We start from the raw sequence: 288,358 nt of genomic DNA on the forward strand, positions 1-288,358 counted from the left end.
CCCCTCCCTCGCCTGGGTCCCCCGTCCTCCGCTCCCCTCCAACTTTAAAAAGTTGCGTGGCTGGCTGCAGCTGTAAGAGGCAACGGGCGGGGATCACTCACCTCTTCCTCGTTCCAGCCTAGCCTGCGCTCCACTGACGTCACTTCCTGCTACGCCGCAGGAAGTGACGTCAGTGGAGCGCACGCTGGAACGAGGAAGAGGTGAGTGATTTCCCCCCCCCCCCCCCCCCCGAGGGAGAGGGGGGGTCTGACACCCCCCCCCCTCCCCGCCGCTAGGCCCACCCAATACTCCCTTCCTGCCCGCTATCCCCTCCAGCTCCGGCGGCCCCTCACACCCACGGGGGGGGGGGGGGGGGGTGATTTGCTTAAAGCTTGCCTCAGGTGGCAAAAAGTCTAGGGCCGGGCCTAACAGCCCCTCAACAAGCATGCAGATCAAGTGCTCTGACTGAAGTCAGACTGGATTAGCTGCATGCTTGTTTCAGGTGTGTGATGCAACCACTGCTGCAGCCAAAGAGATCAGCAGGACCAACAAGCAACTGGTATTGTTTAAAAGGAAACCTCCATATCCCTCCCAGTTTAGGTTCCCGTTAAGCTTGACCTGGCATGGAGAGGAAGGAGTTAATGTTTAGGTAAGGGTGGAGTTAACTAGGGATGATCAATGAGATGCAAATTTCTCTTAACGGTCAAATGTCCTGTAAATTTAATATGCAGCTTGAATTTGGACCAATGAGAATAACTGTCAATTTTTGTGGTACTGGTTGAAGTTGTATAATTTTCATGAAATTTGAATGTTTGAAGAAATGATTTGCATCACATTACGGTAATCATCCGCAGAGTTCACACACCATAGATTCAATCACAGCGGGGCCTAAACAACACTGCTGGTGAGTCTTGGGAGGTCGGGGTGAGCAAGTGAGATTGACAAACTAGATCTCATGAAACACAGATCTGTGGTGAGAACACTGTAGCCAGACATTTAGTGGTGAGCAGATTCCACCAAGTAACAAATCTCTCTGATTGAATCTAATGGTGGCCATACACGGTACAATAAAAACGTTCAATTTTTCCGTTTAATCGATTTAAATGATCGAATTGAATGAAAGTTGAAAATATATATATATATATATATATATATATATATATATATATATATATATATATATATATATATATATATATATATATATATATATATATATATATATATATATATATATATATATATATATATATATATATATATATATATATATATATATATATATATATATATATATATATATATATTTTTTTTTTTTTTTGATCAAGAAATTCGAACGATTATCCCGTTTTTTTTTCGGCAAAAATGATCGGACATGATGGAAAAAATCTTTATATTCGATCTAACGGAATAATCAAATTATCTAATTAAAGGTGGCCATACATGGTACAATTTTTCAGAGAGAGAGATCTGTTGGCTGCCCATATATCGTAGGCGGATTCCCAATCAATTTCCGCATAAAATATCTCTGGAATTGTCAGTCTGCTGCCGGTCCCCAGTGTATAAATGTGCATTTATACATGTCCTGTCCCACCACGCGGTGGCCTTCCATCTTCGCGATGTGCTGCTCTTCCATACATGCCACTGGTGCATGGCATGTGGTGTGGGATGGCATGAATGGAAAAGCCGTGTATTCTGATGATTGGCACTATGTGGTGGGCGACACAGCACAGATCATGCATAAATGTCCACTGGGGGATAGCGCAGTTGGTTTTTTTGTTCGTTGCTTGTCCCACTATCACTCGCTGTTACTGCCGTGCACCCGATTGACCATTTCAGCCTGGCATCTTGCAGCATGTTCAATTGGGCATGCAGTTGGCGGCACTTTTTTTTTAATGTTTTTCTGATTTGATAATTATGGAACTGGATGGTCGATAGTTGCCAAGTCGTGTAATGTATGGGCACCTTTACTATGTTGTAATATCTCCCTGACACAATACAGTTCTCTGACTGGCTCCGTCTACTTCCACTCGCATACAGTGGGATGCGAAAATTTGGGCAATCTTGTTAATCGTCATGATTTTCCGGTATAAATCGTTGGTGGTTATGATAAAAAATGTCAGTTAAATATATCATGTAGGAGACACACAGTGATATTTGAGAAGTGAAATTAAGTGTATTGCATTTACAGAAAGCGTGCAATAATTGTTTAAAATTAGGCAGGTGCTTACATTTGGGCACTGTTGTCATTTTTATTGATTTCCAAAACGTTTAGAACTAATTATTGGAACTCAAATTGGCTTGGTAAGCTCAGTGACCCCTGACCTACATACATGGGTGAATCCAATTATGAGAAAGAGAATTTCGGGGGTAATTGTAAGTTTCCCTCCTTTAAAAAAAATAATAAAATAAAATACTTTCTTTGAAGAATAGAAACATGGGGGTCTCAAAACAACTTTCAAATGACCTGAAGACAAAGATTGTTCCCCATCATGGTTTAGGGGAAGTATACAGAAAGCTGCCTCAGAGAATTCCAGCTGTCTGTTTCCACGGGTAGGAACTTATTGAGGTGATGGAAGACCACAGGCTAAGTTCAAGTTAAGGCTCGAAGTGGCAGACCAAGAAAAATCTCAGACAGAAGCAATGAATGGTGAGAATAGTCAGTCAACCCACAGACCAGCACCAAAGACCTGCAACATAATCTTGCTGCAGATGGAGATGTGTGCATCGTTCAACCATTCGGCGCACTTTACACAAGGAGATGCTGTGATGCAGAGGAAGCCCACAGCACAAACCAAGCCGCTTGAGATATGATAAAGCACATTTGGACAAGCCAACTTCATTTTGGAATAAGGTGCTGTGGACTGAAGAGTTATTTTGGCATAACAAGGGGTATTATACATGGAGGAAAAAAGAACACAGCATTCCAAGAAAAACATCAGCTACCTACAGTAAAATATTTTGGTGGTTCCATCATGCTGTGTGGCCAGTGCAGGGACTGGAAATCTTGTCAAAGTTGAGAGACTCATAGATACCACTCAGTATCAGCAGATTCTGGAGACCAATGTCCAGGAATCGGTGACAAAACTGCAGGATCTTTCAACAAGACAAGGACCCTAAACACTGCTCAAAATCCCCAGACCTGTATATAATTGAAAATCTGTGGTGTGAGTTAGAGAGCTGTCCATGCTCAGAAGCCATCAAACCTGAATGAACTAGAGATGTTTTGTAAAGCGGAATGGTTCAAAATGCCTTCAACCAGAATCCAGACTCTCATTGGAAGTTACAGGAAGCGTTTAGAGGCTGTAATGTCTGCAAAAGGAGGATCTACTAAATATTTGTGATAAACCGTGTACTGGCGGCAAGGCGGCTGGTTCCGTGGCCAGCGCGGCGTTTTGCACGCAGCAGCGTGCGTCTGGTGTGGCTGGGCCTGTTGGTTCACACAGGCTGAGGAATACGCATGCGCGCTGAGAGGCAGAACCTTTATGACAAACGAGGAGGAATCAGCTGACCAGGTTGGTCAGCTGACCTCAAAGCAAGTGGCTATTGGTTGATTGCTGATGGGTGGCGCCAGAGAGCGATGCGCTATATATAGTCACTGCTGGTCAGTCTCAAGTTGTCTGCCGTTGCGAACGCTACGTGGTAGCACTCTGACCGTAGTCAGATCCTACATTGTGTTAGAACCAGGAGGACCTGGGAATTCACACTGAGCCAGATTACTTCTGTGTATTATTGTGTTATACTCCAGACTAGTTCCAGGGTGTAGAGACCACGGACCTCACACCCAAGACTAGGCATTGTTGTTATCTGTTATGACCTATTGCATTCCTGACTATCCCTCTGCTTTCTGATTCGGTACCTTTGCATATCTGATTACCTGTTGCCAAACCCTGCCTGCCTTTGGATACCGAATCAGCCTTCTGTCTATGTACCTTGTCTGTCTGTGTGTTGCCGACCTGGTTTGCCCGACCTTGAGAGCTATCTTTCCCCTTAAGAGATAGTCTCCAAACCTGCTAGTGACATCCACCTTCAGGTGTCACTCACTCACAGGTTCTTCCTACCTTCAGCCTGGGACTCCACCCCTTTGGAGGTCTCAGGCTGTTGGACAGTTTTTGCACTTCTCAAAAGGCAGTATCGCCCATACTGCCAGAGACCACCTGCTCCTCGGGTGGTCTTACTCAAAGTCATTACTGTTACACCAAACACTCACATTATAAAGGTGTCCAGAGGTTAGTTATACTTAGATTATCGGTAATTCTGCAGATCATCAATAATCAGATTCTCTCTGTGTGCTGACACCGATCGTTACTATATTGATTTCATTTATTTTTTTGTGGTGCCCAAAATTATGCACCTGCCTAATTTTGTTCAAACAATTATTGCACACGTCCTGTAAATCCAATAAACTTAATTTCACTTATCAGATATCACTGTGTCTCTCCTATATGATGTTTAACTGACTTTTTTATCGTTACAACCAATGATTTATACAGGAAAATCATGACTCTTAACAAGGTCTCCCAAACCACACAAGATGGACTGACTAATCCCTCTCTCCACTGCTGTGTATATTTGCCTGTGGTGGGATCTCTTTTCATTGGCTGTTAGGTTTGTTCAACATGACGCCCACTTCACTCTTCCTGGCAAAATTTGGCACGGTTACTGGCTGTGAAAATCATATATGTGGGTATAATGTATGCTTTTCTTATTCATTAGAGAGGCGTATGATTGGCCCCACATTTATTCTGCAGCAGGACAATAACCCTACAAATACAGCCAAAGTGATTAGGAACCATGTTTAGCATAAAGAAGTCTTTGGAAGTGATGGTTTGGCCCCCACAGAGGTTGTGAGGAAGCCTACAACTTCACATCTACAGAAGATCTGAGGTTAATTCTCCATTGTTGATTGGAACAACCTACCAGGTGAGTTCCTTCAAAAACTGCAAGTCTACCTAAAAGTAATTGATGCTGTTTTAAAGGCAAAGGGCGGTCACACCAAATATTGTTGAAGATTTCTTGTTAGTTTGTTCACTGCATTATTTTAAATGATGAAAATTAAATGCTACTTGGATTTATAAAAATGATGGACAGGACAGGACAGGACAGGACAGGACAGGACAGGACAGGACAGGACAGGACAGGACAGGACCTTTGCGACCTATAACTATATCATTGAACAAGGACGGCCTGGGGGCCCCTTGCAGGACCCGACCCGCGGTCCGCTGCGTCGGGGCCCCAGGCCTCCGGCCTGGGGGCCCCTTGCAGGACCCGACCCGCGGTCCGCTGCGTCGGGGCCCCAGGCCTCCGGCCTGGGGGCCCCTTGCAGGACCCGACCCGCGGTCCGCTGCGTCGGGGCCCCAGGCCTCCGGCCTGGGGGCCCCTTGCAGGACCCGACCCGCGGTCCGCTGCGTCGGGGCCCCAGGCCTCCGCTTTTAAATTAGCTAAAAATGTGTTCTGAAGAATTCCAGTGAGCTTCCTCAACATTTGGAGCCATTGGATAAGTGCGTGAACTCCGGTATGTTGTTAAAGGGAACCTGAAGCAAGTGGTATATTATGGCTGCCATATTTATTTTTCTAAACCAGTTGCCTGGCTGTCTTTGCTTATAATACTTTTAGCCATAGACCCACAGCATGCATGCCTTGCAGCAGATCAGGTGTTTTTTGACATTATTGTCAGATCTGACAAGATTAGCTGTATGGTTGTTGTTTCTGTTGTGATTTAGACTTTACTGCAGCTAAATAGACCAGCAGGTTCGCCAGGCAACTGGTATTGTTTGAACAGAAATAACACAACATGTTTAGTGTCTAGAGCTAAGAGAGTAAATGGCATGGCCTTGAGTCGCCTCTTAGGCCCGTTAACTGGGCCATGTGGGTGAAGGGTGGTAACGGGCGTCTAGCTACTTGTACTGGAGGGTAAGCGGGTAACAGCCACCCAGCTACCTGTGCTGGTGGAGAAGGTGGGGGGCTGCTGCTTTTCAATTAGGAGAGATACAATCACTGTGCTGTGTGTGGAAGGAATCGATTACTTTCTGCTGATAGTGCCAGTGATTTGCTTTCTGCATGATCTTTACTTTTTTTGTCCCCTACAGTTCTAGAAGCAGACCTGAGCGCTTTATTTAGCCTGCAGCCATAGTATTCATATTGTGTGGGGGCAAGGCCTGGCGTAGTTTGATCCTAACACTACAATGTATTTTGCTGTTCAGTGTATAGTCAGTACATAAATCTCTGTATTCCTATGGTGTCTGATCTCTCCTCTCTGCAGTGAGTGTAGCAGTAATGGTGATTCGGTCCTGTCATACACCAGCGTATGCAGTAACAGCTCCTACCTGGGCAGCGATAAGCTGGGATCAGGTGACCTCTCATTCTAACGTTTGTAACAGGGCTGTGGAGTTGGAGGAGGAGTCGGTCATTTTGGGTACCTGGAGTCGCTAGTTTTATAAACTGAGGAGTTTGAGTTGGATGATTTTTGTACTCCACTCCACAGCCCTGATTTGTAAATAGGCTTACCCCATACACAAGCTCAACAAAAGTCTTTTAAATGCACAATTATAAAACAAATTGTTTGCTATTGTTCAAGCAACTGATAAGACTCAGCTCAAGTCAATCCAACTGTTGCATTGACTTGAGCTGGGTCTTATCAGTTGCTTGAACAATCGCAAACCAACTTTTTGGTTTGTTTCAACAGCAAAAGTTGTTAATTGTGCATTTAAAAGACTTTTGTTGAGCGTGTGTATGGGCCTTTAGTGTTATAATTACAGGAAATGTTTTTCATCTATTCTAGTTTTTAAAGGACACCCGAGGTGAAAATAAACGAATGAAATAAACAATTGTTTTCATCCTCCTTCTCCTAAATATGATTTTTTATTTATATTCCACAGTTTTATTTTATATTTAAATCTACTTATTAAGATTTTTTTTTTTTTTTTTTTTTTTATTATTATTTTTGCTCAATGACACATTCATTGAAGTATGCCAGAACTAAAATCTATGAACTATTGACCCTTTTTATCTCTTTCCAATTGCAGTGATCTTAACAATGAAAACGTGCAGTTATGTTAAAGACAAGGCTAAGGGTAGACAGTCATACACGGGTGCTCGGATACCCCTTATCAAAATCGAATTGATCTGGATATCCGGATCGGATATCAGAATCCTAACTTTGCGGTATCCGCGTATATATGGATATCCGAACACACTATCCGGGCGGATTCGGATATCCGGTAGGAAAACCGGAAGTGGCCTTTAAATTGCTTCCAAAATGTTTTTTAGGGTAAATAAGGCATGTAACATCATGTGTTGTTTTTAAAGGGAAACATTAATTATGTGGAGACAAAAAATAAATAAATAAATAAAAATGGCGGTAAATTAACATCAGGACTAGGTTAGACAGCAGTCGTGCAGCCCACATTGTGTCCAAAGTCCAACCGCACAACTGGGACATCAGTTTTCAGCTCAGACATCTCAAAAAAATTAAAGCTATTGTAGTGGCGTAATAGCTGGTAGCAGTGGCAGGCTATTGTGGTGGCAGTGGCAGACTGGCAGTTATAGTTCCGTGTGGACCCTGGTGGTGGTGGGTACCACAGACAGCAGCAGGAGAAGTGGGTAGATGCAGCTACCATAGTGGCAGCAGAAGATCTAGTTTTGTGTGGACCCTGGTGGTGGTTGGTACCACAGGTAGGAGCAGCAGGAGGAGAAGTAGGTAGTCATGTAGATGCACCCTGGCGGTGGGAGCAGCACAGGCAGCAGGAGACAGGAGGAGGAGAAGTGCAATGTGTGGCAGGCAGCATAGATATTCCACCATGGCACCTAGTGTTGATACCACAGCACAGTTAAAACATTACAAAGTAGAGGTTCCAGGAAGCGGTCGTACTGCCGCAGTTGGGGCCTCCCCACAACTCAGACAGCACAGTTATCAGCCCAGACACCTCCAAAAAAAATACACAGCAATTGTGTTTACATAGACCATGGCACCTAGTGTGTTGGTATCACAGCTGTAAAATAAAAATTTGAACCAGGGGTATTACTCAAGATGGAGCCTGGAGGTTGTGGTGGTAAAGGGTGGTAAGGCAGGCATACTAATTTCCAGCCACTTCATTTCCCCTCTTGCCAACAACAGGGGCCAGGAATTCGCCAACCAGCCTGATTTATTTTGAGAAATGTAAGTCTGTCCACAGACTGGGTGGACAGACGAGAGCGATTCTCGGTGACCACGCCACCAGCCACACTGAAGCACCTCTCGGACAGCACGCTGGAAGGTGGGCAAGCAAGGATTTCCAGGGCATACTGTGCCAGCTCGCTCCAAATATCCAGGTGCTTGACCCAGTAATCCAAGGGGTCTATAGGGGTGTTGCTGTCAAGCCCACTGTAGGACCCCATGTAGTCTGCCACTATCCGGGTCAGGCGCTTTGATAGCCACATGCTGCTGCAGGCACCTCCTCAGTCGGCAGCTGTACCAGAGTAACGTACAGCGCCTTTGTGAGAGACAGCAGGTTTGATGGGCGCTTCTGCTGCTGGACGCAGGCAACTGCTGCTTTGCTGGCTGGACTGTGACAGCAGGGGGGGTGGAAGTATGGGGTAAGGCTTCCTCCAAGCGTTGAACCAGGGACTGCTGCAAGTCCCTCATTCGACGCACAGGGTCTCCTCCTACAGGCAAGAACTGATGCAGCTTCCCCTTCAGCTGTGGGTCCAGCATAAGGGTGATCAAGATGTCCTCCCGACCACGCATCTGCTTCACCCTTGGGTCACTGCGCAGGCACTGCAGCATGTACGCTGCCATGGGGAAGAGGGCTGCCATCTCTGCTGACACATCATCTCCCCCAGTGCGGTCCTCCTCCTCTGATTCCTGAGCCTCCCCCTGCTCTCTCCACCCACGCGCCACGGCAGCTGCACTCAGCTGTGCCTCCTTATCCTCAAGGTCAGGGACCTCCAACTCCTCCAAGTCCTCAACCTCCTCGAGGGCCTTATCCAGCATGCACACCGGGGCACCCACTCACACAGCGGCGCACGGTCCCGGCTGACCATGTTGGTGGCCTCCAGGAAGGGTGCCAGCACCAAGCACACCACACCATTTTGCCCCACTCAGCACTGAGGATGATGTCTGGGAGGTGAGTGGTGCCGGTCCCGAACACACTGGTGGCTTTGGCCAGGTATTGGTTGACAGCCTGCCTCTGTTCAACCAGACTATCCAACATGGCCAGGGTGAAATGCCACTGTGTTGGAATGTCTATGATGAGACAGTGCCGGGGCAGGTTCAGCTCCATCTACATGGCCTCCAGGGATGCTGAGGCACCACCCGAGCGGCGGAAATGACCCACCGGTTTCCTAGCCGCTTTCAACAGGGGGTCCATCCCCTGGTAGATGCTCAAAAATTTCTGCACCACCAGGTTCAGGACGTGGGATAGGGGATGTGGGTGAGGTCTCCCTGGTTGATGGCAGCAACAAGGTTGGCCCCATTGTTGGACACCACCTCTCCGACTCTCAGGCCTCTGGGGGTCAGCCAACTCCTCTTCTGCTCTTGGAGTTTGGCCAGGACATGGTCTGCCGTCAGTCTGTGCTTCACCAGGCTGACCATCTCCAGCAGCGCTTGGCAGTGGCGGGCCTTCACACTGCTGCTGAGGCAGGGGTGTTTGGCAGTGGCAGGTTTGCCGGAGGGTGGAACCGGATCAGAGGAACCTGCTGCACTTCTCTTGACCCTGCTGCGGGGTGGCACAACCCACTGGCTTGATGATGCTGCGGTCCCCTCCTCACCCCCTTCCACCAAACTGACCCAATGAGTGGTAAAGGACAGGTAGCGGCCTGTCCCAAGCCGGCTTGACCATGAGTCCATGGTCACATGGACCCGCTTTCCCAATGCATGGTCTAGGCCACGTTCCACATTGGTCATCGTGAAGCGATGCAGTGCTGGGATGGCTGTGCGGGAAAAGTAGTGCCGGCTGGAGATAGGCCAATCCGGCGATGCACACTGAAGGAGCACACGCATGTCGCTCCCCTCCTGCACAAAGGAGTATGGGAGGAGCTGGGAGGACATGGCCCGTGCAAGCAGGCCGTTCAGCTGGCGGATGCGACGGCTGCCACGGGTCTGATCCTTAACAAATGACTCGCTCAGCAGGGTCTGGTGGCGTTTTTTGCTTGCACAGGATGAGGAGAAGGGAGTAGAGGAGACCGCTAAGGACTGGCTGCCTGAACAGGCCTCAGTTTCAGCAGGAGTGGCAAAGGGGGATCTGGTGGTGCTTTTTGGCGGAACACTGCCAGCGCCAGCTTCCTTCAGCCTTTTTAACTCCTCATGCTCAATATAATGCTTTTTTGCCAGATGGTTGAAGCTGGAGGTGCCGTATTTGGAGGGGTTGCAACCTCTGCTCAGCTTCATCTGGCACACGTTGCAAGTTACAAACGGGCTGTCCACTGAGGGCAGATCAAAGAACTGCTGAATTGGGGATGAAATTTGCCCTTACGCCCTGAATGAGCTGCTTTTTTTTTTTTTTTTTTTTTTTTTTAACTCCCTGCGGTGGTTGGGGCCTGGGGCTGAGTGATGCAGCTGGTGGTAGCGGCAGAAGATAATGCAGCGGGCTGTGGGTCTCGCGTTCTACGCCCACTGCTGTTCCTGCCAATGTCAGCAATGCTGATCCTCCTTGACAGACCCACAGACGCATCCTCCTCCTCAGAGCTAACATCCCCCTCCCGTGGATGGCAGACTTGGTCCTTAATCTCATCATCATTATCAACATCATACTCCCCCCCCCCCCCCCCCCCCCCCCCCCCTTGACAGACCCACAGACGCATCCTCCTCCTCAGAGCTAACATCCCCCTCCCGTGGATGGCAGACTTGGTCCTTAATCTCATCATCATTATCAACATCATACTCCCCCCCCCCCCCCCCCCCCCCCCCTTAAACAACTGCTGGGATGTTGCTGACCCCCAAACTCCTCTTCTACTGACACATCAGGCACAGGCTCCCCCCCAACAATCACCAGCACCATCTGTGACTCCTCCACATACCCCATTGTGCTCAGAATATCCTCTGCAAACTCATTGGTAACAGCCCTGATTACTCTCATGGTGCCTGGAGTAAAGAGCATGCTGACTGAGGGTAGGCTGCCCGCTGGGGTCGACATGATGGCCGACGAGTCCCCATGCACTGCTGGGCGGCTGCTGCTTCTCCTGCGAACAGGAGTGGTGGTGGGGGCGGAGCTCTCTCTCTTGTAGAGCTGGTGGTGGCCTGCTCATCCACCATCAGCTGCATCACAGGCTCGGCGTCTTTCTCCTCCAATTTGCGGCGCCAACCCTGCTAAAAAATGGCCGCTACACGCTGCTGCGCCTCTGCAGCGTGACTCCCCCTAACAGCTGGGCACCCAGTGCATCCACGGCCAGTCGCTAGCGGTGGAATGGACACTGGCACGGCAGAACTGGTGACGGTGCCAGCAATGTTCCCTCTCCTCTTGGCCTTGCTGCCCTGCCCCCCGCTGCCAGTGCCAGCAGACATAGTGCAAGTCAGGGCCGAGCCTGGGCGGGTGCAAGGCACCCAGGCGCCTGCCTCTGAGAGGCGCCGCCCGGCCGCCGCTCTCCCCCTGTGGCCGCCGCTCCCTCCCTCTAGCCGCCGGCGCCGCCGCGTCAGACCTCGATCAGGCGGGCTGGCGCTAGGACCTAGCAGGGTTGGCGCCGCAAATTGGAGGAGAAAGTGCGGCGGAGGCGGCGTGTGTGGCGTCGGGGCGGCGGAGATCTTCAATCAAGATGTAACAGAAGGTCGCAAGATAGAGGATACTGTCGTGGGACCTAATTGACGTGGGATTTTTTTCTTAAAGGTACAGGTAAGTATTTCTGGTTAATTTAGAACGTTAAAGGACTTTTCTCGTTGTTGTGTTTTTATTTCATTTAACCCTTTGTGGAAATGGGTAAGGGGTACAAAGTAGCCCTATACTCATTTCTCCTGGCAGGGGGGTGGGCATCTGGGGGTCCCCTTCTTAAAGGGGACTCCCAGATGTCACCATGAACCCCCCCCAGGGAGTCGTCGCCCCCACCTCCTCCTGGGGCACCGGAGGTGGGGGAAGAGCCCCTTGTCCATGGATTGGACAAGGGCTCCGGGGGGGGGGGGAAGGCTTGGCCGCCCCTCCCCCCCCCCCCCCCCCCCCCCTGAAGCCCCCCCATACCATGGACCATGCGGGCTGGTATAGCTCAGGGTGCGAAGCCCCAGTCGGCCGGGGCTCTGCATTCTGGCTATCCCAGCCTGCATGGGAGACAAGGGGTTACAGAGGCTCGGGAGGGGGGACCCCACGTCATTTTATTTTTTTCAAAAAATTTCCCACACTCTGAACATAACCCACAAATTTTAATTTAAAAAAAAAAAATTCAATTTTTTTTTTTTTTAATATTGTTTCCCAGTATCTTTTTAACATATCCTGCAAATTTGGTGTTGCTAGGATTTAAGGGGACTTTGCTATTAATTGCTAAAGTCGGCGGAAAAAGTTTCCACGGAAATGTCAGTACGCGATTTAAATAGATACATTTCCTCTTTGAAGATTTAAAATCGATTTTCTCAAACTATAAGGTCTTTTTGAACAATTTTTTTTTCTTCGTGTTCCCACTATTCTTCTTAACATTCCCTACACATTTGGTGTTTCTGGCATTTAAAGGGGCTTTGCTATTAACCGCTAAAGTCGGCGGGCGTTTAATTTTCCCACGGTCAGAAGAAGAATATTCAAAATCGATTTTCTCAAAAACTATAAGGTCTTTTTGAAAAAAAAAATTTTCTTCTTGTTCACAATTTTCTTCTTAACATTCCCTGCAAATTTGGTGTTTTAAGCTTTTAAGGGTGCTTTGCTATTAAACATTAAAGCCGGCGGGCAGATATTTTTCAAACGGCAGCAAAGCAAGGGTTAAGACGATAAATATCGTTTGGGAGCAATACAAATATAAACGATAAATATCGTTTTTAAAGCCGGCGCCATTTTTTAGCTGTCAAAAACGAAAAATAACTAGCGATAGTGGTTCTCTATGGGGCGCCGTTTTTTAACTACGATAACTGGCGCCATTTTTAATGGACCCCCTCTATACCACAGCTCCGGGTACAGGTTATAGATGGGGTTCCTGCTCATTTTAGGAGTGATAGGGAAAGAGAATTACTTAGGCGGAAGGCGGGTTGGATCAGGAGACTGGGTACCCTGGGAGGGGGTGGACTCAACCATGAATATGACTTATCCTTTTGCATTTAAATTGGATAGAATTTGTGTATATTGTGAGGAATCGCGGGGAAGCAGCCGCCTCTTCTCGGCGTGAGGTGGCTGCTTCCGTGAAGGGCATAGCGGAACGCGGAGGAACCGCCGCGTCAGACGCGGCAGTTAGCACACATGGCTCTGTCGCGGATACACCGCAGAGCGGTGCTGGTATGGCTGGGACTCATAGTCCTCCTAGGTTCAGAATGACACATGCGCGCGGAGAGGCAGAACTTATATGGCAGCCAGAAAAAGGTCAGCTGACCTGGTCGGTCAGCTGACTCTGCTCCTTCCCATTGGTCCAGCACTTAGGGAGGTGCTGGAGAAATGTCTGTGTATATATACTGCCGGCTGTTCAGTTGCTGGTTGTCTGGCGTTGCGATCACAATGTGGTAGCACTCAGACCTGAGTCAGATCCTAAAGTGTGCCGGGACCAGCTGGAGCTGTAATCCTACACTTAGCTAGAATCTGTTGATAGTTTAAAGTACTAGTTTGATTGTGATTATCGGTTATGACCCTTTGCTTGCCTGACTATCCTGCTGAACTCTGATCCTGTACCTTGCTTTTCTGATACTCTGTTGCCGAACCCCTGCTCGTCCTTAGACCCTGCATCTGCCTCCTGATTTTGTACCTCGATTTATCTGATACTGTGTTGCCGAACTCTGCCTGTACTTTAGACTCCGCCTCTGCCTTCTGAATCTGTACTTTATCTGTCCGTGTGTTTACAACCTGGCTTGTCCGACCTCGAGAACCGACCTTACTGTTAGAGGCGGTTCCCAGTCCTGGTAGTGACACTCCCTCTTGAGTGTCACTCTCATCCAGTCGTTCCTTCTCTCAGCCTGACTCCTCCTCCCGAGAGAGTCCAGAAGGAATTGTGCAGGACTCCTCACTGCTTTGAGGCCAGTCCTCTATATATTACTGTTTGCACCAAACACTCTTACTTTTCTCTGGTGACCAGAGGTTAGCTTATATATCTGATTATCGGTGATACTGCAGATCTTCTATAATTTGGTATATATCTGTATTCCCTGTGATACTGCAGATCACCGGTAATCAGATCCTCTCTCTGTGTTACACCGATCGTTACATATATATTGTGCCTCTGCTTATATGTGTGCGGTTAGTCATACTGTGTTGACAGTGTGGTGACTGCTGGGTCCAGGTGTGTGTTTCCCTTACTGGGCTACACTATTAGTACACTGGGGGTTGCTGGTTTCTGATGTATGATTCTCTTTATTGTTATAATACTTTGTACATCTGGTACCATGTTGAATTATTTTGAGAGGTCTTTTACCTATTATGGACCCGCGTGCATTTTTCCGCATCGATTTATGCATACATTTTTCCGCATCATCAGGACAGTTTTACGCATGGAAGCGTCTGACGTCATGACGCTCAGGTTCTGTTTTTTTGTTTCCTTTTTCCGGTGGCTCGCATCTTCCATTCCTCTGGGAGATTGGGAGGAGCGATACGACTAAGCTGTGGTTCCCCATCAGGTCCTCCTAGGCTGGTGAGTGCTGATTGGTCCATATGGGTCTGACACTTTTTAAATTGTGCTGTTGCAACGGCTACTCATTTAAATATCTGTCTGCCATCAGGTCCTCTCATTATGCTTTGTTCTATGATTGGACACTGGTGTTCACATGCATCCTGGTGTTATGTGATTGGTCCATGTGACCTTATTGAGAATGTATATAAATGCTTTTGTGGTTATTTCTCTTGTGTGAGCCTATACAGCTTGAGGAAGGAGTTCATCTCCGAAACAGCATCTGTCGCTGTCCCTGGGCTTTATCATTTATGCAATAAAGAGCTTAAAGGAATACTGTAGGGGGTCGGGGGAAAATGAGTTGAACTTATCCGGGGCTTCTAATGGTCCCCGCAGAGTAGACGTCCTGTGCCTGCGCAGCCACTCACCAATGCTCCGGACCCCACCTTTGGTTCACTTCTGGAATTTCAGACTTTAAAGTCTGAAAGCCACTGCGCCAGCCAGTGGCGTAGCTAGGGTGTTTGACACCCGGTGCGGATAATTTACCGACCCCCCCCCCCCCCTCCAAAAAAAGCGGAGCGCGCAGCGGCAAAAAAATGGGTGTGGACATGACATCGCATGGGCGGGGGTAACTGTAATGTAACTGACAGTGCCTCGTAGGTGCCTCCAATATAGGTAGCCAGTATAGGTGCCACCAGTTTAGGCTAGCTAGGTAGGTAGGTGCCCACAATACAGATTAGATAGGTAGGTGCCCCCAGTATAGGTTAGATTAGGTAGCTGCCCCCCAGTATAGGTTAGATTAGGTAGCTGCCCCCCAATATAGGTTAGATTAGGTAGGTGCCCTCAGTATAGGTTAGATAGGTAGCTGTCCCCAGTATAGGTTAGATTAGGTAGGTGCCCCCCAGTATAGGTTAGATTAGGTTGGTGCGGGGGCATACACGCTGATACACACACTGCTTCCTGTTTAGCCAGAAGCAGCGTGTGTATCCGCGTCTATACAGAGAGGAGTCCAGCGGCTAGTGGAACGCAGGGAGGTGAGTAGCTGTGTTTAGCACTTCCCTGCTGCGCATTACTCTGCATCTGAGGGGGGAGCACGGAGGGCAGCTCGGGGAAAGGAAGGGAGGGAGAGGTCGGGCTACCCTCCCCGCGGCTGCGGCTCCCCCTCCATTACAGCGCACCTCCTCTAGGGCGGCTGGGGTCACCCAGAATCGGATCTGGATAATATGGCACCTATGGCAAAGACTGAAATCGGTGTCTCACAACAAACAAATTAAATAGGCAGGTGCGTCAAGATAAAATGATTAAGAAGCCAAGTTTGCCCTGCATTAACAAATTACAAATAACATGTTCCCCAGATAAAATAATTAAGTAGCCATGTGCACATATATATTAGTATTAGGTTGCTAGATATATCCCCATGATATTAGGTAGCCATAGCTGTCCCCTAATTGCTGACTGGGCGCAGGGTGCTTGCTGAGTCCTGTGTGCAGGGAGCTGCCTGGGGTAAGATGCTGGCTGCCTGAGGCATAGTGCAGGCTGGGGTAGGGTGCTGCCTGGGGGCAGACTGCTGCCTAGCGCAGGGTGCTGGCTTGGGCAGGGTGCTGGGTTGCCTGGGCAGGGTGCTGGGTTGCTGGGGCAGGGTGCTGGCTTGAGCAGGGTGCTGGTTTTCTGGGGCAGGTTGCTGACTGGCTTGAGAAGGGTGCTGGTTTGCTGATGCTGGGTTCTAGCTTGCTGGGGCAGGGTGTTGGCTGGTTTGGGAAGGGTACAGGCTTGCTGGGGCTGAGTGCTAGATGGTTTGGGCTGGGTGCAAGGTGCAGATTTGCTGTGGCAAAGTGCTGGCTTGCGGGGTGCAGGCTTGCTGGGGGGGGCTGGGTGCAGGCTTGCTGGGGGGCCCGGGTGCAGGCTTGCTGGGAGGCTGGGTGCTGACTAGGTGCAGGCTTGGTGGAGGGACTGGGTGCAGGCTTGCTGGGGGGCTGGGTGCTGACTGGGTGCAGGCTTGGTGGGGGGGCTGGGTGCAGGCTTGCTGGGGGGCTGGGTGCTGACTGGGTGCAGGCTTGCTCGGGGGCTGGGTGTAGGCTTGCTGGGGGCTGACTGGGTGCAGGCTTGCTGGGGGGGGGCTGGGTGCTGACTGGGTGCAGGCTTGCTGGGGGGGGGGGGCTGGATGCTGACTGGGTGCTGGCTTGCTGGGGGGGGGCTGGGTGCAGGCTTACTGGAGGGGCTGGGTGCTCAGATCTGCGGCGACCAGTCCTCCGATAATGAATCTGATCAGTCAGTGCTGCCACCGCCGCCTGAACATCCTCGTTATTGCAAGCAGTACCATCACCTAAGCAGTGACAGAAGGACTTCTGGAATTTCAGACTTTAAAGTCTGAAAACCACGGCGCCTGCATTGCTGTGTCCTCACTCCCGCTGATGGCACCAGGAAAATACTGCGCAGGCCCAGTATGGTCTGTGCCTGCGCAGTACGCTCCTGGTGACATCAGCAGGAGCGAGGACACAGCAATGCAGGCGCCGTGGTTTTCAGACTTTAAAGTCTGAAATTCCAGAAGTGAACCGGAGGCGGGGCCGGAGCATCGGTGAGTGGCTGCACGGGCACAGGATGCCTGTGGGGGACCATTAGAAGCCCCGGGTAAGTTCAACACATTTTCCCCGACCGCCCTACAGTATTCCTTTAAATATATCTTCGTGGTGCTGCTGATGTCTACTCTTCATGCTTTGGGAGCTGCTGAACTACAGTGCCATATCAGCCTAGCACACGTCTACCCTCACTAGGGTGCCTGTCTAGTGTGGTGTACTAAATAACTACAAATAATACAGTAACCCTATTTAGAATCAGAATAAGTTTTATTTCGCCAAGCATGACTGGTCATGCCTGGAATTGGGTTTGGCACAATACTGAGCGGTACATAGACAGGCAGGAAAAGTGACAGAATATGAAAGTAGTACATTGAACTCAATATTTACATAAATAATGTACAAACCGCATCAAAATACATTCACATCAGTATGCATCTTCCAAAAAAAAGCACTGCTGAAAGTCTACCAAGGAGCGGGAAGAGACCGGTCTGATTTAAGTATGACTAAAAAAAGTTAATTATTTCCAGATCGCTCCTATGCAGGTGGTAGGGCATTGATGGGGGGTGGGAGAATGTTAGGGGAGTTTAGGAGGCTAATAGCCATAGGGAAGAAAGAGTTCTTGTGTCTGGTGGTCTTGGTGGGGATAGCCCGGAGTCTCCGGCCCAATGGGAACGGGGTGAAAAAGCAGTGGCCTGGGTGTGAGGGGTCACTTGCGATCCTCAGTGCCCTGGCCTGCAGTCTTGAAATGTACAGGAGGTAAAGTGGTGGCAGGGGTCTCCCAATGATCCACTCTACCGACCTGATGATCCTCTGTAGTTTGCGCTTGTCGCTGGCAGTGGCTTCTGCATACCAGACCAAGATGGCGGAGCAGAGGACTGATTCAATGGTGGCAGAGTAGAAACATGTTAGAATGTCCTGCGTCATGCCGAACTTCCGCAGTTGGCGTAGGAAGAAGAGTCTCTGCTGGGATTTCCGTTGGGTTGACGTAATGTTGACCCTCCAACTGAGATCACTGGAGATGGTAGTGCCCAGAAGGCGAGCGAATGGCACTCTGTCCACCTCGATGCCATCGATGTAGATAGGAGGTGGTGTTGGAGCAGACTTCCTAAAGTCTATACTGTAGTTAAGGCTAATAGCACAGGCCTGGCCTGTGTGCACAAACAGCAGACACACACACAGACATAGACTAGCAGAGCTGCTGCAGCAGAGACTGTCACACACACTAACTAAATACAAACAAAATACAAGCTAGCTAACTAAACAACAATCCGAGTATTATAGTACAGGTGTTAATGTGCAAAAACGCTAAGTTTAACACAGTAGAAAGCACTTGCTTTAGCCAAACAGCACTGGAGATGTCTCTCAGTGAGCAGTCACAAAGCAAGGACGAGTTCCTTCAACATAGCCGCCTCTTTATATACAGGCGGGGCTGGCCAGAGTTCTCCTTCTGTGATTGGTTGCTAGGGCTTCTGCTGGGTGCCCTCATGATTGGCTCAATGACATCATGGACATAATCTCCATGGCTTCAGTACCCGGATTCGGATATCCGACTGACATCCAACCAGATATCCGGGTTGTGATAAATATCCGTGTAGTGCTATTCGGATTTGCGAAGGAATCCGGATCCAAGGTCGGATAGCTGAAAAAGTTCGGATTATCTGGGTAGTTCAGTTATCCGGGGTCTGGATGAGCACCACTGGTCATACAGTCTGCCCAGTAGAGGAGACGTACAGCGCAAATGGTAATCAATCCCATGCCTGTACTGGCGTTGGGATGTACTACCGCTGTGTAGGGGGAGCATAATCAGCCTCTCACCCAGCCAATGTGGGCCATTCCTAATGAGCGATGCACTTAGAGACTCCTAAATGAATCAGCTGGGTAAGAGCCTGATTATGCTTCCCCTACTCAGCAGTAGTGCGTCCCGACGCCAGTACAGGCACAGGATTGATTTCATGAAGTTTATTTCCTGTGCAACAAATTAAAAATCCTGGTGACTTGCACTCTGTATGTGTCAGCAGTAAACATCACTGATTGACACAGATTTGTTTGTGACACTGGTCCTCAAGGCAGGGGACACTCTTGTTTGGTTTTCTGCATACATTTTCTGCACGCTACGTGTGTTTGTATGCAGAAAAACATGTGCTTTTTTTCACAGCACAGCTATTACCAGGCAGCAGTGAGCAGTTATCAGGAAGCAGTTATCGTGCAGCTGTGAGAGTTTGAGAGGCATTTCACTGCCTATAAACTGCTTGTGGAAAAGCTAGCCATACAGCTAGGGATTCTGATTCAATTGACAAAGCGATCAACTTTATTAAGGAATCGACCTCAGTATGGTTGATAGAAAGTTGATCGACTAGTAACTAGAGATGTAGCGAACGGTTCCCGAACCGTTCGCCGGCGAACATCTCTGAATACATGGGGCTTTTACTACTTTCGGGTCGCTCTGACTCGGAGTAGTACGCCTGCGCTGCCTGGCGAAGCGCGTCCTAGATCGCGCTCCTGTTGCCGGGCACTCTCTGCGCATGTGCCCGGCAACAGGAGCGCAATCTAGGACGCGCTTCGCCGGGCAGCGCAGGTGTACTACTCCGGGTCAGAGCGACCCGGAAGTAGTACAAGCCACAGAGATGTTCGCCGAGCGAACAGTTTGCAACATCTCTACTAGTGACCCACACACTGCAAACTACATCCTATGCGATTCACATTCGATTTGACCGATGTTGTCTCCATGCTCTGAATGCAAATTTCAATTGTTATTTCAATGACATGTGAACAGTAGCCGATTCCTGTGCGATTGACCGATATCTTGCATCCAGCTGGTCAATTCAACATGAAATTAGCCACTTTTCATGGAATAGGAATTTTGGAATACACTCTATTCTTTCTCGATTCTATAAAATGATAGAATTGCATGGTCGATAGTACAGCTAAATCGCTAGATGTATGTCCACCTTAAAGTGAACCGAGCATCATTTTTAACTCCCAGGGCAGCTCTATAGCAAATTAAAAATGCATTCTAAAAATGTGGTTTATTAAAAAAAAAAAAAAAAAAAACACCTTTCAGTTTACCAAATCTTTTTACATTTAAGGGTTAAAATGGCACCTCTTCAGTCCATGAAAGGACTGGGGACCCAGAGCAACAGATGATGAAAGGCAGATAAGAAATCACCTCATTAGACTCAATTGACCACAAACAAACTCCCCTTGTACTTCAAACAGAGAACAATAATCACAGTTGAAGAATTTCACACCTAGCCTGGATAATGGCAGTGGAAAAGTAGCAGGGGTTGAGCTTTTGAAACATGGCAGCCCTTTCAGCTATTTGAAGCTAGGAGCTGCTTAGATCCCTTTAAAGAGACACTGAAGTCTCCTAAAAATCAGCTTTTTATTATAAAATCCTCTTTAACATTACCGCCCTAACTAAAACGCTGCATCCCAGTGGCTGAAATTTAACTAACTAAATCCCCCCACCTCTCCCCCACAAAATCCATGACTTTCTTGGTCGTGGATTTTGCTGCTGGAGGAGGCAGAGCTTTCAGCAGCAGCTCTGCCTCCTTGCGCATCTACAGTATCTATCTATCGGGCGGGCGGAGGCGGTGATCCGGAACTGACTGACAGCGTGAAGAGGCAGAACTGCAGCTGACCACTCTGCCTCTCACGGAAGCACTCCCCGCATTGCCCCCCGGGTAGTTAGGGGGAATTTAGTTAGATTACAGCTGCAGGGATGCAGCGTTTTAGTTAGGGCAGTAATGCTAAAGAGGATTTTGTAATAAAAAGATGATTTTTTAAGAGACTTCAGAGTCTCTTAAATCATGAAGTAGCTATTCAGGGCCTGTTTCCACTACACACAGATAGGATACAGAAAAACTGACTCCAATGAATGCCTATGGCCCTGTTTCCACTAAACACGATTTTTCTGATGCAGATTTTCTCATAGGCATTCATTGGAATCAGTTTTTCTGCATCCAATCTGCGTGTAGTGGAAACAGGCCCTAAGGGCTTTTTTTCCACAGACAGTTGATAGGTAGTGAAATTCCACACAAACTCTCACAACTGCTTGCTACTGCCTAACTGCTCACTGCTGCCTGATAACTGCTTGCTGAACACACAGTACAACTGTCTGATGAAAAGAGGCCTTATGCTGGGCATACACGGGTCGATCCAGCAGCCGATTAGCCCCCGGATCGACCACCGCCGCGTGCCTGCCGCGTCCCCGCTCGTACGCGCGGATCGATTCGCGCCCGTCCCCGCCGGTGGTCCTTATCAGCCGCTCTATTCCCTGCCATTGTCCGCCGGCGGGAATCTAGCGTGCGTGGGTCGAGCGGCATGATCGCGCGAATATTATCAGCTGGTCGATACACGGTACAGAAACGTACCATGTATCTCCAGCATTAGAGTTCTCAGTTTTTTATGTGCAGAAAATGCACACAAAACAGTCAATTGTGTCCCCTACTTCAAGGCTAGTCACACTAGGGCAGACAGATACATTTACAGTTGCACTGAAGCATACTGTTAAATGCTTCTAAACGGCTTCATAGGTAATGTGCAATGGAGCTTCCCTTCCATTGGTATATTTGTACAGGATACACAGTGTCAGTCTTGGGCTTGTCCAGGGCATGGAGGGGGAGGAGTTAACATTTGGGGAGGGGTGGAGTTAACTAGGGATGATCAATGAGATGCAAATTTCTCTTAACATTTAAATGACTTGTAAATGTTATATGCAGCTTGAAGTTGGACCAATCCGAAAACATTCTGTTAATTTTTATTTTGTACAGGTTCAAGCTGTATAATTTTCATGAAATTTTAATGTTAGAATAAATTATTTGTATCTCATGACGGTAATCATTCCCAGAATTCACACACACACACCATAGAATAAATCACAGCTATGCCAAAACCACTCCGCTGGTGAGTCTCAGGAAGGGATGAGCAAGTGAGATCTCATGAAACGCAGATCTGTGGTGATAACACTGTTGCCATGCATTTAGCTATGATTAGTGTTGGGTGAACATCTAGATGTTCGGGTTCGGGCCGAACAGGCCGAACATGGCCGCGATGTTCGGGTGTTCGAGCCGAACTCCGAACATAATGGAAGTCAATGGGGACCCGAACTTTTGTGCTTTGTAAAGCCTCCTTACATGCTACATACCCCAAATTTACAGGGTATGTGCACCTTGGGAGTGGGTACAAGAAGAAATTTTTTTTTAGCAAAAAGAGCTTATAGTTTTTGAGAAAATCGATTTTAAAGTTTCAAAGGGAAAACTGTCTTTTAAATGCGGGAAATGTCTGTTTTCTTTGCACAGGTAACATGCTTTTTGTCGGCATGCAGTCATAAATGTAATACATATAAGAGGTTCCAGGAAAAGGGACTGGTAACGCTAACCCAGCAGCGGCACACGTGATGGAACAGGAGGAGGGTGGCGCAGGAGGAGAAGGCCACGCTTTGAGTCACAACAACCCAGGCCTTGCATGAGGACAAGAAGCGTGCGGATAGCAATTTGCATTTTGTCGCCATGCAGTCATAAATTTAATACAGATGAGAGGTTCAATAAACAGGGACCGGAAACGCTAACCCATCACAGATGTTCATTGTTCATGTTACTTGGTTGGGGTCCGGGAGTGTTGCGTAGTCGTTTCCAATCCAGGATTGATTCATTTTCTGTGGAGAGGCGGATACGCCGATCTGTGACGATGCCTCCGGCAGCACTGAAACAGCGTTCCGACATAACGATTTTACCAATTTTGGAGCCCTGTAACTCTAGTTTGCAGAGATGTAGGGACCCCATCTTTGGAATCCAAGTCTAACAATATGTCTTCTACCTGCATGAGACATTTTGTGAAATTCAGACGTTGCTAACGGCCATGGCTGAGATTTATGTACGTCACCATCACTACCATTGAAATAGCCCAAATAAACAGGTTTTTGTGACCCTAGGCTATGACCTCTTCGGCCTAGGACTGCATTGAACGCGACCCACGCATTGTGCGCATTCTGGACAACACCAATTACTGGGTTTATACCCTTCTGGATCCACGGTACAAACACAATGTTCCAAAACTGCTTGAAGAAAGAGTCCGACAGGTCAAAATGGAAGAATACCAGCAGGCCCCTGTGGAGACTTTAAAGAGGAGATTGACATCCTTCCCCTCCTCTAGCCAGTTGTACGCCGACAGACTGACTTCCGCAAACCCAGGACGACCAGGAGGGCAGCAAACAACACAAGCCGCAGCTAGTGCCCAAAAGGGAATGGTATCGGCAGTGTCCTTGGAGTGGGAAAATTTTCTGACACCCATGCAGCAGCACACAGAACAGCAAGCGTGCAGATCCACCTCCAACACCGATCGCCTGGAGAAGATGGTCAAGGACTACATGTCAGATGGCATAGCTGTGTTGAACAATCCATCTGCACCCTTCAACTATTGGGTGTCGAAGCTAGACACCTGGCACAAACTGGCAATGTACGCAATAGAGGTGCTGGCTTGCCCGGCAGCCAGCGTTATGTCGGAACGCTGTTTCAGTGCTGCCGGAGGCATCGTCACAGATCGGCGTATCCGCCTCTCCACAGAAAATGCAGACCGTCTGACTCAAATTAAAATGAATCAATCCTGGATTGGAAACGACTACGCAACACTCCCGGACCCCAACCAAGTAACATGAACAATGAACATCTGTGATGGGTTAGCGTTTCCGGTCCCTGTTTATTGAACCTCTCATCTGTATTACATTTATGACTGCATGGCGACAAAACGCAAATTGCTATCCGCACGCTTCTTGTCCTCATGCAAGGCCTGGGTTTTTGTGTCTCAAAGCGTGGCCTTCTCCTCCTGCGCCACCCTCCTCCTGTTCCATCACGTGTGCTGCTGCTGGGTTAGCGTTACCGGTCCCTTTTCCTGGAACCTCATATATGTATTACATTTATGACTGCATGCCGACAAAAAGCATGTTACCTGTGCAAAGAAAACAGACATTTCCCGCATTTAAAAGACAGTTTTCCCTTTGAAACTTTAAAATCGATTTTCTTAAAAACTATAAGCTCTTTTTGCTAAATTTTTTTCCTCTTGTACCCACTCCCAAGGTGCACATACCCTGTAAATTTGGGGTATGTAGCATATAAGGAGGCTTTACAAAGCACGAAAGTTCGGGTCCCCATTGACTTCCATTATGTTCGGAGTTCGGCTCGAACACCCGAACATCGCGGCCATGTTCGGCCCGAACCCGAACATCTAGATGTTCGCCCAACACTACACGTGACCCGTTCGGCCAATCACAGCGCTAGCCGAACGTTCGGGTAACGTTCGGCCATGCGCTCTTAGTTCGGCCATATGGCCGAACAGTTTGGCCGAACACCATCAGGTGTTCGGCCGAACTCGAACATCACCCGAACAGTGGCGAACACTGTTCGCCCAACACTTGCCAGCAGTAGGCACCGCTGTGCCCCTAATGTGCTAGCAGCAGCCACCACTGTGTCACTACTATGCCAGCAAATCCTGCGGCTGACCCAAGAGACGTGAAAGCCAGCCTGAATGCGTGCTGCTTGACAGCAGTGCGTGACATTGTCGTAACTGCCACAGACAGGGACAGATATCCCTTTCAGCGCAGAAATCTGTGTGTGTTTGTGTCTAGAAGATTTGTTCACACGCAACTGGTAGTGGGGTCTGAGTCTTGCAGAGTGTGGTTGAGGGTGACAGCCTTGTTTTATCTCAAATAGGGCTGCTCCTCCTCTGGATTTGGTCAGGGCGTGTCTTTGCAGGTGTGCTGTGGGAGTAGGCTACTGGAAATCCCCATCTAATAAGCTTATTATGGAGCATGGGTTAGTTATCTGTGAGCTGCAATACACTGCAGAGCTCCCCCAGCCAAACACAAAGCTGCTTCTGTACAGCAGTCACTGGGACTACATGGCAGAGATAACTTTTATGCTGTAATAGAGAAATCTCATATTTCTTCCTTTCCCACCCTTGTGTTTGTTCCCTACAGGTGGATCCAGTAACAGAACCTCACCGGAGAGATATACAGGTCGTCTTAATTCGTCTGTAAACATAACATTGACTCCATATGGAATGACCTCACTTCATCAGTGCTTGCATTGTAACAGTGTTATTTCCTGCGTTTAGGCTGAAGGAGTGACAAATGTGAAGCTGGAGGATGGAGATGAAGAGACACATGTAGAGGGGCCGCAGTCTGCAGAGGAGAGTGACATGATTGGGACCAGTGACTCAGGGATGCCACTTCCAGGTGAACAAGCAGCCTTGCCCAATGCCATATGTAACAATGTGCTTACACCCAGGGCCATTTCCCACCTATTTGGTGCCCCAGACAAGACCATGTGCACCATCCCTCCGGCCTTCACATTGGCTTCAAATCACTCAGAGCTGTTTGGTAAAAAATAATAGTTTGGTAAAGTACCGCATTAGGTACAGTACAGACCAAAAGTTTGGACACACCTTCTCATTCAAAGAGTTTTCTTTATTTTCATGACTATGAACATTGTAGATTCACACTGAAGGCATCCAAACTATGAATGAACACATGTGGAAGTATAGTACATAACAAAAAGTGTGAAACAACTGAAAATATGTCATATTCTAGGTTCTTCAAAGTAGCCACTTTTTGCTTTGATTACTGCTTTGCACACTCTTGGCATTCTCTTGATGAGCTTCAAAAGGTAGTCACCTGAAATGGTTTTCACTTCACAGGTGTATTGGATTCATATAGCACCAACATATTACACAGTGCTGGACGATAAATAAGATTACAGACAATGATAATAGGGTTGACATGCAACACACTGCAGGTAATAAGCAGTATCATACACAATGCCAGATCATGCACTGGAGTAGTAGTCCCTGATGTTCACGTTATTCTGTGGGCAGCAACAACCAGATGCCACCAACAGAAAGCTCTGTTGGTGGCAAGAAAAGGAGGCAAGATTCATTTGGGTGATAAGTTGTATGTCTGTGCAGCGAACTGTTAAAGCTGCAGAGTGCTGAATTGTAAAAAAATAGCCTGGTCACCTGGGGGTGTAAGCCTGTGGTCCTCGAGAGGTTATAACAAACAAACAAACAATCACAGAACATTTATATCGTGCTTTTCTCCTGGCGGACTCAAAGCGCCAGAGCTGCAGCCACTAGGACGCGTTCTATAGGCAGTAGCAGTGTTAGGGATACTTGCCCAAGGTCTCCTACCGAATAGGTGCTGGCTTACTAAACAGGCAGAGCCAAGATTCGAACTCAGGTCTCCTGTGTCAGAGGCAGAGCTCTTAACCATTACACTATCCAGCAACACAACACAAACATAACTGGCTTTTGTGGGGAAAAAAAAAACTGTTAAAGGGTTAAATTCCCTAAAATGTTTTCAGCCTTCTGATCTATCAGCTGCGGTGGCAAAATTCTCATCAGTCTCTAAAAATATCTGAATGGTGTGTTGGTTTTTAAACAAAACAATCAATCAAGAAAACTGATTGTATTTAAAAGAGCTGAAGGAAACATTTGATGGTCTGTGGTCACCTTTATATAGCTTTTGGCACACAGTGCTTTAACCCTTCAGCACTTACATTTATGTATCTATACTGGTATGATGTGTTGGGTGGTATATCTGTGATGCTATGTGGCACCTTGCTGTGTATTGGGGCTCCCAGTCCGGAGCAATGCTTTTCAGTGCTGCTAGATTTGGGCGCAGCCGGCGCCTCCATAGACTACAATAGGAATCATTCCTATTGCAGCGCTCAGTGAGTAACGTCGGGTCCGTCTGAAGACGGAGTCGAGGTTGCTTAAAAAAACACAATAATTTGGCCTCCAGCAATCGCTGGAAGCCGAATTATTTCATTCCCCCACTATCCATGGCGGCCTGGAGGGGAAACCATAATTAAAACGGGCCGGACTTGTGCAGAAGCAGGATCAGCCATATACCGGCTGTATTCTGCGCCCAAAGTCTATCGGCGCCGATTTTAAATGTACTCTCCCAGTCTGTACATTACATGTGCTGCAAGGCGTGAGGCATCTGCTCTATTGTTGGACTGGATTGATTGATGTGATTGTTTCTATGACATTGGATCTTATGGGTGGGTCGCTGTGTTTTTTTTCCTTGGTTTTATCTTTTTATCTATTGAGTTTGTGTCTGACCTGGTCTTTATTATCTGTAACTGCTACGGCAACACACACGACTGCTGACAGGATAATGACTATTCTCTGTTATTATTTCTCCAACAGATTATGGTGCAGACGATAATGGTGCGCACTACATTTACCAGCAGGAAACTCCATTGCAGAAAATAAACACAGCAGACATCACCATGAGGACAAATCACCACATCTCTCCAATCCTGAGGAATCTTCTGATAGATCCTATCCTGTTAGCTCAAATACCCATCCTTTTTTATCTTCTAAGTGTGGGAAATGTTTGTGTTTGAAAACTGGTCTACGTACACATCACAGAATTCACACAGGATAGCGTCTTTTCTCATGTGCAAAGTGTGGGAAATGCTTCAGTCAGAAATCTGATTTCGTTAGAAATCTAAGAAATCCCTTCGAAAGCGTTCTTATCCATGTTCTGAATGTGGAAAATCTTCCTGTGTCAAATCAAATTTTATTAAACATCAGAGAATTCACACAGGAGAGTGTCCACATTCATGTGCAGAGTGTGGTAAATGTTTCACGCAGAAAGGTAGTCTTATTATACATCCGAGAAGTCACACAGGAGAGCGTCCTTTTACATGTTCTGAATGTGGGAAATGTTTCATTCGTAAATGTATTTTTCTAAAGGCTCATACATACATCAGACCATAGTCTTTTGAAAATGAAAGATCACAGACCAATTTTACCCCCTTCCATGTAGTATTAGAACCATACCTACACACTCTATTCTATGGAACTGAATTCCCCATCAGATAAAAATCTTTACAAGATGCTGCACACAAAGATGCTGTAGACATTCAAAAGATCAGCATCTGCAAAAGATCTGTTCCTGCAAAAGATCCGTTCCGGCAAAATGCATTCATAGTCTATGAGATCTGCAGATCATCATACACACCTTGTTTAACCCCCTTGGCGGTAATCCCGAGCTGAGCTCGGGGTATGCCGCCGGAGGTCGCCGCTCAGGCCCTGCTGGGCCGATTTTCATTCTGTAAAAAGCAGCACACGCAGCCGGCACTTTGCCAGCCGCGTGTGCTGCCCGATCGCCGCCGCTCCGGGTCCCCCCAGCCGCCCGAGCCCAGCGCAGCCGGAACAAACAGTTCCGGCCGGCGCTAGGGGCTGGATCGGGCGGCTCTGACGTCAGGACGTCGACTGACGTCCATGACGTCACTCCGCTCGTCGCCATGGCGACGAGGAAAGCGAAACAAGATAGGCCGCTCATTGCGGCCTATCTTGTTACTTTCGATTGCCGGAGGCGATCGAAAGTACGCTTCCGGAGCGCCCTCTAGTGGGCTTTCATGCAGCCAACTTTCAGTTGGCTGCATGAAATACTTTTTTTTTTAATTTAAAAAAAACCCTCCCGCAGCCTCCCTGGCGATTTTAATAGAACGCCAGGGAGGTTAACAGACATTCATCTGCAGATCAGATCCACCAGGATGGATTTTCAGATCTGTAGATAATTGTCTGATCTGCAGATGAATGTCAATTAAACAATAGAGATGGGCCGAACGGTTCGCCGGCGAACGGTTCCACGCGAACTTCGGTGGTTCGCGTCCCGCTGGCGAACCTTTGCGGAAGTTCGGTTCGCCCCATAATGCACCTTGAGGGTCAACTTTGACCCTCTACATCACAGTCAGCAGGCCCAGTGTAGCCAATTAGGCTACACTAGCCCCTGGACCCCCCCCCCCCCCCCCCCTTATATAAGGCAGGCAGCGGCGGCCATTACGGTCACTCGTGTGCTGCCTGCGTTAGTGAGAGTAGGGGAGCTGCTGCAGACTGTCTCTCAGGGAAAGATTAGTTAGGCTTAACTTGTTCCTGGCTGGCTGCATACCTGTTCTGTGAACCCACCACTGCATACCTGTACTGTGAACCCACCACTGCATACCTGTTCAGTGAACCTGCCACTGCATACCTGTTCTGTGAACCCATCACTGCATACCTGTTCAGTGAACCTGCCACTGCATACCTGTGCTGTGAACCCACCACTGCATACCTGTGCTGTGAACCCATCACTGCATACCTGTTCAGTGAACCTGCCACTGCATACCTGTGCTGTGAACCCATCACTGCATACCTGTTCAGTGAACCTGCCACTGCATACCTGTGCTGTGAACCCACCACTGCATACCTGTTCTGTGAACCCACCACTGCATACCTGTGCTGTGAACCCACCACTGCATACCTGTTCTGTGAACCCACCACTGCATACCTGTTCTGTGAACCCACCACTGCATACCTGTTGTGTTCAGTGAACCCGCCACTGCATACCTGTTGTGTTCAGTGAACCCGCCACTGCATACCTGTTCTGTTCAGTGGACCCGCCACTGTATACCTGTTTAGTGAACCCGCCACTGCATACCTGTTTTGTTCAGTGAACCTGCCACTGCATACCTGTTCTGTGAACCCGCCACTGTATACCTGTTCTGTTCAGTGAACCCGCCACTGTATACCTGTTCAGTGAACCCACCACTGCATACCTGTTGTGTTCAGTGAACCCGCCACTGTATACCTGTACTGTTCAGTGAACCCGCCACTGCATACCTGTTCAGTGAACCCGCCACTGCATACCTGTTGTGTTCAGTGAACCCGCCACTGCATACCTGTTGTGTTCAGTGAACCCGCCACTGCATACCTGTTGTGTTCAGTGAACCTGCTACTGTATACCTGTACTGTTCAGTGAACCTGCCACTGTATACCTGTACTGTTCAGTGAACCTGCCACTGTATACCTGTACTGTTCAGTGAACCCGCCACTGCATACCTGTTGTGTTCAGTGAACCCACCACTGCATACCTGTTCAGTGAACCCACCACTGCATACCTGTACTGTGAACCCACCACTGCATACCTGTTCTGTTCAGTGGACCCGCCACTGTATACCTGTTCAGTGAACCCACCACTGCATACCTGTTGTGTTCAGTGAACCTGCCACTGCATACCTGTTCTGTGAACCCGCCACTGTATACCTGTTCTGTTCAGTGAACCCGCCACTGCATACCTGTTGTGTTCAGTGAACCCGCCACTGTATACCTGTACTGTTCAGTGAACCCGCCACTGCATACCTGTTCAGTGAACCCGCCACTGCATACCTGTTGTGTTCAGTGAACCCGCCACTGCATACCTGTTGTGTTCAGTGAACCCGCCACTGCATACCTGTTGTGTTCAGTGAACCTGCCACTGTATACCTGTACTGTTCAGTGAACCTGCCACTGTATACCTGTACTGTTCAGTGAACCTGCCACTGTATACCTGTACTGTTCAGTGAACCCGCCACTGCATACCTGTTGTGTTCAGTGAACCCACCACTGCATACCTGTTCAGTGAACCCACCACTGCATACCTGTTGTGTTCAGTGAACCTGCCACTGCATACCTGTTCTGTTCAGTGGACCCGCCACTGTATACCTGTTCAGTGAACCCACCACTGCATACCTGTTGTGTTCAGTGAACCTGCCACTGCATACCTGTTCTGTGAACCCGCCACTGTATACCTGTTCTGTTCAGTGAACCCGCCACTGCATACCTGTTGTGTTCAGTGAACTCGCCACTGTATACCTGTACTGTTCAGTGAACCCGCCACTGCATACCTGTTCAGTGAACCCGCCACTGCATACCTGTTGTGTTCAGTGAACCCGCCACTGCATACCTGTTGTGTTCAGTGAACCCGCCACTGTATACCTGTACTGTTCAGTGAACCCGCCACTGCATACCTGTTCAGTGAACCCGCCACTGCATACCTGTTGTGTTCAGTGAACCCGCCACTGCATACCTGTTGTGTTCAGTGAACCCGCCACTGCATACCTGTTGTGTTCAGTGAACCCGCCACTGCATACCTGTTGTGTTCAGTGAACCCACCGCATCAGTGCGCATACCTGTGCAGTTAAGTGAACCCACCTACCTACGTGAGTGCACGCAGTGTGATATACCACTCCGTGCATAACCGATATGGACAAAACAGGTAGAGGAAGAGGTAGTGCCAGAGTCAGAGGAAGGCCACCCGGCAGGTCTGCGCGAGGTCGTGTAAATGTAATTTCGTGTGGACCTGGCCCACAGTACAGTGCTCGGAAGAAGGCACGTCCCATCACCTCCCAAGATTGTCAGGACGTGGTTGAGTATTTAGCGACACAGAACACCTCATCTTGCTCAGCCACCAGCGCTACTACTAGCACCACTTCCGCTGCATTTGACACTTCGCAAGAATTATTTAGTGGTGAAATCACTGATGCACAGCCATTGTTGTTACAGCCAGATGATTTTTCACCAGCTCATATGTCTGCGTTACGCGGCAACACTATGGATGTAACGTGTAAGGAGGATGAAGGACCTACTGATGGTGCATGTTTGGATTTTTCTGAGGCAAGCGAAGCTGGGCAGGATGATTACGATGCTGACGATGATAGGGATCCTCTGTATGTTCCCAATAGAGGAGATGAAGAGGGGGACAGTTCAGAGGGGGAGTCAGAGAGTAGTAGGAGGAGAGAAGTTGCTGAAAGAAGCTGGGGCAGCTCTTCGTCAGAAACAGCTGGTGGCAGAGTCCGGCACCATGTATCGCCACCTATGTACAGCCAGCCAACTTGCCCTTCCGCATCAGCTGCTGAGGTCTCCATAGTGCCCACATCCCAGGGTGGCTCAGCAGTGTGGAAATTTTTTAATGTGTGTGCCTCAGATCGGAGCAAAGCCATCTGTTCGCTCTGCCAACAAAAATTGAGCCGTGGAAAGGCCAACACTCACGTAGGGACAAGTGCCTTACGAAGGCACCTGGAGAAAAGGCACAAACAGCAATGGGATGGCCACCTGAGCAAAAGCAGCAGCAGCACACAAAAGAAAAGTCACCCTCCTTCTCCTCTTCCTCCTTCAGGTGCATCATCTGCTTCTGCCGCTTTCTCCCTTGCACCTTCACAGGCACCCTCCTCCACTCTGCCTCTGCCCTTGAGCGGTTCCTGCTCCTCTGCCCACAGCAGCAGTCAGGTGTCCGTGAAGGAAATGTTTGAGTGGAAGAACCCAATTTCGGTCAGTCACCCCCTTGCCCGGCGTCTGACAGCTGGCGTGGCGGAACTGTTAGCTTGGCAGCTGTTACCATACCAGCTGGTGGACTCTGAGGCCTTCCGTAAATTTGTGGCCATCGGAACACCGCAGTGGAAGATGCCAGGCCGCACTTATTTTTCGAGAAAGGCCATACCCCAACTGCACCGTGAAGTTGAGAGGCAAGTGGTGTCATCTCTTGCGAAGAGCGTTGGGTCAAGGGTACACCTGACCACGGAAGCCTGGTCTGCCAAGCACGGGCAGGGCCGCTACATTACGTACACAGCCCATTGGGTGAACCTGGTGGTGAACGATGGCAAGCAGGGCGCAGCGGACCAAATTGTGACACCTCCACGGCTTGCAGGCAGGCCTCCTGCCACCTCCTCTCCTCCTGCTACATGCTCTTCGCTGTCCTCCTCCTCCTTGGCTGAGTGGCAGTTCTCCTCTCCAGCTACACAGCCCCAGCTCCGCAGGGCCTATGCTGCATGCCAGGTACGACGCTGTCACGCCATCTTAGACATGTCTTGTCTCAAAGCGGAGAGTCACACTGGAGCTGCTCTCCTGGCTGCTCTTAAGAAACAGGTGGATGAGTGGCTGACCCCGCACCACCTGGAGATAGGCAACGTGGTGTGCGACAACGGCAGCAATCTGCTTGCCGCTTTGCATATGGGGAAGCTGACACACATACCCTGCATGGCACATGTCATGAATCTAGTTGTTCAAAGATTTGTGGCAAAGTACCCTGGCTTAGCGGATGTCCTGAAGCAGGCCAGGAAGTTCTGTGGGCATTTGAGGCGGTCTTACACAGCCATGGCATGATTTGCAGAAATTCAGCGGAAAAACAACATGCCGGTGAGACGCCTCATTTGCGATAGCCCGACTCGCTGGAATTCGACCCTGCTCATGTTCTCCCGCCTGCTAGAACAGAAGAAAGCCGTCACCCACTACCTCTACAACTACAGTAGAATGAAACAGTCTGGGAAGATGGGGATGTTCTGGCCCGACAACTGGACACTGATGAAAAATGCATGCAGGCTCATGCGGCCGTTTGAGGAGGTGACCAACCTGGTGAGCCGCAGTGAGGGCACCATCAGCGACTTAATTCCCTACGCTTACTTCTTGGAGCGTGCTGTGCGTAGAGTGGCGGATGAAGCTGTGAATGAGCGTGACCAGGAACCGTTACGGCAGGAACAGGCATGGGACCAATTTTCATCAGACCCAGCTGTTTCCTCAACACCTGCGGCAGCACAGAGGGGGGAGGAGGAGGAAGAAGAGAAGTCGTGTGCAGAAGACGAGTCAGACTCAGAGGATGATGAGCAAGGTGTTTCTTTGGGGGTGGAGGAGGAGGAGGAGGAGGGGACGGCGGCAGGAGAACACCCGCAGCAGGCGTCGCAGGGGGCTTGTGCTGCTCAACCTTCCCGTGGTATTGTTTGCAGCTGGGGGGAGGAGGTTGACTTACGTGACGTCACTGAGGAAGAGCAAGAGGAGATGGAGGGTACTGGATCCGACTTTGTGCAGATGTCGTCTTTTATGCTGTCCTCCTGTTGAGGGACCCCCGTATAAAAAACCTCAAGGGGAATGAGCTGTACTGGGTGGCCACACTACTAGACCCTCGGTACAGGCACAAAGTGGCGGACCTGTTACCAACTCACCGGAAGGTGGAAAGGATGCAGCACATGCAGAACCAGCTGTCAACTATGCTTTACAATGCCTTTAAGGGTGATGTGACAGCACAACGCCAGCAAGGTACTACTGCCACTAATCCTCCTCCCGTGTCCACGCGTCAAAGACAGGACGCTCCAGCGATCTCATGGTGATGTCGGACATGCGGACGTTCTTTAGTCCAACGCCTCGCCGTAGCCCTTCCGGATCCACCCTCCACCAACGCCTGGAACGGCAGGTAGCCGACTACCTGGCCTTAAGTGTGGATGTAGACACTGCTGTGAACAGCGATGAGGAACCCTTGAACTACTGGGTGCGCAGGCTTGACCTGTGGCCAGAGCTGTCCCAATTTGCCATCCAACTTCTCTCCTGCCCTGCCGCAAGCGTCCTGTCAGAAAGGACCTTCAGCGCAGCTGGAGGCATTGTCACAGAGAAGAGAAGTCGCCTAAATCACAAAAGTTAAGTACCTCACCCTTATCAAAATGAATGAGGCATGGATCCCGGAGGGCTGCTGCCCGCCCCAAGACTAAGTCAGTCCCCGCACACACAGCATCTCTGCCTGCACGCCGTGTGACTGGCTGCCTGGGCTGCCCCAAGAAGACTAAGTCGCTCCCAGTCCCTCCACACAGCATGTCTGCCTGCAGGCCGCTTGACTACCTTCTCCGCCACCACCAACAGGGTCCGGGACTCCAGGCGGATTGCTGAATTTTTTAGGCCGCTGCTAGCAGTGGCCGCTGTAATAATTTTTCTGGTGCGTATACATGACTGCCTAATTTTTCTGGCTGCACTGCGGGCAGCTGCAACAACAAAAGAAAAGGCATGTACATGCGCCCATTCCCCTTCGTGATCATTACCTTGCTGTGGTGAAGGGGCTTGCGTATCACAATGAAGCAATGACCGGCGCCTAGATGAGTGTCTCGGGGGGCACACAAAAGATAATAAGGTCGTTGCTTCATTGTGGTCAGACCAAATTGATCAGCTGGACAGTCACTGTTCTGTCATTCAGCTACCTCAGCCAGGCGACTATATGAGCTGTAAAGCCACCAAAACCTGCACTCTCGCCATGGTGCGCACCAGTCCAGCACAGCCATCACTACACAAATAGCTGTTTGCGGTGCGTTACACGGTGAGTTTGGTGTGTCAGTGTGAAGCAGTACCTTAATTACACTACCTGATTGACGTATACACATGCAAGATGTTTTAAAGCACTTTAGGCCTGTCATTTAGCATTCAATGTGATTTCTGCCCTTAAAACGCTGCTTTGCGTCAAATCCAGATTTTCCCCCGGGACTTTTGGCATGTATCCCACTCCGCCATGCCCCCCTCCAGGTGTTAGACCCCTTGAAACATCTTTTCCATCAGTTTTGTGGCCAGCATAATTATTTTTTTTTTCAAAGTTCGCATCCCCATTGAAGTCTATTGCGGTTCGCGAACTTTAACGCGAACCGAACGTTACGCGAAAGTTCGCGAACCCGGTTCGCGAACCTAAAATCGGAGGTTCGGCCCATCTCTATTAAACAAGGTGTGTATGATGATCTGCAGATCTCATAGACTATGAATGCAATTTGCAGGAACGGATCTTTGGCAGGAACAGATCTTTTGCAAATACTGATCATTTGTGTCTGTACAGCATCTGTGTGTGCAGCATCTTGCAAAGATTTTTTTTCTGATGTGGAGTTCAGCTCCATAGAAAAGACTGTGAAGGTATGGCTCTCATACTACATGGGAGGGGGTAAAATTGGTCTGTGATCTTTCATTTTCAAAAGACTATGGTCTGATGTGTGTATGTGGCCTTAGACATCACAAAGGAGAGCGTCCTTATTCATGTCCAGAGTGTGGGAAATGTTTCAGACAGAAAGGTAATCTTACTACACATCAAAAAAATCATGGGTGAGCGTCCTTTTACATGTTCTGAATGTGTGACATGGTTGTCAGAAATTTGTTTTTCTTAGACCACACAGGAGACACAAAGGAGAGCGTCCTTATTTGTGTTCAGAGTGTGGGAAATGTTTCAGTCAGAAAGCTAGTCTTATTAAACTTCAGAGAAGTCACACAGGAAAGCGTCCTTAGTCATGTCAGGAGGAAAGTTAAAGTCAGGCAGCTTATGAAGCTACGGGGAAACAAGCACAAGTTTTCTGGAAGCACATATTATTAGAGCAGCAGCCTCACAGTGCTGGAACTACACTATAAATGTCACCTGCTCTACATTCAGGACTTTCTCCAAGCTGGGGACTCACCCTAACTTCTCATTTCTTGCTGATCATCTCCGAGTACATATGCTAGAAGATTAGTGGGGAAGACTAGAATTATTAGTTACCTGGTAACATTGTTTCCAGTAATCTTCCAGGACAAGTGCCCCCCAGGCTTGCCTGGTCACCTGCTATGAGTCAGACTGTATGCCCATATGACTAACATATAACCCAACTCATTGTTTACAGCGGCGGAGCGCATATGGAGAGCGCGTCCGCTGCTTATCTAAAGGGAGCTGAGTGCCACGCGCTCCATTGATGGCAGAGACAGGCCGAGACCCAGAGGCTTGCGCTTCAGCGTAGATCTCGGCGTTCTGCCACCATGAGCAGCCAGTGGATCTTACATCCCCGAGGACTGGAGCTCCACACCTGTGCTTTAGGCAGTGTTAACATTTGTCAAATTGCATGCATGTTTTTGCATGCAAATTTGCCTATTAATTTAAAACCAGTTTTGTTCAGTGGGATAGTTGACACTAAAGGAGCCATTTTCTTTGGTTACTCTTTTGGGCACGTTCCTTTAATTTTTCATCTCCTTAGTGAACATTGCATATTTACTTTATTGTTCACATTGCAGCGCTGCTTTCATTCATTCACCCAACTACGGTACTCATCATACCTAAATGATCTATGTCTTGTTTTTGTTTTGTTTTTTTTTAGGGCCAAATTAGGGTTTTTGTGGTTTTTTTGTTTTTACTATTTTCTATGCATTTTAAAGGGGTGAAATTGAAGAATGACAATGTCTTCATTAACCACTTGCCGACCGCACGCTTATACCGTGCGTCAGCAAAGTGGCAGCTGCAGGACCAGCGACGCAGTACTGCGTCGCCAGCTGCAGGCTGATTAATCAGGAAGCAGCCGCTCGCGCGAGCGGCTGCTTCCTGTCAAATCACGGCGGGGGGCTCCGTGAATAGCCTGCGGGCCGCCGATGGCGGCTCGCAGGCTAAATGTTAACACAAGCGGAAATAATCCGCTTTGTTTACATTTGTACGGCGCTGCTGCGCAGCAGCGCCGTAAGGCAGATCGGCGATCCCCGGCCAATCAGCGGCCGGGGATCGCCGCCATGTGACAGAGGACGTCCTGTCACTGGCTGCACAGGACGGATAGCGTCCTGTGCAGCCCGGATCACCGGGGAGGGGACAGGTAGGAGAGGGAGGGGGGAATTTCGCCGTGGAGGGGGGCTTTGAGGTGCCCCCCCCCGCCAGCCACACGCAGGCAGAAGAGATCAGACCCCCCCCTGCACATCATCCCCATAGGGGGGAAAAAAGGGGGGCAATCTGATCTCTCTGCCTGCACCCTGATCTGTGCTGGGGGCTGTAGAGCCCACCCAGCACAGATCACTAATACCCACCCTGGTCCTTAAGGGGGGGGGTAAAGGGTGGGTCATCAAGTGGTTAAACAATGCTATTGTAGAGAAAACTCACACATGTTGTTTGCCCATTTGTCTTGGTTATCACAACATTTAGGTTATGTTACTAGTACAATGATATTATTGTATTTAGAAATAAAGGTGCATTTGTTTTCCATGTTGTGTTTTTCTCCCTCGTTGTAATCTATTACTAATTACAAACCCTTATTTGCAAAAACAACAGTAATACACCCTCATGGCAACATATTTCAAAAGCAAGGTAACAATAATTTATGACCTATACTTTTTTTTTTTTTTTTTTTGGGATTGAGGATTGAGTTTTTCCCTTCCTATTTTTTATGTGACAGGGGTCCGAGCTGAAAGACACATCAAAACTTATTCCACACCTCATTTTGATTACGTTAAGTCACCTATACGTCATTTGATAACAAACTTGATGCACAGCATTCCATTATTTCCAGGCTGGTTTAACACTGTATTTTGGTGTCAGCGGTGCGGCATGCCCACCGCACCATCAAAAACAGGCCTTCAGGAAATACCGCGTTACTATGCAGTATTCCCCTTCTGGCTTCCGGCCAAACAGGAAGTACAGTACGGTGTTGGGGAAGGTAGCAGGCACCTCATGGGAGGGTAGGTGGCACAGTATGGTTTAGGAGGAGGGTAGCAGGCACCTCATGGGAAGGGTAGGTGGCTCAGTATGGTGTAGGGGAGAGGGTAGGTAGCACAGGATGGTGTAGGGGGAGGATAGCTCTCCTTGGTGGTCTTGTGGCTCCACTCCCCTTGCTCTTCCTGTTGGTTCCCCTTTACACTTCCATTGATATGCCTGGGGGTTATGAGTATTAATTAGTATTTATATAATGCTGACATCTTCCACAACGCTTTAAATAGAACATAGTCTTGTTACTAATGACTTCAAAAAGGTTGTGAACCACGGACATAGATGGTTGAAGTGTTTTTATTTAAAAAAAAAAAAAAAAAAAAAACATTAGTAATAAAAAAAAAAAACACAAACATCTTGGCAAACAAATTGGCCATGGTTAAGGCAACCATATATCTAGCGATGATGAGCCGACCAAAATACAAATCTCTCTGTAACCAAATTTAATTAGGAATCTGATTAGAGAGAGATTGATCAGCTGGCCATACACTAAGGCCGATCACCGGTCAATTTCATGCTGAAATGCCACTGTAACATTGCTGAAATTGATCACGAATTGGCCTTGTGACACTGCATCTGGCCACCTCGCAAAAACATACACCTTCTTCTAGAGCATACATGTCAAACTTCGGCCCGTGGGCCAAATCTGGCCCTCAGAGCCATCAAATTAGCCCTCAAGGGGTTTCCCCACTTTGCATTATGTTTGGCCCAATATTTTTGGCCCACTCTAGACCACCAGGGAGGCTATATTCAAGGTGAAGCCCTAGAATACAAGGTAAGCCATATGGGGGAGGGAGAAAGCACTAGACACTAGGGAACTGTATATGAGGGGGCTCTAGACACCAGGGAACTGTATAGAGGATGGTGGGGCCTCTACACACCAGGCAGGGAACTATATAGGGGTTGGAGGAAGGCCATTAGACACCAGGGAACTTTATAAGGGAGGAAGGTGGCCAATAGACATTGAGGTTGGCCCGTGGCTTGATCCCAGTGTAAAATTTCGGCCCACCTTGTATTTGACTTTGATATCCTTGTTCTAGAGTGAGTAACTTCAATATATCAATGTCGCGTGCCCACATTTCCCTATAATGCTGCAAAATGCAGCTTTTATTATACAGTATATGCCTATGGTGGTGCTGCTTTGACTGAAAGGGCTCTTGTACCCTTTTTTTCCTGCTTTGCAGTGGGATACCCAAGGGAGCATAGGGGTTCCTTCCAACTGTGTTTACTAGTACACTTTGGACATCAGAGGTGGTGCGGGGGGGGGGGGGGGGGGGGTTGCCTTCTGAAGAAGGATGGCATAGTGGTACTCTGCTGTTGGCCAGGTGGTACGCGACAGGTTTGCCTGCCAAAGTTTGCTCCCCTTAACTTGCTCCTTACTGTGCTGCCCTAAATACTTCAAACCTCAGATCAGCCAGGCGAACGGTGCACATTGATGGCACATATACTTCAAATACAGGAAGTGACATCACTGCTCTCTTGTATTTTAAGTATACGCGCCGTCACTGTGCACAATTCCCCTGGCTGTCTCTTCACTGCTACCAGGTTACCGCTGATCTGAGTGTACCTCAGATCAGAGGTAACCCTGCAGCTGTACCTGTAAGAAAAGCTTTAAGTGTATCTGTAAGGAAAAAAAAACAGTGCCCCTGGGGGTTATTTAGCTCTGGATGGGGAAGCCTCTGGATCCTAAAGAGGCTTCCACCTTCCTCAGTAGAGGGAATCCAGTGCTAGGATCCCCCAAAGATCTCCTTGTCAGGACTTGTAGGCATTCGCGCATGCGCAGTAACAGCTCTCTGATCGGGCTCCGGCTGATGCAACCGAGCCAGATCGGGTCCGCTCGACTGCGCAGGCACACTGGTGGTACTTGAAAATTTTCAGGGGAAAGAAGTGGTACAATTAGTGAAAATGTTGAAAAGCCCTGCACTAGTCCAAACAGCTTCTGCACCCACCAACAGTGGGGAACTATGACTCATCTGTTGTTAGGCACCAGTCCCTCATTGATGGCCATAGCAAGCTGGTAAACAGAATTGATTAGAATCCCTTTGTTCACAAGGGTTTCTCTCTGCACATATTCATGGGGGGAGGGGGGGAGGCGGGCTAGTATGGCTTCAGGGGGGGATTTAAAAATGTTTCCTTTTTGTTTAGGGCATAAAAAACAGCTCTGAGGCACATGAAGATTTATTTTGTAAGCTTTATGCCACTGCCTCCAATATTGGGAGGCAGAGCCAGGACAAGGTATTCCAGCACCCAAGGCTGAGACACCACAGTCTACCCCTCAATCCCTCCCACCCCAGCAGTCACACACTGATTGCCATTAGACTGAGAGATGCCCCAGGGCCCCCAGGCCCCAAACACCTTATCTCTAGTTATCTGACTTGCAGTCACTGCCATGTATCTCCTTTTCTTATTTCTCTCTGCTACAAACACAATAGGGGAATGATAGCTGAGTGAGTTGTGTGCCCCCTACTACACTGCGCCCTGAGTCTGGAGCCTCTCTCGCCTCTGCCTCGGTCCAGTCCTGTTGGGAAGCCTCTTGATAATCCAAAGGCTTACCAGATCCACTTACGGCCCACTGTTTCAGCGCTGGGTACCTCTAAAATTATGTTTAAAAAATATTTTTTTTTCTCATGCCTGTGCTCCTATTATATTTTTGCACATCCGTACTACAAGTAAGATCCACGCATGCCCAGTAGAACGAAGCTGCTCGTGCACAGTTTTCTTCTGCCATGCACAAGCGCTTCATTCTACTAGGTGAGCACAAGCCTTACTCATGCAAGCCCAGTACAGATTATTATTTTTATTATCCTTTAGTACTTATATAGTGCCGACATCTTCCACAGTGCTGTACAGAATATATTGTCTTGTCATAGCTGTCCTTCGTAGGGGCTCACAATCTAATCCCTACCATACTCATATGTCTATGTATAGAAAAAATGACACAGAGAGCCCAATGTAGTGTATAGTATGTACTGCAGATTGAGGATTATAGAAGAGTACAATTAATATACTCACAAACCAGGGTTACCTCCAGGCAACCACTGTATAGGCAGATGGGGAAATTGTCCTGTCCCCATAGGAAAAAAAGGGGTACCCCCCTCCACCAGAGGTGGATATCAGACTAAGTAGTAAACAGAGGCGCCAGAAGGATAAAACCAAGCTCTAAAAAGTTTTAAAATGCTAAGAAGGCAGTGGTGGACTTACCTCCTACAAGCAGACACTGGAAACTGTCAATTAAAGTAGACATAAAGTAGACATAAATTTTATTGGCATACTCAAAAAAAAAAAAAAAAAAGTTACGCGTTTCACAGGTATAATCCCACTTCCTCAGGCAATAAAATATAGGAGCATACAACAGTAACGGGTACGAGTAGCACTAGGCATATGCAAAATTTCGGCCCACCACTGGTTAGAAAGACATGGTGGGAGGTGTTAAAATGTTAAAAAAATTAGTAAACATAACAAATACCATGGAGTTTCCTTCCATCAACAGTTAGCAATGCATACAAATGCATGTCAACATGTACAAAAATGCACAGCAATGCACTGATCTCTCATTTAATTTCTTTATTGTACTGTACACTTATATAGTGCTGACATCTTCCATAGTGCTATACAGAGTCCAAAGTCATATTACCACATTTCTGACACAGTATCTGCTGTATCTATGCTTCCAGTGGAAATCTACCATAAGTACATTGCAAATTAATCACTAATGGCACTATCTCTCAAACTCGTCAGTTATTTAATAGACCCAATTCCTCCATTTGGTTGTCTGCCAACGACTATAATATCTAAATCAACAATGTGCAAGCCAAATCCTACATTGTGAACTTTACAGGGTTCTCTTTCCAGCACTACATCTGCAAATACTGGATTGTCTTATCACTACAGTTCCAGTTTTCCTTATGCAACCAGAGTGTAAAATTTCACTATTCAGCAGTACCTCTCTTTTATGCGCAAGAACTTTTTACACAAAATTAAATTACATTCAGATGTGAAGGCCAACAATTCAGATGTTTACCATACTTTGAAAGATAAGCTGCCTCTGATGAACTTCAGAAACCAATAGAATGAGAAATTATTGGGGGGAAAAAACTGGGTGCTCTGAATTAGTTCATCCTTTTGTAGTGACAATAAAGACAACTGGAGGTATTAAGACAAGACACAGAAGATTCATATTGTCCTTTTCTTCTGGTGGACTCAAAGCTGCAACCACTTCAAGCAGAACTGAAGTATGCTGAAAAAAAATAAGCGTTTCACTTACCTGGGGCTTCTGCCAGCCCCCTGCAGCTGACCTGAGCCCACGCCATCCTGCATCGATCCTCCATTCCCCCGCCGCAGCTCACTTTTCTTCCCGCTTCGCATCCACTGTACCCTGGCGACGCGTATCCTCATACGCATTTTCGGAGCCAGGAGCGTCCTGCGCAGGCGCAGTATGAGAAAATCTCTACTTCGCCGCGCAGTACCCTCCCGGCAATGGGAGCATGAAGCGAAAGTTAGCTGCAGCGTGGGAACGGAGGATCGTATGGGAACTTCGCAGGCACAGGTCGGCTGCAGGGGGCTGGCAGAAGCCCCAGGTAGGTGAAACTCTTATTTTTTCTGCATTCTTCAGTTCTGCTTTAAGGCGTGCTCCACAGGCACCAAGATCATTAGGGAGCCTTGCAGTGGTGTAACTACAAATCATGGGTCTCCCCAGCAAAAGCTTTGTGTTCACACCCTTTACCTTGCCAACCCCTTGTGACCCTCACAGCCTGAGGTCCCATAGTGCAAGGACATCACAATCGTCACACTCATAAGTGTAGCTAAAAAAAACATCTGATGTGAAAGGTAGAACCATTTATCAGAGGGAGTGAAATGGTAGTTGGGTACCCCTTACAGCTCTGCCCCCCTGTGGTCACAGGGGCTGCTCCTCTGTAGTTACACTAGTGGAGCCTTGCCCAAAGACTGTTTAACGTACTAGCTTGAGCTGAGATTCAAACCCTTGTGAAATGGCTCAAATTCCGCAGCAAAGGCGACAGCCTTAAGGTGCATACACACGCACTACGGCCGCCAACGACGGGTCCATCAGACCCTCCCGCTGGGCGGACTTTCAGGCGACAGTAGCGTGTGTGTACACACTGTCGGCGGACTGATAAGAACAGAAACAGCCTTATCAGTCCGCCGACAGTGCGTACATACGCGCTACTGTCGCCTGAATGTCCGCCCAGCGGGAGGGTCTGATGGACCCGTCGTTGGCGGCCGTAGTGCGTGTGTATGCACCTTTACAGTACACTGTCCAGCTAACCCTTGCCTACATGCCAACAAATGCACAATGGGGTATATTCACTAAACTGTAGCAAGCAGAATAGCGTGTGTAAAGTCTTACCACACGATGAGTAGAGCACAACCCATTGCATGTAATGCATAACATTACGCTCTACTCATTGTGTGGTAAGACTTATTTTTTTTGCACGCTATTCTCCATATCAAAGTTTAGTGAACACATCACTATAACTGTTGCCCTGTATTGTTCATAAGGTCACTTAAGGTGGAGGAGGGACAACAGGCTGTGCTCTGTACAGAAATGATGAACTCTTTCTTCACTTTATTGGTGACGTATTTGGTGTGCCACTAAGCAGCATGGTGGTACACCAGGACCAAGACCTGGAAGAATGATTGTCTTGACCAAGTTTTTTCTTGCCTGTGTACGAGTCTGTACACTGTGTGTTGATGTTTGTGACCTCAGTAAAGCTGCTGATTTTGATATACATCCTTGCCTCCTAGAGGAGCTACATTGTCTTCTACCCTGGATTTTGAAATATCAATTTCAATATCAATAACTATTATTTTGCTGGGAAAGCAAGGACTATTTTGTTTCAAGCGTATACCTTGTGCTTGTGGATTAGTTTTAGGACATGGTTACTTTTGTTTCCAGTGTTTTTTTGGGTAACCTAATTGCAAATCTGGATCTTCTTGGCTGGCCAGCACCTTAAAACAGGCTTTAGAATTCTCCAGAACTGTCTAAAAATGGAGAGGTGTTGTGTTCTAGCCACACCTTTCCAAGAATTCAGGAAGCTCACTGCAGGTAACCACCACAAGGTTTGTTCAACCTTGTGCACACTTTATATGATTGGTCTTGGGCAAAAATCCATAGTGTGTATACTGTAGGTGCCCCCTGACATCATTGAGGAGGTTAATAGAGATCCATTTTGCTGAGCACTTTTGTTTTTGCAGGAACCTCTATGGAAGATATCATAGTAAGGGGCCTCCTTCTCAGCTTTAACAAATATCCTCTCCAAAAAGCAGAATGGACTACTCAGCAGAGAGCCAACCAGCGTACCTTTACGGTGATCTTTCCAAAACCCCTACAAAGAATCCCATTGGTAGCAAAAATGTAGTGTGTATACAAAGGCTTTCATGTGAGGTCTCTCTGTTATGGTGGCCACTAATGATCCCATCTTTTCATCCAATCTTACCATTTCCATGTAATATAATGCTGGAAATACACCATACGTTTTTACCCCTGATAGATGGGTTCGATAGATAATTTACGACATGTCCGATATTCCTTCTGATCGTTTTTTGTCTCGATTTCTCATAGAACTGAATGGAAAATGATAAGAAAAATGAGCGAAAGATAAGAGAATCAAGCGCAGAATCGAGCGGGATAAGCGATTGTGTGGAAAATCGAGCGGAAAAACGTATCGTGTGTACCCAGCATAAGGGACTGGCTAAATTATCTATGCAATATATTCACTCAGTTTACTCTTCTACTACATAGATTTGGTAAGATTGGATGAAGAAGATTGGATCATTAGGGGCCACCTTGAAACATGCCCTCTCTGTCTGAGGTGTGAGATTATCAGAAATGTGATTTATGAAACATGGAAAAACTACAGATTTTTAATTCCATTACCTGCATTTATGTCTAAGAGCTTTCACTCTTTTATCTTGTCATCTGGGTCGCTGGGAATCTGATATAAGGGAACATTTCGTTTTTGACCGTCAATTGAATATTTGCTTTAACGACTTTTTTTTATGACCGACTAAAGACCAATATGAATCTTTCAATTGAACTTAATCATTAATTTTGATTGCAATATCAAGTGCAAATGTTTAAATGTACTTGAAAGTGTGAGACTGACTGGATATTTTGTCTAATCGAATGTTAATTGGGCATAAAAATTGTATAGTGTATGAAGAAAAAGCACAGATTAAGTTTGATTTTTTTTTATTACTATCTTAAGAGAATGTAGAATTTTATACTGCATAACCAATGTTCTTAACTTTGGCGAAGATCAGACCATGTGTGGCTGTTGAGGAATATAAATCATACCGAACCTTGTTAAACGCACCAGTAGTAATAAAATTCAACACAAAATCAAAATACTATATTCAAACCGGCCCTGCCTCAGCAATAATATATATTGGTGACAAATTAATCCTTTGGTTTGTCCTTGAAAATCTGAGGGGAAATGGTTGGAGAGATAAGAACAAAGACCAGAGAAGATAAATTGCGAAGTCGCGATAAAAGGAAAATTATAACTGTGCTTTATCTTCAAATGTTTTATGTGGGCAAACATTATAACATAACTCACAGCTAAAGCAGTAGAGATGTCTTAAATCAGACAGGTCTGTTGGAGGTAGCAATTTTCCAATGCTGTAGTGTTTTACTATGCTATCAAATCTTTTATATTGTAGTTTTTTTTTCACAGTCTCCTCAGTGTAGATGCCCATACATTCATATCCAAACGGCACAGAGACGCTGCCATCTAAGGACAACTTCCAACCATCCATGCCTCCTGTGGCCCCTAAATGTGAAACCCCATAAAGATCTTAATTATTAACATTTACAGTGGGTTGCAAAAGTATTCGGCCCCTTTGAAGTTTTCCACATTTTGTCATATTACTGCCACAAACATGGATCAATTTTATTGGAATGCCACATGAAAGACCAATACAAAGTGGTGTACACATGAGAAGTGGAACGAAAATCATACGTGATTCCAAACATTTTTTACAAATAAATAACTGCAAAGTGGTGTGAGCATAATTATTCAGCCCCCTTTGATCTGAGTGCAGTCAGTTGCCTATAGACATTGCCTGATGAGTGCTAATGACTAAATAGAGTGCACCTGTGTGTAATCTAATGTCAGTACAAATGCAGCTGCTCTGTGAGGGCCTCAGAGGTTGTCTAAGAGAATATTGGGAGCAACAACACCTTGAAGTCCAAAGAACACACCAGACAAGTCCAAGACAGGTCAGGAATCAAGTTACTGAGAAATTGAAAGCAGGCTTAGGCTACAAAAAGATTTCCAAAGCCTTGAACATCCCAAGGAGCACTGTTCAAGCGATCATTCAGAAATGGAAGGAGTATGGTACAACTGTAAACCTACCAAGACAAGGCCATCCACCTAAACTCACAGGCCGAACAAGAAGAGCGCTGATCAGAAATGCAGTCAAGAGGCCCATGGTGACTCTGGACGAGCTGCAGAGATCTACAACTCAGGGGGGAGAATCTGTCCATAGGACAACTATTAGTCATGCACTGTACAAAGTTGGCCTTTATGGAAGAGTGGAAAGAAGAAAGCCATTGTTAACAGAAAGCATAAGAAGTCCTGTTTGCAGTTTGCCACAAGCCATGTGGGGGACACAGCAACCATGTGGAAGAAGGTGCTCTGGTCAGATGAGACCAAAATGGAATTTTTTGGCCAAAATGCAAAACACTATGTGTGGCAGAAAACTAACACTGCACATCACTCTGAACACACCATCCCCACTGTCAAATATGGTGGTGGCAGCATCATGCTCGGGGAGGGGGGGGGGGGCATCGCTTCTGCAAGGACAGGGAAGCTGGTCAGAGTTGATGGGAAGATGGATGGAGCCAAATACAGGGCAAACTTGGAAGAAAACCTCTTGGAGACTGCAAAAGACTTGGGACTGGGGCTGAGGTCCACCTTCCAGCAGGACAATGACCCTAAACATAAAGCCAGGGCAACAATGGAATGGTTTAAAACAAAACATATCTATGTGTTAGAATGGCCCAGTCAAAGAGAATCTGTGGCAAGATCTGAAAACTGCTGTTCACAAACGCTGTCCATCTAATCTGACTGAGCTGGAGCTGTTTTGCAAAGAATAATGGGCAAGTATTTCAGTCTCTAGATGTGCAAAGCTGGTAGAGACATACCCTAAAAGACTGGCAGCTGTAATTGCAGCAAAAGGTGGTTCTACAAAGTATTATCTCAGGGGGCCGAATAATTACGCACACCCCACTTTGCAGTTATTTATTTGTAAAAAATGTTTGGAATGATGTATTATTTTCGATCCATTACTCACATGTACATATGTGACAATATGTGGAAGACAAGAAAAAAAATCAAGGGGGCCGATTACTTTTGCAACCCACTGTATCCTGTCTGCATTTGAGATTGTATTTCCTTGCATACTGTCCATCTGTTTCATATTTTGTAGCATTTATTGCCTCTCCTGATTCATTTGTGAATGATAATTTGGCACATTATGAAGCAAAATAAATTGGTCTAAAATATTTTATTTTTCTCAATCCAAGGTTTTTATAATGTAGGACTTCCACATAGGACTCAACCCTTGTAGGATAAATACACAATGTATATTTTTGTGTTTCAAAATTTGTATTGAACATTTTTGAAAAATAAATTTTGACAACAAGGGGAAAGAACAAACATAGCTTAAATGACATAAATCACAGGGTGACAATGTATAATGAAGCAATTTTATAGCCATAGCAAGTAAAAAAAGTATGTGGGTGGTAGGAAAGCCAGGCAAGCCTCCAAACAAAGATACAATGCGTCACCCAGGCAGGCATGGATAAGGGAGCCTAACTTTGATATGTAGGTCACTGAGGGTGCCTGGAACAGAGGGGGAAAGAGACATACTGGACAGGGGGTGACTGACATATGGGGGGGGGGTCTATCTGGACCATCAGGCCCAGTGTGGGTTGTGGAAGGGGAGGGGAATAGCGTCTGTGGAAGAATAAGTGTACCTCAGAGGATTACACCAGCTATCTGAGGTATGCTGTGGTAGAGGGAGGGTGTATGGACCGACTTGGTGAGGGGGGAAGGTCGGTTGAAGGGGAGGCTTAGGAGATTTAGCTCTAAGCAGTGAGCATAAACCTCTGCTATTCGGGAAACTCATAACGAGGGGAGGGAAGGGGGTGGGAATGCGGTAGAAAAGGAAAGAAGCGGAAGAGAGTGAGGAGAGGTAGTAGAGAAAGAGAAGAAAGGGAAAAAAAAGAGAAAAGAAAGGGGGTTCCATCTCATAGCCTGGTGATTAGTGTCCTCCATGTTTGGATGCTCAAGCTGTACACAATGTATAGTAGAATATCTAGAAGTAGAATATCTATGTGGTAATACAGCATGCAAACCAGCATAGCGTTTCGGGCCTTGCGCCCTTTGTCAAGTGCTCAGTCTTCTGGCTAACAATGTAAAAGTATAAAGACAAACTCTAATGCTGGGGATACACGGTACGTTTCTGTACAGTGTATCGACCAGCTGATCCGGCCAGCTGATAATATTCAGCTGGCCCGATCAAGCCGCTCGACTCCCGCCCGCTCGATTCCTGCCGGCGGACAATGGCAGGGAATCGAGCAGCTGATAAAGAGTGCCGGTGGGGATGAGCAGCAATTGATCCTCGCGGACGAGCGGGGACGCGGCAGGGATGCGGCGGGAGTCGATCCGGCGGCTAATCGGCCGCCGGATCGACCCGTGTATTGCCAGCATAACACGCCACACACTAAAACAATTGGTGGGCAGGCGCAGGCTTATATAATCATTAACCCTTCACAGGGTAGGGAGTAGCTCACCAATATCAAAGGAAGCATGTTGGGAATACACCATGAGATATTTTGATAGATAGATGGTTCAACAGATAATTTCTGACAGGTTCGATTTAATTTTCGATCATTTTTCTGATCGATTTATCATAGAAGAGAATAGAAATTGATAAGAAAAATGATCGAACAATCCATCAGATAATTGATCGGACAGTATATCTGCTGAAAAAATCTCATTGTGTATTCCCAGCATTAGACTGAAGTTCTCGTTCAGACCATGAGGTGACTGAGACCCCAGTTTCTCCATCCACCAGGCTTCTTGTCTATGCATGGCACCGCTATGGTCAGTGCCTTCCTTGAATCCAATTGTCGCATCCATTTTCAGTCTGCAAAGTGGCATAGCGGATAACACTCTTGCCTTGCAGTGCTGAGGTCCCTGGTTCAAATCTACATAGAGTTTGCATGTTTTCCCCATGTTTGGTTTTCCTCCCACGTACCAAAAACATACAAATAGGTAGTTGGTCCCGCCCCCCAAAGAAAATTGGCCTTAGACTGCAATAGGAATATTAGACAGTGACTAACTATGGTAGCGATGAGATTGGGAGCTCCTCTGAGGGACAGTTAAGGTGGCCATACTTTACATGATGAAAATCTACCTAGTACTGCCATCTCTACCAGCCCGACCCCTTCCATGTAATGTGTCCCTCCCCCCATGTAGTGTGTGTGCCCCTCCAAACACCCTCACCACCAGTGTTGCCAACCTCCCGTAAATTTACGGGCATTCCGTAAATTTTACTAGAAATTTAGCTGCCCATGAATTCCGTAAGGAATTCCGCAGCGTCCGTAAGGGTGGCCAATCGGCCGCCTGCCCTGTGTGCAGGAGGAAAGCAGCGCAGTGGAGGGAGAGTAGTGGGCAGCGACGGAGAAGGGGGGCCTTCTCCCCCCCCTTCCCTCACCTTAGGGCTCTCCCTCCCTCGCTCTCTCCTCCGGAACTAAGTGCTGTGTGGCGTTTGGCAGCGGGCGGAACTTACCTCCGTCTCGCTCCAAGCGCCGGAAGTTCTCGTGCCGCAGCCACTGCTTTGGTCTGGACCAGACCAGACTAGCGGCAAATCATCCTGCGCCTGCAACGAGAAAGAGGTAAGTTCCGTCCGCTGCCAAACGCCACTCAGCACTTAGTTTTGGAGGGGGGAGAGCGAGGAAGGGTGAGCCCCTAAGGTGAGGGAAGGGGGAGGAGAAGGCCCCCCTTCTTCACCGCTGCCCACTACTCTCCCTCTTCTCTGCGCTGCTCCCCTCCTTCTGGGGGCACACCTGGCTACCTATTCTCCGGACATATACCTCTACCTACATATACTGGGACATATACCCTTGGCTACATATACCACTGGCTACATATACTGGGCACATATACCCCGACTACATATACTGGGGACATACCCACACTGGGACATACTGGGGACTACATATACTGGGGACATACATATACTGGGGACATATACCCCTGACTACATATACTGGACACATATACCCCTGGCTACATATACTGGGCACATATACCCCTGACTACATATACTTGGCACATATACCCCTGAATATACCCACACTGGGACATACTGGGGACTACATATACTGGGGACATACATATACTGGGGACATATACCCCTGACTACATATACTGGACACATATACCTCTGGCTACATATACTGGGCACATATACCCCTGACTGCATATACTGGGCACATATACCCCTGAATACATATACTGGGCACATATAAGCCTGACTACATATACTGGGCACATATACCCCTGACTACATATACTGGGCACATATACCTCGGACTACATATACTGGGCACATATACCTCTGGCTACATATACTGGGAGTGGGGACATACCTCTGGCTACATATACTGGGGACATACCTCTGGCTACATATGCTGGGCACATATACCTCTGGCTACATATACTGGGCACATATACCTCTGGCTACATTTACAGGCAATTATACCTCTGGCTACATATACTGTGCACATATAACCCTGGCTACATATACTGGGCACATATACCCCTTGCTACATATACTGGGCACATATACCCCTGCCTACATATACTGGGCACATATACCCCTACCTACATATACTGGGGACATATACCTTTGGCTACATATACTGGGGACATATTTCCCTGGCTAAATATACTGGGGACACTGGCTGTTTGTCATTATGTGCATTTACTGGTGAAAAGCTGTCTCTTATTGTGTGCATTTACTGGTGAAAAGCTGTCTCTTATTATGTGCATTTACTGGTGAAAAGCTGTCTCTTATTATGTGCATGTACTGGTGAAAAGCTGTATCTTAATATGTGCATTTACTATGCAATGGGGAGAAAATGAAATGGTTGCGCATCTAACCAAGATGCACCTGATAGATACTCACTGCATAGGGCTAAAGAGCCTCTCAAAGGCACAAGTGTGCTCATTGCAGTGGAACAGGTGCATTAAGAACTAATGCATCTCACAATACAAAAAATGGAAGCAAATCCATGCGTTACACATTATCCGGGGACCTTACCCTTCTCTTATTGAGAGAGACATCTGTTCCACGCTGCAGAGCATGTTAGCAGGGACGGCTCGTGCAGCCTTCTCTCGGAGTCCCCACCCTATCTAATTTTTAAATCACCCAACATTATGGGAACATCCTAGCAAAGTTAACTTGGGAGCAGCAGGCCATATAAAGGGGAAGCGGTGTGGCGTGGGCGGCGCCCCAGGAACTCTCACTGCCCAGGGACACCGCCCACAACCACAACCAAACCCAAAGAGAAAGAAATACAATACTATGCAATGGGGAGAAAATGAAATGGTCGCGCATCTAACCAAGATGCACCTGATCGATACTCACTGCATAGGGCTAAAGAGCCTCTCAAAGGCACAAGTGTGCTCATTGCAGAGGAACAGGTGCATTAAGAACTAATGCATCTCACAATACAAAAAATGGAAGCAAATCCATGCGTTACACATTATCCGGGGACCTTACCCTTCTCTTATTGAGAGAGACATCTGTTCCACGCTGCAGAGCATGTTAGCAGGGACGGCTCGTGCAGCCTTCTCTCGGAGTGCATTTACTGATGAAAAGCTGTCTCTCATTACGTGCATTTACTGGTGAAATGCTGTCTCTCATTACGTGCATTTACTGGAGATAGGCTGTCTGTCATTATGTGCATTTACTCGTGAAATGCTGTCTCTTATGTGCATTTAGTGGGGAAACGATGTCTCTCATTACATGCATTTACTGGGGAAACGCTGTCTGTCATTATTTATGTAACTACATAAGCTGGTATAACTACATTACAGTTAGCCCCACCCACATGACATCATGGCCACGCGCATTTTTTCGCCACAAATTTCCTCACACATGTTGCCCCTACCCATTTTTTACTGCCCCCTCATATGTGTCTAGAACCGACCCTGTACCCCTGCCTACATATACTGGGCACATATACCGCTGGCTACCTGTTCTGGGGACATCTCTACCCCTGGCTACCTGTTCTGGGGATATCTCTACCCCTGGCTACCTGTTCTGGGGACATCTCTACCCCTGGCTAACTGTTCTGGGGACATCTCTCCCCCTGGCGACCTGTTCTGGGGACATCTATACCCATGGCCACCTACTCTGGGGACACCTATAGACCTGGGGCTACCTATTGTTTGGGAACTACTGCTGTCAGATTAAGTGTATTTTGGGGAACTGCTGCCAGATTATGTGTATGTTGGGGGAATCGCTGCTGCCAGATCACATCTATTTTTAGGGAACCACTGCCATATGATCTGTATTTTGGAACCTCTGCCATATTATCTGTATTAGGGAACCTCTGCCAGATTACGCCAGATTACGTGGATTTTTGTTGAAATGCTGTAAGATTACATTTATTTTGGGGGAAGGGGGGAAACATTATGGCAGAGTTCAAACTTCCCTGGCAGACCTTTTACAGCAATACTAAAATCATGTATATTTGGCTCCACCCATGACCATGCCCACATTCTGTTGCGTGACCACGCCCATTTTTTCGGGGATTTTGTCAGTAAAAGAAATCTTTTGTCAGTAAATTTTTAGGTATTTGTCAGTAAAAAATAACATGAAAGGTTGGCAACACTGCTCACCACCCCATGATTAGTGTGGAAGCAGCTTTCCAACCCACTGTGTGCCTCCTCTAGTGTCTTCTCTCCATTGCCAGGGATGCCTGTATCCCGAGACCCTGTCTCATGTACATGGCTTCAGTATATGAAGCAGCGTCATAAGGTACAGGGGAAGAGGCTAGAGCAGTGATGGGCAAACTACGGCCCGTGGGCTGTATCCTGTATGGGCTGTGAATCTGGCCCGCCGCTGGATGGCCAGTTTTCTCTCCTCCCTCCTTGCAGAGTTGCAAACGGGCATTAATGAGGGGGTTAAATCACCTAAATTTCCACGTCAAGCATCAGGTCTCCATGGCCACAGCAAACCGATTTCTGATAGATTATTCTTGCCTGAACACCCCCAAGTGTCAAAGTGTCCACTCAGGAACCCGTGCTCTGTAAACTCTCAACTGTCTGTCAGCACGACTCCTAGCCTTGTCCAGTGCTCAGCATCATCGCAAGAAACTATACCAGGTGGCACCAGGAGCCTGTAGTGACATTACGCATGAGCCTGGTTCCATGTGGTACAGGTACTTGTGGTGACAGCGGACACCGGAGTCACGCTAGAGGCGAGGCTTTTCACTGCACAAGGGGACTTTTACACTTTGCAATATCGAATGCTGTTCCTGATCGAGGACTTGCGACTAATCTTTTTGACACTTATTAAATCAAAACGTCGACTGGGTGCAATATCAAGTGGTGTATGAGCACCATTACTCTCTTGATATCATAATCTTTTTTTCTGCTATATAACTAAATATGATCTTGTAGTTTTAACAGATTTTTGGACTAGGACTTGTATGTTTTTCAGTACAAAGACCAAATCGAGTGAAATCAACTTGCATGTAATGATAGTAAGCCTTTTGTTATTGGCATTGTCAGTTAGTCAGTGATTTCCAGGATGAACATAGAGTCGGTGGAGCCAGTTTTCTGCCCTGTGCTGTGACTGAGGGATCCTGGGAGCATTGTACCTGAGTGATTCTCTGACAGTGTCCAGAGTGCCACAGCAGGTACAGATACAGATGATCTTCTCTCACTGACTGCAATAGGTCAGCTCTGCAGATTAGTTCTGAGTGACTAGGATCATTGCAAAGCAGATAAACTCTGCTCATCATCTCTAAAAAGCACTTTGGAAAAATGAGCAGGAAGGATGGCTAGGGCTGTAGCTAAAGTGATTATGAAATCACTGTGATGCTTCTCCCCATGGGATTCTGATGAATTGCTTTGCTTGATAATTGTTTTCATGTCTTTGTGGTAGAAAGCTATTATAATCTAGCACCTTCCTAGTGCACAACAATGTAGAATGCAGGAGAAAGAGATATTAATCAGCACCTCATGGCTAATGGCTCCTGGGTATCACACCAAGAACAACAACAACAACTTTATTTATAACTTATTTTACAGATGCAGGATGTTACTAGGACACACTGCCACCCTGTGTTGTTTATAGCTGGTAATGCATAGATATACACATATACTGTTGTTGCAGTTGACACTGTGTCACCATTAAATGCAGACAAGGCCTGGGGCCAGGTTCCATGTAGAGAGAGCAGACACTACACTAAGGTTTACAACTTTGGAATGAACTTGAGCAAAATACACAATACAGCAATATCTGCTTTGGATAAAGTACATGTCAATATATACATTATACACACACAGTAGAATCTCAGCTATCCAGCACCTACGGGGATTGGTATACTGTATGCTGGGTAAATGGAATTTCTGGTCGCTTGAAAGTCACTACTCAAAACAGAGCAAAATTTATAGAGTCCTTGGCTCAAAACTCACAGATAGCCTAGCCTAGGCGAACCCAAAATCCCAAAATACACAAGATTGTTGGTGCCACATATCCAACTGGCATGTGGGTTAAACCCCTCTGACGGTATCAAGGCCAGTCTCCTGATGGAGTCTCTATGCTAACTGCATCCTAAACACACGAGTGTATCTGTGATTGGATACATGTCTCATATAGGATAAAAAGCCTGAAAAGAGGCTTACCTGAGGTTGCTCCAAGGGCTATGAGCTCCTAACCTTGTAGGGTGCAGTCTAACATCAGGGGCGGGACAACCTGTGCCTCTGCACACACCAAACAATACACAGAATAAAAATGGTAGACGCTCAATCAGACTAATAATGAGGAGCTCACAAGGTTGGGCGAATACACAGAGCAAAATTTAGCATAAGGACTCCTTTAGGAGATTGACCTTCACACCGGCAGAGCAGCTTAACCCACATGCCTGTTGGATATGTGGCACCAATAATCTTGTTTATTTTGGGATGTTGTGTTTGCTGCTGTCTATCTGTGAGCTTTGAGCCCCGTACCTTTTACATTTTGCTCAGTGTATTTGCCCAGCTTTGTGAGCTCCTCACATGATGGTTATCAGCCTGATTAAGCCACTACCGTCTTTATACTGACCATTAAAAACAGGCCTAACTAACACTGTTATATATCTCTTACTAAACCCACACCATAAACTCTATATTCATGTTGAAATACAGTAATTAAAATTAAATTAAGAAATAACAACAAACTGAATGTAACAGCTTTATTACTGGTTGTGCCTTTTTCCTCTGGTCCTGGTGGGAGAAAAGTGCTTCTACAAATGCTATTCTTCTTGTTGTGCATTGTAACATAATAACAATGAAAAATATACACTTATTATGACTGTTAAGTATTTAAAATCATATCGACTCTCTCTTTGCACCAGTTCCACATTGCTTAAAGTATACCCATAACTAAAAAGAAAAGAAAAAAGTTACATACTTTCATCAGTAGGGGAAGGCCTCTGGATGCTGCAGAGAATTCCCCAATTGACCGCAACACCTTCGCTGCTGTCCAGGACCCTTTTCACCTTCATAGCACAGAATTGTTGTGCAGGCGTGGGCCGTACTTCCTGCCGGAAGCAAGCCATACTTCCTGCCTGAGGGGAGCCCAGCGAGCGGGCAATCTTAAACATTAAACTAGAAGATTGTTCAGAGGGTCCCAGCAGAGGAATGGAGGGCAGGTTAAGTATCTCACTTTTTTTTTAAGTTACAGGTGTCCTTTTAGGCTGGTTATACACTTATTTTTTTGCATTGCGGTGAGGATTCGATGCTCCTGCCGCATCCCACCACAATGCAAAAAATAACAAACATATGACCGGAACCCTCTTCTTCATGGCCTTGCTCCCGTCCGCGTAGGAGCATGGTTGCACTGTGCAGGCATATGGATGGCCCACGCCTGTGCAGCTTCCCTCTACTAAGGTGAGTATCTTTTTTACTTTTTAAACTTACAGGTTCAATTTTGGTATTTTAAATTTTTTATGTAATTTGCTGGGCGTACAGATAACTGAAATGGTGTGCATAAGTACAGTAAAAGCTTAACTACAGTACCTATATCATTGATTCATTGGATACAACATATAGGACAAGAGCTAAGGATAGACATAAATGTTTGGCCAAGCTGGGAATTCCCAGTTATTCAGAGTTATCCTAATCAAGTGATGTTCACTGTAGTTCCCTGATTCAGTGTCCAGAGGTCCGGTCTGCTCATGAATAGCAATGAATTGCAATGATTGCGGTAATGCGTGCATCTGTTACAATCAACATTGCCCATGAAGCTCTGCTTTAGCATTGTGTAAACAGATAAAACACATAACCATTGTGACCAAATTACAGAAATATCCTGATGGTGTAACATCACAGGAAGCTTCAGGAACAAATGAAACACAACTGCTGCTATGTAACCTATTTAGACTGTAGTCCTGCAATGCAGGGCAGATGAAAATGTATGTATATGTGCACCCATATGCATATATGGATATCCCTACTATAGGTAAGGGATATCCAACTTCAGTCCTTAAAGGAATACTTAAAGCCAATGGTACCGCGTAAAAAATAAAAAAGTCAGATACTCACCTAAGGAGAGGGATGGCTCGGTCCTAATGAGCCTTCCCTCTCCTCTCCCGCTGCCCTCGGTGCTGCGCTGGCTCCCCCGTTCGTGTCCGCCGCCGCAGGGACTTTGGAGGTCTTCGGGAGCACTCGGGCTTCCGAGACGGGCCGCCCCATACTATGCACGCGCGATTGCGTCATAGATGACGCTCGCACATGCGTAGTATGGAGCGGCCCGTCTTTGGGAGCCCGAGTGCTCCCGAAGGCTTCCGAAACATCCCTTCGGCTGCGGAAGTGGCAGTATTTGACCGAACTGGTCGAATACTGCTACGGGGGATCCTGCGCGGGACCGGCACCGGGAGAGGAGAGGGAAGGCTCATTAGGACCGAGCCTTCCCTCTCCTTAGGTGAGTATCTGACTTTTCTATTTTTTAAGTGGTAAACATTCACTTTAACCAGAAAAAAAATTGACAAGTTACTTACCTTGGGCTTCTTCCAGCTTACTGAACTTTTCCTGGTCCCTTGCCGTCATTTTGTGCTGCTTCTGTTGCTCATTTCTCCCAGTGCCTCAATCTCCCTACCCTCCCCCCCCCCCCCCCCCCCCCACCCCGGCAGTTACCGGCCACTGGGCAGTTACTGGCCACCGTGGCCATTAGACTTTGTGTAACTTGCTGTGCAAATAATGTGACCTGCGTTGTACTCGCAACATCTCTGTCTGACCTGGGCAGCATTAGTCAGTGAGTAATGTATGCTATACAAGCAAAGTAGGCATTCCGTGTAGAACATGAGTTATGGTATTTTGTCACTTACGTTACACAGTTTACATAAATGCCAGTAACATTCTGTGTGTGCGTGTAAAAGTGACCGATGTTTCGTAACTTGACTATACCTCCATGTTTTCACTTTCACTGCACTTTCCCACAGCTTATTCCGGCTGTATTTTATCTTTTACACGCATGCAACAGGAAGAATTAACCACATTTTTAGCATCTTGTGCACAGTTACCCCAGCCAGTCATTTAAAACGTTTAACAGTCACACCAAAGTGATGTCTAGTCAATCATTTTCTTGAACAAGGAACGTATCGGTCTGTCCTGGGACAGATTTAGTATAAGCATAAAGTGACCATAAGGTCTCAGACACTCTATAACCGCTTTTCTGGGTGCTTTTGGCCTCCAGAGCTTTCTGAGAGCTTTTTTAAAAATGCTCTGTAATGGATTGTGGAGACACCGCCGTGTGGTCTGACAGCGGGGGCGGTTGTTTCCACGTTCAGACCGGCGGTTTCCACACAGCAGCATGCGTCTGGTTTGTCTGAGCCTAGTAGTGCACACAGATGGAGAGCTACGCGCGCGCTAGGAGACAGGACATTTATACCAGCAGAAGGGGAATCAGCTGATCAGGCCGATCAGCTGATCCCAGCTGGATTCTGGATTGGCTGAGTGGCTCGGGCGGGGTTGCACAGCACTGCAAGTATATATAGATCTTGCTTGTCAGTTGCTGGTTGTCTGCCGTTGCGAATGCTTATGTGTTAGCACTCAGACCATAGTCAGATCCTTCAGTGTGGTTGAACCAGGTGGACCTGGGAATCCACACTTAGCCAGATTACTGTGTTATTACTGTGCTATTATTGTGTTATACTTCAGACTAGTTCCAGGGTGTTGAGACCACGGACCTCACACCCAAGACTAGGGATACTGTGCTATTATTGTGTTATACTTCAGACTAGTTCCAGGGTGTTGAGACCACAGACCTCACACCCAAGACTAGGGATACTGTGCTATTATTGTGTTATACTTCAGACTAGTTCCAGGGTGTTGAGACCACGGACCTCACACCCAAGTCTAGGGATACTGTGCTATTATTGTGTTATACGACAGAGTAGTTCCAGGGTGTTGAGACCACGGACCTCACACCCAAGACTAGGGATACTGTGCTATTATTGTGTTATACTTCAGACTAGTTCCAGGGTGTTGAGACCACGGACCCCACACCCAAGACTAGGGATATTGTCTATTATTGTGTTATACTTCAGACTAGTTCCAGGGTGTTGAGACCACGGACCTCACACCCAAGACTAGGGATACTGTGTCATTACTGTGTTATTCTTTAGACCAGTTCCTGGGTGTTGAGAACTCGGACCTCACACTCTAGACTAGGATTGTGATTTACATCGGTTATTACCATTGCTCGGGTGTTGCCGACCTGGCCTGCCCGACCCCTCGGTCTGTCACTCATCCCTCGGGTGTTCAGCCTGTCTGTACTACCTGTGACACTGTTCCACCTAGTGTCAGTTGGCGGCAGAGACCTCCTGCTCCTCAGAGAGGCCTCTCTGCAGTACAGCCAAGGGCTCTATCCCTTAGGAGTCCTTTGGCTGCAGTATTGTCTGATTCCTAGAATTACAGGGAATCACTGACTAGCAGGTTATCTCCAGCCCTTTCTAGGAGATAATCCTCACACAGTCAAGGGCCACCTGCTCCGCAGATGGTCCATGCTCATTCCTATTGCGTCTCCCGCCCCTCGGGAGACAGCCTACGGTTGCACCAAAACACTTACACTTTATTGGGTGTCCAGAGGTTAGTCATACTTGTATTGTTGGTGATTCTGCAGATCATCCATAGTCGGGTATGTATCTGTATTCTTGGTGATACTGCAGATCATCAATACTCAGATTCTCTCTGGGTGCTGGCACCGATCGTTACACGCTCCCATTGACTTACATTAAAATTGCGGTAAAATCGTGATAAAAGCGCGCGATTTTACCATGATCGCGATTTTAATGTAAGTCAATATGAGTGTTTTTAAAAAAAAACCTGTAATGATCCGCCCAGCTGGATGCACTGGCAGACAGCTGTTTGACCATTCCCCTAGTCTGTGGGCTGCAGGTCTCTGGAAGGGAGACCTGATTTTCCATTACAAGTTTCTGGTCTGTTCTGCTGCTGAGGAATTTGCATACACTCGTTATGCAAATCTCCTACTTGCCTCCTTTGATGACTGGCAGTATAAAGAGCTATGTTTCCCAGAGTCCTTTGCTGGTCATAAGGGTTAGTTCCTGTGTAACACTCGCCTGGAGTGTCAGCCTTGCTCTTTGTTTGAAGATTAGCCTAGAGTAATTCCTGGAACTGCACTAGGCAGATTCCCTAGTGCAGTTAGGATTGCATATCTGTTTTGTTTGTCTGTTGCGATTGTCCTGTCCCAGCAGTGGTCGACAGGAAGTCGTTCTGATCCTTGTTCTTGGAGTATAGCTGTAGCAGCGGTTGCTACCAGCTATCTCATCTGTTCTGTCTTACTTGGATCGCACTAGCCCCTTGCGCTAGTGCTGTGGATACTTCTGCTCTGTCTTCCTGGATTGCACTAGCCTCTTGCACTAGTGCTGTGGAACCTATCTCTCGCTTATTCCTGTTTTCGAGTGTCTGTCTTGTTTGCTACAAACGCTTGCTGGAGGTTTGGTGAGGTAACCGTTAAGCAAGCGCTCGCGTCCTTTGTTTCATGTTTGTCTGTCTGTGGTTAGTTAGGCGTGCTTGTCTCTGTTGTGCTTAACACGCGGAGACCGCGCATAAACGCGTGCACTGTTGCGAATGAGTGCGTTGTTCGCTTTTAGCTAGCGTTTGTTATTTTCCTTATCTCCTTATTGTATGATTTGCTGTGCCTTTGCTACTCTCGTGCTCTGCCTTGCTGTAGCCTTGTGTCACCTCTGGCAATCGCCTCTCTCACGATTGCGTTCCTACTTCATACCTGCTGTTGTGTATGCACCGTCGTGGGTTGGCGACTAGTTTGGTGCACACACATACAATCTGTCCCTGTGCTCATTCTCTTCCGCAATCGCTTCTCTTGCGATTGCGTTCTCACTTGGTTTCTTCTGTTGTGTGTCCACCGTTGCAGGTTGGCGGCTAGATTGGTGGACATACATACATTCCTCATCTGTGCTTATTCGGTCTTGTGTCGCTGTTAGCAATCGCCATCTCTGGCGATTGCCTTCTCACTTTGTCTTCATGGTTGTGTGTTCATCGTCGCAGGGTGGCAACTAGTTTGGTGGACACACATACCCTCTGTCGCTTTGATCTCTCTCTTTCAGGGCTATCTTGCCCTGCGTTTCTTCCCTTCGTGCAATTCCTGTCTGGCGTGTGTGGCAGGGCAGAGGAGCTGTTCCTCTGCACTCCACAGCTCCACCTGCCGACAGGAATTTCCCTCTACAGGTGCATTGCACCTTTTGCTGGGTTCCCGCAAATTACACGCTTGTGGAGGATTTCTGCAGTGGCAGCGCACGTCCTGTGCGCTGATCATGGAGAGAATTCCACAATCGTTACAAAAACTCTCAGAAAGCTCTGGAGGCCAAAAAGCACTTATAGAGTGTCTGAGCCCTAAGACCTATCCACCTCTGCTAAGGACCTTGACGACTGTCCATCTGGGCTTCTTTGTATTCTATCTTATGTCTCATTTGGCTTGTTATTTCTTCTTCTGAAGCAAGGTGTACTTTAAAATTATTATTATTGTTTTTGTAGTGTAGTCTTTTCATTCCATTTTGCAGCCATCTAGGAATTCTCAAAACTGACTGTAAGCTCATCTTACCCTTCTTTGCAGGCTTGGCCAAAGTCATGAGACCTCCAGAAACTCCATCGCCCTGCAGCGTAGCAAAAAGCTGCACAAGACATGAGACCTATCTTTTTTTACAAAATCATTTTCAAAACCTACACTAATCTGTTAGCTAGCAGCAAACATTTTCACTGTGCAATTACTGTGCAATGATTGTGCTTTATATGTACATTAAAACAAGAATCCTTCTGAATGAACTTTTTCCATAGCTGTATAATTTATAGAGTTGAAAGCAAATGTGTTTCTCAACAAATGTGGGCTTTCCCTTTAAGCAGTTAAACTGAACTGGGGAGATAGAAACTTCCTGTGGTTGCTTGATACAGCTGTGTATTATAACTATGACTTATTATATCATGGGAAGCGGGTTTAAACAGCAGTTGCAGCAGGCGGAAATTTCAGGTCGTCGTTTCAGAGCTCCAGTAAATGGGTTTCAGCACAGCTGTTCTTGTGGCTGCGTGTAAAGTTGATTAAGACAATAAGAGCAGAATAAAGTCTTGTAGTGTTTCCGGATAGCAAAATCACATTAGCAATACTTTTTAAAGTCGCAATGATCAAATTAGTAAATATGTAATCTTTTTACATTTCATTTTTATATTAGACAAAAGATATTCACGTAGAGATAAGTAATAAATGTGCAGTGTAATAGTCTATTTGTATTGAAAAGCTGCACTAGTTTCAGCACTTTGGCCTTGGTCACACTGCATGTGATTCAGTTTTGCATATGCATGCTTTTTGCAGATCAGAACAACACCGAGTTTATAATGTAAATAGTGGTACAGTTCTGTGTTCTCACTGGTGCAAGTCTTGAGGAATCACAGACAATGCATGCTGCATCTTTTCATGCATTTGCACTTCTGTTGTCTTATTAAAATAACAAAGAGGGACACCTTTAAAAGGATTCATGAGGAGACAAAAACATGTACTTTTACTTACTTGGGGCTTCTTCCAGCCCCTAGAAGTCATTTGGGTCCCTCTCCACATCTCTGGTCTTCCCCCATCTCCGCTGACATGGCGTTTTCTACACATGCGTGGGAATGCACCCACATCACCAGATGAGGTGTGCTCATTCGCACATGGGTGCTCGCACATGCACAGAAGATGCACAGAAGACACTGAACCATCTTGGGGTTGGTGATCTTCAGAGGCTGCTGGTTGGAGATGGGAGAAGACCGGAGGAGCTGCGAGTGACCCGAATGACTTCTAGGGGCGGGAAGAAGCCCCAGGTAAGTAAATCTACATATTTTTTGTCACCTTTAAGACATGCCCCCTGTCACACCCCTAGTCCTGCCCCCACTACACCCCTAGTCAGGCATACCTTAGAGAATTCATAAGCAACATTTTTAATTTTATAACCCCACCTTTTTATCATCACTACTTTCTTTACAAATTAACATTTGAAAATAATAAATACATCAATTTAAAAGACGAGAATAAAGTTTAGAGTAAATTAAATACATTTTTCAGTAGAAAAAAAAACATTTAGAAGGGTTTAGAAGGGCTCCCAACTGTGCCTCCATAAGAGGCACAGTTGGGAGCTCTGCAATAGTTGGAAACCGAAACACAAAAAAATGTATATGTCTATGTGTATAAATAAGTGCAACACATTTTTTTCATTGGATTTTACTAGATTAGCCAATTAATTACCTTGACAGAGTGCAGTCGCACACAAAACACAAGCTCAAGTACATTGAGCCATGGTTCATACCTGTCTGTTTTTGTGCATGTTTTTATGCATAGGAAAATGCATTTAAACTGAGAACTCATGTTAATCGGGCTAGTTCACACTCAGGCTAGGTGGCCTTCGCGTTGCTTGTAACAGCAGGAACGCAATGCAACAGATCCATACAGTGGCACCGCACGTTATCTGCAAGTTGCTTTGCATACAGAGAAGCAGCCAATGGAAATTATGCTTCATCATAATTGCTAACGTGTGCTATTTGCGGTAACCCATTGCATGCAGTGTGTTATGATGCCACACACTGTTATATCGCAACACAATCGCCACGCTCTCACTGTTGCATAGGTAGTGCATTGCAATTTGCAGTGCAATGCAGCACTGTGGACGTAGCCTTAAATGTGTTTTTTTGTGAACACAAAAGAAACAGAGATCCTGCAGTATAATTCTGCACACTGTGTGTGTTTTCTCTATAAAATACATTAGCTGCTGTGGAAAACATGCCAATTTTTCTGCATGCAAAAACACATGCTGTGCAGACAAATTATGCTGGAAAACACACACAGAAAACTGACAGACAAGTGTGAATCCTGCCTAAAAAAAAAAGTGTGCAGAAACAAAGCACTAGAAATAGTATAGTAGTAATCAAATGGGTACAGCGCTCAGCGCATAACAGTCTCTCTTAAAGTTCATAGGTCACAACTTGCACTTCATCAGCATAAGAGGGAGTATAGGTTGCCCCACTCTCCCTCCAATATGAAAGGACTCACCAGATCAGCTGGCCTAACGGGCCCGTCAGCGCGATACGGGTATAGACCACCTCCGGCAACCACAGATTTGGGGGTGTTTTTCTGCTAAGGGCACAGGACAACTTAATCGCATTAACAGGAAAATGGGCGGAGCCATGTATCGTGAAATCCTGAATGATAACCTCCTTCCCTCTGCCAGGAAACTGAAAATGGGTCGTGGATGGGTGTTCCAGCACGACAATGACCCAAAACATACAGCAAAGGCAACAAAGGAGTGGCTCAAGAAGAAGCACATTAAGGTCATGGAGTGGCCTAGTCAGTCTCCGGACCTTAATCCAATAGAAAACTTATGGAGTGAGCTCAAGCTCAGAGTTGCACAGAGACAGCCTCGAAACCTTAGGGATTTAGAGATGATCTGCAAAGAGGAGTGGACCAACATTCCTCCTAAAATGTGTGCAAACTTGGTCATCAATTACAAGAAACGTTTGACCTCTGTGCTTGCAAACAAGGGGTTTTTCACTACGTATTAAGTCTTTTATTGTTAGAGGGTTCAAAAACTTATTTCACTCAATGAAATGCAAATCAGTTGCTATCTTTTATTTAAGGTTATTTTTTCGATTTTCCTTTTGATGTGCTATCTGCCACTGTTAAAATAAACCTACCATTGAAATGATACTGTTCTGAGACTTTTCATTTCTTTGTCATTGGACAAACTTACAAAATCAGTGAGGGGGTCAAATAATTATTTCCTCCACTGTATATATATATATATATATATAATATATATATATATATATATTAGGCTATGTGCATCAACCTTCGAGCTAGAAGAAGTATCGCCCTGCCTCCAGGGCCAGTCCAAGCAGAAGAAGGGGCCGGTCCAAGCAAGAAGAAGTAGCGCCCTGTCCCCCATCTGCGCTCCCCCTCTAGCTTAAGTTGAGCAGCAGCCGCCGCCATTAGTAAGAGGCAGTGGGCGGGGATGACTCACCTCTTCTGCGTTCAGCGTGCGTTCCCCTATTGTCACTTCCTGCAATGCATCCACTTACAATACAGTGGGCGGCATTGCAGGAAGTGACGACAGTGGAACGCACGCTGGAATGCAGAAGAGGTGAGTCATCCCCGCCCGCTGCCTCTTACTAATAGCGGCGGCTGCTGCTCAACTTCAGCTAGAGGGGCAGCGCAGATGGGGGACCCAGATGAGGGAGGGGGGGGGGTCTGACCCCTATCCCCGCCGCAAACTTAAGCTGGAGGGGGGAGCGCACATGGGGGACCCAGGTGAGGGACGGGGGTCCCGATCACCCTCCCTGCCGCGAACTTAAGCTGGAGGACCCAGGTGATGGAGGGGGGGGGGGGTCCGACCCCCCTCCCCACCGCTGTGCCAATACCCCCTTCCTGCCCGCTACCCCCTTATGCTGTGTATGCTACGCCACGGGTCGGCTAGTTTTAATAAAACAATAAAACGTTTTCAGGTATACCAGATAATGGAAATGACTCATTTTTACATATCTTTTCTGTTATTTTTATTATTATTGAAAAATGAGACACAAACAAAATGTAGAAAATGACTTTCCATCTTACAATAAAAGTATCATACAGGCATACATATAAATGTTTCCTCAGATTTCTTTCACAGACGTCATAAAACAAAGATTCTCGGTAACAGTCTGTTACAAAGTCACTGGTAATATGTTTATACCATTCAGTTACAGTAATACAGATTTAAAATATATCGTACTTCTGCCATTTTCTCTTAAAACATCTGCTAGTCCCGTGTGTATGGCGAGCGCTGCCGACACGGGCTGGATTCGTTCCGTGTGATGAAGTGAGCGGACACAGTCACAGTTCATGTAAACTAGAACCTTCATGTTCGAAGAACAACCATTGTAATAAGACCTGCAAACACAGAGGAATAATAGAGGTTATAAGACCTGCAAACACAGAGGAATAATAGAGGTTATCTTTTAGGTATTATTCACAGTCACGTAAACAGATGTTGTTCCTCCGTCAGTGTCTTTATTTTATTTAGCATAAATTCATATTTTAGATTTTTCCCTGTTCCTACTAATTTCATTAAAAAATAGCTTTGCAGAGGGCCTTGCTTCACACTTTACAACTGTTCTTACACTGCAGACTAACTCACACGCGAAGAGTCAGCTGACACAACTGAGCCAGTTACCGGCAGGCCCGGATTTATATCACTGGAGCTTATGGGCACAGATGTCCTGGCACCCTAGACTTCGCCTTCCATGAATCTACAAACCGCTTCCACACTGCATCACAAGTGTGCTGGCTGCTCCAGCTGTCACTTCTCTCCTACTTCCCTCGCCTGTCATAGGTAGCTACAGGTGTCCATTAGCATAAGTTAGCCAGAAGTACCCTCAGTATTAAGTAGCTAGTGATGCCCCAGACTGAAGGGAGATCTCATCAGTGGAATGCTGAGAGCTGGGGGAGTAACCTCTCATTTACGCTCTGCTTTGGGAATAGGGAAGGAGGGAGGCACTAGGAGAGGGGAGTGAGCTGCCTTTCCATCATCAGGTGCCTGAAGGTACGTGCCTACAGTGCCTTATGGTAAATCCAGCCCTGGTTACCAGGGCTGATTGCGGCCGAACTGAGTCACCTGGGAGGACAGCGAGGGATGCATCACATTCACTGATCGCCAACGGAACGGAGGATCACAGATGAAAAACTGATGCCTCCAAACACTTCTGATCCTACTGGGAACGTCCGTCATCACACCCCACACGGTGCTCACTCACCCGAGAGAACGACAGACCAAACGGCCCATTGTGTGTTCAAAGATGAGCCTTTTGGTCTCAAATGGCTAACAGCATGTAGTTGAACCTGAAAACAGTCTCCGCCCATACACCATGCAAGAGAATGGAACTAGATAGTGCATTACTCTTTAAAAACGGTTACTTAAACATAAAAACAAAGGCATAAATACTCAACTTATCACAATGTGTGACCGGTTAAGGAAACATACAAAAGAGCATTTTGAGATGTACCGAGGCGTCGGTAGGATAAAATTAGGTAAAAACGTTCAAAACGTTCGTGAGGCGGTGGTGGACCGACCAACCGAAAACAGACACAATGCTGTAGACTGAGGTAGAAACAATTTATTCACATACTCCTAGAACAAATGGCAACGCGTTTCACGAGCACAACCCCGCTTCCTCAGGCAATAGACAACAGGAGTATCGCACAGCTCGGGGTCCAATCAGAATTTGGCAGATATCCACCCTTGGTGGAAGGGTGTTACACCCTCTTCTTTCTCTACCCACAGAGAGCGACGTCTTAGTCCTGAGTGGGGACAGGCCTATACTACCCACCCGCCCTTACAGCGGTTGCCTTGGTGGTAACCCTGGTTTGTAAGTATATTACTTACGATTCATCAATTCTCCCATCTTCTCCTGCCCTCGTGTGGCAGTCCCTATCACCCCTTATTTGGCAATCCCTATTGGTTTAGGGGATTGCCACACAAGGGCAGGAGAGCAATGGAGCTGCATCCCGTTAGATTTTCTGTACAGAAATTAAATGCAACCTGTAGTGAGATGAATATGGAGGCTGTTGTCTCCATTCCATTATAAATAATGCCAGTTGCCTGGCTGTCATGCAGAATTTTTGGCTTTAGTTGTTTTTGAGTTACACACCTGAAACAAGCATGCAGCCAGTGGAGTCAGACCGGAGTCAAAGCATCTGATCCGCATACTCATTCTGAGCCAGTGATTAAAAGTATTAGAAGCAGCATCAGCACAGAAGTCAGGCAACTGGCATGGCTTACCAGAGAATTAAGATGGCAGCCTCCCTCCATGTGCCTCTCACTTCAGGTTCCCTTCAAGGGACTTCATGAAAATTATTTTATAAATATTGCCATGTATTTGTATAGTAATGAACATTTCCCACTTCACTTACAGCTAATCGTTCGACTCCGCCCGCCCCCCCCCCCCCCCCCCCCCCCCCCCCCCCCTCCAAAGTGCTGCATAATTGCATTGATGATCTAATTCATTTTTTTTCTCCTAAGGAAATAATTTTTCATTTTCTGTTTAACATAACTTTTCAGCATTTGAAAAATTGAAAAAGTACCAAAAAAGTAGGTGAAATAGAACTGTCAAAATTGCATATGTGTTTTGGATATGCGAAACGCAAATGCGTTAAAATGCACGCAAACAACTGACAAGTGTACACCCAGCCTAATGTGGAAATATCACCTAGGAGAAAACTGCGACAAAATGGCCTACCAGTATACAGCATGAGTAATTCATACATTTAGGCCTCTTTGCCACGGACTGTTGATAGCCAGTGAAATGCCTCTCAAACTCTCACAACTGCTCACTGCTGCCCGGTAACTGCTTGTTGCTGCCTCGTAACTGCTCATTGCTGCCTGGTAACTGCTTGTTGCTGCTTTGTAACGGCTCACTGCTGCCTGGTAACTGCTTGCTAAGCACACAGTTAAACAGTCCGTGGAAAAGAAGCCTAACAGTAGCAGTGAGGCATATTTTCATTGTACCGTTTGCCTCACTGTTTGGCCACACCACAGCGGTAACGCACAGAACGTCTTTTCAGCTAACTGGCCTCCTTAGGCTATGATAGGGACATAAGACTATGACTAAGGATTATACGGTGAGCTCCTCTAAGTTACTGACATGACTATGTACTACTACTATGTCCAGCTGTATACCATATAAACAAAAATAATAATAACCAGCCTAAGGCCTGGAACCCACTAGCAGCGCTTTTCTAAGTGCTCTGAGTGCTTGTGAATTGAAAAGCTCTTGCTAATGTAATGCTACAGGTGTGGTCCCACTTGAGGGATGTGATTTTTAAAATATCTCGCATAGCATTACATTAGCAGGAGCTTTACAAATCACAATTGCATAGAAAAGCGCTGCTAGTGGTTTGTAGTCCTTAGTTAGTGACATCTAGAAGGATACTGATAAACATACAAGTCATCCTGCTGAGCATTTCTTGACGTCATAGGCTGCTCACTGTATTATTTAGAATGTTATGCTGTGGTGAAATATGCTTTGTTAGCTGTATTACTATGTTTTATCTTCATGGCTGTCAGGCTGTTATTATGGAGAAGGACTGCATTCTTGTTGTATTGTAAATGTAATAATGATCTCTCACAAGGCATGCTTGCTTCCAGTATGTAGTTGTGTTCTACGCACATGCATACATTGTTTTTAATTAGGAACATAAAAAAATAAAGATTAATCTGAGTTTTAATGTTTGGAGATTGGCCAGCTGGTTTGACAGGCAAGGTCTGTAAGCAGAAATGAATCTCATTATACCACTGTAGTAGTAAACAAGTGTGTAACATTAATACAGTGGTGTGAAAAACTATTTGAGCCCTTCCTGATTTCTTATTCTTTTGCATGTTTGTCACACTTAAATGTTTCTGCTCATCAAAAACCGTTAACTATTACACATAGATAACATAATTGAACACAAAATGCAGTTGTAAATGACTGTTTTTATTATTTAGTGAGAAAAGAAACTACATGGCCCTGTGTGAAAAAGAAATTGCCCCCTGAACCTAATAAGACAAGACAAGACAAATAACATTTATATTGCGCTTTTCTCCTTGCGGACTCAAAGCGTCAGAGCAGAGCAGCAGCCACTAGGGCGCGCTCTATTGGCAGTAGCAGTGTAAGGTAGACTTGCCAAAGGTCTCCTACTGAATTAGTGCTGGCTTACTGAACAGGCAGAGCCGAGATTCAAACCCTGGTCTCCTGTGTCAGAGGCAGAGCCCTTAACCATTACACCATCAGCCAACTGCTGGTTGGGCCACCCTTAGCAGCAATAACTGCAATCAAGCGTTTGCGATAACTTGCAAAAAGTCTTTTACAGCGCTCTGGAAGAATTCTGGCCCACTCATCTTTGCAGAATTGTTGTAATTCAGCTTTATTTGAGGGTTTTCTAGCATGAACCGCCTTTTTAAGGTCATGCCACAACATCTCAATAGGATTCAGCTCAGGACTTTGACTAGGCCACTCCAAAGTCTTCATTTTGTTTTTCTTCAGCCATTCAGAGGTGGATTTGCTGGTGTGTTTTGGATCATTGTCCTGCTGCAGCACCCAAGATCGCTTCAGCTTGAGTTGACGAACAGATGGCCGGACATTCTCCTTCAGGATTTTTTGGTAGACAGTAGAATTCATGGTTCCATCTATCACAGTAAGCCTTCCAGGTCCTGAAGCAGCAAAACAACCTCAGACCATCACACTACCACCACCATATTTTACTGTTGGTATGATGTTCTTTTGCTGAAATGCTGTGTTACTTCTACGCCAGATGTAACGGGACACGCACCTTCCAAAAAGTTCAACTTTTGTCTCGTCGGTCCACAAGGTATTTTCCCAAAAGTCTTAGCAATCATTGAGATGTTTTTTAGCAAAATTGAGACGAGCCTTAATGTTCTTTTTGCTTAAAATTGGTTTGCGCCTTGGATATCTGCCATGCAGGCCGTTTTTGCCCAGTCTCTTTCTTATGGTGGAGTCGTGAACACTGACCTTAATTGAAGCAAGTGAGGCCTGCAGTTCTTTAGATGTTGTCCTGGGGTCTTTTGTGGCCTCTCGGATAAGTTTTCTCTGCGCTCTTGGGTTAATTTTGGTCGGCCGGCCACTCCTGGGAAGGTTTATCACTGTTCCATGTTTTTGCTATTTGTGGGTAATGGCTCGCACTGTGGTTCGCTGGAGTCCCAAAGCTTTAGAAATGGCTTTATAACCTTTACCAGACTGATAGATCTCAATTACAGTACTTTTGTTCTCATTTGTTCCTGAATTTCTTTGGATCTTGGCATGATGTCTAGCTTTTGAGGTGCTTTTGGTCTACTTCTCTGTGTCAGATAGCTCCTATTTAAGTGATTTCTTGATTGAAACAGGTGTGGCAGTAATCAGGCCTGGGGGTGACTACAGAAATTGAACTCAGGTGTGATACACCACAGTTAAGTTATTTTTTTAACAAGGGGGGCAATCACTTTTTTACACAGGGCCATGTAGATCTTGAGTTTTTTTTTCTCACTATATAATAAAAAACCATCATTTAAAACTGCATTTTGTGTTCAATTATGTTATCTTTGACTAATAGTTAACGTTTTTTGATGAGCAGAAACATTTAAGTGTGACAAACATGCAAAAGAATAAAAAAATCAGGAAGGGGGCAAATAGTTTTTCACACCACTGTAAGTCTCATGACTTTGGGACAAGAGGTGAGAAATTTCTCTCTGTGACTATGCCTCTCAGGCAAAATCTTGGTGCAATAAAAGTTGCCCAAGTGTATTTCCCTTCTGCTTTATTGAATCTTCGGTTAAATTTTTCATGAATTATAATACTGCTCTCACCTACAGTATCTCCAGCAGAAGACGGTTCTGCTTAGGGATAATCAATGAGACGCAAATAGCTCCGACTTGATACAGGATTATTCAAATTTTCTTTTTTCTAATTTTTCCTCTAAACCTAGGCACGTCTTATGGTCCGGAGCGTCTTATGCAAAAATATGCGGCTTGAATATGGACCAATCAGTTTCAACCTTGGTGGAACGTGATTGGTTCCTTTTCAAGCTACAGACATTTGCCTACAACATTTACATATTCTTGCATCAATTCAGAATTATTTGCATCTCATTGACCATCCTTAAGCTGAGTACACACGTACGATAACGATCGTTCGAAAACGAATGATAACGACAATCGGACCGATAATCGTGCGTTCCAAATTTTCCAACAATCGTTTTTTTGGACGATAACGATTGTTATCGTTCAATCCGACCGATCCAACCCGGCGGATTTTTTCGAAAGATAATCGTTCAATCGTTGCAGTGTGTACAAAGATCGTCCGATAATGATTATCTGTGGAGTAGTACGCATGTTCTTATTGCCTGTCATAACGTCACTCCCGTTTGCGCACGCATTTTTTTATCGTTTGTCGTTCAGTACTTTATACTTATATCGTTCACGTGTGTACACAATCGTTCATTACGAACGATCTTTTCGGTCTAATTTAAATATCGTGTAAACGTCACGAATCGTTCGTAACGAACGATCTTTATCGTACGTCTATACGAACCCTTAGTTTTGCGCTGCATTTTACTGCTTCATGATTTCACCTTACAAGAAAAATCATGGAACAAAATTGTTCAGTTATTTCATTGTACACTATTGATGTTATCTATTACTCTTCAGTGAAACTATCCATTGTATTTGGAGAACTCGCCTATTCTAGCTGAAGGTGGCACTTCCAAAAATGAAAACATGTAATAATAAAAAATACATTTTAGTACAAAATCTGATAAAGAAATAAAATAAATATGTTACTATAGATTCCTTTTAAATGGCTGCTGATGCACAAATTATTATTTAAAGTGGATCCAAGATAAACTTTTACTCATTGCATAATTGTGTGCCTTACATATAATATATAGGGCATTCCTTAAGCCAAATACTTTTTTGTTGTTGTTTTAATACCCCAATGCCCTATAAACTAAACAAACCTCGCTCACAGCTCCTCCAGCTCCTAGGCATTCTGAGTACCATGTAGCAAGTGCTCATGGGAGATCAGTCTGGGGAGGAGGAGGCTTTTCCTGAAGCAGGAGGAAGAATTACCAGCCAAAGATTTCAGGGGCAAGGGGGTGGAGAGGGGAGTGGAGTGGAGTTTTCACAGGCTGAGGGGTGGAGATGCAGAGCAGCTTGCCTGTGTGTAATGCTGACAAGCAGAATATTGCTGCTCTAATTGTATCACAGGAAGAAATTATCATATACTGATGAAACTGTTTGCAGCTAGATTTTCTGTGTAAACTATCTAAACTTAATAAGATATATAGCCAAGTTACTTGTTTATAGTTAGTTTTTCATCTCGGATGCGCTTTAATGTTTATATAGCGCTGACATCTTCCGCAGAGCTGTACAGAGTATATTGTCTTGTCCCTTAACTGTTCCTCAGAGGGGCTCACAATCTAATCCCTACCATAGTCATATGTCTATGTATGTATTGTGTAGTGTATGTATCATAGTCTAGGCTAGGGCCAATTTGGGGAGAAGTAAATTAACTTATCTGCATGTTTTTGTGATGTGGGAGGAAACTTGTGTGCCCGGAGGAAACCCACGCAGACTAAGTGAGGACATACAAACTCTGCGCAGATATATTTTTAGGACTACCAGAATACAATATTTGCATCTATGTACAAAAAAAACCCAGAAAAAAATAAAAAAAATATAGTGCTCTATACCCTGACTGCACAACTTATAGAGAACATTTTAAACTAAACTCCCCATCCAAATCATATTCAATTTATTGTTCCATCTCACTTCCTGCTTTTATAAATCACTAGCTGATGGCCCGGCGTTGCGCAGGTATGTATTTGGCTGGTTTCGGCTCCGCCCACTCTTTCTAACCCTAACACACAATTAGTCAATGACCTAGTTTGCGAGCTTTGCGTTCTTTGGCATCAAAAATTTGCATTGAAATGAAACAAATCTGATTGGCTGTGGCTCCACCCCCTTTTCTGAATTTGACTGGTGCAGTCACTCAATGACCAACTGTACCAGGTTTGAGGCTTATGCCATTAACATTGCAAGAATGGCAGCAATTAAATATACCCCTTGAAAATCAATAGGTGAATTTTGATTGGCTTTTTGACATCCATTCAGCCATTGTTGCGTGATTGAGTAACAAACATCCAAACATTCGCATTTATAATATTAGTGTGATTCCTGGGATCTGTGCCTTCACATCTATATACATATTTCCCAAGATGCACCAGCATATGTCACCAGGATTGTGGCGGCATTGAGAATGAATTTCTGAGTTCACTAAATATCACTTTGACTTTGTGGGATGTTTGCACTACATTATGACCCCACAAGAGCAACACATTAAGTAGATAACATTCTACATTAAATGGGTAAAATATCCTGTGGTTTCAGTTTTAGTACCCTAAAAGTGGCCATACACTGGTCGATTTGACATCAGATTCGACCAACAGATAGATCCCTCTCTGATCAAATCTGATCAGAGAGGGATTGTATGGCCACTTTTACTGCAAACAGATTGTGAACTGATTTCAGCCTGAAACCGTTCACAATCTGTGGTGGTGGTGCCGCCGCGCCCCCCCCCCCCCCCCTTCCGCATACATTACCTGTTCCGCCGGCGCGAGTCCTGCTGTCACTGCTGTCTTCTCCGCTCTGGTCTCCGGCATGCTTCACGTCTTCCTGCCCGGCAGGAAGTTTAAACAGTAGAGGGCGCTCTACTGTTAAAACTTCCTGCCGGGCAGGAAGACGTGAAGCATGCCGGAGACCAGACCAGAGCGGAGAAGACAGCAGTGACAGCGGGACTCGCGCCGGCGGAGCGTGTAATGTATACCCGCTGCATTGCGTCGGTCGTCGGGGATTCGAACGCCGCTATCGACGCACTCACGACCCGACGGCGACCGAGAAAAATCTTCCGCACGGATGGGTTGACGGAAATCGACGGGAACGATCGATTTCGGATGCAAATTGATCGTTCTGTCAGTGGTGTGCGCGGCGATTTCACAGCCGTTTCGATCATTGTGATCGAAACAGCTGTATATCGGCGGGAAAATCGTTAGATGTATGGGCCCCTTTACTGGGATGGGCTCTGCAGTCCTCTATTCACACTAGAGCAATTCTGGCACCCCAGATATGGAGTGGCTCCTTTCTTCAGCAATGTACGCCGTTTTTACCTTTTTTGATCACCCGGGTCCATCCTCACTAACAATTCCTTAGCACTACTACCCTTCTTGTACACAAATTTAGATGGAGAAGGAAAGACTTAAACTGTTTTTTATCATCCTACATGTTCCAAAAGCTATTCTAATGTGTTCTGGCTAACTGCAGCACTTTCTACTATGACAGTCTCTGTAATAAATCAATGTATCTTTCCCCTGTCAGACTTGTCGGCCTGTGTCTGGAAGGCTGCCAAGTTCTTCAGTGTTGTGGTTCTGCTATGAACTCACCCTTCCAGGCCCCTCTCTGCACACTGCGTGTGTATTATTTAGATAAGAGAGAAGAGAGAAGCTGCTCTAATCAGCTGGATAAATCGTCCTCTGAGCTGGCTGGGCTTTCACATACTGAGGAATTACAAACAAGGGCAAAGCTGTTTGCAAGAAGAAAAGAACAGCCTGAAACTTCAGTGCATGGGGGAAAGAAACACACAAATGATCTCTTGAGATTCAAAAGGAATGCTGTATACAGCCTGCTTGTGTATGGATGTATTTTCTATGTGTGGACATACTGTACATCAACCTACTTCCTGTTTTGGTGGCCATTTTGTTTGTTTACAAACAAACTTTTTAAAACTGTTTTTAACCACTTTTAATGCGGCGAGGAGCGGCGAAATTGTGACAGAGGGTAATAGGAGATGTCCCCTAACGCACTGGTATGTTTACTTTTGAGCGATTTTAACAATACAGATTCTCTTTAAAGAGGTACCATAATGACATATTGTAGAACGTAATAAATTATTCAAGAGACCCCTTTTTACCTTAATTTACCATAATTATCCTGGTTTAAACACAGCCACTATTATTCTACCTATGTATTGCTGTATATTGGTATGTAACCCTACCCTCCCAGTGATGCCTAGCCTAGGGTATAATGTCATGCAGCCTTCTCCTTCCAGAGAACTCTGGGACATCATGTGATGCTCCTACTTCATAGAGAAGAAAAAACACTCTGCAGTGATTCACATTGCCAGCAGTAATGATGATGGCATGTGATAAATGTAAGACTGTAAATCAGGATGAGGTAAGATTTTACAATGGGCAAACAGTGACTAAATCATTTACGGAACACATGAATATTGTAAAAGAAGTAATTCTATTCATTTAGTTATGGTAAAATTTCTCTTTACTAGTAGGGGATGTGACCTAATAACTCCCATCCGTCCAACACAGCCTTGCAGACCAGAAAGGCACCATAGGCACACAGCAAAATAAAAAACATTCTCTCACCCCATCAACATTATTATCCATAAAGGTGTCAAGCCAACATACAGTAGTATTGACTGATCCATTCTCCCAACGTGATGAGCAATTGTTATGAATTTGAATTCAATAATGCCTCTTGCCACAGAATTCTTTGTGAGGTGTTTCTCCTGTCTTTCATACCTCGCTCTGACATATTAACTTTTTGGTAAACCAAATTAGGGCGTCATCTGGTGGCCAACAGGGCATTGTTGCCATCAATTATCTATTTAAATAAATCAAGTTAAGCCTTTCCTGGTCAAAAATAAGGTTAATTCAGTGTCCACCATGAAGATGCTTGCCTGGGTTGGGGTACAGGGGGCCCCCATTGGAGCCAACCTAACCATCAATAAAACTTGTTCTGAAAATTAAATAAGAAGAAACTCATCCAAATGAGAAACCCTGAGAATCTGTCCACACACTATCATTTCAATAGATTTTAGTGCTTCACCACGTGGAAGTTTAGTGTACAAGCTGGTGGCATCAATCTTACCAGGCACCACACTCCATCCACATCCTCAGAATCTTATGTGGACAGCCCTGACTGCAGTGGTGACACAGAGAAAGCCACCTTCCTTGTCTGGGGTACCAGAATTGTCCCCCTGGTGACTGTGCTCCCTCTCCACACCCTCTCCTACAGTCGTCACATGCACTGTAACAGGACTGGCATAGCATTACTACACACTGGCTATTTGGAAGTATCTGTTGCCCTACACACTTGCTAAGGTACTGACATAACAACTTGCAATTTAATAATTATTCCAGTATTTATATAGCACTTTTCTCCTGTCGGACTCAGAGCACTTCCGAGGCAGCCACTAGGGTGCGCTCAGCAGGCAGCAGCAGTGTTAGGATCTCTCACCCAAGAACTCCTTACTCCTTACTGTATAGGTGCTGGCTTATTGAACTAGGAAGAGCTGAGATTTGAACCCAGGTCTCCTGTGTCAGAGGCAGAGCCCTTAACTAGTATACTGTCCAGCCACCAATTTAATGACATTTCATAATCTCTGTACAGAAGCCCCCCCAACAGCATGCATGGTGCGGCAATCTTTGTATATTCAGAACCTAATCTCCCTCCCATTCATTCTTATGAGAAAGAAAACTCTAAGAGATTAAAGTTCTCACAAGACTTGTTTTTCTCACATGAGTGGGGTGTGATTTTTTTTCAGCAAATTTTCAAAAAAAATGCAGCGTCAAGGCAGCAAGGGACCACTACTGCCCCATACAGGCTGCGGGAGGAGTGTCTCTGCTCAGAATACAAAACAACAATGAACTGTAATATCCAACCTCGACAAGTATTTACCTAACCTAGGCTGCTATCTTTGCAAATGCTTTAAATAAAACAAATCTTATGGACACATTATAGCTGGTCTGGAAACCGTTTTGAAAAGAGGAAACTAGAGTGCACCTGCTGCCTGACCTGCATTAATGTGTGATAGGTAATGTGTGTATAACATCATTGTTAGTGCCAAGACTCTGCTTCCATTGTGTACTTATAATGCCCAGTTCCCTGGCCACAGCTGGGACAATAGTCTGGGTGTTTACTGTACACATTCCACTAGAAGGTGACTTGTTTGGTTAATGAAAAGGAATGTGAGGATTGGTAACATGAAAAAAACACCAGTGCAGTAAGGCAACCCTCAATAACATGACCCATAGACAGGGACGGATCAAGACCAGGTTGTGCCTGGGGCAAGGTCAGGATTTGGCGCCTAAAGGTCAGGTTTTGGCGCCTAAACTGCCATTCATTTTGCCGCCTTTTTAAGAATTCAACAAACTGCGCCTGGGGCAAGATACCCGCTTGCCCCCCCTAGATACGTCACTGCCCATAGATAACGGAGGGGAAAATCTGTTCCAGCAAGGTAACCCACAATACCATGACACACAGACAACAGAGAGGAAAACATTGGTCCAGGCAGCAAGGCCACCCACAATAACACAACCCACAGACAACAGAGGAAAACACTGGTCCAGCAAGGCAATCCACAATAACAGGACCTACAGACAACAGAGAGGAAAACACTGGTGCAGCAAGGCCACCCACAATAACACAACCCACAGACAACAGAGGAGAACACTGGTCCAGCAAGGCAACACACAGTAACATGGACCACAGAGAGGAAAACACTGGTCCAGCAAGGCAACACACAGAAACATGGCCCACAGACAACAGAAAGGAAAACACTGGTCCAGCAAGGCAACACACAATAACATGACCCACAGACAACAGATAGGAAAACATTGGTCCAGGCAGCAAGGCCACCCACAATAACATAACCCACAGACAACAGAGGTAAACACTGGTCCAGCAAGGCCACCCACAATAACATGACCCACAGACAACAGAGAGGAAACACTGGTCCAGCATGGCAACCCACAATAACATGGCCCACAGACAACAGAGGAAGACACTGGTCCAGCAAGGCATTCCACAATAACATGGCCCACAGACAACAGAAAGGCAAACACTGGTCCAGCAAGGCCACTCACAATAACAGGACCCACAGACAACAGAGAGGAAAACACTGGTCCAGCAAGGCACCCCACAGTAACATGGCCCACAGACAACAGAGGAAAACACTGGTCCAGCAAGGCATTCCACAATAACATGGCCCACAGACAACAGAGAGGCAAACACTGGTCCAGCAAGGCCACTCGCAGGGCCAGATACTCTTTACTGCCCAAGGCCACTGTCAGCAGCCACCCTTCAGTATAGGTAGCAAGATGACCCCCCCCCCCCTTCCAGTATGTATGGGTAGCCGGTTGACCCATCCCTCTAGTATAGGGGTAGCCAGATAACCCTTCCCCCTCCTTCCCTCCAGTGAAGGTAGCCTGATGCCCCCCCCTTCCCTCCAGTATAGGTAGCCTGCTAACCCCCCCCCCTCTTCCCCTCTAGTATAAGAAGCCAGATGACCCTCCCCCCTTCAATATAGATAGCCTGATGATCCTGCTCCCACCAGTATAGGTAGCCAGATGACCCTCCTCCACCCAGTATAGCCTATTGCCCACCTGTTGTTGATCCTGTGATGCCCTAGGCAATGGCCTATGTGGCATTGGCTTAAATCTGGCTCTGGCTGTGTGACCTTCAGATACCAGAATTAGGAAAGTACCTCAAGATACTAGAATAAGGAAGATATTTGCCCACAGATACAAGAATTAGCTAGGCATGTGCTTTCATATACAAAAAATAGAAAGTCACGTGCCCCCCAAACATACTATAAGTAGCCATGTTCTCACTAGCCATGTTCTCACTAGATACAAAAAGTAAGTATCCAGATGCCCCCAGGTACAAAAATGAAGTACTTACCACAAGAAAATGTACCGTATGTGTGCATCAAACACCAAGTTTAACACTAACAAATCAGATTTGTTAGGGTTAAACTTGGTGTTTGATGCACGCATACATTTTCTTGTGGTAAGTATTTTCATAGTTGTATCCTTTGGAGGCAGGTGGTGGATGGCTTGTTCTAGGTGGTGTGAGCCCTGGAGTGAGCTGTGTGCGCCTGTCCTTCTCCCCCCCCTGGAGTGTTGCGTGTAAGCCAGTCCTGAGCTCCAAAGCTTGGGGTGGCCCATGCTTCACTCCTTTCCCATGTGGTGCTCCCAAGTTATGCTCATGTAGCAGAACGCAATGGACGTTAAGGTAGGTGCCTGTTTTTAATATTGGAAGGTGGGTGCCGACGGCCCTCCCCGGCGCTGGCCACGCGTGGGGGGGGGGGGGGGGGTCTCCTGCGGGGCGCAGGCGCCCCCCAAGCGTGGCCAGCCTCCCCCTCCGGGGTGCCGCTTTGGTTCCCAAACAGTGAGGGGGCTTGTATGGGGGCATTGGCGTGGCGCTCCTGGATAGTGTTGATGTTGCATGAACTAATTCCCGCAGGGCAACCGCTTTGCGGTATTGGTTTTTAACCCTGCATAATTTGGCATGTGAAAGCAAATGCATATTTGCATGAGCAATGCCTCATGACAAGCCAATTAGGCCAAATTTGCAAAGCCAGATTTGTTAGGGTTAAACTTGGTGGTTGATGCACGCATAAATGTTCTTGTGACAAAAATTAAGTAGCCATGTGCTTTTCAGATACACATGGCAATATGCCTAACAAATGTCAGTTTTAGGCAGTCAGGTGCCTCACCATATACTAGAATTAGAAATCTATCAGCTCCTAGATAGCAGGCATGTGCCAAATAACAGAATTAAGTAGACATGCCTTGTAAGGGTTTTTTCGCCTTCCTCTGGATCAACAGGGATATGTGAGGGAGCAGGCTGGAGTTGTACTTTGTACTGGTTGAACTCGATGGACGTATGTCTTTTTTCAACCATAATAACTATGTAACTATGTTTCCCTGTTCTATACAGTCATGTGCCCACTAGATCTCAACATTAGGTAGCAATGTGTACCCCACTGATATTAGTATCCGTTGGTTATGTGTCCACCACAGAACAGTATTAGATAGCAATGTTTGCATCTCACATATTAGTATTTGATAGTTATGTGCCCCATAGATACCATCTGCCCCCACATATTATTAATAGGTAGTCATCTGTGCCTCCCAGATATTATTATTACCCATGTGTGTCCCCATATATCAGCATAAGTCATGTGTGCCCCCAGATATCAGTAGTAGGTGGCATTTCGGCCAAGGCCATTTTAAAGTGTGTATGTAGCTTAGCTATTAAAAAAATGTGCAGGCAGGAATTGGCTCACACCATAGTTCCTGAGCTGCAACTATAATATTCAGAGTTGTCACTCTAGCAGTTAAAGCAAATCAACAACAACTCATCAGACACTCCCACAAGCCACATTGTATTTATTCAACCTATTTAGCATTCATTATCATATCAGATGCTTTTGCTAATGCTGGGTACGCACCATGCGTTTTTCCGCTCGATTCTCTTATCTTTTCTTATCAATTTCCATTCACTTCTATGAGAAATCGAAGGGTAAAACGATAAAAAAAATATTGGATATGACGGAAATTATCAATCGAACGCATCTATCGACCGCAAAAACACAACGTGTGTACCTAGCATTACCTAGCATCACTCCCCAATAAACCTCATTAATAGCGTCTTCATATCCCTGATTCTTTTGTGCACAATCCACATACAAAGTTTCCAAAGTTTTTGTGTATAGATAGGGGGTGGGGTTTCTTCCATGTTTTAATGTTCCCTTATCATCATCATACATTCTAACATTTAACAAGCCAATCATACAGCCTGGTGCACACAACAGAGAAACGCTATATAAAATGGTCATTCGAGATTTCAGACAACAGTTTAGAAACCACTGTTGTACAGACAAGGGGCTTGATTCACAAAGCGGTGCTAACTGTTAGCACGGCCGTTTTCGCGTGAATTTTCGCATTGCGCGCGATCACGAATTTTCGCGCGAAACGATAACGTTTTCGCGCGCAAACACGAATTTTACCGTGAAATCGATATCGTTTTCGCGCGCAAATTCGCGTTTGCACGCGAAACCGTTAACGTTTCGCACGAAAATTCGCGATCGCGCGCAATGCGAAAATTCACGCGAAAACGGCCGTGCTAACAGTTAGCACCGCTTTGTGAATCAAGCCCATGGTCTCTGCTACTGCCAAGCAGCCAGTTCTGTTCTATAGGGGAGGACAGAAGATTAGCAGCTGTAGGAAGTATAATATCAGTTGGCTGAGAATTAATCAGCCCAGCAGAAAACCTGACATTGAGGGACAACTTGTACTCGCATCAGATTTTCATTTGAGATGATTACAAATGGTATTCCAGTGTATGTATGAGCAACTAATCTGATGGCCTAGAGAACATACTGTATCTGCAGCTGCTAAGGTATAAAAAAAAGGATAAATGTACAATCATTTCCGAGCCGTCCGCTGTATATAGGTGTGTCCGATTTAATCGGACACACCTCCTTCTGCCCTCCTGTGATTGGCCGCAGCTCTGATTGGGTGGCACGCATGTAGCAGGATGGAAAGTCCAGAGAGATGACTCGCGCACTCCTGCTTTGCACAGTGTAGAGTGCGCCACCAGCGAGTATTTAATAAATGCCCATTAAAATAAAGTATCAGAGAGATCTTCTCTGTGCCACGCTGGAGTCTCTATCCCAAGCTCTACAATAATTACATGAGCTGTTAAAGTTTTTCAATCTTTTAATCCTGTATAATAATCTTACCTAAAACATAGGCAGCCACTAATTTCTGATTCACACTTAAATGGAGGTAGAGAGGCACCACAGATTCCATTTCACCCATAGTGGGCATCATCAGTGCAGCGATGCAAACCATGCCAAGGAAGACCATCAGCAGACTGGGCCCTGAGGAGGTGTTTCTAGGATCTGCAACAATAAAAAAATATGTCTTATTTTAAGGATATAATATGTATTATATATTACACTTATATCAGTCCCTGAAGAAAACCTAAAGCAAAGCTCTCATGACATAAATATGGAGGCTGCTACTATTAAATTCTTTGAAAAAAAAAGATTCACTCTTTGAGTGGGACTTAAAGGACACCCGAAGCGAAAATAAACTAATGAAATAAACAATTGAATCTATCTTCCTTCTCCTAAAAATGACTTTTTAAGATATTCCAGTTTTATTTTATGTTTAAATCTACTGTTTAAGTTTTAACTGTTTTATTGTTTTTGCTCAATGACACATTTATTGAAGTATGCCAGAGCTAAAATCTATGAACTATTGACCCTTTTTATCTGTTTCCTGCTCTCAGAAGTCATTTTCTGCTAGGAAAGTGTTTTATAGTTGGAATTTCTTATCCGTGAGGGTCACACTGTACTCACTCAGGACTGAGTCAGCCACTTACATACCTGATATTTAACTCTTTCAGACAGAGAAAGAAAAAAAAAGAACACAGCATAGTTATTAGTGTGCTTGGCACTGTACATACCCATGTCTATCTCATCACGTCACACGTCACTTCGGGTATCCTTTAAGCCTGGTATGTGTGTACCAGGCTTAGCGCGGCCGTGATATGAGTTATCACAGTTTAGTGAATCAAGCCCAATGAGAGTCTCATGAGGGTTTACCTGCACAATCTGCTTGTGGTATTCAACATCTGTTTACCCTCATACTATATGGAGGTGGTAAAATTGGTCCGTGATTGGCCAATCATAATTTAAAGTGTGTTACAGGTTTTTGGCCTTCTGGCTATAAACCTTTCTACATCTTCTGTCTACTCTAGAACTAGTAAGCACCAGGGCCAAATCAAAAACTTATGCCATATACTTCGTAGCCCAAAGATTTCGTAATAATGTGTGATGGCGCTGGCCTTAGATCATGATGTTGTGACCAGCTAAAACATCCTTCCTAGCCTCTTCCTCCTCTGCAATAATAATCGTATTTCCAAAAACATGAAGATGCTACTATATTGGCATGATACATTATTGCTGCCTGCCTGCCTCTTATCTCTCTGATATCTTTCCACTCCATCTCTTCTCCTCCACTGCAGGCCAGACCATCCTCCTTCTGCCATCTTAGGACGCCATCCACTATACTGTATACATTTCAAACACTGCCATTTTTGCATCACATGGACCTCTGGTGCATCCCCCTGCACACCTCCAACAAGGCATGCACTCTGCAGGCTATAAGGAAGAGTTATTTTCTGCACAGTGCGTATCCCATAGAAGTAATGCTGGGAGTACACTAGAGAGTTTTAATGGCAGCTTGCCAAGCCTTCTAAAATGAGGGAAGTGTGATGGTGGCAAACAAACATGGCTAAGGCACCAACATATGGCGACAACCTCAGTACTGAGGCTACGTTTACCGCAGCTCTGGTCACCTTCATAACTTATCGCCATCACAGTTCAGCTGTTTTGAAACATGTAGCAAACCAACAGATCACCAACATATGGTGAATCCCCGGTTTACCTCTGATATCCCATACAATGTGTCGGAAACATGTGTTCCTTCTTTCTAAAACTTTGACACCTTCAAACTACAACCTGGAAGGGAATAGTGAGGCATTGGTCACCAGATTTCTTAAAAAGCAAATATTTTGTGCACAAAATAACTATTTATATGACCTACAGAATGTTCACCCTCACCAACTTGTCTCTCATCTATCCTCCTATACCATGTCACTTTTTCTAACCCTCCCCTACCCCCAAGCTCATCTGTTCCTCCACCTCTTAAGTCACATCATCTCTCCATCCATATCCCTATGTTTTCTGTCCTGACCATATATTGTTCTTCAATCATAACTCACAATTGTTGCCAACACACCTATCTTCCAATCCACAATGCCTGCTTACCCTGCACTTCCACACTGTCTGACCTCTGGTGTACTCAGTGGATATATATTTGCTTCTAACCATAAAAGTATGGTAGGTCAAATATTAATGTTTATTCTAAGATGCAGTGATGTGACATGTTGTCATGGATGCTAGGGTAATCAATCATTGCAACTTTATATCTATGGAGGAGAAAAGACATTCCTAGCTCCTGCATATATCGGAGTAAACCACAGAAACTGGATAAAGTTTTCAAACTTATTCAATGCATGATTTCTGGACATCTGGGAATAATGCCATGAAAGATCAACAGTATTAGCCTGTTATAAATATTTCCCAGCAATGCACCCATGCAGTTACATGTACTGCATGAAGAGCTAAGACTTAAGACGTGATTTTGTAGTGTATGCACTGACCTGGCTGGCATGGCATCTGCTCATAGAAGACACTTTCTGCTAGATGCTCCTTAATCCGTTTCTCCTCCTCTTCCTTGTGCTGTTGCTCCTTAGCGGACGGAAGCAGCATTGCTATTACCTCTTTACGTCCCAGTGCTTTTCTCTGGCTTTGTTCGGACACTTGAAGGCGGAATTTATCAATAACACCAAAGTGACTGGCTCGGACATCTTTATGCCGGATAACACTATATCGCAGGAAAAAAATTGCAAATAATTGAGATGAAAACAGATGCTCTGTATAATCCGCAGCTGAAATTGTGCTAAGCAAAGAATTCCTGGTGACAGACATAATGCTGGTGTGATATGAGGTTTTGTATTGTTAACATTTCTATGCAGTACAGATACCGTATACAATTTCAATAAGCAAGACAAAGAGTGTAAGAGTGAGTAATCCAGTTGAGACAAATCAACTTTCAGTTAGCTTTTCAGGAAAGTGTGTGGAATATGGTGGCTGCCATGTTTATTTCCAGGTACGTCTGGTCATGGACATCTAATGACATCAGCAAACTGAGTCATATACCTGGAACAAGCAGTGGAGTCAGAATACCTGATCTGCATGTACATTTTATGTAAAAAACTAAAAGTATTACCATATTTTGAGGCATATACACTCTGGATGACACTGGCATGACATTTCAGACTATAAGACACACCTAGATTTAGAGGGCAGAAACCAGGGGAAAATAAATATATTAAACAGGGTGCTTCCATGGTCCAGGAGCATCTTGTAGATGTTTCCCTCTATTATTGTGTCCCCTTTGTAACTCGTGTCCCCCATGTGTCCCCTTCTCTTCATGTGTCCCCTTCTCTTCATGTGTCCCCTTCTCTCCCCATGTGTGTCCTTTTGTCCCCATGTGTGTCCATGTGTGTCCTTTTCTGTCTCCCATATGTGTTTTTCTGTCTCCCACGTGTATCCTTCTGTCTCCCACGTGTGTTCCTCTGTCCCCCACATTTGTCCTTCTGTCCCCCACATGTCCTTCCATCCCCCACATGTGTCCTTCTGTCCGTGTACGTATATGTACACTGCTGCTATGGCTGGAGATGATGGATGAGGTGAGCCGTGCTGCCGCTGCTTATAAGCAAAAGAGCACACAAGGGGAGCGGGGGACAGAAGGACATACATGGAGAACAATACATGGAATCCCCAACATCGTAGCGGGTCATGGCGGGTCGATGGTTCATATCGGCAGGCAATTGTAAGGTAGGAACTCCTTGTATTTGGCATATAGATGCAGTGACTTTTTCTTCCCACTTGGGGGGGGGGGGGGGGGGGATTGCGCCTTATATAATGAAAAATAAGGTAAGCTACAAGCACACTTCAGATTTCTGGCCAAAACAATCAAGAACGGTCATCTTGATCAACGAAAGGCTGGTTTCACACTATAAATTGGCGTTAGCGATGCGGTGCCTCGCGCCTGTCACACCACCAAAAACAGGCCTTCAGGTAACACAGCGTTAGTACACGATGTTCCCTGTTTGGCATTCGCCAAACAGGAAGTGAGGCATGCGAAAGTGTGAAAAGTGCGAAAGTGCACGGAAGCGTATTGTAAAAATACGCTTTCGCGTATGCGCGATGTGACGTCAACTAAAGAAGCCTGCATCACCATAGACTAACATGAAATCTGGGCTGACACAGATCGCCTCAGGAGCGCCGTGGTAACGTAGGTATGCGCTAGCGTTAAATTGGGGATTTCTGACACAGCGTACCGCAACATGGGAGGTATGAACTTCCCCATAGGGTATCATTAGGCTGCGGTTACAGTGCGGCAATTTGCTGCAACACACCGTGCCAGTGTGAAAGGGCCCTAAAGTGTTTATGAGCAGTTCTTGATATTGCTGCCTTCTCCTTCAAGCACACCTGAACTGTGGTGAGCATTGTAAACTTTTACTTACCTGGGGCTTCTTCCAGTCCCCTATAGTCAGTGAGGTCCCATGGAGTCCTCAGGGTCCCCTCTATTCTCCCGCTGGTGGCTCTGTAAGATGTGCCACCAAGACACTGATCGCACCATTGATGATCTCGCTGTTATTTCACGGAGCAACTTGCGCATGCCTGGTTCATTCTTTTGACACTAGTGCATGTGCAGAGTGCTCCTGGTGAAGTGCGCATGATAGAGAAGGGTGCGCGAACTGGCCTGCGCATAAGCAGTCGAGTTTGCTGTGCATATCTTAAAATATAGGAGACCTATAATTTTAATCACAGTTCAGGTGTGTTTTCAAATATTCACAGTATGTCTCGCCCTGGCCCAAAGTCATTTTGTCCCCGTATTCTGGTGCCACTCTTTCCACTCTCCAGAAAGCTGTTCAGTCAGGAATTGCTACAGCACTTGTCACTAAACTCTACCCAGCACCAAACAATGGTGTGCATGGGAGTGAGTATGGGTATAATAGTCATCCCCATAGCTACCCTTTGTTCCACAATGTAGTAAGCCACTTCCTTCTAGTCTGTACAGGCTGATAGGCATGTTCCTGCATCACTTCCTGCTGGTACATCTAGTCCAGACTTATTCAAATTAGAGCTTTTTTTTCAAATTATGGGGAACTCACATAGCAACAGTATATCTACAGCTTATGGTACTTTGGTTCTGGAGAAGGTAAGCAAAGAGAGGTGGAATCTGCAGGAAAAACAAGCAGTATGTCCTCACCGATTGGGCATAGGATGTGGGAAAGAGAACTTGGGAAACCACATATGGATCTTGTGATAGCCACAAAAGGCTTCCATCCCTCTGGTATTCACAGCAGCTCCAGCATTGTGGCATGTACTATCAGAATGGTCCCACACAGCACCAGTAAAGCAAAGATAATACTCTCCAACTTTACTGCAACCAAAACTGATATGGAGTTCATGGAGGCTCTCTTTTGAAACCCTTTGAATTCTTGTAGCACAAGTTTAAAAACCCTGTTCTATGACTGCAGGATATTGCAAAGTGAAGGCAAGCCCAAGGATCAGGAAACTAATATAGTCTATTTCACTATTTCAGTATGATTATCATAGCTACACCAACCAAACTATCGTATGACCTGGTGGAGACCTCATTTAACTCCTTGGGGATTGCATGGCTCTGTCCCCTTAAAGTGTAACTGTCGGGCATAAAATAAAAAATCAATTCTTTATTTTTATCTAGAACAAGTAATAAGGTTAAAAATCACTCTTAGTTTTCTTATCCATAAAACAACATTCCCCAGTTTATGTGGCTCTTATTTAGTACATCTGCCACACAAAGGAAGTTGCAGGGCATGCTGGGTTGTCCTTTTTTGCTTCTCTTCTTTCTCTTCAGACTTAACTAATGCAGCCTGATGGACTGAAGCCTCTTTCCCTCCTGTTTTCCCCTCCCACACCTCTGTTCCTGATTGGCCAATATTTCTCATGCTGAGACAATGCACTTTCTATTGCAGAGCTGGGTGGGAGTGCTTGAAGACTGGGACGTAGGGCGGGCATTGCATATACAATCAGGCAGAGGAGAGTAAGGGAGGAAATGACATCGGGATTGGCTTCAAAACAGACACAGTTAAGATGGATCCTAAATCCTATGAAGGATTTTTTTTCTTTTTTTACTATACAAAAATCAGTAAAATCAAAATGTGGACAGTGAAATACATATGTTATGTAACTAGAGTAAGTATTTGTCTACATATATATATATATATATATATATATATATATATTTTTTTTTTTCCTTTAAAGTGAGCCTGAGGTGAAAATAAACTGATGAGATAAACAACTGGAAAAAAAAATACAGCCTAGCTATTTGTGTGCTTGGCACTGTACATACATATGTTTACCTCATCATGTCACATGTCACCTCGGGTACACTAAGCAGCCACAGGCACAGTGTAGATTTTACTATGCAAGGCCCCCCAAGGAGCTGAGTTCTGTTTCTCCAGCCTTGGAAACCATTTATAAACCAGTCTCATTTGTACAACACAGCGTGACACATTTATTTAGGAAAAGGATTGTGATTATTTTAGGTCAAGATATTAATTCATGAAATAAAGTATTTTTAAATGCATGTTTTCCTTTTGTAATACTTACATATCAACACAGCACTGGGGTTTCACTGCACCTGCAGCATCAACAACAGCATACTTGTTGGGGGAGGTGCAGAGAACTAAAGGAAAAATAAGCAGTAGCAATTAGTGGATGATTTGTTGAGTTATTCATAATCACAGTGTTATCTATCAATGCAAGTGCATTGTACGCATGTTGTGTGCAGACATCTCTGTGGACACAATGCAAAGCTATACTGATGGCCATTATTTACAGTCATATCTTTGTGGCTAGCATAGCACTGAATAGGTGCCATGCACCTTAAGATTATGGGCAGATTCGACAAAGAGACAAATTTATCTCTAATCGAATCTGATTAGAGATACATTTGTCTCTTCGTCAAAACTGCCCATATACTGCAGGTCCATTCCTGTCCGATTTCAGCATGAAATCTTCAGGGAATCGGCTGAGCCTGCAGTGTCCACCCCGCCACTGCCCCCCTAATGTATAAATGTGTAAATGTGCCCCTCCAGCGTTTATATATCACCTGTCCTGTGGCAGCCTTCAATGGTGTCTGTCCATCCCTCCGGGTTCTAACAGCTGCATACACGCTGGTGGCGCATAGCATCGGACATCAGACGCTATGCGCCGCCAGTGTGTATGCGGCTGTTAGAACCCGGAGAGATGGATGGACACCGCGCGGAGGCTGCTACAGGACAGGTAATGTGTAGATGCACACATTACATCAGCAGCAGGGGTTTCGTCGTTTCGTCACTCGTTCCGAAATTGGCCGCTGTACCACTGCACACCCAACCAACCAACTTCGGTCAGACATCTTGCAGCATGCACGATTGACAATGCGACCAATTTCCATCCTAAAATCGGTCTCTTTGTCAGTCAGGCATGCGCTTGGCGGCACTGATTTTCATCCAATTAGATTAAAATAATTTAATCAGATGGTCGATCGGTCGCCAAGTCACCTGATGTATGCCCACCTTAAATGACATAGCTGCCGGATAAATCAATCAGCTGCAATAAACTTTCATCTGGTAATTCCTGATTGTGTGTCCAAATTTTACACCCTTGCCTTGGGAGATACGTAGCCTAGGAACTGCCCTGGGTGTCACTAAGCTGCAGTGGATAGATTTTTGAGGTCTCAATTCCTTTCTGGATACACTCCGTGGAACATACAGATAATTTAAATTATTTGTGTAAAGGTACGTACACACGTCGCCCGTCGTGATTCTGGATCTAATCTCCTAGGGTGATATCGCTGGTTGGCCCGTCCGCTATGTAGCTGATGACGCGTTCTGTTGCTATGCGGTGGCAGAGGGACGACGGAGGGGCACGCGTGATGTCACTCGGAGGGCGGGGGAAGCGGCGCTGTACACATGCCTGACGATGGGCTAAGATGGCCGTCATTGGCCGCCTTTGTAAGCCATGTGTACAAGCCTTAACTGAACCTATGTGTGTAAGTATTGTTATTGTTCAAGTCACAAGCTTAACCGTCATACGCAATTAACTTTCCACGTGGCATGTGTGCCTCTTGTTTTGTCTTAGATTCAGAAGCAGAACCAGACACATGTAAACACAATTTCCTTGTGTGATCCAATCCAAAGTCTTCTCCTTGCACAGCGAGTTCTGCATTCCACTAGGAGCTGAGTCATGTGACACTCTTACACGTGAGCAAAGCTGGAACATTACAAAACAAGTGCAGAATTACTGACTGACTGACTAGTAAACAAAGTTTTCATGCCAGCTAAAGGCACGTCAGCCAGTGTAAAGATGGTCACACGTTATAAACTTATTGTTTGGTAATCTGATTGGGTCTCTGAAAAACTCAATTCATGTCTCAGTGCAGAAACATGTTTTCAGCTGTTTTCATTTTTTTTACTTCAGCCAGACTCAGAAACAAGACTAAATGGCAAAATGTCTGGTGACGCTGTGGATCTGTGATTAGACTTCTCACTTTGCGGCACTAAAATCCCAGGATTGTACTGTGGCCTGAGCACTAGCGGGGTCCTTACATCTCCCCTAGAGCTATGTTTTAAGAAGGGCTTGTGTTAATCTTAAACTGGCCATTACACTGTACTGTACATACAAAACGTCTAATCGATTGTAAATTGAAATGGATGTCAACATTTCTAATCCATATTAAGGGCTAAAATCGCTCTATTACTGATCCGCAATGTTGGTTCCTGATAATGATCAGCAGGTAAGTCTGCTTTTATTGAAGCAATATGTTTCTACTGTTTTCATTAAAATAGACAGACACAGAACATTTATATTGCGCTTTTCTCCTGGCGGACTCAAAGCGCCAGAGCTGCAGCCACTAGGACGCGCTCTATAGTTGACGTCAGCTGGCTTAAATGCTTTTGGTTTGCAGTGATTTAAATTTACGCCCTGTTTGGAAGCTGTTATTCCTGCCAGGGCATAGATTTTACTCACCACCGCTGCGCACTCTTGCAAATCATGTCGATCTCTCCCCGCCGCAGCTCAATTGCCCTGCTGTCGGTAGGACAGCAGAGCTCCTTGAGCTGGTCAGGAGAAAGATTTCATTGGCTCTTGATCCAGTCATAAATGTGAGCCAATCTCATTGGCTTACATTGCTCACAGAGTCAGAAGCCAACGAAATCAGCTCCTGACCGGCTCACAGAACTCTGCCATCATAGAGTGGGTGGCCTGAGGTGATGGGTGTACGCTGTGAACAGCGGTTGTGGTGTGTCATCTATATGCACTGGTTTCTGGTACCAGCGACTGCTGATACTGAAGGGGTTAAAGAACAACTGAAGGGAGAATAATATGGAGGCTGTCATATTTATTTCCTTTAAAGCAATACCAGTTGCGTGGCAGCCCTGCTGATCTATTTGCCTGCAGTAATGTCTGAACAGCACTAGAAATAAGCATGCAGCTAATTATTATTATTATTATTATTGATGTATATAGCGCCAACATAGTCCATGGCATTGTACAAAGTAAGAAACAAACATGGGGTGCAAAATAATACAGACAATGGTATACACCACACCAATATACAAAATACAGAGTTGGTACAAAATGCAAAATTGGTACAAAATACAGAATTGATTATTACAGTGACAAAATTAATATTCATTATTTATTGTATTTATAAAGCACCGACATATTACGCAGCGCTGTACATTAAGGCTACAGACAATATTTAGGGGTGACGTACACCAATAAGACAAAGGGGAAGGGGGGGGGGGGGGTTGGCCAGAGTAAAAAAAATGAGTTTTGAAGGCCTTCTTGAAGATATTGAAGGAGGGGGAAACACTAATGGAGAGAGGTAGAGAGTTCCATAGTGTAATATGAATAAATGTGTAACAAATTCCAAAACACAAAAGGGTGAGAGAGCCCTGCACTTGCGAGCATACAGACTGACAATGTCAAACACACCTGATCTACATATGCTTGTGCAGGGTCTATGGGTAAAATTATTAGAGACAACCGGTATTGCTTAAAAGAAAATAAATATGGCAGCCTCCATATCCCTCTCACTTCAGTTGTTCTTTAAAGGGACTCTAAGCACCTCTCATCGGCATGCCATTACCACTCAGATCAGTACGGCAAAGTACTTAAAGATGCATACCATGCTGTAGCTTGTGCGCTCCTCTTTCGTTTGATGCCTGATTCACCATTCTACACTAAATAGTTTTCGTTCGATTTCAATTTAAAAATCGTGGTTGCCATCTTGGCTCTGTTAGAACTTTCGGGTCACCCCTATATTCTCTGTTAGAGAAGTGCATCACTGAATGAAGCAGGAAGAGACACGCATGGCAATTGCAAGAGGCTCCTCCAGAGGGGTCATAGCACAACTTTGTTGGAAGTCGTTTGTCTTAAAGGCATACCCATAAGAGGTGCTCAGAGTCCCGGAAGTGACATTGCCTCCATCACTGAGACCCTCCAAAATAAATTATGTAAAGCAGTGGGCCACAGAAATTGACTGATGATGTTGCTCTGCACAAAACAAAGTCAATTAAATTACAGCTATTTTCCCACCATAGATTTCAGGTAATCATAGTAGAAGTCATTTAATTGTTTATTTCTGAAGTTAGAACATGAAAGAATAGAAAGGTTTTTGAAATCATTTCTCTGTAGGTGTATGCCTACTACAACTGCCTTCAGAAAAAAGATACAGAAAAAAACACCATATTTTAGTGGGCAGTATTTTGTTTCTATTGGCCAGAAAGTATCACTTTGTTGTAGGTGTCAGCCCCATTAAAGGACAACTGAAGTGAGAGGGATATGGAGGCTGCAATATGTATTTTCTTTTAAGCAATACCAGTTGCCTGGCTAGCCCACTGATCCTCTGCCTCTAATACTTGTAGCCATAGACCCTGAACAAGCATGCAGCACATCAGGTGTTTCTGACATTATTGTCAGATCTGACAAGATTAGGTGCATGCTTGTTTCTGGTGTTATTCAGACTCTACTGCAGCCAAATAGACCAGCAGGACTACAGGCAACTGGTATCGTTAAAAAGGAAATAAATACAGCAGCCTCCATATTCCTCTAACTCCAGTGGCCCTAACATACGGTTTAGTCTCTCATCCACAAAAACAGCCTTCCCCTTTAAGAAATGACTGTGTCCTCCTCTTGTTCAAACTGAACATATTAACATATTAAGTCAAGCTGTATAAACAAATCCCATCCAGTATAATAACACACCACTCCTTTAACTCTCTCCTGGCAGTGAAGCTGCAGCCCAGCAAAACAACCCACTGAAAACATCTGTGCTCATACAACACATCTGAGATAATATCCTCACAAAACATACCTTTAAACTTTAAGGCAAATTCATAAGGGTTGTACAGCGTTAACACCTGCTTGTGTGTTGTCTGATCATCGGCGTAAAATAGGAGTTCAGTAGGAAAGACAAACACAGGAAGGTTTCCTTCCACTAGCTCTGGCTGCCGTTTCTGTTGCTGCATTGGCACAGAATCCCCACTTCCTCCTCGGCTCCTTTTGTCTCCCAGACTTTCAGGTTTTGGTTTTCTGGTGCTGGGAAGACCTCTAGTGCATCCTGTCAGTTCTGCAGGAGGAAGAACAACATCAGAAATGCAGTCTGTATTATATCACACAGCTCTGCCAGAAAACAATGACAGGGCTAAAAGGTTTGTGACAGAAAACAGGCGGCCCCGTTTACACTTAGGGCCCTTTTACACTTAATCAGTTGCTCTCAGTTATAACTGAAAGAAAACTGATTTTCAAAGTAATGCCCATGTTTTCCTCTGGCCTCTTTTACACTTAGCGCGTTTTAACTGAAATCTTCTTCCCAATGCACTGCTATGGAAAAAACACATACCAACGCGCACTAACGCACACCAACTGATTAAGTGTAAAAGGGGCCTTAATCAGTTGGTACGCGTTTTTTTTTCTTCTCCATAGCAGTGCATTGTGAAAAAGATTTCAGTTAAAACGCGGTAAGTGTGAAAGGTGCCATAGGAAAACATGGGCATTACTTTGAAAATCAGTTGTCCTTTCAGTTATAACTGAGAGCAACTGATTAAGTGTAAACGGAGCCTTCGAACCAGGACTGCCACAGATAGACAGGTGAGCAGTTTATGCAGGTTAAAGCCTAATGCCAACGTTTTATTTATTTTATTTTTTTAATAGTGCAATATGGGAATACAACCAATCTCTTGGATTGTTATTGTTGTTCTATGCCCCCCCATCTGTGAGAATAAAACCAAATATATTTTTTGCCATATTTGTGTAGAATTAAACCCCCCAGCAAGTTTATATTGCTGTCTTTCATTTCCTTTGCCCCGGGACTACAAGTTTTAATATTAAGGTTACAGAGGTCAATGGAGCTCCTAGAGACAGGCAGTTTTGGGAATCTCTCAAAAGCTGAAATAAAGGCCTAAAAGAACAGAAATAAAGGCCTAAAAAACTCCCATCCAAAGTATGTACAGTAAAACAAAAATGTTGAATTGGACTTTACAACTAGACTCCAGACGCAATTATTATTTTACATTTCAAAATGAGCTAGCTATACCATAAGAGAAACAAGCATGTCCCCAGGATCACTCTAATGCTGCATAGCACTACAAAGTGTACAAACAGAACTGATATCCAGCAACAAGTCCATTTTTTTTTTAAATAAAGAAAAACTGCTTTGAAAATGGGCTTTATTTGATGCCATTATCCATATTGGAGAGATTTTCCTTCACCTCTTGTAATATCACCAGGAGAGGAAGTGACTGTTGCCATGGTAGTGATGCAAACATGGATATTACTTCTTTCCTACACTGTTTTAATTAATTCTATGTTGTTAGTACAATAATAAACGAATGATCATCAGGACTTGCTTGCTATTTTGATGTATTTTTGTGGACATTACATTTTTTAAAATTCATGTTTTAAAGCCTAAAAGGTGATATAATTTTTTATTGTTGTCTGTGTCTCCATTGGAGCCATTCCAATTCACCTTTTGTGCACAGGACCACTGTGGAACTTGGTGGTTTTAATATGTAAACTGGTAGTCCTGGGTATAATAAATGAGCTACAGCGACAAAAAAAAAACTATTTTGGGGATTCTATATTTCCCCAGCTCTATATAAAAGTTGAATTTGTTTGCTGTCTCCCTCACTATTGAAGAGATCTCCCCACTTCCTGCCTGGACAGGAAGTGATGAAAATTCTCAAAGATAGGAACAAAGGACAGCAATACAATTTTAAGGTGGTTCTAACCCACTTGGTACACCATCAAAAACCAAAGTATTTTTTCCTTGAGCTGCTGAGCTGCTCTTTAAAGGGAGCCTGAAGTGACACTTTATATGACTAAATAAACATATGTATGTTAAGCCACGTATATGTAAACACTGTCTTCCCTTTTTCTTACTCTAAAATAACTCATACTGTAGTAGAACTGTAGCATAACTCTTACTGATGATTATTAGACGAGATAAAACTCTGCATGGTTAAAGAAACACTATTCTTAACAAGTGTTTTTCAATTGACACAGGAATAGTTTGGGAAGTGATCTTAAGTATTGGTGTATACATTTCACTGCTTACCTGTAACGATCGGTGTCAGCACACAGAGAGAATCTGATTATTGGTGATCTGCAGTATCACCAAGAATACAGATATATACCTGATTATTGATGATCTGCAGAATCACCGATAATACAAGTATAACTAACCTCTGGCCACCTATATAATGTGAGTGTTTAGTGCAACAGTAATGACTTTGAGTTGGACCACCCGAGGAGCAGGTGGTCTTTGGCAGTATGATCAATACCGCCCTCTGGGAAGTGCAAAAACTTTCCAGCAGCCTGAGACCTCCAAAGGGGTGGAGCCCCAGGCTGAAAGTAGGAAGGACATGTGAGTGAGTGACACCTGAAAGGTGGAGGTCACTAGCAGGTCTGGAGACTATCTCTTAATGGAGAGAGATAGCTCTCAAGGTCGGGCAAGCCAGGTCGGCAACACACGGACAGACAAGGTACAGGCTGATTCGGTATCCAAAGGCAGGCAGGGTTGGCAACAGATAATCAGATATGCGTAGGTACCGAATCAGAAAGCAGAGGGATAGTCAGGAATGCAATAGGTCATAATAGATATCAAATCAATGTCTAGTCTTGGGTGTGAGGTCCGTGGTCTCAACACCCTGGAACTAGTCTGGAGTATAATATGATGGAACACAGTATCCCTAGTCTTGGGTGTGAGGTCCGTGGTCTCGACACCCTGGAACTAGTCTGAAGTATAACACAATGATAACACAGAGTCCCTAATCTTGGGTGTGAGGTCCGTGGTCTCAACACCCTGGAACAAGTCTGAAGTATAACAGAATGATAACACAGAGTCCCTAATCTTGGGTGTGAGGTCCGTGGTCTCGACACCCTGGAACTAGTCTGAAGTATAACACAATGATACACAGAAGTAATCTGGCTCAGTGTGAATTCCCAGGTCCTCCTTGTTCTAACACACTGTAGGATCTGACTAAGGTCTGAGTGCTTTCACATAAGTGTTCGCAACGGCAGACAACCTGAGACTGACCAGCAGTGACTATATATAGAGCGGCGCTCTCCGGCGCCACCCATCAATGATCAACCAATAGTCACTTGCTCTGAGGTCAGCTGCCCAACCTGGTCAGCTGATCCCTTCTTGGTTGTCATAAAGGTTCTGCCTCTCAGCGCGCGCGCGCGTATTCCTCAATCTGTGTGAACTAACAGACCCAGCCACACCAGACGCACGCTGCTGCGTGCAAACCGCCGCGCTGGACGCGGAATCAGCCGCCTTGCTGTCAGTACACGCGGCGGCTTTTCTGCGTTCTATTACAGTAACCCCCCCCGAGGAGTGGACTCCGGACACTTCCCACCAGGCTTTCTAGGGTGCAAGTCATGGAATTCTTTCTTCAATTCCTCTGCGTGCATACGACAGTCTGGCACCCAAGTTCTCTCCTCTATGCCATATCCCTTCCAGTGAACCAGATACTGCATGGAGTTCTGCACAAGCCGTGAGTCCAGAATCTTTTCAATCTCATACTCAGGTTGGTCATCAATCAACACAGGGGGGGGGGGCGGGGAGCAGAATCCACGTGCACTGCCGGCTTGAGCAAGGACACATGGAATGATCTCACACCTCGCATGCTGGTAGGGAGATCAATAGCATAAGTGACATTATTGATTTTTCTGGTCACTGGAAAATGACCCACAAATCTAGGGCCCAGTTTGGGTGACAGTTGCTTTAGAGCCAAATGTAGTGTGGACACCCAGACCAAATCCCCTGGAGAGAATTCCCATTCTATGGAACATCTCTTGTCAGCCTGTTTCTTCTGGTTCTGAAAAGCCCTCCCAAAATTTCTCTTAACCATTCCCCAAATTCGCTTTAAGGACCTCTGCCAATTTTCCAGGGCTGGAAACGGAGTAGAAGCCACTGGTAATGGGGCAAACTTAGGTGACCTTCCCGTCACCACCTGAAATGGGGAAAATCCTGAAGAGGAACTTTTCAGATTCTTGTGTGCAAATTCTGCAAACTGCAAAAATTTTACCCAGTCGGTTTGTGCATCTGCAACATAACATCTCAGAAACTGTTCCAGGGACTGGTTGACTCTTTCGGTCTGGCCATTGGTCTGTGGGTGGTAGCCTGATGAAAAAGAAAGATCCATGTCTAACTGATGGCAGAATGCCCTCCAAAACTTAGATACAAATTGGACTACCGATCTGACACTATATTTTCCGGAATGCCATGCAGCCGGAAAATGTGCTGGATGAAGAGATCAGCCAATTCCTGAGCCGAGGGGAGTCCTTTCAGGGGGACATAATGAGCCATCTTACTGAATCGATCGACTACCACCCAAATGACCGTCATACCCTCAGACCTGGGGAGTTCGCCCACAAAATCCATGAACAAATGGGTCCAATGTTCACTCGGAACTTGTAAAGGCTGCAATGTTCTAACAGGTGCCTGACGGGAGGGTTTGCTACTAGCACACACTGCACACTCTCTTACAAACTCCTTACAGTCTGTTGCCAATGACGGCCACCAAGCACATCTTGCAAGTAGATCCTGAGTTCTGGTGGCCCCAGGATGCCCAGCATTCTTGTGGGAATGAAACAGCTGCAACAGTTGTAGGCGAAAAGGCAATGGTACAAACAGGACCCCCTCAGGCTTCCCCTCTGGAACATCCTGTTGAAATGGACTCAGAGTGACAGTCCAGTCTTTTCAGGTCTCAGTGGCTGCCAGGACCACCTTCTGAGGTATAATGGTCTCAGGGGCTGAGGGCTGTGCTGTCTCGGGCTCAAAACACCTGGATAAGGCATCAGCCTTGATGTTCTTACTACCAGGGGTATACGTGATTACAAATCTGAATCTCGAAAAAAATAACGACCACCGGGCCTGTCGGGGGCTAAGTCTCTTAGCGCCCTCAATGTACTCTAAATTTTTGTGGTCAGTGTAAACTGTAATGGTGTGTTCTGCCCCTTCTAGCCAATGTCGCCATTCCTCAAAAGCCAACTTGATGGCTAGAAGTTCCCGGTTGCCTATATCGTAGTTTTTCTCTGCGGGTGAAAACCTACGGGAAAAATAGGCACAAGGGTGAAGTTTTCCCTGCAAACCAGAACGCTGAGAAAGCACAGCCCCTACCCCTACCTCTGAGGCATCGACCTTCATGATAAAGGGAAAGGTGACGTCTACATGTCTCAATATGGGTGCAGAACAGAACAATTTCTTCAGAGTGGAGAAAGCAGCATGGGCCTCTGGGGACCAGTGGTGAGTATCTGCCTCTTTCTTGGTGAGACTGGTGAGAGGCGAGATCACCGTAGAGTACCCCTTTATGAACCTCCTGTAGTAGTTGGCGAACCCCAGGAATCTCTGGAGTGCCTTCAGTCCTACAGGCTGAGGCCACTCCAAGACAGCAGAAACTTTTCCAGGGTCCATAGAGAGGCCAGAGGTCGAGATTATGTACCCCAGAAAGGCGGCAGAGGTCACTTCGAAAATGCATTTTTCCAATTTAGCATACAGCATGTTTTGTCTCAATTTCCGTAGCACAAACCCAACATGTTTCCTGTGTTCTGAGAGGTTGGATGAAAAAATCAGTATATCGTCTAAGTACACCAAGACGAATCTGCCCAACACCTCTCTGAACACCTCGTTAATCAGCTCTTGGAAGACGGCCGTGGCGTTACACAACCCGAAGGGCATCACCAGGTACTCGTAATGCCCGTCGGGTGTGTTAAAGGCCGTCTTCCATTCATCACCGTCCCAGATACGCACAAGGTTGTATGCACCCCTCAAATCCAGCTTCGAGAAAATCTTAGCATTGTTGACCTGGGTAAACAAATCGTCAATTAAAGGCAAAGGATAACGATTTTTTACTGTAATCTTATTTAAGCCCCGATAATCAATGCATGGACGGAGGCCTCCATCTTTCTTTCTCACAAAAAAGAATCCTGCCCCTGCTGGTGACCGAGAGGGACGAATAAAACCTTTAGCTAAATTTTCTCGGATGTATTCTTGCATGGCCAATTCCTCTGGCCCAGATAAATTATAGAGATGACCTCTAGGGGCATACAACCCGACCTGAGATCGATGGGACAATCAAAAGGACAGTGGGGAGGAAGTTTATCTGCTGATTTGAGACTAAACACGTCTGCCAATTTCCGAATACTGCCTTGGCAAACCTTCCACCTGAATCTTGGTGTTACCCAAGGTCACCTTCGCTAAACAATGATGACAATGGGTAGACCAGCTCGTTAGCTGACCTGAAGCCCAATTGATCTGAAGAGAGTGAAGTTGTAACCATGGAATGATCGTGGAAGTTGTCATCCTCAAAACCAGAAACTGTAGACTCTCTTTGTGTAACACCCCCACCGTAACCCTTAACTCTGGGGTCTGAGACAGAGGGTATTTACTCTGCAGAGGAGAATCGTCCACTGCAGTGACCAGAATCCGTTCATTCAAAGGGGAAATAGGAATCTCTAATTTCTTTGCAAATTCGTAATCCATAAAGTTGGCTGCTGAGCCAGAGTCTAGGAAGGCCCCAGTGGCCACTGTTTGATCTTCCCAAGATATAGCACAAGGGAGGAGCAAATGTTTATCGTGTAGAGGTAAAAACTGCGCGCCTAGGGTATTACCTCCGACTACACCTAGGCGGCAACATTTCCCGACTTTTTGGGACAATTCTGCACTCTGTGACCCTCCTCTGCACAGTATAGACAGAGCTGTTCTGTTTTTCTACGATTCTGCTCCACCCGGGACAATTTTGACCGACCAATCTGCATTGGTTCTGGTGGAGGTGAAACGGGTGGAGGAGAGGCGTAAAAAACATATCTCACATTGTTCCTACTACGAGTCTGTTTCTGGTAACGTAGACGACGATCAACCCTGACTGCCAACGAAATGGCCTCATCAATAGACTCTGGCTCAGGATGACCCAGCATTAGATCAGACAAAAAACAGTCCAGAAGTGCGAATGACCCCCATCTAGCTGAAACTGCCGATTTTCTGAACTCAGCTGCGTAAACTTCAACCGGATCCCTGCCCTGCCGCAAAGTCTTGAGCTTCCGCTCAGCGGTACAGGCAATGTCCGGATCATCATAAATTATAGCCATAGCTTTAAAGAAATTCCTCAACCGAGGCCAGGGCCTCATGCCCTGTCTGGAGACTATATGCCCAAGTCTGGGAATCCCCTGACAGCAGAGTCTTAATGAACGTAATTCTCTGTGCCACGGTTCCTGATAAATTAGGTCTCAACTCAAAGTACGATAACACTCGATTTCTAAAATTCTGAAAGTCAGATCTGTGACCAGAAAACTTTTCGGGCACAGGCATAGGTAAGTCTGTACCTGGAGGAGATCGCACTATATTCACAGCCGTCTGTAGGACTTGTGCAGACCCAGACAAAGCGTTGATCTGGGTCTGATGACTGTCCAGCACTTGAATGAAATTTTCCACCGAGGTGGTGAGTGCATCAAGACGGCTGTTAAGTGCGTCCATTTGGTTTTGGTCTGCCGTTCTGTAACGATCGGTGTCAGCACACAGAGAGAATCTGATTATTGGTGATCTGCAGTATCACCAAGAATGCAGATATATACCTGATTATTGATGATCTGCAGAATCACCGATAATCCAAGTATAACTAACCTCTGGACACCTATATAATGTGAGTGTTTAGTGCAACAGTAATGACTTTGAGTTGGACTACCCGAGGAGCAGGTGGTCTTTGGCAGTATGATCGATACCGCCCTCTGGGAAGTGCGAAAACTTTCCAGCAGCCTGAGACCTCCAAAGGGGTGGAGCCCCAGGCTGAAAGTAGGAAGGACCTGTGAGTGAGTGACACCTGAAAGGTGGAGGTCACTAGCAGGTCTGGAGACTATCTCTTAATGGAGAGAGATAGCTCTCAAAGTCGGGCAAGCCAGGTCGGCAAAACACGGACAGACAGGGTACAGAGACAAAAGGCTGATTCGGTATCCAAAGGCAGGCAGGGTTGGCAACAGATAATCAGATATGCGTAGGTACCGAATCAGAAAGCAGAGGGATAGTCAGGAATGCAATAGGTCATAACAGATATCAAAACAATGCCTAGTCTTGGGTGTGAGGTCCGTGGTCTCAACACCCTGGAACTAGTCTGGCGTATAATATGATGGAACACAGTATCCCTAGTCTTGGGTGTGAGGTCCATGGTCTCGACACCCTGGTACTAGTCTGGAGTATAACACAAAGATAATACAGAGTCCCTAATCTTGGGTGTGAGGTCCGTGGTCTCCACACCCTGGAACTAGTCTGAAGTATAACAGAATGATAACACAGAGTCCCTAATCTTGGGTGTGAGGTCCGTGGTCTCCACACCCTGGAACTAGTCTGAAGTATAACACAATGATACACAGAATAATCTGGCTCAGTGTGCATTCCCAGGTCCTCCTGGTTCTAACACACTGTAGGATCTGACTAAGGTCTGAGTGCTTTCACGTAAGTGTTCGCAACGGCAGACAACCTGAGACTGACCAGCAGTGACTATATATAGAGCGGCGCTCTGCAGCGCCACCCATCAATGATCAACCAATAGTCACTTGCTCTGAGGTCAGCTGACCAACCTGGTCAGCTGATCCCTCCTTGGTTGTCATAAAGGTTCTGCCTCTCAGCGCAAGCGCACGTATTCCTCAATCTGTGTGAACTAACAGACCCAGCCACACCAGACGCACGCTGCTGCGTGCAAACCGCCGCGCTGGACGTGGAATCAGCCGCCTTGCTGTCAGTAGACGCGGCGGCTTTTCCGCGTTCTATTACACTACCTCTTTGTTTAGGGTTATCAAAATACTTTCACACTTCATTGATGGCCAAGCTGAGCAAGGTAACTGACCAGTAAATAATGAGGGGAGGGGGAATCCCTCTCCTTACCTGAGTTAACCCTGTGTGTGAGAAAGATCTCACTAGCTTAACTGCAGATGTTTGTGTCTATGAATGAGTTATCTACATGGAGAGCAGAGGAAATGTATCTTGTTTGTAACTGTGTGTGAAACCTGATACCTGAGGCTTTTCAAATACCGGTAACTTTGTAGTCTCACATGCAAAGAACAGCACTGGCTGTGTAATATTGAAGCACATACACCACCCCTTCGCCAATGAATTGTTCCAATGCAGCTACACACTATACACAACGAATTGCAGCTTTTGCCTCTGATATTTAACATGAAAAGTAGGAAAATGTTTAACCAGCTACTTAGACATTATTTGTACATTGTCATTTTGGAACACTTGGTTTGATAGCATTCCTTTAACCACTTGCCGACCGCCTACTTCATATTGGCGGCGGCAAAGTGGCAGCCCCAGGACCACGTAACGCAGATTGGCGTCAGGTCCTGGGGCACTCTCTGGCCGGGGATCGCGCGCTGGGATGCGCGCGCATCCACCGGCAATAGGCTCCGCCCACCCGCGACGTCAACCCGCCGGCCAATCGGAAGCGCCGGCGGGTTGTTAACCCCGCGATCGCCGCTACAAAGTGTATAATACACTTTGTAATGTATACAAAGTGTATTATACAGGCTGCCTCCTGCCCTGGTGGTCCCAGTGTCCGAGGGACCACCAGGGCAGGCTGCAGCCACCCTAGTCTGCACCCAAACACACTGATCTGCCCCCCCCTGCCCCCTGATCGCCCACAGTACCCCTCAGACCCCCCCTGCCCACCCCCCAGACCACCATTTGCACACAATCACCCCCCTAATCACCCATCAATCACTCCCTGTCACTATCTGTCAACGCTATTTTTTTTTTTTAGTCCCTAAACTGCCCCCTGCTCCCTCCTGATCACCCCCCACCCCTCAGATTCTCCCCAGACCCCCCCCAGACCCTCCCCCCCCCCCTGCGTACTGTATGCATCTATCCCCCCTGATCAACTGTCAATCACCTGCCAATCACCTGCCAATCACCTGTCAATCACCCGTCAATCACCCCCTGTCACTGCCACCCATCAATCAGCCCCTAACCTGCCCCTTGCGGGCAATCTGATCACCCACCCACACCAATAGATCGCCCGCAGATCCGACATCAGATCACCTCCCAAATCCATCGTTTACATCTATTCTCTCCTCTAAACACCCACTAATTACCCATCAATCACCCATCAATCACCCCCTATCACCACCTGTCACTGTTACCCATCAGATTAGACCCTTGCGGGCACCCAATCGCCCGCCCACACACTCAGATTGCCCTCAACCCCCCCCCTTATCGATTCGCCAGTGCATTATTTACATCCGTTCTTCCCTGTAATAACCCACTGATCACCTGTCAATCACCCCCTGTCACTGCCACCCATCAATCACCCCCTGTCACTGCCACCCATCAATCAGCCCCTAACCTGCCCCTTGCGGGCAATCTGATCACCCACCCACACCAATAGATCGCCCGCAGATCCGACATCAGATCACCTCCCAAATCCATCGTTTACATCTATTCTCTCTTCTAAACACCCACTAATTACCCATCAATCACCCCCTATCACCACCTGTCACTGTTACCCATCAGATTAGACCCTAATCTGCCCCTTGCGGGCACCCAATCACCCGCCCACACCTCAGAACGCCCTCAGACCCCAGCCCTGATCACCTCGCTAGTGCATTGCTTGCATCTATTTCCCCCCTCTAATCACACCTTGAGACACCCATAAATCACCTCCTGTCACCCCCTAGCACACCTACCCATCAGATCAGGCCCTAATTTGCCCCGTGTGGGCTCCTGATCACTCGGCCAAACCCTCAGATCCCCCTCAGACCCCCTTCCGATCACCTCCCCAGTGCATTGATTGCATCTATTCTCCCCTCTAACCGCCCCCTGAGACACCCATCAATCACCTCCTGTCACCCCCCTAGCACTCCTATCCATCAGATCAGGCCCAATACATCCTGTCATCTAAGAGGCCACCCTGCTTATGACCGTTTCCACAAAATTTGCCCTCTCATAGACCACCTGTCATCAAAATTTGCAGATGCTTATACCCCTGAACAGTCATTTTGAGAAATTTGGTTTCCAGACTACTCACAGTTTTGGGCCCGTAAAATGCCAGGGCAGTATAGGAACCCCACAAGTGACCCCATTTTAGAAAGAAGACACCCCAAGGTATTCTGTTAGGTGTATGATGAGTTCATAGAAGATTTTATTTTTTGTCAAAAGTTAGCGGAAATTGGATTTTTATTGTTTTTTTCACAAAGTGTCATTTTTCACTAACTTGTGACAAAAAAATAAAATCTTCTATGAACTCACCATACCCCTAACGGAATACCTTGGGGTGTCGTCTTTCTAAAATGGGGTCACTTGTGGGGTTCCTATACTGCCCTGGCATTTTAGGGGCCCTAAACCGTGGGGAGTAGTCTAGAAAACAAATGCCTCAAAATGACCTGTGAATAGGACGTTGGGCCCCTTAGCGCACCTAGGCTGCAAAAAAGTGTCACACATGTAGTATCGCCATACTCAGGAGAAGTAGTATAATGTGTTTTGTGGTGTATTTTTACACATACCCATGCTGGGTGGGAGAAATCTCTCTGTAAATGGACAATTGTGTGTAAAAAAAATCAAAAATGTGTCATTTACAGAGATATTTCTCCCACCCAGCATGGTTATATGTAAAAATACACCACAAAACACATTATACTACTTCTTCTGAGTACGGCGATACCACATGTGTGACACTTTTTTGCAGCCTAACTGTGCTAAGCGGCCCAAAGTCCAATGAGTACCTTTAGGATTTCACAGGTCATTTTGAGACATTTGGGTTCAAGACGACTACTCACGGTTTAGGGCCCCTAAAATGCCAGGGCAGTATTGGAACCCCACAAATGACCCCATTCTAGAAAGAAGACACCCCAAGGTATTCCGTTAGGAGTATGGTGAGATCATAGAAGATTTTATTTTTTGTCACAAGTTAGCGGAAATTGATATGTATTGTTTTTTTTTTCACAAAGTGTCATTTTCCGCTAACTTGTGACAAAAAAAAAATCTTCTATGAACTCACCATACCCCTAACGGAATACCTTGGGGTGTCTTCATTCTAAAATGGGGTCACTTGTGGGGTTCCTATACTGCCCTGGCATTTTAGGGGCCCTAAACCGTGAGGAGTAGTCTAGAATCCAAATGCCTCAAAATGACCTGTGAATAGGACGTTAGGCCCCTTAGCGCACCTAGGTTGCAAAAAAGTGTCACACATGTGGTATCGCCGTACTCAGAAGAAGTAGTATAATGTGTTTTGAGGTGTATTTTTATACATACCCATGCTGGGTGGGAGAAATCTCTCTGTAAATGGACAATTGTGTGTAAAAAAAATCAAATAATTGTCATTTACAGAGATATTTCTCCCACCTAGCATCTGTATGTGTAAAAATACACCCCAAAACACATTATACTACTTCTCCTGAGTACGGCGGTACCACATGTGTGGCACTTTCTTGCACCCTAAGTGCGCTAAGGGGCCCAAAGTCCAATGAGTACCTTTAGGATTTCACAGGTCATTTTGCGACATTTGGTTTCAAGACTACTCCTCACGGTTTAGGGCCCCTAAAATGCCAGGGCAGTATAGGAACCCCACAAATGACCCCATTTTAGAAAGAAGACACCCCAAGGTATTCCGTTAGGAGTATGGTGAGTTCATAGAAGATTTTATTTTTGTCACAAGTTAGCAGAAAATGACACTTTGTGAAAAAAAAACAATTAAAATCAATTTCCGCTAACTTGTGACAAAAAAAAAAAATCTTCTATGAACTCACCATCCTCCTAATGGAATACCTTGGGGTGTCTTCTTTCTAAAATGGGGTAATTTGTGGGATTCCTATACTGTCCTGGCATTTTAGGGGCCCTAAACCGTGAGGAGAAGTCTTGAAACGAAATTTCTCAAAATGACCTGTGAAATCCTAAAGGTACTCATTGGACTTTGGGCCCCTTAGCGCAGTTAGGGTGCAAAAAAGTGCCACACATGTGGTATCGCCGTACTCAGGAGAAGTAGTATAATGTGTTTTGGGGTGTATTTTTCCACATACCCATGCTGAGTGGGAAAAATATCTCTATAAATTGACAATTGTGTGTTAAAAAAAGAAAACAATTGTCATTTACGGAGATATTTCTCCCACCCAGCATGGGTATGTGTAAAAATACACCCCAAAACACATTATACTACTTCTCCTGAGTACGGCAATACCACATGTGTGGCACTTTTTTGCAGCCTAACTGCGCTAAGGGGCCCAAAGTCCAATGAGCATCTTTAGGCTTTACAGGGGTGCTTACAATTAGGCACCCCCCAAAATGCCAGGACAGTGAACACACCCCACAAATGACCCCATTTTGGAAAGTAGACACTTCAAGGTATTCAGAGAGTAGCATAGTGAGTCCGTGGCAGATTTCATTTTTTTTTGTCGCAAGTTAGAAGAAATGGAAACTTTTTTTTTTGTTTTTTTTTGTTACAAAGTGTCATTTTCCGCTAACTTGTGACAAAAAATAAAATCTTCTATGAACTCACCAATCACTGAATACTTTGGGATGTCTTCTTTCCAAAATGGGGTCATTTGGGGGGGATTTGTACTATCCTGGAATTTTAGCCCCTCATGAAACCTGACAGGTGCGCAGAAAAGTCAGAGATGCTTGAAAATGGGAAAATTCACTTTTGGCACCATAGTTTGTAAACGCTATAACTTTTACCCAATCCAATAAATATACACTGAATGTTTTTTTTTTTATCAAAGACATGTAGCAGAATAACTTTCGCGCTCAAATGTATAGGAAATTTTACTTTATTTGAAAAATGTCAGCACAGAAAGTTAAAAAAGTCATTTTTTTGACAAAATTCATGTCTTTTTTGATGAATATAATAAAAACTAAAACTCGCAGCAGCAATCAAATAGCACCGAAAGAAAGCTGTATTAGTGACAAGAAAAGGAGGTAGAATTCATTTAGGTGGTAGGTTGTATGACTGAGCAATAAACCGTGAAAGCTGCAGTGGTCTGAATGGAAAAAAAGGCTCTGGTCCTTAAGGGGTTTTATGACTGCAGTCCTTAAGTGGTTAAGAAACACACATGAGTGCAGGTAACTGGTACAAAAAAATTCAACACAAGATTTCTGAAAAAAATTGAAACTGATGTCATATACCTGAGACAGTCAAATGTTTAAAGCTAAATTGTACTCTTCAAGTACCCCTGAAGTGAAAAAAACCATTGTGAATTAAGCTAATGATGGGCTAGATTGCCGGCTGCTGACCTTGTTCGGGCTGCTTGTTGTCTTCTCTCCTAAATTTGAACTGGGCAGGGGTATATTCCAAGCCAACCATGCCCAGTAAAGGGAAGCGCTTATGTATGAAATAAAGAAGATGTGCGCAAGCACTTTCTTTCTTTGGGCATGTGCGGTTAGGAACTCGCACATGCCCAGTTCAGAATTGCTTGTTCACCTCTCGGTGAACATCCCGGAACCTGTGGGGGGAGGAGGTCCTGGAACAGGTAACAGTAGACAATACAAAGACAATGAGCTGCATGAGTGGTATCAGTAGTAAGTGTTCTTGGACACCACTATTCTTATTTTAAACTTCAATTTTCGGTATGCTTTAAATACAAAATAATATTTAGTGATTCCAGGATAGCCCTATTCAGGAGAAGAACTGCCATGGATGCAACTACTTCTGGCATCAGTTTATTTTTACTTCAGGGTTGCATTTAATTTGTGATTCCTCTGCACTTGTTCATTGTATATTAGAATGAATGAAACATTGTCAGCACTGTAGAAATGTCAGGTGGAAGCCGGGCAAACAGATTAAACAAGAAAAATGACTAGTTATTATAAGAAACAGGCGCAAAAACTTTCCACACAGGAAACCCTTCCAGGGGCGTAACTACAGGGGAGCAGACCCTGCGACCACAGGGGGGCCCAGAGCTTTAGGGGGCCCAAACTACTATCTCACTCTCTCTGACATAGAAGTCCATCCTTCAGATCAGCTGTTTCTGTGGCTACACTGTGTACGTATGTACGGCTTTCCCTTCTGCCCATAAACTCCCTGGTGGTGTTAAATACAATTCCCCCTCCAAGTTGTAGCAACTCGGAAGGAGGTGTAATTCGGGATCTGGCTGTCAATAGATCCCCGAATTACTGTGTGTGTGTGTGTGGGGGGGGGGGGCATCAAAGTTTTGCTGGGGGACCCCATCATTTGTAATCACGCCACTGCCTTGGTCCCAGTTCTGTATTTCTCCCCAGCCATACTATCTCAGAAAACCTCGCCACATATATAAGTAGATAAATACTTGCTCTACTTACATAACATATGTATTGTACTGTCCACATTTTGATTTCAGTGATTTTTCTACCATAAAAGAAGAGAAAATCCTTCTTAGCATTTCCCATTTTAACTGTGGCTATTTTGAAGCCAATCCTGATGTAATTTGCTCCCTTACTAGCCTGATTTGCCCGCCCTTCACTATAGAAAGTGCATTGTCTCTGTATGAAAAATATTGGCTAATCAGAGAGGAACAGGTGTGGAAGGAGAAAACAGGAGGGAATGAGGCTTCAGCCAATCAGGCTGCATTACTTAAGTCTGGGGGGAAGTAGAGAAGCAAAAAAGGACAACCCAGCATGCCCTGCAACTTCCTTTTTGTGTACCAAATTTTGTGTGTACCAAATAAGAGTCAGGTAAACTGGGGAATTATCATTTATCAACAACAAAAGTAATAGTGATTTTAATTTTGGATTGCCTGGTTAGCATCCTCATTACTTGTTTACCAGATAAAAATAAAGAATTGATTTTATGCCCGACAGTTACACTTTAGCAAAAGGCCAGTGTCCACTAATCCCATCACCAACACAGCCAGAACAGCGGCACTTAATGTAGGATGACAGCGGCACAACAAAGGGGACTAAAAGAACGCTGAGGGACTACGGAAGGCTGGGAGAAGCCCCAGCTAAATAAAAATCAACCTTTTTTATGGTTCAGGTGTGTTTTAATACAAAAAACATATCTGCAATACCCTATCTTCAGATTTAGCAATAATTGCCCCTATAACATTTTACCCATTGCAATGTATTCCAATAGTGTGATATGCTGGTGGAAAAGCTGTAACTGCATTGAGAAGTGATGTGACAGGAGACTTCTATTATACACATCCGGCAGTTATCCTGATTACATTGTACTGCCACATAAATAGGTGAGTATGTTGTGCTCTTCCCACGTATACAAAGACAGCTTCATTGTCTTTCTGCTGCTACTGACTTGCTTAGTGGGACTGACTGTCGAGAGAAGTCAGCTGCTATCTGCTGAGCTTCCGGAAAATCCACTTACATACAACAACATGAATTGTCGTCTGACAGATGCTGCTGTTGTGCTAGGCACATTCTGACATCACCCTGCCCATAAAGCTGATTAAAATGGTTCTGGGACAGGCTAGCAGTGAATAATTGTCACCAGTGACTCATGACGAGTTAATTAATGTGAAGCTGGTGCTGTTTCTCAGCTTTAAAGGACAAAAAAGGGAAAAAAGCAGTATATAAGGATATTCCCTGATGGTAAGTTTAACTATTCAGCCACCCACACATCAAGGATATTTAGGACGCAGGACCGTGCTATATCCCATAGCAACGCTGCATCTCTTCTAAAGCAGTACACACACTTAAGATAACAATTATACTGTACAAAGCTTTCATCCATGTGCTGTGTAAAACCTGCTCAGCAATCCTCATACAAGCATTCATGCTCAATCCAGCATGTTCTGCTCTATGAAGAGGGGAGAGGGTAAAGGAGCAGTAGGCCTCTTGCTGAATAAGAATACAATTATCCCAAAAATCCAATCTGGTCAGGTAATATTTTCCTGAGCTGAGTTGGCTGCAGGGGACATGGAACCACTGTGCAGACTGACACTGGATCAAGTCATAAGTGACAACTTTGGGCAACAGTTACCAAATGTTTGTACTTGACTGGGACCAAATTCCCAACAGTGTTTCGCAGACTGAAGTCTTAAAAAGAACAGATTGAACAAACAATTGCTGTATCTGTAGATTTTTTTGGTTGTTGCAATACTTGATTTCACCAGCAGGTGCTGGAAGTGAACTTGGTGCATATGAGGCCCATTTTATACCTCTGTAATGTACAGGTAGTCCCCAACTTATGAACGCCCGACTTACGAACGACCCGCCGATACGAATGGCATGGATTCTGTGTTTCCATGGGAACAAGTAAAAAAAAAATTCAAATTGGACTTGCAGTTTTTGAGAAAAAAATCGATTTTAAAAAATTCAAAGAAAAAATGTCTTTTAACCACTTAAGGACCGTGGGCTTTACCCCCCCTTAAGGACCGGCCACTTTTTTTCCATTCAGACCACTGCAGCTTTCACGGTTTATTGCTCGCTCATACAACCTACCACCTAAATGAATTTTGGCTCCTTTTCTTGTCACTAATAAAGCTTTCTTTTGGTGCTATTTGATTGCTCCTGCGATTTTTACTTTTTATTATATTCATCAAAAAAGACATGAATTTTGGCAAAAAAATGATTTTTTTAACTTTCTGTGCTGACATTTTTCAAATAAAGTAAAATTTCTGTATACATGCAGCGCGAAAAATGTGGACAAACATGTTTTTGATTAAAAAAAAACCATTCAGTGTATATTTATTGGTTTGGGTAAAAGTTATAGCGTTTACAAACTATGGTGCAAAAAGTGAATTTTCCCATTTTCAAGCATCTATGACTTTTCTGACCACCTGACATGTTTCACGAGGGGCTAGAATTCCAGGATAGTATAAATACCCCCCAAATGACCCCATTTTGGAAAGAAGACATCCCAAAGTATTCACTGAGAGGCATAGTGAGTTCATAGAAGATATTAATTTTTGTCACAAGTAAGCGGAAAATGACACTTTGTGACAAAAAAAAAAAAAAAAAAAAGTTTCCATTTCTTCTAACTTGCGACAAAAAAAAATGAAATCTGCCACGGACTCACCATGCCCCTCTCTGAATACCTTGAAGTGTCTACTTTCCAAAATGGGGTCATTTGTGAGGTGTGTTTACTGTCCTCGCATTTTGGGGGGTGCTTATTTGTAAGCACCCCTGTAAAGCCTAAAGGTGCTCATTGGACTTTTGGCCCCTTAGCGCAGTTAGGCTGCAAAAAAGTGCCACACATGTGGTATTGCCATACTCAGAAGTAGTATAATGTGTTTTGGGGTGTATTTTTACACATACCGATGCTGGGTGGGAGAAATATCTCTGTAAATGACAATTTTTTAATTTTTTTTACACACAATTGTCCATTTACAGAGATCTTTCTCCCACTCAGCATGGGTATGTGTAAAAATACACCCCAAAACACATTATACTACTTTTCCTGAGTACAGTGATACCACATGTGTGGCACTTTTTTGCACCCTAACTGCGCTAAGGGGCCCAAAGTCCAATGAGTACCTTTAGGATTTCACAGGTCATTTTGAGAAATTTCGTTTCAAGACTACTCCTCACGGTTTAGGGCCCCTAAAATGCCAGGACAGTATAGGAACCCCACAAATGACCCCATTTTAGAAAGAAGATACCCCAAGGTATTCCGTTAGTAGTACGGTGAGTTCATAGAAGATTTTATTTTTTGTCACAAGTTAGCGGAAAATGACACTTTGTGAAAAAAAACAATAAAAATCAATTTCCGCTAACTTGTGACAAAAAATAAAATCTTCTATGAACTCACCGTACTACTAACAGAATACCTCGGGGTGTCTTTTTCTAAAATGGAGTCATTTGTGGGGTTCCTATACTGTACTGGCATTTTAGGGGGCCTAAACCGCGAGGAGTAGTCTTGAAACGAAATTTCTCAAAATGACCTGTGAAATCCTAAAGGTACTCATTGGACTTTGGGCCCCTTAGCGCAGTTAGGCTGCAAAAAAGTGCCACACATGTGGTATTGCCGTACTCAGAAGTAGTATAATGTGTTTTGGGGTGTATTTTTACACATACCCATGCTGGGTGGGAGAAATAACTCTGTAAATGGACAATTGTGTGTAAAAAAATCAAAAGATTGTCATTTACAGAGGTATTTCTCCCACCCAGCATGGGTATGTGTAAAAATACACCCCAAAACACATTATACTACTTCTCCTGAGTACGGCGATACCACATGATTGGCACTTTTTTGCAGCCTAACTGCGCTAAGGGGCCCAAAGTCCAATGAGTACCTTTAGGATTTCACAGGTCATTTTTGTTTCAAGACTGCTCCTCACGGTTTAGGGCCCCTAAAACGCCAGGGCAGTATAGGAACTCCACTAATGACCCCATTTTAGTTTCAAACAGTTTTATTAAGTTTGCAAGAAGTTAACAAACAGCCCCATTTGGAGCATGCCAAATTAAGGTATCAACACATTCAGGTTTTCAGTACACATAAATCAACAATAAACAACTATACCCACATTTCCAAACAAGGGATTAGCTTATCAGGATCTACACTTAAACAGAAACTGGGATTATGAAATTTTTCTAGCTTAACTAATGACCCCATTTTAGAAAGAAGACACCCCAAGGTATTCCGTTAGGAGTATGGTGAGTTCATAGAAGTTTTTATGGGTAATTAGTGGGTGTTTGGAGGAGAGAACAGATGTAAACACTGCACTTGGGAGGTGATCTGATGTCGGATCTGCGGGCGATCTATTGGTGTGGGTGGGTGATTAGATTGCCCGCAAGGGGCAGGTTAGGCGCTGATTGATGGGTGGCAGTGACAGGGGGTGATTGATGGGTGGAAGTGACAGGGGGTGATTGATGGGTGATTTACAGGTGATTGACAGGTGATCAGTGGGTTATTACAGGGAAGCACAGATGTAAATATTGCACTGGCGAATTGATAAGGGGGGGTCTGAGGGCAATCTGAGCGTGTAGGCGGGTGATTGGGTGCCCGCAAGGGGCAGATTAGGGTCTGATCTGATGGGTAACAGTGACAGGTGGTGATAGGGGGTGATTGATGGGTGATTAATGGGTGATTGATGGGTTATTAGTGTTTAGAGGAGAGAATAGATGTAAACACTGCGCTTGGGTGGTGATCTGATGTCGGATCTGCGGGCGATCTATCGGTGTGGGTGGGTGATCAGATTGCCCGCAAGGGGCAGGTTAGGGGCTGATTGATGGGTGGCAGTGACAGGGGGTGATTGATGGGTATTTGACAGGTGATTGACAGGTGACTGACAGGTGATTGACAGGTGATCAGGGGGGATAGATGCATACAGTACACAGGGGGGGGGTCTGGGGAGAATCTGAGGGGTGGGGGGGGGGTGATCAGGAGGGGGCAGGGGGGAGGGTAAAAAAAAATAGCGTTGACAGATAGTGACAGGGAGTGATTGATGGGTGATTAGGTGCAAACAGGGGTCTGGGGGTTGGGCAGGGGGGGGTCTGAGGGGTGCTGTGGGCGATCTGGGGCAGGGGGGGGAGAAATCAGTGTGCTTGGGTGCGACATAGGGTGGCTGCAGCCTGCCCTGGTGGTCCCTCGGACACTGGGACCACCAGGGCAGGAGGCAGCCTGTATAATACACTTTGTAAACATTACAAAGTGTATTATACACTTTGTATGCGGCGATCGTCGGGTTAACATCCCGCCGGCGCTTCCGTATGGCCGGCGGGATGTTGCGGCGGGTGAGCGGAGACAGGCGCCGGCGGAGGATCGCGTCACGGATGACGCGATCGCTCCGCCCATACCCCTACAAGGACCGCCGCCATTTGTCTATACGGCGGTCCTTGCGGGGTCCACTTCCCGGCCGCCAATTGTCAATACGGCGGTCGGGAAGTGGTTAAACTTGTAAGTAAGCAGGTACAGAGGACAGAGGTGACACAGAGGGGACACTGGAGGCACAGGAAGGCAAAGAGGAGGTACAGGGGACAGATATGGTACAATATTCTGACTTAAGAACAGAGTCAGGTTAAGAACGAACCTACAGTCCCTATCTCATTCGTTAACCGGGGACTACCTGTACACAAGTTGAAACTATCAAGAGAACCATTTTGTTTTAAATATGCAAGTTGCTTTAAAATAGCTTAATGGTGGCCAATAATGATCCAATTTTTTTCATCCAATCTTACCAAATCTATGCACTAGAAGAGTGAAGTGAGTGCATAAATTGAATGGATACTTTTGGCAGTTCCTTATATTACATAGAAATGGTAAGATTGGATGAAAAAGATTGGATTCATTAGTGGCCACCATTAGTTGTGCAGCTGTAGGTGGCCACTAAAAGTCCAATTTCTAGCGAAAAATCGTTTGTGTGATCAGAAATTCTGAACAGATTGGTTGTAAATAATCTCCATTGATGGGCACAATCAATTACGATCGATTATAAAATAGTCATCCGATTGGATTTTGTTCAAACCAAAATTTGGATTTACTTGTTGGTTGTGATAGATAGGAAGCAAAGATTGGTTCATTGATGGTGTAGTAAACGATTTTTCTTCCGATCCCAATTATCTGATCGCTGAAACGATTTTTCACTAGAAATTGGATCGTTAGTGGCCACCTTAACGTGGATGCCGGAACGTGGGGTAAATATATCAAAACCAGTGCAAGGATCTGCATGGATCTGGACTCATTCCCTTGAGTTTGTGGCTGAGTGCTGTATAGACACGTCACTTGCTATAAAGGAGAGCAGAGGGGCGACAGTGGCAGAGGGACACAATGGAGCTGATCTGGCAGTCAATATCTCTCACTAACTTACCAGGGCTGCTGTACATATGCTAAATTCTTGCCAAAAGCGGCTCCAAACAGCTGCCTCAATGAGAACCGTGCCCCTTTTCACTTAGACACATTTTTGCATAGTGTTACCCTAGGATAACGTAACAGTCAAGAAAGTGTACCCAATTCACCACAGGCCCCCAGTCAACAGCACATTACCACCGGACTTCCTCAGCGAACAAATGCATGCAAGTCAATAGACGACGTTGGCAGCGGCAGTGCAAGCGTGGAAACGATGCAAGTATGACGGGGAAGCCGGGATTCCTGTGAATTACCTCCTATCCAGCAGGGACAGGGAGTACGTCACTGAAGGAGGAGTGGCAACGGGCGGTGAAAGGGTGCGAGGGGGCAGCGCTATGCATACACACTCCACCGCAGGGTCATATGAATCTATTTTTTGGGCATTGCGGTGCGATGTGAAGGGGGCGGAGCATCGCACAGCAACACTCACCTCAAGTATGAAACTGGACTCTGTGTAAGCAGATCATTCACTCGCATGACAATTTATTGCTTAAAGGGTCACTACAGCGAAAAACTGTAAAATTTAAGATATGTGAAAACATATACAGATAAGAAGTACATTTTTTTGAAGAGTAAAATGAGCCATAAATTACTTTTCTCCTATGTTGCTGTCACTTACAGTAGGTTGTAGAAATCTGACAGAAGTGACAGGTTTTGGACTAGTCCATCTCTTCATAGGGGATTCTCAGCAAGGCTTTTATTCTTTATAAAGATATTCCCTGAAAATGATTCATACAAAGATGCTGGCCAGCTTCCCTGCTCGCTACACAGTTTTTTGGCATTTGGACAGAGCAACTGCCATTCACCAAGTGCTTTTGAAAATAAATATATCCCTGAGAATCCCCTATAAAGAGATGGACTAGTCCAAAACCTGTCACTTCTGTCAGATTTCTACAACCTACTGTAAGTGACAGCAACATAGGAGAAAGGTAATTTATGGCTCATTTTACTCTGGAAAAAATGTACTTCTTATTTGTGTATGTTTGCACATATTTTAAATTTTACTGTTTTTCGCTGTAGTGCCCCTTTAAATTATGCAAAACTAAGAATTGCATGAATCATTTTAGAACAAAACCCTATTCTAAAAACTGAGAACACCATGTACTCAACCATTCCTAATTTCTTTCACCCTTATACAATGTTACAGGCATCCAATTATACATTGGTACATAAAGGTTATAGCAATTACTATAATGTCAATGGAAAACCATTAAATTAAGTAAATTGAAATTTACACAAGTTGTAAATTGAGAACCATTTATAAATGTGAATTCTGTCTTGGCAGCTAAGATAACAAACTTCTCTATAATAGCTCCACTGGCTCAAAACAAAACAAGAAAATCACAATTTTTTTCCTTAAAAAAAGCAAATAACAGTGCTCATTTTGTTGAATAAATAGTTTAGAAAAAGAGTTCCTATTGCTGCAGGCACACAGATAGGAATGTCCCCTTGCAAAGATGGGGCCAAGAATGGGGAAATACCTGCACATTCTTTTTAACTCTAACGTCTCACTTCCACCACTGTACTAGGCCATATTCTGAGCCATCTGCCACAGCTGAATACTGGAGGCAAACTCTTAGGGCTGTTCTGGAGTGTTTTTGAAAAAGCTAGCGGTTTGAAAACTGCTTGGGTAATGTGTTGCAATGGCTGGTGCACACCAGAGCGGTTCGTTTTTTCCACAAACGCAAACTCGGGGGCTGTAGCATTTAGCATAAAATATAGGAAAGTGGAAAACTGCTCTGAAAAACGCTAGATCAGAGCGGTTTTCCAGGCGTTTTTATTACAGAAGCTGTTCAGTCACAGCTTTACTGTAACAATATATGAAATCTGCTACACAAAAATGCTCCAAAAATGCTAGGCATGTTTAGATAATCTCTCTAAACATGCCTAGAGTCGCTCTGAAATCTGCTTCAAAAACCTCTAGCGTTTTGCGGATCTGCTAGCGGTGTTTGGTGTGCACTGGCCCATAGATGTGAATATTCCACACAATATATCAGGCCTGTTTCTAGGGGATGGCGAGTTGCGTCGACCTGGACGCAGTGCCGGAAATGAGCACAGTGGGCGTAGAGGGAGACAGGAAAGGAGAATACAGAGGGCTCAGTAAAGCGAGTAACTCACAATCCAGGGCCGGGAAGGTTGTGTGATCTGGTTTCCTCTTCGGCGTCCTGGTTTCCATAGTTACAGGATGTCAGTAATTACGTGATCGTCACAACCAGCAGTTTTACTGACTGCCTATACTAGGAGGGGGGCTACATCTGGCTAACTATACTAAGGGGACATCCAGCTACCTACAGTGAGGAAAAGGGCCTACATCTAACTACACTGCAGCAGTCATCTGGCTACCAATACTGTGTGGACTACATCTTGCTACGTATATGGAATGGGACCCTTTAGCTACCTGTGCTGGGAGAAATCTGGGTACCTACCCTGGGGGAAAGTGGGGGTGGAGTTTACATCTGGCTAACTAATACTAGGGGCTAACTGTAGATAACTAATATGGTGGAGTGGGGTGGGAGGGTTAGTGTGAGATTTTTACACCCTCCCGCTGGGAGCTATTTGGCCTAGAAACAGTCCTGCTTTATATTTTGTATAGCCAAGTTCATACTGGTATCCATAAGTAGCGGTGCCTGGCTGCAGCTTTTTTTGTGGCCATTAGCTTGCATTTGGCCAAAAAAGTGACAAAAAACACTATATAACATCCTAGACAGGCGCTCAGGACCCATTTACTTGGACATACTCCGAAGGCACTGTAATTTGACCTGATGAAGCGGATTGTATCCGCGAAACGCGTTGTCTGTGTCTGTGCATATTAAAGTCTACCACTTTTATACGAAAACAATCACATTTCTGAAGTTTGAACTCCCTAAGGTAAAAATCCCGTACCTACTTATAATAATAGCATCCATACCTTGGGCGCCTCCAACCCTTTCCTCCATCCTAAACATCGGACACTTTGATTATAGTAAATTGTCAATTGTTCAGTTACTAGCTTTCTCCATTCCATCTCTATATATCTTTCTCTATTCCATACTGCTGCTTGACTCATCCACCTGTCTTCTTGCACCTCAACTGCTGTCTCTCTGCTAAGCTCCAGTTACCCAGAAGATCCACTTTGAACTCCTAACTCTAACCTACAATGCTCTACACAATCTGTGTGCTCCATACATTTTCTCACTAATTTCCAGATACCATCCCAACCACATAATCTGCTATGTACACAACTGTCTTCTGTCCTCCACTAGAATTAACTCCTCATGCTTGCATATACAAGACTTCTCACAAACTTATACTCTCCTTAGCAACTCACTTCCAAAACACATTTGTCACCCTCCAACCACTCAAACCTTTAAGTGTACCAGAGCTGTTGAAATAAGCAGCTTCTATACTTACCTGGGGCTTTCTCCAGCCCCGAGCCAGCCTTGGGCTCCATCACTGTCCTCCTGGGCCCCTCCGTTCCTCTGTTGTGTGTTCCAGTATATATCTCAGTTGCGACCGGTGGTGGTTCACCACGCACGTGTGGCCCGGCCTTGCGTGGTCCTGTATCCCAGGCTGTTCTGTGCCTGTGCAATACTAGATATATAACAGGTGACACAGTGGAGGAATGGAGGGGCCCAGGAGAACGGCAATGGAGCCCACGGCCGGCATGGAGCTGGATAACCCCAGGTAAGTATAAAAGCTACTTATTTAAACATCTTTGGCTTTCTTTAAGCGTTCCCTTATAACAATCCTTTTCAGAAAAGCATGTAGTCTAAACTAGGCTGTTCCTTTGAGCCTCTGACCAAAGTTTGCTTCTTGCAGATTCTGATGTAGGACCTCATGTCCTCTGGATATAAAGTCTATTCACTGCTTTACCTCTTGTGTCCTCTCTACCCCTTGATATTGTAAGTTTAAAGGGACACTATCGATTAACATGTTTTTTTCAATTGAGATAGGAAATGTTTGGGAAGTGCTGCTAAGTACTGGTGTATACATTTCACTGCTTATCTATTTCATTACTGTTATCTAATTCTTTTCACATTTTTCTGAGAGCAGTCTGCTGAAATTCTGAGGCAGACTCAGCCATGAGGGGAGAGGGGAAATTCCCTCACAGTGTATCTTTTAACTCTGTGTGCAGAGAACTCAGTCAGAGACAGGCAGAGCTTTCTCTCACAGAGAGCAGGGGAAATGTATCTTATACCTGTTTTTAAATAATCAGCTTCAATATTACACTGTTCTTAGCATGTCAGACTGCAGAGATTCATACCTCTGCAAATGAGACAGTCCAAACGTAGCTCAAATCTACACACAATGAATTAAAGCTTTTGCATCTGATATTTAACATGAATAGTAGGAAAATGTTAACACAGCTACTTAGACATTATTTGTACGTTGTCATTTTAGAACACTTGGGCATTGAAAGTATTCCTTTAAGGGAAGTGTTCACATTCTTGGTTTCATGTATTTTCCATATGTTTTATCAGACATTATGTCAGTCTCTTTGACATTTATCTTGTTTAATACCTCTGTTTTGAGGCTAGTACACTTGTACGAGTTCGGTCGCTTGCAGAGATCAGGACTTGATCCCCTGGGCAACAGTGCAGGGCCGACTGCAGTAGATAAGTCACTGGCCTCAGTCTGACAAGATGATCCAGCAAGCCAGATCTGTAACCAATGCATCAGGGCTACCTGGGCCAAGAAGCATTAGCATGTGTATGAAGCCTTAAATTCCGATGTCTGTATTATGTACCCATTTTTGTTTGTTACTATGTACAACGCCACAGAGGATGATGACATTATACAAATCAATAATAATTACTTCAGACTTTCCCTTAAGGTATAACATGCTGCAGCAAGTGTTAAGTAACACTATAGAACCAATAAATAAATAAAAATCATTTCAGTGACTTTCCCATAAAGCGGACCTGAACTCTTGCATAGAAGAAGAACGCAGAAAAATCCACCCTGCATATGTTTATAGAGAACAGCGTGTCTAATTCTCCCTTCTCAGCAAGTAATGAGCTAGTGTAATTTGAGCTCCTAACTGTCTGCTGACTGTTGAGAGCTAATATGTAAACACAGGAGGTTAACCATTTCTGTGATACTAGCAAACCAGGTAGTAACAACAATGCAGCATATTTGAAGGAGCTCTAGAAGGGTTAACAAGGAAATGTTTTGCTGTAAAGGTTATTATGCTGTTGCTAATCTTTTAGAATAGAGGGGAGGTTCTGAGTTCAGGTCCGCTTTAATGTTTGACAAGCTGCAAAAGTTAGGAAATACAATTGAACTGATAAATCAATAATAATAATTTTAGTGACTTTCCCCTAAGGTTTGACAAGCTGTTAGGTAACACAATAGTACCACTCATTCAAATGGCAGGAAAATGGTATTTACATTTTAATGGCATATAAAATGAAGACCAGCATGGAAAAGCTCTAGGGGTCTTCTCTGATCTCTGCCGAAACCACCAAATGCTCTCCAGCATCAGCCAGGTCCATGTGCAGTAATAACAGGCTACTGAGCAGCGCATTGGCCCCTGTCTATACGCTTTAATGAGCAAGGTCACCCTTGTGAGTTCTTGCAGTCATGAACAGAATAATAACACTGCTTTGTAGATAATAATAGATAATTTATAAAGGAGGCAAAGCTGTATGGGTTATTTCACTGAGAAGGAAATGAATCGACAACAGAGCAAGAAAACAGTTCACTTCAAACTAAAACAGTTCTAAGCAACACCAGAAATGAAAAAAAATAAAATAAAAGGTTCTCATTCATAAGTACACATATGACCTGTATTTCTGAAACATAGGCCTCCAAGACATGGAGTTTAATTCATGAAATTTAGTGTTAAAAGCAGTCTGGGTAAAGTATGAAATGTCTGATTGTACAACCAATCAGTATTCCCCTTACAGAGGAGGCGCACATTTGGGTTTGATTTACTAAGCCAAAGGCTTGCAAATTGAGATAGTTCAGGTTAGTATATGTCTTGGTGCCAGATACTCAAGACTGTCTGTGATGACATTCTGCGCAGGCGGCAATGCAAAAATGATAAGCAGAAACCAGACTGCTGTGACTTTCTGCCAGGGCTGTGGAATCAGTACAAAAATCATCCGACTCCGACTCCTCAGTTTATGAAACCTCCAACTCCGGCTCCAGGTACCCAAAATTGCTCCGATTCCGACTCCTCAGTTTATGAAACCACCGACTCCAGGTACCCAAAATTGCTCCGACTCCGGCTCCTTAGTCTAATTTTTACAAAGGCTATGGATTTGATTCAAAAATCATCCGACTCAACAGTTTATTGAAAGCACCTGTGCACATTTCTGTACTTATCACACTGCCTGGTGGCAAATGTGCTGCGACCAAGTAGCGCTATGTTAGGTGAAGTGTTTTTAACCACTTAAAGAGACTCTGTAACAAATTGTTTATCTTTATTTCTTCTATGCTATAAGTTCCTATGTCTTTTCTAATGTGGTCTGGCTTACTGCAGCTTTTCCTAATTGCACAGTAGCTGTGTTATCTCTGTTATATGATCTAATCTTCTCTCTATAGTCGGCACAGTCAGGCTGAGGCAGTCAGACTGGAATGTGCAGGGCTGCTTGTGATTAGCTAGAAGCTGTACACACCCCCTGCAGGCTCTGTGTGACTAACACACTCTGCTTAGCTGAGCCTATTAGAAGCTGGTTAGTTTGTTTGTAAACACTGCCTAAAACTGGCAATTACAAGCCAGGTTTGCAGCAGAGAATGGCAGAAACAGCACAGAGGGGACCAGGAGCACATAATGAATAGAATGGTATGCTTTTTATTGGAAGAATTTCAGAGTACAGATTCTCTTTAAGGACTGCAGCCTTAAGAACCCCTTAAAGAGTAACTGTCAGGCTACAAAAGCTAATTTAAACCTCTATTCTCCTGTGTTAAACAGTTTAGAAGGAAGCCAAAAAGGCATTACTGAAGATAAAAATCTCTCTTACATTTGATGTGTGCTTATCAGCAAAGCTGTTATTCCCAAGCTCTTAAGAAGACGCAAGCCGCATACCATACTGCAAAGCATTCTGGGGCTCTCCCCTCGGCTGCTAATGAGAAGTTACAGGGTCAAGTAACAATAGCATGTAACTCAGTCCAGTGCACAGCACTGATAAATCTCCTGGCAGAGTACACTGCAGGAGTCCGCTATTGTTCCTAGCCACATGGCTAATTAATATTCACTGCACACTAGTGTTATTCAGTACAAGCTTTTCTGTGATCAGGAAGCAGGGAGGACATGACGACACATTTGGCTTCATAGGAGACAGACAAACATGGAACCTGCCATGAGCTGTCAGGAGCATCATTCTCTGCATATACTATATAAAAATTCTGTGAAATCCAAACGTGGACAGTGAAATGCATATGTAATGTAAGTACAGCCTATATTTAGCTACTGATATATGTGTTTATTTTCTCTGAGACCTTATACCTAACAGCTCCTCTTTAAGGACCAGACACTTTTTTTTCCATTCAGACCACTGCAGCTTTAATGGTTTATTGCTCAGTCATACAACCTACTATCTAAATGAATTTTACCTCCTTTTCTTGTCACTAATACAACTTTCTTTTGGTGCTATTTGATTGCTACTGTGATTTTTAGTTTTTATTATATTCATCAAAAAAGACATTAATTTTGTCAAAAAATGATTTTTTTCATTTTCTGTGCTGACATTTTTCAAATAAAGTAAATTTTCTATATACATTTTTGTCTAAATTTATTGCGCTACATGTCTTTGATCAATAAACAATTATGATACTTCAAGATCCACACCGTCAGTACAAAATGGTTTATTGGAAGTTTAAAACATTAACATGTTAAAAAGTATGGGTCCGGCCAGATATCTGGCCGGACCCATACTTTTTAACATGTTAATGTTTTAAACTTCCAATAAACCATTTTGTACTGACGGTGCGGATCTTGAAGTATCATAATCGTTTACTCTTACTCCAGAGTGGATCCTGGCACGTCACTTTTGTTGCATTGGTGCAGGAACTTTTCTAACATTTGATCAATAAACAGACACTTATTGGATTTTTTTTTGTTTGGGTAAAAGTTATAGCGTTTACAAACTATGGTGCAAAAAGTGAATTTCCCCAGTTTGAAGCATCTCTGACTTTTCTGAGCATCTGTCATGTTTCATGAGGTGCTTGAATTCCAGGATAGTATACATACCCCCCAAATGACCCCATTTTGGAAAGAAGACATCCCGAAGTATTCACTAAGGCATGGTGAGCTCATAGAAGATTTTATTTTTTGTCACAAGTTAGCACAAAATGACACTTTGTGACAAAAAAATAAAAAAAAGTTTCCATTTGTGCTAACTTGTGACCAAAAATCTGCCACGGACTCACCATGCCCCTTTCTGAATACTTTGGGGTGTCTACTTTCCAAAATGGGGTCATTTGTGGGGTGTGTTTACTGTCCTGGCATTTTGGGGGGTGCTAAATTGTAAGCACCCCTGTAAAGCCTAAAGGTGCTCAAAGGACGTTGGGCCCCTTACCGCACCTAGGCTGCAAAAATGTGTCACACGTGGTATCGCCGTACTCAGGAGAAATAGTATAATGTGTTTTGGGGTGTATTTTTACACATACTCATGCTGGGTGGGAGAAATATCTCTGTAAATGAGAATTTTTTTAAACACAATTGCCCATTTACAGAGATATTTCTCCCACCCAGCATGGGTATGTGTAAAAATATACCCCAAAACACATTATACTACTTCTCCTGAGTATGGTGATACCACATGTGTGACACTTTTTTGCAGCCTAACTGCGCTAAGGGGCCCAACGTCCTATGAGTACCTTTAGGATTTCACAGGTCATTTTGAGACATTTGGTTTCCAGACTACTCCTCACGGTTTAGGGCCCCTAAAATGCCAGGGCAGTATAGGAACCCCACAAATGACCCCATTTTAGAAAGACGACACCCAAAGATATTCCGTTAGGTGTATGGTGAGTTCATAGAAGATTTTATTTTTTGTCATTGTACCTGTCAGTGGCAGCCATTGCCGAGATGCATCTCATCATGGTTGTCAAACATTTATGGAGGCAATAGTTGCCACAAGTTTGTTTTCAATATAACAAACCACCTTCGTAAAGCAAAGAAAAAAAACTGCTATAAGCATAATTCAGAAACACCATCGCCTTCTCTGCTGTTTAAAGTGTATCTGAGGTGGAGTAAAATAAAGAATGAAACACCTAAGAAGAGGGAAGCCTTGGCTTCCCACATCCTCCTGGCCCCCAACATTGCCGTGCTCAGACCCCCAGAACATATCCCACAAGAGCTTGTCAGATATGTTATGGTGGCTGTGCTCCTCTTCATGTGCGAGTGTGGGAGCAGCAGGGCAACACACGCAGGTGCAAAGAGGCCAACAGACACAAACCTCCAGAACGTACTGTTATAACTTAAAAGGGTACTGTAAAAGGGGGTTGTAGAATCCCCCAAAAATTGCCCCAAAATAGTTTGTGCCCCAATATCTATGTAAACCCTGATTTTTCTAAAATTGAAGAGTTTACACAGTGATGTAAGCCTGTTGTCTAGGTGATGTTTGCTGTGGGAGGGACAGTAGTCTGTAAATGTCACTTGGCATTAAGGTGAGTACACACTCGTGATTGATGTCGCCCATCAGGGATCGGGATCTGATCCCATTGAGCAACATCGCTGGGCCATCCAGCACAGACATGTGTCAGCGGTGTATGCATACTGTAGGTATGCAGGAGAGGGAAGTGGAGGGACGACTGATTGGCGCATGTGTGACATCACTTGGGGGTCGGCGGTTGGGGGCTGCCATACATACGTTTGATTGTTGGCTAAGGCAGTCGTTATCATCCGCCTCAGCCGACCTTAGTCAAGCGTGTGCAGAGCCGGAACAAGGTCCTCCATCACCCAAGGCTGAGACACCAAAGTGCATCCCTCCATCCCTCCTACCCCAGCCATCACACACTGACTGCTATTAGACTGAGAGTCGCCCAAGGGCCCCCAGCTCCCTAACACCTTAATCTCTAGTTATCTGGCTTGCAGTCACTGCCATGTATCCCCTGTTCTTATTTCTCTCTGCTTCAAACACAATAGGGGAATGATAACCAAGTGAGTTGTGTGCCCCCTACTACACTGCGCCCTGAGGCTGGAGCCTCTCTCGCCTCTGCCTCGGCTCGGCCCTAAGCGTGTGTACGAGCCATTACAGAGAACCAAGGCAAAGAAATGGAGTAAACCGCTCACTCTATTATGGGACAATGACAGGACTAGGACAGCCAATCGGGAGGCAAACTAGGACAAAAAGTATGATGTGTGGTGATTTTTGGATACATCCACACAATATAGGAACTTGCTTTTTATGAACATCATGTGGGCATCCTTTTTGTCCCATTACAGAGAAGCAGTATAAAAGGAAAACAGCTGATATCATCTTTTATTTTTTTTCATCTCACCTTTCTCTTAAATCTGACAGTGAACACTAAAACAACAGGATGGGTAACATAAAGAAATAATTTCCTATTGGATGATTTATTTAAAAAAAAAAATTCAGGGGTTTCATCCCACTTTAAACATGCTAACTGTATTTATAGATTATAGGTCATATAAACAAACCATTCAGCTTGTCAACAGGTTTCCTTCTTACATCTAACACACATTTCTGCTTTATAATTTACAGGCAGCATAACACAAATGTATGCATGGCCCTGTACCTGAAAGCATTATCAGAACACATTTGTTATATTGCTGCCCTTTATACTAAGTGCTTCAGTAATGTACTGTATGTTTATTAATGAGGCTGAATGACAAGATATTTAATGAAAGGAGATTAGCAAAGTCTATTTGAGATTTATTTATGACCTTAATATGACACAGTAAATATGCAGATTACTTTATTTGCAGAGGCTGGCATCTCACTGGCTCAGAATTCTAAACAGCCTATCATAAATACCTGCTTTAAATAAATAATATGGCCCTTCTTATATTAAACACATATATCAAACCCTCAGGCTGAGGCCACTACAGCAGATTTGTAAAATGTTTCAAAGGTTTGTTCCGCTCAAATCTGAAACTACAAATTTTAAAGCCTGCTGGGCAGCTAAAGCCAAACTCTGGGCATAAATTATTTCCTTTAATGGTGTAGAAATTTGGTGCCAGACATTGGGCCTGATGTTCCAACTAGAAAGAAGGTACAGTGTGTACAGTATGAACAATCCAAGCCATAACACCAACTGCCGACATGTTTCGGACACGCAGTGGTCCTTAAAGGGAGCCATAAGTAACATGTGACATGATGAGATAGACATGTGCATGTGCAGTGGCAAGCAAACAAATACCTATGCTGTGTTCCTTTTCTTTTTTTGCCGGAAAGAGTTAACATTCAGCTATGTAAGTGATAGTTTCTCTCCAGACTATAGTGTAACACTCCCTGATAAAAAAAAAATAAAGCCATAAAAATCTTGCCTGGCAGAGAGTAGCTTCTGTGGCTTCTGACAGCACTGAATACATAAAAAAGGTCAATAGTTCTTATATTTTAGCTCTCTAAGACAATTAAAAACTGCATCATTGAGCAGAGATAATACAATCTACCTTTTTTAAGTTTTTAAACATAACATAAAATTGTGGGACATCGACAAAAGTCATTTTTAGGAGTAGGAGGTTAGATACAATTATAATGAAATTTATCACAGGCAGCAACATCTTTAGCACTGGCAAGTGATCTCTGCAGAATGCTTACTGAGAGTTCTAAAGCCAGCACAAAAACATAGCTGATCTCCCACTATGCTCTTATCAGTATATTTTCAGTTTAAGAGGTACTGTAACCAAAATAACGTAATAAAATTGCTTATTTTTACAGTATTCATTTATAAATCATTTAGTCAGTGTTTGCCAACTATAACATTTTTAATCTCCCTGATTCACTTTCTTAAATGTATCACAGGTGGCACCTTTAGTGCTGGTAAGTGATCTCTGCAGAATGTTAGTTTACTGCGAGTCCTAAAGCCAGTACAAAAACATAGCTGGTCTCCCCGAATGTTAGATGTGCATGTAGCGGAGCATTATCTCCAGCATGAGCATCCGTAGCGTTGGATGCCATCGCTAGTGTGCACAGTTTGAGGACCCCAGTGATATACAGATGCATTATTAGGCAACAGCACAGTGATGCATCTATGGTTCTATACAGTGTTGGGTCCACGAACCAGTGATCGCATCTGCTTGCTGTGGGAAGAAGCCATTACAGGTGTCAACAGACACAGGGGGTTATTTAGCTTGGTCGGGGTTAAAACTTCAATGCAGAAAAAAATAATATTTTTTAATGTGACACTGTCACTTTCATAAACTTAAGGGAAAAAAACAACCTTTTAACACCCCCCCCCCCCCCCCAGTTTTATTGATCCATTCACTTGTATGTGTGCATGAGAGTACACAGGTGCACATGCGACAGGTGCGTGCCCGCGAACGAGCATGCAGAGGCGGCAATTAGTGCAGGATGGGAGTCTCAATCCCAGGAATTTACAGGATTACTAAACTGGATGTGAGACTTACGTCCAAAAACATAAGTGGTTAAGGTTCACTTTAATCATAGCATGGTGTTATGATTAAACTGCACCTGCTCTCTTGCACAGGGTACAAGGAACGCAGAGAGAAATGCACCCTGTATGCATTTAGAGAGTTTAGCCTGTCTAATTCCCCCTCATCTGTGACTAATTACAAGTGTAATTTGATCTCAGCTGTGTCAGCTCAGGAATCTCCTCTGCCATGGAAGAGCAGCTAATATGTAAACACAGGATGTTAACCCTATATCTGCTTCTAATAAAGCAGGAACTAGACACTGCAGATTTATTGCAGGATTTGTATCAGCTGTAACAAAGAAATGTTTTTTTTCTTTAAAGAGAATCTGTATTGTTAAAATCACACAAAAGTAAACATACCAGTGTGTTAGGGGACATCTCCTATTACCCTCTGTCACAATTTCGCCGCTCCCCGCCGCATTAAAAGTGGTTAAAAACAGTTTTAAAAAGTTTGTTTATAAACAAACAAAATGGCCACCAAAACAGGAAGTAGGTTGATGTACAGTATGTCCACACATAGAAAATACATCCATACACAAGCAGGCTGTATACACCCTTCCTTTTCAATCTCAAGAGATCATTTGTGTGTTTCTTTCCCCCTGCATCTCTCATGCACTGAAGTTTCAGGCTGCTCTTTTCTTCCTGCAAACAGCTTTGCCCTTGTCTGTAATTCCTCACTATGTGAAAGCCCAGCCAGCTCAGAGGACGATTTATCCAGCTTGTAAAATATAAGAGAGAAGAGAGAAGCTGCTCTAATCTAAATAACACACAGGCAGTGTGCATAGAGGGGCCTGGAAGGGGGAGTTCATAACAGAACCACAACACTGAAGAACTTGGCAGCCTTCCAGACACAGGCTGACAAGTCTGACAAGAGAGAGAAAAGTTGATTTATTACAGAGACTGTGATAGTACAAAGTGCTGCAGTAAGCCAGAACACATTAGAATAGCTTTTGGAACTTGTAGGATGATAAAAAACAGGATGCAATTTTTGTTACGGAGTCTCTTTAAAGGTAATTATGCTGTTGCTTATCTTTTAGGGCAGGGAGGAAGTTCTGAGTTCATGTCCATTTTATGTACCATTGTGTGTCCGAAACATGTCTGCAGTTTGTGTTATGTTTTTTTACCTGATTTAATAAAGTACTGCTCACACGGTTGTGGACATACCCTACCTTCTTTCTGGACTGCTTCTGGGACTGAGTCACCTGACTCCTGCACTGATCGTAAGTACAGAGGCTTCACTAACTTGATGCACCAACTAGGGGTAAGATTGCCGTGCGCAGGCAATATATAGTTCCCTAAGCAACTCAGCCGTGCAGAATTCTCCTCTCTAAAGCACTCTCACAACAGATACCTGACACTAAAGGTGGGCATACATCAGGTGACTTGGCAGCCGATCGACCATCCAATTCGATTATTATAATCGAATTGGATGAAAATCAGTGCCGCCAACTGCAGGCCCAACCAACAAAGCGACCAATTTCGGGTTGGTCGCATGGTCGGTCGCGCATGCTGCGAGATGTCGGGCCGAAGTTGGTTGGTCGGGTGTGTGGCGGTATGGTGGCGTTTTCCGGAAGGAGCGACCAGACGACGAAACCCCCGCAGCTACCGTCGCTATGTATAAATGTGCCCGGTGTGTGCATTTTCACGTTACCTGTCCTGTAGCAGCCTCCGTGCGGTGTCTGTAAGCTCCGGGCGGCTCTCTGTACACAGTACTGGCGCATAGTGTCTGATGTCGGCGCATAGTGTCTGACGTCAGGCGCTATGCAGCAGTGGCGTGTACGGAGAGCCGCCCGGAGGATTACGGACACCGCACGGAGGCTGCTACAGGACAGGTATTGTATAAAGTACACACGGGGGGCACATTATAGATTGGGGGCAGCGGCGGTGTGGACTCAGCCATTCCCTGAAGATTTCATGCTGAAATCGGACAGGAATCGACCTGTAGTATATGGGTAGAATCAACAAAAAACAAATGTATCTCTAATCAGATTCGATTAGAGATAATTTTGTCGAATCTGAACATAATCGTCAGGTCTATGCGTACCTTTATCTTCCTGTGTTCAAATGTACAATAGATAAATAAAGGTCTGATTCTGACTAACCCCCTAGAACATCCTGACCTAAAATACTAGTGACACCTACTTACTAAGATGGAGACTCCTGATAATGGCATTGTCCTTGCTGTATGCCCAATCAAACAGCAGCACAAATTACAGCTTCATGTGGCAATGAGATCTCCCCTATAGAGTCCTTGGGAAATGTATAAAGCCATTATTCATGTATGGCATCAGATCCCATCTACAAGTGAAATATTACTCTACACACGCAGATCCTTGTTTAACACCTTATTGAAGTATTTAATCAGTGAGACTGCATATTGCATAAATTACAGGGCTGCCACAAGCTCTAGCAACAGGCTGATAAAGTGCTTGCAGGAGAGTCCTTTCGATAATGAATGACTAGCTGCGCAGTAGAAAAATAAATAACTGGCATGATGAACTGGAAACACAAAGTTCTTTCAGGATGAATCTGCAAGATGTGTGATAACAGGGAGGTTCTGGAGGCGCTGTGTGCTCTGCATGCCACAGGGCACCATAACAGTCTCCTCAATAACCTTGTAAAAGTCCTTACCATTTAAAGGGCAAATGTCCTTTTGCAGCGTATTCCTATGATACAGTATCTATGACTTTTTCCCTCGTGTTACTGCATATGCATTCATTGGCAACAACATTAATGCTGCCGACAAGCAAAGTGAATAACGTGATTGGTCATATTGAGCACTAAGTGAAAAAGTCGATTTTCAGAGGTGAAATACTGATAGCAGGATAAATGTGAAACTTTAAAAACCAGTTACATACTCACCTAAGAAGGGGAGGGCTCTGGATCTACCAATATTTAGAAAGTGGTCCTTCACAGTGAGAGTGGTTGAAATCTGGATTATCTTACCTAAGGAAGTAGTTATGGCAAACTCTGTATCTACATTTAACCACTTCAGGACAATAGGCTTGCACCCCCCTAGTGACCAGGCTATTTTTTTTACAAATCAGGCCACTGCACCCTTACAACTCAGCACACAACCCCCCCCCCTTTTCTGCCCACCAACAGAGCTATCTGTTGGTGGGCTCTGATCGCTGCTACAGTGTTTGTTTTTTTATATATTTTTTACTAAATGTGCCTTTTTTAAAATTTATTTTTCTCACCCTCCCTCCAGCCAAAGAGAGCGATTAGCTTTCATAGGCATCGGCCTATGAGATCCGATCGCTTCTGAGCCTCCCAGGGGACAGCCGAGTTTCTTCTTCAGGCATGTTTCAGAAATGGTTCAGAACCATACAAAGTAGTGTCACATACTCAAGCTTATATATAATTTTCTGTGGTGAAAAGCAATCAGATACCATGTTATGCTAGGTACACACGATACAATTTTCTGTATTTACCTGTCAGAACGTTTTTTCCAACATGTCCGACCTTAATACCGTTCGATTTTCCAATAGATTTCCATCCAAGTGAATGGAAATCGATTGGAAAATCGATCAAAATTAATATATGTTGAAAAAATCGATCTGTCAGGTATATCTAACAGAAAATTGTATGGTGTATACCTAGCATTATGCCGGGTATTGTGTGGTGTGTGCCGGGTACACACAATACGTTTTTCTCGCTCAATTCTCTGCTCGATCGTTTTTTTCTGCTTGATTCTCCTATTATGCTTTTTCTTATCTTTTTCCATTCACTTCTATGAGAAATCGAGCGGTGAAATGATCGAGAGTAATATCGGACATGACGGAATTTATCAATCGAAAGCATCTATCGAGCGGACAAAACGTAACGTGTGTACCTAGCATTACACTCTTCCTCTTTTTGAAATGGATCTCCTTAACTATTCATCCTGAGAGCCTTTGCCAATGGATAGAGACACACACACTAATCAAATTAGCTATTCATCAGTACTTGAATACAGGTATAGTCAAGTACTGATGAATAGCTAATTGTGGCTGAGAGCACACTAGGAAGTGCAGAAAACTATGTGTTTTCTGCACTGTGTGGTTTTATTTTTTGACAAGTTTTTGGTGCATTTTGTATGCATTTGCGATTGCGCTTCTTGTTTGCTTTCAAATGCTGTTTTTGTGCGTTGGAATAAAATACAGTAACATATTTGAAAAAACAAACAAAATGCATTTGTCTGTGTCTCCATTGAGATACATTATGTGCGTTTTACATGCGTTTTTAAAAAATGCACATATATGCGTTTTTCCATGCAGCTCATAGACTTTCATTAGCAGCAAAAATGCTAGCGTTTTCTGCAATGCTAGTGTTAATTTCACTCACTCCAATAACTTCCCACTGAAAACAACTAAAAAGTTGTATTCAACATAATTTTGAACTTTGTGATTCCCCACTGAAATGAAGGATAGAACCTGCACATTTTCCAAGATTTGTCTGATAACACAACTCCCATTGTACAAAGTATTTTTATGCAGCACTGCGGTGTTTTGGAGCTGGGTCTGGGTCTGGGCACCAGTTCTCCATTCAACTACATTGTACATCAAACTCATATGTGACAAATCAAGCTTGACACAGCAGCACCAAGTGCCGGAATTACAAAGCATTTGTGTGATTTTGGCCAATAATTATTGTTGTTGGGGGATTCTGGCACAGACAACAAGCAACCTTGGTACCAGGGATTCTGAACTTCTGCTTTGACAGATGCCCCTAATTAAGAATTGATGATCGGCCATGAAAGATTTTTTTTCCGTCTACCTGCTTTATCCCCAGATTCTGCAATGTTCTTCCTGATAGAACATTACAAGCCACTCAGCCCTTTAAACACAAACTGTCACTGCCTGCCAGCAGACTGCTGGCAAACCTATACGGACAGTAGCTTTGGCCAGCTAAAGTTGAATGCCTGTACCTATAGCTAAAGAAGATCAAAGGATAATTTCCTTCTATAACTCAATTTTACTTGGCAGGCCTGTCCCCCTGGAATTTCTAGCATCCACTATCACCCTTATTCCCAAACCGGAGCTGGATCCACTTCTCCCTTCTAACTATCACCCCATTTCGCTCTTTAACAGCGACTATAAAATGTTCATCTCCATCCCTGTGGTCTGTTTAAATAAATTCCTTAACCCCTTGGTCCACAAAGATCAGGTGGGTTTTATTCCCTTGCGGTAGGCCTCCGATAACATTAGAAAACTCCTCAACATCCTGCATCATTCTCATCAGTATAATAAGCCCCTGGCCTTCTTGTTGCTCAACATCCAAGCCTTTAATACCTTAAGTTGGCCCTATATGATCAAAACACTTCAGAGATTTGGTATCACTGGTCCCTTTCTTTTTTTTCAAATTTGTTTTTATTTGAGTTTAAATATAACAAGTACAGATAAGGGCCCAGAAAATCTGGGAGGAAGCAGTTGGTACTATACATTATATCAACAGTACTACAACATTATATTCAGGCACATTATCCATAGTTATTACAAATATCGTAGCGATATAAATTTAACAGGGTGGTTAGGGCCGCATTAAACCAAGCGGACAAATGAGGGGGGGGGGGGGAGGGGGGAGGGAGAGAACTAACATCAGGTGGGGTTCAATCCGGGCCAGTGGATTGGGATTCGCCATAGTATTTTAGGGTAAGAGAAGTGAGATAGGGGAGGTTCAGGGCCGAGAAGAGAGCCAAGTTTCCCAAGGGTCCCAAATCTCAAATAATGGGGTAGTTTCTCTAAGTGTGGAGGTTAGTTTTTCCATTATATAAATCGATTGGATTTTGTTAATTAGCTCAGATTTAGAAGGGGGAAGTGTCTTCCAACTTTTGGCTAAGAGGGTTTTAGCTGCGTTGCATACTTGGCCCAGCCATTTGTTTTGGGGTTTGCTGAGTTGGGGAAGGGGTTTGTGGAAAAGGGCTGACCAGGGGTTTGGTTGGATTTCTAGGCCCAATACTTCGGATGCTAGGGAAAAGCTCATGTCCCAGAAGTTTGCCACACACGGGCCAGACCACCAACAATGGGTTTGGTCCGCCTATGCCTGGCAACCCCTATAGCATAAGCTAGTGGGGATTAGTCCCCATTTAGCAAGCTGGGCAGGGGTACGAAACCAGTCATAGAAAATTCTGTAGCTGCGTTCTTTAGTGAGAGTATGTTTGGAAGAGCTGGCCATGGCGCTAAATATATGCTCCCAGTGCTTTTCGTCCCCAGGCCCATTAAGTCTCTCCAGCCATTTCACCATGGCCGTGGAGGGGGTTGAGTATTTAGTGTACCAGATGTCATAATATATAGTGGAGATAAGACCTTGTGGCAGGGGGTGGGAACAAGAAATAGACTCAATGGAGGAGCGCGATAATTGTAATCCTGCAGTTTGACGAGACTGGATAAAATGGCAGACTTGTAAGTATCTAAATATTTCAGAATCTGGCCAATCCAATTTTTCCTTAAGTTGGGGCCAGGGGAGCAGGGTCCCATCTGACACCATGTCATTGACAGTGTGGACCCCACTAGTTCTCCAGTTCCCCCAGACCAAGCCACAAACTCCAGGGGGGAAATCTTCGTTATAAAGTAAAGATTCGAGGACAGAGGGATGGCCCTTTGGGGTCAAAAAGTTTTTCAGCGTCCTTTTGATCAATACTGATTCGTTTATTGGAAAAAATGAGGAATTTGGACCCAGACAAGGTTTAGGGGTCCATAGAAGTGACTTTATTGGAAAGGGGTAGATGAGCTCCTGTTCTAGATCAACCCATCTTACCACGCCTCTGGGGGAGGACCACTGAAGGAGCTGTGAAAGTCTGGCAGCATAGTAATAATGTAGGAGATTGGGAGCTCCCAGTCCCCCCCGCAGTTTGTGGCGGGCCAAATTTGTGTATTTGATGCGGGGTCTGCGTCCCTCCCATACAAAGTTAGTGATCCTGGATTGCAACCCTTCTATATCTCTTTTATTAATTCTTATGGGTAAGGCTCTAAAAAGGTACAGAATTTTGAGGAGTAGTGTCATTTTAACTGCGTATATGCGACCTTGCAAGGAAATGCGAAAGTGCTGCCAGTCATCCAGAAGTCTGTGAAGTTTTTTAAGCATAGGTACATAGTTAAGTTTATAGAGATCTCCGAGATCCTGGGAGACTGTGACACTGAGGTATTTCAGCCCATTGGGTCTAAATTTGAAGCCAAAGGAGTGAGAGAGAGAGGTCTGATGTGCCTCTGTGAGACCAAACGGAATCGCTTCAGATTTAGAGTTGTTGATCTTAAACCCTGAGTGGGTGCAAAAATGTTCAATTTCTTTGAATAGATTTGGGACCGAAATTAGGGGGTTAGAGAGAGTAAAAATTGTGTCATCTGCAAAAAGAGCAGTTTTGAAGACAGATCTGCCAACTGAAATCCCAGATACGTCCGAGGAGCGCCTGACCCTGATAGCCAAAGGCTCTATGCATAAGGCAAATAACAAAGGGGAGAGGGGGCACCCCTGCCTAGTGCCGTTCTTAATAGGGAAGGAGGGGGAGGTAATGCCCATGTTGCACACCGAGGCCGTAGGGTTAGTGTAGAGACTTCGCACCCCGTTCAGGAATTCGCCCCCTATACCATATTTGAGCAAAACCAATCTGAGATACCTCCAGTCCACCCTGTCGAACGCCTTCTCCGCATCCAAAGATAGGAGCAGAGAAGGCGTTCGACAGCGCTTCATCCCAGCAATCAACCCAGTGATCCTACGGATGTTATCCGTAGTTTGTCTCCCCAGGACAAAGCCTGTCTGGTCCGGATGGATAACACTTGGTAAGAGGGGGTTTAATCTGTTCGCCAGGATTTTAGAAAAAATCTTGACGTCTATATTGATAAGGGAGATCGGTCTATAATTGGTAACCTCCGCTAGGTCTCTGCCAGGTTTAGGTATTACCACTATGGACGCCCTGGACAAGTCTGGGGGGAAATCTTCCTTACCCTTCAGAATGTTATTATAGAAGGTAGATAATTCTGGAGCTAGCAATTGTTTAAAAGTTTTGTAGTACGAAGCAGTGTATCCATCCGGGCCAGGGGCCTTGGATGACTTTAAGCCCTTGATGGCAGACAGGACCTCTTTAACTGTGATAGGAGAGTTTAATAAGAGGCTACTATCTGTCGGTAGTTTAGGGATAGGGGTATCGTGCAGGTATTCCTGGATGTGACTTATTGGGGTGCGGAGCTTATCCGTAGTGGTGCCATCATACAGTTGGGCGTAATATTTCTGAAATTCCATCACTATGGCGTTAGGGTCGTGAATCAGAGCACCCGAGCTGCTTCTGATGGGATGCAATCTGTTAAGTGTTAGGCGATTGCTCAATTTCCTGGCTAGCATAGTGTCTGGTTTGTCTCCTTTTTCATAGAATTTTTGAGCGGTCAGGCGCATGGCCCTATCAGCCTTCTGGAATAGGAGAGATTTAAGCTCGGATCTCAGAGTAGTGAGATGAGAGAGAGACACAGAAGGTGTCCCAGCAGCGTGCTTAAGCTCCATGCGCCTGATCTCATTTTTTAATTCAGTTATTCTAGCCATTGCCAGTTTACGTTTAATAGAAGAGATCTTAATCAGTTCTCCCCTGATAGTCACTTTGTGAGCTGCCCATCTGATCCCTTGGGAGGTATCACCCACCTTGTTAATATTAAAAAAAGAGGAGATTTCAGAGGCCACTTTTAGCTTGATCTCACTATCCACCAGCAGGGATTCATTAATGCGCCATGTGCTTTTAGGTCTAGGGGTCAGGGAAGAGAACTGCACCGAGACAGACGCATGGTCTGACCATGAGATCTCAGAGTGGTCCGCCTTAATTACTTCAGAAAGGAGTGTGGCGTCCATAAGGATGAAGTCGATACGTGAATATGTATCATGTGGGTGGGAGTAGAAGGTGTGCCCCCTCTCCCCGGGGTGAAGCGCCCTCCAGACGTCCCAGGTCCCAGTGTCAGACAAAAATTTCAGTAGGCATTTAGGAGGGGTGCGATGACGACCCTGCCCTCCGTCCAATGAAGCATTGAAGTCTCCCGCTAACAGGAGTTTACCTGCTCTGTGGGTGGAGATTTTGGAAGACAGGTTAGCGAGGAAGGGGCGCAGCCCCTCAGAGGGAGCGTAAACAGCTACTAGTGTTAATAGCAATCCGTTAGAATCCCCAACTAAGATTAGGTATCTGCCCTCAGGATCTCGGATAGTTTTGTGCACATTAAAGTTAAGCCTCTTATAAAGAACCACAGCCACACCGCATCACTTCTGAGGGGCGGAAGCATAATAAACCTGGGGGTAGAGTTTATGCCAGTATTTAGGTTCTTTTTTAGAAGTATAGTGAGTTTCTTGTAAAAAGATGATATCTGCATTGGCGTTCTTGTAATACTGGCATGCTAGGCGTCTTTTCTGGGGAGCGTTTAGACCCTTGACATTATGGGTAATAATGGTCATGGGGGCAGAGGAATCTGTATGCACAGAAAGGGGGGCCTCAGTATCTAAGGGTCTAGGGGAGCTATCTGTAGTTGCTATTGGTGTGGCCATGGTTCATGCAAAGAGTCAGAGACAAATGAAAACATAAAGATACTACCCATACATCCCCAAAAAACATATATAGTCGGTCCTACATATTTTAAAACTACGGCGATCCGACAGAAACAAAAAAAAAATAAAAAGAAAAGTTAAGGTAAAGATAAAGCAACAGGGCCTGTTAAGGTCCCGTTGGCCCGGGGAGGAACCACCTGAAACAGGAACAGCATATAACTGTATAACATTATTCTTAACGTTAAGCTGTAAATAAAACAATAACAAGAAAAAGAAAAAAGAAAAAGAAAGGGGGGCACTTATCCAAGTGTCCCGAGTGAGCATCGCAGGACTGTAGTGCTAAGACTACAGATCAGTTCAGGGCTATAGCACCCACATAAGTGTCAGGGCAGGGTGACGGGAGTGCTGGTCATAGCTCGCCACTTATATGTGTTGAGAGATATAGTCAGGCGCTTAGCAGGGGTATAATGCGAGGTGATGTGGTGGATGATCAGGCGTTGGAGCCCAGGGAAGCGGGGCTAGCAGGACTGCTTGAGGGGACATCAGACTGGCCTCTGTCTTGGGGGTTCCGTTCTGGAACTGTGGACCACGTGGGCCTTGGTGGAGAAAGTCTCTTAGGTGAAGCTGCTGCCGCTCCGCGGGGTGGCTTAACATATTTAAGGCCCAATTTGTGAAAAACCTCCGGGATAAAGCTGGGGTCGGAGATGGTGATTTGCCGACCATTGTGGGGGATAATCAGTTTGAAGGGGAAGCCCCACCGATATTTAATCCCGTGCTTGATAAGGGCAGTGGTCAGGGGTTTGAGTTCCCAGCGTTTGTTCAGGGTGATGGGGGAGAGATCCGGAAAGATCAGGATCCTATGGGTCTGAAAGTCCACATGAGGTAGGTTCCGAGAGGCCATGATGATAGCTTCTTTGGAGCTAAAGTAGTGGAGTTTGGTGATTATATCCCTGGGAGGGTCGCCCTCTTTGGGCAGGGGTCTCAGGGCCCTATGTGCCCGATCCATCCGCAGCTCTGGCTCTGGGAGATCAGGGACAAGGTGGCGGAATAGCGCTAGTAAAAAGTCTCGTACCTCCGTAATGGACTCGGGGACCCCCCGGATTCTGAGGTTGCTTCTCCTGTCCCTGTTTTCTTGGTCTTCCCTTGCCTCGAATAATGTGGCGATATCCGCACGCATCCCCTGGATATCAGCGTCCACCTGGCTGCAATAGGCCTTGACCCCCTCCAGCCCCTCCTCAACCTCGTGTACTCGCTCACCGAGAGCTGACAGTTCTTCGCTAATCTGCTTAACGGTTTCCGTTTTGGAGGCATTGATAAGCCTTTCAAGGTTCAGGTAAAGGGTTTGTAGGTCCGCTTTGGTGACTCTGTCAGCCTCTAAGTTCTTACCGCCTTGTGAGCTGCTCTCGCCGCTAGGCCGGGCGCCATCTTGGATTACGGTCCCCTTCTGCTTATTAGAGAAGAGCTCAGGGATTCCGGGGTCCGTGGGCGCCTGGTTTTTCTTAGGACCCATGCCGAAGTGCTCCGGATGTCTTGCGGGAGAGGATCGTAGCGAAGAGGGAGAAGGAGCGGGGTCAGGGCGTGCTGTAAGCGGCTAAGTTTGCCGGAGCTAATCCGCCATGCGTCTGCCCTGCACGAAGGTTAGGCGCCGCCACCCACTGGTCCCTTTCTTAAAGCCATCAGGGCCCTTTATTCCTCCCCTATAGCCACTCTTAAATTGCCGGTCGCTACGCCCATGTCACTATTGAACGGGGTACTAGGTAGGGGTGCCCTCTCTCTCCAGCACTCTTTGCCTTACGCATGGAGCCTATAACCCTTAAAATCAGAGAGGCGACAAATATCGCTGGGTACTCTCTAGGCTGCTCATCCTATAAAGTGTCACATTGCAGATGACCTGGACCTTACCCTTACTAACCTCCTTACTTCAGTCCAATCTCTGCTAAGCCTACTATCTGAATTTGAGCAAGTTTCAGGTCTAACTTGAGTAAGTCGGAGCTCCTCCCATGTAATATGCCTCAACAGGTCCCTTCTTCTCTAGCAACAACCTTCGTATTTAATATACAAAATAAGTATTTTAAATATCTTGGGATTCAGCTTACAAAGATGCCCTCAGATATGTTTGCTACTAATTAATCCTCCATTATATCCTCTCTTCACACTCTCCTCAAACTTCCATTGTCCCTCAGTGGTCGTATACATGCTGTCCACACTGTGCACTCCTACCCAAAATGTTGTATTATTTCAGAGTCCATCCTATACGGGTCCCGAAGAGTCTTGAACCCTTGCAGCATGACATCCTACCCTTTATTTGGAATAATAAATGCCCCCGAATTTCCCTTAAGCCTCTGCAACTTCCCAGGTATTTAGGAGGGCCTGCTGTTCCTATTTTATACAATTATTACATTGCAACTCAGTTTGCTTTTGTTCCTCCCACCCAGGCTGGGTCCCAATCCCCATTATGGATCAAGCTGGAATCCTCACTTGTCTCTTCATGTTCATTGGAATCACTGGTTTGGTCCAGTTTGATTCTTCACCTTACACAGTCCACACTCTGCTAATGTGGAAGAGATATATACGGTAGGTTCCCTCTTAACCTCTGCATAACCCCGATTTTCTGTTGAGTTTATCGGGAGGTCTGTCCTGGTTGTGAGGATTAAGGTTACTCAGGCTGGCTAATTATGTACAGGATAATAAGCTGATCTCTCATTTGACACTGATTACCTAATATAGTCTGAGCCCATCTCACCCTTCTATCTCATGTATCAGATTTACCATTATTGGTCTTCTTTATGCTGGGTACACACTATGAGATTTTCTGGCCGATTTACTGTCAGTTCGATTATTTCCAACATGTTCGATTTGCTTTCCGATCAATTTCCAAGCATTTTCCGAGCGATTTCCTATTACAGTTAACGGAAATCAATCGGAAAATGCTCGGAAATCGATCAGAAAGCAAATCGGACATGTTGGAAATAATGGATCTGACAGTAAATCGACCAGAAAATCTCATAGTGTGTACCCACTCTTCGGCTCCCTCTCCCCTGATCGTCCTGATACTTATTTTGAAAGGTAGTGCAGGGATTCAGAGCTCGATGGAGGAATAATTTTGTATCTTCATGGCCTCATTGCTGCTCGACCTGAGCACTATATGTCCCCAGTTTTGGCTAAATGGCACTCAAACATAAACTCGCAAATTTCCTCATCCAAATGGGGTCATTGCTTTTAGACCCTCCTGAAAGGTAGTTATTATTCTCTTCTTGAGACCTAACCTAAAGCTTCTCCATTAGGCGTATCTGACTCCTGTTAAGGTATCTCATATATATACCCTCACACTTCTAACCTTTGCTTTAGGGGCTGTGGAACCCGAGGCGATTTCTTCCATATGTGGTGGGAATGCCAGTGATATTTTCATTTTGGGGTCAGGTTATCTCTAAGGTGATTGGTGGGTCTCTTCCCCTTAGCCCCTCCATCCTTCTTCTAGGTGATAAACCTAACACTATGAGGCATCCTGTCGATTGCCTGGTCCAGCATATTGCTAACTTGGCCTGTTCCTATCTAGCGTCTAAGTGGAACTCTCCTGTGCTCAAACACAATTCGGTCATATCACGAGTCCACCGCTTTATGATTTATGAAAGAATGTTGGCCCTGGTTGAGGACAGGATGCTTCAATTCTATAAGACTTGGGACCTTTGGGTTGATCATGCTGATAATGTTGGACTGTCTTATCTACCATTTGTCTAGGTTTCCAAGCTTTGATTTCCTGGAACTTCATCTTCCCAGACTTTTTTGTGGCATGGCTATGACTTTGCATCTTACCATGATATGTTGGTCCCTGACGGTTTTGCTATTTTGTCTTTTTTTTGTTAATCATTGATGGTGTCATTTTAGTCTTCTTTGCTGTATTGTGCGCTCTTTTACAGTTGTTGGCACTATGCTACCTTTACTGAACTCGAGCCCCCTGTTTGGGGAAACTTATTGCACACTTTGTACAATCTCTTATGATCTCTGTAAATAAAAACTTGTTAAAACTAAAAAAGATCAAAGGATCGCACCCCAGAATGGTCTTACGTGGCGGGTGCAGAACAGGTAGCAAGCCAAAATCATTAACAGTAAGAAGGGTCCAAACACAGCTTTTAAGAAACTGCATTTATTGTTCCATTACCTAACACACATCTGACCATTTCACCAACGTTAGTTTCACGAACTCACATGGTCCCCTTTATCAAGGCACAGTATAGATCAATTCCTTAACAGCGGTGTACGGACTTTTCTTACTGTTCATGTACCTGCGGAGTCCCCTTCTCTTGCATGGAAGGAGTCTTATTGCATGGCACACCATCACAGGCAGCAGCCCTGAAAAGCAGTATGCACACCTTTCCACAGACTAAATTACTACATCAACAATCAGCTACAAAGTAAGCTGAGGTTTCTGACAGGAAAGTCCAGCAATGCCTACATGCATGATGGCACTCACTATCAGGGCTTTGGAGTCGGAGTCAGAGTCGAGGAGTCGGAGAAATTTTGGGTACCCGGAGTTAGAGTTGGAGTCGGAGGTTTCATAAACTGAGGCCCCAGAGTCGGGACTCAGATTATTTTTATACAAAATCCACAGCCCTGGTAAGTATTAAACTAAGGAGTCGGAGTCGAGGAGTCTGAGCCATTTTGGGTACCTGGAGTCGGAGTTGGAGTCTGTGGTTTCATAAACTGAGGAGTCGGAGTTGGATGATTTTTGTACCGACTCCACAGCCCGGCTCACTATAACAATAACTAAATCAGTGGGCAGACTGTCTTGCTGTGGAAGTGTTGTGTCCTACCAGTGTGACTAAGTCCAGTCCACAGCATGGAAAGATCATCTCTTAACAATGCAAATGCCAAATATGAAATATTAATCTGGAAATATATTACTGTACCAGATAATGCAGTGAATGGTTCTTATTTATATCTGTCTCTGCCAGCATTACAGGAACACTTGCAAGCAGTTATTTAAGACATTTTTCAGGCAGGTTCAAAACATCTTGGAGAAATAATATAGTTCTTTGGATCTAGGCTGCCTCAAGTGCTCTTTAGGTAATCCCAGACAGAGTCAATGATATTGATATTGGCTCTGTGGAGATGATACCGTGTCTTTCAGGACTACTTGTTCTTCTTGTTGCTGAAAACATTTTTTATGACGTTGGCTGTATGTCTGGGGTCAATGTCCTGCTGCAGAATTAATCTGGAATCATCACAAGCTTCCCTGATGGGATTGCATTATCTGCTGGTACTTATAAGCAATAAGGAGACCAAAGCCATGATTTTGACCAAATCCTCAATTACCAAAATGGAGTGCTTCCACCAATCTTCCCTGCAGGCACTCATTTTTGTGGCCTGGCCATACCTTGCTTTTGGAGAACAAATTGAAGCCAAATATTTCACATTTGGACTCAATGGTCACCTGCTGCATTTTTCTTCACACTAGTTTGTGAGATGCTTGGCTTTGTTTATACAGTATATTGGAGGTATATAATTTAAGATGCAAATCTTCTATAAAGACTCGTTCTAATTAGACTTTTCTAGACTGTATACCTTATTCTGGTGAATTACCTGATGACCTTAGCAATGGTGGTAGGTATGGCCACCCCTAGGGCACAGAGTCTAAGTTGTAATTGGTCTTTACCAGAGTATCCCACAGGAGATAATGTGCAACTACACCCTGTGAGCAGCAAAGTAATTTGCTGCAAGTGTCTACCAGGGATTGCAACACAGGAGACAGTATTGATAATATAGGCCAAGGTTTGGATAGGTCACAGAGTCAATAATATAGCAAAGGACAAAGAAGGTGGCAGACAGGGAACAGTTGATTATCAAGCAGCCGTTAACAACAAGGGCAGGAGACAAGATGAAGTCAACGATTCTGGAGCCGAATTTGCACTGAAGTAAAGAAGGCCTTTAAAGAGTAACTGTCGGGCATAAAATAAAAAATCATTCTTTATTTTTATCTGGTAAACAAGTAATAAGGATGCTAATCATGCAATCCAAAAGTTAAAACCACTATTACTTTTCTTGTTGATAAATTATCATTCCCCAGTTTACATGACTCTTATTTGGTACACAGAAAATTTGGTACACAAAAGAGAAGTTGCAGGGCATGCTGGGTTGTCTTTTTTTGCTTCTCTACTTCCCCTCAGACTTAACAAATGAAGCATGATTGGCTGAAGCCTCTTTCCCTCCTGTTTTCCAGTCCCACACCTCTGTTCCTCTCTGATTGGCCAAAATTTCTCAGGCTGAAACAATGCACTTTCTATAGTGAAGTCAGGCAGAGGAGACTAATGCTAGGTACACACCATACAATTTTCTGATGGATTCTTCTGTTAGATTTACCTACAACATGGAAAAAAGCTATCTGGTAGGTAAATCTAAGAGAAAATCTAACAGAAAATTGTATGGTGTGTACCTAGCATAAGGCTGCTTTCACAGTGGGCCGTTAAAGTCCCACGTTACAGCAGCCTATAACGCAGCCCAACTCACAGCAATAATAAATCAATGGGCTGTTCACTGTGCTCGCGTTGCGTTGGAGTATAACACAGCACGGTAAATGAAAGTGCAACGTGCTGTGCGTTATACTCATATTTGGCTGCGTTAGACTGTTTGTTTGGTTTTTTTTTAAATGTCCTGCATGCGCCGTTTTCGTTCGATCCGCATGCGTCAAAAAGTACACGACGTACGCATCAAGAGACGCATAACGCAGATCAAAGTAACGTTCAACTTCAAAGCTAACATGTGTTGCGTTAGGGGCACGTTATGCGACCTTAACGTCGCATCTAACGCAACGTCTTGGTGTGAAAGAGCCCTAAGGGCGGATATTACATCACAACTGGCTTCAAAATAGCCACAGTAAATATGGAAACTGTCTAAAATAGGATTCTCTACTTCTCCCTTATAAAATTCACAGGAATCATAATGTGGACAGTGCAATACATATGTTATGTAAGTAGAGCAAGTATTTAACTACCGTACTTACATATTTGTTTTTTCTTCCTGAGATAGTATAGCTGACAGCTACTCTTTAAGCATGTACCAAGCTGTTTATAACTGTCAATGCCTACTGCACAAAAGAAGGGCTGTCTGCGCTCTGAGGAGCCACACAGATTAAGTTCTTGTTTATGCACAAATGGTTATGGTAACTCATGGAACTGGAAATGCAAAAATTAGCAGAGAAAAATATGGGTATTTCATCTGCTGCACTAAGTTTCCTTGGCCAACCACCACATTTTCTTTAGTCTTCAGTGTTACTGTGTTCTTTGTGTTACTATTGAAGGGCTTGGACATAACATCTGCAAAACACTTTTCTTATTTGGAATTTATGCTTGTGATAAATATTGTTGGTGCAGTAAGACCACTCAGTATCTCATTGTTATGCTCAATCTTGCCATTGTGAAAGATTTTTTTCTTATCCTGAACTTTCTTCAGGGAGCACAACTTGTCAGCAGAACATGACTTATTTTATCACCCAGTCCCATTTCTTCCATTGAGCTAGTTCTGTTTGGCATTCATTTCTCCTACAGACCTGATTCTCTTTGGCAATGTGTTGTACCCTAAATTGAATCTTGTCAATTATTAGCATCTGTTTGGAATAACTTTTTAATCATGCACTAGACTGTGTGCAAGTGTACCTAAGTGTGCCTTAAGTATGGCATTACTATAGCTTTAACTAGAAAGTGTGAAAGTTACATATGCAGTAAATGCTCTATACAATTTGTGAATATTTACATTTGTTTGTGTTTCGAAGTGTTCAACAGTGATTGCACTTTACAGTTATTTGTGCAAAGCAAGTCTATCCATCTGCTCAGACTAAAAACAATACACTCCCTATGAGCCCAATGTTGAAAATATGTGCTGAAGGTACATTCCTTTGCCCAACCCACAGCAATCATTGAGTATCCATGATGGATTTTCAAAGCTATAAAAATAACAGCTGAATGGATGCTATGGGCAACAAGAAATGCTTTCCCTCAACATAGTTTTAAATCTTCAGAGCTCATGTGGCTTCTTCTCTAACTTATCTGATCTCTGAAGCTGTTCAGCTGGATGTTCTGTTACAGGTGCAGCCACTATGAGGTAAAGGGATTATACACACTATGGGCTTGATTCACAAAACGGTGCTAACTGTTAGCACGGCTGTTAGCACAGGTTTTCACGCATTTTACAGTGTCTTCGCATGGAAAAACGATTTTTGCGCACAAAAAATGCGTTCGCGCATTTACTCAAATTTTTCACGCATTAACATTTGCGCGATAATGCAATTTTATCACACAAATGTGGTCGTTTAACGCGCAAAAAATTTGCATTAACGCGCGAATGCAAATTTTCGTGCGCGAAAACCGTTATCGCGTGAAATTTCGCGCGAAGCACTTTTCACAGCGTGCTAACACTTAGCACCATATTATGAATCAAGCCCAATTATTAATAATAATAATAATAATAATAATAATCACCTAAAGACAGTATACATATACCAACATAGAGGATGATAAACAAAGCTTATCTGGAATTCTCTTTCCTTGGGCTGGTGCATGAACCTACGGCAATGTTACTGTGCTCAGGTAGTGCATGGCAGTATTACCGAAGCTAACAACAGCAAAGTACCGCACATTGTGCAAATTAGCGGGATCCACAGTACATTGGTAATGTGAGCGTTGTTATGGTAACACGCCTTGTTACTGGCTTAATGCACATTGCCATAACAACTCCGGTGCTACCCATGTACCATGGGTTGAATTAACTGCGCCACCTGCAGTACTCTGCTGGCATTAGTACTGGTAATATTACTGCCGCTTCCTGCATCCAGCCCCTTATCTGCCAAAAACATACTGAAAATAGGGTGTAAACGTTTTATTGCACTTAAAGGAATCATCAGGCAACTATATAGCAAATCTGATTTACTTACCCGGGCTTTCTCCAGTCCTTCGCAGCTGTCTGTCCCACGCTGAGAGCTCTGTTCACAGCCACTGGCCCGGGGTCCCTGCACGGTGCAGAGGACGACCTCGAGGTCGTCCTTACTACGCCTGCGTGAAGCGCCGCTGTCAATCAAGCCCACGTCGTCAGCGGCGTACTGCGCAGGCTCAGAACTACTGCACCAGCGCAGTATGCCGTGGACAACGTTGGCTTGATTGACAGCTGCGCTTCATGCAGGTGCAGTAAGGACGACATCGAGTTCGTCCTCTGCACCGTGCGGGGACCCCGGGCCGGCGGGTTTTTTTTTGGGGGGGGGGCGGACACTAAAAGTTATAACATTTATTTTACAGATAAAGTGAAAAATCATTAAAGAGGGATATTTCATGAGATAAGGCTGTGTATACACACTAAATAAATGTCATCCTCAAGGTGGAAATAGATTTCATTCGTTTTACTGCATTGATATCCGGTCAGTTACATCATTTAATGGAATCTGCTAGAAATTGATGCCACAAGCAATTTCCAATCAAACAAACAAACAAACAAAGTTCACATAAGGAGTCTAGCGCTACACCTCACACATACAAGGTTCTAAAATATAGAGTCCAGCAATAAAAGTTGAAGCTGCCCCTTCTGGTCACACCTTTATACACTTAAAACAGAAGGTATGGCGCTACACAACCAAGTTCATGTGATTAAATTTGCATAAAGAGGCATCAACCGCTGAGTCCGCATCTGAGGATCACAATATAATAACTTCTTATCTTCATCTATCCTCCACCATCACCCGGTGTGCAGACACTCACCAGAAGGACAGACCTCAATTAGGTCTATCAGCGCTTTGGGACACTTCGGGCCGTCCCCCACCACACCGATCTGCTGTATGTCACCACCGGAACTGATTCTCCTATACTTTCCCCTTCACATTAGATGCCGACTTCCATGCACTTGTTACCTCAAAACAAATGCCTCACATAGTGTAAAATCAGCGATATTTATTTTTATATAAAAAAGATTGCACTTACAATTTTCCTTCTTTTAAAAAAAGCACAGAGTTTGTTTGATACGGGCTCTCCCCCGTTTTGTTGGGCCCCGGCTGGCACTTGTAGTCCCTCTGCTGAGTACGATACGGTGTGCACTCCCGCTATCCCACTGCTCAGGACGCCGCTCTGCCCACGTGGATCAGCTGTTTCTTCCGCATCAGTAACCCCGCCTTACATGTTTCGTCATAATGACTCATCAGAGGCTGGGGAACTGTGCGGAGAAACATCCTTTTATGCAAATCTACCTTCCCTTAGCGTCATGGCGCCTTTCTCCACCCTCCCAAGTGCTCCCCTCCTCCCCACGCCACGAGAGCCAATCATCAGGCCTCACGCGGCAGCCCCTCCTACACCTACGTTCCCCTCACATGTAGACATGGCGCCGCAGCGTTCCACTGAAGCGTTCCACCACTCCAACCTACGAGTGGGGACGCAGATCAATCCCAGCGCGCCATGTCAAAAGGTTTATATATACAGGCGGCAGAAAAAGAAAACCATCCACAACAATATCCCCACAGCCCATAACTGTCAATAATATTACAAAACCTTGCCCAACGCAACAGAGGAAACTCCGCTTACAGTATAACATTAAAATATACAAAATGTTAAAACTTTTCCTGACGACCATAGGAATTAGCATAGGAATTAGCATATGGGGATTCTAATCCCCCAAAAAACACTTAATATCCACATCAATGTTCAGCCCACCCGGGGTTAAAGTACCCAAATTATAAATCCATCTGGTCTCCTCCTGGGAGATGGACTTTAACCTATCACATCCCCTCCAGTTTGGGATCAATTTATATATGCCACAAAAAGATAATAGACTAGCATCACAAGAATGTTCTTCTCCAAAATGTGCAGATAAACTATGATTTTGAAAACCTTTTTTAACATTACGCGTGTGTTCCCCCATACGCTCCTTAAGGGTGCGTGTGGTACGACCCACATATTGCCACCCACAGGGGCACCAGGCCAGGTACACCACGTAACGATCATTACAGGTTATAAACTGTTTGATTTTAAAAGCTTTACCATTAGCAAAAGAGACAAAATTATCCACCTTTTTAGGGCTACCTTCCCGACAAGCCTTGCAGGTTCTACACGGGACAAAACCCGGTCTCTGCCAATCCCTAGGGATCAAATTAGACCTAGGGGGGTCCACACAACTGGGTGCTATCATGTTTCTTAAATTTCTAGCTTTTCTATATATAAATTTCGGTTTTTCCGGTATGATACCCCTTAGAACAGGATCTGTTTTTAAAACCCCCCAATGCTTCCATATTATATTTTGCAACCATTTATACTGGTCACTATAACCTGTAATAAACGAGCACTCATATTTGTTGGGATTATCCCGATTTTTTTGCCCATTAATTAATTCTAATCTATTTCTATCCCTTACCTCCCCAATTTCCCTCTCCAAATCATATGCCCCATAACCTTTCTCCTCAAATCTTTGTTTCAACACCAGTGATTGGGCCTCATAATCATTAATCTCAGTACAGTTCCTGCGAAGGCGCAGAAACTGTCCTTTCGGTATATTCCTTTTCCACTGAGGGTGATGACAGCTTGTCATAGGAATATATCCGTTTCTATCAGTAGGTTTGAAGTAATTTATAGTGTGCAATGAATGACCCCTAACAATTATTTCTAAATCTAAAAATTGAATTTTTTCACCATTAAATTGGGCTGTGAGTGTGATACCCCTATCATTATTATTAAGTGATTCCAAGAATACCCCTAAACTATCCTGTCCCCCCTTCCACACAAAGAAGAGATCATCTATAAATCTATACCAGATTCTAATATTGCTATTATTAACTATCCCCTCCTCCCACATCCCCATGAACAAATTTGCTACACTCGGTGCATGGCTGGCTCCCATGGCACAGCCCTTGTGTTGTGTATAATATACTCCCTTGTGCCAAAAATAATTAGACTTAAGTGCAAAATCCAGTAACTCAATAAGATAATTTGCCTGTTCCCCCTTAAGATCATCATCCTTTTTCATATAGTATTCCACAGCTTTTTTGGCCCAATCATGACCTATATTTGTATAAAGTGAGGCCACGTCGGCCGTTACCAATAAATCACCCTTCTCAATCTTTACTCCTTCCAAAACCTTCAATAGATGCGTCGTGTCTTTCAGAACATTAGGAAGGCCCATCACCAGTGGCTGTAGGAAATAATCAAGATATTGTCCCAACCTGTGGGTAACGGATCCAATACCACTGATGATGGGCCTCCCGGGAGGATTCTCAGCATTTTTGTGAATCTTAGGGATTTGATACACAATTGGTATTCGTGGGGTGTTGGGGATAAGAAATCTAAACTCTGTGTCTGTGAGCATTCCAGAGTCCAACCCCCTCTTCAATATGCTTCTGAGTTCACTCATGAGCTTGCTCGTGGGGTTACCCCGGAGTGACCTATATGTGTCACAATCCCCTATCAACCTATCCAATTCTCGTTGATACATATCTTTTGTTAAAATAACAACCCCCCCCCCCCTTTATCGGCTGGTCTCACTACCAAATTTTTTTCCTCCAACATATCCCGTGCCACTTTTTGTTCCCATCCGGTTTTCATGTCTGGGATCTGTTTCAAATCATCAATTACCAAATTTTTAAATACATCTATAGCATTGTATCCCTGATCCTGTGGAAAAAAGTTTGATTTACTCCGAAATTCTGTATGTTTAAACATGGAAGGTTCAGAAACACATTCCCTCCCTTTTGGACGCCCACTAAAATACTTTTTTAGATGGAGTTGTCTCGAAAATTTATTAATATCCACATAAGTAGCAAATTTATCCAATCCTCTTTTAGGTGCATACTTCAAACCTTTATCTAACAGTGAAATTTCCCTTTTATCCAATGATTCACCACTCAAATTATATATACCCACCCCTATAGGTTTCTCTTCTTTTTTATTCCTCCCCCCTCCTCTTCTTCCTCTTCTTGTCCTCTTTTTCCTGAATACCTCCTGTATCCCATTCCCTTTTCTGACCACCCCCCTCCCCTCCATTCCCCCCGCCCTCCCCCTGGTCGAACCCCTAAAAAAGGTTCATATGTTCCCTGGTGCTGAATAGGGTCAAAACGGTTAAATGTGGTTACATTATATTCCCCCCCATAATTACCATTATTCCTAACCATATTATAATCACGTCCCCTTAACGAGAGATTTCCCCATCCTCTCTGAGCTCCTCCACCACCCCTTCCCCTATATTGATACTTACCTTCATCACCTCCGTGATTCCCTATTACCTGTACATTCCTATTGTCAAAACCTCCTCCTCTACCGCCTCCTCCCCTTGATAATTCCTCACTAATTCTAATCTCTTCACTCATCCTTTGTATTTCTATTTGTCTTTCCTTTGCCATTTTTTCCTCCTTTCGCTTTATCTGCCATTTATATACCTCTTTCTTTCTAGTGGCTTCAGCGTCCCTTTGAAATTTTTTCTTTTTCTCTACAATAATTTCCTTCTCATTCTTTGTCATCAAGTCACTAAGTTTCTGGGATTTAGTTTTATATTCCTCTGTTCCACTATAAGGGTCAAGGTTTTTCTTTATATTTTCTATTTCTACTCCCAATCTCTCTAATCTCCTATTTTTTCTTTTTATAAGAACCTTCACCAGTCCTTGGCCACATTTATTAAAATATTCCTCCCATTCCTGGTCATTTTCATCATTATCCTCTCCATCATTAGCCATTAATTCCCACCTTAACCTTTTGGGTATAATACCCTCCTTATCATATTTCGTAAGGGTGGCCACATCCCACCATGTAGATTGTTCCTTGGTCATCACATTCTGCAATCTTTTAAAATCCTGTTCCATATTAATCACAGTTTCCCCATTATCTATAAAAATCTCATCTAAATTAATCAATCGCTTAGCTCGCTGTTCAAACACGTCCGTCATTTTGTATATACACAATACCCGAAACAAAGGGTGCGCTACTCCTTGTATAATAAAAGATAGTTCACATAAGGAGTCTAGCGCTACACCTCACACATACAAGGTTCTAAAATATAGAGTCCAGCAATAAAAGTTGAAGCTGCCCCTTCTGGTCACACCTTTATACACTTAAAACAGAAGGTATGGCGCTACACAACCAAGTTCATGTGATTAAATTTGCATAAAGAGGCATCAACCGCTGAGTCCGCATCTGAGGATCACAATATAATAACTTCTTATCTTCATCTATCCTCCACCATCACCCGGTGTGCAGACACTCACCAGAAGGACAGACCTCAATTAGGTCTATCAGCGCTTTGGGACACTTCGGGCCGTCCCCCACCACACCGATCTGCTGTATGTCACCACCGGAACTGATTCTCCTATACTTTCCCCTTCACATTAGATGCCGACTTCCATGCACTTGTTACCTCAAAACAAATGCCTCACATAGTGTAAAATCAGCGATATTTATTTTTATATAAAAAAGATTGCACTTACAATTTTCCTTCTTTTAAAAAAAGCACAGAGTTTGTTTGATACGGGCTCTCCCCCGTTTTGTTGGGCCCCGGCTGGCACTTGTAGTCCCTCTGCTGAGTACGATACGGTGTGCACTCCCGCTATCCCACTGCTCAGGACGCCGCTCTGCCCACGTGGATCAGCTGTTTCTTCCGCATCAGTAACCCCGCCTTACATGTTTCGTCATAATGACTCATCAGAGGCTGGGGAACTGTGCGGAGAAACATCCTTTTATGCAAATCTACCTTCCCTTAGCGTCATGGCGCCTTTCTCCACCCTCCCAAGTGCTCCCCTCCTCCCCACGCCACGAGAGCCAATCATCAGGCCTCACGCGGCAGCCCCTCCTACACCTACGTTCCCCTCACATGTAGACATGGCGCCGCAGCGTTCCACTGAAGCGTTCCACCACTCCAACCTACGAGTGGGGACGCAGATCAATCCCAGCGCGCCATGTCAAAAGGTTTATATATACAGGCGGCAGAAAAAGAAAACCATCCACAACAATATCCCCACAGCCCATAACTGTCAATAATATTACAAAACCTTGCCCAACGCAACAGAGGAAACTCCGCTTACAGTATAACATTAAAATATACAAAATGTTAAAACTTTTCCTGACGACCATAGGAATTAGCATAGGAATTAGCATATGGGGATTCTAATCCCCCAAAAAACACTTAATATCCACATCAATGTTCAGCCCACCCGGGGTTAAAGTACCCAAATTATAAATCCATCTGGTCTCCTCCTGGGAGATGGACTTTAACCTATCACATCCCCTCCAGTTTGGGATCAATTTATATATGCCACAAAAAGATAATAGACTAGCATCACAAGAATGTTCTTCTCCAAAATGTGCAGATAAACTATGATTTTGAAAACCTTTTTTAACATTACGCGTGTGTTCCCCCATACGCTCCTTAAGGGCTGGAACCCACAGGAGCGCTTTTGGCAGCGTTTTGGCAGCACTGCGATACGCTAGCAGTTTGCCAAAACGCTGGGCTAATGTTAATGGATGGGGCAACTTCCACAGGAGCGTTTGCGTTTCTCAGAAACGCAAACGCAGGACATGCAGCATTTTGGGAGCGTTAGCGCTTCAATGCAAAGTATTGAAACGCTAGCAGAAACGCTCAGCAAAACCTAAACTGAGCGGTTTTGCTAGCGTTTTGCGGTTCAGCACACTGTAACAAAATGAAAAATAATTCACAGGACCAATCAGGATAAAAAAGCAAAACGCAAAACGCTAGGCACCCGCTGGGGAAAAAAATACACTGTTGCAAAACGCGACCGAAAACTCGCATGAATCAGCTTGCAAACCGCTCAGGCAAAACGCTAGCGGTTGCGTTTAGCGTTTGCGGTTTGCAGTGGGTTCCAGGCCTAAGGGTGCGTGTGGTACGACCCACATATTGCCACCCACAGGGGCACCAGGCCAGGTACACCACGTAACGATCATTACAGGTTATAAACTGTTTGATTTTAAAAGCTTTACCATTAGCAAAAGAGACAAAATTATCCACCTTTTTAGGGCTACCTTCCCGACAAGCCTTGCAGGTTCTACACGGGACAAAACCCGGTCTCTGCCAATCCCTAGGGATCAAATTAGACCTAGGGGGGTCCACACAACTGGGTGCTATCATGTTTCTTAAATTTCTAGCTTTTCTATATATAAATTTCGGTTTTTCCGGTATGATACCCCTTAGAACAGGATCTGTTTTTAAAACCCCCCAATGCTTCCATATTATATTTTGCAACCATTTATACTGGTCACTATAACCTGTAATAAACGAGCACTCATATTTGTTGGGATTATCCCGATTTTTTTGCCCATTAATTAATTCTAATCTATTTCTATCCCTTACCTCCCCAATTTCCCTCTCCAAATCATATGCCCCATAACCTTTCTCCTCAAATCTTTGTTTCAACACCAGTGATTGGGCCTCATAATCATTAATCTCAGTACAGTTCCTGCGAAGGCGCAGAAACTGTCCTTTCGGTATATTCCTTTTCCACTGAGGGTGATGACAGCTTGTCATAGGAATATATCCGTTTCTATCAGTAGGTTTGAAGTAATTTATAGTGTGCAATGAATGACCCCTAACAATTATTTCTAAATCTAAAAATTGAATTTTTTCACCATTAAATTGGGCTGTGAGTGTGATACCCCTATCATTATTATTAAGTGATTCCAAGAATACCCCTAAACTATCCTGTCCCCCCTTCCACACAAAGAAGAGATCATCTATAAATCTATACCAGATTCTAATATTGCTATTATTAACTATCCCCTCCTCCCACATCCCCATGAACAAATTTGCTACACTCGGTGCATGGCTGGCTCCCATGGCACAGCCCTTGTGTTGTGTATAATATACTCCCTTGTGCCAAAAATAATTAGACTTAAGTGCAAAATCCAGTAACTCAATAAGATAATTTGCCTGTTCCCCCTTAAGATCATCATCCTTTTTCATATAGTATTCCACAGCTTTTTTGGCCCAATCATGACCTATATTTGTATAAAGTGAGGCCACGTCGGCCGTTACCAATAAATCACCCTTCTCAATCTTTACTCCTTCCAAAACCTTCAATAGATGCGTCGTGTCTTTCAGAACATTAGGAAGGCCCATCACCAGTGGCTGTAGGAAATAATCAAGATATTGTCCCAACCTGTGGGTAACGGATCCAATACCACTGATGATGGGCCTCCCGGGAGGATTCTCAGCATTTTTGTGAATCTTAGGGATTTGATACACAATTGGTATTCGTGGGGTGTTGGGGATAAGAAATCTAAACTCTGTGTCTGTGAGCATTCCAGAGTCCAACCCCCTCTTCAATATGCTTCTGAGTTCACTCATGAGCTTGCTCGTGGGGTTACCCCGGAGTGACCTATATGTGTCACAATCCCCTATCAACCTATCCAATTCTCGTTGATACATATCTTTTGTTAAAATAACAACCCCCCCCCCTTTATCGGCTGGTCTCACTACCAAATTTTTTTCCTCCAACATATCCCGTGCCACTTTTTGTTCCCATCCGGTTTTCATGTCTGGGATCTGTTTCAAATCATCAATTACCAAATTTTTAAATACATCTATAGCATTGTATCCCTGATCCTGTGGAAAAAAGTTTGATTTACTCCGAAATTCTGTATGTTTAAACATGGAAGGTTCAGAAACACATTCCCTCCCTTTTGGACGCCCACTAAAATACTTTTTTAGATGGAGTTGTCTCGAAAATTTATTAATATCCACATAAGTAGCAAATTTATCCAATCCTCTTTTAGGTGCATACTTCAAACCTTTATCTAACAGTGAAATTTCCCTTTTATCCAATGATTCACCACTCAAATTATATATACCCACCCCTATAGGTTTCTCTTCTTTTTTATTCCTCCCCCCTCCTCTTCTTCCTCTTCTTGTCCTCTTTTTCCTGAATACCTCCTGTATCCCATTCCCCTTTCTGACCACCCCCCTCCCCTCCATTCCCCCCGCCCTCCCCCTGGTCGAACCCCTAAAAAAGGTTCATATGTTCCCTGGTGCTGAATAGGGTCAAAACGGTTAAATGTGGTTACATTATATTCCCCCCCATAATTACCATTATTCCTAACCATATTATAATCACGTCCCCTTAACGAGAGATTTCCCCATCCTCTCTGAGCTCCTCCACCACCCCTTCCCCTATATTGATACTTACCTTCATCACCTCCGTGATTCCCTATTACCTGTACATTCCTATTGTCAAAACCTCCTCCTCTACCGCCTCCTCCCCTTGATAATTCCTCACTAATTCTAATCTCTTCACTCATCCTTTGTATTTCTATTTGTCTTTCCTTTGCCATTTTTTCCTCCTTTCGCTTTATCTGCCATTTATATACCTCTTTCTTTCTAGTGGCTTCAGCGTCCCTTTGAAATTTTTTCTTTTTCTCTACAATAATTTCCTTCTCATTCTTTGTCATCAAGTCACTAAGTTTCTGGGATTTAGTTTTATATTCCTCTGTTCCACTATAAGGGTCAAGGTTTTTCTTTATATTTTCTATTTCTACTCCCAATCTCTCTAATCTCCTATTTTTTCTTTTTATAAGAACCTTCACCAGTCCTTGGCCACATTTATTAAAATATTCCTCCCATTCCTGGTCATTTTCATCATTATCCTCTCCATCATTAGCCATTAATTCCCACCTTAACCTTTTGGGTATAATACCCTCCTCAATTTCCAATCAAACAAACAAACAAACAAACACAGAACATTTATATTGCGCTTTTCTCCTGGCGGACTCAAAGCGCCAGAGCTGCAGCCACTAGGACGCGCTCTATAGGCAGTAGCAGTGTTAGGGAGACTTGCCCAAGATCTCCTACTGAATAGGTGCAGGCTTACTGAACAGGCAGAGCCGAGATTCGAACCCAGGTCTCCTGTGTCAGAGGCAGAGCCCTTAACCATTACACTATTCAGCCACTGCATCAACCAGTTTCCAACCTAAATCCATTCAGTTATCGACAGTGGTCCATTAGCACGTCGCTAGCGGCGTTCAATTCAACGGTTGACTAAGCTACTCTCACCTGACCATGTCGCGGTTCCAGTGTCTTCTCACCCCGCTAGCTACTTCTTCTCTTCACTTCTGTGTCCCGGGGCGCCGGAAGTGACGTAACCGAGACCAGAGGCCTCTAGTTGTAACGTAAGGTACGTGTCACGCATCCACTAGAGTCTGTATTCACATTACACAGACACTCCGGACTTGGGAGTGAAGAAGGAGCAGCCAGAGATTAGAGAAGAGCCTGGGACCATGCGGCGGACAGGTGAGCTACACCACACTGCCCCTGGGTGGGGGGAGAATGGGAGACCCAGTAGGCAGGCACAGATTTTCATGCTGAAATCTATTGAAAATATGTGTGTAGTGTGTCGAGGGATTCATATCGAGCAGTGTATGGCCTCTGTTGCTGAATCGTTAGGGTGACATTTTGGGGGATGATCCTGTGCTCTTCAAAAGCAAGAAGCCCTGATGAGCAGTGCTAGAGAGTGACACACCTGGCGGGTAAACAGGAAAACAATCTGCTTTTTCCTCACTTGTAATGTAGCGATCTGGCGTGCTGTTAGGCAGTTGTACAGAAGCTCGATTCTTGGACAAGAGCTTGCAGAACAAACGTCTCAGCTGAACGCAGTGTGTGTAGGAGGTTTAAGTTTTGTGAATCATCTCCATAGAGTCACACATCTTTTGTCAGATACAGGAAGAGAGAGCTTCTTACCTGCTAGTGTAATGTACTCCATTCCATGATTCAATCTGTAAAATATTAGAGGAAATGACTTTAATCATCAGCAACAGTCTATCAATTAAAATTCCAGTCTGCATGCGAATCACGCTGTATGAATCAGGAGGAGCTTCATTCCTGACAGCAGCCAAATACAAACATATCAGCCCCTGTGCATCCGGTCTTCCAAGACACTTATTATTTTGAATGGTTAGACAATATCAAATTGATTAAAGAGGAACTTTAACCCAGGATTGAACTTTATTCTAATCAGTAGCTGATTCTCCCTTTCCCATAAGAAATCTTTACCCTTTCTCGAATAGATCATCAGAGAAGTCTGTATGGCTGATATTGTGGTGAAACCCCTCCCACAGTGTGATGTCATGACCATGGTCCTGATAGTTTGCTGTCTCTGAACTGTGTTGCATTGTAGGAAATAACAGTTTTTTCCAACTGCCAAGCAAACAGTATCTCCCTCTGTGCACAGAACTTTCAGTAAATGAACATTCCGTACAGATGGCAGAACTAAAGAACTATCACCTCCAGTAATACATTTCAGAATGCAAAATCAGGGTGAGGAAAGTTTTTACAATGGCAAGCACTGACTAAATAATCTATGAATTAAAATAGTAAAAAAAATATCAATTGTATTCATTATGTAATTTTTACTACAGTTCCTCTTTAAAGGTGTAGTTTTTATCCTATTTAAATAATAAAAGAGCAATAAAATTGTTTTTAATTGAATAAAAGGACATACTGACAACAATAAGAATTGTAACCCTACTACAAAATATACCATCCTCCTAATATGTACCAAATACAAAGCTAAGCAACCTCCTCCCCTCTTAACATGACCCTCCTCCTGATCACTCTTGAACATGGCCCCCTCATGAAAACAAACCCTTCTGCTTCTTCTTTAAAGTGGATCTGAACTCTTATGCTGGATACACACGTTGAGATTTCCCGTTCGATTCCCGGGATCGAACGGATCGAATCGATTATTTCCAACATGCTCGATTCTGATTTCGATCGTTTCTGCCGTCGATTTGCATGTTAAGTATGCCAAATCGTCGGCAGAAACGATCGAAATCCGAATCGAGCATGTTGGAAATAATCGATTCGATCCGTTCAATCCCGGGAATCGAACGGGAAATCTCAACGTGTGTATCCAGCATTACACAGGACAGAAGGAAAACATAGAGAAATGCACCTTTTATGTATTTAGAAGGTTAGCCTGTCTAATTTCCACTCATCTGTGTCTAATCACAAATTGTAATTTAATCTCTCCCATGTCAGCTGACTGCCACGGCAGATAAGCTCATTTGAAAGCACAGGGTGTTAACCATATGTCTTCCATGAATCAGGAAGTAGAAACAGTGCAGATTTATTGTAGTATTTGTATCAGCTGTAAAAAAGAAATGCTTTTCTTTGAAGGTTATCATATTGTTGCATATTTTTTAGAGCAGAGAGGAAGTTCTGAGTTCAGGTCCATTTCAATCAAACTACGTACACACCAAAAGATGGGATTGTGTGAAACAACCGATGAACGATCGTTGCACGATCTATCTTTCAAGATGTGCACACAATGTGATGTGAACAATGTAATGATCAGGATCATTAAATGATGCTGGATCTAGGCAAAGTACTACAGACTTCGTAGACACATTGTTTAATAAATCGCTCGTAATTTTGTACGTAACGCTGACTATGAACAATTATCTACAGAAGTGATCTGTTGTGATGGTAATTTAAACCTTCTCTCTCTCCCTCCCTCTCCCATTTACAAACCCTTACACACTGCATTATGTCAACGTTTGAAGGCTTAGTTTATAGTGAAAAAGTAACATTTTAGGATGGTGCGTTTGCAATTTTCTATTGCGTTTTACCGCGGTTTTTTTTACGCAGATGCGTTTTTCATGCGTTTTGCGTGAGTTTTAATGCGTTTGCGGTTCGCTAATGTAAAACGCTTATGCGTTTTCAATGCGTTTTTTATTTAAATTTATGCAAATCACTACAAAGACAACTGGAAGTGGAAACACATCAGAAATCTTCAATTAATTAAACACGCATTAAAAAACACATGCAAATGCAATGCATATGCGTTACCATAGACTTTCATTATGTGCGTTTTGGCAGCCATCCTGCATACTATGCAACACTACCAGCGTTTGTGAAATGCATACTGTAAAAACGCATTCAAACGCAGCTCCTTCTGCGTCCCATAGACTAACATTGCTGCATAAAATGCAGTGTTTCCCTCTACACTAGCATTTCCGCTATGTGTGCACCCAGCCGAACAGTGAATACATATGTTCAGGATCAGAAAGGTAATCCTTCAAGAAACTACTGTTGGTGCATATAAAGAATATCACTTACGTCTCAAACTATTTTAGGTTGTGTTTGAAGATAGCAACAGTGGGTAAGACCCAAACAGTTCATAGGAAGGAGTTCCAGAGGAAAGGAGAAACCTTTATTAATCTTCATTCAAATCTTCTTTCCTCTATTGTTTTTCTCAACTCACTTTTACAAGCCTGCATAGCTGTGTGTGTTGCACAACCGTCCGCCTGTGCTGAATCCCCACCCCCTCACCATGTGCAGGCTCCACGTGGCTAGTCATGTGACCATGTTTACAGAGTACGGCCTGTCTGTCAGGAACAGGGTTATAATGTCACAGCCTCAGCACTCTGACTTCTGCCTGGGAAGCCAATCGCTCAGTTGCAGACAGTGCTGACGTCTGGGAAATCTGAGGCCCAGAAGCAAATCTTGTAAGATGAGGCCCGCCCAGCTCCTAGGAAACAAAAGGGTCTTGTCCCACATGAGAGAACAAAGACACAGCAGATGCTGCCATACTCCTGTCTCCATAATCCTTTCAAAATGGCTATGCATCTGCTAGCCTGTGGCTTTTGTGCTGCAGAAGCTAAGGACTGCGCCATATTACTGTACAGATCTGGCTAGTCAAATTAACAAGCACTGCACACATTACACAATAATTATGTTACAAATGTTTTACTATGAAAGGAAACTACACATCATTGGTGCTCATATTGTAATATACATTTAGCATTAAAGATACAGATAATTTGCAAAAATACACAAATAAAATTAAAGGGTTGTCTTAGGCCACGTTCAAGGTGGTGCCTTGCAGTGCGGCATAATGGCTGCTTTGTAACGCTTGCATGTATAGGTGGCGCGCCGATGCACCCCCTATAGCGATGTCCACAGTGCAGCGGGTGCGTAAAAGCAAAATGCATGCTTTATCAGGTACAGTGAAGCATATTTTTCATTGACTATATGCGACGCAACATGGCTGAAATTACATTTTTCTTAAATTGCATTGCGTTCCTGTCATACAGGGAATGCAACGCAATGTCCAACTCTGAATGTGGCCTTAAAGACAACCTGCCATTTAAAATGACTTCAGAATAAAGGTAAGTACACATGCACAATTGCTGTTGCCCACAGGGATTGGGACTTGGTCGGCTGACAGTTCTTGGCTGGATGCTGAAGAGACACGTCCCCAGCCTACAGGCTAGCAGCATGTTCTGCTGCTGTGGAGCAGGGGAGGAGCACAATGTGTGGTGCACAATGAAGATTCCCCCTCACTTCCTGTCAAGTGACACTGTGGGTTTCAATCTGAGTACATGGTTTTGAGAACGAAGTGAACATAAGCAGTACAAACTTACCCTTCTTGCACACTGCAAGCGATTCCGATTCAGATTCCGCTTTTTAATCAGTTTTTACCTCCGATTCAGATTCAGATTTGCAGTGTGCAAGGAGCAAACTGCAAATCTGAATCTGAAAAACAGATTAAAAAGCGGAACCTGAACCTGAATTGCTTGCAGTGTGCAAGAGGCCTTAAAGTACCCCTGAAACCTGGTTTAGATAAAAAAAAAAAAAAAGATATTTACCTCAGTGGTGGGAAGAGTCTGGAAAGTCCAGAGGCGTCATGTATTCCCAGTGCATTGAAGCACCCGTTTACTGTATGTATGGATAGCTGGAACGGAGGTAAGTATCTAACTTTTAATTTAACATGCTTTAGAAATACTTTAACAAAGGACTGCTTATTTGTTTTTCTAGTGTTTAGGTTAATGAAAGCATTGTGTATAAAACAATGACTTAATGTGTCATTTTTACTCTCTATGATGAGATATTTGCTTGCCTATCTATACCATAGGTATGTTGAGTACTTGCTGCTGACGCAAGTCAGGAAGTAAACTATTTGACCCGGAAAAGAATAAATACAATGCATTTATTCTTAAAAACGCGAACGCAATCGCTGCACAAAACAATTTTGTGAGCGTTTTGCGTTATTCCTATACCTTCCATTGAGGCGGAACTGCCTAAAAAAGGTAAGGCAGCGCTTTGCTGAGCGGATCGCAAACAAACTGCTCAGATGAGAACTCTCTCGTATGGAATCATTGCACAAGAGTTTTTGGGGCAATTTTGAAAATCGCCTGCGCTTGAAAAAAAGGGCAAAAACACCTTTAGTGTGAACGAGCCCTTAGGGTGTAACCTTAAAGCGGACCTGAACTCAGAATGTCCTCTCTGCTCTAAAAGATACACAACAGCATAATAACCTCTAAACAAAGAACATTTCTTTGTTACACCTGATACAAATCCTAAAATAAAGCTGCACTGTTTCCTACTACCTGATTCATGGAAGCAGACATATTGCTTACAGCCTGTGCTTTCAAATCTGCTTATCTGCCATAGGCAGTCATGTGACTCGGGGGGGGGGGGGGGAGGGGGGAAAATTACAACTAGTGATTAGACACAAATGGGGGGGGGGGGGGAATTAGACAGGCTAAACTCTCTAAACACATACAGGGTGCATTTCTCTATGTTTTCCTTTTGTCCAGTGCAAGAGTTCAGGACCACTTTAAGAAATGAATAGAGTACACAACATGATCATGTTGAGCTGCCACTAAATTACATCTATTCCAATATATAAAACTTTACGGTTTGTCTTGTTTCTCAGAACTCTATACTAAACCATGTTTCTCTGATTGGTGCACTCTATATTTAAAGTGGACCTGAGCTCTTGTCATGGACAGAAGGAAAAAAATATAGAAACACACCCTGTATATACATAGAGAGTTTAGCCTGTCTATTTCCCCCTCATCTGTGACTAATCACCACTGTAATTTGATCTCTCTTTCTTTTAAGGTTATTATGCTGTTGCTTATATTTTAGAGCTGAGATGACGTTCTGAGTTCAGGTTCGGTTTAAATCTAAAGGATTTCGTGCAGCTAATGAGTCTAGCTAAAGGACACATCTGAGCACCATTAAAATAAAAAAAAAATTCACTTACCTGGGGCCTCCTCTATCCCCTGCCAGCCGTGCAGTGCTGTCGCCTCAACTCCGCTCCCCTCGGTGGCCCGGGGTCCCCTCCGGCGCAAGATACTCACTGCACCTGCGCAAGCGGCTCTCAGAGTCACGCTAACGTCATCCGGGCTGTACTGCACAGGCACAGTAGTTCTGTGTCTGCGCAGTACAGTCTGGATGACGTCAGTGCGACTCAGTGAGCCACATGGTGAAGCTGGCAAGGTCTAAACAAAGTAGTTCTGTGCCTGCGCAGTACAGTCCGGATGACGTCAGCGCGACTCAATGGCAAGGTCGGCATCTGCACCGGAGGGAACTGGGAGCCACCGGAGCTGTGGCAAGGACACAGGATGACTGTAAGGGGCTGGAGGAAGCCCGAGGTAAGTGGATTTTTTATTTTTATTGTGCTCGAAACCTTCTCTTTCAGCACCACTAGGAGGGTGGGGCTACATTCAATATACAGCAATATTTAGATATAGTAAGTGTTTCTAATGCTGAAACCAGGAAAAGTACTGTTAAAGTGAGTATCCTGAATAATTTACTGCATTCTATATGTACTACTGCACTACTATGTCACTATAGTGCCTCTTTAAATATGACTGGTTGCTATAGGTTACTGCACATGTACTGTACATCGCACGTCATACAGGTTTTGCAAAAAAATGACTTTTTTTGGGATGTGACTATACAGGAAGGAATGTATACCACCTAATAATTAGGATGTATAACTGATAACTAACAAGCAGACCAATGCAGTTATCGGAATACAGGGGCGCCAAAAGAATAAAAGTATCTAAAAAGTTTAAAAATAGAGGAGGCAGTGGTGGACTTACCTTCTCCAAGCAGACACAAGATAATATTGATGTAATATCAATAAAGCAGTTTATTTATGCACTCCACAAGATCAATGGAGTTAGTATATTTATAATTATCTTGTCTACCTTAATAATGTAAATGATTAAAGAAAAAAAGAAGGACGTTTTTATTCAGAACTACAATATCAAGGAAATAAACAGAGTCTCTCTGTACAGTCAGCAGTAATAAATGCGATTACACAACCTACGTTTGACTTGAACGATGAAAAGGCTGCTTCCTGTGTCAGATTACATTGTTACATTATTCCTTGGAGACCATACAACCCCAGGGAGATGATGTATTATGACATCATCACCAGACAACTCATATTCTTAGGCTTGCCGATAGCTCATGATTCACTATCAACTGAATTACAATTCTTAATCAATAATCAGACCCTGCATCATTATATATCCATTAATTTTATTAGGCAGCTCTTTATTTAAGTACCACTACTTTGGAAAAAATGTGTACTAAAATTACTTTTTACTTTAAGCCAAAAATAAAAGTTGCACTAATATATGGTCAGCGTGCTAACAACAACCTCTCTGCAGGTCAGAGGTGTCAAACTCAATCAGGCAGGGGGACAAAATCTAAAACTTAGGCCTGGTGCACACCGAGCGGTTTTTGTAGCGTTTTCCAAACCGTTGCCGCCTGTGAAAACGCGTGGCTAATGTATTTCAGAATCAGAATTTATTTCGCCAAGTACAACGGTGAATTGTACCCGGAATTGGTTTTGGCGCATACAGGGTCGTTGGTGAAAAACAGAAAATAGCATGGTACATACGTAGACGTGGGACAAGCATACATAGGGCAACATTACAGTTTGTGCGTACATTTAAGCAGAGCGTCGTATACAATTAAGCATAGGTACATACGTATAAACAAAAGCAAAATCAAAGCAAAAACAGAGCATTACAGCATACACGTACAGTAACATAATACAAACCAAGCGTTACAGCATACACGTACAATTTACATAATACACACATAGCATAGCAAGACATACACTGATAGCGGGAACAGAAAAAGAGTGGGACTGGAGGAGCAGCCTGAGAGCTGATATGAGCGCTGCCATTTTCGGCACTGGACGCTACACAGCGACGCGCTCCCAACTAGACAGGTGCTCCGATTGTCCGCGGAAAGTAGAGAGGATGCTGGGGGGGGGGGGGATCGTGATGGAGGCGGCCAGCAGGGATCACTTGAGCCAGGTTGCTCGAGGAGAATCGCTCCTATTTCCAGGGTCCGCATGGCTGGTTGATGGGGGCACCTTTGCTAGGCAGCAGTGTTGGACAGCAGTGGTGGACGTGGGGCCTGGGGCCGCCCAGGCTGGGCAGCAGTGGTGGACATGAGGCCGGGGGGCACCTCGGCTGGGCCCCATTGGTGGACTTTGGGCCGGGAAGAGGGCAGGCAGCAGAGGTGGACAGTCCAGGGGCAGCATACCTTCTCTGTGGCTGCGAGGAGCAGCCACAGGCCCTCCATCAGCACGGTGGCAGCCTGGTCGTGGTCGTATTCCTGGTGACTGGGGAGCCGCTGCAGACAGGCCTCCTCCGCACGTGGCGGGTGACCCATGTGTCCTTGCTGGTCCCTGGGCGACCCATGGTGGAGGGGGACCGGCAACCCCAGCAGTCCTGTGATGGGGAGGTCTCTGGGAGAGGTCTCCGGCGGCGGCCCTGGTCGGCAAGTGGTGGCGGCGGAAGCACGTGTTGGCGGCGGGGGCATATTGCGGCTTCTTCCCAGGCGGCAGCCCCCGACAGTCATGAGAGCCACCGCTGCCCCTCTCCGTGTGGTCCCCGGCAGGAGAGGCGGAAGCTATGCAGCGTGGAGGCGGCGTGGTGCTGCGCAGCGCTGCGTGGTGCGTGCGGCGTCCCCTGGCTCCAGAGCGGCGTCCCGGCTCCCCTGGCAGCAGTGATGGATTCCCCGGGCAGCAGTCCTCACCCCGCAGCACGCTCCCTCCCGATCCTCCAGCAGCCTGCGAGGCACTATCGTGGCCCCTGCATCATCCTCAGGTGGGTGGAGGTGGTCGGGAGGTCGCCAGAGGGGATGTTAGGGGAAGGGGAGACAAATAGACCGGAGCCCTGTGGCCGTGGCGTCCTCACCCGGCGCCATCTTGGAGGCATTTCAATGGGATGGGGCACACCAGCAGTTTGAGGTTTTTAGCAAACCGCAAACGTGGGTCCTCCAGCACTTTTGCGGTTTGCAGAAGCGTTTCTGCCTCAATATAAAGTATAGTAAAAGCTAAAACCGCTCTGGAAAACGCTAGATCAGAGCGGTTTTCTAGGCGTTTTTGTTACAGAAGCTGTTCAGTAACAGCTTTTACTGTAACAATATTTGTAATCTGCTCCAAAAAAAGGCATGTTTAGAAAACGTCTCTAAACATGCCTAGAATCGCTTTGAAATCTGCTCCAAAAACCTCAGTTTTGCTGATCTGCTAGCGGTTGCGGTGTGCACTGGGCCTTAGTCTAAGTTGCAGGCGAAATTGTTTATTAAGATTTCACATTTGGGTATTTCATAGTCTGAAATAAAGTGGTGTAGCTATAGTGGTGGTGGTGGTGATCTTTGCTCCTCCCCTTCTGCAGAGTAGCGCAGTGGAGCAGTTTTTAATTTACCTGCTCCAGTGTTACTTTGGGTCTCCTTTGATCTTCCTGACAGCCACTTTATGCTGCATACCTCTGGCTCTGAATCCATGTCATGTGATTGGGAGCTGAATTTGTGGAAGTATAGATGCTCTCAGTTATAACTGAAAGAAAACTGATTTTCAAAGTAAAGCCCATGTTTTCCTATGGCCTCTTTTACACTTAACGCGTTTTAAAGAGAACCCGAGGTGGCATTGTATTACGTTAGTGGGGCACAGAGGCTGGTTGGTCACACTAACACCAGCCTCTGTTGCCCCATCGTGCGTCTCAAAGACCCCCCTGCTCGCCGCTATACCCCCGCAGTGCTGGCGACACGCAGCGTGTCGCCAGCACAATGTTTACTCTAGCGCTGTCTGTCAGTGCCGCTCCGCCGCCTCCTCCGCATCGCCGCTACCCGCACTCGTCCCTTCCCTCCCGCTGATTGGAGGGAAGGGACGAGGGCGGGTAGCGGCGATGCGGAGGAGGCGGGGGAGCGGCGCTGACAGACAGCGCTAGAGTAAACATTGTGCTGGCGACGCGCTGCGTGTCGCCAGCACTGCGGGGAGTATAGCGGCGAGCAGGGGGGTCTTTGAGACACACGATGGGGCAACAGAGGCTGGTGTTAGTGTGCCCAACCAGCCTCTGTGCCCCACTAACGTAATACAATGCCACCTCGGGTTCTCTTTAACTGAAATCTTCCTCCCAATGCACTGCTATGAAAAAAACGCGTACCAACGCGCACAAACGCGTACCAACGCATACTAACGCACACTAACTGATTAAGTGTAAACAGGGCCTTACTCTGCTGTACTATGTGGGCAGATGGTGTCAGGGGAAAGCTGTGTGTTTTACCAGCCAAATGGGGGGCTTTCAATCCAAGGAGGGGGCCCTATGCTAATTTCATGGAGGGGGCCCCATGTTTCTTTCAAGTAGGAGGTCCTGTGGGTTGTTGCTGCACCCTAGCTCAAACTGGCAATGCTTCAACCAGAAACACTGTCATTCTGGATAGGGAAGACATTGTACTGTTCTTCAGCTGCTTACAATAATACACATTTGAAGCTTTCAAGGGCCACATAAAATGGCAAGGAGGGCCACATCCCACCCGTAGGCCTTGCATTTGACACCTGTGGTTTAGGTCTTTATATCTGCTCAGCAGGCCATGGTTGAATATCTTTTGTTTGCTGCAATCTCTATAATTTCAGCTCCAAAGCAGTATAATAGTTTGTATTGCTGTCTGGGTCCCCGTTTTGGAGAAATAACTTTACTTCCTTTTTTGACAGAAAATATTGCATTTCTTCAACAGAAAAAGAGACAGCATTAAATAAAGCCTTTTTTGCACAGCACGGAAGTGTTTGCAAAGTATGTCGATGCTGTTTCTCATTGCCTGTCATTTGGAGCCTCCAGGATTTGCACTAGAACCCTGGGAATTCCAGGAACAGGAAGTGAAGTTAAAGATCCTCTAATAGGGATACAGACGCAATTGAGACCTTCCACACTATACCCAAAATTAACAAATTAACAAAATAAAGCTTTGGCTTCATGTGGGCCACAAAGATTAAATCAAACTGTAAAATGTCTCTGGCGATAATCCAGACCTCTGATGAGTCATAGATGACGAAACTAGTAAGGCGCAGCTTCCGTAGGAGTGTGAGCTGGGAGACACGCTGCATGTGAAGGCGGACGCTGCCGAGACCTCTGAGGATTTGTTTATATGCGCATTACTCAACAAGACTTGTGAGTGCACTGAAATGTTTTTAAACTTTTAATAAATACAGTATTACGCTATGTAACGTTTGTTTCTGAGTTTCAAGGGATCCGTTAAGAGAACTGCAAATTCAGAAGGTGGATCTATGAGAGTTTTAGCTGATCTTCTACAAGTGGTCAGCAATTAGATCTGGTAAACGTTTAACAGTACCACTATAGCACTGGTGGAGGTCTGTCACGCTCTGATACTGCACCTATGGGAGTGTAATATTGGATGTCACGTTTCTTATGGTTGAAGCTGGATTACGCTATGTCTCTTTATCCCTGTTTGAGTTTCAGATGCAAGCACATATAGACATCGATGAGATATCAATAACATGCTATCTTTGCCGATCTGTAATATAATCAGCCTGCATAATCGGTGAGAGTACCCAGTGTGGGTCTTTGTCTGTTTGGTGTTTTATGAAGATATCTAGAGACTGGAACTGTTGCCATTTACGAGATTTATATGTTGAGCGCCTGCACAGATTATTATATCGCATATTTAATAGGGTGTTTACCCCTCACTGTGTGGCGATCCATACACACCAAAGAACATTTATGATAGTGACTGTATTGGATTCTGCACATATTGTTTAATTGGATATATATTTTGCACTTATTGCCTGGTTGGAGGAGCGCTCATAGCCACATCTATATTACAGTTGAAAAATGCCATTATTTCATAAATCTTTTTTTTAAATTAGCTCCTTAGAATAAGTGTATTTTATATATATACATATATATATATATAAGTATCTTCTAAATGGAATATATTCTTGTCTATGTTTTTATACATTCTTGTCTATATTTTTACTTGTACAATAAGAATTTGCATTAAAGCTAATGGGAATCCTCGTTAAAAAACGACTTACTAGATACTTACCTAAGGAAAGGGAAGGCTCTGGGTCCTAATAAGCCTTCCCTCTCCTCTCCCAGTGCCCTCGGTGCAGCGCTGGCTCCCCTGTTTAAATCCCCCACCGCGGAGGACTTCGAAAGTTTTTGGGGACCAAGTCCTCCCGAAGACAGGCGGCTCCATACTGCGCACGTGCGAGTGCGGAATAGAGGGCACACTTGGGCTCCCGAAGACCTTTCAAAGTCACCTTCCCCTGGCGGAAGGAGCAGTATTTGACCAAATTAGTCAAATACTGCACCCGGGGACAGCGCAGCACCGAGGGCACCGGGAGAGGACAGGGAAGGCTCATTAGGACCCTTAGGTAAGTATCTGGTTTCATTTTTAACAGCATGGTTCCCATTCACTTTATGGTTTGTTCATATTGGTGCAGATGCAGAATGGAAACGGAACAACTCGCGGATGCGTTCTGTCCATTCTGCATCCGGCTTGCGCAAACCGACCATTCCACATCCGTTCCATGTCCGCAGCGTCCCTACATTGGCCCATACGCATTGCCGCTCACCTGTCTCGCCGCCACTGCTCGTCCCACGCTCGGTCCCTTCAGCAGCCAGGAGGCCAGCAGAAGCATGGCTCTCCATAGGCTGTAACAGACCAAGTCTCCCTAGCAACAGGGAGAATTCTCATTGGTCCAAAATGAACCAATGAGAATTCTCCCTGTTGCTGAGGATTTCCATCGGTCTGCTGCAACTCAATGGAAAATCCCAGACTACCGAGCTCTTCATACCAAACGGCGGAGATGGGTGGCGGGACACGTGAGCATTACGTCACGGCGGCGGAATGGATGCGAGGAAAATGGGCGACGCAGATGCGGCAACTGGCCTAGTGAGAGCGGACAGAGTCATACACGGATCCGTGGTTTTAACAGTGGAAGCGGTCTTATTTTTAACATAGGATTCACTTCCTAAGTTTTGGAGGAGCTGTGTGAACCGAGCCTACAGCTGGCCATACACTAGGCCGATTACCCGCCGATCGACACCAGATTTGATCACTAGGATCGAATCTGCTGTCACATCGTTCACGCTAATAGATCGATCCCGTCGATCGCTCCGCGCAGGAAATTACAGTCGATCGCCCGCGGTAGGGAGCGCATCGCTAGCGGCGTACGATCGACGCAGGTATACATTACCTGAAGCTGGCTCCCGGCATCTTCTCCGCATCACCTCCCGGCTGGCATCTTCTCCGCATCACCTTCCGCATCAAGGCATTGGGCATCCGTGTATAACTTCCTGTGTCACTGGAAAGTCAAATAGAGAGCGCTCTATTTGAACTTCCGCTGTCACTGGAGTGACAGAAAGTTATATGCAGATGCTGGATGTTGTGATACGGAAGGTGATGTGGAGAAGATGCCAGCCGGGAGCCGGGAGCCGATGCGGAGAAGATGCCCGGGACCAGGCTTCAGGTAATGTATGCGGGGGGCGGGGGGACAGGCGACAGCAGCAGCTCAGCAGATGGTGAATCGGTTTCAGGCTGAAATCGATTCACAATCTGTTTGCAGTAAAGGCAGCCATATGATCCCTCTCTGATCAGATTCGATCAGAGAGGGATCTATTTGTTGGTCGAATCTGATGGCATCGACCAGTGTATGGCTACCTTAAGTGTTGGTATATAACTGTATTAAAAAGCATGTTGACAAGTATAATCTGTGCATATATAAACACAGTGATATACGTGACACTGGGATAGTCTCTTTTGCTGAGCTTCAGAAGTTGAGAGGAAGTTGATGCTCACAAATGTTTATGATTCAAAACAAATTATACTTTGTCTTCTTTGTAAAAACAGCAATGCTATTATTAAGACTGATGTGTATCATATCAATGTGTAACTCACTCTTGTAATCCACACGTGCCCTCGCACAAAGATCAAGTAGGAAGGCAGACAATGTTATTTTACTTATAGGAAATGATTGTGCATTTGGGTTTGTTTTGTGGGGGAAACTTGTTTAGATCTGCCTAGCCTGCAACTGTCTCTTGTTTTTTTTAAGCAGACCTGAACTCAGAACTTCCTCTCTCTAAAAAATAAGCAACAGCATAATAACCTTACAAAAAAAAACATTTCTTTTGTTACAGCTTACAGAACTCCTGCAATAAATCTGCAGTGTGTCTACTTCCAGCTTTCACGGAAACAGACAAATGTTAACATCCAGTGCTTACATATTAACTGTGTCTGCCAAGGACTGCTGAATTTCTGTGCTGACAAGGCTAAAAGATCAAATTACACTTGTGATTACTTACAGATGAGGAGGAGTTAGACAGGCGCTTCTCTCTAAAAATACACAAGGCACATTTCTCTCTGTTTTCCTTGTGTTCTGTGCAAGAGTTCAGGCCCACTTTAAAGGTACATACACACGTCTGATTTTTCCAAACGACTGGTCGTTTGGACGTCTGAACAACCAATCATTTGGACGTCAAATCGAGTGTGTGTACAAATGATCGTTCAGCTGATAAGACTGGATTTGACTGATCTGCCAAGCGGATCCATCAAAACCAGCGTTATCAGCTGAATGATCATTTGTACATATGCCAGATTTGAGATCCAAACAATCGGTCATTCAGACGTCCAAACGTGCAGTCGTTTGGAAAAATCAGACGTGTGTACGCAACTTAAGGCCCAATACACACTAAAACAATTGTTTGAGACCTAAATTGCGAGTGTGTGCAGGTATCTCTTGACAATTGCCAACAGCTGATTGGCTATTGGGCATACTGGAAAACCATGCCCAATAATTATTTTATAACACTACAGGCACTAGCAGGTCACTTCTTCTCTTCCCCTTCAATAAGCCCAACTGCACAGAACCAAAAAGTGTGTTTATATGGAGAAGGCTATTCAAAACAATAAAAAATGATTGTTTTAGATGGCCATAATTACGTGTATACAGGTCTTTATACTCCCTAGGTCCCCAAGCCATCATTTGCACCAAGAACCCAGTTTCTGTGCGAGACTTGGAGAGGATCTGTGTACTCTCTGTTGGACTCCTTGTAACATTTAGTGTTTAGCTTGGCAAGAAACTTGCAACAATATGGAGCATGAGACCAGGAGTTGAACATAAATGAGTTTCTTAATTCCCTGCATGTAAATAAACAGTACAAGAGTCAAGTGGAAGCCAAGTAGTTCTAATGCAGGGACTTCTGCAAAAAAACATACATACTGTATATGAATGGACTACTTCAGGCCCTCTAAGATAAGAATAGAATATGGTTATTATTCATCCCACTGAAATCTTGGCTGATCTATGTAAAGTATGCAGCACAATTAAAAGATAAGGGATGACGCTCACATGAACTTGTCCTATACCAAGCTCAGAACAATACACAAATGGTCACGAAAATTCAAAAGTGGTTGATTGTTTTTTTTCTTACTTTGAGGAGGTCTACTCCAAATGAGCCCAAACCAAGCTGATCAGGGCAGCACAGTGGTGTAGTGGTTAGCAAACTCCCTTTGCAGCGCTGCGTCCCTGGTTCAAACCACAGCCAGGGCACTATCTGCATGGAATTTGTATGTTGTGTCTGTGTAGTTTTCCTCCAGGCACTCCAGTTTCCTCCCACATCCATAAACATACAGATAAGTTAATTGGCTTCGCTCTAAATTGGCCCTAGACTACGATACATACACTACACAATACATACATAGACATATGACTATGGAAGGGATTAGATTATGATCCCCTCTGAGGGACAGTTGGTGACATGACTATATACTCTGTACAGCGCTGCAGGACATGTCTGCGCTATATAAATACTACATTATTGATTTCACCCAAATCAAACTTGTTTTATAACAGACATATTAATATTGCAATTTTCCAAACTTTTTGGTTGTGTAAGGGAATATTTCTCAGCACTAGTGAAGTACCTACCTCTTTACAAAAGCTGATATTCACTAAGTGCAAATAGGAATGTGTCATGTTATTTCAACTACCCCTTGACTCATACATTTATTACCTGGTCATAATTGCATATAAATTGCATGGTTTTAAATAGTAAATTATACTTTATGGTTATACATGATGTAGTACTTTATGCAACTCAAAACTGAAATAAAAAAGCTAGATATTAAAAGCACAGACCATAAGCATCCCTTGGGGTATATGTTCTATATAAGACAGCAGTAATAACAGTCACATATTACCCCTAGTAAATGATACCTGGGCATTACAGTAGTGGGACAGTTGAGCATTGTGATTCCAACACATGGCCTACAGTCACACAAATGAACAACACATAGCTTGACAATGGCCCAAGGCACATCTAAAATGACCTAACTTGGTCCATGTGTGGCCTTCTTTGTTTCAGCTCAGTGTTGTGTTGATCATGCCATACAATGTCCGAGCCAGCTGTTACCCAGCATACAGTGGGCTCATGTGAATAAGGTTATAGCAGTGCTATTTATAAAAAGCAAATGTTCTATCTCTAGGTGTGTTGGGTAAACAATGGCATGGTGGCTGTTGTATCATTAAAGATATGAATACCTGTCCTGCTCCTAAATGAGCGGTGTAGTCAGGCAGCCAGGCGAAGATGGTGTATGTAGGGAGTGTATATATAGGGACGGGAGATGTAGCATGCATAGGCAGCAGAGGGACAGCAGACACACTGAGGACACCATGTCAGCTGGGCACACAGAGGATCACATAAACACTGCACTGTGTTTACACCAGGTCGGGTCAGCTGGGGATGCGGCTGTCAGCCTATGTATCCCGCCTCCCCGCGGCCTGCCGTGTCCTCCCCCTTCCCCGGTGCCCCCCGGTGCGCGTACGTTACCTTCTCTCCCAGCTCCGCCGCTCTCCGTCCCTTTGTCAGCAGCCTCTGGCCGCAGTGCCGCCCCGGAGCCACAGCCGTGACGTCAGAGTTCCTGCTGCGGATGCCGAGCTGCTGCTGCTGCCGCCTCTGTCAGTGGAGCACACAGTTCACAGGAGTTCAGCTCGTTCATCATCAGGGCATGCATGGCGCAGACATCAGTCACCCCTCTGGGCACCACTCATCAGTGGCATTCACTGATGTGTCACCAGAGAGCTGGATACACGGTACAGATCAGTCACCTGTCACCAAATAGCTCAGTGCCCTCTACAGATCATTCTCCTGTAACAAGAGAGCTCTCTACATTGTATGCTACATCAACAGAATCACTGTACCATCTATCTCTACCATCAGAGAGCTGTAGTGCACTGTACAGTTTATCCACATATCATCAAACAACTCAATACCCTGTGCAGATGACACTGATTACCCAAGAGCTCAGTGCCCTCTATAAATCAGTAACCAGTTACTTACAGGCTCAGTGGTCATACCATTCACCTGACTACAAAGCTCCCAATTCTCCTTGTATATCTCCTTACTTGTCCCTCTTTTAGGTACTTATCTGGTCAACTGCTACATGATCTGGTTGAGGTCTGGAACCCACTACAAATAGCTAGCGTTTTTAATTAGCGTTTTGTTAGCGGTTTCTGGCGATTTTGGTAGCAATTTTAAAAAGTGTGAGAGCCGGTTCACACTCGGCGCTTGGAGCGCCGCTTGCCCATGATCGTGTTCGGCTCTGCGATTGTGATTTGCGGGCAAACTCGCTATTCAGCGCGATTTGCGCTTGTGATTCACGTTCAATAGAATGAGAATCACAGTGCAATTACCCCCGAAGCATTGCATGCAGCGCTTTTGCGATTTATTTGCTCATAATAAAATCAATCATAATATCAAAAGTAAAATGGATCATACAATCAATCAAAAACAAAATTGATTATTAAATAGTGTATTGCTAGCTTTATGCATAGAAAATGTGATGCCATAAACCCCAACCCTCAATATTTAACAGACCCTCAGTGTGTTTTCAGTCAGAAATAAGTTTTTTGGCTTCTATTTACTTTTCAGGAAAGCTTCTGCCGCAGGTTGACTTTATCAGATACACACCAGTGGATGTGGAGACTTCATGGTGAGGACAGCTACCCTTGCAACCAGTAGCAGCATTACAATGCACCCCCCCCCCCCCCCCCACACAGCAAACCTTAACCTTTCCTCCCCAGCAGCTAACCCTAACCATCCCCACCACCACAAAACCCGCACCCACGGCTAACCTTAACCTTTCCTCCCCACAGCGAACCTTAACCTTTCCTCTCCCACGGCTAATCTTAAAAATGTGGATGGATATAAGCTGTTAGTTTAATATACTGGTATGTCTGAATGTTTACCACAATAAAAAGATTTTAAAAACAAAGACTTCCACGCTGGGCTTAACCCTTGCAGGATAATTATCCAACTTTTTTAATTGAATATACAGTGGCTTGCAAAAGTATTCGGCCCCCTTGAAGTTTTCCACATTTTGTCACATTACTGCCACAAACATGAATCAATTTTATTGGAATTCCACCTGAAATACCAATACAAATTGGTGTACACGTGAGAAGTGGAACGAAAATCATACATGATTCCAAACATTTTTTTACAAATAGATAACTGCAAAGTGGGGTGTGCGTAATTATTCAGCCCCCTGAGTCAATACTTTGTAGAACCACTTTTTGCTGTAATTACAGCTGCCAGTCTTTTAGGGTATGTCTCTACCAGCTTTGCACATCTAGAGACTGAAAGCCTTGCCCATTCTTCTTTGCAAAACAGCTCCAGCTCAGTCAGATTAGATGGACAGCATTTGTGAACAGCAGTTTTCAGATCTTGCCACAGATTCTCGATTGGATTTTGATCTGGACTTTGACTGGGCTATTCTAACACATGGATATGTTTTGTTTTAAACCATTCTATTGTTGCCCTGGCTTTATGTTTAGGTTTAGGTTTGTTGTCCTGCTGGAAGGTGAACCTCCGCCCCAGTCTCAAGTCTTTTGCAGACTCCAAGAGGTTTTCTTCCTAGATTGCCCTGTATTTGGCTCCATCCATCTTCCCATCAACTCTGACCAGCTTCCCTGTCCATACTGAAGAGAAGCACTCCCAGAGCATGATGCTGCCACCACATATGACAGTGGCGATGGTGTGTTCAGAGTGATGTGCAGTGTTAGTTTTCCGCCACACATAGCATTTTGCATTTTGGCCAAACAGTTCAATTTTGGTGTCATCTGACCAGAGCACCTTCTTCCACATGTTTGCTGTGTCCCCCACATTACGTGTGGCAAACTGCAAACGGGACTTCTTGTGTTTTACTGTTAACAATGGCTTTCTTCTTGCCACTCTTCCATAAAGGCCAACTTTGTGCAGTGCACGACTAATAGTTGTCTTTTGGACAGTTTCCCCCACCTGAGCTGTAGATCTCTGCAGCTCGTCCAGTGTCACCATGGGCCTCTTGACTGCATTTCTGATATGCGTTCTCCTTGTTTGGCCTGTGAGTTTAGGTGGACGGCCTTGTCTTAGTAGGTTTACAGTTGTGCCATACTCCTTCCATTTCTGAATGATCGCTTGAACAGTGCTCCGTGGGATATTCAAGGCTTTGGAAATATTTTTGTAGAGTAAACCTGCTTTAAATTTCTCAATAACTTTATCCCTGACCTATCTGGTGTGTTCTTTGGACTTCATGGTGTTGTTGCTCCCAATATTCTCTTAGACAACCTCTGAGGTCGTCATAGAGCAGCCATATTTGTTCTGACATGAGATTACACACAGGTGCACTCTATTTAGTCATTAGCACTCATCAGGCAATGTCTATGGGCAACCGACTGCACCCAGATTAAAGGAGGGTGAATAATTATGCACACACCACTTTGCAGTTCTTTATTTGTAAAAAATGTTTGGAATCCAGTATGGTTTTCGTTCCACTTCTCAAGTGTACAACACTTTGTATTGGTCTTTCACGTGGAATTCCAATAAAATTGAATTATGTTTGTGGCAGTAATGTGACAAAATGTGGAAAACTTCAAGGGGGCCGAATACTTTTGCAAGCCACTGTATACCAGTATGTGGTAATAGAGCATAGTAAGCAGCAGCGTCCAAACTCCTGTGCTAGTGGGCATCCAAATTTCCTGCTTCCGGCCCCACCAGCTAACCACTGTGCCCCCTTCGTGCCCCCCCACCAGAAAAAAAATAATCTGAAGTTGCAGCCGCCATTGCTTGCAACCTGCCATCTGGGGCTCTGGAGTTAGGAATAGAGCACCAAGACGACAATGGTAGGAGCACTTGTGGATATGGCCAGTTTGGTAACAATTTGTACAATCAGAAAGGCAGACAGAAATATTTCAATTACTCAGACATGGGTAACAGTGGTAGATCAATGGTCCATAGCGTTGTGCTCTATTGAACAGGGCAACGATGCAGTTCAGATTTTCAATAGATTCCCTTGTGAAATATAATGGAAATCTGTGTGCAGTGCATGGATGAATTAGATCCCTTTCTGATCAGATTCAGATCAGAGAGCGGATTGATGCGTTTTCCACATTGGGTGGCAATTTAAGCATGTATGAACATCTTTGGATATCACTTCAGAAGAGTGCTATAGATAAACTGCTCACAACCATAATTAATTGTTGTATATGGCAATGTTGGTGCTGCTAGTGAGAAGGTCCGTGCGCTCTACCACTAGAGAAACAGCAACAAAAGTGTTCTAGTGATCAATAATCCGTTCTTCTGCTAGTGTGTCTATAGGCAGCAATTTAATAGAGGTGGCTCATCACAAGTAGTTCCACATTAACAACAGCTCAACCTGTGTACCATATGCCTACAGTCCAAAGAGTAATCTGTTAATAATGTAACGAGGGAGTTAAGTGGTGGAAATCAATGTTTGCTTGTATCTCTAGTGTTCCTGGTTTGACTCCCACCAAAAATACTATCTCAGAAAGATTAGATAAAATTAAGCTCACCTCAGCACACCCGATGCAGAAGAGTCAAACGCAATAATACCGTTAATATGTAAGGGCCTGTACACATTGGCATTGCTTTGATTTTAGAATCGCATGCGGTTTTCCAAATGCGTCCCCACAGTAATACGCCTAGTTCCCAATGAGTGCTTGTCAATGGCTGGAAGTGCTGCCACAAGAGATAGAGGATCCCTGTGCAGGATCAGGGGGCTGCAGGAAGTTCAGTGAAGCCTTTAAACCAGCCAGAGGCTTCTCACTACTGATATAACTATGTTACTTTTGTGTACCAGATGTTAGGCTCAGGCCTACAGCATATCATGGCTGTCCCTAGTGGGTAGGCTTTTTAAATCTTGTAGCTGTCATTAGTGTGAAACAGTTAGTTATATTTGAGCTATAACTATTTTATCAGTCACCCCGGGGTGCTGCTGCTTGGGTTTGTGTGGAAACAGCAACATAGCAATTGGGGATGCAGAAGTTATGCCAGCATTGGGAGGGGGGAACCACATGGTGTCCTCCTCCAGTCTCTGCATATCTCTTTGTTGGTGCTTTAGTGGTAATGATCAGCTCAACATGTGCTCTGAATAGTGGTACACTTGGAAGTCAGACTATAGGCCTCAGGATTGTGATGATATATCATGGGGAGTCCTAGTTAGGCAAGAGGTCCATCAAACCTCCTGATTGTCATCCAGTAGTTTTGGAACTTGCGACCTTTGTCTAGTGCACTTGACAAAGACTGCAAAGCTCGAAAAATTGTGCTGCTTACTATGCTCTGTTACCGCATACCAGTATACAGTATATTCATTAAAAAAAAGGTTGGATAAGTCTCCTGTAAGGTTTAAGTCCTGTGTGTAAGTTTTTGTTTCTAAAATCTTTTTATTGTGGTAAACATTCAGACACACCAGTATATTAAATGTATAGCTTATATCCATCCACATTTTTTGATTAATATAGATAAAAAGACTGAAAAAAGAAAGCACTAAAACTTAGTCAATTCTAGCTAATGCAGTCGATTTACTAGCTATCCTGTGTGGAAGTTTGTTAACTCTGTCTCTGAATAGTGGTAATCATTAAATTCATTTTTCGCTGTTTATACCACTCAGGCCTCTTGCACACTACATGAGATTCCGATTTTTTTTATCTGATCCGATTTTTGATTCCGATTAAAAAACGTAATGCATGCTGTTATGTTTTTTAATCGGAATCAAAAATCGGACGGCTTTACACAGCAGCTGTCCTTGAAAGGCTGGTTTTGGTGGTCTGTATTATAGAAGCAGTAAAGTGTTGTACAGTGTTAGCCTTCAGTAAAAGCTTTTCTCAGGGTCCCCTCGACTAACACGAGCACTGTACACAAGATGCTCATATGATACAGAGACCAGACTTTTTTGAATCAGGATGATACCATTTATTGGCTAACTTAGAAGTAAAGGAGTACATTTTCGACTAATAAGCCTTCATTAGATTTTGTTCCTGTAAACAGGATCCTGTATACAGGAAATACAGGAACAGAGTCTAAAGAAGGCATGTTAGCTGAAAGCTTACTCCTTTACTTCTAAGATAGCCAATAGATGGTATCATCCTGATAGAAAAAAAAGTCTTGTCTCTGTATCATGTGATTATCATGTGTACAATATTGGGGATAGTGGAGGGGACACTGAGCAAAATATGCAGTGAGGCCCATCCATGGCTCTATAGCTATGTCACTGGGTGTAAACAACATTTGGCATTTGGTTTTTCATCTGGTCTTTCCTTTCTATTTTCGAGTTGCCACCCGCTTGGTACCTGGTACTGTCATGTTCAGGTTCCTCTGCCACCACTGACACTGCCGTTGAGATCCCTGAACTGAAGAAACACTGGTATACATATCCGAGTGTTACACTCACCTTCCTGTCCGACTCCGGCGTTCTCGCGCGCGCGTCTCTACGCGCGCGCGCGCGGGTATGCTGGGTGTTTTATCCTATCCGGGTGTGTTGGCGCGCTCAGCGTTGCGCGCGCAGCACGTAAGGTCACGCGCTTGCGCTGTACGAAGGAAGGGTCACACGCATGCGTAGTAGGTTACGCGCGCGTGCGCACACTGCGCTGCGCGCAGTGCGCATGCACAGGCATTATTGTTGGCGCCCAAATTCACTATTTAAGCAGGCCTGCCCTTCCCAGGAGTGCTGTTTGTTCTTACAGCGTTGCCTGAACGTATACCCGTTATTCCTGATCTGTATTCCTGATTGACCTTGGCTTGTGACCCCGACTACTCTTGATCTCTGCCCGTCCTGACCCTTGGCTTGTGTTCCCGTTTATGATTACCTGCCGCCTGCCTCGACCTCCTGCTTGTCTTCGATTATCCAGATCTCTACCTGTCTTGACCTCGGCTCCATCCACGACTACGATTGCCTGTCTGCTGCTCTTCACACTGAGCTGTCAACCTGTTCTCCGATCCACTGTAGAATCACTTCAAGTGCAACCTGGTGGGCACTAGGCAGCTAAGAATCCATTTCCCCCTCAAGGGGTTGTGGTCCTGCTTCCCCCTCAAGGGGTTGTGGGTGAAGACCCGTGGTCACTTAGATCCTGTGCTTGGGTGGTTCACTACGCAGTGGAAAGGTCAACAGCACCTGATCCGGCCTGCCCGACGTAACAGTAACAAACAGCCACGATGGACGGCTCTGGAGAGCGCACCCCGTTTGATGTCTTATGTGACCTGTTGCAAACACAAGAGATAATACTACCCAAAACAATTAGGGCTACAGCCATGGACCTGTAAAAAACTGCTATACACAACAAAGTGTCCATCTAGGCAATATAAATTGATTCAAAAATCGCCAAACCATGATAAGTTGCAAATTCAATATCAAAGTTTATTAAGGACTTGTCCCTCAAACATAAAATCAATTAAAACAGCATAGCGCACAGACTGACATGTGGATACCACAAATAATAGCTGAAGCAGGTTCACACTGTAAGCGTGGACGATTTGCCATAACACATGCCATGATTCACAAATATACTAAGCCTTCCATAATGATAATGATTAAAGTTTCCCGCACATGTAAATGGAGATGCAAATAGATCTCACCCAGACCTGCAAAGCTGGTGGTATACTGTCCGTCTGCGCCCCCTCACGCGTTCCGTGACTACCGTCACTTCTCCAGAAGGTAAGTTTGAAAGTGTTCCGTCCCAAATTAAATACAAATTTCCTCGTTTCTCCCACTGTCACCTGTGCTCCTCTGAGGTCTCTGATAGGTCAGTTTTTTACCGCATCATAGCGGCCAGGTCGTGCGCGGCCGCGCACGCTAGCGTGACCACGCTCCCCGTTACTATGACGGGGTTCCGTGATCACGCGTTCCTATTGTCCTATCGTCATTGAGGTTTGCAAGTCTGGGAGGAACCAAGTTAACATGATATTAGGCGATGTAAAATACTGACATAAATATAATTATAAGACATAAAAATAAGAAGGCAGGATGCGTCCAACTATACATAATTCATAATGGAGCATTTCAGCAAATACTGTAAATAGTTACAAATATATACAAATGACTAACGAACACACATATATATATATAAAAGTATACGTAGCACAGCACCACCTACTGGTGGAAATCTGTACTACAATTGATCAAGCAAATATACAATCATTTTCAATCCCTATATTGATAAAGTGCAATAGTGCTATCCTGTGATCAAGAATAAATGTGACCTGGTCCATCAGCTTACCGTCTCCGTGCAAGAAGTCCAGAGAGATTGTACTCAGATCCGAGGTCAACTAAGTGCCAACCCTGCACCTGCTACAGCTCCAGCAGTATCAGCTCCAGAATTACCACCTGCTTCTGTTCCAGTTCCTGTTCCTTTAGCTGCCGCACCTCCCGCTGAGGCGGGCCTCACTGCTCCCGAGCCAAGATTGCCTCTGCCGGAACGCTTCACTGGCGACAGGAACAAGTTTCGGCTCTTCAAGAGTGCGTGTTATTTGCACTTTACTCTACTTCCCAGAACTTATGCAAGTGAGAATATTCGAGTTGGGGCCATCATTTCTCTGTTGCAGGGGGAGCCGCAGGCCTGGGCCCTCAGACTGGTGGAACAGGGTCATGTCTGTCTTCAGAACACCACTGCTTTCTTTGAGGCCATGGCAGAACTCTATGATGACCCCAGTAAGGGAGCTTCTGCAGATGCGGCACTCTTCGCCAGGGTCGTAGATCGGTTGAGGACTACGTACTTGATTTTCGTAGATGGTCGGGAGACTTAGACTGGAATGACTCTGTCTTGATATCCCAGTTTCGCCTAGGACTCTCTGATCCCATCAAGGATGAACTGGCTCGTATTGGAGTTCCTGATACTCTCAAAGAACTTATTCAAGTATCCATCCAGATTGATAGAAGATTAAGAGAGAGACGTCAGGAGAGACTTGGATTCAACCGTACGCCCTGGCCTACCCCCATGTTCTCTTCTCGTCCGACTCCAACACCTGTTCCAGTCACTAGCTCTCCAGCATTAGATGAACCAGAACCCATGCAACTCGGCCTTGCCAGACCCTCTTTATCCTCTGAAGAACGTCAGCGTCGTAGAATGGCAAATCTATGTCTCTACTGTGGAGCATCCGGTCATTACCTTCAAGACTGTCCGGTCCGCCCTTTACGTAAGCCTAACCCTGTACGCTCATCTAAATTGTCCTTGCCAACCTTGTCAGCAGCTTATATACCCTTGTCTCTCCTTTTACAGGGGCCTCCAGGGGAGAACCGAAGAATCAACGCAATAATTGACTCTGGTGCCTGTTCTTGTTTCTTTGATCTGCAACTAGCTTATCAATTGCACCTTCCCATCCGTGAGAAGAGGAAACCCTTGCTCATCCAGCTTGCTGATGGGTCCTCTATCCACTCTGGACCAATCACCCTAGAGACTTTTCCTTTACTGGTTTCCACCGAAAATGGTCATCAAGAGCACCTTGTGTTCGACCTCATCCCTTCACCTCTGTATCCTGCCATACTGGGAATGCCTTGGCTCAGGAGTCATAACCCGCTCATCAATTGGCTCTCTGGGGAGGTGACCTTCAACTCCTCCTACTGTACTCAATTCTGTTTTCCGGACACTGGTCGGCTGCTTTGTCTCAAACCCGAAGATTATGCCGTTATTCCAGCAGCTTATCATGACTTCCTGGACGTATTCGATAAGAAAAAGGCAGACTCTCTCCCTCCTCATCGCATCTTTGACTGCCCTATTGATCTTCAACCCGGAGTGTCCATTCCCTATGGTAGAGTGTACCCTTTATCTGAACCTGAGTCTCAGGTACTTAAGGACTATATCCAAGAGAATCTTCAGAAAGGCTTCATTAGACCATCTTCTTCACCAGCAGGAGCGGGAATATTCTTCGTGGAAAAGAAGGACGGCTCTCTTAGACCCTGTATAGACTACAGAGCTCTGAACCAGCTTACAATTAAGGATCGTTATCCTCTTCCCCTGATGTCAGATCTTTTCCAAAGGTTACGTTCAGCCAAAGTTTTCACCAAACTAGACCTACGAGGGGCCTACAATCTCGTCAGAATCCGAGAGGGAGACGAATGGAAGACCGCATTCCGATCCCGTTACGGACATTATGAGTATCTGGTCATGCCATTCGGCCTCTGCAATGCACCTGCCACTTTCCAGCGTTTTATCAATGACGTCCTTAGAGACTTTATCGATGACTTCCTAGTCGTGTATTTGGATGACATCCTTATTTTTTCCTCTGGCCTGGAAGAACACAGGGTTCATGTCAAAAAAGTCCTCGCTCGCTTACGCATTCATAGATTGTACGCAAAACCGGAGAAATGCGAGTTTGAGCGTTATGAGATCCAGTTTCTTGGTTTTCGTATTTCTGCCGAAGGAATCGAGATGGACCCCAAGAAGATTTCCACTATCCTGGAGTGGCCTGCACCTGTTGATCGCAAGGGGGTTCAGCGTTTCATTGGTTTTGCCAACTTCTACCGAAGATTCATAAAGAACTTTTCTAAAATTGTGGCTCCTATCACACATCTGACCAAAGTGAATCTTCCTTTCCGGTGGACTTCCGAGGCCCAGACTGCATTTGAATTGCTCAAGTCTCAGTTCACCTCCGCTCCTATCCTGAAACATGCAGACCCATCATTATCCTTCATTGTAGAAGTTGATGCTTCTGAAACAGCACTGGGAGCTATCCTTTCGCAACGTTTCGGTCCCAAGGCAATCCTGCATCCTATAGCTTTTTTTTCCCGCAAACTCAGTTCAGCCGAAAGGAACTATGATGTTGCTGATCGAGAGCTTCTTGCCATTAAAGCTGCTCTGGAGGAATGGCGTTATTTGTTGGAGGGGGCGGTGCATCCAATTCTTGTTTTGACGGATCACAGGAACTTAGAGTACCTACGCACTGCCCGAAGGTTAAAACCACGCCAGGCCCGCTGGGCCTTATTCTTCTCCCGATTCAATTTCCATCTGACCTATCAACCAGGGGACAAGAATTCCAAGGCTGACGCCCTTTCTCGAATGTTTAACGAAAGCTCAACTGGGAGAACCATTCTGGACACTATTTTATCTCCCAATCATTTTCTGCTGATGCATTCTGGTGTGTTTGACCAAATCAAACTGGCTACCTCTACACTTGCCACTCAGGAGATTCCTGTCAATCTAGACGAAGAAGAAGGTGTCTACTTTCATCAAGGCAAATTGTTCATTCCACCGGCAACTCGTCAGTTGATTCTTGCCAGCTGTCACGATAACAAACTGGCGGGTCATTTTGGGATCACCAAGACCTTAGAGTTGCTCCAGAGGGATTTTTGGTGGCCGGAGATGTCCAAAGACTGTACTAACTTTGTACTTGCCTGTGAAGTTTGCGCTCGTTCCAAGGTCTCTAGGACTAGGCCTTGGGGTCTTCTCCAACCTCTACCTGTACCTGAACGACCATGGGACAAGATTGCCATGGATTTTATAGTCGAACTGCCTCCTTCTGATGATTTTACAGCCATCCTGGTAGTAGTGGATAGATTCACCAAGATGGCACACTTCATACCCTTGAAGGGGGTACCTTCTGCCGCAGTTACTGCCCAGATGTTTTTGAAGGAAATTGTCCGTCTGCATGGTCTACCTTCTGAAATAGTCTCTGACCGAGGAACTCAGTTCACATCCAAGTTCTGGAAAGAACTCTGTAGACTACTGGGTATTAGCTCCTTCCTTTCCTCCGGTTACCATCCTCAAACAAATGGACAAACCGAAAGGACTAATCAGACTTTAGAGCAATATCTCCGCTGTTTTTCATCCGCATCACAAGATGACTGGTCTGCCCTTTTGCCTACTGCTGAATTTGCATATAACAATTCTGTTCATTCTGCTACCAAGACTTCTCCATTTTTTGCTAATTACGCCTTCCACCCTTCATACCTGCCTGGTCAAGTTTCAGAATCCAGTGTGCCTACCGTTCAAGACAGGATCACTTTTCTCAAGGAAAGTTTCAAGAAATTACGAACCATTTTATCTGAAACACAACGTAGAACTAAATCCTGGGCAGATAAAAGACGCACTGAGTCGCCTGATCTTGCTCCTGGTGATCGGGTGTGGTTATCAACCAACCATCTTCATCTGCGGTGTCCTTCGAAGAAATTGGGACCCAGATTCATTGGGCCATTCCCTGTTGAAAAGAAAATTAATCCTGTGGCTTTTAGATTGACTCTTCCTGACTCTTTGAACATCCATCCAGTGTTTCACGTATCATGCCTGAAAAGAGTGGTGCCTGACTGTTTCAATAGAGGTACCCCACCACCCGCTCCTGTGTTGTTGGAGGACCATGAAGAATATGAGGTGGAAAGGATCTTAGATTGCAGGAAAAGGGGAAGTTCTTTTCAATATTTGATCAAATGGAAAGGGTTTGGAGTGGAAGAGAATTCCTGGGAACCCTTGAAAAACATTCACGCAACAAGACTTATCAGGGCCTTCCACTCAAAATTTCCTAACAAACCTATGCCAAGGGGCATCCGGAGGTTGCCCTTAGGGGGAGGGCAATGTTACACTCACCTTCCTGTCCGACTCCGGCGTTCTCGCGCGCGCGTCTCTACGCGCGCGCGGGTATGCTGGGTGTTTTATCCTATCCGGGTGTGTTGGCGCGCTCAGCGTTGCGCGCGCAGCACGTAAGGTCACGCGCTTGCGCTGTACGAAGGAAGGGTCACACGCATGCGTAGTAGGTTACGCGCGCGTGCGCACACTGCGCTGCGCGCAGTGCGCATGCACAGGCATTATTGTTGGCGCCCAAATTCACTATTTAAGCAGGCCTGCCCTTCCCAGGAGTGCTGTTTGTTCTTACAGCGTTGCCTGAACGTATACCCGTTATTCCTGATCTGTATTCCTGATTGACCTTGGCTTGTGACCCCGACTACTCTTGATCTCTGCCCGTCCTGACCCTTGGCTTGTGTTCCCGTTTATGATTACCTGCCGCCTGCCTCGACCTCCTGCTTGTCTTCGATTATCCAGATCTCTACCTGTCTTGACCTCGGCTCCATCCACGACTACGATTGCCTGTCTGCTGCTCTTCACACTGAGCTGTCAACCTGTTCTCCGATCCACTGTAGAATCACTTCAAGTGCAACCTGGTGGGCACTAGGCAGCTAAGAATCCATTTCCCCCTCAAGGGGTTGTGGTCCTGCTTCCCCCTCAAGGGGTTGTGGGTGAAGACCCGTGGTCACTTAGATCCTGTGCTTGGGTGGTTCACTACGCAGTGGAAAGGTCAACAGCACCTGATCCGGCCTGCCCGACGTAACACCGAGAGCCCCATCAGAAGCAACAGATTCCCATTGGTTTACAAAATACAAAGAGGAATCTTCCCTGAGCACCAGGGAGGATTTTTATTGGCCACTACTCAGTGAACCAATGAGAATCCTGCCTGTGGAGGGACCATACCCATTTGTCTATTGCAAATCAACAGAAGCCTGATGGGGCTCTAAGACCGTATACCAGCGTTCCTTCCATACAGGAACCTGAATGGATGGCGGCATCGGTGGAGGACCCAAATAGATGGCGGCAGGTGAGTATTTATAAAACCGTACAGTTGTACAGAGGTGCCAGTAGTATAAAAAATGCTAAAACTTTTAAAAATTAGGGGGTAGCAGTGGACTTACTTGAGGTAGACACAAGATACTGTTGATAGTTTCAACACAAAAAAACTTTTATTTACATACTCCAAAAAAGGTGCAAGGTGTTTCGTGGGCACATCCCACCTCATCAGGCTATAACAAGGAGTATACAACTCATGCAGGTCTTTTAGTCTGCTTAGCGCCTCTGTGACAGAAACTATGAAACTATCAACAGTATCTTTTGTCTACCTCGGGGAGGTAGGGCACACCGCTACTCCCTCATTTTTAAAAGTTTTAGCCTTTTTTATACTACTGGCGCCTCTGTACAACTGTACGATTATATCCGCCCCTGGTGGAGGTGATTTGGACCCTTTTCTTACGATCTACAAAGAGAGACGTCTTAATCCTGAGTGGGGACAGGTTTAATACTTCCCACCTGCCTATCCAGTGGTTGCATGGATGGTAACCCAGACTTGTGAGTACAACATTATACTTACTCTCTCATACTCACCTTTCCAGTACATACTACACTATACTGGGCTCTCTGTGTCTCCCTTTTTATCATTTTGCAAAACGTACTCAGCAAGCAGCCTCGTAAATACTGACACCTTCTGTTCTCATAGGCTAGCATTGATTCTGTTGGCCTGTGTGTGGAATAATAGAGTAGGACCCAAATTACCATGAACAGATGTGAATGGATCTTATTGCTTTGCATAGAATCCTTTTGCATCCGTTCAGATCGTTCGGTTTTGTTCCACTAATTGGAATGTTTTAGTGCCAATATAACCTCAGGTCTAAATTTCAAGAAAGCAAGGATTAGTTGGCATAAAACTTTTATATTAAAATATCAGGCTACATGGTGAATCTAACACATTGTATAAAGGACATACAGTTCATTCACTGATATTAATTTTTTTATTTTAGAGGAGTCTTGAAACCCAGATAACAAACATGATGCAATTATATTGTAATAATACGTTCACATTGGCACATTAGCAGTGAGAGGTAGCGAAAATGTGTTATTTCAGCAATAATGAAAATTGTACCGCGTTTATAGATAAAAAACAATATTGTGCCTCAGTCCCATTAAGTGGCAGCATTACCAGCTGCCAGGGTAAGGACTTGGTGCCAAAAAGTCTGCATTGCTTCTACCTTTTATAATAACGTCTATAAGAAGTTCTACCTTATATAAGTCCAAAGGATTAATGGGTGGAGTTTTAGGAAATGCCCCCGAAAATTAGTCAAGCACACCTTTTAATCCATGTATCATTTTGTAGCCCCATTCCTTCAGTGATTTTAACTATAGTGGTTTTAGCTACCTCAAGCAATCCCTTGCGCCCCAAAGACCCAGATACACCCATCTCTAGTCCTGAGTTGGGTCGAAATTTGGGACCACTAAAAAAATTTAAAATATAGCTCCAAAAATACAACCAATTTTATTTAGGACAATGCTGTGACTGGCCAACATCTATGGGTAATAAGCAGTTTCGGGTACATTTGAATGACTATCTCTGGGAAAAAGGAGTTACTAATCAAACAGTACTGCGTTGATGGGGAGGGGCTAAAAGGGAGGGTTTGCTGCAATTGTTATAATTATAAATATTTGCACTTTTTGGGATTATTTAATTAATGTCATGCAACATTTCTAGTCAACTATAGCATATAAAATGTTCTTCACAGATGGTATTGGTGGGCATTTAAAAAGGATGGTAATTTTTGTCTAATCACTGGAAATTTTGTTTTTGGCACTGCGAGTATGCAAAATGCGCTACCAAAATAAGCAATTCTGTTTATATGATAGCACGTTAACCACTTCAGCCCCGGAACAATTTTCACATATCAGCACTGCTTCTATTAATTCACCAATTACTTTATTGCTACTTATCAAACCTAAACTACATATATATATATATACAGGTCCTTCTCAAAAAATTAGCATATTGTGATAAAGTTCATTATTTTCTGTAATGTTCTAATAAACATTAGACTTTCATATATTTTAGATTCATTAGACAAGACAAGACAAATAACATTTATATCGCGCTTTTCTCCTGGCGGACTAAAAGCGCGAGAGCTGCAGCCACAAGGGCATACTCTATAGGCAGTAGCAGTGTTAGAGAGACTTGCCTAAGGTCTCCTACTGAATAGGTTCTGGCTTACTGAACAGGCAGAGGCGATTACACACAACTGAAGTAGTTCAAGCCTTTTATTGTTTTAATATTGATGATTTTGGCATACAGCTCATGAAAACCCAAAATTCCTATCTCAAACAATTAGCATATCATGAAAAGGTTCTCTAAACGAGCTATTAACCTAATCATCTGAATCAACTAATTAACTCTAAACACCTGCAAAAGATTCCTGAGGCTTTTAAAAACTCCCAGCCTGGTTCATTACTCAAAACCGCAATCATGGGTAAGACTACCGACCACTGTCCAGAAGGCCATCATTGACACCCTCAAGCAAGAGGGTAAAGCTGGCCACTAACGGTCCAATTTCTAGCGAAAAATCGTTCGAGCGATCAGAAATTCTGATTGGACGAAAAATCGTTCACTACACCATCAACTAACCAATCATTGCTTCCTATCTATCACGACCACCAAGAAAATCCAAATTTTCGTTCGACGAAAATTCATTCGGGCGACATTTTTTTCACTCGTTCATAATCGATTGTGTCCACCAATGGAGATTATTTACAACCAATCCGATCAGAATTTCTGATCGCTCGAACGATTTTTCGCCAGAAATTGGACCGTTAGTGGCCTGCTTAAGACACAGAAAGAAATTTCTGAATGAATAGGCGGTTCCCAGAGTGCTGTATCAAGGCACCTCAGTGGGAAGTCTGTGGGAAGGAAAAAGTGTGGCAGAAAACACTGCACAACGAGAAGAGGTGACCGGACCCTGAGGAAGATTGTGGAGAAGGACCGATTCCAGACCTTGGGGGACCTGCGGAAGCAGTGGACTGAGTCTGGAGTAGAAACATCCAGAGCCACCATGTACAGGCGTGTGCAGGAAATGGGCTACAGGTGCCGCATTCCCCAGGTCAAGCCACTTTTGAACCAGAAGCAGCGGCAGAGGCGCCTGACCTGGGCTACAGAGAAGCAGCACTGGACTGTTGCTCAGTGATCCAAAGTACTTTTTTCGGATAAAAGCAACTTTTGCATGTCATTCGGAAATCAAGGTGCCAGAGTCTGGAGGAAGACTGGGGAGAGGGTAATGCCAAAATGCCTGAAGTCCAGTGTCAAGTACCCACAGTCAGTGATGGTCTGGGGTGCCATGTCAGCTGCTGGTGTTGGTCCACTGTGTTTTTATCAAGGGCAGGGTCAATGCAGCTAGCTATCAGGAGATTTTGGAGCACTTCATGCTTCCATCTGCTGAAAAGCTTTATGGAGATGAAGATTTCATTTTTCAGCACGACCTGGCACCTGCTCACAGTGCCAAAACCACTGGTAAATGGTTTACTGGCCATGGTATTACTGTGCTCAATTGGCCTGCCAACTCTCCTGACCTGAACCCCATAGAGAATCTGTGGGATATTGTGAAGAGAAAGTTGAGAGACGCAAGATCCAACACTCTGGATGAGCTTAAGGCCGCTATCGAAACATCCTGGGCCTCCATAACACCTGAGCAGTGCCACAGGCTGATTGCCTCCATGCCACGCCGCATTGAAGCAGTCATTTCTGCAAAAGGATTCCAGACCAAGTATTGAGTGCATAACTGAACATAATTATTTGAAGGTTTACTTTTTTTGTTTTAAAAACACGTTTCTTTTATTGGTCGGATGAAATATGCTAATTTTTTGAGATAGGAATTTTGGGTTTTCATGAGCTGTATGCCAAAATCATCAATATTAAAACAATAAAAGGCTTGAACTACTTCAGTTGTGTGTAATGAATCTAAAATATATGAAAGTCTAATGTTTATTAGTACATTACAGAAAATAATGAACTTTATCACAATATGCTAATTTTTTTAGAAGGACCTGTATATATATTTTCAGGACAAATTAGAATTTTAGTGGGTGTTATTTTTGTTTAGTATTACCTTACTTTCTATGCATTGGGAAAAAAATACAAAAAACACTACTTCTCCATTTACATCCATTATAACTTTACAATAAACAGTGCTAACTAAAAGTTAAACCCAAAAATGTTATTTGCTTACCCATCCTGGTTATTAAAAACTTTAGATTATGTTCCTAATACATTGTATGGTGACAATATTGTATTTGAAAATAAAGGTGTCCTTTTTCTGTTTTGTGTTTTTTGCTTTCTCGTTGTACACCATTGATGATTACAAGATCTTAGTTGCAAAAATAATAGTAATATACTCTCATGGCATTCCTATCTAAAAAGCCAAGTACCTAAGGTAACAATATATAGATTTTCTTTTATAATCTGTCACTTTGTTTTCATTTTGGTACAAAATATGCAAACAATTTATTGCTTTTGATGCAGTTTGTCACTAAAAAGAATACCCAAAACATAGGCCTTAACCATAAAATACTCTAAAATCTATTCTACTATTTATCACAGTCAAAATGTTACCACTTATGTCTCATGTAGTTTTGCTAAAACTTTCCCAAATTTGATAATATTTTTGAAAATTACTTTTTATGTTTGATGTGAACTATTTTTTATGTGACATAGGTCCAAGCTTTAAAATCACACCAAAATGTTTTCTACAACCCATCATGGTTAAAATTATACCACATGTGCCTCATTTTGTAGCAAACTGGTGGTGCACTCTCCACAAATACAATACGTCCTGGCTTCGTACAACCTGTGTGGTGATGGATGAGAAGCAGGTGTATTTGGAGCAGCAATTTGGATGCTGATGCTCTGCTCCACTGTTATTGGGATCACACATCAGCTGAAACACAAAATAAAAGTGTGTCACCAACCTGATGCCGACTGCTAACCCCAAACCAACTAACCCAAAAGCACGTTTACCTGATGGATGATACCTGCATAATTGCTCAGCCAGTTTTGACTGTGACCAGAAGGTGGAGACACATCAGCATGCAAAGCACTATTAGAGTTAAAAACATAGCACAATATTATGGAGGAAGTCTGAACATACCTACTAGATGTATGGCAACAATCATTCACAGCAAACAAATTGTATTTACACTAAACATGACACATCTTTACAAATGAAGCTTCGTCAGGTTATGCGAATATAATGACTACTCATGCTACACAATGGGTTGTCTGTCACTGATAATCAAAGCCACTTAAACAGGTGACTCGCTCTGTTTATTTCTATACTACAGCTTGGTCAGGAACCTATTCTCTTCCTTTTCCTCATTTTTTGTAGATCATATTCTGATGACTGTGGCCAACTTTGCTGTTCATCTTTCTTGGTTCAGTTCCATGATTCAAGTTCACTCTCAGACTCACCCCAAACACCTTCAAGCAAGCCCTCAAAACACACTTTCTTAAGATAGCCTACCAACCCTCCCCCCCACCACCACCAATTAACTTTCTCAGCCGAGCAACTAATCCTATTCCGCAGCCTTACTTAATGTGCCCCTCCTCCCTCCCCTTTAGATTGTGAGCCTTTGGCTTCAACCCCCTCCCTGTGTCCTTCTTGTTCTTGTGACCCCACCAACGTCACCCTTCCTATGCAGGCTTGGCCCACTGATGACGCCAAGTGAGGCATCTTCCTCAGGCGGCAGAAGTCTTGGGGCTGTGCCAGGCACGACCAGGAAGTTTTCCTGGCTTGCTGTCACCCAGCTTACAGCCACCCGCCTGGCCATGGGGGAGGCCCACTGTCAGGATAGCTGGAGGGGGAAGCAGTCAGGAAGGCGGGCAGCGGGTAAAGCGGTGGGGAGGGGGGTCAGACTCCCCCTCACCTGGGTCCCTACCCATCAGTGCTTTCCTTCTAGCTATTAGCGCAGCTTAAAAGTTCATGTGGCAGCAGCGGGCAGGGAGCAATCAACTCACCTCTTCCTTGTGTTCCAGGCGTCGGAGCGCAGCGTGCATGATGTCCCACAAGTCTCCTCTTTCTTCAATGTCGCCCACAGTGGGCAGTATTGAAGATACTTATATATATTTTTTTCTTTATTTTTATTGAATGAAACATAAGTCAACAAATCCAGTAAAATAGTAGTTGGACAATAAAATACAGGGACCAATCGCAGACCGCAGAAAATGATCTGCAAAAGATCCTAGAGGTTACATACATTGTACACAGCTGTAAACCTTATACTTTATCAGACAGGAGAGGCGTGGGTATAAATCCCCTGCTAACACCTCACCACAGAACCAAGAGGTACGTAACCATGCCATGGTAAACCAACATAGATCTACTATAATGATGATAGAAAAGAGAGTAAAGGAAGAAAAAGAAAGGATCTAGAGAAAACTACAGAGAGAGAGTAGTCGAGGACAGGTTTAGAGGATGCAAACTCCAAAGTAAAAAATAGACAATAGGGAACAAAAGGAGCCGATTCACAAAGTGGGACTATAGAAGGTGGCATAACCCCACATCTTGTCAATGATAAACAATTTATCTGTGAATTTTGCCATAAGCTGTTCCATATATATATATATATATATATATATAGAGAGAGAGAGAGAGAGAGAGAGAGAGAGAGAGAGAGAGAGAGAGAGAGAGAGAGAGAGAGAGAGAGAGAGAGAATAATGGTTCAATAATATATAGACAAATAATGGTTCAATAGTCTCTGCACATGTGATTTTACTTTTGGCATGGATTTAACAAGTAAACAGACCCAAGGATGTTTTGGAATAGTGATCTCAGTATGTTGTAATATCAGCTTAAAGTGTACCAGAGCTGGTTAATACAAAACATTTCATACATACCTGGGGCTTCCTCCAGGCCCATACACTCCGATTGCTCCCACGCCGCCGTCCTCAGCCTTCCCGCAGCTCCGATACCGGGTCTCTGCACTTTCGTCAGTCATGGGAGTGATCAGAGCGTATGGGGCTAGAGGAAGCCCCAGGTATGTATAAAAGTTTTGTATTATCCAGCTCTGAGTCCCTTTAAGGACTTCATCCCAGTACTTATTAATAATAGGACAAGCCCAAAAGATATGAAACATGGATCCCGTATGGCCGCACTCCCTCCAGCAAAGAGAAGATGCAGCTGGGAACCACTTATGAAGTTTCTTGAGTGTCCGACACCATAACATCAACATTTTGTATATGTTTCCCTTTGTCATAACACAAATAGATGTTTTAGCTGCATTTACCCATACCTTAGACCAAACAGACACATCAGTAGTAGCTCCCAAAACCCCATCCCAATATTTCATATATTTATGTTGGACGGTCAGAGGATGGTGATACACGGGTGGAGGCATTTATCCATGAATACAACATTGAAATTAAAGTGAAACTTAAGTCAACTATAAAAAATGAGATTTACTCACCTGGGGCTTCCCTCAGCCCCCAGCAGCCGATCGGTGCCCTCGCAGCCCCGCTCTGACGCTCCAGGAGCTGCCGGCGAACACTTCCGGTTTGGCTGTCACCGGCCGACAGGCATGGGAACGCGAGTGATTCTTTGCGTTCCCAGCCTGTGTATCGTCCCCTATGCTGCTATTGCGACCAGCTGTTTTTTTTTTTGTTGAGGGCCCATTTCCCAAATGGACTCAAGTTCAGTTTTTCGTGGGAATATCAAGGATTGGGACAGAGTCCTGAGATAGTTCCGAAGTTGCAAATATTGCAAAAAGTACGAGTCATCCAGGTGAAGCATTTCCTTAAGAGCACAGAAAGAATATACTTTGTAATCAAAATGATCCAATAAGTCTTCCACAAAACGGATATGACAAACATGCCAGCGGGATCTAGGTGAGTAACACGAAGATACTTATATTGAAGAGATGTTAATCCTAGCATTATACACAACGCTAGTGTTTCTGCTTAGTGTGTTGCTACTAGCCCGGATCACCTCAGCCAAGGACAGGCCACGCGCCTTGTTTTACTCCTCCCACCACTCCTAATCAGCTTGGTCATGCACCAAAAATCATCCCTGCTACTCCCTCCATAGCAACAGCACTTGACCTCAAACTAACGAGGACCAATCCTTGCAGGCGACAGGAAATGTGTGTGCGAACGCAACTTTAGTCCAACCAGAACATGGCTGATGGTTTTTGTTGCTAAGTGCACACCTGTGCCTTCTGCTGGCTAAACTTGGGAACTGGACTGCAGATATATGTTAGCAGAAAAGAATACACCTGCATACAGTAAAAGTCAAAGAAAACTGCAACTCCTTTTCATATAGTCCTTTTTATAGAGTTCCTCAGGTGTCAACCTATTTAAAAAATATTCTGGTGGAAATCACATAGATTGCAGAATGGAGTGTATATGCAGGGACCCTTTAAACTGTCATTCTGTATTCCATGCAGCTAGACTGCTCTGCATAAGGCCTGAGCTTTGGCAAGTTTAAACTCGTTATGCTAATGCAGTTTCACGAAAGACACACAATGTTGAAAAAGGACATGGACTCTGCAGCTCTAACCTGAGAATACAGCATGTTTATTGTTTTAGGTCTGTGCTCTCGCCTAATAACGACATTTGCAATGTAAAATATCAGTAGCAGTGGCCAACCATAGCTACTTCTGCTCAGAGTCTTTTCCTGTGGCCTGAAGTGAACGCTTTTCAATACTCTCACTGTACCCTGTAACCTTTATACCAAGGGTCTGCTCTGTAATTCAGCATCAGTATGCAGTAAAGAATATTTCTGTGCCCTCAGCAATATAGCACATTAAATTAATAATACGTTGTTATGAGAATGGTTCAGGACTGCCTGAAAGGCATTTAATCAGTAAGATTGGAATAGCAAGATTGTTTAAAGGAAAGCTGGTCATACATGGAAGCATGATTATTGCAGCACTGTAATGGTTAGCACTCTCGCCTTACAGTGTTGCGTCTCTAGATAGAATCCCAGCCAGGGGCACTATCTACAAGGAGTTTGTATGTTCTCCCCATGTTTACATGGGTTTCCTCTAAGCACTCCAGTTTCCTCACACAAGATTGGAAATTACCAATTTAGGAGGACCAATTTTAGGAGGAAAGTGGTTTCCTCCTAAAATTGGCCCTAGACTGCAAAGGACATATAACCATAGTAGGGATTATATTATGAGTTCCTCTGAGAGACAGTGACAGGACTATATATACTCTGTAAAGCACTGCGGAAGATCTCGGCGCTTTATAGATACTAAATAATAATAAGTTGCAGCCAAGACAGTACGATGTGGTTGATGAAGGAAATAATTAGCATTTGATTTAATTAATACAAGGTGCCAAAGCCTTTGTGTTTTCTATTGGCTCTTCTCATTCTATCCACTCCCAGCTCCTTCCTTCAAGGTTCCTTTATACTTGTGTGGTGCGGTGATCCCATGGGAGGGGAGCGTCACCGCACTGCAGAAATCTGTAATTCATATGACCCTGTGGCTGAGTGTGCCGACAGAGTCATATGCATAGGCCCGCCCCACTCAGTGACGTACTCCCTGCCGGACACCAGGATTCCCATCAGTTTGTGCTTGTGCGCTGTGTTGCACCATTTACACTGGCTCACACTGGCACAGATGTAAAACTGATCCGTGTAAAAACTGATCTGTGCCACTGATCAGTTTTTAAAAGGCTCAGTTTTCCATCCATGACCACCCTTCATTCTGTTAGCGTGTGCTCAATGCGATGCATCCGTCGGTTTCGGAAAAATCCCTGCAGACTTAAACTTGCTGTCCGTTCAGCGGAATGGATCAAATGGATCCGTTTGAAGGGAGCAATGTGAACAGATCCTATTGATTAACATAGGGTCCATTCACCTCCGTTAGGGTCCGTTTGCAGACCAAGCGGACCATTTTTTGGGCCAATGTGAACCGGGCCTTACTGCGTCACCATAGACTTGCATTACTACATAATGCCTGTGGTAGTCAAGGATCATACAAAAATGTATATCGGATCTACTGAGCCGTACACATAGTCTGGCATAGTGTCAACCCAGCCTAAAAGACATGTTTACCACAGTATGTTTTGCTGTTACTTATTTACTATAGCTGATTTGTGCCTGCATTGCAGCTGCTTTCCTGTTGGTGATGTCAATACTGTGCCTAGAATAGGGGTAAATCAAATGGGTTTTGTCAGTTCTATGGTCACCTCAGGCCGGTTTCACATTGGGGAGAGCAGCAGCAGTGCCTTCTGGGATTACCGCGTTAGTACGGGGTAATCCCCATCTGGCAGCTGGCCAAGCAGGAAGTCACGCTCACTTCCTGTGACGGAAGCAATCATGTGTGCGGAAGCATTTTGCTAAAAATACGCTTCTGTGCATGTGTGACGCGTAAAGCTTGCGGCAGGTTTTTACACATGTGTCGCCATAGACTTACATGACTTCCGGTCCGCCACGGAACCACGTGGTAACACAGATTTGTCCATGCGTCGGGGATGGTGCAAAAACGTCACTTCCATCACATTGTGCCATACCGCGTCGGTATGAAAGCCTCCATTGACTCTAAAATACCGAACCAAATTATCTCAGTGTGAAATGCCCCTCAGTCTGTCTGCTGAATCAGTTAAATGTTGGATGGATTCTGTTTCTTATCAGTTGTTTTTTTTTGTACTGGGAAGTCTAAGGGCCCGTTACCACTAGGAGCGGTGCGATGCGGCTACATGGTGTCCTGAAACACATGCACGGCAATGGAAGAGTTTCCACTGCGTGCATGTTGTGGTGGTGACCGATCCGAGAATCTGCAGCATGCCGCATCCGCCCGCAGCCGCGGCCCATCTCTTCAATTCACTTCAGCATCGGGAGATGCGGAAGTGATGCGGCCGGCAGTGGAAGTGATGCGATGGGGCTAGGTAGCTGCATTCGCATCACTTATTAGTAGAAACGAGCCCTTAGGCCTCTTTCACAGTGCCACGTTAAAGTCGCATGTTAAAACAACATTTAACGCAGAATAACTCACTGCATTGAAAGATTAATGCCCCATTGCGTTGCGTTGGTGACTAACGCTGCACGTTAAGTGAAAGTATTGCATGCAGTGCGTTATACACGTTATTAGTTGCGTTGGACTGTTTGCACATGCTCAGTAATAACTTGGCAGCATACTTTTTATTGGCTGTATGCTCTACTGTATGCAACGATAATGGGGCATTAAGTTGCATTGTAACTTTTTTGGGGCGTTACGTTGTAATTTGCGTTGCGACTTTAACGTTGCATCAAATCGCAACGTCTTACTGTGAAAGAGGCCTTAATCCCTGTTTTGAGTGAACAAAAAGTGGTCATAATAACTATTCCTATCTGTACAGTATACCTTGGCTATCATAAATATAAACGAGTGTATTTGGATTTCTGTCTTCTCCAAAAACGTATTTGTCGTGATGTAATTTAATGATAACTCTCCAGCAATAATAGTAATGCTGCAGCTGCTAGAAAACATAACATCTATTCTATCCCCTTGGCTTGACCTATGAAAATAATAACATTAGGTAATTTATGCTTCCTATGCTCCTGTGCTTCATTTATAGAACCTGGCCAGTTTATGTTCTGTTATTTAGGTGGCCTCCTTTCCCTTCCAGTAGCTGTATAGTGTAATGTGATTAAGAAATACCTTTATTTTGCACTTCAATGTCCGGGCAGCTTAAGGTGGCCACTAACTGTCCAATTTCTAGCGAAAAACATTAGAGTGATCAGATAATTCTGATCAGAAGAAAATTCATTCACTACACCATGAACTAACCAATCTTTGCTTCCTATCTATCACAACCAACTAGAAAATTCAAATTTTGGTTTGACTAAAATCCAATCAGACGACTATTTTTATAATCGTTCGTAATCGATTGTGCCCACCAATGGAGACTATTTACAACCAATCCGATCAGAATTTCTGATCGCTCGAACGATTTTTCGCTATAAATTGAACTGTTAGTGGCCACCTTTAGAAAGACCTGCCTTTTCCAAACTTGATCATTAACCCGTACAGGTGGAGATATGAGTGGCAGACTGGCCAGCCCAGTGACAGAAAATGTGGGGGTCGCCGATGAAGGTTGGGCACCCTTTAGGCGCGGTGTTATTATCCCCAACTGAGAAAAATTTGGGTGCCCCCAGCATTCAATAAAATAGCACACTCTATTTATAGTTGCAGTTTGCATAGCAGGCATCCCTGGCACCCACTATTTTATCCGGTGCTGCCTTAGCCCTCCAGCAATTGCCGTCGAAGGTGACCCGGTTATTAGCAGGTTTGCAGCGGGGAAGACAGTTAGGTTTCGGCATCGGGGGTGGGGTCCGGTTAGGGTTAGGCATTGGTGTGTGTATGTGTGTGAGGGGGGTGGGGTGAGTCAGAGTATCAGATATTCTGCTAGCTGCTATTTTTGGCACCCAAATTTCTTTGGCGTCCATTTTGAATGTGCATGACCAGCCCCCCTGTTACCCCACATTATGCGTGGGAGAAATGGTGAGCAGCAGCTTGGGCACAACCCCAAACAAGCAGCACAGCATTAGGGGAAAGGGACCTAAGGCTCGGAACCCCTAGGCGCGCTTATCTGAGCGTTTTGTGATTTGAAAAGCTCTTGCTAATATGATATGGATGTGATCCCACTTGAGGGATGTAATTTTATAAAAAAAAACAAAAAAAAAACATAGCATTGCATTAGCAAAAGCTTTTCAAATCACTAGTGCTTAGATGGTGTAATGGTTAAGGGCTCTGCCTCTGACTCAGGGTTTGAATCTCGGCTCTGCCTGTTCAGTAAGCCAGCACCTATTCAGTAGGAGACCTTAGGCAAATTTCCCTAACACTGCTACTGCCTATAGAGCGCGCCCTAGTGGCTGCAGCTCTGGCGCTTTGAGTCCGCCAGGAGAAAAGCGCGATATAAATGTTATTTGTCTTGTCTTGTCTAGAAAAGGCTGCTAGTGGGTTTGAGCCCTAAATGATTGTGTTACAAATATTAGCAGTGCTCAGAAGATCTTGCTAGATAAGTATGAAAAAGTCCTGTTTTTTCATTGTGCCAGCCACAAATTAAATTTGGTCTAAGAAGCACCGAAGTATCAGCTTAGTCAAACAACGTTTTGAAAGTATTGTTGAAGGGCTGAAAAAGCTATCAAAAGAAAATAACGCAGCTACTAGAAAATCTGCTTCCCAGCCACTTTGTGCTCCGGGGAAAATCTGAATGCATTGTGCGCTGGGTACTATATACAAAGTACTTCGCTCTGCTAGACCCTGTGGCAAATATTTAACAATCAAAAAATCTGAATATGTTACAATGTTTGAATCACATAAGAAGAATTTTAATGGTTGCAAAAGGACATTGTAAAACAGCAGATGGGTTATGCCGGGATATTCTGCCATCTGACAATATTGTAGCTCAAAGCATTGGCACTGAGCTGCAACTACCAGGATTGTAAGATTACAGTAACATCATTCAATTCCTCCAGCCTCACAACTGGTGAGGACGTTTCAGGAAAAATGCTAATAATTCCTTAACTAGTTTCTTTGAAGTGATTACAGGAAGAAAGATTTTTCAATGATAGTTTATCTGTATTTACTATTATCGCACCCTGATCAAATGTTGGAAATGTTAAGGCTAGTTTCACACTTGTAGTAGCGGTACGATCCTGCGGCAGGAGAGCCTGGGGCAGGATGATCACACTGCACCATGGGCGTAACAATCACCCCTGGGCCCCTCCTTCTCCCTCTTTAATTAGCAAACCCCCCCCCCCCCCTCCATTCGCTCTCAAAAACCATTCCTGCCACCTCCTCCCGCCATGCAGAGTAGCGGGAATGACTAATTTTTTCCTGCTCCCAGATTCTGCTTCACAGCAAAAAACTCCCTGCTGCAATTTGCCATCTCCCGATCATGTGACCGTCATGGGTTTTGGTGACCAAGGGGCCCCATGCTATCAGATTTGCCCCTGCACCACACCATTGCTCCATGCATATTACTCTGCAGCTAAGTGCGCCAACAGGGTAATATGTGTAGCGCCATCCCCCTGCACAGTGACATACTCCCTGTTGGACAGTCACTGGATTATCGTCGCTCTGTGCATGCACAATGCACTGCTATCTGGATCAAATATTTAGACTTACCGCGTTGCCAAGTGTCGCCATAGACTTGCATTGCCACATAATCCATGCGATAGGCACAGATCATGCGGCAACGTGCTGCAGAGTTTATGGTGGGCTTGCAGCCATTTTGCTACTTTCGACGCACTGCTTTGCACCCTAATTGTAATTCCATAGATATTTACAATTCAACAGTTTTCTCCCATTCTGATAAATAAGTTGACTAAACCTCTTGAGGACCATGGTGGTAAACCCCCCTAGTGACCAGCCTAATTTTACCATAATTGGCCACTGCAGCTTTAAGGCCAAGCTGCAGGGCCGTATACCTCTGCACACAAGTGATCTCCCCCCCCCTTTTCTCCCCACCAACAGAGCTCTCTGTTGGTGAGGTCTGATCGCCCCCCCCCCCCCCCCCCCCCCCTGTGTTTATTTCTTTTTTTATAAATATTTGTTTGGGTTTTTTTTAATATTTTTTGCCATTTTCTTTTTTTTTTTAATTCTAAATCCCCTCCCTCCCCCCAGCCAGCCAATCACGGCGATCGGCTGTCATAGGCTTCTGCCTATGAGAGCCGATCGCTCTCTTGTCCCCCATGGGGACAGCCGTGTCACACGGCTGTCCCCAGTGCAGCGCTGCTGCTGATCGCAGCGCTGCACATGTAAATACACGGCGGTTTCGCCATGTAACAGTCTCCCGAGCGGCGATCGCCGCTCGGAGACTGAAGGCGGAGCTCAGCTCCGCCCACCAAGCGGGAGATGCGCGCGATCTCCCGTAAACTGCTGCCCCAGGACTTTCCGCCAATTGGCGTTAGCTGGTCCTGGGGCTGCCGCCGCGGCCACGCCTACTGGCGTGACGCGGGCGGCAAGCGGTTAAAGGGACACTTAAGTCAAACAAAAAAAATGAGTTTTACTCACCTGGGGCTTCCAATAGCCCGCTGCAGCTGTCCGGTGCCCTCGCCATCTCCCTCCGATCCTCCTGGCCCCGCCGGCAGCCACTTCCTGGTTCGATGACAGGAGCTGACAGGCTGGGGACGCGTTCCTGGCCACAATAGCGCCATCTATGCTGCTATAGCATATATCATATACCATATATCAGCATAGAGGGTGCTAATGTGTCTGGGAATGCGAAGAATCACTCGCGTCCCCAGCCTGTCAGCTCCTGTCACCGAAACAGGAAGTGGCTGCTGGTGGGGCCAGGAGGATCGGAGGGAGACGGCGAGGGCACCGGATAGCTGCAGGGGGCTATTGGAAGCCCAAGGTGAGTAAAACTCATTTTTTTTGTTTGACTTAAGTGTCCCTTTAACCAGTTCACCCCCAAGGGTTTTTATCCTAACGGACCAGAGCAATTTTCAGTTGTCAGCGCTCCTCCCTTTTATTCCCTAATAACTTTATTACTACTTATCACAAGAAAATGATCTATACCTCGTTTTTTTCGCCACCAATTAGGCTTTCTGTGGATAGTACATTTTGCTAAGAATTTTTTTATTCTAAATGCATTTTAATGAGAAAAACAGAAAAAAAAAGAAAAAAAATCATTATTTCTCAGTGTTCAGCCTTTATAGTTTTAAAATTAAACATTCTCCTGTGGATAAAACAAACACGTTTTATTTGCCCAGTGGTCCCGATAATTAAACCGTTTAGATTATGTCCCTACCACAATGTATGGCGACAGTATATTATTTTGAAATATAAGTGGTTATTTTTCTGTTTGTTCTGGCCATAATTACAAGCCCCTATGTAATAAATTAAAATTAATTTTCCCCCATAAAATATAGAATAAAAAAAGCTGAGTCCCTAAGGTAACTATTTATTTATTTTTTTTAAGCTGATTTTTTTTTTTACAAGTGTTTTTTTTGGGGGGGGGAGGGTTGGAAGTGTAATTTTATTAATGATGTGTATATACTTGAAAATGTATGTATTTTGTAAGTGTAATATACTTTTTGGCCACAAGATGGCGCTGGTGAACACTCATAGGACGTGTTCACTTTTTTTTTTTTTTTTTTTTTACACACTTTATTAAACTGTTACATTTCCTGTTTATGTGAATGGACGTAGCCGCTGTTCGCGGTCACGTCCATTCACTCCAGGCACTGCGATTGGGTAGAGGACTGTTCAGTCCTCTTCCCCAATCGCCCAGCACGGGATCCCGACGGTAATGGCGGCGGTAGCGGCGGACACACGGCGGTAGCAGCGGCGGGAATGCGCGACGTATTAAAACGTCATGTTGCTGTTAATAGCGGTAAGCATGACGTTTTAATACGTTAGGATGGCGGTAAATGGTTAACACACAAACGGGATCTGATTTACGTTTTACATTAGTGATGCTTTAAAGGGTACCTAAAGTGACCTGTGGCATGATGCGATAAACATGTGAATATATAGTACTAATCCTATTTAGAACTTACCTGTGTTCAAGTTTTATTGTTTTCATTGCAAGTGTTAAAAAAACCAGTGCTTTATCTGTGCCACCATCACTGCAGCATTTCTCTCTTGGAAAAAGTACAGTAATTGCAAACCATTAAACTTTTGTTTGATTGTGCAAACACTCTTGATAGCAGAATAAAGAATAGTGATTAAAAGTTCAATTTGGCATCATTTCGCTGTGTAGAAGCTGAAAGAACAGAAAGAATGCAGATGTGATATTAGACTTCTAATTTTTTAACTCTTGAAGCCAAAATAAGAATATGGCATTACAGAAAACTTCTATTTAGGACTACTCCTATAGATACAATTGCATATCTTACAAGTTTATTTTCACTTCAGGTTTGCGTTAAACAGGTAAGAAGGCAATGCACAATGTAATCTAGCCACAACTTAATATTGCTCTGAGTGTGCTGGAATCCCGGAGAGGAATGAGAAATCAATGTGTGATTAAATTAATTTGAATTCACCCCTCAACTGTAGCTGAAATCTATTATCTAAATCAATTTTCATTTGCCTCACCCTTTAAGACACCCAGAGCTGAAAGAAAGGCACATGAAATGTTTGCTATCTTAAAGCTCACTCCGCTGCTATTTACAACAGCCTATTTATTCACAGGGCTTTTACAAAATCTCTGCACTATAAGGCCTAGTTTTTTTTTATAATCAAAATTTTTATTAATGCAATATTCCGATACAAAAAAAAGCCACCAATATAAATATTATAATAAGAATATAGGTTATTTAGTGCCTTAAAAGACCATCCCCATCTACACCTGGTCACCAATAGTGGTTACTGTCCCAAGCCCCTCTCTAAATTCCAACCATGCCAGGGCCGGAGCTACCATAGGAAAAAATGGGCATTTGCCCCAGGGCCCCAGAGCCTGTAGGGGCCCCCAAGGTGTCCCTCCCCCATCTTAACTGTTGCTCCCCAGGGACTCGGCAGAGTCTGTTAAGTTGGGAGGTGATTGGGGGAGGGTCAGCAGCCAGCTCTTGGGCCCAGGAGGAAAATTTGGCTGCAACAAAGGGCCTCTAATGACGCTTTTTGGTTGGGGGGGGTGTCTGTTGGGGTCCCCCAGGTTAATTTTGCCCTGGGGCCCAATTGTTACTTGAACCGGCCCTAAACCATGCTGCCCATTGGCTGTGGAACTTGGCCATTTGGTTCTGTGCCGACAAAACCAGTTCCTCCATCCTCATTGTGTCATTAAGGGCTTCAACCAGATCTATAGCCCCCAATTTCGCATCCATATTCCAATTTTTGGCTATCAGATACCTGACTGAGCTCATTAGATGCCCCAAGATAGACCCATTTGTGTGTTTTATTGTTCCAGGATACATGGAAAGTAGCGCAATCTCCGGAGAGTGAGATATTTGACATGAATTTATTTTTTCAAACCACCCAAATGCTAGTCTCCAAAGATGAAGCCTAGTTCACATTAAAAATTGCCAGCGTTGAGCGCTTTTGTAAGCACTTTGCCCTGCACTTTCAGAGCGATTTGCGCTTTGTTAAAGGGATATTGTAGGGGGGTCGGGGGAAAATGAGTTGAACTTACCCGGGGCTTCTAACGGTCCCCCGCAGACAGCCTGTGTCCACGCAGCCACTCACCGATGCTCCGGCCCCGCCTCCGGTTCACTTCTAGAATTTCAGACTTTAAAGTCTGAAAACCACTGTGCCTGCATTGCTGTGTCCTTGTTCCCGCTGAGGTCACCAGGAGCGTACTGGGCAGACACAGACCATACTAGGCCTGCGTAGTACGCTCCTGGTGACATCAGCTGGATCGAGGACATGGCAACGCAGGCGCAGTGGTTTTCAGACTTTAACCACTTGAGGACCACAGTCTTTTCGCCCCTTAAAGGACTTACGAGGTGAAAATAAACTTCTGAGAAAAACAATTATATCTATCCCACTTCTCCTAAAAATGACTTTTTTTAGATATCCCACAGTTTTATTTTATATCTAAATCTAGTTTTTAAGTTTTTACTGTTTCATTATCTCTGCTCAATGACACCTTCATTGAGTATGCCAGAGCTCAAATCTATGAATTATTGACCCTTTTTATCTCTTTTCTGCTCTTAAAAGCCATTTACTGACAGAAAAATGTTTTATGGCTGTAATTACTTATCAGTGAGGGTTATGCTATAGTCTGACCCAGTCCAACCCGGTCCCGACCCAGACAGAAATTGATACTTACATACCTGATGTTTAACTTTTTCAGGCAGAGAAAGAAAAAAAGGAACACAGCATAGTTATTTGTGTGCTAGGCACTGTACATACACATGTCTATCTCATCATGTCACATGTCACCTCGTAAGTCCTTTAAGGACCAGAGCCTTTTTTTCCATTCAGACCACTGCAGCTTTCATGGTTTATTGCTCGGTCATACAACCTACCACCTAAATGAATTTTACCTCCTTTTCTTGTCACTAATACAGCTTTCTTTTAGTGCTATTTGATTGCTGCTGCGAGTTTTAGTTTTTATTATATTATTCAAAAAAGACATGAATTTTGTCAAAAAAATGACTTTTTTAACTTTCTGTGCTGACATTTTTCAAATAAAGTAAAATTTCCTATACATTCGAGCGCGAAAGTTATTCTGCTACATGTTTTTGATGAAAAAAAACCATTCAGTGTATATTTATTGGATTGGGTAAAAGTTATAGCGTTTACAAACTATGGTGCCAAATGTGAATTTTCCTATTTTCAAGCATCTCTGACTATTCTGACCCCCTGTCATGTTTCATGAGGTGCTAAAATTCCAGGATAGTATAAATACCCCCCAAATGACCCCATTTTGGAAAGAAGACATCCCAAAGTATTCAGTGAGAGGTATGGTGAGTTCATAGAAGATTTTATTTTTTGTCACAAGTTAGCGGAAAATGACACTTTGTGACAAAAAAAAAAAAGTTTCCATTTCTTCTAACTTGCGACGAAAAAAAAATGAAATCTGCCACGGACTCACTATGCTCCTCTCTGAATACCTTGAAGTGTCTACTTTCCAAAATGGGGTCATTTGTGGGGTGTGTTCACTGTCCTGGCATTTTGGGGGGTGCCTAATTGTAAGCACCCCTTTAAAGCCTAAAGACGCTCATTGGACTTTGGACCCCTTAGCGCAGTTAGGCTGCAAAAAAGTGCCACACATGTGGTATTGCCGTACTCAGGAGAAGTAGTATAATGTGTTTTGGGGTGTATTTTTACACATACCCATGCTGGGTGGGAGAAATATCTCCGTAAATGACAATTTTTTGATTTTTTTTACACACAATTGTCTATTTACAGAGATATTTCTCCCACTCAGCATGGGTATGTGTAAAAATACACCCCAAAACACATTATACTACTTCTCCTGAGTACGGTGATACCACATGTGTGGCACTTTTTTGCACCCTAACTGCGCTAAGAGGCCCAAAGCCCAATGAGTACCTTTAGGATTTCACAGGTCATTTTGCGACATTTGGTTTCAAGACTACTCCTCACGGTTTAGGGCCCCTAAAATGCCAGGGCAGTGTAGGAACCCCACAAATGACCCCATTTTAGAAAGAAGACACCCCAAGCTATTCCGTTAGGAGTATGGTGAGTTCATAGAAGATTTTTTTTTTGTCACAAGTTAGCGGAAATTGATTTTAATTGTGTTTTTTCACAAAGTGTAATTTTCTGCTAACTTGTGACAAAAATTGTGTTTTTAAACACAATTGTCCATTTACAGAGAGATTTCTCCCACCCAGCATGGGTATGTGTAAAAATACACCACAAAACACATTATACTACTTCTCCTGAGTACGGCGATACCACATATGTGACACTTTTTTGCAGCCTAGGTGCGCTAAGGGGCCCAACGTCCTATTCACAGGTCATTTTGAGGCATTTGTTTTCTAGACTACTCCTCACGGTTTAGGGCCCCTAAAATGCCAGGGCAGTATAGGAACCCCACAAGTGACCCCATTTTAGAAAGAAGACACCCCAAGGTAATCCGTTAGGTGTATGGTGAGTTCATAGAAGATTTTATTTTTTGTCACAAGTTAGTGAAAAATGACACTTTGTGAGAAAAACAATAAAAATCAATTCCCGCTAACTGTTGACAAAAAATAAAATCTTCTATGAACTCGTCATACACCTAACAGAATACCTTGGGGTGTCTTTTTTTTGCTAAAATGGGGTCACTTGTGGGGTTCCTATACTGCCCTGGCATTTTACGGGCCAAAAATCGTGAGCAAATTTTGTGGAACCGGTCATAAGCAGGGTGGCCTCTTAGATGACAGGTTGTATTGGGCCTGATCTGATGGATAGGAGTGCTAGAGGGGTGACAGGAGGTGATTGATGGGTGTCTCAGGGGGTGGTTAGAGGGGAAAATAGATACAATCAATGCACTTGGGAGGTGATCGGAAGGGGGTCTGAGGGTTTGGCCGAGTGATCAAGAGCCCACACGGGGCAAATTAGGGCCTGATCTGATGGGTAGGTGTGCTAGGGGGTGACAGGTGGTGACAGAAGGTGATTGATGGGTGTCTCAAGGTGTGATTAGAGGGGGGAAATAGATGCAAGCAATGCCCTGGCGAGGTGATCAGGGCTGGGGTCTAAGGGCGTTCTGAGGGTGTGGGCGGGTGATTGGGTGCCCTAGGGGCAGATTAGGGTCTAATCTGATGGGTATCAGTGACAGGGGGTGATTGATGGGTAATTAGTGGGTGTTTAGGGTAGAGAACAGATGTAAACACTGCACTTGGGAGGTGATCTGACATCGGATCTGCGGGCGATCTATTGGTGTGGGTGGGTGATCATATTGCCCGCAAGGGGCAGGTTAGGGGCTGATTGATGGGTGGCAGTGACAGGGGGTGATTGATGGGTGGCAGTGACAGGGGGTGATTGATGGGTGGCAGTGACAGGGGGTGATTGATGGGTGATTGATAGGTGATTGACAGGTGATCAGTGGGTTATTACAGGGAAGAAGAGATGTAAATATTGCACTGGCGAATTGATAAGGGGGGGTCTGAGGGCAATCTGAGCGTGTGGGTGGGTGATTGGGTGCCCGCAAGGAGCAGATTATGGTCTATTCTGATGGGTAACAGTGACAGGTGGTGATAGGGGGGGATTGATGGGTAATTAGTGGGTGTTTAGAGGAGAGAACAGATGTAAACACTGCACTTGGGAGGTGATCTGACATCGGATCTGCGGGCGATCTATTGGTGTGGGTGGGTGATCAGATTGCCCGCAAGGGGCAGGTTAGGGGCTGATTGATGGGTGGCAGTGACAGGGGGTGATTGATGGGTGGCAGTGACAGGGGGTGATTGATGGGTTATTGATAGGTGATTGACAGGTGATCAGTGGGTTATTACAGGGAAGAAGAGATGTAAATATTGCACTGGCGAATTGATAAGGGGGGGTCTGAGGGCAATCTGAGCATGTAGGCGGGTGATTGGGTGCCCGCAAGGGGCAGATTAGGGTCTGATCTGATGGGTAACAGTGACAGGTGGTGATAGGGGGTGATTGATGGGTAATTAGTGGGTGTTTAGAGGAGAGAACAGATGTAAACACTGCACTTGGGAGGTGATCTGATGTCGGATCTGCGGGCGATCTATTGGTGTGGGTGGGTGATCAGATTGCCCGCAAGGGGCAGGTTAGGGGCTGATTGATGGGTGGCAGTGACAGGGGGTGATTGATGGGTGATTGATGGGTGATTGACAGGTGATTGGCAGGTGATCAGGGGGGATAGATGCATACAGTACACGGGGGTATGGGTTTGGGGGGGTCTGGGGAGAATCTGAGGGGTGGTGGGGTGATCAGGAGGGAGCAGGGGGCAGTGTAGGGTTAAAAAAAAAATAGCGTTTTTAGATAGTGACAGGGAGTGATTGATGGGTGATTAGGGGGGTGATTGGGTGCAAACAGGGGTCTGGGGGGTGGGCAGGGGGGTCTGAGGGGTGCTGTGGGCGATCAGAGGGAAGGGGGGGGCAGGATCAGTGTGTTTGGTGCAGACTAGGGTGGCTGCAGCCTGCCCTGGTGGTCCCTCGGACACTGGGACCACCAGGGCAGGAGGCAGCCAGTATAATAAACTTTGTAAACATTACAAAGTGTATTATACACTTTGTATGCGGCGATCCGGGTGCTAGTAACCCGCCGGCGCTTCCGAACGGCCGGTGGGTTACAGCGCAGGGGGGGGCGGAGCCAGTTGCCGGCGGCTGATCGCGTCACAAATGACGCGAACGCCGCATAACCACGCCCGCCGCCACCACCGCCGATGGGCGTATTGCGGTCGTTTGGGCCCAGCCCTTGCCACCGCCCATCGGCTTAAGGCGGTCGGCAAGTGGTTAAAATCTGAAATTCCAGAAGAGAATGGGAGGCGGGGCCGGAGCATCGGGGAGTGGCTGCACGGGCACAGGATGTCTGTGGGGGACCATTAGAAGCCCCGGTAAGTTTAACTCATTTTCCCCCGACCCCCCTACAGTATCCCTTTAAGCGCTTTTCTAAGCGCTTTTGTTTGGCAATTATTATTTATTCCTGTCAACAATCAGGAAGTGAACTCTTTGACCTGGAACTGAATAATTACAATGTATTTCTTTTTAAAAGCGCTCACAAAACCGCTTTTCAAATCGCTTTTTCAAGTGCTTTGCGCTTTCCCTATACTTTGTATCGAAGAGCAAATGGTCAGGAAATGGTGCAGGAGCGGCGTTTGCAATTAGAAAGAAAGCTCATCGCTCATGTGAAAACACTCACATTGAGGAACATTGCTCAAGCGCTTTTAAAAATCGCAAGCACTTTTAAAAAATGAAAAGCGCTCATAGTGTGAACAAGCCCTTACAAAGCATTTCCAATAGCCAGGGACTTTAGGAATTAATGTAAGCCCTAAAGCCTTGTGCACCTGTAACAAGACCTGGCGGGGATCAGGACCCGATCCCTCCAGCGCTATTGCAGGGCAGGGGCTATACAGATGCTGATCGCTTGCCGAGCGGCCGAGGGTGGCTGTGGGCTGCTGTACACACGTTGGATTCTCAGCAGAGGCAGTTATGTCCTGCCTCTGCCAAATTATACCTAGTGTGCGTACAAAGCTTTATTTGTCATGCTAGACCAAGGGTGTCAAACTCAACCCCGTGAGGGGGCCAACATCTAAAACTGTCTAAAGCCTGGTACACAATTTCAAATAGGATTAGCCAATCAATGGCCAATCTTACCACCTCCATGTAGTATGAGGGTTTACCTACACAATATGCTCATAGTATTCAATATCTGTTGACCCTCATACTACATGGAGATGGTAAAATTGGTCAGTGATTGGCCAATCATAATTGAAAGTGTGTTCCAGGTTTACGTTAAGGCCATTTTTTAAAATCAGGTTTCAACATTTACTGAACAGTTGCAGAGTAAGTTGCTTAATTATATCAACCTACTAGAGCAGTTTAACCACTTTACCCCCGGCGGTACGAATTTCTCCGTCCCTTTTTTCCCCCCTAAAAAACCAGGGACGGAGAAATCCGTACCTTCCGCGCTACCGCCGCTATCCGCGCTCCCGCCGCTCGGGGGCGTGCACACGCCGCTCGTGCACACCGCTGCCCGCTCGCCCGGAGATCAATGGACGGGAAAAAAGCCCCCGCAATGATCCGCTGCTTCTATTAGAAACAGCGTGATCGTTGTGATTCTCCCAGCCTCCTACTGCTTCCTGTAAGCGTCCTTCTGGACGCTTACAGGTCGCATGTAAACAGACTCACTGTGGCCATCTTGTGTCCAAATAGTAAACTACACCCTAAAGCATTTTACACATACAAATATATTGTATTACACAATAAATTAACTCATTACCTCCCACACTCCCCAATTTTTTTTTTTTTGTAATTGAAAAAAAAAAAATACAATAAAAAAAACATAAATAGTTACTTTAGGGACTGAACTTTTAAAATATTTATGTCAAGAGAGTATAACACTGTTACTTTATAAACTACGGGCTTGTAATTAGGGATGGACACAAAACTGAAAAAATGCACCTTTATTTCCAAATAAAATATTGGCTCCAAACATTGTGATAGGGACATAATTTAAACGGTTTTATAACCGGGACAAATGGGCAAATACATTTCATGGGTTTTAATGACAGTAGCATGCATTATTTAAAAACTATAATGGCCGAAAACTGAAAAATTATATTTTTTTCCCACATTTTTCCTATTTTCCGATTAAAACACATTTAGAATAAAATAATTCTTGGTATAATGTCCCACCTAAAGAAAGCCTAATTGGTGGCGAAAAAAACAAGATATAGTTCATTTCATTGCGATAAATAATAATAAAGTTATAGACGAATGAATGGATGGAGCGCTGAAAGGTGAAAAATGCTCTGGTGTTCAAGGGGTAAAACCCCTCAGTGGTGAAGTGGTTAATACTTACCTGCTCCAGCACTACTTCAGGTCTCCTCCAGGAGGAGGCCCCAATGCTAATTTTGTTGGCCTCATGCTAATTCATTGCTATACCCCGGCTCAAACTAACAATGTTTCAACCAGAAACACTGTCACCGGTGTGCTCCTCTGAATGGGAAGGCAGCGTGGTGTCATTCTTTAACTGCTTGCAATGATGAACATTTGAAGCTCTCGAGGGCCACATAAAATGGCAAGGAGGGCTGCATTTGGCCCACAGGCCTTGTTTTTAACACGTGTGGTAGAAAATAATGCTTTTGTATGATAAACATAATTTTTATGATAAACCTTAGAATTTTCACAAGTTAAAATTAAACTTCAGTCATGTTGAGAAAAAAATTCTGCAAGTTATATATGTCAACAAAATGTACTGACCCTATGTGACAAACACCAAACCCATCTTACTATGCCACAGGTGCCATTCAGGTCTCATCCACTAAAGGCTTCTAAAGGCAAATACACTGTGAGCAAAGTAAATGTTTAAGATTGACTGGTGTGCCCATACATGATACATGTATGTATAATAATCAGTAAAAAAGTTATCAATTTTGCACTAAACCCAAAAGAGGTCAGCAGTCAGCACCACTGATAGTATTATAGCTCAATTACAAAAGTTTATTGCATAAAAAAAGACAGGAAAAACAGATAAGAGCAGTGACAGACTGCTGTTACAGACTAATTTCCTTTGTCAAACTGCTTACAATCAGTAAGCCTTTTGACAAGGAACAATAATCCTTAACAGCAGTCTGTCACTGCTCTGGTCTGTTTTTCCTGTGTTTTCGAATGCAATAAATGTTGTAATTGAGCTATAATACTATTGGTGGTGCCGACCTCTTTAGGGTTTGTTGCATACTTGGCCCCTAGCAGTACTGGGGTACTGCTTTTTGAACACCTTTTTTGCTTTACCGGTTGGTGCTCCTTCAGTACATTTTTTGGACATCAATTTTGCACTGGAAATCTGGTATTTTGCTGCCACCACTCTCCAGATTGAAAAAAGGTGGAAAGACCTCAGACTAGCTATTTCTAAAAGTAACAAAACAGTTATTTGCAACCTAACTAGCCAAATCAAACAGTTTATAAAAGATAAGACAATGCGGTAGTGTGTCTCTTCTGAGGATAGAGTTCTAGAATGGATCAGAATGATCAGGTAGCAATTGAAAAACTGGAACAATTATATTGTTAGTTTTATTATATAAACTATACATAAAAAATATACATTAAAACTACCAAACAAATATATTTAGCAGTTGAACACAGAATTGGTTGGATAAAAATACAGAAAAGATAGAATGCTTAGCTGTGTCCAATAAGCAGTTAGTCTTTGTGCTGAGTAATCCAAAATATTGCATTTTGGCCTGTGTCCTGCACGCCTGTCGGTAGATGGAATTGGACAAAGATGATAGACAAAGGACCCCGAGATCTGTGGTATCAGATCTCTTACGGTGCGTGTGTACGCTGTACGCTGAGCGGATCGTTCATAAACAGCTTTATCAGTCTGCAGACAGACTGTACACACGCACTACTGTCGGGAGAAGGCCCGCCCAGCGGGAGGGTCTGACAGACCCGTCGTTCTCTATAGTAGTGTGTGTGTACGCACCTATAAAGGGCTCATCCTGATGGGAGGGGCTGATATGGGAGCCGATGTTTTCCCACCAAAAAGGGAAACTTTTTCAGACAGGGAGAAACCTGGCAGAATTTCTGTTAGGCTGACTTCTCTGTACTGATAAGTCATATAAATAAACAGACTGCATATTGGCATTCAGTAAGGCGTTCCGAATTCACACATGGAATGTGCTGTGCTGCTTGTGATTGAAGAGAAGCTATACACACCCTCTCCAGGCCCCCTGCACACTCTGCATGACTCACACACTAAGCTACTCTCAGCGTATCACTTGCTATGTCTTTTGTTTGTAAACATTGCATAAAAATGGCAATTACAAGCCAGGATTGCAGCAGGGAGATGCAGAAACAGCACAGAGGGGCACAGGGGGAACATAAGGAATAGAATGGTATGCTTTTTATTGTAAGAATTTTACAGTACAGATTCTCTTTAATAACTTCTGCAATGATGGGTCGACTAGCATATTCCTAGTAACTCAGAACAATACATTTTTGTTTAGCCTGACTGCACTCAAAGTATTGTGTAATTGTTGGGACATGGGGATGCACTTATAAAACTGGAGAAAGGTGAAGTAAGATCAGTGGTGTGCCTAGAGAATTTGACACCCGGTGCTAATTATTTACACCCCCCAAAACAACCAATTTTTTTGATGGGAGGTTTGATGGGTTAGGGCGATTTGATGGTGTGGCTGCAAATTTTGTGGGATATTTGGGGAAAAGGAATCCTCAGGATGTGGATGGAGCCAGGGGCGTGGCAGCATACAAGCAAGCCAAGCCCCCACTTGGGGCCTCACACTGCGGGGGGCCTCGCTCTGCTGCTGGTGGCGGACGGGCACCGGGCGCGGGCGTGCGAGCACCAGGCGGAGCGGCGGGGAGAGAGAAGTTTCAACTTACCTTCCTTGATCCTGACAGCTTCTATCTACTTCCTGTCACGGCATCTGTCGCTATGGTAACTGGCTGAAGATAGAAGATGCGTGCAGGATGAAAGCTGGTAAGTGGAAACTTCTCTCTCCCTGACGCTGCGCACACCCTCCTGACTACAGGGGGGAGGGGGCGCATCTACCTATCTAACCTATACTGAGGGCATATACCTATCTAACTTATACTGGGGGGGCATATACCTATCTAACCTATACTGGGGGTATATACCTATCTAACTTATACTGGGGGACATATACCTATCTAACCTATACTGGGGGCATATACCTATCTAACCTATACTGGGGGCATATACCAATCTAATCTATACTGGGGGCATATACATATCTAACCTTTACTGAGGGCATATACCTATCTAACCTATACTGGGAGACATATACCTATCTAACCTATACTGGGAGACATATACCTATCTAACTTATACTGGGGGACATATAACTATCTAACCTATAATGGGGGACATATACCTATTAGAGATGGGCCGAACAGTTCGCCGGCGAACGGTTCCAGGCGAACATCGGGTGGTTCGCCTTCGCCGGCGAAGGCGAACTTTCCCGGAAGTTCGATTCGCCCCATAATGCTCTATGAGGGTCAACTTTGACCCTCTGCATCACAGTCAGCAGGCGCATTGTAGCCAATCCAGCTATACTAAGCCCTGGAGCCCCACCCCCCCTTATATAAGGCAGGCTCCGGCGGCCATTAGCCTCACTCGTGTGCCTGCTAGAGACAGAATAGGGACAGCTGCTGCAGACTTGTTCTCCTAGGGACAGATTAGTCAGGCTCTTGCCTTCTTAGCTTGCTTAGCTGAATCTTATTGCTATAATAGCGCCCCAGAAAAGCTCTTTTCAGAGCTCATCCTGCTCGTGTGATCAATTTTTTTTTTCTGTGTTTGAAACTGACACTTGTGTTTTTTAGACAGCATTGCTAATTCATACTGTGTGTCCCACTGCCAGCAGCAGCAGCACATTCAGTGACTACTACCTGTGTGTGTGAGACACTTGTGTTGCTTAGACAGCATTGCTAATTCATAATGTGTGTGTCCCACTGCCAGCAGCCCACCAGCATTCAGCAGCACATTCAGTGACTACCTGTGTGTGTGAAGCTGCACATTGTACTACCCACCCAATACTGCATTTACCTACTACTAGTACCTGTTGTGTTTAGTTAACCCACCTCATCACTGCATACACCTACGTTTGTGTTGAGTGAACCCACCTCGCTGCACATAACTACCTTTTGGTGGGGGTGGCACTCCAAAGATAATAAGGTCGTTGTTTCATTGTGGTCAGACCAAATTTGATCAGCTGGACATTCACTGTTCTGTCATTCGGCTACATCAGCCGGGCGACCATATGGGCTGAAAAGCCACCATCACCTGCACTCTCGTCATGGTGCGCACCAGTCCAGCACGCCCGTCACTACACAAACGGCTGTTTACAGTCACTGCATACCTTTCACTGCATCTGTGACTGCACATTATACCTGGCAGTCAGTGCATAACTTGCAATTGAATAGATACAGTTTTAAACAATTTAAAAATACAACCATCTACATTTTCAAACAATTTAAAAATACAACCATCTACATTTTAAAACAATTTAAAAATACAACCATCTACATTTTCAAACAATTTAAAAATACAACCATCTACAGTTTCAAACAATTTAAAAAAAAGGCAAAAAACTTGCCCTCCGTAAAACATTCTTGGCAAATGCTTTCGACTTGGTTTGTCTTCCGCTGGGTCAAGGGTCCATCTGATCACAGATGCCTGGTCTGCAAAGCACGGTCAGGGCAGCTACAGCATGGGTCTCAGCAGGCTCCCACTTCGGGCCGGAATGCAACCTTCATTCCCCGCCCATTACCCGTGGTGACAATGTCAGACTTGCCCGCCTCCATATGATTCTCGTGAAAGGAATGTGGTGTCATCTTTGCCCACCATAACTGGTTCTCGTTGAAGGATTTAAAGTACATTCATTTCAAATACAGCATGCCGTCGATAGTCCTCCTGTATTGTTATTTTTGGTCACTACCTCGGGGCGGGCATGCCTGCCTGCTGCCCTCCTTGCCTGTGTAGTGGTAGCCGTTGCTCAGGCTCCACACCGGATTCCATCCCTCATTCCCCGGCCATTACCCGGGGTCACAAATGGCAGACTTGCCCGCCTCCATATGATTCTCGTGAAAGGAATGTGGTGTCATCTTTGACCGCCATAACTGGTTCTCGTTAAAGGATTTAAAGTACATTCATTTCAAATACAGCAAGCCCTCGATAGTCCTCCTGTATTGTTATTTTTGGTCACTATCTCGGGGCGGGCGTGCATGCCTGACTGCTGACCTCCTTGCATGTGTAGTGGTAGCCGTTGCTCAGGCTCCACACCGGATTCAAACCCTCATTCCCCGGCCATTACCCGGGGTCACAATGCCAGACTTGCCCGCCTCCATAGGATTCTCATTGTAGCGGTACTGAACAAGTACCGCTACAAGTAGAAAATGTAATTTAAAAACAAAACGTAAGCTTTTTAACAATGCCATGGAAAGTTAAGAAGGCAGTCACACATTACCTGACATCACTGAGTGAGGAAGAGCAATCTCGCCATGTTGCGCAGTAGTCCAGCATGGCTGTCACTACACAAACAGCTGGTAACTTGCGGTGCGTTACACAGTTAGTTTGGTGCGTCAGTGTGAAGCAGTACTCTAATTACACTACCTGATTGATGTATACACATGCAAGATGTTTGAAAGCACGTTAGGCCTGCAATTTAGCATTCAATGTGATTTCTGCCCTTAAAACGCTGTTTTGCTTCACATCCAGATTTTTCCCCGGGACTTTTGGCGTGTATCCCACTCCGCCATGCCCCCCTCCAGGTGTTAGACCCCTTGAAACATCTTTTCCATCACTTTTGGGGCCAGCATAATTTTTTCTATTTTTCGAAGTTCGCCTCCCCATTGAAGTCTATTGCGGTTCGCGAACTTTTCCGCAAACCAAACCTTCCGCGGAAGTTCGCGAACCTAAAATCGGAGGTTCGGCCCATCACTAATACCTATCTAACCTATACTGGGGGACATACAGTGATGTGAAAAACTATTTGCCCCCTTCCTGATTTCTTATTCTTTTGCATGTTTGTCACACTTAAAGAGAACCTAAACTGAAAATAAAAAGTCAAAATAGCCATACACAGGTCATACTTACCTCCCGTGTAGTCTACTACTCAATCTCTTTCTCCTCTCCTGCATCCTGTTTGTCCACTGTGATCAATGGATTTCTCTGTCCTACATTTTAAAAATGACCATTAACCCATAACAGCTTCCTGGTCAGCACACTGTTAGACTGTAATATTGCCCACTTGAGCCATAGGGAAACATGGACAATTACCTTGCACATTCAGTTGTAACTGACAGCTGCTGATCTATAACTGGCAGCAACTGGTATATTTCAGTTCTGACAAAATCTTGTCAGAACTGGATGGATCACTGTAAGAAGAAAATGGTGAGCTTTTGAGAGGAACAGACAGTGAGATTAGTATGTAATATTAATTTGCAGCCGAGTCATGTGTTTATTCTAAATAATTTTCCTCGCTTCAGGTTCCCTTTAAATGTTTCTGCTCATCAAAAACCGTTAACTCTTAGTCAAAGATAACATAATTGAACACAAAATGCAGTTTTAAATGATGGTTTTTATTATTTAGTGAGAAAAAACTCCAAACCTACATGGCCCTGTGTGAAAAAGAAATTGCCCCCTGAACCTAATAACTGGTTGGGCCACCCTTAGCAGCAATAACTGCAATCAAGCGTTTGCGATAACTTGCAACAAGTCCTTTACAGCGCTCTGGAGGAATTTTGGCCCACTCATCTTTGCAGAATTGATGTAATTCAGCTTTATTTGAGGGTTTCCTAGCATGAACCGCCTTTTTAAGGTCATGCCACAACATCTCAATAGTATTCAGGTCAGGACTTTGACTAGGCCACTCCAAAGTCTTCATTTTGTTTTTCTTCAGCTATTCAGAGGTGGATTTGCTGGTGTGTTTTGGGTCATTGAGTTGACGAACAGATGGCCGGATATTCTCCTTCAGGATTTTTTGGTAGACAGTAGAATTCATGGTTCCATCTATCAAAGCAAGCCTTCCAGGTCCTGAAGCAGCAAAACAACCCCAGACCATCACACTACCACCACCATATTTTGCTGTTGGTATGATGTTCTTTTGCTGAAATGCTGTGTTACTTCTACGCCAGATGTAACGGGACACGCACCTTCCAAAAAGTTCAACTTTTGTCTCGTCGGTCCACAAGGTATTTTCCCCAAAGTCTTGGCAATCATTGAGATGTTTTTTTTAGCAAAATTGAGACGAGCCTTAATGTTCTTATTGCTTAAAAGTGGTTTGCGCCTTGGATATCTGCCATGCAGGCCGCTTTTGCCAAGTCTCTTTCTTATGGTGGAGTCGTGAACACTGACCTTAAAGCGGATCCGAGATGAAAAACTAAATATAACAAGTGACTTGTCTATATATCTTATCTAAAGTTTAGATAGTTTACACAGCAAATCTATCTTCAAACAGCTTCAACAGTATATTAATATTTTTCCCTGTGATACAATGGGAGCAGACATGTTTTCTGCTTGTCACTATTACACAATTACACACACAGGCAAGCTTATCTGTATCTAGGCATGCTAATCTGCATATTCTGTGAAAACTCCACTCTTATCTCCTCCATTACACAGGCAACTGATCTGTATCTGCACTGCAGCTCTCAGATTGTGAAAACTCTGCCTCTGAAATCTATAGCTAGTAACACCTTTTTCACCTGCCCAGACTGAAATCCCACAATCCCTTGCAAGCGCCAAGGCACTCTGGAGAAGCTGTGGGTGTGGCTTATTTAGTTTATAGGAAATTAGGGTATTAAAACAAAACAAAACAAGTATTTGGCTTGAGGAATGCCCTATAAACTATATGTAAGGAACACAATTATGCAATGAGTAAAAGTTCATCTCGGATCCACTTTAATTGAGGCAAGTGAGGCCTGCAGTTCTTTAGATGTTGTCCTGGGGTCTTTTGTGGCCTCTCAGATGAGTTTTCTCTGCGCTCTTGGGGTAATTTTGGTCGGCCGGCCACTCCTTCGTCACTGTTCCATGTTTTTGCCATTTGTGGATAATGGCTCTCACTGTGGTTCACTGGAGTCCCAAAGCTTTAGAAATGGCTTTATAACCTTTACCAGACTGATAGATCTCAATTACTTTTGTTCTCATTTGTTCCTGAATTTCTTTGGATCTTGGCATGATGTCTAGTTTTTCAGGTGCTTTTGGTCTACTTCTCTGTGTCAGATAGCTCCTATTTAAGTGATTTCTTGATTGAAACACAATAAGGGTATAAGAGGCGCCCTGGTGTAATAAAAGCATCTAAAAACAGTTTAAAAACGGGAAATAAATTTGAGGTGGCTTACCTCAGTGACGAAAAAATCTTTGTATTTTACAAAGGTTTTTATTAGTAGCACAGGCAACGCGTTTCGCGGGTCAGAGCCCGCTTCCTCAGGCCAATAACAGTGCCTACTCTTGATTGAAACAGGTGTGGCAGTAATCAGGCCTGGGGGTGACTACAGAAATTGAACTCAGGTGTGATAAACCACAGTTAAGTTACTTTTTAACAAGGGGGGCAATCACTTTTTCCCACAGGGCCATGTAGATTTGGAGTTTTTTTTTCTCACTAAATAATAAAAACCATCATTTAAAACTGCATTTTGTGTTCAATTATGTTATCTTTGACTAATAGTTAATGTTTTTTGATGAGCAGAAACATTTAAGTGTGACAAACATGCAAAAGAATAAGAAATCAGGAAGGGGGCAAATAGTTTTTCACATCACTGTATACCTATCTAACCTATAATGGGAGACAAATACGGTACCTATCTAACTTATACTGGGGAACATATAACTATCTAACCTATACTGGTGGACATATACCTATGTAACCTATACTGGGGGCATATAGCTATCTAACCTATACTGGGGGCATATCCCAATCTAATCTATACTGGGGGCATATACCTATCTAACCTATACTGGGGCAAATATACTGGCTACCTATATTGGAGGCACCTACCTATCTAACCTATACAGGGGCACCAACCTATCTGACCTATATGGGGGCACCTACCTATCTTACCTATACTGGGGGCAACTATATGGGCTACCTATATTGGGGGGGGGGGACCTATAGCTGGCTACCTATACTGCGGGCACCTATACCGGTCTCCACATTGGAGGCGCATTTTACGTCCTCGCCCTGGGTGCAATTTAGCCTAGAAACTGCTAGTATTTGGCTCCACCCACATCATGTGTTGGACACGCCCATTTTGCGCCGCGCGCAGTTGCTTTGTTTTGGGGTGTGGCTATCCATTTTTTAGAAGCGGCGCGCTTCTTTTGTGGATGGGGGCCTCAAGTTATGGACTGCTTGGGACCACCAAAACCTTAGCTGCACCCCTGGATGGAGCTAACCATTGTGAAACTCTGTACTCTATACAGTGCTGCAAAATATATCAGTGCTATATAAATACACAATAACAATTTGGTAGAATATTAGACTATGAATATGGTACTATTCGATTGTGAGCTCCTCTGAGGACAGTCAGAAAACGGGGACATTCGAAAGAGGGGGGATGCATGGGGGGTGGATAAAGAGGTAGAGGCACAAGACAGAGAGAGCCTGGTGGTAGAGGAGAAATGGCAGGAAGACCTCTCAAACAAGACTGCAAACATCACTAGGGCTGCTTGACATGCTGATAAAGAAGCCACTAAAATCTGAAAAGAGGAAAGGGTCATGGGGAAAACAACAAGGTAAGAGGGGGAGCTGGGAAAAGAGTAATTAAAAAAAGATGGGCAATCAAGCTAATCTAAATTGCCTGGAGCTTGCTTCTCTGCTCACTACAGAAGTTGGCTGTCATCTGTATCACTGGCTTCTGCAACAGCAGACTGCCCTGCATTATTGGACATACCAGGAAGTGTTTGCTGACGGCAGAGAAGGCGAGACGCCGGATACATGAGAAGAAGCAGCCTTTGCCCAGCATAGGCAGCGGGGGAGAGCCCGTGTAAAAAAACTTTGTACGCGAATTACACCAATGGAAACGTGAGTGTATCTTTTAATAAAGTATTGATGTTTTAAACTGGATCAAGCTATGGAAGGTTTTTATTTGAGGTATCTGGATTGAACATGTAAAGTGGAACCAGGACCTGATGTACTGAGGCCCCCTGGGGATTATGCAATTTATGTATATGTACATTAGGGTCTGCACACCCATATAAATAGACCATCAAACTATATAGACCAATGCTTAATCACGCAGGGTGCAATGTTATAAAAATACATAAATGTTACATAAAAGAACATGCACACCAGACAAAAAGATGCTTTTAAATGCAATGCTTATTATTGAAAACTTGTACATAAACCCCGATAAACGGGCAGGATACAAACATAAACATATTAGCACAATTTTAACTGAACAATCAGCAATGACACAATGTTACAATATCCTGACACAAACAGAGATGGAGGAAAGTCAGAATTTACCCAACAGCAGCGCTGTTTCGAGGCAATTTGAGCCTCTTGATCACGGGCAATAAAAGTCCAAACAGGCAAACAGCAGATAGGCAACAGATGCGATCATGCAGGGCGGCGTCCTCTTCATGCTGTGTCCAAACTCAGTTTAAATACATGCCATCTAACAGCTAATTGGCCCAAAGCACCGGGGCCGGCCCAAGTGACGCATGCGTACACGCGGCAAATTGCCGCTATACGCATTGACGTCACATCCGCTTCCGCCATGTTCCGTAATGCAAAAGTCATTGCGTACAAACATACGCGTGTAATGCGGAAAAATCAATGCGTCCATGCGGATTTTATGCCATATGGAATTTAGACTCTGCATATATGAACGGAGCAAAGCGGAGCGTTACCCTGGCTACAGAAAACCGCTTCCTGGTGCAATTAACGGTGCTTTTCCGGGCAAAATCTACAAGAAAACACAAACAGACATATTTAGAACAAGACACTATATATAAAATTGTTAAATAGCAACAATGCCATAAAATATAAAACTATCCTTCTTGACAGTAACCAACAGTCTACAAAACTGACAGGTCTACCTCCTCATTAAGACCAAATGGAACTTTGGTCCTTAGTTTATAAATCCAAAAAAGTTCTCTACTTTTCAATTTCTGCTCCATATCACCACCTCTCCATGGTTTTTTAACTATCTCCACTACCCTAAAGCGTAACTGTGATATACAGTGACCAGCAGTGTAGAAATGGCGCGCCAACGGAGAATCTGCGTCACCGCAGCGAATATTGCTGCGGTGTTCACAGATACGTGTGCGAATGTCCCTGCCGGTTTGCCCAACATAGAGCATCCCACATGGACATATAATAATGTAAACAACCCCTATAGAGGAACAATTAGCAAACTCATCAAGATATATGCGAGAGCCAGTTCTAGGATGCGAGAAATACGGTCCTCTCGCAACATAACCACACTGTACACAGTGGCCACATGGATACATCCCTTTCAAGGCTGGTAACCCTGAGAGCCAATTACCTGTATTTCTCTTTTCAGACACTGGCATATTCCTGGCATGAACAAGAGTATCTCGCACACTTCTCGACCGCTTGAATGCACACATAGGGGGTTCTTTAAACACCGGGGCCAATCTCTGATCACTGCTGATGACCGACCAGTGCTTACGCACAATTTCAAAAGCCTGTTTCGAGAGAGGAGAATAAGTCAGAATCAGCGGTATTCTTTTCGACAGTTCTTTAGGTTTATATTGCAACAGAGATGTCCTGCTCTTACCGGCAGCCCTGGACAAAGCGTCAGATAGTATTTCCTCACTGTAACCTCTTTGCCTAAAATCAGTGTACATCCTGCCCGCCTCATTAAAAAAAGCCTCATCAGTAGACGCAATACGGCGAATTCTCAGAAATTGACTGAATGGGAGACTTTTCTTAAGACTCAACGGGTGGTAACTACGGGCATCCAGATAAGTATTTTTATCAGTTGGCTTCTTATAGGGCACAGTTTGTAACATGCCCCTTTCCAGGATGACACTGACATCCAGGAAATGAACTTCCCGGGAATCAAATTCCAATGAAGACGAGGAGGGGTAAAAGACATACAAACCGATTCCCGTGTGACCCGCAGTCAAACACAGAGGACGACCTAGTGGTTAATCTTTCCTCCCGCCCACTGTCTGTTATTGAACATCAGGTACTTAAGAAAGGCTTGGGTTTTGTTCCTACACACAAGGGAAACCAATTAGAATTGGATACCGATTTGTACAATTTTTTTCGTACCCTTAGAATTAAAGCCTTCTTTCACACTCAACCCCCTCAGTTGGGTAATACCCAGGTGTCTTCACCTTTTCCTCCAAACGTTGATTTAAGTATGTGTCGAGCAAAAAGTAAATGGCAGCCTCCTGCCACAGCTCATACGATTGAGACATTTATCAATTTGGTCCAGAGAGATTTGTCTTCCCTACCTGCAGTAAGCCCTGTAAGAAGTAATTTGACTAAAGTAGAACATGAGGCATTGGAAGGGTTACGTTTAGACCCTGAGTTGATTATTAAAAGTGCCGACAAGGGTGGTGCCATTGTTTTGATGGACAGGTCTGATTACTGCAGAGAGGTATATAGACAATTGGGTGACCATATGGTGTATTGCAAATTGAGATCTGATCCCCTCCCAGTGATTAAATATAAGATTGATGAATTGGTAAAGGGAGCGCATGAGGTGGGCACAATAGACAAGAGAACCTTCGACTTTCTGATTACCGATTTTCCTCTGACGCCACTATTTTATGTTTTACCCAAAATACATAAGACCCTTGTTAATCCACCTGGAAGACCCATAGTGGCCGGGACAAATTCAGTTTTTCAGCCGCTAGCAATTTTTTTGGATCAAATGTTGCGACCCAGTGTGGCGAATATGCGCTCTTATTTGATGGATACTACACAGTTTTTGTCCAAATTGACTAACTTTGGGAGTTTTCCTCCCAATTGTATATTATGTACTATGGATGTGTGCAGTCTGTACACATCCATCCCACATCACTGGGGTCTACAGGTGATACGGGAAGTACTGAACTCTATCGATATGAGTGAGGATTTAAAGCATTTTTTGATGGCGCTCTTGGAAATTGTGCTCACTGAAAATTACTTTAATTTTGAGGGTTCCTTCTATAAGCAATTACAAGGTACTGCAATGGGGAGCAATGTAGCCCCCACATATGCAAATTTGGTCATGGATGCTTTTGAGAGGGAATATGTATATTCCAATTCTATGTACCTCGGCCATGTTTTATGCTGGCTGAGGTACATAGATGACATCTTCTTTATCTGGGATGGCCCCGTAGATGCCCTGGAGTCCTTTAAGGTGGTCCTGGACAGCTGTGTACCCTCTATCAAGTTCACATTGGAATTTGATTCCCGGGAAGTTCATTTCCTGGATGTCAGTGTCATCCTGGAAAGGGGCATGTTACAAACTGTGCCCTATAAGAAGCCAACTGATAAAAATACTTATCTGGATGCCCGTAGTTACCACCCGTTGAGTCTTAAGAAAAGTCTCCCATTCAGTCAATTTCTGAGAATTCGCCGTATTGCGTCTACTGATGAGGCTTTTTTTAATGAGGCGGGCAGGATGTACACTGATTTTAGGCAAAGAGGTTACAGTGAGGAAATACTATCTGACGCTTTGTCCAGGGCTGCCGGTAAGAGCAGGACATCTCTGTTGCAATATAAACCTAAAGAACTGTCGAAAAGAATACCGCTGATTCTGACTTATTCTCCTCTCTCGAAACAGGCTTTTGAAATTGTGCGTAAGCACTGGTCGGTCATCAGCAGTGATCAGAGATTGGCCCTGGTGTTTAAAGAACCCCCTATGTGTGCATTCAAGCGGTCGAGAAGTGTGCGAGATACTCTTGTTCATGCCAGGAATATGCCAGTGTCTGAAAAGAGAAATACAGGTAATTGGCTCTCAGGGTTACCAGCCTTGAAAGGGATGTATCCATGTGGCCACTGTGTACAGTGTGGTTATGTTGCGAGAGGACCGTATTTCTCGCATCCTAGAACTGGCTCTCGCATATATCTTGATGAGTTTGCTAATTGTTCCTCTATAGGGGTTGTTTACATTATTATATGTCCATGTGGGATGCTCTATGTTGGGCAAACCGGCAGGGACATTCGCACACGTATCTGTGAACACCGCAGCAATATTCGCTGCGGTGACGCAGATTCTCCGTTGGCGCGCCATTTCTACACTGCTGGTCACTGTATATCACAGTTACGCTTTAGGGTAGTGGAGATAGTTAAAAAAACCATGGAGAGGTGGTGATATGGAGCAGAAATTGAAAAGTAGAGAACTTTTTTGGATTTATAAACTAAGGACCAAAGTTCCATTTGGTCTTAATGAGGAGGTAGACCTGTCAGTTTTGTAGACTGTTGGTTACTGTCAAGAAGGATAGTTTTATATTTTATGGCATTGTTGCTATTTAACAATTTTATATATAGTGTCTTGTTCTAAATATGTCTGTTTGTGTTTTCTTGTAGATTTTGCCCGGAAAAGCACCGTTAATTGCACCAGGAAGCGGTTTTCTGTAGCCAGGGTAACGCTCCGCTTTGCTCCGTTCATATATGCAGAGTCTAAATTCCATATGGCATAAAATCCGCATGGACGCATTGATTTTTCCGCATTACACGTGTATGTTTGTACGCAATGACTTTTGCATTACGGAACATGGCGGAAGCGGATGTGACGTCAATGCGTATAGCGGCAATTTGCCGCGTGTACGCATGCGTCACTTGGGCCGGCCCCGGTGCTTTGGGCCAATTAGCTGTTAGATGGCATGTATTTAAACTGAGTTTGGACACAGCATGAAGAGGACGCCGCCCTGCATGATCGCATCTGTTGCCTATCTGCTGTTTGCCTGTTTGGACTTTTATTGCCCGTGATCAAGAGGCTCAAATTGCCTCGAAACAGCGCTGCTGTTGGGTAAATTCTGACTTTCCTCCATCTCTGTTTGTGTCAGGATATTGTAACATTGTGTCATTGCTGATTGTTCAGTTAAAATTGTGCTAATATGTTTATGTTTGTATCCTGCCCGTTTATCGGGGTTTATGTACAAGTTTTCAATAATAAGCATTGCATTTAAAAGCATCTTTTTGTCTGGTGTGCATGTTCTTTTATGTAACGATTATGCAATTTATGACCAGTCTCACGGGGGGTCACTCTGTAATCGGTGGGTCTGTTTCCTGTTGGGTGCTATCTGGTGGTGGATTAAAGATCACTATTGGCATCACAAGCGGTGATGATTTGAAGTCTCAGCAGTGAAATTAATGGACAATATGTGATGGTCTGATTACACAGGGGATGTGCTCTGGACTTTATTATATTTATATATTATGCCCTTCATTTTTATTTAATTACTCTTAACAGGATAAATAATAAATAGTCTAGGGCACTCTGGTATTACAGCAGCCAGTGCACATGGCTACTAATGACAGGCAACTTCTGAAGCACTAAATACATCCTGCCACCTCTCCCTGCTAATGTCCCAGCTGCAGCACAGCAATAATTCTCTCTACTCACAATGCTGCTAGGCACATTCACTCACTCCAGGCTTTGTATAGAGAGCGAGGAGACACATTGCCCATGGGACAGTCAGGAATGGGGAGGGGTGCTACATCTAGTGCAGGAAGTAGTACAGTCCCCTGCACAACCTAATGCTTTTTTCCCTAATGTTGCCCAAACTATGAATAAAGGTCCCAGGTGGAAGAACACAGTGGCTGAGCACCACAGTGGCACCTATAGCCATGACTACACCCGATGCTATGAGCACCTGCAGCCTTATGAATAAGATAAAGTTCTAAAAGTGAATCTTCAGCTCATGCCGGTTTTACACTAAAAAACAGTATTTTTGCGGTGTGATCGGATCATCCAATTGCACTGCAAACACCACAAAAAAAAGCCTTTCCAGATACCTGTGCTAATGCACGGTAATCGGATGCATACTGGATATGCCAATGAGAGCCTAAAAGAGGCTCTCTAGCGCTCTAGCTTCCAGTGGCAGAAATATGTATTACAATTACATAGTTACATAGTTATTTTGGTTGAAAAAAGACATACATCCATCGAGTTCAACCAGTATACAATGAAGTGTCCTAAAATAACATGCTCCTGTGTATGTGCGATGCAACGCGAACACCAAACAGTTTAATCGCCATAGAGTTACATGACTTCCGGTCACTGCACATCACCGCGCATGCTGGCCACTAACATGTGGATGCTCCATTGTTACCCGCGCGTCGGATTGAGGACTTCCGTGCATCGCATCACTCTATGCCAGTTATGAAATGCTCTATAGACTTTCTTCGGTTTAACGTTACCTTGCAGCAAAACAGGATAACGCAACGCACCAGTGTGAAAGGGCCTCAATAAACACTCCTTTGCTTTAGACTGGGTTTCCACTTCTGCGATTCCCGTTCGTTTCCCTGCAGGCGAATTTGGATGGGGAATAGCAGCCTATTAAAATCAAAAGGCTGATTCTGAATTCGAATGCCGGCAAAAAAATGAACAATTGTGGCATTTAATCACATCACGCATGCAAATCCCCATAGCCATATAAGGCACTGCTAGAGGGATTCGGAGGAGTTCTTGCATCATGTCTCGCAGGCGCACCCTGGAACAGTGGAAACTCAACCTAACTCATGTCTTCAGTGACTGCACCAGTGACCCTGACCTAAGGGGCCTATTTCTAGTTACTGCATAAGCTCTTTATTGGTGCCGTAGTTAGAGCTACCAGTCAGGCAAAGGGTGCTATTGCACCAGGGCCCCCAGGAGCTGCAGGACCCTCACATTGCCGGACGGACACCCCGCCTCCCCCCCCCCCCGAGTGCTCTCCCCTGATTGCCCCCTGGGGCCCCTGCACAATTTGCATTTTTACAGATCACTCCTAGGATGCGGTAAGCGGGTAACATGAAAGTCTATTCACTTCAATCCAGCACAGCTCTTTTTCGATAGACTCCACTTTACAGTAATGGCCCATACACACGGGCTACAACTGTTGCTGGAAACACATGGCGCGCGCATGTTGCGTCGACAGGTCCTCCGTGTGTATGAGGCGCGCGCAAGGAACTGTTGCTAATCAGAGTTGTCGCCAGGCGCTTGACTTGGCCAATCGCCGGCAACAGCTGTTGCAGGAGCCGTCGCTAGTCTCAAGTCGGTGCAGTCATGTGTATGCTAGTCTCTAGCAACTCTTGTGAGTCCGACAGTTCATTGAACCTGCGACAGAAGTTGCTGAGCAAAAGTTTCCGCTATGTTTCAGACAGGTTGTTGCCGCATTTATACAATCGTCGCTTGTATACAACTGTCGTTGCTGGAGACTTTCAACTGTTGCTTGTCTCCATGCAACTGCAGACATCCGTGCCTTGTGTGTATGGAGCTTAAGAAAGACAAGTACAAAGTTACATAAAAATGCTGCACAAGTGGCCAATATAGCCTGAGTTTGTGCTTCAGTGTAGGTGCCTCCTACTTCCATCCCAGGGGCGGACTGACCATTAGGGCACTCGGGCATGGACCAAGGGCCTGTAGTCAGTAGGGGGCCCGCCCATGGCACGATTGAGAGGCGGGGGGGCAGTGGCGGGGGGGAGCAGGCAAAGTAGTTACAACTTACCTTCCGCCGCTTATTTCCCATAGCCTCTACCTCCTTCCTCTCTCCCAGGCATCCATCGCGTTGGTAACAGCACCTCCCTGTGATGACGTTACCGCATGTCATCACAGGGGGCGTTGTTACCAAATGTGACAGACACAGGGAATGGAAGAAAATAGAGACTGCGGGGGATCGGCAGCAGAAGGTGAGTTGTAACTATTATGCCTACACACCCCGCCGCTGCGGGGCACCTACCTATCTAACCTATACGGCGGGCACCTACTTATCCAACCTACACTGGAGGCACCTACCTATCTAACCTATACTGCGGGCACCTACCTATCTATCCTATATGGGGGCACCTACCTATCTAACCTATATTTGGGGTACCTACCTATCTAACCTATACTCAGGGCACCTACCTATCTAACCTATACTGGAGTAGCCTACCTATCTAACCTATAGTGGGGGCACCTGCCTATCTAACCTATGCTGGGGGCACCTACCCATTTAGCCTATACTGCGGGCACCTACCTATCTAACATATACTGGGGGCACCTACCTATCTAACCTATACTGGGGAACCTACCTATCTAACCTATACTGGGGGCAACTGTACTGGCTACCTATATTGTGGGTACCTACGCCTCGCAGGTGTGCCCCATAATCTCCAATTGCCCGGAGGCCCCATGGGTTGTCAGTCCTCCTCTGTTCCATCCTCTTGTTCAGTCATGGTGCAAGGCTCCAGATACAGATCCAATAGTCCAGAACACAGAATTGGAGCAGCACTCAAATTGCGTGTGCAGTATGTTCATTGAGTTTGTTGTTTAGCCGTCTAGGCGTGTGTACAGAATCAGAGGATCAGAATCAGAGTCGCTTTTATTTCGCCAAGCACGAATGAATCGTGCCTGGAATTGGGTTTGGCACATGGATACAGGGCATTACATAGAAACATAAGAGACATAGAACATGTTAGACATCACTTCATTTCAAAACATATACATAGCACATTTACCCTAGCCATGTGGGTTGCAGGCAGAAGATCGGCCTGGAGGGGGCAGCCTAAGTGGGGAGAGAATGAGCAGCGTTTGTAGAATTCAGCAACTTTACGGCTGAGGGGAAGAAGCTATTTTTGTGTCTCGTGGTCTTAGTGGAGATGGACCGGTACCTCAGATACCACCGCCCCCAGGGGAGCTGACTGAAAAACTGGTGGCCAGGGTGAGAGGGATCATTTGCAATCTTCAATGCTCTAGAGCGTAACCTGGCATTATAGAGGTGGTCAAGGGCAGGGAGTGTGTTCCCTATGATCCTTTCCGCTGACCTGATCACCCTCTGTAGTTTGCGTCTGTCGCTTTCGGTGGAGCCAGCATACCAGACAAGGATGGAGGAGCAGAGGACGGATTCGATAGTGGCGGTATAGAAGTTCGTCAAGAGATTCTGTGACATGCCGAACTTCTTCAGTTGGCAAAGGAAGTAGAGCCTCTGCTGAGCTTTCCTCTGGGTGAAGACAGTGTTTTCCTTCCACTTCAGGGTGTTGGCGATGGTGGTGCCTAGGAGGCGGACACAGGACACTTTTTCCACCACCGTTCCTCCAATGTGCAGTGGGGGTGGAGTGGGGGTGGAGTGGGGGCATGCTTCCTAAAGTCGATGATAATCTCAACGGTTTTTGCATTGTTAAGGACCAGCTTGTTCTCTCTGCACCAGTGGCAGATCCTGTCCACCTGATGGCGGTATGCCTGCTCGTCATTGTTGGAGATCAGGTCGACTATGGTGGTATCATCTGCAAATTTGATTACTTTGACAGAGTTTGCTGAGGATTTGCAATTGTTCGTGTAAAGGGAGAACAGGAATGGTGACAAGACGCAGCCTTGAGGGGCCCCTGTGTTGGTGGTCCTTGGTTGCGAAGAGGTGGAGCCCAGCTTTACCACCTGAGATCTGTTTGTAAGAAAGTCTTTGATCCACAGTTGAAGTGTGGGGTGGACCCCGAGCTCAGCCAGATTCTCTTCTAGTATCTGGGGGCTAATGGTGTTAAATGCCGAGCTAAAGTCAAGGAGGAGGACCCTGGCATATGGGTACCTACACCTCGCGGTGAACGTACAGGTCATGTGGTTTGTTATGTGGTTGTGTGCATGTTGGACATGTGTATGAGCCTTCAGAGCGGGCAGAGATTCAGCCGTGTAGATTTCTGTCATTAGTGCAGCATTTTTATGTAACTTTGTACTTTTCTTTCTTACAATGAAGTGTATTCTATCGTAAAAGAGCTGTGCTGAATTGAAGTGGATACAGTCTGGAGGCCTGTCGATACACGGCTGATTCTCTGCACGCTCTAACACCCTGGTCATTTTAGTGCTTCTCCTCTTCTGTGTTTTGGAAATGAAAGTCTATTGACTTTCATGTTACCTTTCACATTAGGCAAAGCGTTCCAAAGCGTTATGTTGTAACACTTCTGGGAGCTTTTAATTGTCTGCCGCAAGCATTTCCTCGTTGGGTAAATTAGAACTAGCGTCGCTGATCAGCGTTGAGCTGCAACTTCCCGACATCAAGCCGTAGGTCAGAACACATGCACGAAATCTCGTTCGTGCACATGTTGCCTAGTGTGAAAGAGCCCTTACAGAGTGTGCAACAACATGCAAAGAGGTCTAAAGCTATGTGTATACTTCAAATATTCCACTGCCAAAACAAGCTCTCCTAATTGTTTCGGCTGCAAATCTAAAGAGTGTACAAGTATCCTCCAAAGTCTCTGGCCACCCCTCAAGTAATCCGACAGGACAGTTTGCTGGCCCCAATGCCTTATTTTCCCTACAGGAACAGCGATAGAGTGCCCATAGTGTACTGCCAATTGCTGCGTCCCTCTTCATAGAGCAAAACATGCTGCTCAGCAGTGTGTATGTACAGTGATCATTCCAAAACTGTGTATGTAGCTTGGCACCACAACTCAGTACCAGGATGAAGACGTTGCTGGAATGTATGATAGAACAGACTGTAATACCTGAGAAAATTGCCTGTAAAGAGAAAATATTATTTTTTTCTCTTTTGATTTGAGTGTCACACGCCTCCTCATCTAATCCTGATTCACAGCTGAAACGTACCTAGATAAAACCTGTCTAACAAGTTCTTCTCTGTCCCATTGCTTTCTGCAGTGTAGTATGAACCTACACAGACATAGTTATATGTAAAGCTATGCTGCGTACACACAGGAGATAAATGTCAAAAACAATCTCTCCTTAATTTGCTTCTCATTATCCTTCCCCAGCTCCAAAGCATTCCATTGGCGTCTCAATGATTCCATGCTCTCCAAAGAAGAGCTAGTCAACCAATTAAAAGATAGAGTTTCTGACTATTTTACCGACAACACTGGATCGGTCTCCTCTTCACTGATCTTATGGGAAGCCCATAAGGCTACTATTAGAGGCTCCCTGATTGGCATGGCCAGTACTCTGAAACGCCAGCGCAATCAGAAAGTCACTGAATTAACAGCAAAATTTGAGGCTGCTGAACAAACCTGGAAGCAATCCCCTACTCGTATCAATAGGATCATTAAGGAAAAACTTAGCATTGAGTTGGACTTGCTTCTCACTGACAAAGTGGAGCAGCAATTACGCTGGAGGAATCACTTTTACTACTATAACGCAAATAAACCTTTGGCTCCCTTAGCTAGACGCCTAAAAAACAAACCCCTCCACTCTACTATCTTGAAAGTACGGGATAGCTCTGGCCAGGCCACAGCGAACCCCAATAAAATAGTAAACCTATTTGCCGCCTTTCTTTCTGATTTATATACCAATACTCCCACCGCCTCTGACAGGCAAATCAACGATTTCCTAGACCAGGTACCCCTTCCAAAACTAGACCACACCACAGCAACTGCCCTTAGCATTCCTATCTCTACCCAAGAGGTCTCATCTGCAATAAAAACCCTAAAAATCAACAAAACACCGGGTCCAGATGGTTTCACCGCCCAATATTATAAAAAATTAGCGCCCCTCCTGGCCCCTACTTTAGCTAACTGTTACAACGAATTGCGAGAAGGGAAACTCCCTCCCAACTCTATGCTGTCGGCCTATATCTCCATGATACCCAAGGAACAGGACGATTGTCTTGCGGCACACCAGTTCCGGCCTATCTCACTTATCAACGTCGATCTTAAATTGTTGGGAAAAATATTAGCTTTGCGTTTAAACAAAGTCCTCCCTAGCCTAATTCACCGAGACCAGGTGGGCTTTGTCCCAGGCAGACAAGCTGAAGATGGTACTAGGCGTGCAGTCCTTCTGACCCATTATTTACACTCCAGGAACATCCCCAGCGCGGCCCTCTCCCTAGACATTTTTAAGGCTTTTGACACTCTTTCGTGGAGCTACCTGAAGCATGCCTTGGATAGGTGGGGCTTAGACTCTTTTTTCCTGAACTGGATCGGGGGACTGTACTCCTCCCCTACAGCCTCAGTACGGTTCTGGGGCCACAGCTCAGCACCTTTCCCGATACAAAGAGGGACACGCCAAGGCTGCCCACTTTCCCCCCTGTTATTTATTCTGGCCCTAGAACCCTTTGCATGCTTCCTTCGAGATAATATCAATATTAGAGGGGTCGAAAGGGCGGGCATCTCACACAAACTCCTAATGTTTGCGGATGACACCTTGCTTTTCCTGACGCAACCTCACATTTCGATCCCTAATGCTCTCCAAGCGTTTAACCTATTCTCCCGTATCTCCGGCCTGACCATTAATGTAACAAAGTCCAAAGCACTAGGCATCTCCCTTTCCCCTCAACTTGCCACGCAACTTCAGGAATTTTGCCCTTTCAAATGGGTACAATCCCTGCCATACCTGGGTATCACCCTAACCCCTAATTATGCTTCCCTCTTTGCGGCCAATTACCCTCCCTTATTAAAATCCCTCTCATCGCTCACCGACACCTGGTCCTTGCTTCCCCTTTCTTGGCTAGGCAGAATCAACTCTATCAAGATGACCTTTCTCCCCAAACTTCTTTACTACTTCCGCACCCTTCCCATCAAAGTACCTAATCATTACCTGCGCATCTTCCAGAGCAGAATACAATCTTTTATTTGGGGCCGCAAACACCCCAGAGTTAACAAAACTACCCTCTTCGCACATAAACTGGATGGTGGCCTTGGGGTCCCACAGATCAGCTCTTACTATCGAGCAGCAACCATCACCCAACTTACTAGAGTATTCCAAACCCGAGACACCCCGCTGTGGGTCTTTCTTGAAATACCCGACAGCGCACCCCAACTCCCAGGCACCCTTCTCTGGCTACCGCACAAATTGAGACCTTCTTCCCTCAGCCCCCCTATGCAGCATAGCCTTCAGGTCTGGGACTCGGTCCGATACTCGGCCAACCTTATGTCCTCCCACCTCCCACTACTGCCGCTCACTAATAATCCCCTGTTCATCCCGGGTTATGAAAATCCAGCAGCCTTTAAGTGGTGGGACGAGAAGGGCCTCAAAACAGTCGCACATTTTCTCACCCCTAGGGGGGTTTATTCCTGGCCTGCCTTGCAGGAGAATTTTCAGGCACCTGCCAGGGAATTCTTCCGCTACATGCAAATTAAACATTGGATACAATCCTTAATCCAACACATAGATTCCCCATACAACGCCACCCCATACGAAAACATTTGCCTCCATCGGCCCGACTCCAAGGGGCTCATCTCTACAATCTATACCTTTCTCACCCGCCCTACCCGCACTATCACTCACGCCTACACCACTAAATGAGAAGCAGATCTCCCAGGTACAAAGGAAAGGGAAAATTGGCTGATCATTTGGAGTAGGGTATCCAGATGTTCTTCCAATTTGCACGCAGTCGAAGCGGCTTACAAAGTGATGACACGGTGGTACTTGGTCCCCGCCAGAGTAGCTAAAGTGTTCCCCTCAGCCAATCCCTTTTGCTTCCGTGGTTGCAGGACCGTGGAAGACATGCTACACACATGGTGGACCTGCCCACGGCTCACTAGATTCTGGTGCCAAGTCTACCGGTTACTTTCGTCTATGTTTCATAAAACCATCCCTAAGGACCCTTGGCAGGCTCTTCTACAGGAGAAAGTGGAATCACTGACCACGCTCCAAAACAAGTTAACCTCTTTTGTCTTTTTGGCAGCCATTATGTCTATTGCTGCTAATTGGAAGAAACCATCGGTTACTATTAGCGAAGTAAGATCTAGACTCAATTTTTTCATGATAAATGAAAAATTAACTAGCATCCTAAAAGATACCCTTAAAAAATTTGAGCGCATCTGGGACCCCTGGATCCAACTGGAACACTCAGCCATGGATAGTTCTATACTGAGGAGGCTATAAGGCGAGATTACCCTCTCTCTACTTCTTGTTCCCTTTTCTTTCTTTCTTCTTCTTTCATCCTCTCTCCTTCCCCTCCCATCCTTCTCCCTGACCTATCTGCAGTGCCATCATCAGCGACCTCTTTTCCCCTAGGTGGCTCGTCTATCGCTGGACGACGAGCCCCAAGAGTTCTCATTGTGTCCCGGCCTACACCGGGTCTCCTTATTTCTACAATATATGACATATCCCAGATAGCTGGGCATTGCCCTCTGGGATACACACTATGCCATCTTAAGCATTCCCTGTTTTATTGGTTTTCATTGTGCTATCGTTTGCCATCACACAATATCACCATGTTCTGTTTATTGCAGTTTATGTGATGTACCATTGTCTTTTCTCCCCTTGTTAAAATGAAAAATTTCAATAAAAACTTTGAAACAAAAAAAAAAAACAATCTCTCCTTATCTCCTCAGGTGACTTTTCTTTCTGGATCAGCATAATGATGAGCTGGTGGGGATCTCTGCCAAGCAGCACATTCAGTTCTATGGCTAAGATAGAACTATCAAGATGTCACATTGCAGCTTGTAGCTTACAGTGGTAACTACAACAGCAGTATTCCAACAAGGATCTAACTTGGTCGATCACTGAGGAGGAAGCTGAAGCTATCAGAAATATACCAAGTTACTAGCCCGTGATCCTTGAAGGAGGGGGCGGGGGGTGCTTGGGACAGGACTAGGAAGCCCACTCCTGTGCTGACGTATTGCAGAGCAGCAGCACCCAGAGCATCATGCTTTACCTGCTTCTAGCAACAGAAAAGGGCCTCCTGACACCTCTATTTAGTGTAGCCGCATGCTGAAACAGGAGCCGTGAGGTGCTGCACGTAGTTGCGCCGAAGAAAGGAGTGAGAAGGACCTGATGAGCCACACCTGAGACAGCTACTGTGACATGATAGAGGTGGTGGAGGCAGAAGGGTGTTGTTGGTAAAAGGAGGGATCTGGCCGGCAGATATTTGCTGGGGGGACCGGACCTAAAGTATGGGTCTGGTTCTAGTCATAGAATGGCTTCAGTTGGTCAAAAAAGCTAATATAGGTGATGCTTTAATAACTAACTACAGAAATATACTATATACTATATTGGCAAAAGTATTGGGACGTCTGCCTTGCTCGCAGTCCCTGCTCTATTTCACTCCAAAGGTTTTCTAGTGGATTGAGGTCAGGGCTCTGTGCAGGCCAGTCAAGTTTCTCAACACCATACTTAGTCATCCATGTCTTTATGGACCTTTCTTGCTTTGAGCACTGGTGCACATTCATGTTGACACAGGAAGGGCCATTGATCTGAAGCCTTACTCAAGTTTAGGCATAACCTGTCCTTAGATCATGGTAATATTATTCTCGCCAATTACTGGTACCAGAAACCTTTCAAGAAAAATTTACACAACACTTGAGAGTCACCAAGGAATTGTATTCTAAAAAAGAAATAAAACACATTGGTGACCTAAAAACAAGGAACACCAAGAGCCCCAATAGTGTAATATGTACTGGTAAATGATTACTAGATAGAGTAAATATTAATATTCACAAACCAGGGTTACCATTAGGCAACCACTGTAAAGGCAGGTGGGGAGATTTTCCTGACCCCACTCAGGAATAAGAAGTCGCTCTCTGTAGATGAGAAAAAGGGGGTTCAACGCTCCACTCAGGGTGGACTCAATATTATGCAGGAGAACAGAGGCGCCAAAAGGATAAAAGGAAGCTAAATGAGCTTAAAAACCAAATTCTTGGTAAATAGAGGAGGTAGTGGTGGACTTACCTCCTCCAAGTAGACACACAACGACTGTAGTAAAGACAGTCAATACATTTTGTTTATGAACTCCAAATATGCAACGTGTTTCGCAGGTTTGATCCCGCTTCATCAGGCAATAACAACGGAGCAATAGCATATGTGGTCAGTAGAAGAGTAGAAGAGCCAGGCACCTCTGTCACAGTGATCTGCAGTATCACCAATAATACAAATGCTATACCTGATTATGTGGTGATCTGCAGAATCACCAATAATACTAGTATAGCCTGACACTGGACAAGCAATGGGAGATAGTGTTTGGTGTAACAGTAATACAGATGAGAGAGTTCACCCGAGGAGCGGGTGACCCCGAGTGTGCTGCAGCCAGCGCTCACCTTATGGGTGGATGAGACAGACCGTGCTGCGGCATCTCCGCTATTCCTTACAGTACCCCCCTCCTGAGGAGTGGACTCTGGACACATCCCACCCGGCTGCTCCGGGTGCAAGTCATGAAATTCTTTCCTTAAATCCTCAGCATGCATGCGACAACTCGGCACCCGATCCATCAAAAGTCCGGACGTGTAAATGATGTATCCCAAGAATGGTACTTCCGTGACCTTGAAGAGGCACTTCTCCAACTTCGCATAAAGTGAATTCTGTCTTAATTTCTGAAGAACAAATTTAACATGCTTATGATGCTCTATCAGGTTAGCTGAGAAATTTAGTATATCATCAAGATATACAAGCACAAATTTTCCCAAGACCTCCCGGAAAACCTCATTGATTAGCTCCTGGAAGACGGCAGGAGCATTACACAACCCGAAGGGCATAACCAGATACTCGTAATGCCCGTCGGGCATGTTGAACGCCATCTTACATTCGTCACCGTCCCTAATGCGTACCAGGTTGTATGCCCCTCGCAGGTCTAATTTGGAGAAGATACTGGCATTAGTCACTTGTGTGAACAAATCGTCTATCAAGGGCTAGGGTACCGATTTTTCACCGTGATCTTATTTAGACTTCTGTAGTCAATACAGGGCCTAAGCCCTCCGTCCTTCTTTTGTACAAAAAAGAACCCAGCCCAAGCGGGTGACCGGGAAGGACGGATAAAGCCTTTGGCCAAGTTTTCTTTAATGTATTCTTGCATTGCCAGTTTCTCAGACAGATTATAGAGATGGCCTCTAGGGGGCATACAACCAGCTCTTAACTCTATGGGACAATCATAACTCCGGTGAGGCGGAAATTTATCCGCAGATTTAGGGCAGAAGACATCCGCAAACTCTGCATACTGCACTGGTACCCCTTTAACCTGAATCTTGGTGGCGCAAACAGCAACCCTCTCCAAACAATGATGACGACAATAGGTAGACCAGCTTTGTAGCTGACCTGACGCCCAGTCGATCTGAGGGGAGTGGAGTTGCAACCAGGGCATCCCAAGTATGATGGTAGAAGTAGCCATGTGCAGGACAAAGAACTGTAATTCCTCTTTATGTAACACCCCTATATTACATGTCAGTAAGGGAGTCTGGGAAAGAGGTTGACTACACTGTAGCGGAGAGTCATCTACGGCTGTGACCACAATCTGCCGGTCTAAAGGGAGCAATGGAATCCCCAATCTTTTTATGAAATCAAAATCTATAAAATTGGCTGCAGAGCCTGAGTCTACAAAGGCCTCTGTAGACGTGGTCTGACCTTCCCAAGTGATGGAGCAGGGAAGGAGTAAACAATTATTGTTTAGAGGTATTGACTGCTCGCCTAGGGTATTACCTCTGACTACACCTAGGCGGCAGCGTTTCCCGACTTCTCAGGGCAGTTCTGGACAACATGACCCTGCTCCGCACAGTATAGACACAGTCCTTCAGACCTTCTGCGATTCTTTTCCACTTGCGTCAATCTAGAATGTCCGATTTGCATCGGCTCGTCTGGAGATGACGAGGGTGGAGAGGAGGCATAAGAGACAGATCTTACAGCTACTTTTCCACGGGTCTGTTTCTGATAATGCAGGCGGCGATCTACTCGCACTGCCAAAGAGATTGCCTCGTCTATAGATTTGGGTTCGGGATGTCCCAACATCAAATCAGAGACTGCATCGGACAATCCGGACAGAAAACAGTCTAGTAATGCATACGTCCCCCATCTAGCTGAATTCCGCAGCATAAACCTCCACCGGATTACGACCTTGTCTGAGGGTGAGATTATTCACTGCGGTAATCAGGACTTCAACTTGGCTGCGTAGTGCGTCCATAGTGTTTGGTCTGCTGTTCTGTAACGATTGGTGTCAGCACACAGAAATCTCTGATTATTGGTGATCTGCAGTATCACCAATAATACAGATGCTGTACCTGATTATGTGGTGATCTGCAGAATCACCAATAATACTAGTATAGCCTGACACTGGACAAGCAATAGGAGATAGTGTTTGGTGTAACAGTAATACGGATGAGAGAGTTCACCCGAGGAGCGGGTGACCCCGATTGTGCTGCAGCCAGCGCTCACCTTATGGGTGGATCAGACAGACCGTGCTGCAGCCAAGGGGTATATATGTACCACAACAAAGAGAATGAGTACAATAGTGCTGTACAATTGATCACCTGTGGAGCAAGTGATTCAGACTGTACTGCAACCGGGTAGTGTTTAGTGCACAGTACAAGGAGGGATAATCCCAGTAATGCTGGACTAAGGTTCCCCTGAGGAACAGGTGGAGCAGACTGTTTTGCAGCCTAGGAGTAGTTGATACAGACAGTACTGCAGCCTAGGAGTAGTTGTTACAGACAGTACTGCAGCCTAGGAGCAGTTGTTACAGACAGTACTGCAGCCTAGGAGAAGTTGATACAGACAGTACTGCAGGCTAGGAGCAAGTGACACAGACAGTACTGCAGCCTAGGAGCAAGTGACACAGACAGTACTGCAGCCTAGGAGCAAGTGCCACAGATAGTACTGCAGCCTGTGGATACCTGAAGGGCGGGTATCACAGACTAAGCAGCAGTATTCTACACCTGAGAGGTTGGTGTAGAAAACTAGATTCCCTCACCAGTGGCAGAGCCCACTGATGCGGGTAGCGAGGTCAGACAGGCAGAGTTAGCAACGAGCGGACAGATACAATACAGGAGCGGAAGACTGATTCAACGTCAGGGACAGGTAGGGTCGGCAACGTGAATCAGATAGGCTGAGGTACAGAATCGACAAACGGAAGAATAGTCAGAGCAAGCAAAAGGTCATAACAAATAAACAATGCACTTGTACTTTAAAGCTATCAACAGAATCTAGCTAAGTGTGGACCCCCGGCTCCGGCCGGTTCTAGCACACTTTGGGATCTGACTGGGGTCTGAGCGCTAACACACTATAGCATTTGCAACAGCAGACGCGGAGCTACTGACAGACCTGCTCTATATATACTCAACATGCTCCACAGCGCCGCCCCAGTCACTCAGCCAATCCGGATGCTAGCTGGAGTCAGCTGACCGCATGATCAGCTGACTCCCCTCTTAGCTGCATAAAGGTCCCGTCGCTCCGCTCGCACGCGCGTAACTCTTAGCCTGTGAGCAATGGAAGGACCAGGCACAACCTGAGCATGTAACCGCGCGGCAGAGGCCGCAGGCTGACAAGCGGAGATAGCCGCCATGCCGCTAGACTCAGCGGCGGCATCTCCGCTATTCCTTACATGCACATTGTAATAACCATCACTGCATATACCTACCTGTTGTTCACTTCAGTGCACCCACCTACCTACGTGAGCGCACGCAGTGTCACTGTGCCTGTCCGGTACCTGTCTGTGTGTGACAGGTGCACATTGTAATACCCATCATTGCATATACCTACCTGTTGTTCACTTCAGTGCACTCACCTACCTACCTGAGTGCACGCAGTGTGATATACCACTCCGTGCATACCTGTTAACTGCATCTGTGTGACTGCACATTGTATTAGTCGAGTCAGTGCATACCTTTCACTTCATCCCCCCCGATATGGACAAAATGGACAAAATAGGTAGAGGCAGAGGTAGAGGCAGACCCAGAGGAAGGCCACCTGGCAGGTCTGTGCGAGGTCGTGCTGATGTGATTTCGTGCGGCCCTGGAACAAAGTACAGTGCTCAGAAGAAGCATCAAGAAGAAGCTCAGAAGAAGCATCAACTCCCAAGATTGTCAGGACGTGGTTGACTATTTAACACAGAACACCTCATCTTCCGCAGCCACCAGCGCTACTACAAGCACCACATCCGCTGCATTTGACTCTTCGCAGGAGTTATTTGGTGGGGAAATCACTGATGCACAGCCATTATTGTTACAACCAGATGAAGACGCTAAGCAAGTTACGCCACCTCATATGTCTGAGTTAGGCGACACTATGGACATAGCGTGTGAAGAAGAGGATGATGAAGTACCTGCTGTTGGTGCAGTTTTGGAGGTGTCTGAGGCAAGCGAAGCTGGGCAGGATGATTATGAAGACGATGATACGGATGTCACTTATGTTCCCAATAGAGGAGATGAACAGGGGGACAGTTCAGAGGGGGAGTCAGAGAGGAGTAGGAGGAGACGAGTTCCTGAAAGAAGCAGGGGGAGCTCGTCGTCAGAAACAGCTGGTGGCAGTGTCCGGCGCCATGTATCGCCACCTATGGACAGCCAGCCAACATGTCATTCAACGTCAGCTGCTGATGCCACCATAGTGCCATCACCCCAGGGGGGCTCAGCGGTTTGGAAATTTTTAATGTGTGTGCCGTAGATCAGAGCAATGCCATCTGTTGTTTCTGCCTTCAAAAATTGAGCCGTGGAAAGGCCAACACCCACGTAGGGACAACTGCCTTACGAAGGCACATGGAGAAAAGGCACAAACTGCAATGGGAAGACCACCTGAGGAAATGCAGCACACAAAAGAAAAGCCACCCTCCTTCTCCTCTTCCTCCTTCAGGTGCAGCATCTTCAGCCGCTTCCTCCCTTGCACCTTCACAGCCACCCTTCTCCACTCCGCCTCTGACCTTGAGCGGTTCCTGCTCCTCTGCCCACAGCAGCCAGGTGTCTTCGAAGGAAATCTTTCAGCGGAAGAAGCCAATTTTTGCCAGTCACCCCTCTGCCTGGCGTCTGACAGCTGGCGTGCGGAACTGTTAGCTCACCAGCTGTTACCATACCAGCTGGTGGACTCTGAGGTCTTCCGTAAATTTGTGGCTATTGGGACACCGCAGTGTAATATACCATGCCGCAATTATTTCTCTAAAAAGGCGATACCCAAACTGTACCATGAAGTTGAAAGGCAAGTGGTGTCATCTCTGGCACACAGCATTGGGTCAAGGGTCCACCTGACCACGGATGCCTGGTCTGCCAAGCACAGTCAGGGCAGGTACATTACTTACACAGCCTATTGGGTCAACCTGGGGACCAATGGCAAGCAGGGAGTACATGGCTGTGCAGCGGACCAACTTGTGACACCTTCATGGCTTGCAGGCAGGCCTCCTGCCACCTCCTCTCCTCCTGCTACATCCTCTTCGCTGTCATCCTCCTCCTCCTCCTTGGCTGAGTGGCAGTTCAAATCTACTGGTGCTGCGATCTCCTCTCCAGCTACACAGCCCTAGCTCCCCAGGGCCTATGCTGCATGCCAGGTATGACGGTGTCACGCCATCTTAGACATGTCTTGCCTCAAAGCGGAGAGTCACACTGGACCAGCTCTCCTGGCTGCTCTTAACAAACAGGTGGATCAGTGGCTGACCCCGCACCAGCTGGAGATCGGCAACGTGGTGTGTGACAACGGCAGCAATCTCATTTCCGCTTTGAATTTGGGTACCCTGCATGGCACATGTGCTGAATCTAGTCATTCAAAGATTTTTGTCAAAGTACCCAGGCTTAGAGGACGTCCTGAAGCAGGCCAGGAAGTTGTGTGGGCATTTCAAGCGGTCTTACATGGCCATGGCACGCTTTGCCGATATTCAGCGGAGAAACAAGTTGCCGGTGAGATGCCTGATTTGCGATAGCCCGACTCGCTGGAATTCGACCCTCCTTATGTTCTCTCGCCTGCTAGAACAGGAAAAAGCCGTCATCCAGTACCTCTACAACTACAGTAGAAGGACACAGTTTGGGGAGATGGGGATGTTCTGGCCCAACAACTGGCCGTTTGAGGAGGTGACCAACCTGGTGAGTCGCAGTGAAGGCACCATCAGCGACTTGATCCCGTACGCTTACTTCTGGAGCGTGCCGTGTGTAGAGTGGTGGATCAAGCTGTGGAGGAGCGTGAACGGGAACAGTTACGGGAGGAAGCGTTGTGGGATCAATTCTCATCAGAACCAGATGTTTTCTCAACACCTGCGTCAGCACAGAGGGGGGAGGAGGAAGAGTCGTGTGGGGAAGAGGAGTCAGACTCGGATAATGAGGAAGGTGTTTCTTTGGAGGAGGAGGCGGCAGCAGAAGAACAACCGCAGCAGGTGTCGCAGGGGGCTTGTGCTGCTCAACGTTCCCGTGGTATTGTTCGTGGCTGGGGGGAGGAGGAGGACTTACCTGACATCACTGAGGAAGAGCAAGAGGACATGGATAGTACGTCTGGATCCAACTTTGTGCAGATGGCATCTTTCATGCTGTCCAGCCTGTTGAGGGACCCCCGTATAAAAAAACTCAAGGGGAATGACAATTACTGGGTGGCCACGCTATTAGACCCTCGGTACAAAGTGGCGGACATGTAACCAACTCACCTGACGGCAGAAAGGATGCAGCACTTGCAGAACAAGCTGGCAACTATGCTTTACAATGCGTTTAAGGGTGATGTCACAGCACAACGCAATAAAGGTACCACTGCCAGTAATCCTTCTCCCATGTCCACGCAGGCAAGGACAGGATGATCCAGCGATTTCATTGTGATGTCGGACATGCGGACATTCTTTAAACACCTCGCCTTTGCGCTTCCGGATCCACCCTCCACCAATGCCTGGACTGGCAGGTAGCGGACTACCTGGCCTTAAGTGTGGATGTAGACACTGTGGGCAGCAATGAACCCTTGGACTACTGGGTGCGCAGGCTTGACCTGTGGCCAGAGCTGTCCCAATTTGCAATCCAACTTCTGTCTTGGCCTGCCTTAAGCGTCTTGTCAGAAAGGACCTTCAGCGCAGCTGGAGGCATTGTCACTGAGAAGAGTAGTCGCCTAAGTCACAAAAGTGTTTAGTACCTCACCTTTATCAAAATGAATGCCCCAAGACTAAGTCAGTCCCCACACACAGCATCTCTGCCTGCACGCCGTGAGACTGCCTGCCCCAAGACTAAGTCGCTCCCCACACAGCACCTCTGCCCGCAGGCCGCTTGAATGCCTTTTCCGCCACCACCAACAGGGTCAGGGGCGCCTTTACCTGCTATCATTACAAGCAGGTGCTTGGAGCGGCATGAAGGGAGGGGGGCGCGCTGCTGTGGAGGGGGCTGCGTGCGGCTGGTCGCCGCTCTTAAAATCAGCTGCGCTTGTTGGCGGCGGCGCTCGTGGTTTATTTACACCACGTGGTGCTCTCTCTGCCTCTGCCGCTTCTATGACGCCCCCCCGCCCAGGCCCAGCCAATAGAATCTCGGTGGAGAGTCCCGACTCCCGCCCACTGCACTCCACCTCCTCCAAATCTCCTTGCCCGCCCACCGCTCCTCTCCCTAGCAGCAGTCGCAGTTTGTTTACTGCGTGTGCGACCGCCGCCTCTAACTCCACCCCCCGCCTGAAGCCAGCGTGACTCTCCTGGCTGGCGCCGGCGCTGCATGCCTGAGGGGACAGGGAGCTTGCACCACGAGCACGACTACTGTGTCTGTGCCCCCTGCTGAGCCCCCCCTTGGCATGTGTTCTGCTCTCTCTCTCCCCCTTCTCCTCCCGGACCCCCAAACAAGTGGCTGCATGCTGAGGCAGCTAAGGTAAGCGAGCCCATACTAGTAGGCTAAAGACAGTTGTGATGATGTGATCACTGCTGTATCAATAAAAAAAAGTGGACCTGAACTCTTACACAGGACAGAAGGAACATGTGGAGAAATGCACCCTGTATGTATTTAGTTTTAGCCTGTTTCATTCCCCCTCATTTATTAGTAATCGCAAGTTGTAATTTGATCCTCCCTGTGTTACCTGACTGCCATGCCACCACAGCAGATAAGCTCATTAGAAAGCACAGGATGTTAACAATATGTATGCCTCCATGAAAGCAGGAAGTAGAACAAGTGATGATTTATTTTAAGATTTGTATCAGCTGTAACAAAGAAATGTTGTTGTTTAAAGTCCAGAGACAAGCAGCGTCTTTGGTACAATACTTACCGTAGGCTTCCTTAAACACGTTAGGGCTGCTCGTTCCTTGCCATTTCACTGGGTGACTCCAGTCACCCATAATTGTCCCCGAAAGCCTGGCCGAGTTGCGCTCAGTCACACATGTGCGGCCCTTCCAGGTGCGCTTCTGTCCCTGGGCACGATCTGTGCTTGCGCAGTACAAGTACAGGGACGGGAGCACGCCTGGCGAGCCACACATGCGTGATGGAGTGCAGCCAGGCTTTCGGGGACAACTGCAGGTGACAGAAGTCACCCAGGGAGATGGCGAGGGACGAGCAGCCTTTATCATTATAGTATAATATTGTGTGTGTGTGTGTGTGTGGGGGGGGGGGGGGGGGGGGGTGTTTCATGTGGCTGAAGGGGGGGGGGGCGCCACAGGTTTTCTCGCCTGGAGTGACAAAATGGCTAGAGGCGCCCCTGAACAGGGTCCAGGACTCCAGGTGGATTTCTGAATTTTTAAGGCTGCTGCTAGCAGCGGCCGCTATAATAATTTTTCTGGTGCCAGGTTTGATCAGCTGGACAGTCATTGTTCTATCATTGAGCTACCACAGCCCGGCAACCATATGGGCTTGAAAACCGCCACAGCCTGCACTCTCGCTCTCGCCATGGTGCGCACCAGTCCAGCACGCCCGTCACAACACAAACAGCTGTTTGTGGTGCGTTACACAGTGAGTTTGGTGTGTCAGTGTGAAGCAGTACTCTAATTACACTCCCTGATTGATATATACACATGCAAGATGTTTTAAAGCACTTTAGGCCTCTTATTTAGCATGCAAGATTATTTCTGCCCTTAAAAAGCTGCTTTGAGTCAAATCCAGATTTTGTTCCCTGGACTTTTGGCATCTATCCCACTCATCCATGCAAAAACTCAGATGTTAGACCCCTTGAAACATCTTTTCCATCACTTTTCTGGCCAGCATAAGTGTTTCTAGTTTTCAAAGTTCGCCTCCCCATTGAAGTCTATTGTGGTTCGCGAAAGTTTGTGTGAACCAAACTTTTGCGGAAGTTCACGAACCCGGTTCGCGAACCGAAAATCGGAGGTTTGGACCATCTCTACAGGCAACATGAATGTGGAAGTGGTCATGGGTGGAGCCAAATGTACAAATGCTGTTTAGATAGCCAGATGTGCCCCTTTCTCCCCATATATAGCCAAATGTACCCCATTCCCTCATTCAGATAGCCAGTGTGCCCCACTATCAGATGTGTCCCCTTTTAGATAGGCAGATGTGCAACCTTTAGATAGTCCTATGTTCCCCCTTTAGATAGCCAGATGTGCCCCCCTTTAGATAGCCAAATGTGCCCCCCTTTAGATAGCCAAATGTGCCCCCTTCCCCCTTCAGATAGCCAAATGTGCCCCCTTCCCCCTTCAGATAGCCAAATGTGCCCCCTTCCCCCTCCAGATAGCCATATGCGTCCCCCTTTTAGATAGCTAAATGTGCCTCTTTCCCCTGTTCAGATAGTCAGATGAGCTCCCCTTTACATAGCCAGATGTAACAGCAGAAGAGTCACTAGCTCCAACGTTCCAGCTATGATGTCATCTGTCCGCTGCAGTGGGCCCAGTGTCCTCTTCTTCGTAGTAGTGGTGTCTCTTGTCACATGACATCACTGTTACCAAGAAGAGGACGCTGGGTGCGCTGCAGAGGAAAGATGACATCATCGCCGGAATGTCAACGTCGGAGCCGGTGAGATTTTGGTTGTAATTAACATTTCCGCAATCCTCTACAGAGGGAGGGAGAGAAGCGAGGGCACTTCGGGCAGCCAGCAAGCCACCTCTCCTGCACGTGGGGGTGAGTGGCCACGCTGAGCGCCCTCACAGTGCTGCGCCCAAGGACACATGTGCCCCCTTGCCCCCCTATGGGGGGCCCCCATAGCTACACCTCAGTTCCCCTGCCATAAACTCACGTTGGTTATAATTTCTAACATATTTCCAAATTGCATTGCATGTGAATGGGCATGCAAACTAAATTGTGTACATCTTGGAACTGAGCCAATCAAAATCATCAGGAAATGCACTTGATTGGCCCAATTCCAAGTTGCATACAGTTTGAATACCAGATGGAAATATTAGCATCTCATTGATCATCTCTACTACACACAAGCAAATGGAAAGATTGAGAGGTTAAACAAGAGCCTCAAAGAATCACTGCAGACTGCAAACCTTACCGGAAACCTTGGAAAGCTTTTACTGCTTCATTCTTCTATAACAACAGAGCAACGTCGCATGACACAACCCAGGTATCATCACCAGAATGTCTACATGGCAGGCAAATGTACACTAAGTTACATTTTGCAGATACACAGCTTCCACACAAAGCCAGTGCCCCTGAAATCAGATTTCTCTGCAGATTTGCGCATATATTTTTCTGCAAAACATGCTACTGCCTGCATTAAATATAATGGGGCATATTGATGTACGTTAAAATTGCAGTGCTCTGCTTATTTTAATGGTACTTACAGCAGTTATGAAGCGCATGTTGCATACCTAGTGCCTGCGTTAGGCCCGGTTCACACTGGCAATTAAAAACGGTCCGATCGCGGATTGTAACTGAACAGATCGAAACAGATGCAAATGGATCCAATGTTAACCAATGGATCCGTTCCGCACACTCCGCTGAATGGACCGCTGCAGCGATTTTTCTGGGCAGCGGAGCCCAGCAGAACGGAAACGGACGCTGAAGTACTGCATTGGGGGCAATGAGAAGGGGATCCTGCTACGCACACTGGCTACAATAAAAGTACCGTTCTAGCCAGCAAAATCCACTTTGGTGATGGGGACTGGGGGGGGGGGGGGGTGGGGGATATGGGGAAATGGAACTGAACTAACGGAACGGGAACTGAAACAGATCTGTTCAAATGGAAATCGGATCCTTTTTTCGTGGATCCGTTTAGCAGATAAGTGCCAGTGTGAATCAAGGTAATATGTGTGTTGCAAGTGTACCGCATGGTAATTTTAACCTGCTTTCATGAATATACTCCCATGAATGTTGCAGCCAGAAAATGCAGTAAACTATGAGTTTTTTTTCTATGCAGTAGTAAAAATGAACATGATGGGAATTATTATTATTGATTTATAAAGCGCCAACATATTCCGTGGTGTTGTATGATTCCTTAAATAAAAATAGGCTGTCAGTTCTGCTAAAAGAAAACAGATGTAGTGCGAGCGAGACCTCAGCCTGGATCTCTGGCTTGCCACTTAAAGGGACCCGGAGGTGAAAGACACACGGAGGCTGCCATTTTCATTCTCTAATAAACAATGCCAGCTTCCTGACTTCTGTGCTAATGCTTTTCCTCTAATACTTTAAAGTGGACCTGAGCTCAGAATTTCCTCTCTGATCTGAAATATAAGCAACAGCATAATCACCTTTACAGAAAAATATTTATTTGTTACAGCTGATAAAAATTCTGCAGTAAATCTGCACTGCAGTATGTCTACTTCCTGCTTTCATGGTTACAGACATAGGGTTAACATCCTGTGTTTACAATTTAGCTGCTCTGCCAAGGCTGCCGAGATTCCTTACCCTAACCCTACCCCTACGGTAGACTTGCATTCCTGCATAATCCATGCGGTAGGCAGGGATCATGTGGCAACGCACTGCAGAGTTTTCGGTGGCCTTGCGTCCACTTGCTACTTCCACTGCACAGCATTGCAATAGTATGTATGTCCCCATAGACTTACATTGCCCTTGCAACAAGCTGCAGCAGGGAAGAGTACCTGTAAGGAAACGCGGAAAAGCCGCCGTCTCTCGAGATGAGGCGGCTGTTTCCGCGTCCAGCATGGCGTCACAACGCGGAAAAAACGCCGCATGCCGCATGGGCAGTGCGGCGGAATCCGCATTGGTAACGGCGGAATCCACATCAGAGGCGACCCCCGCATTAGATACATTGCAAAACAGTACTGGTGTGGCTGGGACTGATAGTCCACCAAGATTCAGACTTACACGCGCGCGAGCACAGAGGCAGAGTTTAAATAGCAGTTAGAAGGGTGTCGGCTGACCAGCTGGGTCAGCTGACAAATTCCACTGCTCTCATTGGACCAGCAATTAGGGAGGTCCTGGAAAGGTCCTAGAGTATATATACTGCTGGTTGTTCACTTGCTCTTTGTCTGGCGTGCGATCACATATGTGGGAGCACCCAGATCCGTAGTCAGATCCGTTAGTGTGCCGGGACCAGCTGGAGCTGTAATCCTACACTAAGATAGATTCTGTTGATAGCTAAAGTACTAGTTTGATTGTGATTATCTGTTATGACTTCCTGCCTGCCTTGACTATCCTCCTGAACTCTGATCTTGTACCTCGATATTTCTGATACTCTGTTGCCGAACCCCGGCTCGTTCCTTGACTCTGCTTCTGCCTCCTGATTTTGTACCCCGATATTTCTGATACCCCGTTGCTGAACCCTGCCTGTACTTTGACTCTGCCTTTGCCTCCTGATCCTGTACTTTATCTGTCCGTGTGTGTACGACCTGGCTTGTCCGACCTCGAGAACCGACCTTACCGTTAGAGGCGGTTCCTCGCTCTGTTAGCGATCCTTCCTCCTGAGGGTCACTTTCAGATATCCCTTCCTACTGTCAGTCTGACTCCTCCCGTCTTGGAGAGCTCAGGTCTGCGGAAGGAATCTGTGCAGTACTCCTTACTGCATTGAGGCCTTGTCCTCTTAGTGTTACAGTTACACCAAACACTACACTCTACTCGGGTGATCAGAGGTTAGTTTGTATATCGGATTATCGGTGAGACTGCAGTTCACTTATAATCTGGTATATATCTGTATTTTCGGTGATACTGCAGATCACCGGTAATCAGATACTCTCTGCGCCCACCGATCGTTACAGAACGCCAGACCCAAAAAATGCAAATGGACGCACACACTGACCGTCTGGGCGCACTTGCCACTTCGGTGGAAAACATCAACCAAGTGCTGGGTAGCCACAAGACTATGATTGATGTCCTATCAGGCTCTGTGCGAACCCTCCAGACGTCAGTTGATTCAGTGCGATCCCCTCCTAGTGCTGACATACGTATGCCCGTACCAGATAAATTTTCCGGCCACAAGTCTGACTTCCGGAATTTTCAGAGTAGAGTGTTATCGTACTTCGAGTTGAGACCCCGATCCTCGGGGACTGAGACCCAACGGGTCACCTTTATTAAAACTTTGCTGACTGGTGACTCCCAGTCATGGGCATACAACCTGCCTCCTACCGATACTGCTCTGACCTCGGTAGAGGAATTCTTTAAGGCCATGGCCGTAATTTACGACGACCCTGACCTTGCGGCAACCTCTGAGCGGAAGCTCAAACTTTTGCGGCAAGACAGGGGTTCAGTCGAGGATTACGCGGCAGAATTTCGCAGATGGTCAGTCACGGCCAGATTTGATAATTTTGCCCTCATGGATTACTTCTTGTCTGGGTTGTCGGAGGAGGTCTCCGATTTAATGCTAACCTTGCCCGAGCCCAGGACAGTCGATGAGGCCATCACATCGGCCATTCGAGTCGACCGTCGATTACGCCATCAGAGGCAGATTCGGGGCAGTCACCGTGCCAGGGTAACATCATATGTGGCACCCTCCGCTGCACCCTTAGTAACGCCATCTCCATCTGTCTCATCTCCTCCGGCCTTGCCTCCACCCGAACCAATGCAGATTGGTTGTTCGAAATTGACCCAGGTGGAGCGAAGGCGGAGAATGATGGATCAACTGCCCGAACAAGTCGGGAAACGAATTTGCCTAGGAGTAGTGGGGGGTGACACCCTAGGCACGCCACTTGCACCCCTTAAAGAAAAGAAATTGCTTCTCCCTTGTACAGTTACATGGGAGAAGAAATCTGTGGCCACTGAGGCTTTCATTGACTCAGGCTCAGCGGCCAATTTTATGAACTTTAAGTTTGCTCAGGAGTTGGGTATTCCGCTCACTCCTGTGACACCCCCCATTCAGGTCACGGCAGTAGACGATTCCCCTCTACAACGGAATCGTGCTCTGTCGCAGACCCCGGAGGTGAAGGTCACCATAGGGGTACTGCATGGGGAACAATTATCGTTTTTTGTACTGCACATGTCTACCTCAACTATTATCCTGGGCATGCCGTGGTTGCAACTTCATTCACCTCAAATAGACTGGGCCACGGGTCAGTTAACCACTTGGTCACCTCGTTGTTTTCAGCGGTGTTTGGGGAAGTTGACCTTGGGGCAAACCAGATTTCAGGTGGAAGGGGTACCAGATCAGTATTCTGAATTTTCCGATGTGTTCTGTCCCAAGGCAGCTGATAAATTGCCCCCACATCGTCCTTTCGATTGTCCCATTGATCTCCGTTCAGGTTGTGTTCCCCCCCGGGGTCACTTGTACAATCTATCAGGGCCCGAAAAATTGGCCATGCAGGAATACATCCGTGAAAATTTGGCCAAGGGTTTCATTCGCCCGTCCCGGTCACCTGCTGGAGCAGGGTTCTTTTTTGTCAAAAAGAAAGACGGAGGCCTGCGACCCTGCATCGATTATCGCGGTCTCAACAAGATTACTATAAAGAATCGCTATCCGTTGCCACTGATAGATGATTTGTTCACTCAGGTTACTGACGCTAAGATTTTTTCTAAGCTAGATTTGCGGGGCGCGTACAATCTGATACGTATAAGAAGGGGCGATGAGTGGAAGACGGCCTTTAATACACCAGACGGGCATTATGAGTACCTGGTGATGCCCTTCGGGTTATGTAATGCTCCGGCCGTTTTTCAGGAACTCATTAACGAGGTATTCCGGGAGGTGTTGGGGAAATTTGTACTAGTTTATCTTGATGATATTCTTATCTTCTCCAACAACCTCACTGAACATAGAAACCATGTGAGGTTTGTGTTAAATCAGTTAAGGCAGAACTCGTTATACGCAAAGCTTGAGAAGTGCATCTTCGAAGTAACATCTGTTGCGTTCTTGGGGTACATAATTTCCACCACAGGCCTGTCTATGGATCCTGCCAAGGTCTCCGCTGTTCTGGAGTGGCCACAGCCGGTTGGGTTGAAATCCCTTCAGCGCTTTCTTGGCTTCGCCAACTACTATAGACGGTTTATAAAGGGGTACTCCACTGTCATTGCTCCACTTACCTGCCTCACTAAGAAGGGGGCAGATACCACTCACTGGTCTCCTGAGGCTTTACATGCTTTTGCCACCCTGAAGGGCCTATTCTGTTCAGCACCCATCCTCAGACATGTGGATGCCTCTTTCCCGTTCATTGTGGAGGTGGATGCCTCGGAGGTTGGGGTGGGGGCTGTGCTGTCACAGCGGTCAGGCTTGCAGGGTAAAATGCACCCGTGTGCGTATTTCTCTCGCAGGTTCTCCCCTGCAGAGAGGAATTACGATATTGGCAACAGGGAGCTCTTGGCCATCAAATTGGCTTTCGAAGAATGGCGACACTGGTTAGAGGGAGCTGAGCATACCATCACGGTTTACACCGATCACAAAAACCTAGAGTACATCGAGGGGGCTAAGAGGTTGAGCCCTCGCCAGGCTCGATGGTCGTTGTTCTTCTCCAGGTTTAGTTTCATTATTACGTACACCCCAGGGAGCAAGAATGTTAAGGCGGATGCTCTATCCAGATGTTTTGAGTCAGAGACAGCACAGCCCTCCATTCCAGAGACCATTATTCCCCAGAAATTAATACTGGCAGCCACTGAAACTTGGGAGGATTGGAGGGAGACATTGGCTCCCTTTCAGCAAGACATTCCGGAAGGGAAGCCCGCAGGGGTCCTGTTCGTTCCTCTGCCTTTTCGCCTGCAGGTTCTTGAGATGTTTCATGCACATAAGAACGCAGGGCATCCTGGGGCATCCAGAACACAGGATCTGATAGCCAGATGCGCCTGGTGGCCTTCCTTGGCAGCGGATTGTAAGGAATACGTAAAAGAGTGTTTGATATGTGCCAAGAGTAAACCCTCCCGGCTGGCACCTGTCGGTACGTTGCAGCCTTTGCCCACCCCGAATGAGCCGTGGACCCACCTGTCCATGGATTTTGTGGGCGAGCTTCCCAGGTCTGAAGGTATGGCGGTCATTTGGGTGATAGTCGACCGCTTTAGTAAGATGGCCCACTTTGTGCCTTTGAAAGGACTCCCCTCGGCTCAGGAATTGGCCGAGTTGTTTATCACTCATGTCTTCCGTTTACATGGCATTCCCGAAGACATAGTTTCAGACAGGGGAGTCCAATTCGTCTCACGGTTTTGGAAAGCTTTTTGCCACCTCATGGGCATAAAGCTGTCTTTTTCATCGGGCTATTACCCACCGACCAACGGCCAGACTGAGAGAATAAATCAGTCTTTAGAGCAATTTTTAAGGTGTTATGTGGCAGAGGCGCAGGACGATTGGGTCAGATTTCTGCCCTTCGCAGAATTTGCCCAGAATAATTTAAAAAACTCGTCCTCCGGATTCTCTCCCTTTCAGGTGGTGACGGGGAGATCACCCAAATTTTCCCCATTACCTATAGCCTCCACTCCTTTCCCAGCCCTGGAGGCCTGGCAAAAGTCATTGAAGGACCTTTGGGGGACAGTTAGAAGTAACCTGGAGAAGGCCTTTTTGAGTCAGAAGGGTCAAGCTGACAAAAGACGGTCGCTGGAGTGGAAGTTCCGACCAGGAGACTTGGTCTGGGTGTCCACACGTCACTTGACCCTAAGACAACCTTCGAATAAGCTTGGTCCCAGGTTTGTGGGTCCATTCCCGGTTGTCAGGAAAGTCAATGATGTTACTTACACCGTTGATCTTCCCTCTAGCATGCGGGGGGTGAGGTCTTTCCACGTGTCCCTTCTTAAGCCAGCAGTCCAGGTGGGTCCCACTCCTCCTCCTCCTGTCTTGGTAGATGCCCAACACGAATATGAGGTGGAGAAGATTCTAGATTCACGCTCTGTACAAAACTCGGTACAATACCTCGTGCACTGGAAAGGGTACGGCATTGAGGAGAGGCAATGGGTACCGGGGACGCGCATGCATGCAGACGAATTAAAAAGGGAGTTTCATGCCTTACACCCCGAGAAACCTGGTGGGAGTTGTCCGGAGTCCACTCCTCGGGGGGGGGGGGGTACTGTAAGGAAACGCGGAAAAGCCGCCGTCTCTCGAGGTGAGGCGGCTGTTTCCGCGTCCAGCATGGCGTCACAACGCGGAAAAAACGCCGCATGCCGCATGGGCAGTGCGGCGGAATCCGCATTGGTAACGGCGGAATCCACATCAGAGGCGACCCCCGCATTAGATACATTGCAAAACAGTACTGGTGTGGCTGGGACTGATAGTCCACCAAGATTCAGACTTACACGCGCGCGAGCACAGAGGCAGAGTTTAAATAGCAGTTAGAAGGGTGTCGGCTGACCAGCTGGGTCAGCTGACAAATTCCACTGCTCTCATTGGACCAGCAATTAGGGAGGTCCTGGAAAGGTCCTAGAGTATATATACTGCTGGTTGTTCACTTGCTCTTTGTCTGGCGTGCGATCACATATGTGGGAGCACCCAGATCCGTAGTCAGATCCGTTAGTGTGCCGGGACCAGCTGGAGCTGTAATCCTACACTAAGATTCTGTTGATAGCTAAAGTACTAGTTTGATTGTGATTATCTGTTATGACTTCCTGCCTGCCTTGACTATCCTCCTGAACTCTGATCTTGTACCTCGATATTTCTGATACTCTGTTGCCGAACCCCGGCTCGTTCCTTGACTCTGCTTCTGCCTCCTGATTTTGTACCCCGATATTTCTGATACCCCGTTGCTGAACCCTGCCTGTACTTTGACTCTGCCTTTGCCTCCTGATCCTGTACTTTATCTGTCCGTGTGTGTACGACCTGGCTTGTCCGACCTCGAGAACCGACCTTACCGTTAGAGGCGGTTCCTCGCTCTGTTAGCGATCCTTCCTCCTGAGGGTCACTTTCAGATATCCCTTCCTACTGTCAGTCTGACTCCTCCCGTCTTGGAGAGCTCAGGTCTGCGGAAGGAATCTGTGCAGTACTCCTTACTGCATTGAGGCCTTGTCCTCTTAGTGTTACAGTTACACCAAACACTACACTCTACTCGGGTGATCAGAGGTTAGTTTGTATATCGGATTATCGGTGAGACTGCAGTTCACTTATAATCTGGTATATATCTGTATTTTCGGTGATACTGCAGATCACCGGTAATCAGATACTCTCTGCGCCCACCGATCGTTACAGTACCAAAGTAAAAGTGTAAGTAGCCTGAAGAGGAACTTTACCAAAAAATAGTAGTAGGGGGAACTAAATAAATCAATACATTGCAAAGTGAGTTAAAAAATAGAAGAGAGATCAAGAAATGATTGATATTCTCCATTTAATTTGTTCATGTTGTTTGAACCACAATGAGCCTGCATGTTATCATCTTAAAGAGAAACCGTAACCAAGGACTGAACTTCATCCCAATTAGTAGCTGATACCTCCTTTCCCATGAGAAATCTTTTCCTTTGCACAAATGGATCATCAGGGGGGTCTGTATGGCTGATATTGTGGTGAAACCCCTCCCACAGTGTGATGTCAGGACCATGGTCCATTACAGTTTCCTGTCTGTGAACCTCATTGCATTGTGGGAAATAACAGCTGTTTACAGCTGTTTCCAACTGCCAAAAAAGCAAACAGCATCTCCTTCCATCACCTGCCAGCAGTAAAAATGTCACCATGTGATAAATTCTGAATGTAAATCAGGAATGTAAATCCTGGTATGCAGGAACAACTGCCAGGGATAAGTATAAACTTCAAAGAGTCATCAGCTCTGCAGAAAGGGTTATCGGCTCCCTTCTGCCACCCCTAGACCTCCTCTATACCGCTGGACTGAGGAAAAGGGCTGACAAGATTTCCCTGGACCCCTCCCACCCAGGCTTCCGTTTCTTCAAGCTCCTCCCATCGGGCCATCGCTTCAGAACCATCCGCCCAAAAACCAACAGGCGAAGGGACACCTTTTTCCTCAAGCAGCCCTCCTGCTGAACTCCTGCCACTCCAGGGGCACTCTTGCCCCACTCAGCTCAAAGACTCTAGGACGTGGCACACGGGAGCCCATTCCTGAGTAACCCAGCCATCACCCTGATACACTTCTAAGAACAATATCAATTCAAGGCGCTGCGTGATGTTATGCATCCCCGGGGTTAGACGAATCCACTCCCTGGTGCGGACTATTCAGGGGCAAATTGCATGTTGTACAGCAGCGATTATTTTCTTTTTTTTTGCTTGCCTGTCTTTTGCTTGTTTTTCACGGTGTTCATCTTACCGCCAATTCTGTCTTTGATTGTTGTCTTAGCGTCAATTCTGTCTTGTTCTATTGCCAATGCCATGTGAACCACAACCAATTCCGGGTACGACTTCGGTCGTAGTTGGCGAAATAAAGATTCTGATTCTGAGAGGAAATAATTTACAATGGGCAAACACTGACTAAATCATTTATACATAATTATTTTAAAATGAAGCACTTTTTTATTACATTGTTTTCACTGGAGTTCCTCTTTAACTACTGGCAGACATGAAAAAAACTAAACGGCACCAACTGCCATTATCTATAACCACACCCATTAACAATGCGATAGGCTGGAATGTTGTTGTTTTTATAGATATACTGTACATATGCAGAGGAAGACACTGGTTGGTGGCCTTGGCAGTTGGAAACAGCTGTTATTTCCCGCAATGTAACTAGGTTCACAGAAAGGAAATTATCATGACCATGGCTATCATCACACTGTAGGAGGGGTTTCACCACAATATCAGCCACAGAGATACACCTTGATGATCTATTCAAGAAAAGGTAAAGGCTCCTCCCCTGAACTGTGAAAAAAAGTTGATTTTTACTTACCTGGTGTTTTTTCCACCCCTCTTAGTCTTTGAGGTCCCTTGGTGCCCTCCGTGTCCCCTCTGTTGTATCTCTGTCACCCCATTTAAAGGGTGAGACCCGTCTGGGTCAAGCACTATGGCACATGCACTGTCCAGTATGTCTCCTCGATCGGGCTCACGTAGCCTGGAGCAATTTGCGCATGTGTGGTGTATAAAGACTTGAAACCCTGCATGTGCATGATGCTCCTGGCTATCATACCATAACTGAGGAGGCACTTGGGTGGAGAGCACATGCACCATAGTGTGTGACCCAGCCAGGTCACACACTTTAACTGGGGTGACAGCGGCACAACAGGGTGGACCTGGAGGACACTGAGTGACTTCAAAGCTTATGGTGGCCATACACAGTACAATAAATACATTCATTATCCCGTTTATTCGATCTAAATGATCGAATCGAATGAAAGTTGAAAATATATATTTTTTTCGATCAAAAAATTCGAACGATTATCCCGTTTTTTGGAGAAAAATCAGATCAGACATGCTGGAAAAATCTTTATATTCGAACTAATCGAATAATTGAACTAAATTATCTAATTTAAAAAAAATGAAAAATTGTATTATGTATGGCCACCCTTACAGAAGTAAAAATGAACTTTTTTTTACTGTTCAGGTGTGCTTTAAATGTAAATATTTTCATAGTCATATAAAACACTGTGCATCATACTTTACTGCTTATGCAGTGTGTAAATGGCAAGACGCAACTACAGTATGTGAATGCTGACAATATAGACTGTGAATGCAAATACACATAGCAGAAACAAAGATCACTGTATGTACAGAGTAGTGTGACCTCAAAGCAGACCACAACTGAGATAACACAAGGAAAGGTCAGCAAGCACTCCAAATTCAATTAAATGTTTTATTACTCAACAACATTATCCAAATGCCCTTTGCAGTAGCCAGCTGTGGATTTCTCGTTGCATGACTTCTGGGTATTGTTTGCCTCATGTTTTATTCATCTTGAAAAAGGAACTTTCAGTGGTTACGAAACATTGGATAATAAAGCATTCAATTGACTTTGGAATGCTTGCTGACCTTTACTTGTGTACCGATTGATGTGGCACCCTCTACCTCCAGTTCAAAGTGACACTGAAGCGGTAAAATCTTATGATATAATTAATTGTATGTGTAGTACAGATTTATTACAGGGATATTAATGAAGAGTCTCATATTTTTTATTTACAGTTATATAGCTTTTTTTTTATAATTGCATCATTCTGTCATATTTGCAATTACAAACCACACTCTGTATTTTAAACTATGAAACAGAGCAGAGCTAGGGACCACTTAGACTGCCCTGCAGTAAAATCTTATCTGCAACTGCCTCTCACTGTTTCTGGGGATCCTCCAGAGGTTTTACACGTCCTCCTTTAGACTTACGCCTTTGACAGTTTGCAGCTGCACTACACCTCTTGCACAAGTGTGGCGGTACTGCACCAGCACAAGTACAACTGCACCTGTGCAACAGCACAGAGCCTCTCCTAGACTACTCGCCAGCTTCAGCTTACTGCACAGGTGCACCATACAGGTGCAGTATGGCCGCTCTTGTACACAACAAGAAACACAGCCATGAGAACATATCTGACAAGCTCTTGTTGGATATGTAAAGAGGGTCTATTCCTGGCAATGGCAGGGTCGAGGAGAATATAGGGAGTCTCTGGACTAATCAGGGGCTTCCATCTACCTATGTAAGTATCTAACTTTTTTTTTCTTTTTGGGCTGCTTCAGGGTCATGTTAAGGAACAACTTTGGTATTCACTATTCCTGGCCGCAGGGGCGTAACAATAGACCCTGTAAGGGATGCAGCTGCAGGGGAGCCCAGAAGCCGCAGGGGGCCCCATGGGGGGAGAAGTTTATTTTTCCTGTCCTGAGAGACTGACAACTAAGGGCACGGAGAGAAAAAAACTTTCTGCTCTCTGCACAATTGTTCTAATGACTGCATATGCTCTGCCACTGATAAGGAATTATACAAAGTTTTACAGACTAAGATTTGTAGGCAGTTCCTATTCAGTGTGCGGTAGGCTCTTTTGTACAGCGTCCAGCACCCAACCTCTCTACCCCTCCCAAAGTGCTCTGTACTGTAGTGATGCTGGAGGAGTCTGCAGAGCCAGTTCTGCTCTATCAGAGATGGACAGAGTGAGTGTAATAAGCGGAGGCTAGGAGCACTGTCTCTCTCCCAATCTATGACCCGGCGTGTGTTGACAGCGAGTGCAGCCACTGCCCGTCCGCTCACCCGCCGGGACTAATAGGTAATTATGGCTGCTATTATACTTGCAGGGCCCCGGGGAAGGGTAATGGCGGTGGGCGCAGGCAGAATGTAGCAGGGTCGGTGCTGTGGGGGCCTCAGTAGAGGTCGGGGCCCCGGGGCAATTGCCCCCTTTATGGTAGCGCCGGCCCTGGGTACGGTTGGTCATTGGGTGACTGGGGTTTAAATTCAGAAAAGGGGGTGGAGCCACAGCCAATCCAATTTGTTTCATTTCAATGCAAATTATTGATGCCAAAGACCACAAAGCTCACATACTAGGTCATTGAGTAACTGAGTAATTGTGTGTTAGGGTGAGAAAAAGTGGCTGGAGCCAACACCAGCCAAATACATACCTGGACAACGCTGGTTCATCAGCTAGTGGAAATTAAGTGGCAGTGTGTTTGTTACTTCAAGATGCAGATAATGTCTATGTTTAGTTAAACGTATGCTTAACCACTTCACCACTGAGGGGTTTTACCCCCAGACCACCAGAGCAATTTTCACCTTTCAGCGCTCCTTCCATTCATTCGTCTATAACTTTATCATTACTTATCACAATTAAACGAACTATATCTTTTTTTTTCCACCACCAATTAGGCTTTCTTTAGGTGGGACATTATGCCAAGAGTTATTTTATTCTAAATGTGTTTTAATGGGAAAATAGGAAAAATGTGGGAAAAAAATTATTATTTTTCAGTTTTCGGCCATTATAGTTTTTAAATAATGCATGCTACTGTAATTAAAATCCATGAAATGTATTTGCCCTTTTGTCCCCAGTTATAAAACCGTTTAAATTATGTCCCTATCACAATGTTTGGCGCCAATATTTTATTTGGAAATAAAGGTGCATTTTTTTTAGTTTTGAGTCCATCCCTAATTACACAAGCCCATAGTTTATAAAGTAACAGTGTTGTACCCTCCTGACATAAATATTTAAAAAGTTCAGTCCCTATGGTAACTATTTATGTATTTTTTTTATTGTAAATGTTTTAATTTTTTTTTAATTACAAAAAAAATAAAAATTGGGAGTGTGGGAGGTAATGAGTTAATTTTTTTGTGTAAAAGTAATTTATTTGTATGTGAAAAATGTTTAGGGTGTAGTTTTACTATTTGGCCACAAGATGGCCACAGTAACTTTTTGTTACTACTACTACCTTCCGGACGCTTGGAGGAAGTAGTAGGAGGCTGGGTGTTTTTTTTTTCACACTGAACGCGCTGCTCATCGGAGAGCAGCGGATCATTGCGGGGCTTAGATCAACGAAGGGAATGGATTTTCCCGTTCATTGTTCTACGGGCTAGCGGCGGGCGGCGTGTTTACGAGCGGGAATGCGCGCTACAGCGAGCGGTAGCGCGGGCAGCGGCGGGAGCGCGGAAAGTACGGATTTCTCCGTCCCTGGGGGTTAAAGGATGGAAATAGGGACGGGGAAATTCGTACGGGCGGGGGTAAAGTGGTTAAACAAATAAAATTAGAAAGAAAAGTTTGAATTGGAAAGAAAAGAAAAAGTTTTTTTTAAAATTTTAAAACACACTGGTTGACACTACAAGAGCTTTTTACATGCTAGTGATTTGAAAAGCCTTGCTTATTCAATGCAATTTTCTATAAAATCACATTGCTCAAGTGAGAATACACACATAACATTAGCAAGAGCTTTTAAAATCACTAGCATTTAAAAAGCTCTTGCAGAGTGAATCAACCCAAAGTGCTTTTTTAAAGAATAAAGCAAATACTGAAAATCCCAGTCAGATGTCTCAGATTTTTATTGCCTACTGTAAGTGACAGCAACATAGGACAAAAGTAATTTATAGTGCATTTTACTCTGGGAGAAATGTACTTCTTATAAATAGGTAATTTAAATTTACATTTTTTTTTCTCAAAAAAAGTGTTTCTTTAACAATTGCGTCATGCGGTTACGCACAGCACGCATTGCCTCATTCATGCTGACAGATTCCACCACACTAGACTGCTAACGCACCGATGCGAGCGTACCATTACAGTATAATTACAATAGCAATACGATTATATTGTCAGGTATAAAACTCACTGTAAACATGACCTTACACGCAGTTTCATTTTTATCTTATTTTTTTGGTCCAACTCCAGAAACACTTTAAAGAGAATCTGTAACGTCAAAACGTCCCCTGGGGGGTACTCACCTCGGGTGGGGGAAGCCTCAGGATCCTAATGAGGCTTCCCACGCCGTCCTGCGTCCCTCGGGGGTCTCGCTGCAGCCCTCCGTACAGCGGTGACGTAAATATTTACCTTCCCGGCTCCTGCGCAGGCGCTCTGACGGCTGTCGGCTCCGAAGTAGGCGGAAATACCCGATCGCCGTCGGGTCTGCTCTACTGCGCAGGTGCAAGTCTCCGGCGCCCGCGCAGTAGAGCGGACCCGACTGAGATCGGGTATTTCCGTCTACTTCGGAGCCGAAAGCAGCCACAGCGCCCCCGCTGGAGCCAGCAAAAGTAAATATTGAATTGACAGTCGGGTCTGTCGCCGGCTGTTCGGAGGGCTGCAGTGAGACCCCCGTGGGACAGAGGACGGCGTGGGAAGCCTCATTAGGATCCCGAGGCTTCCCCCACCCAAGGTGAGTACCCCCCAGGGGATGTTTTTGATGTTACAGTGTCTCTTTAAGAGCACAAACACACTATAAGCACTTTAAACTGAAATCGCTGTATAATCGTGATCGTGGTAAAATCGCTTGATTTTACAGTGATTTCAATGTAAGTCAATGGGAGCATTTTTTAAAAAGCTCCCAGAAAGCGATAGCTAAGGGCCCATTCACACTTGAAATTTGCAAAGCGCTACCGTTTTTCGGAGCTGATTTTACTGCGATTAGCGTGGTAAAATCACTGTACACTCCCACGATTCCTGACGATCACGATCAGCGCTTGTTTGAACACTGTACCGCGATCGCTCAAGAATCGCAGCAAAATGCTGCAGGTAAACACGTTTTGCGATTGCCGTTAATCATGAAACGCCCGCGATCTGCCGCAATCGCAGCAGTGTGATCACTACCATAGGGTCATAATTGCGCTAGCACTTTAAAAAGTGCTAGCGCTTCGGCGATTAGCGGGAATCGCCCGCTAATCGCCGTAGTGTGAATAGACCCTAAAAATCACTCAAAAAGCGCTTAGAGGCCTAGTGCACACCGGAGCGTTTCCGCTGCTGTTTGCGATCTGCTTGCGGGTGCGGATCCGCTAGGGTAATGTATTTCAATGGGCTGGTGCACACCAGAGCGGGAGGCGTTTTGCAGAAACGCATACTCCCGGGCTGCTGCAGATTTTGGATTGCGGATGCGTTTCTGCCTCAATGTTAAGTATAGGAAAACCGCAAACCGCTCTGAAAAACGGCACTTCAGAGCGGTTTGCCAGGCGTTTTTTGTTACAGTAGCTGTTCAGTAACAGCTTTACTGTAACAATACATGAAATCTACTATACCAAAACCGCTACACAAAACCGCAAAACGCTAGCTGAAACGCTGCAGAAAAATAAGAAAAAGCGTTTCAAAATCTGCTAGCATTTTGCGGATCTGCTAGCGGTTTTTGGTGTGCACTAGGCCAGAGTGTGTCTGATCCCTAAGAAGAACTACTTCTTGTTGTCACAGAAGAAAATAAATCATCTTGGCAGAAGTCAGTGATTGCAGCCCTTGTGGGATTCACATTCACTTCTGATAGCTGCTGTCTCAGTCACCTCTGAACCTCACACAATACACTTTCCATCTAGTAAGCGATGACTCAAATCATCCTCTCAGGTTTACATAAAGCACTTCTCTCTGCCCTACTTATATTCAAAACATTAGTGCAGGTTTCCTGTTTCTGTATTCTCCTACCAGAAAGCTTCTGTGAAAACTGAAAGCCAAACACCTTCTCCAGCCTGATGAATTATGTACGTGTTTTGCAACGGCAAGCCAGTTGCACAACTTTTAGAGTTTGTTCTATTCTCAGTCCTGGAAGTGTGTGGCAGTGTCAGAGCGACTTGCTCTGGCCGTGATTACTTGCGGAGAATGCATCACACAGCAAAATGAGAGCTGTAAATATTACAGGCCTTACCAGAAGGTTATTCTCAACTTTTTTCCCCATCACATGTGCTGCTTCAAATTGCTCCCCCCGTGCTATCCTGTCCCTTGAGTGACATCATCACTGTAACTTAAAGGACACTCGATGACACTAATGAAATAAACAATTGTATCCATCTTCCTTCTCCTAAAAATCACTTTTTAAGATATTCCATAGTTTTATTTTGTTTAAATATAATTTTTAAGTTTTAACTGTTTTATTGTTTTTGCTCAATGACACATTTACTGAAGTATGCCAGAGCTAAAATCTATGAACTACTGACCCTTTTTATCTCTTTCCTGCTTTCAAACGCCATTTTCTGCTAGGAAAGTGGTTTATAGTTGGAATTTCTTATCAGGACTGAGTCAGCCACTTAGTCAGCCACTTACATACCTGATATTTAACTATTTCAGGCAGAGAAAGAAAAAACACAGCATAGATATTTGTGTTCTAGACACTGTACATACCCATGTCTATCTCATCATGTCACATGTCATCTCGGGCATCCTTTAATTATAGGCTACAATATTCCAGATCATAGATACATACATATATAGTCATTGTAAAGTGACTTTAAAATAAAGGGTGGCCATTCTTATGTACGGATGTTTGTACCTCTGTAAGGGGCCTTCTCCAGCAAAAATCATGACCAGCATCACAAATACACTCGATTGCAATTTTCTCTTTTTCCTTTGAGCAACTTTGCTACTGCGCTTTTCTCCAGGGGCTTAAACACTAATAAAAGGCCTATGACATAAGCTGAAAGAAATGCCCTTTGCAACGCTTTTGCAATTTGCACTGGTGGAAAAGGGGTGAAAAAAAAAAATAGATAGATAGATATATTTTGTGAGATGCTCACAAGAAAACCAAACTCTCTGATATGTTATTAGTAATACTTTGTGGGTAGGAGGCACCTTTTATGTGTTTAAGGTGATATGGGGCATGATGAGATACACATGTGTATGTACTAGGGGTGTAAGTACAGGGGAGCAGCCCCTGTGACCGCAGGGTGGCCCAGAGCTGTAGGGGGGCCCCGACTACTACTTCACTCCCTCCGATAAATCCTTCAGATCTGGTGTTTTTGTGGCTACACCTGTTATGGGTGTGAGGATTATGATGGCCACACTTGTTTAATGTCCGTTGCAAGATGGGCATCCAGGCTATGAGGACCACCCATGGGAGGCAAGGGAAGGGGTGTGAACATTGGAAGGGCCCAATCAAATGTTTGCTGGGGGGGCCCATGATTTTTAGCTTTCTGACCACACAGCGCAACAAGGCTAAGTAGCTGGGTAATGGAAGAGGCTCCACAGATGGACACAGGAGTAATGAACAAGGGAGCAAGATTGCCCAGAGCGACTGTAGCTCTGGGCCGCCTATCAGGCTAGATGCTATGTGATACAATACACAACAGACGTAGTCGGTAATAGGTTTGGGTCATACACATTAATTCAGATGTCAGTCGTATTGGAAGGATTAGGCAGATTCGTAGTCGAGCGGCAGGCAAAGGTCGGTACACGATACAATATTACAAATAATACAATACTGACTGACTAGAGTACATATATATCGTGCGCAATATATGAAATGTAGCTCTCAAATAACTCACTAGCTAAAGCACAAGTAATGACAATTAACAAGACAGACAACAGACAGACAGATGGAATGTTTAGCCAATCTAGTCGCTGTTTCAGCGACGGCAACATTAACACTGAGATAGACAAGACTAACAGGTAGGAGCGAACTAATGGCAACCACTGCTATAGTTCGTCCTCAAGAACAAGGCAAGAACAAGGCTAGAAGGAATACTACCAGTCACCAACATGGTGCTGGCAGAATCTAACTATCAGGATCAAAAGGACTTCACTGACCCCCACAGGTCAGCAAATGTCCAGCAGACATGAAAATACAGAGCTGGCATTATACATTTACAATAACTACTTTCACAGCATAGACCCAACGACATCTCAGAGAGCTGAACGTTATGTCAGGCAGGGACCGAAGTGGGAGGCAGACTTTTATGCTGGCATCAGCGGCCAATGGATGCAGGTATGCAAATCTCCACACAGCTGAATGGTAATCACTCAATCCTGAGCTGGCTTGATTACCATTTGCTAACTGGCTGTGAATGCAAAGGACTCCCATAAGAAATACATGCAGTATTATGTAACAACATGCATGCAGGAAATCCAGGGCTATCTGGCCGCAGCTCGGCTGCCACAAGCAATTGGTGGAATGATGACAGCATCCTGAGCTGCCCAGAACTGCAGAGCGATTGCAAATGACAATGAGACCCATTGCAAATGCACAACCAAATGCAAGCAGATAAGCCAGAACTGTCTGTTTGCAGCTCCACTGCAATGGACAGAATATGCTACAGGAGGGATCCTTACAGTACCCCCCTCCTTTAAAGGCGGCTTCCAGACGCCTATAGAAACTGGCATAATTCTCCTGAACCACCCAAACCAGAAAATCAGATGTAGAAAGTCCAGCAAACTGATCTGACTGATATCTCATGAAGGTCGGACAGCCCAACAAGACCAAATTCCAGAATCAGTCACACCAAGAAGACAGAACCAATCGGAACCAGAACCTCCAGAACCATGACCATCAGTACTACAAGCCCCAGTGTGATACCCATCAGAACTGTGATTTTCAGGAAAAAGCCCCCTGAAACTCTCTGAGCGATACCCACCACCTTCCAGGGACTGTCCAAAAATGCCAAACCTTTTAATGCAATGTCCACCGGAACTGTCCTTTCCAACACAGTACCCACTGTCGAACCAGTCCAAGGCACCAGGACAAGTTTCCTCAGAAATCTCCCAGAACACTTTGAAGCTCCATAGAGATCCCAAGAGGTTAGAACACCCTTTAGGCTCACATGGAGAACTATCAAGAACCCTTATGGAACCTAGGGCAATTCCAGAGTCAGGGTTACAAGGACAAACATCGAGATCAGGGCTTTCAGGGACCAGAACCATCTCTGGGCATGCAGGCAGACTGGCAAAATCAGAAAATATCACCACTAAGGAAGCATCTGAGTACGCTGATACACAAGACACACTTGGGAATTCTGGCACACAGAGCACATCTGGGCACACTGGTACAAGAGAAACTTCTGGGCATGTCAAGGAACTGCAGACCTCAGAGTCAGTCACGATAGGACCGAAACCAGGACTGGGCAGAAAATCATCATGATTAGACTTTACAGCTACTGGACTCTCACTAAAGAATACAGAATCAGACTTAGGGGTCACTGATTCCACCAAGGTTATTAACAAGTCATGTTCAGGGGCATTAACAGGACAGGACAAATCTTCTGATGTATGCACTGAACTAGATAGAGTCTCCACAACTTCCTCTGAACTGGACAGAGACTCATCGCCAACTACACTGGATTGGAGCTCCAAAAGAGCTGCCAAACAAGTCAGTATTGCAGCAACCCCCATTGAACTCACTGGAAAGGAAGGGGACTCTGGAACCTCTGCCACACTGGACAGAGAACCAGAATTTTCCAAGATACAAGGCATGATTTCAGGAACACTCACCAAACAGGACTGAAATTCTGAGACTTCTGTTATTTTTACCAGAGTCAGAATTATCCATGTTACAGGGCAAGACTTCTAAAACATTTAGAGGACAGGGCTGGAGTTTCCTGGCTGCTACAACATCAGACAGGGATTCAACAACATTAGCCAAATCAGACTGTGTACAGGCCAAGGCATCCAAAACATTTGCTGACGAGGACAATGCTTCACTGGTCAGAGATTCATCAAGTTTTACTAGAGTGGTGTACGATTGTATAACGTATTAGTGTAGTGACGCAGACGTCTGATTATTGTGTGATCTGCAGAATCACCAATAATACAGACTCTATACCTGATTATGTGGTGATCTGCAGTATCACCAATAATGCAAGTGTAGAAGGCAGAGCTGTAGTGACAATGGTGTTTGGTGTAACAGTAGAGAGTAGATCTCACCAGAGGAGCTGGAGAAAGCTACCAGTGAAATTGGCAGATAGTTTGACTAAACCTCACCAGAGGAGCTGGTGGGTACTATCTGCAAATAACCTATGCTAGACCCCACCAGATGAGCTGGAGGGTACTAGCCACAATGGAAGCTGAGTAGCAAGGAGCCCACACCAGAGGTGCTGGTGAGGGCTATAAGTAACAGTAACTAGACAGTTAAACTCAACCTCACCAGAGGAGCTGGTGGGTATTATCAACAACAGTAATAAGATAGTTTAGCTAGACCTCATCAGAGGAGCTGGTGAGTACTATCAGTGATAATAAGTAGATAGTTTAGCTAGACCTCACCAGAGGAGCTGGTGGGTACTATCAGAGCACCTCTCCAGTGACAAGGGCTCACTGGAGAGTAGAAGGGTCAGACAGGCAAGGTTCAGCAACAGAGAGGCAGGTACAGTACAAAATCAGAAGGCAAGAGAATAGTAATGATTCAGGCAGAGGTTCGGCAACTAGATCAGATGGGCAGAAGTACAAAAACGTTGAGCAGAATCAGAGTCAGAAATAAGCTAGAGTCGTACACAGAATATCAATAATACAATAAGGCAATAATCCTAGTCTTGTGTGAAATCCCTGGTTTCCTCCCAGATCAAAACACACCGGAACTAGTCTAAGGTCTGAGCGCTAACACTGACGTATTCGCAACAGCAGACAGTTTGCAAGTGAGTGGAGAAGGCTTATGAAGCAGCGAGGAGAGCCCACAGGCACGCCCCTGCCAATCAGCCAATCCGGGCGCTGTGAGCCTCTCCTGACGTCAGCCGACTGGCAGGTCAGCTGACGCGCCTTCTTCCAGCATAAAGGTCCTGTCTCCGCGCGAGACAGCGACCCTATGAGCAACTGACAGTTCCAGCCCTGCCGTGCTAGACGCCAGCGGAACGGATGAGGCCTCAGTACCGAGAACAAAGGCGGCTGCAGAGGCATCCTGTGCACCCGCAGCCGCCATCATAGGGGATGTTATTCTAACACAGCTGCTAAACAGGTGAATATTACTGCAACACCAACTGAAGTAAGCAGAGCCTCTGAGTCCTCTGCTAGAGATCTTGAGGCATCCAAAGTACTGGGTGAAGCATAAGACTCTGCGACCTCAGCTTCACTGGACAGGATCACTGAACAGTCCATGTTGCAGGGAAGAACCATGGAAGCACCTGCTGGACAGCATAATGATTCTGTGACCTGAGCTTCATTGGACAGAACTACTGAGTAATTCATGGTACAGGGCGAATTTACTGGAACATTTTCTGGATAAGGCAATGATACAGAAGTATCAGAACACAGAGTTTGCGAATCTGAACCACAGTTCTTCAACTGTGAAGTTGGAAAATTCAGATGCTGGGGTTCTAAGGCTACCAAACATGATTGCTGAGACTCAGGAACTGATGCAGTGCATCCATTGGTGTCTGCTGGATCATATGGTTTGCAGGATGCAGAAAACAAAGCAGTAGAAATTTGTTTGTATTTTTTCGCAAAACGTTTTGCGATCAATTTAACAAATTCCAGGGGGACATCAAAAACCTCCTCGTTTTCATCAGCAACTTCCTCAGTAGAGTGGGGCCGAACCTCCGATTTTAGGTTCGCGAACCGGGTTCGCGAACTTCCGCGTAAGGTTCGGTTTGCGGAAAAGTTCGCGAACCGCAATAGACTTCAATGGGGATGCGAACTTTGAAAAAAAAAAATTATGCTGGCCACAAAAGTGATGGAAAAGATGTTTCAAGGGGTCTAACACCTGGACCCCCAGGTGGAGGAGTGGGATACATGCCAAAAGTCCCCGGGAAAAATCTGGATTTGACGCAAAGCAGCATTTTAAGGGCAGAAATCACATTGAATACTAAATGACAGGCCTAAAGTGCTTTAAAACATCTTGCATGTGTATACATCAATCAGGTAGTGTAATTAAGGTACTGCTTCACACTGACACACCAAACTCACCGTGTAACGCACCGCAAACAGCTGTTTGTGTAGTGACGGCCGTGCTGGACTGGTGCGCACCATGGCGAGAGTGCAGGTTTTGGTGGCTTTACAGCCCATATGGTCGCCTGGCTCATGTAGGTGAATGACAGAACAGGTATACAGTGGCGGGTTCACTGAACACAACAGGTATGCAGTGGCGGGTTCACTGAACAGGAATACAGTGGTGGGTTCACTGAACAGAACAGGTATGCAGTGGCGGGTTCACTGAACAGAACAGGTATGCAGTGGTGGGTTCACAGAACAGGTATGCAGTGGCAAGTTCACTGAACAGGTATACAGTGGCGGGTTCACTGAACAGAACAGGTATACAGTGGCGGGTTCACTGAACAGAACAGGTATGCAGTTGCGGGTTCACTGAACAGTACAGGTATGCAGTGGTGGGTTCACAGAACAGGTATGCAGTGGCGGGTTCACTGAACAGGTATGCAGTGGTGGGTTCACAGAACAGGTATGCAGTGGTGGGTTCACAGTACAGGTATGCAGTGGTGGGTTCACAGAACAGGTATGCAGTGGTGGGTTCACTGAACAGGTATGCAGTGGTGGGTTCACTGAACAGGTATGCAGTGGTGGGTTCACAGAACAGGTATGCAGTGGTGGGTTCACTGAACAGGTATGCAGTGGTGGGTTCACTGAACAGGTATGCAGTGGTGGGTTCACTGAACAGGTATGCAGTGGTGGGTTCACTGAACAGGTATGCAGTGGTGGGTTCACAGAACAGGTATGCAGTGGTGGGTTCACTGAACAGGTATGCAGTGGTGGGTTCACAGTACAGGTATGCAGTGGTGGGTTTACAGTACAGGTATGCAGTGGTGGGTTCACAGAACAGGTATGCAGCCAGGAACAAGCTAAGCCTAACTAATCTTTCCCTATGAGAGACAGTCTGCAGCAGCTCGCCCTACTCTCACTAACGCAGGCACACGAGTGAGCTTAATGGCCGCCGCTGCCTGCCTTTTATTAGGGGGTGGCTCCAGGGGCTAGTGTAGCCTAATTGGCTACACTGGGCCTGCTGACTGTGATGTAGAGGGTCAAAGTTGACCCTCATGGTGCATTATGGGGCGAACCGAACTTCCGCAAAAGTTCGCCTGCGGGACGCGAACGCGAACCACTTAAGTTCGCATGGAACCGTTCGCAGGCGAACCGTTCGGCCCAACTCTATTCCTCAGCCCAGGTTCTCATCTTGCTATCAAGCAGGTACCGTATAAGATAATAAACCTGGACTGCTGAAATGTTGTAGCTGATCTGAAGAAGGAACATGAATTGTTGCAATTCTGCAAGAAATTCAAAAAAGACTTATTGCCACCATTATAACGGGCTAGAGAAGTAAGGTGTGCATCTGGATGCAATTTACTGTTGGACCAGTCTGCAGGAGTGGACTTGGCTTGGTTTACTCCTGACAGAGAATCAACTCGATTAACTGGATCATTACTAGGGTATTTCGTTATTTCCTATTCTTAAGAATGTCCAGGACTTGTAACAAGTGTTGAACTGCAGAATATGCAAATTTTCCTTGCTGCACAAACAATTTGATTTGCTCAATACTCTGCAATATTTTCTCATACGATTATTCAGACAATTCTTTTGAACAAAAATCTTTATTCTCCCTGGCTAGCAAGGAAAGTTCATTGATAGTTTCATAGGTCCATTTGACTCCCATGAATGACAATTGAATTTCATTATCTGCTAATGAGCAGTTACTATGGACGACACTGCTGGTTGTGAGCATTTTCTGAAACGTTTGCATTTAATTTTATGCAAGACTTTAGACTTTGCTGCATACAGATTGCTTTTAAATGTTGCTGAAGAGACATCTGTTTGACTAGCAATCAGGAGTTCATTAAGAGGATATGGTAATGGAAATATTCTTAACCAGTTATGGATCACAAAATCTATGAATTCTAAAGCCCAATTTACACAATACGAATATTTATACGATTTGATTACGATTCTATTTACGATCCGATTAAATCCAACATGTCCGATCAGGATTCGATTCGATTCAATTCGATTTGCCATTGTTTAGTAACAAACATCCAAACAACCAAACTTTTGCATTTATAATATTAGTGAGATTTTACAGTATTTCACAACAGTGTTTCTATAAGCCAGGGATGCCCAATAGGACGATCGCGATCTACCAGTAGATCGCAAGTGACTGCTGGGTAGATCGTGTCCCAGCAAACGTTGCTCCCAGCAGCTGTATGATCGCGCCCTGTGGCAGCGTTTCATCACATTCTGCTGCCAGTGCTGCTCTCTGCCAATCAGGGAAGGGATGGGGAGGAGAGATATGCGGCTGAAGGGGAGAGGCTCTCCCCTTCCCCTTCAGCCGCACATCTCCCCTCCCCATCCCTTTCCTGATTGGCCAAGAGCAGTGTGTCCTTCAGCAATCTGCTCTAGATTTACTAGGCACTGGAGAGATCTCCAAGTGTCTCCATTAGAGATGCAATAAGAGAGCCAGCAAACCTGGGGTACTGAACACTGCATTTCCATTTGGAAATGGATATCTACAGGCCTTCCATTCTTATTGACAGTCCCACCACCCAACCAAAAGGCAGGATCTATAGCTCTAAAGGCAATGCACTGAACAAGCTTCTTAACAGACACAGGAACAGGATATAACTGAACCTGAGCACCCAACGTCTATTAATATTAGAGATGGCCCGAACCTCCGTTTTTCGGTTCGTGAACCGACTTCACGAACTTCCGCGAAAGTTCGGGTCGCGCAAACTTTCACGAACCGCAATAGACTTCAATGGGGAACTTTGCAAACTAGAAAAATTTGTGCTGCCCACAAAAGTGATGGAAAAGATATTTCAAGGTGTCTAACACCTGGAGTGGGATACATGCCAAAAGTCTCAGGGAAAAATCTGGATTGGACGCAAAGCAGCGTTTTAAAGTGAATGGGAACCGCATTTAAAAAAATGAGACAGATACTTACCCTAGTAGAGGGAACTAAAGAATGTCCACATGTCTGACATCACCATGAGATCGCTGGAGCGTCCTGTCTTTGCCTGCGTGGACATGGGAGGATTACTGGCAGTGGTACCTTTATTGCGTTGTGTTGTGACATCACCCTTAAACGCATTGTAAAGCATAGTTGCCAGCTTGTTCTGCATGTGCTGCATCCTTTCTGCCTTCTGGTGAGTTGGTAACATATCCGCCACTTTGTGCCTATACCGAGGGTCTAGTAGCGTGGCCACCCAGTACAGCTCATTCCCCTTGAGTTTTTGTATACGGGGGTCCCTCAACAGGCTGGACAGCATGAAAGACGCCATCTGCACAAAGTTGGATCCAGACGTACTATCCTTCTCCTCTTGCTCTTCCTCAGTGATGTCAGGTAAGTCCTCCTCCTCCATCCAGCCACGAACAATACCACGGGAACGTCGAGCAGCACAAGCCCCCTGCGATGTCTGCTGCGGTTGTTCTTCTGCCACCACCTCCTCCTCCTCCAAAGAAACACCTTCCTCATTATCCAAGTCTGACTCCTCTTCCCCTCACGACTCTTTCTCCTCCTCCTCCCTCTGTGCTGCCGCAGGTGTTGAGGAAACATCTGATTCTGATGAAAATTGCTCCCACAACTGTTCCTGCCGTAACTGTTCCTGTTCACGTTCCTCCACAGCTTGATCCACCACTTTACGCACAGCACACTCCAGGAAGTAAGCATACGGGATCAAGTCACTGATGGTGCCTTCACTGCGACTCACCAGGTTGGTCACCTCCTCAAACGGCCACATGAGCATTTCGCATCAGTGTCCAGTTGTTGGGCCAGAACATCCCCATCTCCCCAGATTGTGTCCTTTTACTGCAATTGTACAGGTACTGGGTGATGGCTTTCTCCTGTTCTAGCAGGCGAGAGAACATGACCAGGGTCGAATTCCAGCGAGTCGGGCTATCACATATCAAGCTTCTCACTGGCAAGTCGTTTCTCCGCTGAATGTCCGCAACGCGTGCCATGGTCGTGTGAGACTGAAAGGCCCACACAACTTCCTGGCCTGCTTCAGGACGTCCTCTAAGCCTGGGTACTTTGACACAAATCTTTGATTGACTAGATTGAGCACATGTGCCATGCAGGGTACATGTGTCAGCTTTCCCAAATTCAATGCGGAAAGGAGATTGCTGCCATTGTCACACACCACGTTGCCGATCTCCAGCTGGTGCGGGGTCAGCCACTGATCCACCTGTTTGTTAAGAGCAGCCAGGAGAGCTGGTCCAGTGTGACTCTCCGCTTTGAGGCAAGACATGTCTAAGATGGCGTGACACCGTCGTACCTGGCATGCAGCATAGGCCCTGGGAAGATATGGCTGTGTAGCTGGAGAGGAGATCGCAGCACCAGTAGAGTTGAACTGCCACTCAGCCAAGGAGGAGGAGGAGGATGACAGTGAAGAGGATGTAGCAGGAGGAGAGGAGGTGGCAGGAGGCCTGCCTGCAAGCCGTGGAGGTGTCACAAGTTGGTCCGCTGCACAGCCACGTACTCCCTGCTTGCCATCGGTCACCTGGTTGACCCAATGGGCTGTGTAAGTAATGTACCTGCCCTGACCGTGCTTGGCTGACTAGGCATCCGTGGTCAGGTGGACCTTTGACCCAACACTGTGTGCCAGAGTGGTGGACTCATACCATACCAGCTGGTGGACTCTGAGGCCTTCCGAAAATTTGTGGCCATTGGGACACCACAGTGGAAGATACCAGGCCGCAATTATTTCTCCAAAAAGGCGATACCCAAACTGTACCGTGAAGTTGAAAGGCAAGTGGTGTCATCTCTGGCACACAGCGTTGGGTCAAGGGTCCATCTGACCACGGATGCCTGGTCTGCCAAGCACGGTCAGGGCAGGTACATTACTTACACAGCCCATTGGGTCAACCAGGTAAGTTTGTTACAAACCGGAACAGGAGGAAGAGTTGTGGGATCAATTCTCAGCAGAAGCAGATGATTCCTCAACACCTGCGGCAGCACAGAGGGGTGAGGAAGAGTAGGAAGAGTCGTGTGGGGAAGAGGAGTCAGATGGTGAGGAAGGTGTTTTTTTTTTTGGAGGAGGCGGAAGAACAGCCGCAGCAGGCGTCACAGGGGGCTTGTGCTGCTCAAATTTCCAGTGGTATTGGTCGTGGCTGGGAGGGAGGAGGAGAACTTAGCTGACATCACTGAGGAAGAGCAAGAGGAGATGGATAGTACGTCTGCATCCAACTTTGTGCAGATGGTATCTTTCATGCTGTCCAGCCTGTTGAGGGACCCCTGTATAAAAAAACTCAAGGGGAATGAGCTGTACTGGGTGGCCACACTACTAGACCCTTGGTATAGGCACAAAGTGGCCGAGATGTTTCCAAATCACAAGAAGGCAGAAAGGATGCAGCACTTGCAGAACAAGCTGGAAACTATGCTTTACAGTGCGTTTAAGGGTGATGTCACAGCACAACGGAATAAAGGTACCACTGCCAGTAATCCTTCTCCCATGTCCAAGGCAAGGACAGGACGCTCTAGCAATCTCATGGTGATGTCGGACATGCGGACATTCTTTAGTCCAACTTCTCGCCTTAGCCCTTCCAGATCCACCCTCCAACAACGCCTCGACTGGCAGGTAGCCGACTACCTGGCCTTAAAGGATACCACAACCGAATGGTTGTGGTAAAATTGATTGCTGGACTGTGTAGGGGGTGATGAGAGCATACCTGCATTTCCTCCCGCCCCCCTCCGTCTGCCGCCGTTCATACTCTATACACTCCGGTGTGCGGCGACTTGCTTGACCTCTGCCCCGGACATACTGCACCCTGTGTGCGCAGTATGTCCTTCCCCCTTCGCTTCTGGCCGGCGCATAGTGCCAGGCTCAGAAGCACGCTGTCCCCTTTTTGCTGCGTGTGCGCTCCATTACACCGAGCGTCACATACTAATCATGTGACGCTCGGTGTAATGGAGCGCACATGCAGCAAAAAGGGGGGCAGACGGAGGGGGGCGGGAGGAAATGCAGGTATGCATCACCCCCTACACAGTCCAGCAATCAATTTTACCACAACCATTCGGTTGTGGTATCCTTTAAGTGTGGATGTAGACACTGTGAGCAGCAACGAACTCCTGGACTACTGGGTGCGCAGGCTTGACCTGTGGCCAGAGCTGTCACAATTTGCCATCCAACTTCTGTTTTGCCCTGCCTCAAGCGTCCTGTCAGAAAGGACCTTCAGCACAGCTGGAGGCATTGTCACCGAGAAGAGAAGTCGCCTAGATCACAAAAGTGTTCAGCACCTCACCTTTATCAAAATGAATGAGGCATGGATCCCGGAGGGCTACTGCCCGTCCGAAGACTAAGTCAGTCCCTGCACACAGCATCTCTGCCTGCACGTCGTGTGACTGCCTGCCCTATGACTAAGTCGGTCCCCACACAGCATCTCTGCCTGCAGGCCGCTTGACTGCCTTCTCTGCCACCACCAACAGGGTCCAGGACTCCAGGTGGATTCCTGAATTTTTAAGGCCGCTGTTAGCAGCGGCCACTATAATAATTTTTCTGGTGCGTGTACATGCCTGCCTAATTTTTCTGGCTGGCTGAAGGGGCTTGCGTATCACAATGAAGCAATGACCGCGGGCTATATGAGTGTCCCGGGGGGGGGGGGGCACAAACAAGATAATAAGGTCGTTGCTTGATTGTGGAAAGACCAAATTCGATCAGCTGGACATTCACTGTCATTGAGCTACCTCAGCCCGGCGACCATATGGGCTGGAAAGCCGCCATCACCTGCACTCTCGTCATGGTGCACACCAGTCCAGCCCGGCCGTCACTACACAAACAGCTTTAAAGCGTTACACAGTGAGTTTGGTCTGTCAGTGTGAAGCAGTACACTAATTACACTACCTGATTGATGTATACACATGCAAGATGTTTTAAAGCACTTTAGGCCTCCAACTTAGCATGCAATGTGATTTCTGCCCTTAAAACGCTGCTGTGCGTCAAATCCAGATTTTTCCCCGGGACTTTTGGCGTGTATCCCACTCCCCCATGCAAAAACTCAGATGTTAGACCCCTTGAAACATCTTTTCCATCACTTTTGTGGCCAGCATAAATGTTTCTAATTTTTGAAGTTCGCCTACCCATTGAAGTCTATTGCGGTTCGAAAAGTTTGCTCGAACTGAACTTTTTGCGGAGGTTCACGTTCGAGGTTCGCGAACCGAAAATCGGAGGTTCCAGCCATCTCTATTTGCAACTGTAACGATTGTGGGATTCTCTCCGTGATCAGCGCACAAGACGTGCGCTGACACTGCGGAAATCCTCCACAAGCGTATAATTTGCGGGAACCCAGCAAAAGGTGCAATGCACCTGTAGAGGGAAATTCCTGTCGACAGGGGGAGCTGTGGAGTGCAGAGGAACAGCTCCTCTGCCCTGCCACACACGCCAGACAGGAATTGCACGAAGGGATGGAACGCAGGGCAAGATAGCCCTGAAGGAGAGAGAGCAAAGCGACAGATTGTATCTGTGTGCACCAAACTAGTCGCCAACCCGCGACGGTGCATACACAACAGCAGACCACCGCTGGGACAGGACAATCGCAACAGACAAACAAAACAGATAAGCAATCCTAACTGCACTAGGGAAACCTGCCTAGTGCAGTCCCAGGAATTACTCTAGGCTAATCTTCAAACAAAGAGCAAGGCTGACACTCCAGGCGAGTGTTCCACAGGACTAACTCTTATGACCAGCAACTTACTGTGGGAAACATAGCTCTTTATAGAGCAAGCCCACAAGGGATGTGGCTAGGCAATCTGCATGACAAACGTATGCAAATTCCTCAGCAGCAAGCTGCACAACTGACAAAAGGTCTCTCTTCCAGAGACCTGCAGAATGCAGACCTGAACAGTGGTCAAAAGGCTGCCTGCCTGCGCAGGCAGCCACGCAGATCCTCACAGCAACATGCCTGTTTCAAGTATGTGATTTAGATAATACCAATGCATAGGAAATAAATATGGCAGCCTCCATATTATACCATGCAGGTCAGATGTCCTTTCAGCCAATAACTTCAAATCTGTTTCACCTAACCAGTTCATTGATATGTCCTGCTTATACTTATACTTACCTCGCCGTCAGTTCCTCTCAGAAGCTCACCATTTTCCTATTACAACTATTCCTTCCAGTTCTGACAAGATTTTGTCAGAACTGAAATGTATCAGTTGCTGTCAGTTACAGTGGCTTGCAAAAGTATTCGGCCCCCTTGAAGTTTTCCACATTTTGTCACATTACTGCCACAAACAGGAATCAATTGTATTGGAATTCCACGTGAAAGACCAATACAAAGTGGTGTACACGTGAGAAGTGGAACGAAAATCTTACATGATTCCAAACATTTTTTAAAAATCAATAACTGCAAAGTGGGGTGTGCGTAATTATTCAGCCCCCTGAGTCAATACTTTGTAGAACCACCTTTTGCTTCAATTACAGCTGCCAGTCTTTTAGGGTATGTCTCTACCAGCTTTGCACATCTAGAGACTGAAATCCTTGCCCATTCTTCTTTGCAAAACAGCTCCAGCTCAGTCAGATTAGATGGACAGCGTTTGTGAACAGCAGTTTTCAGATCTTGCCACAGATTCTTGGATTTAGATCTGGACTTTGACTGGGCCATTCTAACACATGGATATGTTTTGTTTTAAACCATTCCATTGTTGCCCTGGCTTTATCTTTAGGGTCGATGTCCTGCTGGAAGGTGAACCTCCGCCCCAGTCTCAAGTCTTTTGCAGACTCCAAGAGGTTTTCTTCCAAGATTGCCCTCTATTTGGCTCCATCCATCTTCCCATCAACTCTGACCAGCTTCCCTGTCCCTGCTGAAGAGAAGCAACCCCAGAGCATGATGCTGTCACCACCATATTTGACAGTGGGGATGGTGTGTTCTTAGTGATGTGCAGTGTTAGTTTTCTGCCACACATAGCGTTTTGCATTTTGGCCAAAAAGTTCCATTTTGGTCTCGTCCGACCAGAGCACCTTCTTCCACATGTTTGCTGTGTCCCCCACAAGGCTTGTGGCAAACTGCAAACGGGACTTCTTATGCTTTTCTGTTAGCAATGGCTTTCTTCTTGTCACTCTTCCATAAGAGCCAACTTTGTGCAGTGCACGACTAATAGTTGTCCTATGGACAGATTCCCCCACCTGAGCTGTAGATCTCTGCAGCTCGTCCAGAGTCACCATGGGCCTCTTGACTGCATTTCTGATCAGCGCTCTCCTTGTGCGGCCTGTGAGTTTAAGTACACAGCCTTGTCTTGGTAGGTTTACAGTTGTGCCATACTCCTTCCATTTCTGAATAATCACTTGAACAGTGCTCCGTGGGATGTTCAAGGCTGTGGAAATCATTTGGTAGCCTAAGCCTGCTTTAAATTTCTCAATAACTTTATCCCTGACCTGTCTGGTGTGTTCTTTGGACTTCATGGTGTTGTTGCTCCCAATATTCTTTTAGACAACCTCTGAGGCCCATACAGAGCAGCTGTATTTGTACTGACCTTAGATTACACACAGGTGCACTCTATTTAGTCATTAGCACTCATCAGGCAATGTCTATGGGCAACTGACTGCAGTCAGACCAAAGGGGGCTGAATAATTACGCACACTCCACTTTGCAGTTATTTATTTGTAAAAAATGTTTGGAATCATGTATGATTTTCGTTCCACTTCTCACGTGTACACCACTTTGTATTGGTCTTTCACGTGGAATTCCAATAAAATCGATTCATGTTCGTGGCAGTAATGTGACAAAATGTGGAAAACTTCAAGGGGGCCGAATACTTTTGCAAGCCACTGTATATATCAGTTGCTGTCAGTTATAACTGAAAAGACAACTAATTAGCAAGGTAATGTCCATGTTTCCCTATTGGCTCAAGTGGGTGATATTACAGTTTAACAGTGTGCTGACCAGAAAGCTGTTATGGGGGTAAGGGCCATTTTAAAATGGAGGACAGAGAATTCCATTGCTCATAGAAGACAAACAGAATGCAGGAGAGGAGACAGAGATCGATGAGTAGACTACATGGAGGTAAGTATAACATGTGTATATTTATTTTGACTTTTAATTTTCAGTTCAGTTTTGCTTTAACAGACACATGTTACGGTAGGTTTAATGAAATAGTGATTATGCAAATGGAATTATAAAAAGACTTGTCATGCCTTCTGTCCACTAAAATGTTGACTCTCACATTTACAATCTATTGTGCAAAGCATGCATGTCCAGCAAACAAGTCCTAGGACCTTAGTTCAGCATCCTCCTGAATATCATAAGGCAACTATAAAATCTTTGTTCAGGGAGGATAGGACAACCTCTGTTTCCTTAGCAGGCATGACACTAGCTTATTAATGCAACACATTCTTCTTGAAAGAATATGGCCAATGGCATCAAAACACACAGTAGCTTTAGCTGAGCAGCTCAGTGCACTGGCCTGTCTTAGAAATCACATTTCAGTAACCCAGCACTAAAATAAAACCTGATTTATGATTGATTTGTAAGTTAAATGGCGTTTATTTAGCTTGAATAGATATTGATTAAGTATAAAGGCTCATACACATTCTAGAAAAAACTCAGCCGAGGGGACTGTTCTGAAAGGACTTGGCCAAGAAACTAGCATAGAGTGTAATGTGTACAGTTGTTCCACGACATTGTTTATTCAGATCGTTAACTGACAAGTGATGAACGGCAACATTGTTACTAACTTAGGACACCTGCTGGAAGCTACTTGCTCATGCACTATCCATTGTCTCTTCTCCTCTCCACTGAACTGAAAATCTGCTCAGTTATAGTGTAAGGTTTGCGGTGCTTGTACGGCGGCATGATGCCGAGACCGGGGCTGCAGCTCGGGTTTCTGGGTCTTGGCGAGCCGCTGACGTCAGTGAATTCCAGGGTGGTTCTCAGAGGCCATTGGATAAGTGGAGGATGCATTCCCAGTACGCGCTGCGCAGATGTAAACAGTAGCTCACGTGTGCACTGCATGTGTAACGATTGTGGGATATCTCCGTGGTCAGCGCACAAGATGTGCGCTGACACTGCGGAAGTCCTCCACAAGCGTATTAAACGATAGAACCCAGATTTGGTGCAATGCACCTGTAGAGGGAAAAGTAGGCACAGAGACAGAATGTGTGTGTGTCCACCAAACTAGTCGCCACCCAGCGACGGTGAATACACAACAGCGGAAACCAAGTGGGAACGCAATCGCAAGAGTGGCGATTGCCAACAGCGACACAAGACTGAAAGAGCACAGAGATAGAATGTATGTGTGTCCACCAATCTAGTCGCCACCCAGCGACGGTGAACACACAACAGCGGAAGCAAAGTGGGAACGCAGTCGCAAGAATGGCGATTGCCAATAGTGACACAAGACTGAGCAGGACAGAGCACAAGGGTAGCAAAGACACAGCAAATAACCAAGATAAGAACATCAAGGAAAATAACAAACGCTAGCTAAACGTGAACACCGCACTCATTCGCAACAGCGAACGCGTTTAATCACGATCACCGTGCGTTAGGCGCTCAGTGATAAGCGTGCCACCCTAACTAACCAATGAAACACAAACATGAAATAGAGGACGCGAACGCTTGCTAAATGGTTACCTCACCGAGCCTACAGCAAGCGTTCGTACCAGACAAGACAGACAGAAGGAGTAGCCAGTAGCAACCGCAGCTCTGGCCTACACTCCCAGACTGAGTACAGAGGGAACCACCGCCGTAACCGCTAGGGCGAGTGCGATCCCAACAGACAGAACGATTTCCTGTCGACTGCCGCTGGCGACAAGACAATCGCAAGACAGAAGGAGTAGCCAGTATCAACCGCAGCTCTGGCCTACGCTCCCAGGCAGAGTACAGAAGGAACCACTGCCGCTACCGCTAGGGCGAGTGCGATCCCAACAGACAGAACGATTCACTATCGCCAACCGTTGGTGACCGTGCAATCGCACAGACAAGACAGAATAGGCAGTACAAATTATACACAAACCGACTGCACTAAATAGGAATGCAAGGAGCACTCCCCAAGAATTAGCTACACTAAGATAGCAATGGCTGACACTCCAGGTGAGTTCAGCAGGAACAAACCTCTATGACCAGCCAGGGATTCTGGGAGCAAAAGGTATTTATACTGCAAGCCATCAAAGGAGGCAGCTAGGCAATTTGTATGACAAGTATATGCAAATTCCTCAGCAGCAGAGCAATTCTGAAAGTTGCAAAGCAAAGACAGGTCTCTTTTCCAGAGACCTGCAACACTCAGACCTAAAGAATGGTCAAACAGCTGTCTGCCTGTGCAGACAGCTGAGCGGATAATTACAGTACCCTCTAGAGACGGCCTCCAGACGTCTCACAAAACTGAAATTTTCAAAAGAATCTGACTGAACACTCATGAAGGTCGGGTCAGCCCGACAAGGCCCAATTCCAGAGTCAATCCTCCCGAAACCGACCTCGTCAGAAGCAGAAGCCACCGAAACATGCCCATCAGTACTACAGGTCTCAGCGTAACACCCATCAGTACTGTGAATGCCAGGGAAGAACCTATCGACACCCTCCAAGCAATACCCACCACCTTCCAGGGAGCGTCCAAAGATACCAAACCTGCCACAAAACCTATTCGAAGTGTTCCTTGCAACAGAGAAGCCACTGTTGATCCCATCCAGGGTACCAAGAAAAATTTCTCCCAGAATCTCACAGAACACTTTGAAGCTCTGCAGAGATCCCAAGAGGCCAGAATGCTCACCAGGCTCACATGGAGAACTACCAAGAACCCCTATGGAACCTACGACCATTCCGGATTCAGGATTACCAGGACAACCTTCAAGATCAATGCTTTCAGGGACCACTTCTGGGCATGCAGGCAGGCAGGCAATATCAGAACATGTCTCCACCGAGGAAGCATCTGAGCATGCTGGTAACCAAGACACACTTGGGCTTTCTGGTTCACAGAGCGCATCGGGGTACACTAGCACAAGAGAAACCTCACGACATGTCAAGGAACGGCCAACCTTAGAGTCCGTCATGACAAGACCAGAACCAGGCAGAGAATCATCACGAGTAGTGGTCACAAGTACTGAACTTTCAAAAGAAGACTTGGACTCAGACTTAGAAATTTCTGTGACTGTAATGGTATCTAGCCAAAACTCATCATTGACTACACATGACTGAAGCTCCACAAGAGCTGCAAAAGTAGTCAGTAGAGCAGCGATGAGATGGAAACACCCAAATATAAAGGCATACTCCTGTCATGCCTACTGAAGTAGGCAAAACCTCAAATGGACCTGCGGCCCAAGAGGCACCTCCAAAAAGTTCTGCACCCTTTGGGAGGAACTCAGAGCCCTCCAAAACATCAAGCAAGACTTCAGAAGCATCATTTCCCAAATTTTCTGACAAGGATTCTGAACTATCCATGTTACAGGGCAGAACATCAAATACATTTTGCAGACAGAGAAAATGTCCCAGGGATGGTTCTACAATCCGCTAAGACTGAGTTTCATCTTCATGAACAGGATGCACAGGGATATCTACTGGAACACACACTGACTCCCTAACTCTAATCTCACTGCACGCAGAATTCTGCATAGCAGTCAAACTAGACTGCAATTCCAAAATAGCAGAAAAACAGGTGAGAAGAGTAGCAATACCTAGACGAGCCTCTAGGGTCACTGCAGGAGATTTTAGGCACAGCAATATTGACTCATCCAGAGTACAGGGTGGAGAGTCAGAACTATCTTCAGGGCAAGAAAGAGACTCACAAATGTCAGTGTGCGTGGACATCATGGTTTTATTCATGGTACAGGGCAGGCTCACAGAAACCTTCTCTGGACAAGGCAAATATCCCTCAGTATCAGATTCGCTAAATCAAAGCACTGTCTCACCCTTAGACTCGGCTAACAATGTCGATTCCGAGGAGTCAGAACGCAAAATTTGCGATCCAAGATCACTTTAGGTTGTGAAACTGAAGTGTAAGGCTTGGTGGTGTATTCTCCACAGTCAGCATGCAACGCATGAGCTGACGTGGAGGAGGTACACACACTAGCACAAGGAAACAGGCTATCCCTAGTATAGTGGAGGGGAGGACTGACTCCAAAAGGAGATTGTGGCGCACAGAGCCGGTGCAGATCCGACAGCCACAAACAATGCTTTCGCTATAACGTCTCAGCGCAAAGTAGCGCTGAGCGCATAAACCAGAACTGAGGAGATCAGGACAGGTAGACAGAATGAACGCTTGCTAGCTAGCCGCTACTTAGTGACAGCAAGCGTCCACAACAAGACAGACTGGAATGAGGCAGCAATGCGTAGCAGCGATGGCGTGCCTCACAAAGACAGGACAGGATGGTCAGGAAATAGCAGGATCAAGATAGAAGAACGTAACACAGATAAATATACAATAAGTATGATTTCCTAGCGTATTACAATTACAGCTATCAATGAAACTATTTGTAACGTCTGACTAACATATGTATATATCGGCAATGAACCGATATATGACATAAGCAGGAACACTGACTTAGGACTGGAACGATACAGGGAACAGGACTCAGAAGGATTCGCTATCTCTTCGCAGAGATGAACGCAATCCACAAACGGTAACAGGACAGGATTCAGAAGGATTCGTTATCTCCTCGCAGAGATGAACGCAATCCACAAACAGGACCAGGAACAGGATAACTAGCTCAGCACGGGTGATCAACGTGCTAGAACTGACTAACTGAACACAGGATATAAACAGTTCGTGTACGTATATATCAGCGTCACTGATGTATCAACGTAACACGAATACAAGGAAAATAATAAACATGCTGGTATGCATATATATGGGCAATGAACCAATATATGATGCAAAACCAGCAAAGTATCTTTTAGAACAAGAAACACGATCGGGGGCTGAAGCGACAGCAAGACAGGCTTAAACTGAAGCTATGAAAACCCGAGGAGTCCTGCAGGAAGCAGATCTTTATACTGAGGTCATCCAATGGGAGCAGACATGCAGATTCCCACACAGGTGAATGATAATCAGTCACAAGCTGACAGCAGGGAAAGGCAGACAAAGCTATGCAGCTTGCATGGAAAGAGATCAGAACTGCCTGAGCTGCAGCACTACTACTTCCAGCAATACCGGCTGCAGCAGCGATCATGACATGAAGCTTCCAAAGCGCAAGCCTCCGCAATCTGTGGACCAGATTGCAAAGTGTTCAGGACAGAAACACTGGAAAAACTGTCATCTGGCAACGTGCTTTTACAGGTGTGAACAGAGTGAGACATAGATTTATTTGCGGAAGAAGTTGTGACAACAACAGGAGAAACTTTATTAGTCATATTAACATTACTTTTGAGGCTGCATAGTTTAGGAATTTTTCCCAAAGCAGGATCATAGATGGAAGATCTTAAAGAATTACTGGGAGAGAAAGATCTGTTTTTAAACGACAAAGGATCCCACACATCCTTGACAAAACTGACACACTCATGCCAATCACAATCTGCAGGAACATCTGAGAAACAGGCATCAGATCGCACAGTGTCTAAACTCACTTGCTTTACTCCAGAAAGGCAGGAACAATCATCTGAAAATGGTGTCACTTTATTGGAGTCAATTGGTTGGTGTGTGTGCAATTCATCCAAAATCGTCTGCCATACACAAATCACCGGATCCACAAAACATTCGTCACACTCATCAGAGTCAATCAAAGTGTACACAGAATTAACACAAGCATTAAGGATCACTTCGCTTTTTGCGATGTAAAAATCGCAAAATGCTTTCCAATCAATCTCAAACTCCTCAATCAAAGCCCCAATCTCCCATGAAGCAAATGGGGGTTCAAACAACCCTGTATCCAGGTAACATTCATATGGGTTGGGATCAGGAACATGCATAGATCTTCTTACTCCTTTAATATAGTTAATAATTCTGCCTATCGTAGGCTCCACATATGCTTTTGCTTGGGGCAACAAAACCTGAGACTGAGAAGTCTCTCTGGGTTCATCACATTCAAGTGTGTTCCATATTTCAGACTTTACAGAAATAATTTCTTTATGCTATGGGTAAGGAATTTTTTAACTGGGAAGTCTTTCGAGGCTTTTTACATTTAGACTTAGCAGCTTTTGATGGCTGCTTTTTGTAAGAAGGTGAACTGTTAACGCAAATCTTTGCAGGCTGAAAGATTTTGCACAGAGTAGATGGAACAGCTGATTGAGCTGCCGACAACAACTCGTTAAGGGGGTATGGTAATTGAGGTAGTCTCAGCCAATTATGAATTACAAAGGCCAAGAATTCCAGGGGTCTTTGCAGGGGCGTAACTAGAAATCACTGGGCCCCCCTGCGAATATTTGGATGGGCCCCCCCCATAGGTGCCAAATAATCGTAATGGGGCAGCGTTTCACTGTAAATTAATTGTAAAGTGGGCAGCATTTTACTAGACAATCGTAATGTGGGCCAGAAAATCGTAATGTGGGCAGAGTTCACCAGAAAATCGTAATGTGGGCACCAGTCACCAGAAAATAGTAACGTGAGCAGCAGTCACCAGAAAATTGTAACGTGGGCAGCATTCACCAGACAATCGTAATGTGGGCAGCGTTCACCAGAATATCGTAATGTGGGACAGAAAATCGTAATGTGGGCAGAGTTCACCAGAAAATTGTAACATGGACAGCATTCACCAGACAATCGTAACTTGGGCAGTGTTCACCATAAAATCGTAATGTGGGCCAGAAAATCGTAATGTGGGCAGCGTTCACCAGAAAATCGTAACGTGGACAGCATTCACCAGACAATCGTAACGTGGGCAGTGTTCACCAGAAAATCGTAATGTGGGCCAGAAAATCGCAATGTGGGCAGCAGTCACCAGAAAATCGCCATGTGGGCAGCAGTCACCAGAAAATTGCAATGTGGGCATCAGTCACCAGAAAATCCTAATGTGGGCAGCAGTCACCAGAAAATCCTAATGTGGGCAGCAGTCAGTCACCAGAATGTCGTAATGTGGGCAGCAGACACCAGAAAGTCGTAATGTGGGCAGCAGACACCAGAAAATCCTAATGTGGGCAGCAGTCACCAGAAAATCGCAATGTGGGCAGCAGTCACCAGAAAATCGCAATGTGGGCAGCAGTCACCAGAAAATCGCAATGTGGGCAGCAGTCACCAGAAAATCCTAATGTGGGCAGCATACACCAGAAAATCGTAATGTGGGCAGCAGACACCAGAAAATCGTAATGTGGGCAGCAGACACCTGAAAATCGTAATGTGGGCAGCAGACACCTGAAAATCGTAATGAGGGCAGCAGACACCTGAAAATCGCAATGTGGGCAGCAGTGACCAGAAAATCGCAATGTGGGCAGCAGTGACCAGAAAATCGTAATGTGGGCAGCAGACACCTGAAAATCGCAATGTGGGCAGCAGACACCTGAAAATCGCAATGTGGGCAGCAGACACCTGAAAATCGTAATGTGGGCAGCAGACACCTGAAAATCGTAATGTGGGCAGCAGACACCAGAAAATCGCAATGTGGGCAGCAGACACCAGAAAATCGCAATGTGGGCAGCAGACACCAGAAAATCGTAATGTGGGCAGCAGACACCTGAAAATCGTAATGTGGGCAGCAGACACCTGAAAATCGTAATGTGGGCAGCAGACACCAGAAAATCGTAATGTGGGCAGCAGACACCAGAAAATCGCAATGTGGGCAGCAGTGACCAGAAAATCGCAATGTGGGCAGCAGTGACCAGAAAATCGTAATGTGTGGGCAGCAGACACCAGAAAATCATAATGTGGGCAGCAGGCACCTGAAAATCACAATATGGGCAGCAGACACCTGAAAATCACAATGTAGGCAGCAGACACCTGAAAATCGCAATGTGGGCAGCAGACACCTGAAAATCGTAATGTGGGCAGCAGACACCAGAAAATCGCAATGTGGGCAGCAGACACCAGAAAATCATAATGTGGGCAGCAGACACCTGAAAATCGTAATGTGGGCAGCAGACACCTGAAAATCGTAATGTGGGCAGCAGACACCAGAAAATCGTAATGTGGGCAGCAGACACCAGAAAATCGCAATGTGGGCAGCAGTGACCAGAAAATCGCAATGTGGGCAGCAGTGACCAGAAAATCGTAATGTGGGCAGCAGACACCAGAAAATCATAATGTGGGCAGCAGGCACCTGAAAATCACAATGTGGGCAGCAGACACCTGAAAATCACAATGTAGGCAGCAGACACCTGAAAATCACAATGTAGGCAGCAGACACTAGAAAAAAAAATGCACCTGTGAAAAAAAAACAATTCACTTACCTGACAGAAGTCTTCTCCTCTCCCGGCATCTCTGGCTCGCAGCTCCCCGAGTCCTCCTGCAGCACATCTCCCGCGCTGACAGGCAGAGTGCAGGGCTACGGCAAGATGGCTGCCGAAGCCCTGTACTAGAGACACAAAGTCTCCAGTGTAGGGCTTCTTCGGCGGCCATCTTGCCGTAGCCCTGCTCTGCCTGCCGGAGACTATGCAGGCTGCTGAAGCGGGGCTGCGGGGAATGAACTGGCGCAGCGTCTATTAGACGCTGCGGCCAGTTGAGCACCTTGCTGGGGGGTCCAGAGCAGCGCTCCCCCCACGGACAGTGAGCGGGCCCCAGAGCAGCCCCGGGCGGCCGGGCCCCCCTGCGGCTGAGAGAGTCGCATCCCCGGTAGGTATGCCGGTGGTGACAACCTTTCCTCCTCCGGGCCCCTGACTTGCTAGGGGCCCCCCTGCAACTGCAGGGGCTGCAGGGTCTATTCCTACGCCCCTGGGTCTTTGACTCAGGGTGGTATGATCTAACACATCATAAGCCCACTTTAACATTTTGCCCTCAAACAGAATGTAGGCCATTTGGTGGGCCCAGGTGGACACTGGGGTGCATTGAAATTCAGAGTTCGCTAAAAGTTTAACGCACTCAGACAAAAATTCATCTGCTGTTTCAGGTTCAAGATTTTTAAACCTCTTAAAGGTACAAGAAGCATATTCGAGAAAGACGTACAAATCGAAAATTCCCTCTACACTGGGAATTTCGGTTTGGCTGGTCATACTGCAACGATTGTGGGATATCTCCGTGGTCAGCGCACAAGATGTGCGCTGACACTGCGGAAGTCCTCCACAAGCGTATTAAACAATAGAACCCAGATTTGGTGCAATGCACCTGTAGAGGGAAAAGTAAGCACAGAGACAGAATGGCCTCGATTCATAAAGCATTCCCGCATTCGGAAATGCAAAAAAACGCTCACTTTACCGACCACACACCAAAATATGCATTCATAAAGGCTTTTTCCGCATGAAAAGCCGACATTTGCGAGCAGAGTGATCAATCACCGCCTTGCGCGGTGATTATCACAGCAACAGTAACAAATGTCAATTCATAAAGATTAGAGGTAGCGGTATGCGGACGGGT

General features: G+C 45.3%; 2 protein-coding genes across 4 annotated transcripts in view; one reads left to right on the forward strand and one right to left on the reverse strand.

Annotated features, from left to right (window-relative positions):
• Positions 1–65,678: 65,678 nt before the first annotated feature.
• Positions 65,679–202,945, reverse strand: MOSPD1 (motile sperm domain containing 1). 3 transcript variants are annotated; one of them, XM_068250965.1, is made up of 7 exons: positions 202,925–202,945; positions 157,220–157,254; positions 93,610–93,864; positions 88,857–88,932; positions 84,788–85,011; positions 82,296–82,457; positions 65,679–66,057 (listed from the first exon to the last, which is right to left on the reverse strand). In XM_068250965.1, the coding sequence occupies exons 2-7, from the start codon at positions 157,239–157,241 to the stop codon at positions 66,026–66,028; spliced, it is 771 nt and encodes a 256-aa protein (XP_068107066.1). In that variant the 5' UTR covers positions 157,242–157,254; positions 202,925–202,945; the 3' UTR covers positions 65,679–66,025. The 3 variants fall into 3 exon arrangements, with proteins under 3 accessions (XP_068107066.1, XP_068107067.1, XP_068107068.1); XM_068250966.1 differs by lacking the exon at positions 202,925–202,945 and adding an exon at positions 173,431–173,778; XM_068250967.1 differs by lacking the exon at positions 202,925–202,945 and adding an exon at positions 159,599–159,697.
• A 53,602-nt stretch (positions 202,946–256,547) lies between these two features.
• The window catches only part of LOC137529059 (integrator complex subunit 6-like), a 163,471-nt gene continuing 131,660 nt past the window's right edge, over positions 256,548–288,358 (forward strand). The window contains exon 1 of the mRNA XM_068250963.1: positions 256,548–256,640. Within this exon, the coding sequence (XP_068107064.1) occupies positions 256,622–256,640 (19 nt within the window). The 5' untranslated portion in view covers positions 256,548–256,621. The remainder of the gene's footprint in view (positions 256,641–288,358) is intronic.

The sequence above is a fragment of the Hyperolius riggenbachi genome, chromosome 8 (assembly GCF_040937935.1).
Source record: "Hyperolius riggenbachi isolate aHypRig1 chromosome 8, aHypRig1.pri, whole genome shotgun sequence".
Lineage (NCBI taxonomy): Eukaryota > Metazoa > Chordata > Amphibia > Anura > Hyperoliidae > Hyperolius > Hyperolius riggenbachi.

Bases quoted from the DNA above. Each gene is read 5' to 3' on its own strand.
- MOSPD1 (XM_068250965.1), bottom strand. From the start codon at position 157,241: ATGGAGTACATTACACTAGCAG. The intron at 93,865-157,219 runs GTAAGAAGCTCT...TTCCTCCTGCAG, and splicing joins GGAGTACATTACACTAGCAG to AACTGACAGGATGCACTAGA. The intron at 88,933-93,609 runs GTATGTTTTGTG...TTTTTCCTTTAG, and splicing joins ATTTGCCTTAAAGTTTAAAG to TTCTCTGCACCTCCCCCAAC.